General features: G+C 45.6%; 3 protein-coding genes, 5 long non-coding RNA genes, 1 other non-coding gene and 1 pseudogene across 48 annotated transcripts; 4 read left to right on the forward strand and 6 right to left on the reverse strand.

Annotated features, from left to right (window-relative positions):
- The first annotated feature begins 652 nt into the window (after positions 1-652).
- LOC110258638 (uncharacterized) lies at positions 653-4,575 on the forward strand. Its single transcript, XR_002341209.2, has 2 exons — positions 653-776; positions 1,566-4,575. It is a non-coding gene; the product is annotated as an uncharacterized LOC110258638 (long non-coding RNA).
- A 2,589-nt stretch (positions 4,576-7,164) lies between these two features.
- On the forward strand, positions 7,165-57,090 carry LOC110258639 (uncharacterized). Its single transcript, XR_014816694.1, has 4 exons — positions 7,165-7,321; positions 17,192-17,317; positions 51,867-53,545; positions 54,275-57,090. It is a non-coding gene; the product is annotated as an uncharacterized LOC110258639 (long non-coding RNA).
- Positions 42,115-70,415, reverse strand: LOC110255344 (uncharacterized). The gene is made up of 6 exons (XR_014816695.1): positions 70,293-70,415; positions 69,660-69,782; positions 68,707-68,793; positions 68,335-68,622; positions 54,830-54,921; positions 42,115-45,282 (listed from the first exon to the last, which is right to left on the reverse strand). It is a non-coding gene; the product is annotated as an uncharacterized LOC110255344 (long non-coding RNA).
- Positions 70,416-77,139: 6,724 nt separating this feature from the next.
- On the reverse strand, positions 77,140-136,979 carry ZNF143 (zinc finger protein 143). Of its 24 annotated transcripts, none has more exons than XM_021062247.2 (18): positions 132,243-135,066; positions 127,245-127,338; positions 126,278-126,346; positions 121,802-121,920; positions 121,387-121,479; positions 120,217-120,300; positions 119,616-119,696; positions 117,622-117,818; positions 116,757-116,831; positions 108,946-109,065; positions 107,659-107,734; positions 106,756-106,881; positions 105,161-105,340; positions 97,082-97,309; positions 93,565-93,713; positions 88,934-89,095; positions 82,974-83,120; positions 77,140-78,145 (listed from the first exon to the last, which is right to left on the reverse strand). In XM_021062247.2, the coding sequence occupies exons 4-18, from the start codon at positions 121,911-121,913 to the stop codon at positions 78,062-78,064; spliced, it is 1,914 nt and encodes a 637-aa protein (XP_020917906.1). In that variant the 5' UTR covers positions 121,914-121,920; positions 126,278-126,346; positions 127,245-127,338; positions 132,243-135,066; the 3' UTR covers positions 77,140-78,061. The 24 variants fall into 24 exon arrangements, 19 of the variants coding, with proteins under 19 accessions (XP_020917906.1, XP_084830846.1, XP_020917905.1 ...); XM_084974720.1 differs by having other exon boundaries at positions 127,245-127,500; positions 132,239-134,831; XM_021062246.2 differs by having other exon boundaries at positions 119,616-119,699; positions 132,243-134,502.
- Positions 136,980-137,338: 359 nt separating this feature from the next.
- LOC146399635 (uncharacterized) lies at positions 137,339-143,327 on the forward strand. The gene is made up of 2 exons (XR_014814410.1): positions 137,339-140,651; positions 140,944-143,327. It is a non-coding gene; the product is annotated as an uncharacterized LOC146399635 (long non-coding RNA).
- A 572-nt stretch (positions 143,328-143,899) lies between these two features.
- IPO7 (importin 7) lies at positions 143,900-195,298 on the reverse strand. Of its 4 annotated transcripts, XM_084974706.1 has the most exons (26): positions 195,064-195,298; positions 180,135-180,216; positions 176,803-176,956; positions 175,866-176,024; positions 172,004-172,160; positions 169,908-169,997; positions 168,379-168,473; positions 168,187-168,271; positions 167,047-167,181; positions 166,326-166,425; positions 165,544-165,620; positions 164,982-165,098; positions 162,262-162,351; positions 161,693-161,858; positions 161,340-161,500; positions 159,833-159,961; positions 157,886-157,952; positions 157,680-157,805; positions 157,157-157,254; positions 154,902-154,997; positions 153,058-153,278; positions 152,757-152,962; positions 151,787-151,993; positions 148,190-148,306; positions 146,791-146,877; positions 143,900-144,170 (listed from the first exon to the last, which is right to left on the reverse strand). In XM_084974706.1, exons 1-26 carry the CDS (start codon positions 195,145-195,147, stop codon positions 144,127-144,129), a joined length of 3,150 nt encoding a protein of 1,049 aa, XP_084830832.1. In that variant the 5' UTR covers positions 195,148-195,298; the 3' UTR covers positions 143,900-144,126. The 4 variants fall into 4 exon arrangements, with proteins under 4 accessions (XP_084830832.1, XP_084830833.1, XP_013834519.2 ...); XM_084974707.1 differs by lacking the exon at positions 180,135-180,216; XM_013979065.3 differs by lacking the exon at positions 143,900-144,170 and having other exon boundaries at positions 145,743-146,877.
- On the reverse strand, positions 161,938-162,121 carry LOC146399636 (small nucleolar RNA SNORA23). The gene has a single exon (XR_014816955.1). It is a non-coding gene; the product is annotated as a small nucleolar RNA SNORA23 (small nucleolar RNA).
- A 35,269-nt stretch (positions 195,299-230,567) lies between the features above and the next one.
- Positions 230,568-255,974, reverse strand: LOC102164595 (uncharacterized). 4 transcript variants are annotated; one of them, XR_014814420.1, is made up of 5 exons: positions 255,557-255,974; positions 251,148-251,825; positions 237,427-237,509; positions 232,038-232,342; positions 230,568-231,913 (listed from the first exon to the last, which is right to left on the reverse strand). It is a non-coding gene; the product is annotated as an uncharacterized LOC102164595 (long non-coding RNA). The 4 variants fall into 4 exon arrangements; XR_014814421.1 differs by having other exon boundaries at positions 231,551-231,913; positions 232,175-232,342; XR_002335502.2 differs by lacking the exon at positions 237,427-237,509 and having other exon boundaries at positions 232,175-232,342.
- Positions 247,599-248,205, reverse strand: LOC100739518 (large ribosomal subunit protein uL23 pseudogene; annotated as a pseudogene).
- Positions 255,975-256,196: 222 nt separating the features above from the next.
- TMEM41B (transmembrane protein 41B) lies at positions 256,197-282,033 on the forward strand. Of its 11 annotated transcripts, none has more exons than XR_014814413.1 (7): positions 256,197-256,499; positions 266,683-266,800; positions 271,522-271,650; positions 275,137-275,237; positions 276,249-276,353; positions 277,504-277,642; positions 280,218-282,033. XR_014814413.1 is itself a non-coding variant. In XM_003129390.6 (7 exons), exons 1-7 carry the CDS (start codon positions 256,379-256,381, stop codon positions 280,385-280,387), a joined length of 876 nt encoding a protein of 291 aa, XP_003129438.1. In that variant the 5' UTR covers positions 256,197-256,378; the 3' UTR covers positions 280,388-282,033. The 11 variants fall into 11 exon arrangements, 2 of the variants coding, with proteins under 2 accessions (XP_003129438.1, XP_084830850.1); XR_014814411.1 differs by having other exon boundaries at positions 275,144-275,237; positions 277,504-278,374; positions 280,019-282,033; XR_014814417.1 differs by having other exon boundaries at positions 266,683-267,516; positions 269,784-271,650; positions 275,144-275,237; positions 280,218-281,821.
- The last annotated feature ends 6,325 nt before the right edge of the window (positions 282,034-288,358 follow it).

Below are 288,358 nucleotides of genomic sequence, written 5' to 3' on the forward strand. Positions count from 1 at the left end.
GGATTTATTCACCAAGAAATGGACATCCTCCTTCCCACAGGAGGCTGAGCCCCTGTCCAAAGATGAGAGACTCCACGTGGGTGACCTGTGCCTCCCAGGGGAGCAGCCCTAAGCCAGTTTAAACCTGACCAAGTTCTGTGGACACAGTAGATTTAGACCTCTCCGTGTGCTGTCTACACTGAGTGTGTTTAGACCTGACCATGTGCTGTCTACAGTGAGAACACTTAGATTGACAGGTTCTGCCCACGCTAGGATGTGGGGGCCTGGGTGGAGACCCGGCCTCAGTCTTGGAGCTTCAGGGCAATGTGGGGACCTGAGGAAGACCTGGCCTCAGTCCTGGGAAGTTCCACGCCTCTGTCTGAATGTCAGTGCTTAAGTGTTGGGTCTAGAGTTATGCGGGCTTGTCTGTTCGCAGTGTCTGCTCTGAACATGGTGACCTGGCCTCCCAGGGGTAAGTGCCCTGGGAGGGCCCGAGTCCTACCCCTGCAATGGTCACCTTCCCTTGGGGTTGGTGCAGACCCCTCACCTGGGCTACCTCACAATGACTCCCATTCAGCAGCACACACAGGGCGAGGAGGGGGCAGGTTTCCCTGGTGAACTGATTGCTGGGCTCGTGGATCTCCACTTAAGGCCAAAGGGCAGCAGGTGAGGTGGCCTTTAGAGTCTCCTTCCCACTTGGCCGAGCCCAGACCTGCGTCTTCGCTTTCAGCTCTGCTGTCCCACGAGTTTTCTCATCACCTCAGTGAGACGAAAGGGCTGAGCCTGCCAGAGTCAAGGTAATGTGTTCAACTTTATCATGAAAGCTTTAAAAGCAGTGAAGATAACCCAGAATCAAGTGAGAAGAGGAGGGGACTGACTTCTCTGGGACAAGTGTTGGGGGAGGAGATGGACCCCGCATTTCTTTCTACGGTCCTAGCAGCTCCCAGGGACCCAGCTCACAACGGGGGCCCACCCAGCACAGCCCTGGTATCAACCAAGGGGATGTGAGCCGAGGCACAGGGTTTGGGGAGGTGGGGTCACTCAGAGGGTGGATGTGGTACCCAGGTAGGGAGGCTGGGGAGTTGGGGTGGAAGTCTCACTCCCCCCACCCCACCCCACCCCCCACAGTCCTGGCTCTGCGGTCCTTGAGTTGTGGACTCCAGGCCCCCATTTGAGCGGATTCCTGCAGTGTTTGCTGAGGGGTCAGTTTGGAAGAGCTGACCTTCAGTGTGAAGCTCAGCCTGTTTGCATCTCAAGACCCTGCATTTAGGGATGGCATATGAGGGACAGTGTGTTTGGGGCTCAGATGAACCATGACCTGACTGGCCTTGTGGGTCTCTCTGGTCCCATCTCTTGGACTGAGCCTCATCTGCGTCATCGCTGTCCCCTCTGGGGACTCTGGCGTCCCTGTTCCCCTCATCCTGCAGGTTGGGGAGAGGTTGCTTGCTGGGTGGTCTCTGCTCCTGTGGCAGGAAGGACCCTGCAGGGGGGACCACAGAGTGTGGGCTCTGATCCCAAGAGCATGGGGCCCACATAGCACACAGCATCAGGGCTATGACAAGTGTGTGGGCTGTCTCATCACACAGAGTGTTCCCAAGACTCCACGAAGGTGGCGTGATGGGAGGCCTGGGACCCCAGAGGCCATGTTCCTGTCCGGAAGCTCAGGCAGCACATCCACCCTGGACTCCAGATTCACCCCGCGTCTCTGCCATCTCCCTCTGTCATGTCTTGAACCCAGGAAAACAACGTGAACTGATCATTTTCCACAATATAGGCCTGGTCATGTCAGAATCAGGGCCTCTAATTTAGGCGTCCTGGAATAGGAGCTGTTTTGGGGCCTAAAGAGGGAACAGCTAATGAGTTAAAATATTTTCAGGTGAAATTAATATTCAATGATTAGATTACTGGAATAGGAGCTGTTTTTAGGCCTAAAGAGGGAACAGCTAATGACTGCAAAACATTTTCAGGTGAAATTAATATTCAATGATTAGATTACTGGAATAGGAGCTGTTTTAGGCCTAAAGAGGGAACAGCTAATGACTGCAAAACATTTTCAGGTGAAATTAATATTCAATGATTCTATTACTCAGCTGTTGACTTCTATTAGTCATAATTCTCCTGGTTTTAGATCTGCTGTAGAGGTTTAAATCTTCCCCATCTGTGTATTTGTAGCTTCAGGGTCATTGATGACCTGTGGTTTTTAGGGAGGAGTGACTGATTTCATGTATCATGTAGAGGACTGGCAATGCGGATGGGAAGTTAAGATTAGAACAGTGGGAGTTCCCGCTGTGGCGAAACGGGATCAGCAGCGTCTCTGGAGCAATGGGAAGCGGTTTCCATCCCCAGCCCAGCACAGTGGGTTAAGAACCCAGCATTGCCACAGCTGCAGCATAGGCTGCATCTGCAGCTCAGATCTGATCCCTTGCCTGGGAACTCCATGTGCTGCAGTGTGGCCAGAAGAAGAAAAAAAAAAATGGATCCCAGATCATGATGTAGGCCATGGAAGGTGTCATGAATTCCCTCTCGCTGTAACGGGAAGCCATTAAGGCATTTAAGAGCCAGAGTCACATGATTAGATTGACTTGAGGGGCAGACATAGGCACAATCGTGATGTATCTGTGAAATGTAAGAATTCCGCCCTGACCTGAATAGAAGACGGCCACTAGAAAATCAGGAAAAATGGGTCATGGTCGATAATGCCACCCAGAAATGGGTTTAGACTTTACGTAATTTTTTTTAAAAGTTTAGAACAGCAGCTGGTAAATGGTTCAGATTGTCCTACGTATGCATCCAGTGTATGTGTATGAATCAGTTTCGTTGTCAATATTAGTAAAATAATATAAAAGACAAGAGAACTTACCTAACAATGGATATTTGCTGGGGTTTTGACCAAACCCACCAACAACCTACCTCTGAGCCTGGATAGGCAAGCAGCCTTGGAGCTGCACAGGGTCCAGAAGGTACTCTGGTGCCGTCTCGTGGACATCTGCTCTGACAGCAACTCTCAGGATTTCCTCCTCTCTCTGCATTGCCCTTGGGCAATATGACCGTTGGTTTTCCTTCCCCCTCTTTCTTTAAATACCGAGAAGTGCTCCACTAAGTAAGCTGTCTCGCTGAATGTCTTCCAAGACACTGAGGCCAACCTACACCAGAACAATCCATTCACAACCTCAGCTCCAACCCATCATGTCATGACAGCCTTATTCAATTTTTCATGTATTTGTGCACTTATGTTTCTATGAATGTAACTGTGTATGGATGTAATTATTGATTTTCTTGACCTTGGGAACATTATCCATTCATGCCTACCTATCTTTCTTTGTTTCTTCCTTCTTTTCTTTCTCTCTTTCTTTCTTGACCCCAGCTGAAGCATAAGTGTGTTGTCTGCCCATCGACATATTTCAAGGAAGAGAAGTTATCAATCCCACCGCAGGGACAAAGGCAGATCTTTACCCAGGGAGCCAGGAGGGATCTCTGGGAGAGCTTTTCTTTATATCAATCTACCTGCCTTAATTCCCCAGACCTTGCTTTTGATCAGGTCTTCCTACCAGGTGTATAGAGAGAAAAAATGAGGCTCACATGAAAAGAAAGGAACAGAGTTTCAGGAGACCTCTTGAGAGAAAAGGCACAAGATTTAGAGCAGCTGCTCACCAATCCATCCTCCACTCACCTCCCGCAGGCACTTGATCCAGATCACAAACCCCCGCTCAGCCTGGGGTTTCAAAATTGCCAGCTCCGACTTCACAAGCCATGGTATCCTAGTCCAGACTCCTGCCTCTTGAGAAACAACAGGCTGTCTTATCCCATTGAACCTGCCAAGCTTTCTTACCGTTGTGACACCCAGGCAGGCTGCAAATCCACATCCAATGCTGAAAGGGCACCTGTGTCCTCTGCCTGACAGGAGGCATCTTGGCCCAGAGAGTCCCAGGTGCCCTGAAGACAACCCTAAATCTTTTTTTCACTCAAGAGACCTAGTGAAACTTCCCCCTTGCCTTTCCACAGAAGCCTCTGTTTCACTACCACACCAGGCTATGGAGGCCTGACCAAACCCAGGTCTGATGAATTAGGCAAAGTTTATTGATATCCAGAAAGTTCTCATGGAGTTCCCTCATGGCTGCCTGGTTAAGAGCTTGTCTCTGTCACTGCTGGGGCTGTGATAGACTGCTTGCTGGGGCTTCAGCCAAATGCATCATTCACCCCTTCTCTGAGCCTGGAGCCTGCAGCCTTGGAGCTGCCCATGGGTCCAGGAGGTACTCTGGCACCATCTTGTGGACATGGGCCCTAACAGCACCTCTCGGGCCTGCCTTCCACCTGTTGCCTCATCTCTCCTGGGGGCTGCACTGGCCTTGGGCAAGCCTGAGGCTTTGACTTTATATTTCCTTTCCATCTAAGTGCCATGAAGTCCCCTAAGATGTGGGGTATTTCTCTCTCAAAAAAATTCGGAGCACTCAGCCATACTTAACCAAGGCTGTTATGTAAATTCCCTCTGCCGCCCAACCCATTGTGCCATGGGAGCCTTATGTCTTTCTTCAGATATTAATTACCAGTAATAATTATCTCTGGTGTATGAATTCAATGATTTATTGACATCTTTATTTACTTACTTTTTTTTTTGGATCCCCTTGGGGAATGACGACATTGTCTGGCCCAGATTTGAAACCATACCACAGCTGTTACAACTCCAGCCTTGTACTTAAAATCCTCTGCCTCCCCAAGCATAACATCAGGAGAGCCTTTTTTTGTCTTTTTGACATTTCTTGGGCCGCTCCCATGGCATATGGCAATTCCCAGGCTAGGGGTCTAATTGGAACTGTAGCCACTGCTGTGCCACGAGCCACAGCAATGTGGGATCCAAGCCGCCTCTGCAACCTACACCACAGCTCACAATAATGCCAGATCCTTAACCCAGTGAGCGAGGCCAGGGATCAAACCCGCAGCCTCATGGTTCCTAGTCGGATTTGTTAACCACTGAGCCATGATGGGAACTCCCAGGAGAGCCTTTTGTATTGATTTATCTATCAATTCACTTGGCTGCTCTGTAGGATTGTATATATGTAGTTATCGACTTCTTGATCAACTGCTCTCTTTCTTTTGACTTTTTACTTTTATTTATTCATTTATTGAGGTGCCAACTGTGACACTGGGGACTTGTCTGGCCAGGTTGTGATCTCCAAATGCAGCTCTTATCACAGCCCCAGCAGTGACAGAGACAAGCTCATAACCAGGCAGCCATGAGGGAACTCCATGAGAGCTTTCTCGATATCAATAAACTTTGCCTAATTCATCAGACCTGGGTTTGGTCAGGCCTCCATAGCCTGGTGTGGTAGTGAAACAGAGGCTTCTGTGGAAAGGCAAGGGGGAAGTTTCACTAGGTCTCTTGAATGAAAAAAAGCATAAGGATTAGTACAGCCACCAGCCAAAATACCACCGAATTCCACCATCCATTCATCAGCACCAGCCTATATCCTGATACCTAAACCCGCGACAATCGGGGGCTTGACAATTCCCAGCACGTGAATCAAAACAGAGAGTGTGTGGGTCCCAGCTCCTGCCTCTGGAAGAACAGAAGGCAATCTGAAACCCAGTGAAACCCTCAAGCATTCTAAATGCTCTGCCAACTGACCAGGCTGCAAATCCACATCCAGTGCTGAAGAGACACCTGTTTCCTTTGCCTGACATGAGGCATCTTGGAGCAGAGTCACCAGAGCCTGGAAAGCCATGCCAAACCTCTGACTGCTGGCTGGAGGTTCTACCAAAACCACCATCAACCTCACCTCTGAGCCTGCACTCACAGCCTTGAAGCTGCACAGGGGTCCAGAAGGTACTATGGCTCTGTCTTGGGGACATCTGCTCTAACAGCAACTCTCAGGCTTTCCTCCTCTCTGGCTCAGCAGCCCCCGGGGCTGTATTGGCCTTGGGCAATATGCAGGTCAGCTTCCTTCCCCCTCTTTCTTTATTACTGAGAAGCGCCTGCCAATATGGGCTATATCTCTCTCAAAGTCTTTCAGAGCAGTGAGCCCAACTTAACTCCAATCCTAACCCTAACCCTCTAATCCTAACCCCAAACCCTAAGCCTCTAACCCTAACCTCTCACCCCAAGCCAAACCCTAACACCGAACCTGATCCCAAAGCCCAACCAGAACCCAAACCCTGACCCCTAACCCCAACCCTAAACCCTAACCCATCAGGTGCCTATGGTTGTGGGAATGGGCCTTGCTCCTCAGGTTCTGTACAAAGAGCATGTGGAGTCCTGAGGGTCAAGGTAGACGTGGGGCTGCAGCTCTAGCTCATTTTCTAATTTTATCTGGCTCACGAGTGGGAGACTATTTCAAGAAGATTCTCTCCTCATGAGAGAAATCCTGTAAGAAGGGAGAAGAGGGGAGGTGGGTGGAAACAGGGGCCGGGTACCCTGGTGCATTGGAAGCCTCTGGAAGACCCACTGGAGGGAGGCTGCACGGAGAAACGTCCAGGGGCACAGACCTGCCCAGGAGCTGCTGTTAGTTCAGACACTGCTCTAAGGTGCTCAGGGTCCGCTCTAACAAGGGGGGCTGGGGGAGGGGTCTGCAGTGAGGTCTCTGTATGTGGTTCCTGTGTGCTGGTCGCTGTCAGGGTGCCCGCCCAGGTGAGCTCCATAATCTGTGCAAGGCCTGCCCTCGTGAGCCCCAGGGGCTTCTGGGTTATTGCTCAGGTGAGCTCCATATCCTGGGCAAGGCCTGCCCTTGTGAGCCCCAGGGGCTTCTGGGTTATTGCTCAGGTGAGCTCCATATCCTGGGCAAGGCCTGCCCTTGTGAGCCCCAGGGGCTTCTGGGTTATTGCTCAGGTGAGCTCCATATCCTGGGCAAGGCCTGCCCTTGTGAGCCCCAGGGGCTTCTGGGTTATTGCTCAGGTGAGCTCCATATCCTGGGCAAGGCCTGCCCTTTTGAGCCCGGGGTGATGATGGGTTATTGCTCAGGTGAGCTCCATATCCTGGGAGGAGCCTGCCCTCGTGAGCTCCAGGGGCTTCTGGGTTATTGCTCTGGTGAGCTCCATATCCTGGGCAAGGCCTGCCCTTGTGAGCCCCGGGTGATGATGGGTGATTGCCCAGGTGAGCTCCATATCCAAGGCATGACCTGCCCTCGTGAGCCCCAGGGGCTGCTGGGTTATTGCCAAGGTGAGCTGCATAACCCGGGCAGGGCCTGCCCTCGTGAGCCCTGGGAACTGGAAGGGGCTTGTGAACAAGCATCCTTTGCAGTTGGTACAGAGTTGTTTAGTGTGATTCCTGGGGGCATTGCTGGAATGAAATGAGAACCAGAAAGTGCTGCACATCCTTGGACCCCCACCCAGACTCATCCAGAGTGACAAGGTCAGTAGGTGGGTGTTGGCCACTGTGCCACATGAGGGAGGCCCCATCAGTACCTCTTGCTTTTTTCACCTGATGACATGGAGGCTTCCTTAGGACAGAGTGGACAGCCCACCCCAGGCGGGAGCTCCTGGTAACCCTCAGGGGACATGGGAGGGAGAGGCCAGGAGGGAGGGGAGAGGGTGCCCAGGCAGAGCCATGGGCTGGGAGACCAAGGGGGGTCTTTCTGGGTCTGAGCTGGGAGTGGACGAGCAGGTGGTGAGTGCAATCTTCTCACATGAGCCTAAAACCACTTCAGGGGGAAATGCCTGCTGCGTGACCCCAACACAGGATTGTAAGGCAAAGTCCAACAAAGAAAGGATTTGAAGGATGAACCCCACTGAAGGGAAGGCTCACAAAATGAATCCTCCTAAGCGGAGGCCTGTGAGCTGGTCCCCTCAGAGGAGGGCCGTGGAAACTGCCATGGCAGGTAATCCCCCTGAGGGGGCAGCGGGTGCGCTGCTGCTGGTCACTGTGCACAGCACAGGCCTGGCCCTGCGGACATCAGGACCCTGTCATCTAGGTGTCCTCGGGTAGCCTCTGTTTTTAGGCATAAAAGGGGAGCAGCTCAGGAGGGTAAAACATTTTCAGAGGATATATTTGATGACTGCGGTCCTTGGTTGTTGATTTCTTTCAGTCATAATCCTCCTGGTTTTAGATCTGATGTGGGTATCATAGAGGAGTCAAAATTTAAGTTTTCACAATCTGTATTTGTGGCTTCAGTATCATTGATGACAGTGTAATGGCTAGGGAAGAATTATTGATTTATGTGTCATGTAAAGAATGCAATGATGATAGGACAGTTAAGATTATAATGGCGGCTTAGCAAATGGTTCAAGTTGCCCTACCTGTGCATCTAGTGTATGTATTTGGGTCATTTTAGTTGTCAGCAGGATGGATGATCTGGCGGGGACCTGGGATAGTGGAATTGGGCCACTTCTGGTCTGCCCTTGTGGGAGCCTGGGCTGACTTCTGAGTCCTGACCACGGCCAGAGAGATTGGTAATGTTTTTGTTTTGCATGTTGAAATGCTTAATGACAAGCATTTTGTGCACTTCGCTGATGCAGGTGAAATGTGGAGCCTTATGTTGATTTATTCTCCAAGAAACGGACATCCCACTCCCACCAAGGGGCAAATCCCTGTCCAGAGGTGAAAGACCCCACCTGTGTGACATGTGACCCACAGAAGAGCAGCCCCAAACTACTTTAAAACTGAGTTGTCCACATGGTAGATTTAGCCCTCTCCGTGCCCTGTCTACACTGTGCGTTTTTAGACATGACCAAGTTCGGCCCACACTAGGATGTGGGGTCCTGGGTAGAGACCCAGCTTCAGTCCTGAGAGCTTTGAGGGGGACATGGGGTCGTGGGTAGAGACCCAGACTGGCCGCAGTCCTGGGAAGGTCTGTGCCTCTGTCCAAATGTCTGTGCTTAGATGTCAGATCTGGAGCTGAGCTGGACTTGTCACAGCCTCTGCTCTAAGGCTGGTTCTCTACCTTGCCTGGGGGTCATAGCTACAGGGGCAGAGGGAGCCTAGTCCTTACCCCTGCAGGTTCACCTTCCCTGGGGCTGGTGGAGGCGCCTCAGGTGAGCTCCCTCATAATTAAACCAATTCACCAGGGAGCTCCTGCTGTGGCGCAGTGGGTTCATGATCTGACTGCAGGGAGTTCCCATTGTGGCTCAGTGGAAATGAACCTGATTAGTATCCATGAGGATGCAGGTTCAATCCCTGGCCCCACTCAGGGGGTTAAGGATCCAGCACGGGCCTGAGCTGTGGTGTATGTTACTGATGTGGCTTGGATTTGGCATTGCTGCGGCTGTGGCATAGGCTGGCAGCCATAGCACCAATCGATCCCTAGCCTAGGAACTTCCATATGCTGCATGTGTGGCCCTCAAAAAAAAAAGAGTATGCAACAGCTCTGGTCTCTGTGGTGGTGCAGGTTCAATCCCCAGCCTGGCACAGTGGATTAAAGGATCTGGCATTGCTGCAGCTGCAACATAAGCCTAAGCTGCAGCTTGTATTCAATCACTGGCCCGGGAACTTCCATATACTGTGGGTGCAGCCATTAAAAAAAATAAACAGGATTCACAGGGTGAGGAGGGAGGCGGGTTTGCCTGGTGAGTTGATTGCTGGGCACGTGGGTCTGGGTGTAAGGCCAACTAGCAGCAGGGGAAGTTGCCTCTGAGGTCTCCTTCTAGTTGCTTATCCTTGCTCAGCAGCACCCAGTCCTGCACCTCCTGTGTCAGTCTTGCCTTCCAGGGAGTTGTCTCAGCACTTCAGCAAGACAAAGAAATGGCTGAGCCTGCTAGAACCAAGGTATTGTGCTCAACTTTAGCATAAATGGCTAAAAGCAATTAAAATAGCCCAGAACCAAGGGGAAAAGAGGTGGAGACTGACTTCTCTGGGACAAACTGAAAAGAGGGGAGGAGGCAGACCCTACACTCCTTCTGCTGTCCTAGCAGGTCCCAGGACCTGACTCATTCCCATGTTGGGGGCCCACTCAGCACAGCCCTAGCGTCCTGGCCAAGGGGACCTGTGACCCCAGGTGCAGGGTCTGGAGAGGTGAGGTCACCCTGGTGCTGGGTCTGGGGATTGTGTGGGTCTCACCCCATCCGTGTGGGTCAGGCTCTGGTTCAGGGGAGACCCCATGTCTTCCTCCAGTGTTTCTTGTCCTCCCTGAAGTTTCAAATATCTGAATTGAGGGTGTTGCTCTGAGGAACCTGTGGTCCCCTTTGTTCTCTTTCTCTTGCCATATCAAATGAGGACAAGCACCTTGAGTGGTTGTGGCTCAAATTTCGGCTGAGTGACAACCCTTGGTGTTATCCTGCTGATATCGTAGTCTATCACATGTCCAACCCATTCGTGTCACTGCTGCCTGGGTTCCCCGGACGGAGCTCCAGGAGCACGGACTAGCCCCCCTAAGAATGATCCCCATGTGCCACATGAAAGTACCATGAGGGCCTCCTTGGTGGGGGACAGTGCTTGGGCCTCCCATATTTGTGATAAAGAGGATTCAAACTGGAATCTGAGTAAGACATCAGGGGTTTCTTTGTTTTGTTTTAGCTTTTAAGGGCCGCACCTGCAGCATATGGCGGTTCCCAGGCTAGGGGTAGAATCAGAGCTGCCGCAGCCGGCCTACATGACAGCCCCAGCAATGCCTGTTCATGAACCCACTGAGCGAGGCCTGGGATTGAACCTGCACTCTCATGGACACTAGTCACGTTCACAGCCACTGAGCCCTGACAGGAGCTCCCAAGGCATCATTTCTAAATGTAAGTGAACTGTAGCACACGTCACACCCTCATCACCATTTTAAGTTCACGTTTTTAAGGCATCAGGTACACTCACCTTTTTGTGGAGCCCTCACACTATCCATAGAATAGTTCAGCTTTTAGACCCGAGGTTCCACAACCATGAAAGTCTCACTCCCCACCCCCTCTGGCAGCCCCAACACCACGGGCCACTTCTGTCCACGAGTTGTCACCTTCAGGGCTCCCATTAGAACAGAATCCTCTGCTGTTTGCTGACAGGTCAACTGCTTGCCAGGTGGTCTCTGTCCTGAGGCAGGAAGGACCCTGCAGGGGGGACGCGCAGAGGATGGGGTGTGATACCAAGAGCATGGAGTTCACACAGGACACAGTGTCTTGGAGTTCCCGTCGTGGCGCAGTGGTTAACGAATCCGACTAGGAACCATGAGGTTGCGGGTTCGGTCCCTGCCCTTGCTCAGTGGGTTAACGATCCGGCGTTGCCGTGAGCTGTGGTGTAGATCGCAGACGCGGCTCGGTTCCCGTGTTGCTGTGGCTCTGGCGTAGGCCGGTGGCTACAGCTCCGATTCGACCCCTAGCCTGGGAACCTCCATATGCTGCGGGAGCGGCCCAAGAAATAGCAACAACAACAACCAAAAAAAAAAAAAAAAAAAAAAAGGACACAGTGTCAGCGTCATGACACTTTCTCAGGCCACCTTGTCACCCACAGGGAATGTTCCCATTACCCAACTCAGAAGGGCATTGGGGGTGGCCTGGGGCCCCGGAGGCCCCGTTCCTTTCCTGGACTTCAGAAGGCATGTTCCCCATGGGCTCTGGATTCACCCACCTCTCCGCTGTCACCCTCTGTCCCATCTTGAACATGAAAACGACTTCTACTGAGCACTGGCCTGGTTGATATCAGGGTCCTTTAACTTAGGCATCCTGTCATGGCAGCTCTTTTCAGGCCTGAGGAGGGAACAGTTCATGCATGTAAAGCATTTTCAGAGGAAATTAATATTTGATGACTATTTATACTACTCAATTGCTGACTTCTGTTAGTCATAATACTTCTGGTTTTAGATCTGATGTGGGGGTTACAAAGGAGCAAAATTTATATCCTTACAATCTGTGTATTCATAGATTCAGTATCACTGATGACCGTAGTTTTTATGTTTAGGGAAGGATTACTGATTTCATGTATCATGTACAGGACTTACAATGATAATAGGGCAATTAAGAGTAGAATGGTGGGAGTTCCTTCTGTGGGGCAACGGGATTGGTGGCATTTCTGCAGTGCAGGTTAGATCCCCTGCCCAGCATAGTGGTTAAAGGATCTGGTGTTTTCACAGCTGTGATGTAGGTTGCAGTTGTGGCCTACAGATTTGATCCCTGGCCCTGGAACTGCATATGCCGTGGGGAGGCTGAAAAAGAAAAAAATTTGAGGATGTTGGCTGGTAAATGGTTCATATTATCTACTTGTGCATCTAATGTACATGTATGAATCCATTCAGTTGTCAATATTAGTGAAATAATATAGAAAACTAGAGAGGTTACCCAAAAATAATTACTTTTTGGCCCCACCAGTGGCATGTGGAAGTTCCTGGATCAGGGATAGAACCCACAACGCAGAAGCAACCCACGCCACTGCAGCAGCAACGCCAGATCATTAGCCCACTCTGTCACAAGGGAACTCCCCAAAGTGTCTACCAATGTGTGGTCATGAAAAATTTATTCCACATTAGATGATGTTGCCTCTTGAGAGCCTGTGTGGAATGGATATGCAGGATTTTTGCCTATGATTTAGTTTTGACAAAGTTATGCACTTTTTACACGAAATCACACTCGTGGAGAAAGACGCAACAGTCATGGTGTTGGCTGACACCGTTGACAAGGATTCCGTTCCTTCCTTCTTTCCTTTTATTTATTTATTGATTTAGGCCACCCTCACAGCATGTGGAAGTTCCTGGACAGGGTTGAATCTGCACCACAAGCCACAGCAGTGACAATGCCAGATTCTCAACCTCCTGAGCCCCAGGGGAACTCCCTCTTCGCTCCTTATTGTAAATGTTCATAGGTGGGCTCTTCAAACCTCTGACGTGGAGAATGTAACCACTCTAGATTAGCAGTAGGAGTTTCCACTGAAGAAACTTCTCCCTGGGATGCAAATACCTCTCAAAGTATGGAGATAAGTACCCTTACTGCTGTTACTGAGTGAGTGAGCCTAGAGGGGAAGCATTTCATGTTGTGTGTGTGTCAGGGGAGTTGGAGTCATGTCATGACATCCCTGAAAGGCCAAGAAAGTGCTGTGGGAAGAAGGTCCTATTTACTCCTACAAATGACATTGTGAAGTGAAATTCGGCTCATGTTTAGCTAAGCATATATCTGAGAATGGTGAAAATCAGCATATGGAGCCTCCTATAATAGCGAAGATGGCTCCACTGACATTACATAATGGAAGTGTGCTACTACGTCATACGTAGAACAATGGCCCTGAACGCACTGGCTAAGATAATTCCTGTCAAACCACCTGTTATAAAAAGAAAAAGCCTAAAGCTCACAAGGTAGTGGGAGATCATGTTCTACTCCCTCTCTGAAGAGCTACTAATCAGCTGAATATCTTTACTCCTGTAAGAATAGCAATAGTTACGGCAGCTGATGTAAAGTAAGCTCATGGGCTGACATCTCTCCCTATGGCAAATGTATGACGGCCCCACAAGACAGGCCCTAAAAAACCAATGGACATGATTCAAGCCATTCCCATATATCTGAAAGGTTGGTTTTGTCCTAAATAGTATGTAATGATATGTGAGACTATTCCAAACCCTGGTAGGCTATGAATATAGACTTCAGGGTGACCAGAGAATCAAAATACATGTTGGGATAGGATTGGGTCTCCTCCTGCAGGGTCAAAGAAAGTAGTAGTGTTTCTATTTTGATCTACAGTATGGTAATTCTGGCTGCTAGGACTGAAAGTGATAATTATAGTAATATGGCTATAATTGGGGCAGATCAAACAAATAATGGTGTTTGGTATTGGAATAATGGCTGGTGGTTTCATATTAAAGATTGTAGTCATAAAAGTAATAGCATCGAGATTTGAGGAAACATCTGCTAAAAGCGAGGAGAAAATGGTTGGGTCTACAGAGGCTTCTGCATGTCCCATATTTCTGGCTTCAGGTGGATGTATGTTTCAACCAGTACAGAACCAGCTCTACTACTGATGATATGAGTAGGAGTAGGAATGAGGGAGAAGTAGTCAAAAGCTAGTATCATTTATTTGGGGAAATGCTACATCAGACGCCCCAGGTATTTGTGGGAGAAGACAATTTCTAAAACCTCCAATCATAATGGGTAAAACAATAAAGAAAAGCATTAAAAATGCAGGGGCTGCCATGACTACATTATAGATTGAGTCATCTCCAAGTAGGCTCCAGATTAGCTTAGCTGAGCATGGATTAATAGACTTAAGGTGTTGCCTACTGTTCCAGCTCAGGCACCAAACAGTACAATGACAATACACTTGTGATTCGTTGAAAAGAGCAGTTGATGAACACAGGCAAAACGGCTGAGCAAGCATTAGACTAGAAATCAAATGAAAGAGCGTGAGTCCTCTTTTTGCTGAATCTTGTGATGAATCAACAAACTTAACTGCAAATTCAAAGAAGCCTCAATTCTTCAGGTGCTTTTCCAGATTTTTCTTTGTTCTCAAAGGTGAGAGTGTATTTACCTGTTAACTAAAATTTCCTGGGGTGGAAACCCATCTTCAAGTGTTTTGTAATCCTTATTTTCAGGAATTAAGTACATTGTACCTGCTTAGAATTTTGAAAGCTCTTGGTCTAAACCAACCTAAACTCCTAGCCCATTACTGGTAGAATGGGTGTTAAGGCCAGTGATGGTGTGGATATGACAGTCAGTGATGATAGAAAGGTGATTTGCTTTGTGTGAGTGAATTGTTGTTTTAAGTTTACTGATGGGAATATAGTTATTTGGAGAATGATAGACACAAATAGAAATACATGCTGAGTCGTTCTCTGATAGGTAGACTGATGTTATCATTTTTGTTCTCTCTCTTTTTTTTTTTTTTGTCTTTTTGCCTTTTCTAGGGCTGCTCCCATAGCATATGGGGGTTCCCAGGCTAGGGGTCTAATTGGAGCTGTTGCCGCCGGCCTACACCAGAGCCACAGCCACTCGGGATCTGAGCCACATCTGCAACCTACACCACAGCTCACGGCAACGCCAGATCGTTAACCCACTGAGCAAGAGCAGGGACCAAACCCACAACCTCATGGTTCCTAGTCGGATTCGTTAACCACTGAGCCACGACGGGAACTCCTCATTTTTGTTATCTCTCGCGTAAGTATTCACTTGGGTAAAAACCCTCGTGGTGGGAGCCTTCCTGATGATGCTCTAATTACGAAGCTGAGGGTTGTGATGGGAGGTGTGTTGTTACTCGTGTGTGATAATGACGCTGTTGTGGCGCATAATCGGTGCATCATTGGTAAGAAGACTGTTACTATAGAAACCATTGCATTAGGATGGTTATGGTTGGATTATGCATCATAGTATCTGTTACTCATTCTCTATGGGCAGTCGATGAGGAGCCCATGATTCTTGTAGTTGAACTTGCTTGAGTTCCCTGCAGCCTCCAGTTACGATTCATAGTACAGCTGTAACCAACGGTACGATGATGGGTGGTGAGATGTGGATCCAAGTCTGTCGCATTAACAGCATCAGGCCTACTGCTCGTAGACTGCTTTGAGTTATTTCAGGCACTCAGAAATAAAACGAGGAAGATCCTAATTTTAGGACAAAAGCTATTATTTTGATGGTGGGTGCTGTTGGACTAAAGGTTTTTATAATTTATGGTGTTCACTGGCCAGGGTATATTGGATTAGCAGTAACAGCCGTCATAAGCAGTATTGATGTGGATTGTTTCAGAAAATATCTGTTGGATGCTTCTACAGCTTAGGGTTTAATTTTTTATTAGGAGGAGGATAGTGTTGACCAGTATGAGCCTGTTACTACAATTATGCTCCCGAGATGGTGGTCAGTAAAATGATAGCACAACAACGTGGTTTATTAGTGCACGAAGACATAACACAACATGTCTAGAACATCTTGGGTGTCTGGGCCCAATAGCTCACTTAGTGGACCTGCTGTAGCATGTGGTGTAACGTGGTGACAAGGAGCATGTAAAGCTCTTAACAGCAGCTCAATTCCTGCAATTCTAGGAAACGTCTATTATTCACTCTCAACTCTTTTGTCAGACATATGTCTCATGTTTGTGGGGGGATGTCTGATGTGAAGATATGTAGTGAAACTGCTCACATACTTTGGTACACTTCTCATAATGTTAACAGTAAAAAAATTTATAATAGATGTATAAGTCGATCGTATCAATATTATGGGTAGGATGCTCAAATTCATAGAAAGGAGATTGTTAGGAGTGTTTTAATGATGACATTGGCTGTACACAATTCTGGCTTATAGGGTTGTGAAATGCTCCTAAAATAGGATTGTTGTGAAAATGTTGATGAGAATGATACTGACATACTCTCCAGGAAGAACAGCGTGAATGTGCCTGCTGCATTTTCTACATTGAAACTAAATAGAGCTTTTAATTCCACCTCCGTTAAATCAAATGGGGCTCCACCGGATTTCTCCTTTAATAATCAAATTCTGGGCAGGGGTCAGGATGGGAAAATTAGTCATGGGTGTTTTTGTGTAATAATTACTGGCAAACGTGTAAATGGTCCATTTAGCAGCAGGGCTGATAAGAGAACAATAGCTTGTGTTTCTTCATATGAGATTTCTACTGCCCAGAGTTCCAGGTGTGTGTGTGTTCTGAATCTGAAACTCATCCAGCTCAGAGGATTGAATACACTGTGAGGCTTCATACAACTAATATAAACAGTACGCCTAGGTTTATATTAATTAGTGGATAGGGCATGGGAAGAGGAACTCATTATGTGACAGCCAGGGTTAAGGCGAGCACTGGTGCTAAAATATATACCTTGATGATGGTAGGATGGCCATTGTGGTTCTTTAATACATAATTGGACTGCATCAGGAATGTGTTACAATAATCCATAGGAGCTGATGTTGTTTGGCTCTCTCCAGGTTTGTAGATAGCCTAGATTTTTAATTCGGTTACTGTAAGGAATGCTATAGCAAGTAAAACTGGGTAGTGAAAGAATGCCTATTATAAGCATATTCTTAGGATTGTGGTTCTTTAATACATAATTGGGCTGCATCAGGAATGTGTTACAATAATCCATAGGAGCTGATGTTGTTTGGCTCTCTCCAGGTTTGTAGATAGCCTAGATTTTTGACTCAGTTGATGTAAGGAAAGCTATAGCAAGTAAAATTGGGTAATTAGTGAAAGAATGCTAATTATAAGCATATTCTTAGGAAGAGGACTTGAACCACTGTGGATAGAATTTCAAGTTTTATACAGTTGCCGGGCTCTGCAAACCCTTACACACCCTGTTCTGCATTGGCGTATGTATAAATCAATTGAATGTAGATTATATCATCATTTAGTTTGAAGGCATTTTGAAAATTAGGTCTTACATCTCTTGTCCTTTCACAGTGGGAGAAATCTATGATAGATAGAGCGACCAGGACCACTCCAGTCTAACACGTAGGACTCCAGTCATTGAGCAAACAGACCATTATACCCAGTTACGCCACTGGGGTGTCCTGATCCAGCATCAAGGTCGTTACTCTGTCGAATTCTAGAATAAGATTGCACTGTTACCCTAAACGTTATTCTCCAAGGTCACCCCAACCAAAATTGTGAGTCCAGTAAAAACTATGTTATTCTTTAAAGTTCAGTTATTGGAGTTTTTATTGATTAATTAATTAATTAGCCCACTGAGCCACAGCAGGAACTCCTTATTTCCCCTTTTATGTTTGGTACTTGTTAATAGGTTATGAAAACTGTTCTGTATTTGCGGAGGGTGGTGGGCAGTGTGTCTGTGCTTCATGACTTGATTCAACTAAGCACTTTATTCTTAATTTTCTACTAAATCTTCCTTCAGTTGTTTATTTCATAAAAACTTTTGTATAAATTACTTAATGCTTTTGAGGTAGAAAACATACCCCCTTCTTCCCTCCTATAGGTTACACCTTCATCTGAGATTTTTATGTCTGATAATTATGCTCATTGTTTTTTTGGTTGGTTTTTTTTTTTTGTCTTTTTGTCATTTCTTGGGCCGCTTTCATGGCATATGGAGGTTCCCAGGATAGGGGTCGAATCGGAGCTGTAGCCGCCAGCCTACACCAGAGCCACAGCAACACAGGATCTGAGCCACGTCTGCAACCTACACCACAGCTCATGGCAATGCCAGATCCTTAACCTGAGCAAGGCCAGGGATCGAACCCGCAACCTCATGGTTCCTAGTCGGATTTGTTAACCACTGAGCCATGATGGGAACTCCTGCTCTTTGTTCTTTACCAGCATTTTCTGAGGATGTCTAATTTTTTTTTTTTTTGTCTTTTTGCTATTTCTTGGGCTGCTCCCGCAGCATGTGGAGGTTCCCAGGATAGGGGTCTAATCGGAGCTGTAGCCACCGGCCTACACCAGAGCCACAGCAACGCGGGATCCGAGCCGCGTCTGCAACCTACACCACAGCTCACGGCAACGCCAGATCGTTAACCCACTGAGCAAGGGCAGGGACCGAACCCGCAACCTCATGGTTCCTAGTCGGATTCGTTAACCACTGCGCCACGACGGGAACTAATTTTATTAGAAATTAATAGACTGGGACAACACCCATATGTATATGGAGCTAGTAAGTTCATCTAGTCACTTATAGTGCCTCACATTAAATATGAAACTACTTCAACAGGGTGAATAGAACTTTATACATATAAGATTTATGCATTTACGTGACATTAGTATTCAGTGTAGTAGTCTGTTAAAATTGACATTGATATATTTAATATATTTTCTTTTGGAGATTATTAAAATGTACTTTATTTTGTTTGAGGTACATGACAGCTAGGGGGGACATCATTTTGTTTAAGCCTTATATATCTAATTGATTTGTATTATTAGCAGGCTCTGTTGTAGTTATACTAACTTTCTGTCACTGAAGTAGTGGCAATATCTTTGTTAGATTGGTTAGTTGACTCTTATGCAGTCACATGCTTTGCCTTGTTGGGGGGTTTGGCCAGGCAATAATGGCATATGAAGTATGAGATTGAGTGGGAGGTAGGAGGATTTGATTAGGGAAGCTATTTACCTGATAAGCCTGTGAGTGTGTGTAATTACTCTATGTCCTGTGACCATTCACTCAATAACACATTATGGTTTATCATGTTGGTAAATACTATAAAATTTAATCCCAGCTACAAGTTGCTTGACTGTGATAAGGCATCTGATGGCCACAGCTGAGTCACAGCCTCCTCCATAATTAAAAATACCAAATGCATAGAGCCAGTTACATGTGAACACAAGCTGATATGATAGTCCACTGGGATGTCTTACTTAAGGAGAAAAAGTGGGCAGTTAAGGGTAAAAATGGCCCTAAAATAAGTACCAAATGCAAGATATAATTCCTTTGGAGTTTCCTGGTGGCCTAGTGGTTAAGGACTGGTATTGTCACTGCTGTGGCTTGGGGATGACCCCTGGCCCTGGAACTTCAGCATGCCACAGGTATGGACAGATGGATGGATGGATAAATCATTTATAGAAATCCCCATGATTCTTGGGCCCTGAACTAGGAGAGAGGCACATTTGTGGGCAGGTTGATGATTTATCAAGGCTTTCTGACTATGTTCTGGTTGTTGGTTATGATAAGCATGTTGACTGGAAAATGTTTGGATATAATGTGATATGTAGAATTAATAAATATAGTCCTATACACTATCAATCACTTCAGTTACCCCATGAATGTTCTCTAGTGACTGGAATCTAATCAGGATTGAACTGTCTTTTGTTTTGTAGCACCTGCAGCATGTAGAATTTCCCAGGTCTGGGATCAAACCCAAGCCACAGCAGTAACCTGGGCCACAGCAGTCTTAATGCCAAGTTCTTAACCACTAGGCCACGAGGGAATTCCTGGATTGAACTGTTTAATGTGTCCTGTAATAACAGTAGGCTGAAGTACATGCTTATACACATGAGGGAGATAATTGATACATAATTACACGATCATCTATTATATATAATAAAACATAGGTATTGTACTTACATGTGTGGAAGGACATGTGATGCACAATGTAAATAGTAATGTCAGTTTTATGATAAAATTTTTAGTATTTACACAGCACGTAAAGATAGTGTAAATGTCCCATATGCAAATGGTTCAGGGAAGAGTTTAAGTTGAATTCCAAATTCGGGAGCTGAAGGTGGAGCTAGAGCTTCTTCCTTGAATCTTAAGGAGATGTGTTGCTCTACTTTTCTGATTTACAGACAAGGGTAGTAAATATATTTCAAAGTCTTTTTTTAAGGTGGTCATTTTCAATCATACTTGTCATTAGCATAAGGACAAGAATGAAAATAAAGCATAGAATAGGGGAGTTCCCATTGTGGTTCAGTGGTAACAAACCCAAATCATACCCATGAAGAAGCAGGTTTGATCCCTGGCCTTGCCCAGTGGTTCAAGGATCCAGAGTTGCCATGAGCTGTGGTGCAGGTCATGGCTAAGATCCCACATTGCCATGGCTGTGGCGTAGGCCAGGAACTATAACCCCAATTCAATCCCTAGCCTGGGAATTTCCACATGCCTCACCAGTGGCCCTAAAAAAAAAAAAAGGGAAAAAAAGCATAGAATAGATGCTAGTTTGGGTTTTTGTAGCCAAAAAATGAAACCAAAGCTGAGATGGATGCCCAGGTTTTATTCGGTGGGCAAAGAATGGATAAGTAGGACCTTAGTTCATGGCTGAAGTTCCCAGTCAAGTTAGGAGAGGTCTTTGATTTTAAGGAGTAAAGATAAAGGGAGGAGGAGTGAAGCTAATGACAGGGAGGCCAGCCCATTGCTCTTCAGGGAAGGGTCAGGGCTTTCCTGGAAATGGGTGCCACCCCCCTTTTATGATTTTTTTGGTCAGCATCTTCCAGTCACGACCACCAGTAGGTGTGTCATCTAGTAGCTAATGTGGCAAAATCTGTTGAATGAGACTCGGAGTCTGGGGAGGCCAGAGTCGTCATCATCCTGATTCCACCTGGTTCCGTCTGGTTTGTCTCTTCCTATACCTTCCTCCTCTTGTCTCCAGACCTTTCACTTCTCGATACACGATAACTCCAGTTCAAGGAGGGTTTCGCAGGCTTTGGCAAGGATCTGCTGTTGGCTCTGGCAACAACACCCCCTTTCCTCGTCACTACTCCCCATTCTTGAGGGGGAAGGTCTGTCTTCTGGGGCTGCTTCCTGCTGAACATGGGCATAGGTTTCCCCTGGATTGGAGGCGCAGAACTGTCCCTGCCCCGTCTAACATAAGCCCGAGCTTCAGAAGGCTGCAGCCTCAGTTCTTGTACCCTTGTGTTAGTATCATCTGAAGTTTGAGGGATTCAAGCTCTTTGCTAACAGAGTTGACAAGGCGGTTATGGAAGCAAGGCCTGAAGACGAACAGGAGGTTAATGCAGTCAGTGTGCCAAGAAATGGAAGAAACCAGTTTAAACTAGAAAGGCTCTCTTTGACCTTATTCCAGATGGAGCTTGGATTGGGACCTTTGGGAGTATATCTTTGTGCCCTTTGAGTTGCTTATACACCTCTTCTACGGTTACCTCAATCCGACCAGAGTTACTCCCATGCATGTGGTGGGTTTTATTAATAACTATGCAGAATTTCCCTTGCTCAGCCAGGAAGTCGTCAAGGGCTAGCCTATTGTCAAGTACAATATTTTCTACTGAGTCCAGAGAAGTATGGAATAAAGCATCCCTCATGCTTTTAGGCAAGTCCTCAGGGGCTCGTGTAAGGATTTGTGCAGTGATTTCATGGTATGCAGAACTTCCCCAGGGGGCCACCAAATCCCCCTTGTCTAGTCCAAGAGCAATCCCTACTCCTGCTGGAGGGAATCTTTTTGCCCCTTTATCTCAGTGCTGGGTGATGTTATGAATGGTTATACCTAGGTTCCTAGAACTTACCAGCCTAGTGTGCATTGTGCACAAATGGGGCATCATTTAAGCAAGGATCTGGCATTGCTGCAAGATGCAGCATAGGTTGCAGATGCAGCTGGGATCTGGCATTGCTGTGGCTGTGGTATAGGACAACAGCTGCAGCTCCTATTTGACTCCTACCCTGGGGACTTCCATATGCCTCAGATGCAGCCCTAAAAAGAAAAACAAAAAACAAAGAAACTTCTGGACATATATCTGGAGAAAACCATAATTGGAAAAGTTATATGTACCCCAATATTCATTGTGGAACTACTGACACTATCCAAGACATAGAAGCCACTTAAATGTCCTTTGACAGAGGAATGGCTAAAGATGTGGTATATATAATGGAATGTTACTTGGCTGTAAAAAGAATGAAATAATGCCATTTGCAGCAACATGGGTGGACCTAGAGTTTAACATACCAAGTAAATCAGAGAAATAGCTTATGAGATCCCTTCTATGTGGAATCTAGTAAAATTATACAAAACTTCCTTATAAAATGGAAACAAACACAGTTCCTGAAATCAAACTTATGGTTACCCAGGGGGAAACCATGGGGAGGGGGAATAAATTGGGACAATAGTATTAGTATATACACACTACTATGTGCAGAATAGATAACGAGCAAGAATCTGTTGTAGAGCACAGGGAAATAGACTCAATATTCTGTAATAACCTATGTGGAGAAAAAAATGAATACCTCTGTCTCTCTCTCTCTCTCTATATATATATATACACACACACACACACACTCCAGTAAAATTAAATAATAAAGGGAAACATTCCAATTATGTCAAGACACTCATCAACGCTTGATCTCCCTCTTCCCACAGCACTTGTGAGAATGTGAATAGTCCCTAAAGGAAAAATCATGTTGAGTCCATATGAGACCATGTATGGGAGGCACATTCCTGAAGGAACTGGCTCCGAGACCACCCTGGGGGATATGGACCAGTAGAAATACGCCTTTCAGAGAGGGGGAAATAATCACAGCTTTACACCACGCGACGATCCAGAACTACCTTCTCCTTCTGAGCCACAGTGGGAAATCCAGGAGTTCCTTTTGAGGGTTTGATTTGTTCTACTTTCCTGAGGATTGTGGTTTCCAAGTGGAGGGTAAACCCCATGTAATTCCTACAGCTCTAGAGACTCCCTTCGTAATTTGGGAACAAAGGCAGGCCCCTTGTCCCTCTTGATGGACTTAGGGGGCCCAAACGGGGAATTCTTTCCTTGAGAAAGGTCTTAGAAACCTCCAAGGCAGTCTCAGTTCAGGTGGGAAATGACTCCATCCAGTCTGAGAAGGTGTCAGTCAAAACCCACAAACATCTAAAATTCCCTTGTGCCCAGAGCATTACTGTAAAATCAGTTTGCCAGTCTTTTTTTTTTTTTTTTTTTTTTTTTTTTTTTTTTTTTTGTCTTTTGTTGTTGTTGTTATTGTTGTTGTTGTTGTTGTTGCTATTTCTTGGGCCGCTCCCGCGGCATATGGAGGTTCCCAGGCTAGGGGTTGAATCGGAGCTGTAGCCACCGGCCTACACCAGAGCCACAGCAACGCAGGATCCGAGCCGCGTCTGCAACCTACACCACAGCTCACGGCAACGCCGGATCGTTAACCCACTGAGCAAGGGCAGGGACCGAACCCGCAACCCCATGGTTCCTAGTCGGATTCGTTAACTACTGCGCCACGACGGGAACTCCAGTTTGCCAGTCTTGACCTGAATATGTGCTTCGATACCAGATAGGGGTCACTCCAGTGACCTTGGGGAGGGTGAGTTTGGGGCCTGTCCTGGAGGCAGGGCAAGCTTCAACCAGCCTAGTAGTGTTGGACAGGGAGAAAGGACCGTGCTGGGAGATTTTGAGAGAGAGAGCTCGTGGACTCATATGAGGCCTGTGGTGGTTCTTAGAGTGAGAGGAGGAGGGAAATCAGCCCAAGAGGCGTTAGCTTGAATATTGGGCAAGCACTGCTCCAGGATCAGACTTGCACACGGCGCGGGGCCTGGAAAGCTGGACCGGTGGTCATGAATGAAGAGAGGAAAAGCAGAGTTTCCTTGGTGGGCAGGCTGCGACGATCCTACAGACCTGTCTCTCGGTTCTCTGAAAAATTTCTTCTTTTTCTTCCATTCGAGCCTCTCCCTCCTCTGGATCACCCCCGAGGAAAAATATGACTCAAGAAAAGTCACATAAATTAGGAGGGGAGGATGATTAATTTTTAAAAAGTTTACCTGATTCAGAGTGGCCGTGGCTCATTGACTAAGAGAAATGGTGAAGGATTGGGAGGAGTGAGTGCCATAGCTGAATTGGAGGGGGAAAATACTCCCTCTGGACAGATCTTGGTGGTTCTTAGAGGAGGAACTGAATCAGCTACCCCAGGGCAGTCCATGGGTTTGTTCAGGAGGCAGGAGGAGGTGCTCTGAGTTGTCATTGGAGAGAATGGCCGCTGGAGGGCGCTGAAGTGCCATCCAAGCACAGCAGCTGCTTGGTGTTGGCACTGCTGGGCTCAGAGATGGGGTTGCAGATGGGGATGCTGGGTACCCCAGGAGATGTCCCGCCAGGAGGGGTTGCTTACAGGTCGCAACTGACCCTCCAGGACAAATTGACTTACCTGGGGAAAGGAAACTTGTTCCACCTTCACACATCTGGGTCATTTTCAAGCGGCACAGCTAGCCCAAAGCCCACGTTAAAGGACAGCTCTTCAAGGTTCAGACTGCCTTTTGATTCTCCAGAGGTAGAACTCCGAAACACAGGCAGTTGGTTTGAGTATTGGGCATTTGGTTTTCCAGAATCAGGCTTCCATGATGTTTGGCATCTGGAGAGCAGGGCCGATGGTCATCCGTGGAGAGTATAAAACAGGGGTCCTTTGGAGGGCAGGCTATGCCCATCCCAGAAACCTGTCTCTTGAGTGTTCTCTGAACATCCCACATTTTTCTTTGATCTAAGCCTCTCTCTCCTTTCGTGCACCCCTGAGGGGAAATCTTACCTAAAGCCAGGTCACATGAGATAAAGGGTGGCTAAAAGGAGGACAGAGGGGAAATAATTTAAAGCCAGTTATCTGACTCGTAGTGCATTCAGCTGATGGACTTCAAGGGCTGCTGATAGGGAGCAGGGAAGGATATGGGAGACCTTGAGAGAGAAACACCACCTTCTGTAAGGCCCTTGAGTTTTCTGAGAAAGAAAGGAGGACCAGATTAGGCTCGCAGATGGTCACGAGCAGCGCAGACAGAACCATTTGCCATTGGGAGGCAGAGGATGGGATCTGAATTGTCAGCAGAGGTAATGGTCGCTAGAGGACAAGGAGCCCTGACATTGCCCAGCTGCAGCTTGGCACTCCCAGACTTAGAGACAGGGTTGGAAATGGTGCTGGTGGAACCCTGAGGATGTGCCCAGCAAGGAAAGGTGAGTTACAGGTTGCTTCTGACTCTCAGGTCCAAAATTCCTCTCCTGATAGTGGGTACACAGTTCTTCCTTTACAACTAAAGGTCATTTCCGTGCTGCTGGTGGAGCGCTAAGACTAAACGGTTTGGCAGGCTGCCTGGGGTCTCACTGCCTTTGGATTCTCCAGCATCATAACCCAGAATACAAAATATCTGGCTTGATTCCTGAGCATGCAGTTGTCCCAAATCAGCCTTCTGTTACATGCACAGGAAGCCAGTGCTTGAGGATCTGAATGGAGTGTGAAACAGCACCAGTGTTTTGTCTGTCCAGGCTCTGCTCCTCACTGGGATATATCTCACAAACTTCTCCCCCGAGTGCCTTTTCATTTTTCCTCCTGAACCAGTGCCTCCTCTCATTCATCTCCAGGGAAAGGGCACTCTCTAAGAGGCGATCACATGTTTTACGGTGAGCAGATGACTTTCCAGCTGGTGACCTGATGTGAAGTGGGATGGATCAGTTGATGGACGTAGAGCAGTGGTGTTGGGAAAGGAGGAAGCAGTGCCACAGGAGACTTTGAGAGAGAGACAGATTGCCCTCTGTCAGGCGGGATGTGGTTTTCGTTAGAGGGAGAGTAGGTTGGAAATCAGCTGTCAAGTGCACAACCCTAGTGCAGTCCACCCCTGGGTTTGGTCAGGAGGCAGAAGGAAGTCCTCAGAGTGGTTATTAGAGAGAACGGTTGCCAGAGCACCGGCAAAGCCCAGAGGTGCTTGGGATCGGCCTGTGCCAGCACAGAGCCAGAGGTGAAGATGGGGCTGGTGGATCCCCCAGGACATGCCTAGGGAGCAGGGGTAGGTTACAGATCACCACTGACTCCCCAGAATAATTACCTCACCTGTCTGCCTTCCCATCTGTGGGGCGCTCTCAGACAGCTCAGGTGGCCTAAAGTCCAGACACTTGGGCAGGCTGGCAAGAGTGGTGACTGCCTTTGGATTCTGCAGAGGCAGAAAACTGAACACAGATGTAGTTGGCTTGGCTACTGGGCATGCAGTGCTCCAGGATCATGCCTGCACCATGTTTGGCATCTGGAAAGCTGGGTGGGTGGTCATGAATGGAGAATGGAAAAGCAGAGGTTCTTTGGTGGGAAGGTTGCCCATTTCCTGAAAATTGTCTCTGGTCTCTTGAAATTTCTTTCTATTTCTTCCATCTGAGCCTCTCCCCCCTTTCATTCACCCCTAAGGGAAAAAATCTTAGTTCAAGACAGGTCACATAAATTAAGGCGGGAGGCTGATTTAATATAAATCCAGTTACTTGATTTGCAGTGGGTTCAGCTCATAGACTAAGAAGAATGCTAAGGGATAGGGAGGAGTGAGTGCCATGGATGACTGTGAGAGGGAAATACCCCCATCCTGGAAGGCACTTGGTTGTTCCTAGAAGGAAAGGAGGAATTACATCAGCTCTGAGGTACCCAAGCCCAGTGCAGTCCATGGGTTTGTTCAGGAGGCAGGAGTGGGAGGGCTCTGGGTTGTTATTAGAGGAAATGGCCACCAGAGGGCACTAAGGCACTGGGCAAGCCCAGCAACTGCTTGGTGTTGGCACTTCCAGGCTCAGAGATGGGGAGGGGTGGATTCCCTCAGGAGGTGTCTGGTGAGGAGGGGAAGGTTACAGGCCGCCCTTGACTCTCCAATCAAAATTGGCTCACCCGGTAAAAGGGAAATGGTTCCACCTTCAACGCATCTGGGTCACTTGCAGTCAGCTCAGATAGACCAAAGTCCACACCTTTGGACTGGCAATCAGGGGTCTGGCTGACTTTTGGTTTCTCCCGAAGAAGAACCCTAAACCCACAAGCAGCTGGTCAGAATATTTGGCATGCATTTCCCAGAGCCAGGATTGCATGGTGTTTGCCTAGGAGAGCTGAAACCAGTGTTCCTAGAGGGAGAGGATGATTTACATTGGCTCTGAGGTGTACAAGCCCAGGGCAGCCCCATGGATTTGTTTCAGAGGCAGAAGGGCTTTGGGTTGTAATTCAAGAGATTGGCCACCAGAGGGCAACAGAGCCCAGCAGATGCTTGGTATTGGCCTATCCCAGCCCAGAGGTGGAGTTTGACTTGGGGGTGGTGGATCAGCCATGGTCATGCCTTGTGAAGAGGGCCGGGTTACAGGTCTCCTTTGACTCTTGGGTCTAAATTAGCTCACCTGATAGGAAGGACCTTGTCCTGCTCTTCCCAGCTGCGGGTCACTTTCTGACAGCTCAGGTAGCCTGAAGTCCAGATGATTGGACAGTCCGTGAAGCGTTCTGACTGCTTTGGATTCTGCAGAGGCTGCATCTGAGACAAAAGGGTGTGGGCTGGAATACTGGGCTTGCAGCGCTCCCAGAACAGGCTTGTGCAGTGTGTGACCTCTGGGCAGTGGGTGGGTGGCTGTGAATGGAGGGTGCAAAAGCAGCATTTCCCTGGTCAGCAGGTTCATCCATCCCAGAGACTCATCTCTTGAAGGTTTTTTGTAAGTTTCCTTCTTTTCCTACCGTCTGAGCTTCTCCCCTCCTCTCATTCACCCCTGATGGTGAAAATCTCACCTCGACCCAAGTGACAGAAATGAAGATGGGGAGGCTGATTCATTGAAATCTGGTCACGTGATTGGGAGTGGGTTCGGCTCAATGACTCAGAGGAGAGGGGAAGGATTGGGAGGCGTGAGCACTTTTGCTGACTATGAGAGAAAAATGGTTGTTTTAGAATGAGAGGAGGGATTAAATCAACTACCCAGTGCACAAGTCCAGTGCACAAGTCCAGTGCAGTCCATCCAGGGGTCTGTTCAGGAGGCAAGAGGCAGGCCTCTGAGTTGTCATTAGACATAATGGCCGCCAGAGGGCGCCAAAGCGCTGGCCAAGCCTGGTAGCTGCTTGGTACTGGCACATGCAGGCTCAGAGATGGGGTTTGAAATGTGTATGGGTGGATCCTCCAGGAGGGGTCCAGCAAAAATTGGTTACTGAACCACTGCGGCTGACTCATCTGGTATAAATAAATGGAAAGAGTTCTGCCTTCCAGATATCTGGCTCAACTGCAGTCAGCTCAGCTAGCCCAAAGCCCACATTATTGGGCGGGACTTCTGGGCTCAGCTGGCCGTGAGGCTCTCCAGAATTAGAACTCAGAGCACCCAGGAAACTGGCTGGAGTACTGTACATGCAGTTTTCTAGAGTCCATGTGTTTTGCGTCTGGAGAGCTGGGTTGCTGGTCATAAATAGTGAGTGTAAAAGCCGATGTCTTTTAGAGGGCAGGCTGTCTTTATGCCAGAGCCCTCTCTCTTGAGGGTGTTCTGCAAAATTCCATAGTTTTTCCTCCATCTGAGCCTTGCTCTCCTTTTGAGCCCTAGTGAGGGAACATCTTTCCTGAAGCCAGGTGACACAAAATAAGGGCTGGCAATGTGGGGGTGGGGGTGGGAAAGAAATACAAAGCCAGTTTCCTGACTCAAAATGTGCTCCCCTGATGGATTCAAAGGAGTGCTGACAAACAGCGCACAGGGAGGCACATAGGAGACTTAGAGAAATTCCATGCTCCATAAGGCCTTTGATTTTTCTGTAAGAAAGAGACAGGAGGAGGAGGACAAAATTGAGCTCACAGGTTCTCAAGAGCTGTGCCAGTGGGGCCAGGTGAGTCAGGAGGAAGAAATTTGGGATGAGACTGGCTGGGAGTGGAAATGGCCACTGGAGGACGAGGAACCCTGACATACCCAGCTGCTGTTTGGTTTTGGCACTTTCAGGGTCAGAGATGGGGTTGGAGGTGGCACTTGCAGCACCCTGAGGATGTGCCCAGCAAGGAAAGGCAAGTTACAGGTTGCTTCTAACTCTTGGGTCCTAAACAGGTCCTCTGAGAGTGGGTGCACTGTTCTTCTTTCATGACTAGTGGTCACTTGCATAGGGGGTCACAGAGGCCTAAGACCAGATGACTTGGCAGGCTACCTGGGAGGGGGAGAGTCTGAATGCCTTTGGGTTCTCCAGCGGTAGGACCTTGAATCAACAGGTATTTGGTTTGAGCCTTGGGCATGTCCGTTTTCAAGAACTGGGATTTGGTCAGGTGTGGAATCTGCAAGCAGTGCTCGTGAACCTGAATGGAGGGTGTAGAGGTGACGTCTTACACCCTCGGGTGTAACGTAAGACACAGACCTCAGGAAGGAGCACATCCTCGCCAGCGGAAAACATCACTTCTACACACTCCTTTTCTCCTTTTCTTTTACCTGAGTCACTGCATCCTGTCAGATGCCCCCGAGGAATGATCCACAGATAGAACTAGATCGAGGAGATTAAGGCAAGCAGACGAATGTCCAGGTGGTGAGTTGACCTCACATGTGATTGGCCAGGGGGTGCAGGGTAGTGATGTTGGGTAGGGAGGAGGAGGGAATGCCCTGGGAGACTTTGAGAGGGACCTTTGGCCTCTGTAAGGAACCAGTGGTAATTAGAGTGAGAGTAGGAGAATATTCAGCCATCAGGGGAACAAGGGGAGAGCAGTCCATTCATGGCTTTGGTCAGGAGGCAGGAGGAAGGGCTCTGAGCTGTTGTTTGAGAGAATGGCCACCAGAGGGTGACAGAGCACCAACAGAGCCCAGCAGCTGCTTGGCATTGGCAAATCCCAGCCCAGAGGTGAGGTTGGAGTTGGGGACGGTGGATCCCACAGGGATGTACTTGTGAGGAGGGCCAGCTTACAGATGCCCTCTTACTCTCACCTCTGACCTTGTCCTCCCTATCCCATCTGGGTGTCACTTTCAGACAGCTTGGGTAGCTTAAAGTCCTGATGATTTGACATGCTGTCAAGAGTTCTGACTGACTGAGGATTCCACAGAGACAGACATCCAAGCCCAAAGGGCATGGGATTGAACACTTGGCTTGCGGTGTTCCTGGATCAGGCTTGCCTGCTGTTTGGCATCTGGACAACCAGGCAGGTGAATGTGAATGGAGAGGCAAAAGCAGAGGTTCCTTGGTCAGCAGGTTGCAACCATCACAGAGACTCAACTCTTGAGCGTTCTCTGAAAAGTTTCTTCTTTTCCTTCCATCTGAGTCTCTCCCCTCCTCTCACCCACCCCTGAGGGGGAAAATCTGACCTCAATTCAGGTCCCAGAAATGAAGAGAGGGAGGCTGATACATTGAAATCAGTCACTTGATTTGCAGTGGGTTCAGCTCAATGACTTAGAGGAGTGGGAAAGGATTGGTAGGAGTGAGTGCCATGGCTGACGTTGAGAAAAAAATAACCCCATGGAAGGCGCTTGGTTGTTCACAGAGTGAGAGGAGGGATTAAATCAAATATCGGGTGCACAGGCCCACAGCAGTCCATCCAAGGGTTCTGAAGTTCAGGAGGCAGAAGGCAGGGCTCTGAGTTGTCATGAGAGAGAATGACCGCCAGAGGGCACCAAAGAGCATATCAAGCCCAGCATCTGCTTGGCACTGGTTTTCCCAGGCCAGAGATGGAGTTTGATTTTGGGGGGGGGTGGATCCCCCCCACCTCCAGGACATGACTTGCAAAGAGGGCTAAGTTACAGGTCGCCTCTGACTCTCATGTCTAAATTAATTCACCTGATAAGAAGGACCTTGTCCTGCCCTTCCTATCTGGGGTCTCTTTCAGACAGCTGGGTAGCCTAAAGTGACGGTGATTGGACAGGCTGTCTAGAGTTCTGACTGCCTTCAGATTCTGCAGAGGCTGCCTCTGAGACAAAAGGGCATGGGATCGAATCCTGGGCTTGAAGTGTTTTGTTGTGGAACATGCATCCATGTCACTGGGCCTCTGGACAGCTGGGAGGGTGGTTGTGAATGGAGAGTGCAAAAGCAGCTGTCCCTTGGTCTGCAGGTTGCATCCATCCCAGAGGCTCCTCTCTTGAGGGTTCTCTGAAATTTTTCTTCCTTTCCTTTCATCTGAGCCTTTAATGCCCTCTCATTCACCCCTGACAGGGAAAATCTTACCTCAAGCCAACTCCGAGAAGTGAAGAGGGGGAGGCTTATTCATTGAAATCTGCCCCCCAGATTGGAGTGGTTTCCACCCAGTGACTTAGAGACGTAAGGAGGGATTTGGAGGAGTGAGCACCAAGGCTGACTGAGAGAAAAATAAGCCCCCGGAAGGTGCTTGGTGGTTCTTAGTGTGAAAGGAGGGATTACATTGACTATTGGGTGCACAATCCCAGTGCAGTCCAAGCAGGGGCTCTGTTCAGGAGACAGGCTGTGAGTCATCTTTAGAGACATGGCTGCCAGAGGGCTCGGGAATGCCAGCCAAGTCCAGTACCAGCTTGGTAGTGGCACTTCCAGGTTCAGAGATGGGGTTTGAGATGGGAATGGGTGGATCCCGCAGGAGGCGTCTGTTGAAAAGGTGTTACTTACAGGCTGCAGATAACTCCTCAGTCCCAATTGGCTCACCCAGTAAAAGGAAAATCATGCTGCCTTTCAAATAACTGGGTCACCTTTAGTTGGCTCAGCCAAACAAAGCCCGCGTTATTGGATGTGCCTCCAGGGTTCAGGCAGCCCTGGGGTTCTCCAGAAGTAGAACTAGGAGCACTCTGGCAGTTGGCTGGAGAATTGGGCATGCAGTTTTCCAGAGTTCTAGGGTTTGGCCTCAGGAGAGCTGGGCTCCTGCTTGTCAATGAAGAGTGAGTGTAAAAGCCAACGTCTTTTGGAGGGAGGCTGACTTTATGCCAGAGCCCTCTCTCTTGAGGGTGTTCTGCAAAGTTCCTTAGTTTTTCTTCCATCTGAGCCACTCCTTCCTTTTAAGCACCACTGAGGGAACATCTTACCTGAAGCCAGGTGACCCAGAATAAGGGCTGGCAAGGCAGGGTGGGGTGGGTAAGTAATGTAGAGCCAGTTGCCTGACACAAAGTGTGCTCCCCTGATGGACTCAAAGGAATCCTGACAGATAGGGAGCAGGGAGGCATATGGAGGACTTGGAGGGAGAAGTGACAAACTCCATAAGGCCTGTGATTTTTTCTGAGAGAGACCGAGAGAGACAGAGACTGAGGGAGAGACCAAATCAGGCTCCCAGGTGCTCAAGAGCAGTGCCAAGAGAACCAGACGGGGTCAGGAGGCAGACGTTTGGGACGAGACTGGCTGGGGTGGTAATGGCCTCTGGAAGATGAGGAGCTATGACATGCCCAGCTGCTGTTTGGTGTTGGCACTACCAGGCTCAGAAATGGGGTTGCAGATGGCACTGGTGGCAGCCTGAGGATATGCCCAGTGAGGAAATTAGAGTTATGGGTCACTTCTGACCCTGTGACCCCAAACACCTCCCCTGTGAGTGGGTGCGTAGTTCTACCTTCATGACCAGGGGGTTATCTGCACAGGGGTAATGGCGCCCTAAGACCAGATGATTTGACAGACTATCTGGGGTTGGGGATGATCTGAAAGCCTTTGGTTTCTCCAGAGGTACAAGCCTGAATCCACATGTTTCAAGCCTTGGGCATGTCCATTTAAGAGAAGGGGTTTTTGTTGGGGGTGGCATCTGGAAAGCAGTGCCTGTGGACCTGAATTGAGTGTGTAGAAGCAGGATCTTTGGCTGCCCAGGATATGCTGTTCCTGAGAGCTATGTCTCAAATTCCTTCCTGGAATTCCTTTTCTTCCTTATCTACCTGAGCCACCGCTTCCTGTGAGTTACCCAGGAGGAGTGAACCATAGCTAGAACTGCATCGCATGTATTAAGGCAGGCAGATGAATTTTCAGTCGGTGAGCTGACTTGAAGTGGGACAGGCTGGTGGACATAGCACAGTGGTGTTGGACACGGGGGAGGAGGGAGAGTCCTGGGAGACTTTGAGAGACACATCTGGCCTCCTGTTAGGCACAGGGTGGTACTTAGAGTGACAGGAGGAGGGAGCTCCGCCATCAGGTGAACAAGGTGAGTGTGGTGCATCACGGCTTTGGTCCAGAGGCCAGAGGAATGGCTGTGAGTTGTTATTTGAGAGGTTGGCTGGCAGAGGGTGAGAGAAAACAGGCAGAGCCCAGGAGCTGCTTGGCATTGGCATATCCCAGGCAAGAGTTGGCGTTCCAGTTGGGGGTGGTGGGTCCCACAGGACATGCCCTGCATGAGGGTCTACTTTGCAGGTTGACACTACCTCTTGGGTCTAAATTAACTCACTTGATAGGAAGGACCTTGTCCTGCCCTTCCCATCTGAGGATCACTTTCCAACAGCTCAGGTAGACTAGAGTCTCGATGATTGGACAGGCTCTGAAGAGTTCTGACTGCCTTTGGATTCTGCAGGAGCTTACATCTCAGCCCAAAGGCATGGGATTGAATACTGGGCTTGCAGTGATTTTGCAGATCAGACTTGTATGGTGTTCAGCCTCTGGAGAGCTGGGCAGGTGGTGGTGAATGGAGAGTGTAAGTGCAGCGGTTCCTTGGTTGGCAGGTTGAATCCATCCCAGAGACTCATCTCTTGAGGGTTATCTGAAAATTTCTTCTTTTCTTCCATCCTCCCCTCCTCCCATTCCCCCCGAGTGTGAACATCTTACCTCTTGCCAAGTCAAAGAGATGATGAGGGGAGGAGTCTTCACTGAAGTCCTGTCACCTGGTTTGGAGTGGGTTTGGCTCAAGGACTGAGAGGCGTGGGGAGGGTGTGAGTGCCATGGCTGACTGTAAGAGAAAAATAACCCCCCAGCAGGTGCTTGCTTGTTCTTAGAGGGGAATGAGTGATTAAATCCACCAAGGGGTGCAGGAGCCAAGGGCAGTCCATCCAGGGGGGTCCGTTCAGAAGGCAGGAGGCAGGGCTGTGAGTTGTCATTGGAAAGAATGTCTGCCAGAAGCTCCTGTCGTGGTGCAGTGAAGATGAATCCAGCTAGGAACTGTGAGGTTGCAGGTTTGATCCCTGGCCTCACTCAGTGGGTTAAGGATCCAGCGTTGCTGACAGCTGTGGTGTAGGTATTGCTCGGATCTGATGTGGCTGTGGCGTAGGCCAGCAGCTGCAGCTCTAATTGGACCCCTAGCCTGGGAACCTCCATATGTTGCAGGTGCGGCCCTAAAAAGCCAAAAAAAAAAAAAAAAAAAAAAAAAAAAAAAGGCAAGAAAGAATGTCCACCAGAGGGTGCTGAAATGTGGTCCAAGCCCAGAAGCAGCTTGATAGTGGTACCTCCAGGCTTAGAGTTGGGGTTTGAGATGGGGGTGGGTGGATCCCCCAGGAGGTGTCCATTGAAACGGGGTTACTTACAGGCTGCAGCTGACACGCCAGTCTGAATTGGTACACACAGGAAAGGATTCTGCCTTCCAAGTATCAGGGTCACCTTCAGTCGGCTCAGCTAGCCCAAAGCCCACATTGTTAGACGGGTCTGCAGAGTCCAGATGCTGAGAAATAGAACTCTCAGCACGCAGGCAGCTGGCTGGAGTATTGGGCATGCAGTTTTTCAGAGTCGGTGGTTTGGCCTCTGGAGAGCTGGGCTGCTGCTGGTCATCAATGAAGGGTGAGTGTAAAACTGATGTCTTACCTGGCAGGCAGTCTTTATGCCAAGATGTCCCTCTTGAGGGTTTTCTTCAAAGTTCCTCAAATTTTCCTCCATCTGAGCCTCTCCTTCCTTTCAAGAACCACTGAGGGAACATGTTACCTGCAGCCAGGTGACACAGACTAAGGGCTGGTGAAGTGGGGTGGGGAACTAAATAAAAGCCTATTGCCTGACACAGAGTTTGTTCCCCTGATGGACTCAAGGGTTTCTGAGAGATGGGAGCAGGCAAGCCCATGAAAGACTTAGAGGGAGAAATACCACCCTCCACATGCTCTTTTATTTTTCCGAGAGAGAGAAGGACTAGATCTGGCTCACAGGTGCTCAAGAGCATTGCCAGTGGAACAAGGTGGGGTCAGGAGGCAGCAGTTTGGGATGAGACTGGCTGAAGTGGTAATGGCCTCTAGAGGATGAGGAGCTATGACATGCCCAGCTGCTGTTTGGTGCTGGCACTACCAGGCTCAGAGAGGTGGTTATATGTGGTGCTGATGGCAGCCTGAGGATGTGCCCAGTGAGGAAATTCGAGGTATGGGTTCTTTCTGGCTCTCAGCTCCCAAACACATCTCCTGGGAGAGGGTGTGTGTTTCTTCCTTCATGACTAGGGGTCATCTGCACAGGGGTCACCGAGCCCTAAGACCAGATGATTTGACAGGCTATCAGGGCTGGGGCGGGTTTGGGGGGGGTTGTCTGAAAGCCTTTGAGTTCTCCATTGTTATAACCCTGAATCCACAGGTATTTTGTTTGAGCCTTGGGCATGTTCATTTAGGATAGTGGTGCTTTTGTCCTAGGTGACATCCAGAAAGCAGTGCTTGTGGACCTGAGTGGAATGTGTAGAAGCAGCATTTTGGTTGGCCAGTATATGGTACTTCCTGGGATCTAAGTCCCAAATTCCTCCCTAGAGTCCTTTTCTTCTTTCTGTTTTCTTTTTTGTCTTTTTGCCATTTCTTGAGCCACTCCCACAGCTATATGGAGGTTCTCAGGCTTAGGGGTCTAATCGGAACTGTAGCTGCCGGCCTATGCCAGAGCCACAGCAATGCGGGATCTGAGCCGTGTCTGCAACCTACACCACAGCTCACAGCAATGCCGGATCCTTAACCCACTGAGCAAGGTCAGGGATTGAACCCACAACCTAATGGTTCCTAGTCGGATTTGTTAACCACTGAGCCACAACGGGGACTCCCTTTTCTTCTTTTTCTACCTGAGCCATGGCCTCCTGTAAGTGACCCCCAAGGACGATCCATAGAGAGAACTACGTTGTGTGTATCAATGCAGGCGGATGAGCGTCCAGCCTGTGAGCTGACGTGAAATGAGATCCACTGGTGGATGTAGGGTAGTTTTGTGGCATAGAGAAGAGGATGGAGAGTCCTGGGAGGCTTTGAGAAAGGCATCTGGCCTTCCGTAAATCACAGGGTGGTATTTAGAGTGACAGTAGTGGGGACTTCTGCCATCAGGTGAACAAAACAAGCACGGTGCACCTATGGCCCTAGTCCGGAAGCAGGAGTTAAGGGCTCTGAGATGCTATTCAAGAGAATGGCCGCCAGAGGGCGACAGAGCTCGACAGCTGCTTGGTATGGGCGAATCCCAGGCCAGAGGTGGGGTTTGAGTTGGGGATGGTGGATCCCCCAGGGATATGCATGGAGAGGAGGCATGTCCTGCCTATAAATCCTTCACATCTGTGGGTCGCTTTCCAACAGCTCCAGGAGACAAACGTCCAAATGATTGGCAAGGCTGCTAAGTGTTCTGACTGACTTCAGATTCTGCAGAAGTTAACACCTGATCCCAAAATGTGTGGGATTGAATACTGGGCTTGCAGGGCTCCCAGGTCAGGCATGCACGGTGTTTGACCTCTGGACAGCTGGAGGGTGTTCACGAATGGAGCCCTTAAAAGTAATGCTTCTTTGGTTGGCAGGTTGTGTCCCCAGAGACAGGTCTCTTGAGGGTTCTCTGAAATTTTTCTTCTTTTTTGTACATCTGAGCCTCTCCCCTCCTCTCATTCCCCCGTGAGGGGAACATCTTACCTCTGGCCAAGTCCCAGAAATGATGAGTGGGACACAGATTCATTGAAATCTGGTCACCAGGAGTTCCCATCGTGGCGCAGTGGTTAACGAATCCGACTAGGAACCATGAGGTTGCGGGTTTGATCCCTGCCCTTGCTCAGTGGGTTAACGATCCGGCGTTGCCGTGAGCTGTGGTGTAGGTTGCAGACGTGGCTCGGATCCCGAGTTGCTGTAGCTCTGGCATAGGCCGGTGGCTACAGCTCCGACTGGACCCCTAGCCTGGGAACCTCCATATGCCACGGGAGCGGCCCAAAGAAATAGCAAAAAGACAAAACAAAACAAAAGAAATCTGGTCACCAGATTGGATGGGTTCGACTCAAGGATTTAGAGCAGTGGGGAAGGATTGGGAGGAGTGAGTGCCATGGCTCACTTTGAGGGAAAAATCACCCCCTGTATGGTGCTGGCTTGTTCTTCAAGTGAGAAGAGGGAGTAAAAGGACCATCAAATGCACTAGCCCAGGGCAACCCATCCAGGGGGTCTGTTCATGGGGCAGGAGGCAGGGCTGTGTGTTGTCCTTCAGAGAATAGCCACCAAGGAGGCCAAAGCATGGCCCAAGCCTAGGAGCTGCTTGGTAGTGGTGCCTCCAGGCTCAGAGATGGGGTTTGAGATGGGAATGGGTTGATCCCCCAGGAGGGGTCCATCGAAAAGCCTTACTGAAAGGGCCAGAACACTCTCCAGTCCAATTTGGCTCACCTGGTAAAAGGGAATGTGTTCTGCCTTCCAAATATCAGGGTCACCTTCAGTCGACTCAGTTACCCCAAAGCCCACTTTATTGTACACGGCCTCAGGGTTCATACAGCCTCGTGGTTCTCCAGAAGTAGAGCTGTGAACACACAGGCAGCTGGCTGGAGTATTGGGCATGCAGTTTTCCAGAGTCCAGGGTTTTGACCTGTGGTGAGCTGGGCTGCTGGTCATCAATGAAGGATGAGTGTAAAAGCTGACAGCTTGAGGTGGGCAGGCTGTCTTTATGCAGGGACCCTCTCTCTCTTGGGTGTATCTGCAAAATTCCTTAGATCTTCCTCCATCTGAACCTCTCCCTCCTTTCGAGCACCACCAAGGGAACGCATTACCTGAAACCAGGTGACACAAAATATGGGCTGGCCAAGCCTGGTGTAATGGGGAACAATGTAAAACCAGTTGCCTGATTTGAAGTATGTTCTGCTGATGGACTCAAAGAGCTGACAGACAGGGAACATGGTTTCAGGTTAAAGATTTAGAGAGAAAAATACCACCCTCTATCAAGACTTAGATTGTTGGGGGGGGGGCAGGCACCAAATACGGCTCCCAGGTGCTCAAGAGCAGTGCCAACAGAACTGGGTGTGCTCAGGAAGGAGAAGTTTGACATGTGAGTGGATGAGAGTGGTTCTGGCCACTAAAGGACAAGGAGCTATGACATGCCCAGCTTCTGTTCCGTGTTGACAATGGCAGGCTCAGGGATGGGTTTGGAGGTGGCGCTGGTGGCAGACCAAGGATGTGCCCAGCGAGGAAAGTCAAGTTACAGGTTGCTTGTGACCCTCGGGTCCCCAAAACTTCCCCTGTGAGTGGGTGCATACTTCTTCCTACAGGACTACATGGTCTTTTCCTTGGGGATCATGGAGCTCGACCTACAGATGATTTGACAGCCTGTCTGGACCAGGAGGCATCGGTGGTCAGAAAGACTTTGGGTTCTCCAGCAGAATAACCCTGAATCCACAGGCACTTGGTTTGAGCCTTGGGCATGTCCATTTAGGAGAATGGGGCTTTTGTCGGGGTGCATCTGGAAAGCAGTGCTTGGGGACCTGAGTGGAGTGTGTAGAAACAGCATTTCTGGCTGGCCAGGTTGTGCTCCTTCCCAGGTCTAAGTCTCAAACTCCTCCCTAGAGTTCCTTTTTTCCTTTTCCCCCTGAGCCTCAGCATCCTGTAAGTTACCCATGAGGAATGAAACATAATGAGAACTAAGTCGCAGGTATTAAGACAGGAGGATGACTGTAAAGCTGGTGAGCTGACTTGAAGTGGGATTGGCCGGTGGACATAGGGTAGTGGTGTTGGATAGGGAGGAGGAGGGGAGACTTTCAGAGAGACTTCTAGGCATCTGTAAGGCACATGGGGGGGTTTCTTAGAGTGAGAGTAGGAGGGAGTTAGGCCTTAAGGTGAACAAGGTGAGTGCGGTGCATCCATGGTTTGCTCAGAAGGAACAAACTCTGAGTTGTTATTAGAGATATTGGCCGCCAGAGGGCGATGGAGCACAAGCAGAGCCCAGCCGCTATTTGTCATGGGAGAATCTGAACCAGGAGGTTGGGGGTGGTGGATCCTCACGAGACAGGCCTTCTGAGGAGGCCTGGGTTACAGATTGCCTCTGACTCTCGGGTCTAAATTAACTCACCTGAATGAAAGACCTTCCCTTCCCATCTGTGGGTCGCATTCAGACAGCTTGGGCAGCCTAAAGTCCAGATGATTGGACAGGCTGTCTAGAGTTCTGACTGCCTTTGGATTCTACAGAGGATGTATCTGAGACAAAAGGGCATGGAATTGAATACTGGCTTGCAGGTTGCGCTGATGAGGCTTGCACGGTGTTTGTCCACTGGGCAGGTGTATGAATGAAGGGTGCAAAAGCAGCAGTTCCTTGCTTGGGCCCCAGGTTGCATTTGCCCCAGAGACTGGTCTCTTGAGGGTTCTCGGAAAAGATTCTTCCTTTTTTCCGTCTGAGCCTCTCCTATCTTCTCTTTCCCCCTGAGTGGAAAATCTTACATCTGGCCAAGTCCCAGAAAAAAAGATTGTGAAGCTGATTCATTGAAATCTGGTCACATGATTTGAAGGGTGTTTGACTCAAGGAATTTGAGGAGAGGAAAGGATTAAGAGGAGGGAGTGCCATGGCTGATTCTGAGAGAATAATTCTCCCCCCCCCCTCCCCCGGAATGTGTTTGGTTGTTCTAAGAGTTACAGGGGGAATTAAATCTACTATTGGTTGCACAAGCCAAATGCAGTCCAACCAGGGGCTCTGTTCAGAAGGAAGGAAGCAGGGCTGTGAGTTGTCATTACAGAGAAATGCCACCAGAGGGCGCTGAAGGGAGGTCCAAGTCCAAGAGCTGCTTGGTGGTGGCACCTCCAGGTTCAGAGATGGGGTTCAAGATGGGGATGGGTGAATCACGTAGGAGGTGTCCATCAAAAAGTGGCTACGTACAGGCCACAGCTGACTCTCCAGTCTGAATTGGATCACCTAGTAAAAGGGAAAGTGTTATGTCTTAAAAATATCAGGGTACTAAGTTCCCATCATGGCTCAGCAGTTAAAGGATCTGACTAGGAGTTTCCATCGTGGCGCAGTGGTTAACGAATCTGACTAGGAACCATGAGGTTGCGGGTTCGGTCCCTGCCCTTGCTCAGTGGGTTAACGATCCGGCGTTGCCGTGAGCTGTGGTGTAGGTTGCAGACGCGGCTCGGATCCCGCGTTGCTGTGGCTCTGGCGTAGGCCGGTGGCTACAGCTCTGATTGGACCCCTAGCCTGGGAACCTCCATATGCCGCGGGAGCAGCCCAAGAAATAGCAAAAAGACAAAAAAAAACAAATCCCTCTTAAAAAAAAAAAAAAAGAATCTGACTAGCATCCATGAGGATGCAGGTTCAGTCCCTGACCTTGCTCAGTGGGTTAGGGATCTGGTGATGCCATGAGCTGGGGGGGTAGGTCAAATATGTGGTTCAGATCCTGTGTTGCTGTGGATGTGGCATAGGCCAGCAGCTACAGCTCCGATTTCACCCCTAGCCTGGGAACCTCCATATGCCACAGGTGTGGCCATAAAAAGCAAAAAAACAAAAAAACAAAAAAACAAAAACAGGAGTTCCCATCATGGCTCAGTGGTTAACAAATCTGACTAGGAACCATGAGGTTGTGGGTTCAATCCCTGACCTTGCTCAGTGGGTTAAAGATCCGGCATTGCTGCGAGCTGTGGTATAGGTTGCAGACACAGCTTGGATCCCGCATTGCTGTGGCTCTGGCGTAGGCCGGCAGCTACAGTTCCAATTAGACCCCTAGCCTGGGAACCTCCATATGCTGCGAGAGCGGCCCAAGAAAATGGCAAAAAAAAAGACAAAAAATAAAAACAAAAAACAAACAAACAAAACAAAAATGGAGGTAACTTTGTCGACTCAGCTAGCCTAAAGCCCACATTATTGGATGGGCCATCAGGGTTCAGACATGCTTTAGGTTCTCCAAATGTAGAACTCTGATCACGCAGGCAGCTGCTTGGAGTATTGGGCGTGTAGTTTTCCAGAGTCCGGGGGTTGCCCTCTGGAGAGCTGGGCTGCTGATCAGTGAAAAGTGAGTATAAAAGCCCACATCTTTTGGAGGGAGGTGTCTTCATGCAGGATCCCTCTTTCTTGAGGGTGTTCTGCCATGTTCCTTAGTTTTTCCACCATCTGAGCCTCTCCTGCCTTTCGAGCACCACTGAGGGAACGTCTCACCTGAAGCAGGTGACACAGTACAATGACTAGTGAAGCAGATGTTCTGGGAAGTAATGTAAAGCCATTGCCTGACTTGAAATGTGTTCCCCTGATGGGCTCAAGGGAGTGCTGACAGATTGGGAGCAGGGAGGCACAAGGAAGACTTAGTGAAATACCACCCTCCATAAGGCCTTGATGATTCTGAGAGAGTGAAGCAACAGGAGGACCAAGCCAGGCTCCCAGGTGCTCAAGAGCAGTGCCAACAGAACCGGGTCTGGTCAGGAGGCAGAAGTTTGGGATGAGAATAGCTGGGAGTGGGAATAGCCACTAGAGGTCGAGGAGCTCCGACATACCGAGATGCTGCTTAGTGTTGGCATTTCCGGGGTTAGAGGTGGGGTTGGAGGTGGTGCTGGCAGCAACCCGAGGACCTCCCAGTGAAGAAAGTTGAGTCACATCTGCTTCAGACTCTCAGGTCCCAAACACATCCCCTGGGGGTGGCTGCGTAGTTCTTCCATCATGACCAGGTGGTCATTTCTACAGGGGTCACGGAGCCCTAAGTGCTGATGATTTGACCGTCTATCTGGGGAGCAGGTGTGGTTGGACCAATAGCCTTTGGTTTCTCCAACAGTATAACCCTGAATCCACAGGTACTTGGTTTGAGCCTTGGGCATGTCTGATTTGGAGAATGGGGCTTTGGTTGGGGGTGGCACCTGGAAAGCAGTGCTTGAGGACATGAATGGAGAGGTGTAGAAGCGGCATTTTTGGCTGTGCAGGATGTGCTCTTTCCTGGGTCTAAGTCTCAAATTCCTCCATATGGTTCCTGTTTTTTTTCTAACTGAGCCATGGCTTGCTAAAAGTCATCCACGAAAATGAACAATGGCAAGGAATAGGTTGCGTGTATTCAGGCAGCCAGATGTATTTACAGGTGGTGAGCTGAACTGAAGTGGGATCAGCCGGATGACATGGGGTAGTGGTGATGGGCAGGGAGGAGGAGGGAGAGTCACAGGAGAGTCTGAGAGAGACCTCTGGCCCCTGTAAGGCACACGGTTGTACTTAGAAGGAGGGTAGAAGGGAGTTGGGCCTTTAGGTGAACAAGGGTAGTGTGGTGCCAACATGGCTTTGGTCAGGATACAGGATTAAGGGCTCTGAATTTTTATTCAACAATTCATCACCAGAGGGTGAAGAGGCAGTGACAGAGCCCAGCAGCTGCTTGGCATTGGCGAATCCCAGCCCAGAGGTGGGGTTTGAGTTGGAGGAGGTGGATCCCCCTGAGGCACGTATCGCAAGGAGGGCCAGGTTACAGTTTACCGCTGACTCTCAAGTCTAAGTTAACTAACCTGGTTGGAAGGACTTGTCCTGCCCTTTCCACCTGTGGGTGGCTTTCAGACAGCTCTGTAGCCAGATGATCCCCCAGGAAATGTCCATTAAAAAGTGGTCACATACAGGCCACAGCTGACCCTCGAGTCTCAATTAGAACACCTGGTAAAAGGGAAAGTGTTCTGCCTTCCAAATATCAGGGTCACCTTCAGTCAACCCAGCCAGCCCAAAGCCCACATTGTAGGACAGGCCATTGGGGCTCCTATGGCCTTGGGGTTCTCCAGAAGTAGAACTCTGAGCAGGCAGGCATGTGGCTGGATTACTGGACATGCAGATTCCCAGAGTCCAGGGGTCTGGAGAGCTGGGCTGCTGGTCATCACTGAAGAGTGAGTGTACAGCCGATGTCTTGTGGCGGGCAGGCTGTCTTTATGCAGGAGCCCTCTCCCAAGGGTGTTCTGCAATGCGCCTTACTTTTTCTCCATCTTACCCGAAGCCAGGTGACACAAAACAAAGGCTGGAGATGTGGGGTGTTGTGGGGAATAATGCAAAGGCAGTTGCCTGACTCCAAGTGTGTTTCCTTGATGGACTCATAGGTGTGATGACACACAGGGAGCCGGGAAGCATATGGAGGACTCAGAATTACCACCTCCATAAGGCCTTAGATGATTCTGAGAGAGTGAACCAGACAGGAGGACCAACGCTGGCTTATAGGTACACAAAAACTGTGCCAACAGAACCAGGTGTGGTCAGGAGGGAGAGTGTGGGACAAGAATGGTAATGGCCACTAGAGGAAGAGGAGCCCAAACATACTGAGATGCTGTTACGTGTTGGCATCTTGAGCATAGGAAATGTGGTTGGAGTGGGCACTGGTGGCACTGGAGGACATGCCCAGTGAGGTCAGTTGAGTTACATGTTGCTTCTGACTCTCGGGTCCCAAACACATGTCCTGGGAGTGGGCGCGCGTAGTTCCTGCTTCATGACTAGGGATCATTTCCACGGGGATCACGGAGCCCTAAGTACTGATGATTTGACAGGCTATGGGGGGGGGGGCGGGGTCTTACAGCCTCTGGGTTCTGCAGCATTAAAACCCAGAATTCACAGGTACTTGGTTTGAGCCTTGCATATGTCCCTTTACCAAAACGGGGCTTGGTCAGAGGTGGCATCTGGAAAGCAGCGCTTGAGGACCTGAATGGAGTGTGTAGAAGTGGCATCTTGGGCTGGCCGGGATGTGCTCCTTCCTGGGATTTAAGTCTCAAATTATTCCCTAGAGTTTCTTTTTTTTCTTTGTCTACCTGCCCCACTGCTTCCTGCAACTTATTCCTGAGGAACTAACCAGAGTGTGTACTAGGTCACATGTATTAATGCAGGCTTATGGATTTCCAGCTGTTGAGCTGACTTGAAGTGGGATCGGGCAATAATGTAGGGTAGTGGGTTGGATAGGCCGGATGATGGAGAGTCCCAGGAGACTTTGAGAGAGACTTCTGGCCTCTGTAAGGCACAAGGTGGAACTTAGGATGAGAGCAGGAGGGAGTTCAGCCTTCAGCTGAAGGAGGAGGGTGCAGTGCATCCATGGCTTTGGGCAGGACGCAGGAGGAAGGGCTCTGAGTTGTTATTTGAGGGGTTGGCCACCAGAAGGCGACAGAGCACTGACAGGGCCCAGCAGCTGCTTGGCATTGGCAAATCCCAGCCCAGAGGTGAGGCTGGAATTGGGTGAAGTGGATCCCCATGGGACATGCCTTGGCAGAAGGGGTAGGTTACAGGTCTAAATTAACTCACCTGATAGGAAGAAATTGTCCTGCTCTTATCATCTGCAGGTCGCTTTCAGACAGCTGGTGGAGCCTAAATTCCAGATGATTGGACAGGTCATCTAAAGTTCTGATGGCCTTTGGCTTCTGCAGAGGCTGACATCTCAGCAGAAAGGCATGAGACGGAGGACTATGCTTTCAGTGCTCCCAATCAGGCTTCTGCAGGCTTTGTCCTCAGGACAGCTGGGCAGGGGCTCAGGAATTGAATGCACTAAAGCTTCCTTTATCAGCCCACAGGCTGCATTCATCCCAGAGACGGGTCTCTTGAGGATTCTCTGAAAAATTTCTTCTTTTCCTTTGTTCAGAGCCTCTTCCCTCCTCTAATTCCCCCCGGAGGGGAAAATCAAACCTCTGGCCAAAACCCGCAAATGAAGAGTGGGGAACAGGATTCATTGAAATTCTGTCACCAGATTTGGATGGGTTCGACTCAAGGACTTAGACGAGTGGGGAAGGATTAGGAGGAGTGAGTGCCATAGCTGACTTCGACAGAATATTAATGCGCCTAGAATGAGCTTGATTGTTCTTAGAGTGAGAGGAGGGATTAAATCAACTATTTGGAGCATAAGCCAAGGGCATTCTTTCCTGTTCAGGAAGCTGGAGGCAGGGCTGTGAGTTGTCATTAGACAGAATGGCCACCAGAGGGCGCCAAAACACACTTCAAGCCCAGCAGAGGCTTGGTAGTATCACCTCCAGGTTCAAAGATGGGTTTCAAGTTGGGGATGGGTGGATCCCCCAGACGATGTCCTTCGAAAGGAGGTTACGTACAGGTCTCAGGTGACTCTCCAGTCTGAACTGGCACACCCGGTAAAAGGGAACGTGTTCTGCCCTCCAAATGTCATGGTCAGGTTCAGTCGACTCAGCTAACCCAAAGCCCACATCATTGTATGTGCCACTGGGGTCCACAGGGCCTTGGGGTTCTCCAGAAGTAGGAGTGTTAGCACACAGGTGGCTGGCTGGGGTTTGGGGCCTGCAGTTTTCCAGGGTCCAGGGCTTGGCCTCTGGAGAGCTGGGCTGCTGGTCGTCAATGAAGAGTGTGCGTGAAAGCTGACCCTTGTGGCGGGCGGGCTGTCCTTATGCAGGAGCCCTCTCTCTTGGGGTTGCGCTGCATTGTTCCTTAGATCTTCCTCCATCTGTGCCTCTCCTGCCTTTTGAGCACCCCTGAGGGCACATCTTACCTGAAGCAGGTGACACAGAATAAAGGCTGGTGAAGCGGGGCAGGGTGGGTGAATCAGGATGCCTGACTCGAAGTGTGTTCCCCTGATGGATTCAAAGGAGGGCTGACACACAGGGAGCAGGGAGGCATGTGGAGGACTTGGGGAAACACTGTCCTCCGCAGGGCCTCAGAGTCTGAGAGAGACGGGAGGATAGCACCAGGCTCCCAGGTGCTTAAGGGCAGTGCCCGCGGAACCAGGTGGTATCAGGAGACAGAGGTGTGGGACGAGACTGGCCGGGAGTCGTGATGGCCACTAGAGGACGAGGAGCCTGACACACCCAGCGGCTTGGCATTGGCACGTCCCAGTGCAGAGGTGCAGTTCAAGCCGGTGGTTTGGGTCCCTCTGGTGTCTGCCTTGTGAGGGGGGCTAGGTTATAGGTCACCTCTCACTGTCGGGTCTAAATTAATTCACCTGATAGGAAGGACCTTATTTCTGGGTCACTTTCAGACAGCTCAGGGAGCCTGAGGTCCAGATGACTGGACATGCTGTCAAGAATTCTGACTGGGGAGTTCCCGTCGTGGCGCAGTGGTTAACGAATCTGACTAGGAACCATGAGGTTGCAGGTTCGGTCCCTGCCCTGGCTCAGTGGGTTAACGATCCAGCGTTGCCGTGAGCTGTGGTGTAGGTTGCAGACGAGGCTTGGATCCCGCGTTGCTGTGGCTCTGGTGTAGGCCGGTGGCTACAGCTCCGATTCGACCCCTAGCCTGGGAACCTCCATATGCCGCGGGAGCCGCCCAAGAAATAGCAAAAAAAAAAAGAATTCTGACTGGGAGTTCCCATCATGGAGCAGTGGAAATGAATCTGACTAGGAATCATGAGGTTTTGGGTTCAATTCCTGGCCTTGCTCAGTGGGTTAAGGATCCGGCATTGCCTTGAGCTATGGTGTAGGTTGCAGACGCAGCTCAGATCTGGCATTGCTGTGGCTGTGGTGTAGGCCGGCAGCTACAGCTCCAATTTGACCCCTAGCCTGGGAACCGCCATATGCCACAGGTGCAGCCCATAAAAAAAAGGAAAAAAAAAAAACAAAGAATTCTGACTGCCTTCAGGGAGTTCCCATCATGTTCAGCAATTAGTGAACCCAGCTAGCATCCATGAGGACGTGGGTTCAATCCCTGTCCTCCCTCAGTGGTTTAAGGATCCAGCTTTGCCCTGAGATGCAGTGTAGGTTGCAGACATGGTTCAGATCCTGCACTGCTGTTGCTCTGGTGTAGGCCAGTGGCTACAGCTCCAATTGGACCCCTAGCCTGGGAACGTCCATAAAAGAATTCTGATTGCTTTCAGATTCTGCAGAGGCAGACATCGGAGCCCAAAAAGCGTTTGACTGAATACTGGCCCTGCAGGGTTCCCAGATCTGGTTTGCACTGCTTTTGGCATCTGGGCAGCTTGGCAGTCCTCATGAGTGAGGAGAGCAAAGGCAGCGGTTCCTTGGTAGCAGTTTGCATCCATCCCAGTGCCTTGTCTCTTGAAGGCTCTCTGAAAATTTTCTTCTTTTCCTTCCATCTGAGCCTCTCCCCTCCTTTCACCCCTGGTGAAAATTCTTACCTCAAGCCAAGACACAGAAATGAAGAGCGGGGTGCTGTTTCATTTAAGTCTGGTCACCTGTTTGGCTTGGGTTCACCTCTTTTACTGTGTCTGGTGTGGGATATAGGGAGGAGTGTGTGTCATTGTTTTACTTGGAGAGAGAAACACCCACCTCTCAAAGGGCTTTGCTCGTTCACTTCATTGTGTAAGAAGGGGCAGATCCCACCTGCCCCTCCCTGGACACACCTCCAGGCTCTGATACCAGGTTGAAGATGGAACTGCCTGGATCTGCCCAGAGTTGTGAAGTTGTTTAAAGAGACTCTGACTCCCCCCATTCCCCACCAGCTGCCTCGCCTCAGGCACAGGACACACTCTTGCCTTCAAATCTGATGGGCCTTTCTAGTCTCCTTGGGTGGCCCAAGTGTCAGAGGGTTGACTGTTCCCTGGGGTCAGACTGTCCTTTGTTTTTAATGTTGGGCAGGGCTCTGGACCTAGAAACACCTGTCTTGAACCTTGGGCTTGCAGTTTGCTAACCTCTGACTTGTGTGGGTTGTCATTTGGAAAAGGGGTCTGTTGGGAGTTCCCATTGTGGCACAGCAGAAACGAATCCGACTAGTATCCATGAGGATGCAGGTTCCATCCCTGGCCCCACTCAGTGGGTTAAAGGATCCGGCATTGCTCTGAGCCGTGGTGTAGGCCAGCAGCCATTGCTCCATTTTGACCCCTAGCCTGGGAACTTCCATATGACCCTGCAGCTCTAAAAGGGGAAAAAAAGAAAGGAAAAGAAAAGGGGTCTGTTCTTCATGAACGGAGCGTGGAAACCTCCTGATAGATTGGTGGTCGGCTTTGAGCTCCCTGTGGGTTTTTTCTCTCAGGTGTCCTCCCCAAGTGTCCTGCTTCCCTTCCCATCTGAGCCTCTTCCTCCTCTACCGGAACCCTGTTAGTGGGACCCATCTGAAAACCTGTAACATGCGTGGGGGTGGAGGTTTACTGATTTAAGTCTGGCTCAAGGGCCTAAAGGGTGCTGATTGTTTTAAATCCTCCTCACAGGATTGAAAATGCGGGGCCTCTGACAGATGTCAGGTAGTGGGTGGTCTAGGGTGGGGCGTGCTGGGAGACGTCGAGAAAGTCATGACTCCGTCTGTAGGGCATTTCCTTGGGTTGAGAGGGAGATCTGGAACCAAATCCAGCTGGAGGACATCCAAGGCCAGGGCAGCCCCAGAGGGGCTGAGCTTGAAGGGCTGAGAGTTGGTGTTAGAGTAGATGGTCACCAGGTGGCACCAGAGCACAGGCAGAGCCTCCTGCACCTCCCTGGCTGCATCTCCAGGCTCAAAGATGGGGTGAAAGTTGGGTGCCTAGAGTGTGGGGCTAATTTCAGGGCACCTATGATTTTCTGGACCAATTGGTGAAACTCAGGAAGGAAAAATAAGTGTGTCTTCAGCATCAGATTGGCTATTCCAACCTGGTCAGATAGCCCAAGGGCCAGAGAGTTTTCCAAGGCCTCTGGGGTCAGACCAGCCTTTGTTTTTCAAGAGGTAGGACTCCGGACCCACCAATCTCTGTCTTGCATCCTGGAATTATCATTTTCAAGCCACTGGCTTCTGTAAAGTTGTCATGTGGAAAAAGGGGCTGGTAGTCCTGAATGGAGCTTGTAAATGTTGTGATGATTGTAGTAGCTGGCAGTTTGAATCACTGTGCTTTTTCACTCAGGACATTATCCCAAACTTCCTTCTTCTATTTCCCCCTGAGCCTTTTTTTTTTTTTTTTTTTTTTTTTTTTTTCCTGACCTCTAACCTCTGTCAGGGAGCAGATTTTAAGGCAGGTTTCATGAAGGAAAGCTGATTGACTTAAAGAAAGTGCTCAAGACCCAGTGGTCGGGGAGGCAGAGGGTTTTGAGGTATTGCAGTTGGTTCCATTGGGGTGAGCGCTCTAGGAGACTTTGAGAAATACCCCCAGTCTGCAGAGCAAGTCGTGGCACTTAAATGTGAGGAGGAAGACTTCAAGCTGGCAGGTGCCTAAGGCCAGTGCCCTCTTGGGGCTGCTGAGGGAAACAGGAAGCATGAAGAGTTGTCATTAAAGGGGCCTGCCGCCAGATGGCGCTAGAGCACAGGCAGATCCCATCTGCAGCTCCCTGTCCACACCTCTAGGCTCAGAGGTGGGCTTGAATTCGGGTTGGTAAGTACCCCAGGACATGCCCAGAGAGTTGGGGTTAATTCCAAGGTGCCTCTGACACTCTGTCCTAAATTGCTTCACCTCAGGAAGGGGAAATACGTGTCTTGAGAGACAAGGTACCTAGATTGGCACAGGTGCCACAAAAAAATGTGCCCTTTTAACATGCTCCGTTCACAAACATCCACATTTTTTTTCCCTTTTTTTTTAGGGAGGTGCCCAGCGTGTTGGGGTTGGTTACAGGGTGACTCTGACCCTCTGGCCTAAATTGCCTAACCTCAGGGAGGGGACAGGCCTGTGCCTTCAGCATCTGATGAGCATGTCAAGCCCAGTCAGGCAGCCCAATTTGACAAATTCTCTGGGGTCAGATTGGTTTTTCTTTCTCAAAAGGCAGGACTCTGGATTTGACATGTCTGTCTGAATCTTGGGCTTGCAGTTTTCAAGCCTCGAGCCTCCATGATGTTGTTACATTAAAAAAAATTTTTTTTCAGGAGTTACCACCTTGGTGCAGCAGAAACGAATCCAACTAGGAACCATGAGGTTGCTAGTTCTATCCCTGGCCTCGCTCTGTGGGTTAAGGGTCCGGTGTTGCTGTGACCTGTGCTGTAGGTCACAGACACAGCTTGGATCCTGTGTTGCTGTGGCATAGGCAGCAGCTGTAGCTGCAGCTGGATCCCTAGCCTGGGAATCTCCATATGCTGCGGGTGTAGCCCTGAAAAAAGGGGGGGGAAATGTGGATGTTTGTGAACGGAACATGTTAAAAGGGCACATTTTTTGTGGCACCTGTGCCAATCTAGGTACCTTGTCTCTCAAGAGTTCTACCTGCGTTTCTAACTGTGCTTCCATCTGAGCTTTTTTCCCCGTGTCTAAGCGGGTTTCCGGGAGCCGCCCTGAGCGCAGGGGTTGAAATAAACAAGGCTCTCGGGAACCGGGAGGCGGGGAGTCTCACGCTTGGGGCGGAGGCGGCCGAGGTGAGCGCTCTGGGCGCCTGTGAGAAGGGAAGGCCCCGGCTGCTGGGCAGTCCTTGCGCTAAAGGGGAGGAGAAAGGACCTCCAGCTGGCATGGGTCCGAGGCCAGCACGTCCTGCTGAGCCGCCGAGGGAATGAGAGGCGAGGGCTGCGAGCTGTTGTTGGAAGGAAACGCAACCTTTGTTTTCTCAGAGGCAGAACTCTGGACACGCAAATATCTGTCTTGAGTCTCGGACGTACAGGTTCCGAGCCGCCGGCCTCCTGAGGTCCTCCGGTGTGAAAGGGGCGGGTGCTCGGGGCGGCTGGAGGAGCCCTGGGTCTCTTCCTCAAGGCGTCTCCCCAAACCTCACTTTCCATCTGAGCCTTTTTTTTTTTTCTGGCCTCTACCTCTGTATCGCAAGGAGCCGACTTGAAGGCAGGTCTTGCGAATGAAAGCGGATTGATTTAAAGACTCAAGACGCAGTGGGTGGGGAGGCGGAGAGTTTGAATGTCCGGGGATCGGGTAGGCTGCGTGCGGGAGGCTGAGAAGGACCCAGTGTCTGGGGTACTTCACTGTGCTGGGTGGCTGAGGAGCAGTGAAATCAAGCGGCCAGGGCCCAAGGAGAGGGTAGCTGCAGGGGCTGCTGAGGGAACCGGGAGGAAGGGCTGAGGGATGGGGTCAGAGCAGATGGTCACCAGGCCGCACGGAGCCCCAGCGGAGACCCTCTGCCGCTGCCTGGCAGCACATTCGAATAGGCTCAGAGCCCGAGTGGAAGAAGGAATGTGGGAGCACTCAGCACAGGCTCATCGATTTGGGGGTGGTTGGGGTGCCTCCAACACTCTGACCCAAATGGCCTCACCTCAGGGAGGGGACTTAACACCTTCAGCATCTGATGGGCGTTTCCCCCCTGCCTGGGTGGCCCAGCGGCAGGAGAGTTTGACAGGTTCTCTGGGGATGGATTGCTTTCTGTTTCTCAGAGGCAGGACTCTGGACGGGAAATGTCTGTCTTGAATCTTGGCCCCGCCCCCCACCCAGGTCATTGTCCTGCGGCAAAGGGGCTGATGGTCGGGAAGGGAGCGTCTAACAGTGGTGCTGGCTCCTCTGGGCGACTGTGCAATTCGCTAGGCTTTGTGCTTCAAGACCCTCCCCCAAATTCCCTCTCTCTTTCCTTTGGGGCCTCGTTTTCCTGTCCCCAAGCCCTGTTTCAGGGAGCAGACTTAAAGGTCTCGGGAATTAAAGTAGGGTAATTAAAAGGATTTTAATGCATTAAGTTGGGGTGGGGGGGTGCGTGCTGGGAGTCTTTAAGAGAATTGCCCCTCTCTCTGGGCACTTCACTTGGCTTAGAAGGTGAGGAGGAATTCTATCAAGCTGGCAGCTGCCCAAGGCCAGGAGAGCCCTGGGGGGCTGCTGAGGGAAACCGGAGGAAAGGCTGAGAGTCAGTGTTAGAGGAGACGGCCTCCGGAAGGGGCCAGAGCACAGACAAAGCCCATCCGAAGCCCCCTGGGTGCACCTCCAGGCTACGAGGTGGTGCCAAGAGGGGTTAGTGGGAGCCCTAGGATGTGTTAAGATGGCTCGCAGGGCGCTATTGACTCTCTGGCACAAATTGACTCGCATCAGGGAGCAGAAAGATGTTTGCTTTCTGCATCTGATGGGTAGTTCCATCCGGCTCTGGCTGCCCAGGGGCCAGAGAGGTGGACACGTTCTCTGGGGTTGGTTTGCTCTTAGTTTCTCAGGGGGCAGGGACACTGGACCCACAATATCTGCTTGAATCTTGGCCTCGCAATTACCAATCCTGCAGCTTCTGTAAAGTCATCACGTGTCCAACGGGGCTGGTGGTCATGAAGGGAGCTTGTGAAAGTGGTGCTATTTTGAGGGGCAGACAGGAACCCCTGTGCTTTATCTTTCAGGAGTTCTCCCCGGATTCTTTCTTCCCCTTCCATCTGAACCTCTATGTCCTGTCTGCAATCGCTGTTTCAAGGAGCAGAACTAAGGGAAGGGCCTGAGAGGGAAGGCAGCTGGGACTGATTTAAAGAAGGCTCTCGGTACCCAATGGTGGGGATGCAGAGGTTTTTATGTATTGGGGTGGGGTAAGTTGGGGTGAGCACTCGGGGACACTGTGAGAGGGAAATACCTCAGCATCTAGGGCATTCATTCGGCTCAGCAGCTGAGGAGAAATGAAATCGAGCAGCTCAGGCCCAAGGCCCGGGTAGCTTCTAGGGCGGCTGAGAAACAGGAGGAAGGGCTGAGAGACGGTGTTAGATGAAGGTCGCCAGGCTGAACCCCAGCCCAGGCCCAGGCAGAGCCCCTGGCAGACGCCTGGCTGAGACTCCGGGCTCAGAGCTGCAGCTGAGGGAGGACTGTGGGACCCTCAGCACATGCTCATAGGCTTAGGCTGGAAACAGGGAGCCTCTACAGCTCTGGCCAAACGGACTCACCTCAGGGCAGGGACACAGCTGTGCCCTCAGCATCTGGCGGGTATGTCAGCCAGATTGGTGCCCCAGGGCCAGAGTGTGACAGGCTCCCTGGGTCAGCTGGCCCTGTTTCTCCAGAGGCAGACCCTTGGGTCCAGAAACAACAGGGCTAAAGATGGGGCTTTGCCGTTTGAAGCACTGGTCTTGGGCACAGACTGGCGTGAGTGTCCTCTGCTCCTTCCTCTCAGCGAACTGAACACCCAAGAGGAAAGGGCATGATGTCAGCCACTTTCAGAAATGTGAACATTCGAGATTCAAGCCAGGAATTTGCTTGTCCCCTCAGAAAGCCTGTCAAATTTTCTGGTCATTTATCGGAGAAACAGGCTGAATTTGAACCAAAGATGTGAGAGCAGAATTATGCCAGTATCCTGAGGTGAAAGAAATTGGCCAGATGGTAAGAGGCGCCCTGTAACCCCATCTCAGCCCCGAGCACTGCCATGGGGTCTCGTCATACAATCGGCAACCACATATTTCAGCCTGAAGGAGAGGAGGGTCTCCGGGGTTCTCCAGAGCCCTTTGACCAGAATGCGCTGCTCTAACAGCAACTCGGAGACCTGACAGCCTCCAACGGCAGAAGTCCGCTCTGCAGTGCCCGGGGGCACTGCCAGTGTGATTTCCTTCCTCTTCTCCCTTTCAGTGCACAGATGTACACTATGGGCTGGGGTATGACAATCTCAGAGCCGGAACTCACCCCACACCCTGAAATCAACAATCCCACTTTGTAAGTCATGTGAGCAGCCCCTGATCAGTCAGCACCCTTCAAGCCTGGGACCCAGCATGAACCCAAGGACCATGCAGCCTTTGTAAAAGTTACCTGGTTTTAGGACCTCCCTGCAGCAGGTGTCTGGCCGAGGAGGGAGAGGATCAGGTGGGAGGGAAGGAAAAGCTTGAGGAGATCTCCGGAGAGAAAGAGCAAAGTCTGCGCCCAAAACCACTGTGCTGACACGGCGCCTTCACAACCAGAAGGCCACCTTTCTGGAAGTACATTCTACATGGAGCAGCCTGATTCCAGCAAATTGTAGGGCCAAAATCCAAGCCTGGTATTTCTGGGTCCAGGGTTGTGCCTCCAAACCACCAACGGGAATCGGACCAGAGTTAGCCTGTCAAACTCTCTAGCCATTGGGCCACTGGACCAAGACCCATCTCCAATCTTGCCTGGGGGCCTGAGGTTGAAGTCTAGGTGATGCAAGGGGGGCACGCTGGTGCTATGGCGCCATCTGGTGGCCATCTGCTCTAACAATCTCAGGCCTCCCTCTGCCTCCCACAGCAGAAGCCTGGTCTGCACTCCAGGCAGAGGCCTGGGCCCCTTGCCAGCCTGGTTTCCTATGTCCTCTCCCTCACAGCGCACTGAAAGGCATGATGGGGGGGACTATCTCAGAGTCAGCCAGGGCCCTCACCCCAACTGAGACCACCCCACTCCCTGAAATCAGACACCTTGGTAAGTTAGTGGAACCAGGTGGCCCTCCATCAGCACCCCGCAGCCCTGCACCTGGCTTGAGATCCAGGACCCCCCAGGCGTCATTCACACTCCCTGGATTGAGGTAGGTCCCTTGACAGGGTCCCCCACAGAGGAGGAAGCGGCTCAGGTGGAACAGGAGGAAGGAGGAGGTGGAGATCTCTAGAGAGAAAGGCAAGGGAGAAGCTGAGACCTGCCCCCACAGCACCACCACATTAATGCACTGCATTCATGACCAAAAGCCCAGCTTTCCAGAAGCCATATTTCACCGCAGGCTGATTTACAACTCCGCACGCCCAAGATTTAAGGCAGGGGTTTCTGGGTCCAGTGATGTGCTTCAAACTAGCAAAGGGCACTCAGGCCCAAGGCTGCCGGTCAAACTCTCCAGCCATTGGGCCACCTGATCAGGCACAGATTGAACGTGAAATGTGGTGGCAGAACTTTAATCCTCCTCTGAGCTGAGGCACATTGGGTCGCAGCGTAGGAGGTACCAAGTACCCAAATGCAAATGTCTGGGTACCCACTTGGGCCTCCACCAAGCCTTTTGCACCCTGAATCTGAGCCTGGTGATGTGGCCATGGTGGTGAGAGTAGGTGGGGGTCGGGTAAGCTCTGCTGTTCCTCTGGCTCAGGCTGGTGGACAGAGGCCCTCACAGCAAGTCTCAGCCCTTCCTCTGCCTCCCACAGAGGAACCCTGCTCTGCACTGGCCTGGGGCACCTGTCGTGTGATTTTCTTACCCATCTCCCTATCAGCACACTGAAATGCACAATGGGGGGTGAGGGGAGTGACTGACTCAGCCGGCCAGGCCACTCACCCCACCCAACTTTATCCCACTCCCCAAAATCAGCCACCCTCCTTTTAAGTCAGGACAGCAGGCTTTGAATCAGCAGCCTTCCTCCCCGGGACTCTGCTTGGAATCCTAAGCAAATCAGCTGTGATTCACCTTATGTGGCTTTAGACGGCTTCCTTCAAGGGGGTGTCCCGTGGAGGCTCAAGCGGCTCGGGTGCAATGGAAGATGGAGGTTGTGGAGCTCTCTGGAGAGAAAGACCCAGCCATGAGCACAGTCCACCCCCCCCCCCCACCCACCAAGAGACGACAGCACAGGCACACTGCATTCATGACGTGAAGCCCAGCTTTCCGGAAGCCAAACTCCCTGCCAGGCTGATTCTAGAAAACTGCATGTACAACATTCAAGCCAGGTGTTGCTGGGGACTGGAGGTCTGCAAACCAGCAAAGGACACTGACCACAGACAGCCTGTCAATCTCCGTCATTTTGGGGCCACCTGACCAGACAGGAATTGAATTAGACACGTGATGGAAGAATTCTGTCCCCTCACTGAGTTGCGGCAAATTGGGCCGCAGGGTCCAAGGCATTATGAACACAAACCAGGCTCCAGGCACCACCTCGAGGTTCCATGGGTCCATCTCTAATCCACTTGGAAGCCTGGACAGGCAAACAGGGGGCTGCAGGGGCCTCTGCTGTGCGCTGGCGCCCTCTGGCGGACACGTGCTCCAACAGCAACTCGGCCCTGCCTCTGCCTCCCACAGCAGAAGCCTGGTCTGCGCTGGCCTGGGCCACTTGCCAGCCTGATGCCCTTGCTCCTCCTGCTCCCAGGCGCACTGAGATACACTATGGGGGCAGGGGGTATGAAATTCTTACAATCGCCCTGGATACTCTCCCCACACCTCCTGAAATCAGTGACCCCACTTTGTCAGTCCCTTTAGCAGGCTCTGAATCAATCAGCATCCTTCAGCCCTGGGACCCAGATAGAAACCGAGGATCACCCAGGCTTTATTCATGTTACCGAGTTGCAGTAGCTTCCTTCAAACAGGCGTCTGGCAGAGGAGGAAGGGTCTCAGGTGGGAGGGGAAAAAAAGCATGAGGAGATCTCTAGAGAGGAAGAGCCTGGGCCTGAGCACAGCCTGCCCCAAAAAACCACCGGTTGACATAGTACGTTCACAACCAGAATTCTAGATTTCTAGAAGATCAACTCCGTGGACCAACTGATTCCAGCAAACTCTAGGGCTAAAATTCAAGCCAGGTATTTCTGGGTCCAGAGTCATACCTCTAAACAACTCAGACCCCAGACAGCCTGTCAAAATCTCTAGCCATTGGGCCAGTGGACCATGAAGGAATTAAACCTGAGATGAGATGGCAGAACTATGTTCCTCTTCTGAGATGAGGCAAATTGTCCATAGACTTGGAGGTGCCCTGTAGCTAAGCCCCAGCTCTGGGCACCTCTTTTGGCTTCCACCAGCCCATCTCCAACCATATATTTGAGGCTGAAAGTGAAGCCATGGAGCCGCAGAGGGGGTTCTGCTGGTGCTCTGGCACCATCTGACAGACATGGGCACTCACAGCAAGTCTCGGCCCTTCCTCTACACCCCACAGAGGAACCCTGCTCTGCACTCAGGTGGGGCACTTATCAGCGTGACTGTCATAGCACCCTCCCTCTCAGCACACTCCAGTGCACGAGGGTGGTGGCATGAAAGCCTCACAGTCGGCCAGGCCACTCACCCCACCCAACTTTATCCCACTCCCAAAAATCAGCAACCCTCCCCCACCATGAAAACATTTCCCACCTTGTATCTGAGCCTGGTGAGTCAGCCATGGAGTTGCTGTCAGCAGGAGGGGTGTCTTTGGGCAGGAGCTCTGCCCTCACTCCTGAGCCATCTGGCAGACATGGGCCCTAACGGCCAGTCCCAGCCCTTCCTCTGCCTCCTACAGAGGAACCTGCTCTGCACTAGCCTGAGGCTCCATCCTGCGTGATTTTCTTACCCGTCTCCTCTGTGTGTTCAAATGCAGATGGGCGAGGGGTTGACTGACTCACAGTTGGTCAGGCCACTCACCCCGCCTGAATTTACCACATGCCCTGAACTCAGCAACCCTCCTACTTAAGTCAGGACAACAGGCTTTGAATCAGCAGCCTCCATCCCCGGGATTCAATCCAGCCATGATTCACCTTACATGGATTTAGACAGCTTCCTTTGAATGGGTGTCCTGCAGAGGCTGAAGCCCCTCAGGAGCAGAGGACAGACAGATTTTGGAGATCAGTGGAGAGAGAGAGAGCCCAGCCATGATCACAGCCCACCCACCAAATGACCACCACAAAACACACTGCATTCATGACCAGAAGCCCAGCTTTCCAGAAGCCAAACTCCCTGCCAGGCTGATTCTAGAAAACTGCATGTACCACATTCAAGCCAGGTGTTTCTGCATCCTTATTTCCTTATTCTTCTCCTCTCAGCCCACTGACATACCCTACAGGCAGAGGTATCACTATCTCAGAGTCGCCGGGGCACCTACACCCACCCCCGACATAAACCCATCCCTGAAATCAGCCATACCCCTCTCTTTTTAGGTCAAATGAGCAGCCTTTGAATGTCAGCACCCTTCAGCCCTGGAACAGCTTGAAATCAAGGATCACCCAGGCTTTCATCATGTTACCTGGACTGGGGTGGGTTCCTTATCACTGGGGTGGGCAGAGCAGCAACAGAACCAGGCAGGAGGGCAGGGGGAGGTTTTGGAGGATCTCTGGAGAGAAAAGGCAAAGGGATCAGCCCAGCCCATCCCAGAATATCCACCAGGTGGAGTCTCTGGTACCTCACAGCCAGAAGCCCAGCTCTCCAGAAGTCAAGCTGCACTCCAGCCTGATTATAGAAATGGTACACCCAGGACTCCAAGTAGGTATTTCTGGATCCAGAGATCTGCCTACAGTCAAAGGGCAGACCCCCAACAGGCTGTCAAACTCTCCAGCTATTGGGACAACTGACCATGCAGGAATTGAACCAGAGATGTGATGGCAGAAATATTTCCCTCTCTCAGAATAGGCAAATTTGGAAAGAGGCACCACATACCAAAATGGGAGGCTCTGGGCACCTCCTTGGTGTCCCAAGGACCCATCTCCAACCTTGCCTCTGAACCCTGAAGGTGAAGTCTGGGTGATGCAGAGGGGTGGCTCTGCTGGTGCTATGGCGCCATCTAGTGGCCATATTCTCTAACAGCAACTCTGTCTTTCCTCTGCCTCCCTCAGCAGAACCCTGGTCTGCACTGGCCTGGGCCACTTGCCAGCCTGATTTCCTCACTTGTCTCCCTCCCAGTGCACAGAAATGCATGATGGATGGGGTAGGACTATCTCAAAGTCATCCAGGGCACTCATCCCACTCCCTGAATCAGACACCCTGCTTGGTAATCAATGGAGCCTGCTGGCCATCAATCAGCACCCCTCAGCCCCGGCACCCAGCTTGAGATCCGGGACTTCCCAGGCTTTATTCACTTTCCCTGGATTTAGGCAGGTTCCTTGGCACAGCCTCCACCCCAGAGGCGGAAGAGGCTCAGGCAGAGCAGGAAGGAGGAGGTGGAGAGCTCTAGAGAGAAAGGGCAGAGGGAGAAGCTGAGACCCGCCCACCACACCACCACCTCAGATAGCTGCATTCACCACCAAAAGCCCAGTTTTCCAGCAGCCAAATATCACACCAGCCTGATCCTAAAACACCACACACCCAAGATTTAAGCCAGGGGTTTCTGGGTCCGGTGTTGTACATCAAACAAGCGAAGGGCCCTGAGGCCCTAGGGAGCCTGTCAAACTCTCGACCCATTGGGCCACCTGATCATGCAGTGACTGAACCTGAGATGTGACGGCACAATCATAATCCTTCTCTGAGTTGAGGCACATTGGCCCACAGGGTTGGAAGTACCATAGGCAAATATCTGTGAACCTCCTGGGCCTCCACCAATCATTTTCCACCCTGTATCTGAGCCTGTTGATGCAGCCATGGAGCTGCAGAGGGGCGGGGGTTGGGGGAGCAGAACTTCTGCTGTTGCTCTGGCACCATCTGGTGGGCAGGAGCCCTAACAGCACGTCTCAGCCCTTCCTCTTCCTCCCAGAGGGGAACCCTGCTCTGCCCTTGCCTGGAGCACTTGCAAATGAGATTTTCTTACCCGTCTCCCACTCAGCACACTCAAATGCACTGCGGACAGTGCTGCAACTGTCTCACAGATGGCCAGGCCACTCACAACACCTGACTTTATCTACCACCTGAAATCAACAACCCTGCAATTTAAGTCAGGACAGCAGGCTTTGAATCAGCAGCCTTCCTCCCCGGGACTCAGCTTGGAATCCTAAACAACCCAGCCATGATTCACCTTGCATGCATTTAGACAGCTTCCTTCTAATGCCTGTCTTGCAGAGGCCGAAGTGGCTCAGGTGCAGTTGGAAGATGGAGGTTGTGGAAATCTCTGGGGAGAAAGATCCCGTCCATAAGCACAGCCCATTCCCCAAAAGTCTATCTCATGGACACACTACATTCACGAATGAAGCCCAGCTTTCCGGAAGCCAAGCTCCCCTCCAGGCTGATTCTAGAAAACTGCACATCTAACATTCAAGCCAGGTGTTTCTGGGTCCAGAGTTCTGTCTGAAAACAAGCAGAGGACACTCCGACCCCAGGCACCTGTCTGTCTCTCTCTCCTTGTGGCCACCCGACCAGACAGGAATTGAATTAGACACCTGATGGCAAATTGGGTCACAGGGTCGGAGGCACCATGAACACAAACACCAGGCTCCACGCACCATGTCGAAGATCCATGGGTGAAACCCCAATCCCCTTCTGAGCGTGGAGATCCAAACAGGTAGGTACAGGGAGCGCTGCTGTGCGCTGGCGCCCTCTGGCGGACATGGGCTCTAACAGCAGCTCTCAGCTCTTCCTCTGCCTCCCACAGCAGAAGCGTGCACTGGCCTGGGGCACCAGCCAGCCTCAAGTCCTTGCTCCGCTCCCTTTCGGAGCAATGCAATACACTACCAGCCAGGTATGAGTAGCTCACTTTCAAGCAAGACGTTCACCCTGCACGACACCACCACACACCCCGAAATCAATGGGCCCACTTTATAAGTCATGTGAGCAGGCTCTGAATAAGTCAGCACCCTTCAGCCCTGGGAACCAGCATGAAACCAAGGCCTTTTTCACACTACCTGTTTGCAGGTAGCTTCCTTGGAACAAGTGTCTGTCAGAGGAAGAGTCTCGGGCGGGATTGAAGAAAGAGCGTGAGGAGATCTCTAGAGAGAAAGAGCACTGGTACGAGCACAGCCTGTCCCCAGAAACAACTGGGATGACACAGTGCATTCACAACCACAAAGCCAGACTTCTAGAAGCTCAGCTCCACATGGACCAGCCTGATTCTAGCAAACTGTATGGCCAAAATTACAGCCAGGTATTTCTGGGTCCAGAGTTGTGCTTCCCAACAATCAAAAGAGACTCAGACTCAAGACAGCCTGTCAAATTCCCTAGCCATTGGGCCGCTGGACCATGCAGGAATCGAACCTGAGATGCGATGGCAGAATTGTCCTCTTTTCTGAGAGGAGACAAATTGCCCAGCGTCTTGGAGGTGCCCTGTAACCAGAACGAGCTCTGGGCCCCTCTTTTGGCCTCCCCAACCCATCCCCAACTTTGTGTTTGAGTCTGAAGGTGCAGCCAGGGAGGCTGCAGATGGGGCTCTGCCGGTGCCCCAGCACATTCTGTTGAGACTTGGGCTCTAACAGCAGCTCCCAGCCCTTCCTCTGCCTCCCTCAGTGCAGCCCAGCTCTGCTCTGACCTGCTGCCAGTGTAATTTCCTTCTCTCCCTCTCCGCCTCCTGAAATACCCTGTAGGCGGGGTTATGACGATCTCAAAGTCACCAGGGCAATTCCCCCCACACCAACCCAAACCCACTCCCTGAAATCAGACAAAAACAAGCCCCATTTGAGGTCAAATGTGCAGGCTTTGCATCAGGCAGCACCCTTCAGCCCTGGACCCAGCTTGAAATCAAGGCTCACCCAGCATTTCTACACATTACTCGGACTTGGCTGGGTTCTTTGTCCCCGGGCTCGGCAGGGAAGGAAGAGGCTCGAGTGGGAGGGAAGGAGGAGGTTGTGGAGGAGACCTCTGGAGAGAAAAGTCACTGGGAGGAGCACAGACCATCCCAAAGTAGCCACTGGTTGTAAACCCTGGTACCTTTCTCAACCAGTAGCCCAGGGTTCCAGAAGTCAAAGTGCACTCCAGCCCCATTCTGGAAAACAGTCTTAAGCCAGGTATTTCTGGATCCAGAGATCTGCCTCCAGACAGTCAAAGGGCACTCAGACCCCAGACAGGCTGTCACCTCTCTAGCCATGGGGACACCTGACCATGCAGAAACTGAACTTTAGATGTGATGGCAGAATTATTTCTCCTGAGGAGGCAAATTTGGTTAGAGGGTCAGGGGCACCATGTACCAAAATGGAAGGCTCTGGGCACCTCCTTTGGTGCTAAGGACCCATTTCTAGATTTTCTTGGAGCCTGAAGGTGAAGTCAGAGCTAAGGGAGCAGCTCCGCTGGAGCTCTGATGCCCTCTGGTGGCCAGATGCTCTAATGGCAATTCTCAACCCTCCTGCCTCCCACACCAGGACCCTGGTCTGCACTGGCCTGCGCCAGTTGCCAGCCTGATTTCCTAATTCCTCTCCCTCGCAGCGCACTGAAATACATGAAGGGAAGGTAGGGAAGGGAAGGACTATCTCAAATCGGCCAGGGCACTCCCCCGAGACCACCCCACTCCCTGAAATCAAACACCCTGCTTGGTCAGTCAACAAAGCCCACTGGCCATCAATCAGCAGCCCTCAGCCCTGACACCCGGCTTGAGATCCAGGACCTCCCAGTTATTCACTTTCCCTGGATGTAGGTAGGGATCCTACATCCAGAGGAGGAGGTGGCTCAGGTGGAGCGGGAAGAAGGAGGAGGTGGAGATCTCGAGAGAGAAAGGCACAGGAATGGCTGAGACCCGCCCCCACACCACCCCAGTGATGCACCATACTGACCGCTAACAGCCTCACTTTCCAGAAGCCAATGTCACCCCAGGCCGATTCTAAAATACTGCAGGCCCAAGACATAAGCCGGGGATTTCTGGATCCAGTGATATCCTCCAAACAAGCACTCATGCCCTAGGCAGCCTGTCAAACTCTCCATCCTCTGGACCACATGATTGTGCAGAGACGGAGCCTGAGATGGGACGGCAGAACCTTCGTCCTTCTCCGAGTTGAGGCACATTGGGTCACAGTGTTGGAGGCACCGTGTAACCAAAGGCAAATGTCTGGGAACCGACTTGGGCCTCCACCAATCATGTTCCACCCTGTATCTGAGTTTGGTTCTGTGGTCAGGAAGCTGCAGCAGTGGGGGCACTGGTGGGGAGGACTGCTGTCACTCAGGCGCCACCTGTTGGACGTGGCATCTAACTACCAGTCTCAGCCCTTCCTCTGCCTCCCAGAGGAACCCTGGTCTGCCCTTGCCTGGGCCACGTGCCCGTGTGGTTTTCTTACCTGTCTCCCTCACACTCAGATGCACGATGGTGGGGTTGTGACTTATTCACAATCAGCCAGGCCACTCACCACACCCGACTTTATCCACTCCCTGAAATCAGCAACCCTGCTATTTAAGTCAGGACAGAAGACTTTGACTCAGCAGCCTTCCTCCCCAGGACTCTGCTTGGAATCCTAAATAACCCGGCCATGAGTCTCCTTACATGGATTTAGACAGTTTCCTTCAAATGTGTGTCCTGCAGAGGCTGAAGGGGCTCAGGTGCAGGGAGAAGATGAAGGTTGTAGAGATTTCTAGAGAGAAAGAGCCCAACCCTGAGCACAGCCCACCCCCCAAAAGACCACCGCATAGACACACTGCATTCACAACTGAAGCCCAGCTTTCCGGAAGCCAAACTCCCCTCCAGGCTGATTCTAGAAAACTGCATGTACCACACTCAAGCCAGGTGTCTCTGGGTCTAGAGTTCTGCCTGCAAACAAGCAAAGGACACTCAGACCACAGACAGCCTCTCTCTCCCCCTCATCTTGTGACATGTGATGGCAGAACTGTCCCCTCAGTTGAGGCAAATTGGTTCACAGGGTCAGAGGCACCATGAACTCAAACACCGGGCTCCTGCACCTCCTTGAGATTCCATGGGGCCATGTCCAACCCCCTTCTGAGCCTGGAGATGCGACCAGGGAGCTGCAGGGGCCCTGCTGTGCGCTGGCGCCATCTGGCGGACATGTGCTCTAACAGCACCTCTCAGCCCCGCCTCTGCCTCCCACAGCAGAAGCCTGGTCTGCGCTGGCCTGGGCCCCTTGCCAGCCTGATGCCCTTGCTCCTCCCCCTCTGGGGCGCACTGAGATACACTGCGGGGGCGGGGGGGGCATGACTTGCTCACAGTCGGCCAGGACCCTCCCCCACACGACACCTCCCCCTCAAATCAAGGACCCGACTTCATAAGTCACGTGAGCAGGCTCTGACTCAATCAGCATCATTCAGCCGTGGGACCCGGCTTGTAATCAAGGACCACCCAGCCTTTATTCACGTTCCCTGGTTTTAGGAGGCTTCCTTGCAGCAGGTGTCTGACAGCGGAGGAAGAGGCTTGGCTGGGATGGAAGAACAATTGTAGATCTCTGGAGGGGAAAAGCCCAGGGGTCGGCTTAGTCCCCCACCCCCAACACCACTGCATCAACGCACTGCATTCACGGCCATACGCCCTGCTCTCCAGAAGCCAGTATGAGGCCAACCAGATGCTAAAACCACTGCAAGTCCATTAGCGATGGCCTGAGACACGTGATCCTGAGAGCCCAGGTCTCAAGGCGCGTGGACAGAAACGCAAGTTCTCCCAGAAGGATTTGTTCACTCAGGGTCAGAATTCTGTTTTTTGTTTGTTTTGTCTTTTTGCTATTTCTTTGGGCCGCTCCCGCGGCATATGGAGGTTCCTAGGCTAGGGGTCGATCGGAGCTGTAGCCACCGGCCTACACCAGAGCCACAGCAACGCGGGATCCGAGCCGCGTCTGCAACCTACACCACAGCTCACGGCAACCCACTGAGCAAGGGCAGGGACCGAACCCGCAACCTCATGGTTCCATGATTTGTTAACCACTGCGCCACGACAGCAACTCCAGGGTCAGAATTCTGAAAAGATGCTTTATCGAACTCGCTTTTTCTAACTCTATGCCAAGAGAACCAGTTTTGGAATTTTCAAGAGTTTCATCTAGACCAATTTTCTCTGGAATCTAAAGAATATTGCGGCCACACCGTGTTAAAATAAAGTGTCTCTTTGTTAGTCTTAGGCCCATAGCGAAAATCTTCCCAGTCAGACAGAATTCACCCCAGAGGGCACCGCAGTGGAACAGAACCAGAACGTCCCATGTCACAAGGCAGAATGGCTATCACAAGCCACAACATCTCATGCACAAAACGCGGGGTGGGGGGGGAGGCATCCTAGTCAGAGACCCCCGAAATACAAGATTGCCTTGCCGTCTCTGAGAAAACCCTCAGAGACAAGAATGGCAGATCCCAGTACAGTGGCCGAAACTTGGTGTCTGTCCACTGGTGTCGAATAGAAACTTGGAGAGAGTGTTCGGGATGAAGGAGGAAAAAACAGCCTTATTGCTTTGCCAGGCAGAGGAGGCTACAGCCGGCTCATGCCCTAAGGACTGTGCCCGCCTTCGGGAGAGAACAGGAGGTGCTTTTAGAGTTTGGGGAGAGAAAATAGGGGCCAGACAAGGGCGGGGGTGGATGCAAGCTTTCACTCCCCCTCAGAGTCGGTGTTTCGTGGCCCCAGGACTGGTTCCGGGGGTCCTCCACTCTGGTTGTCACGTGTTGGGGGCTTCATTCTGCAGAGGGACTCAGGCTGTTATGCGTGTTCCTTGAAGGGGATCCAGGACTCGGTCCCGGGGCTGCCCTGCTGCCTCTTGACTGGTCTCCTGTCTCTGCCTCCCCTCCCTTCCCTGATGAGCAGCAGTTTGAACCTGCCCTTTGGGAGCTCAGGGGAGGTCACGGAGGCCGAAGCTGGTTCCCTAAAAACCCAAAGCAGGGGACACAGGAAGGCTTGTTCCCAGGACGCCCCAGGGCCTGCTCGGCCTCAGCGCCGACAGTAAATGGAAGTATGCGGAGTCTTCAGAGGTTTCAGCGGGAAAGAGAGTGGCCAGACTGAGAGAAGCGGGGGATGAAGGAGCAGAGCTGGGGCCTGATGTTCGGAATATCAGTCCCGGTGAGGAAGGTGCCTTGGCAGAGTCGCCAGCTGCGGCAGAAGGGGACCCCTCCAGGGCCCAGTGTGGCTCCTGTCTGACACTGGGAAATGAATTGTCTGAGGAGACACACGGCTGGCAGAGGGAGAGGCTTCCTTGGGAAGGACGCCCAGGCGGAGGGCAGCGGGGAGGGAGCCCAGGAGAACGGCTCCGCCATGCAGCTCAAAGCCTCAGGTGTTACGGGACTGGGGGCCTTCCTGGTGTCACACGTGCCTCTCAGCTGAGACGGAGTCTAAGGATCGGGGAGGCTGGTTGTCTGCCCCCCACCCGTGCCCTCCCAACCCTCCCAGTTTGTCTCCAGGGCAGCACCGAGTTTCTCCTCAGGGCCACCTGCTGTGACACAACTCCTGCAAGGGCTGGGGTCCTGCCTGGCCCAGGGGGGTGGTTTCAGCGGTTCAGTCAACGGTGCCCTAACATGAGCACCATGAAAGGCCCTGCAGAGGGGGCCCGGCTTTCTCGGTCCGCCAGGGCCCTCACCCCACCTGACACCACCCCCCAGCCTGCCATCCCTCAGCCGCCCTGCTTTTTAGTTCACAGGAGCGGCCGTTAAATCCATCTGGACCCTTCAGCCCTGGGGCCCAGCTTTAAATCAGTAACCTCACACCCTTCGTTCACGTCACCGGGTTTTAGGTATTTTTCCCTAACAGGAGGTGGGAAGAGGGAAGGGAGAAAGGAAGCTGGGGATCAATTTCAAAACAAAGCTCACAGGGGGGAGCGTAGCCCACCCCCCAACATAGCACCCCTTTGACACCCTCCATTCAGGACCACCAGCCCAAAGCCCTTGCAAGCTGATTCTAGAAAACTGCACATGCAAGATGTGCGCCAGGTATTTCCGGGGCCGGAGCTGTGCCTCCAAACCATCAAAGGGCACGCAGACCACAGCCAGCCTGTCACGCTCTCTAGCCGTTGGGCCACCCCACCAGACAAGAATTGATCACAGATATGAAGGCAGAAGTGTGTCTCCTCTCCGAGATGAGGAAAATGGGGGCAGGTGGTCAGAGGTGTCCTGTACCCAAGCCCCAAGCTCTGGGCACCCCCTTGGGGCCCCACCGACCCATCTCCTCCTACCTCTGAGCGTGGACGTGCGGCCAGGGAGCTGCGGGGGGCGGGGCGCTGCTGGGGCTCTGGCGCCCTCTGGCGGCCATGTGCTCTAACAGCAACTCTCAGTCCCTCTGTCTCTCTCAGCAGCCCTGGGGGCGCTAATCCTGGGCACCTGTCAGCTCGATTTCGGTCCTCCTCTCCCTCTAAGCACAGTGAAGAGCCCTACAGATGGGGTATTTCTCAAAGTCTCCCAGGATATCCACCCCAACCTGCCACATCCCACGACCTTAAAACACTCAGCTGCCCTGCTGCCCCACTGAGTCAGGAGAGCAGCTTTATGTCACACTGCCTTAAGCAATAAGACACGCCTTTAGGTCAGATCCCCATGATGCCAGTCGGGGACAGGAAGAGGCTCAGGTGCAAAGGCAAGGAGTACGTTGGAGAGAAATCTCAAGAGAAAGGGCACAGAGATGAGCACAGCATGCCCACCAAAATACCACTGCACTCCCACCCTTCGTTCATGACCTCAGCCTCCGTGTGTCCCTAACTGGACTTCAGTGTCCCTAACTAAGGCCCTGCGCTGTCCCTACCTAAAGCACTGCAGTGTCCCTAAAGCCCTGAGCTGTTCCTAACAAAGCCTGGGCAAGGTCTCTTACTAAGGCACTGAGCTGTCCCTAACTAAGGCTGGGCAAGGTCCCTTACTCAGGCCCTGTGCTTTGGCCAACTGTGGTGCTGCACTCTCCCAAAGGAGGGCCTGCCCTGTTCCTAACTAAAGCCTTGTGCTGCTCCCAACTACACAAGCCTTAGTAAGGCTCGGCGCTGTCACTAATAAGGCCCAATACTGTCCCTAACTAATGCCCTTAAGTTCTCCCTAAGTAAGGCTTTGAGGGCTCCCTAACTAGACCTAATCTGTCCCTATCCAAGGCCCAGCTCTATCCCTAACAAATGCCCTGAACTATGCCTAACTCAGTCCCTGCCCTCTCCCTAACTAAGGCCCTGCACTGTCCCCAACTAGACCTGGATGAGTGGCCTCCCCCTGGGCTGTCTCACACCCACCCCCACTGCCATGGAACTTGAGGGAAGGGGGGACGAAGCCCAGCCAGGTCCTAAGCAGGATGGTGTGGGCTCAGCTGTTTCCCCACAAAACTCACGTGCTGGCTCCCTAACCCCCAGGAACCCAGGATGTGACTGTCTTTGGAGATGGGGTTTTCAAGAGCCGTCAAGGTAAAACGACGCTATGAGGGTGGATCCTGGTCCATCAGGACTGAGGTCCTACAAGAAGAGACCAGGACACAGGCGCAGGGGCGACCACGTGAGCACATGGGGAGAAGACGGAGGTCCACACGCAGAGAGAAGCCCCGGGAGGAACCAGCCTGCAGACACCTTGATCTCAGACAGCATCCAGGCGAGGAGACAGGTCTGTTGTGTAAGCGCCTGGACTCGGGCATTTGATGTGGCAGCACCGAGCAGACTCGGACGCAGGGCAAATCAGGCCTCAGGCTGGGCACGCTCCATCCCCTGCACGTGAGCTACGGAGCCTCCGCAGCTGAGGAGTGTCCCCGGGGAGGGCGCGTGAGAGGAGAGTTCAAGCAGCCCCGCGCGCCTGATCTACACGCACACGCGTTGGTTTTCTCCCGTACACTTGGCCACACCCATCTGAACCGCAGATCTGGCTTCACCACCACTGGGGACGTGAGCTTCACCTGCTGGGGGACACCTCCTCCATGACTTCCAGAACCACAAGCACCAGAGAGCTCACACCCACGTGCAGTCCCACTTCACAGGACCCAGAGACGTGCGCTAGTGCCCTGGTGACCCTGCTGCAGCAGAGCCGCCCGTCGCCCACCACAGCCCGTGATCCGTTACCCGCTCACGGTGCCCACGTGGGCACCCCACCCCCTCCTGGTTGGAGTCCTCCACCCAGAAGCAGGGAGGAGAAACAAGGGGGACAGAGCCTGGCCCCTGACACCCCCCACCCTGGACCCTCCCATGAAGGGGGAAGAGACATCTTGAGCTTGAGCCCATTTCAGGACACAGCACTTTGTTCCAGTAACAAACATTCGCCCTGAAAGCTGAAGTGCCTGTAAAACCCTCCCCATCAGGAACAGAAAGGAAGGCTTCATCTCGTCACGCTTCCCTCAAACCACAGCCTGTGCCGAGACCACCTCTCAGGTCAGGGTGCTTCAGGGCAGCCCCTTTAAAAGGTGCCTGGAGTCCAACTCCCCAAGGTCTGCCTTCAGCTTAAAGGGGACGTTTCCTTGACCACCAGCCTCACACGCTCCCAAACGCGTCTCCTTCCAACCCCCCATTCTAGTCTTGCTGAGCCTAAAGGGACAGTGCCGTCATCACCTGCCGGAAAGTGATGCCTTGAAGCCCGGAGTCATCCGTCGCCTGATGCCACCGAGGATGGACTCCCAGAGGGGCCGGCTCTGCAAGGTAGCCTCTCCCGGACTCGGCGCTGGGCTCCTCTCCACCGACAGGGTGAAGTGGCGGTTCTCACGGGACGTGGTGGAAGCGCTCAGCTTCCGACGCCGCCAGGCCTTGCTCCTTTCCAGGTGCTTCCAGGGTCCTCATTCTCCCCAGACCCGCACGCCCGTGGCTGCGTCTGTGCCCGTCAACACAGCACCTTGGTCTTCTCTTAAAACGAGGGTTGGTTTATGCACAGAATTGAATGGTGGCCCGAAAAGCTGTGTCCCCCGGAACACATCAACGGGACCATACCTGGGAAAGGGCCTTTGCGGGTGTGGATGAGGATCCTGAGACGAGGTCATTGTGGGCTAGAGTGGCCCTAAACCCAATGTCAGAGTCCTGATAAGAGACAAAAGAGGGGACACAGACACAGAGGAGAAGCCACCCGAGGTAAGGCAGAGATGGAGGGAGGCAGCCACAGCCTGGGGACCCCTGGACACCCCAGGAGCTGGAAAGGGCAGGAAGGACCCTCCCCTGGAGCCTCCGGAGGGACTTCAGCGCTGAGACACTTGACCTCGGGTGTCTGGTCCCCAGGACTGGGGGAGGATGGGTTCCCGTTGCTTTAAACCACCCAGCTCGGGGTCATCTGCAAGAGAAGCCACAGAAGGGCCCCACCGACGCTGCTCTGTAGGATCCTGGAAGTGCAGGTCTCTCCAAAGGCAGATAGAGCCTGGATTAGAGAGACCTCGGAGTCAGCTCTGGGCCCCCAGAAAACCCAAAGCAGAGGCTGGACAGCACAAGGTTGAGGGGTCAAGTCTGAAGGCCGTCCCGAAGGGTGCTGGCTGCACACGGCCCCCGGGTTCCTACACCTGCACACGGGAGGGGGCATTTCAACCCTGACCTAGGGCCTTTCACGCGGCTAATTAAGAACCCGCCAGTTACACAGAGAAAACCCTGTGAGGACACCCACTGCCCCGGGGAACCATCTGAGGCTGGTCAGGGGTGGGGAACGCTCTCCCGCGCAGCAGCGGCCCCCACGGGAGCGCCGTCACCGGAAAGCTGGCAGCCCGTGTCGGGATCTCCGAGCAGATGATGCTCCCGAGCTTTATCCACCCTCCCGGGTGAACCACCTGAGCATGCGCAGACTTTAAAACCTGGAAGAAAGGGCTGGGTACCAGGAGCGCTCGCTTGCCGAGCTGGCGTCTGCAGGCCACGGGGGATGGTCCTGGCCTCGGGGCTTTTCTGGAAGCTTCCCCTTTGCCTACCTGAGTAACTCCTTCTGTCTGAGCCCTCTCTGCCTTTTTTCTTGCTTCCTCACCTCTGCCTGGGGAGGACTTCCCAGGGCAGATTCGGGTGCTCTTCCTTAGCAGGTCGTGGCCTGGCGATTCCTGTGGAAGGGCCAGCAGAGGCCACTCAGGCTGGCCCACCCGCAGGCCATGGCTCCTCACTCCCTCCACACAGCCCCGGCCCACAGCGGCTAACAGGGCAGAAAGTGTGCCCTCGGGTACAGCTGCAGGTACTCTTGCTGCCCGGAGGGGCTATTTAGACAGACCTCAACTCAGCACCTGGGAACAGCTGGGCAGCCAATTCTTGCCCCTCAGGGGCTCATGGTTGCAGGAAATGGGTCTTGCTGCAAATGGGTCAGTACAAGGACCAGGTGTGGGGTCCTGAGGGTCCGGATAGACAAGGGGCTGCAGCTCTAGCTCGTTTTCTAATCATTTTAACTGGCTCATGAGTGGGAGACAATTTCAAGAGACCCTCTTCTCATGAGAGAAATCCTGGAATTAGGAAGAGGAGGGGAGGTGGGTGGAGACAGACCCAGTACTCTGGGTGCATTGGAAGCCTCTGGAAAACCCAGTGGAGGGAGGCTGCACAGAGAGAAGCCCAGGGGCACAGACCTGTCCAGGAGCTGCTGTTTGTTAGTCCAGATCCTGCTCTGAGGTGCTCAGGAACAGCTCTGACCAACACGGGGAGCTCGGGGTGGTCTGCAGTGAGGACCCTGGGCACGGTTCCTGTGTGCTGAGCCTGTCAGGGGGCCTGCCCGGAAGGACGCGGTGCCTGGGAGGGGCCTGCCAACGTGAGCCCCAGGGGCTGCTGGGTGACCACCCAGGTGAGCTGCATGTCCTGGGAAGGGCCTGCCCACGCGAGCCCCGTGCAATGGGAGGGGCGTGTGAACAAGCATCCTTTCTCTGCAGCCAGCACAGGGTTGCTTAGAACAAAGTCTTCATGGGCAGCGATGGGATGAGGTGAGAGCCAGCAGATGTTGCAGGTCCTTGGACCCCCACTGAGGCTCACCCAGAGCGACAAGGTCAGTAGGTGGGTGCTGGCCACTGTGCTGCATGGAGGAGGCCCCACGGGTACCTCTTGCTTCTTCCATCTGACCTGGAGGCTTCCCTAGGACGGAGTGGGCAGTACACCCGGGCTGGTGGGAGCTCCTGGTGACACTTCAGGGGACATGGGAGGGAGGAGCCGGAGTGGGTGCTCAGGTGGAGCCATGGGGTTGGGGTCTTTCTGGGTCTGGGCTGGGAATGGAAGAGCAGGTGGTGAGTGGGACCCAGGGAAGCTGCCTTGGTGACGCAAGTCTGAACTCACCTCACGGGGAAAGGCCTCCTGGGTGACCCCAAAACAGGACTGTAAGAGAAATCCCAGCAAAGGAAGGACTTGTAAAACAAACCCCAGTGAGGGGAAGGATTGCACTGCCCCTAAGAGGAGGTTCTGAGAGCCGGTCCCCTCACGGGGGCGCATGGAACCTGCCGGGAGCAGACCCCACTCCGTGGCCCCACATCTGCGCTTCGGTGGGTTACTTGGCTTCTCCGGGCCTCCGCTTCCCAGGCTGCTCGTGGGGTGACAGAAGCACGGGCTGACTAGTGATTTGCTCCTAATGGGGCGGCGAGGGGTCTTGGGAAATCTCCGGGAACGCCGTCCTGAGGGGACTCGCCGGTCCCGTTCGCGCAGATTTTACTGCAGGGTCAGGAGGGCAAAGCCAGCAGATTCTCAGCAGAGCCCGGGGATGGGCCAGCGTGGGGGGGGGTCCCCCTGTTTCCTTGGAGGGGGAGGCTCCAGCGGGCAGTGCCAGGTTCATCCCACACCTGGAAGCATCCAGACCTCAAGGCCCAGCAGCCCCCATGGGCCCCCAGGAGGGGGCAGGACAGACCCCCCCTTCCTGCCCAAAATACGGGGTCCAGGCTGTCGTCAGGAGAAGCAGGATGAGGGGGCGTCCCGCATGGGAAGAGTTCCCGGGCAGCTCGTGTACGCCGCCGTCCACACTGGGAGTGAGGGGCGGGGTGCCGTGGACGCCGGGAGGGGGCCAGACTGGGGGCCTGAGGACTGGCCAGGGGCCCGTGGAGGGTGGGTCGAGCTTTGCCGGTGCCAGACTCCACCGGCCGGCCGGCCCCTGGTCCCTGGGGAGGAGGAGCTGAGCAGCGTGGCGGGGGTGTGACCGCCCTTGTCCCCGGGCCCTGCTAGCGGCGGCCCCGCAGGCTCTGGGTCAGGGAGCCCGTGGAGGCGGGTCCAGCCGTGCCCACCAGGGAGGCCTGGAGGCGTCGGGCAGGAAGCACGGGTGCGGTCGGCCCCTGGACACACGCTTCCGAGGCAGCGTCCGTGTGCGCCCTTGCCCTGCACATGGGCGTCACGGCCGCAGAGCAGTTCAGCTTCTAGACGCTCAAGGCAAAGCTCTGATACCCGGTGTGTCCACTGCCTGTGAAAAGGCCATTTGATCTGGCGCCAGGGCTGCCTCTGGGCCCCTCCTGACCAGACATCGCAGCCAGTGTCGCATGTCGTGACTGTTGGGTAGTGTGGGGCGTGGAGGGGACGAGATCACACGGTCCAGGCCCACGGGGCTGGTGCTGGGGCTCTGAGTGTCCCCTCTGCTCACCCCAGGGGTAGAGGCCACCACCCCTTACAGACTCTTACTGAATTAAGTCAGGAGGCCCCTGAGGCTCTCTGCCCCGTGGGGAAGGTTCCTTCTCCCATTCTGGGCCCCTGCTCCTGCCATGGACACCCCCGTCCTATTAGCCCCCAGGAGGTCTGCTGGGAGGGGTGAGGACTGGGCGGTGAAGACAGGGCAGCCCTAACTGCAGCAGGTGCAGGCAGGTACTGGGGGTGCTCGAGTATTTGTCCCCTGGAGGCTCAGGATGTGGGGGTCAGGGCCATGAGGGTGCTGACATGAGGGGCCACCTCCTCCTGGGCTCCCCCGGGGGCACTGCAGGGAGAGCGGGTCCTTGGTTACTTTCCAACCCTCCCTACCCTCAGCCCCATCCCAGGTACCTGCTTGCCCTATTAATAGGCTTCAGGTGGTGTTTCTCACCCACAGGCCTGTCCTGGGAGAGGGTTTGAATGTCGTGTGGGAGTCCAGTGACCAGCGCCCCATGTGTCCTGTGTCTTGGGGGGGGGAGGAGCCTGGCTCTCACATTCCTGCCCCAGCACACAGGGCGGCAGGCAGGCAGGTGGCAGCCCCAGGTTTTGTTCTGGCAGAAGCTCCCTTTCTTTTGAACAAGGCCACCCCCTCCCGTTATGCTCCCTGGAGGCTCAGGAGGCCACAGCCTCAGGGCACATGGAGCAGCAGAGTCTGTCCTAGGGAATTTCACACCAAGGCCCTGCTCTGTCTCTAAAAAGCACAGCCCTGTCCATTTCTAGAAGCAAGTTTTCCCAACTATGTCCCTGCTCTGTCTCTAAATGAGTCCCTGAGCTTTGCCTGACTAAGGCTGTGAGCTGTCCCTGACCAGGGCCCTAAGCTGACTCTACCCGAGCCCAGCGCTATCCCTAAATAAGGCCCTGCTCGGTTTCCTGGTAAGTCCCTGCAGTGCTCCTCACTAAGGCCCTCCATTGTCCCTGACCATGGCCCTGCACTCTGCCTAACTTAGGACTGTACTGTCCCAACTGAGGCTCTGCTCTGTTCCTAACTAGACCCAGCTGTCCTAACTAAGGCCTTGCTCTGTCCCTAACTGTGGCTTTTCTCTGTCCCTAGCTAAGGTCCTGAACAGTTCCTACTAAGGCCCTGTAGCATCCATACCTGAGACCTGAGCTGTATCTACTTAAAGTTCTGTGCCGTCCCTTTCTGAGGCCCTGCTCTGACCCTAATTTAGGCTCAGGGCTGTCTGAGCATGAGCTCTCCCTAAGCACTGTCCATAACTGAGGCCGGAGCTGTGTCTATCTAAAGCCCTGTGATGTCACTAATTACAGCTGAATGTCCCTAAGGCCCTGATCTGTTCCCAAGGCCTTGTACTGTCCTCAACTGAGACCTGAGCTGTCCCTAGTTTGACCTAAGTGTCCCTACTATGGCTCTGCTTGGTCCAAACTAAACTGGCAAATCCCTGTGACCCTGTGCTGTTGCTAACTATGGCCCTGCCCTGTCCCTAAGACTGTGTGTCCTTAACTAAGGCCGAGATTTTCTCCACCTAAGGAATTGAGTTGTCACCAACTATGGCTCTGACTCTGTCTCTAAGAAAAGTCCTAACACGCTGTCCCTAACGTAGGCCCTGACAATGTCCCTACCAAAGCCACCTGGCTGTCTGGACCTAAGGCCCTGCATGTCCTTCACTGTGAGCCTGACTCCTCCCCACCTGAGACCCAGGATCTTCCCATAACGAGGACCCTGCGTCTCCCTGCTAAAACCCCGAGCCTTCTCTAACTAAATCCTTGACTCTCCCTGGAACGAAGATGCTGCCAAGTCCCTAAGCAAGGCCCTAGGCTATGGCTTGCAGCACACTCCAAACGTGTTCTCCATGCTGGAAAAGGCTGATTTGGTATGAAAAGGCACTCTCCTCACTGCAGTGGAAATGCAGGGCATAGCCAGCTAGGCTGCTACCTGCATGTCAGCAGTCTTAAAAATGTCACAAACCAGAGGACCCCTGCTTCCTAGTTGCAAATTTTATGCCAGTGACTGAGATCACACCAGGCCAAAGGTGGTTTCCACCGGAAAGCAACCCTTGCCTTTGGCCACCTAGGCCTCTCACATATAAATAGGGTCACTGACCGGCTCAGCTGTCAAATGCTCTGTGTGCACTAGATTCTTGCAGTGGACTCAACTGGTTTGAAACACACTCAAAATGTGTTCTCCATGCTGGAGAAGGCTGATTCGTATGAAAAGGCATTCTCCTCATTACAGTGGAATGGCAGGGCATAGCTAGGATGCTACCTGCCTGTCAGCAAGCTTAGAAATGTCACAAACTAGAGGCTTCTAGGTCCCTATTTGCAAAGTGTATGCCAGTGACCTACAGAACACCAGGCCCAACGGTGGTCTCCACAGGAAAGCAACCCTTACCTTTTTGCCACCCAGGCCATTCACGTATGACTAGGCTTACTGACCAGCTCAGCTGCCAAATGCTCTGTGCGCGCTAGATCCTTGCTTGCTTTTGGACATGGTTGTGATATGAGGCTAAACTCAGAATACTCAGAAAATTTTCTTTACAGAAAGCATATTCAAACTCGTTAATTCTTTTGGGTAAGTGGCAAACTTTATTAGCCAGAGCAAAGCACACTTAGGCAGTTTGTTCTTAAGTGAGGGAAACAGGTTTGAACACGGAAGCCTGAGGTTTGTTGTTTAAGACACATTGTCGTACTGAAGGCAGATGAAAAGTCTAGCCTGCTTAGAATCTGTTTCCCCGTGAGTAAGACAAGGTAAGCTTGCACCCAGAGAACCCTTCTTCTGGAAAATGCTTCCCACCCAAGGTTCCAGTAGGCAGTATTATTACCCAGGTTTTAATTCCTACTGCAGGCATATGCTTGCTGCCTGCTGTCCTCAATACCAATACCTGAACGATACTAAGAACTGTGGGAGTTCCCGCTGTGGCTCAGTGGTTAACGAATCCGACTAGGAACCATGAGGTTTCGGGTTCGATCCCTGGCCTTGCTCAGTGGGTTATGGATGCAGTGTTGCCGTGAGCTGTCGTGTAGTTTGCAGATGTGGCTCGGATCCCGCATTGCTGTGGCCCTGGTGTAGATTGGACCCCTAGCCTGGGAACCTGCATATGCCACAGGAACGGCCCAAGAAATGGCAAAAAGACCAAACCTGTGGACTTTTTCACCCTTATACAACAAGTACTCAGCACGAGATTCCAATAGCCCTGTTGAGCTAGTTCTCAAATGAATTGTGCCTGGGATGGAGTGGGCTGTTTTTCTTGGACTGAAAGGTTTGCCTTGAGCATTGTCTGGATCACATTGCAGTTGGGTTCCAGCCAGCTCCTTCTGCTGAAGTGTACTCATTTCGTCAAGGGTTTGGGAGGACACTTCAGCTTTGGAGGGCTCCTTTCTGAACCCCACTCTGGGAGGGAAGCCCTCACCAGCTTTGCTAGCCACTATCAGGTGGAGTCTTGCCTTGGGGCAATATGCCACCTCTCTAGGCTCCTGAGGTCCCTTCCCAGGAAGGCAGGGAGGGGACAAACCAGTAGCAGCCTCCTGCCCTTCTCTGGTGCCAGGAGGAAGGCATTTCCTTTCGAGCTGAGGGAATGTCAGGCCCACCAGCAGTGTCCAGCTCAGCCCTGCCCAATCCAGTGGCACAAGAGGGAGAAAGACCCTGGAATCTGAACGAAGGCAGAGCATAGGGAGGCTGAACTTCAGCCTCTGTTCTGGGAAGCACAGCTTCCCAGGAGCTCCCTGCCAACAGCCAGACTCAGGGCCCAGGTGGGGGCTGCACCCCCCCGTCCCCCGACGCAGGCCCCTTTCTGAGCCTCAGCTGGGAGTTGTGTGGCCAAAGGTTCCTGTCAGGAATGGAGACTGAGACTGTGGGTGGCAAAGGCCTTTTCTCCCATCAGGTGTCTCTGAAGAGTGTGGAGGGCAAAGCAGCAACACCCCCCGCCCCCCCCCCCCCCCCCCGCCGTCTAGCCTGAAGGGTTTCCCATTTCAAGTGACTGAGTCATGACCCTTCTGAGCAAGGCCTCAAAGAACCTGATCAAAGATAACATATTAAACAAAACAGCACTTTTTTTTTTTTTTTTTTTACTGTAAAGCTTGAAATGAAACACAGCCGCATTTCAGCTCTCTGGCAAACAAAGCATAGTGAAGGACAGCCCGCACATACCCTCCCCAGCTCTTTTTGGACCTTGGTGGACCCTACACTGAATTTCTGACATTAGAGATGGTTTTTCAGGTGCTCAGGTCACTGGGCAACCAGAAATCACCAAGGCTCGAAGTTCCCCTTGTGGCACAGTGGAAACGAATCCGACTAGGAACCATAAGGTTGTGGGTTCAATTCCTGGCCTCGGTCAGTGGGTTAAGGATCTGGCATTGCTGTGAGCTGTGGTGTAGGTTGCAGACACGGCTCGGATCTGGCATTGCTGTGGCTGTGGTGCAGGCCGGCAGCTACAGCTCTGATTAGACCCCTAGCCTGGGAACCTCCACATGCCGCAGGGGCAGCCCTAAAAAGACAAAAGACAAAAAAATGAAAATCACCAAGGCTCATCTTGATAATCTCTGCCACACATTAACCCCTTGAGAAGGCACCTGTGGTGAAAAAAACAGCCTGGATGTTGGGGTCAGAAAGCCTGGGTTCTCAAGGCTCCGTGCTGCCTCCCCACAGACAAAGTCCTGGGTGGACACTTGACCTCTTCATGTACAAACGGGAGGAGGCGATCCCACAGAGCTCACAAAATTGCTATGCGCAGATCCAAACGCAGGGAACGCACTTTGTGCTCGGTACACCCACACTCTCAACCTCTGTGTGTTGCATCACAGTCTACTGCATTGGTCGCATTTTCTGCAACACTTCCCCCAACCCCCCACACCAATTTAATAATACAAATATAAAGGTACCGTTTAAAAAACTGCTGTATTCAAAATGAATAATAAACTTTAGGGCAAATAAGCTTTAAAACAAAAATACATAAGCAAAAATAAATAATTTACACCAACCCACTAACCTAACTTTCAGAGTAAAGCCATTTCCAATTACAGCACTGTCATCCCAGGCTCCAGCCTATGGTCAAACTTTTGATGGTTCATTAAAAAAACAAACAAACAAACAAAAAACAGTAACAAAGAACTGAACACTAAGGAAAATCGTTAAAAAACCAAAGTACTGGATTTAACTTTTTAATTTTAAATAACCAACCTTTGTAATTTTACACATAATCCAATGTCATGCTAATGTAATTAGCACTTCAGCTTGAAGAGCTGGTATTTAACAGAGATGGAAAACTATGGTGAATAGTCTTCAAACCGTGGGATACAAAGAAAAATGGACACCCATACAGCAGAACAGAAACTGCAGACACGCTGCTATAGCTGAGGGAAGTATCTGCAGGCTTCACACCCTTGATTACCCATGACGGCTTCTGGAATTATGACTGTTTTGACTTACAGAACCTTTGCATTTTAGATACAGCCTTTATTTATTTTCACAGGAAGTTAAAAATCCATCGTAAGACTCCATAAGACTCCATTGGTCTTGCATGTGGACTCTCGGAGCTTGCAATCTGGTAAAAGAGTAACATAAAAATTTACTGTATTGCCCTAATTTCATACTTCCTTGTACACAATCAGTTTGGGAAATCTATTCCAAGGGTTATATACACAAAAGTGTCAAGAATAAAACGTTCTTCACTCTTGCATAAAAAAGTGTACAGTGTTTCAGGAATGGAAAACTTCTCATCTTCCTGGGCCCGGGCTTCATGCATCTCTGCTGCCTGGAGATGAAAGGCTCCTCCCCATTTATTGCTCCGTTGTTCTAGGGTTAATCATCCAAACCAGGCGTTTCTCCTTGTTGGATTCTGGATGCTATTCTGATGGCTTCTTCCAGAGATGGCTGTTCTCCAAGCTGAAACGCAACATACAGAAAACCACAGTCAAGATAATGCCAAAGAAACCTAAAATATGCCAGACATAACATTTCTCTCTGCAATTCAGACACCTGGCCTTGTTGAGGTCCTAATGCTGGTCCACAAAACACAAAAACAAATCCTTGCCGGGGAGAAGAACGCAGTTTCTTTATTTAACATTTTGATAAGCCTTTACACATGCAAGGAAAAAAAGATGCTTCTCCTTTCCGACAGAAGTAGAGAGCTTCCTAAGCCTTTCACATCTATTCCCATATATATTTTTTTCCCTTTATTTTTTTTACAATCTTAACCATTTTATATTTTTATTTTTTATTAAAGTATAGGTGATTTACAGGATTGTGTCAATTTCTGCTGTACAGCAAAGTGACCCAGTCATTCATACACACACACACGTTTCTTACATTATCTCCCATCATGTTTTATCCCAACAGACCGGATAAAGTTCCCTGTGCTGTTAAAGTGCCACTTCGTTGCTTATCCATTCTACATGTGATAGTTTGCATCTACCAACTCCAAACTCCCCATCCAGCCCACTCCCTTCTCCTCCCCGCTAGGCGCAACAGTTTGTTCTCTGTGTCTGTAAATCTGTGTCTGTTTTATGGATAAGTTCATTTGGGCCATATTTGAGATTCCACATCCAAGTGATATTGTGTAGTATTTGTCTGCCTCTTTCCGACTTACTTCATTTAGTATGAGACTCTCTAGTTGCATCCATGTTGCTGCAAATGACATTATTCTGTCATTTTTATGGCTGAATAGTATTCCATTGTGTGTCTGCACCACATCTTTTAATCCATTCGTCTGTCAGCAGACGTACAGGCTGTCTCCATGTCCTGGCTACTGTGAATAGTGCTGCTGTGGGCAGAGGAGTGCATGCTTCTTTTGAACTGCAGCTCTGTCTGCATGTGTATATGCCCAGGAGCGGGACTGCTGGATCATATCCTTCAACATTAGGAAGTAACGTGCCTTTAATTTGGACTACGTTTTCGGTAGGTCAAAATATTTCGTATTTTCTATTCTTTTATCTTTGGCCAGGCTCAAACTTTTATCTTGACTATTAGATCCCTGTAGGCATTTGATTTTCTTCAAACACATTGCTTCCTATGATCTCTGAGTATCAGGATCAGCTGCTTTGTATTTCTTCCTCATGGCTGACAGAAGGTGTACACTATTTTGGGTCAAGAGCATTCAAAATTAATCCATGGTTGATATCCCAGTCCCTCACGTAAAGACATGCTTGTTTCTAACTCTAAGAGGGTGACGTTAGCAAAATTAATGGAAAACATTATAGAAGTTACACTTCATTTTAAGATATTTAAATGAACTCACTTGAGAGAATTATTGTCTCATTGATTTTTTTTTTTTTGGAAGAATGCCTGTTCTTTAATTTTTTTTTTTTTTTACAAAATACATATATTTAAACACAATTACATTCACACAGATTATGATATCATGGATCTTAAGCGACTCCCTCTGGAGAAGTGGAATGGAAAATATGCTGAGATAAATAGGAAATTTATTCTATACTTTATCCCATTTTGTATGGCTTTCATTTTTACTATTTAGTATTTTCTATTACATTTCAATTTTTCTTTAAAAATTAGCATTATATTAAAATTGTGTATATTATGCAACTAAAATTTATAAAAAAGAAAGTTTTATATACCATTAAATATTTTACATAGCGTAATAAAAAGAATAACTGATAAGAATAACAAAAATAATACGCCCCCTGAAAATAAGTAAAATATAAAATGCATGAATTGGTTAAAAAACAGAGTAACTATATAAATATGTCCTCACAATTTGTTACATCTTATTGATTCTTCAGTATAGGCATTACACCATTCTAGGTGATGTGATAAACAAGACATTATAGACCTTACATTGTACCATGGAGAGAAATGGTTATGAATAATACAATTGTAGAACTGTATTATTTAATTGTACAGTTATATTATTTAATTATAATTATCATAAATTCTTTGATGGAGAGGAAATCAGAATCAGATCTGAGAAGACTTCAGCCTTCCAAGAACGATGTCAAATGACCCCCTTCATGGTGGATCAGGCACTTATTGACTATGAGATATATTTCTTCTTCAGAGATTCCTTGTTTGTGTATCGACTGTAGATGTTTGGTATGCAGTTATTCTGAAATTTTGATATAAGAGTCTATATGTGTATGAGATTGTTTTAAGTTGTTGTTCTCTTAATTGCAAGTGCATCTCCGGTGTCCTGCATTTGTACCCACCTCTTCTCATGATTTCGGATTTTGGTGGTATAATCGTGCATGGATGATTTCGTATCTTTACTGTATATATACCTTTACTGGTGGGCCTTGTCATTTGTGGAATTTTTGTTTCCTCTTGCTGGCTTTTCTTCTCTGCCTAGAGAAATTCCTTTAGTATTTGTTGTAAGGCTGGTTTAGTGGTGCTGAGTTCTCTCAGCTTTTGCTTATCTGAGAAGGTTTTGATTTCTCCTTCAAATCTGAATGAGAGCCTTGCTGGGTAGAGTCATCTTGGTTGGAGGTTTTATCCTTGCATCACTGTTAAGTATATCATGCCACTCCCTTCTGGCCTGCAGAGTTTCCTGAACAATCTGCCGATAACCTTATCGGGGGTTCCCTTGTGTGTTAATTGTTTCTTTCCCCTAGCTGCTTTCAGGATTTTCTCTGTCTTTAATTTTGGTCAGTTTTATTAATATGTGCCTCGGTGTGTTCCTCCTTGGGTTTATTTTATATGGTACTCGTTGTGCTTCCTGGGTTTGAGTGAGTGGTTCCTTTCCCATGTGAGGGAAGTTTTCGGCTATTATCTCTTGGAATATTTTTTCTGTCCCCTTCTCTCTTCTCCTTCTGGCAGCCCTACAATACGGATGTTGGTGTGTTTCACGTTGTCCCAGAGTTCCCTGAGACTCTCTTCATTTGTTTTCAATCTTTTTTCTCTTTTCTGTTCTGCATCCATAATTTCCACTGATCTGTCCTCCACCTCACTTATTTGCTCTTCTGCCTTCTGTATTCCCCTGTTAGCTGCTTCTAGTGAATTTTTTATTTCCGTTATTGTATTTTGCATCTCTTCTTGTTTAAGTTTTCTATCTTGTATCTCTTTGGTCAGTGTTTCCTGTAGTTATCCATCTTTGCCTCCAGTTTATTTCCAATGTCTTGCATCATCTTCAGCATCGACAGTCTAAAGTCTTTTTCCTGGAGGCTGAGAATCTCCTCATGGCTTAGCTGATTTTCTGGGGTTTTTCCTTTCTCCCTCATCTGAGTTATAGTCTTTCCATTTTTATAGGTTTTTGGTGTGGTGACCTTTTTATAGATAATAGAGTTTTAGCCTCTCTTCTTTCTGCTGTCTGCCCCCCTTGTGGCTGAAGTCAGTGTGGGGGGCTTGCTGTAGGCTCCCTGATGGGAGGGGCTGATGCCTGCCCCCTGGTAGGTGGGGCTGATTCCTATCCCTCTGGTGGGTGGGGCTTAGTCTCTGGATGGGATTAGAGGCAGCTGTGTGCCTGAGGGGTCTTTAGGCAGCCTGTTTGCTGAGGGGCAGGGCTGTGATCCCACCTGGATTGTGTTTGCCCTGGGGCTTCTCAGCACTGATTGATGGGTGGGGCCAGATTTTCCCAAAATGGCCCCCTCCAGAGAAAGGCAGCTGCTGAATATTCCTGAGAGCTTTGCCTTCCATGTCCCTCCCTCACAACAAGCCACATTCACCCCTGTTTTCCCAGGATGTCCTCCAAGAACTGCAGTCAGGTTTGACCTAGGTTCCTATGGAGACCTCGCTCTGCCCTGGGACCCAGTGCACGTGAAAGTCTGTGTGCGCCTTTTAAGAATGGGGTCTCCGTTTCCCCCAGTCCCGTGGAGCTCCCGTGCACAAGCCCCACTGGCCTTCAATGCCAGCTGCTCCAGGGGCTCCTTCTCCCAGGACCAGATCCCCGCATGTGAGGGTTTGATGTGAGGCTTAGAACTCTCACTCCTGTAGGTGAGTCTCTGTGAACCAGTTAGTTTTCAGTCTGTGGAGCTTCCCACCCGGGAGGTATGGGGTTGTTTATATCACGAAATTGCTGCTCCTACCTCTTGATGTGGCCTCCTCTTTTTCTTCTGGAGTAGGGTATCTTTTTTAAGGTTTCTGGTCCATTTGGGTGGGGACTGCTCAGCTTTAGTTGTGAATTTTGTTGTTTTTAGGAGAGAAGTTGAGCTCCAGTCCTTCTATTCCGCCATCTTACTTCTCTTTCTATTCCCATATATTAAGTTAAAACTAATAGCTGGCATTTTCCTGAATATGTTCTAACCCTTTTCCAAATAAGTACATTAAAAACAAAGAACTTCCCAAGGAGAGGTAATTTACACCTAGCATTCTGGGTTCTCTGAGTGCAGTGACCTCCCAGAGAACAGCTGCTTCATCATCTTCTAACGCTCCTACCATTAAATAGGGCTGTGCAGTGATTCTCAGAAGACTAACAGGCCCATGTCCACACGAGGCTCATCTCCATGGAGCGGCTCCTTAAAGGCTTTACAGACTCCTGCCTAATCAGACTTTTATTCTGAGAGTAAAAAGGCCAGGTACGCACAGGGAAATATATCTACCAGGAGCTTTGTTTTTCTGGTTTTAAATTCCCCTAGAATAGGCAAAGATAGTAGAGAACAAAACCTGGGCCTCTCTGAGTCTACTTCAAACACACGACTTCCTTAAAGAGGCTAAATAACAGATTACCCTGGGCCCCCCTCCGTGAAGGGCACGCATAAAGCACAGGGTCCCAGGGTAAGCGCTGGGAGCACTGCTGTCCACTCGGCACAGCTGCCACTGTACCCACCTGAACTGCAATCTGGGTGCCATTGGATGTCGCCACTAAGGTCAGAGGTCTGGTTTCTGTGGTTACCAAGTGATGGCTATGCTGCTGGTGCCCCATTTCTGATGAAGCAGCATGGAATGCTGCCAAATCCTGAGCCACAATTGCAACCTTTAAAAATACAAGAGAAGAATTAAAACTATGATTCAAATAGTTAAAGACCATTTAATGCAAGGGACTGTCTTCAAATTCAAAAGGAAAACCTCCCTTCTGACCACAGACGTGTAGAAGCCTAACACTGGGGAAGACCTTACCTACTGTCTGTTCTGGACTCTGGTTTTTCATTTGAGGAAGTTGAGCTCAGAAAGAAGAGACTCATGCAGGGTTACGAAGTAAGCCAACGGCAAAACGGGGTGGAGACACTGGAGACAGGGACTTGCTAGACAGGCTCTGCTAACCTGTAGAGGTCAGTAGAGACGCGACCGGGCCTGGAATCTATGACCCTACGCAGCTGCCTGGAAGGTGACACAGGTGGACTCACAACTCAAACGCCTATGTATGCCTGAGTTTGGGTCAGTGGTAGATACACTATTTCCTCCTGTTTTATCTGTCCCATTTTAAATTGGATTTCCATTTAACTAGGAAAACAAAGTACCAGTAGCAATACTGACAAAACAGTAACATATCCTGTTATACTCATTTCCTCTTTCAGAGTCCAGGGAATCTTTCCATCTTGGTCCAGAACCATCTAGCTGGAATGTTAAAAGTGCTTTCGTGGCTCTTAAACCACAAGTGTAGTTTTTTCTATGTAGATAACACAGAAAATGGCATCAGCTACACCTGTTATAAGATACTTAAAAACATCCCAAATGTTCATCAAAGAAAGAATACATCGATCAGTTGTGATATACTCCTACTCTGCTCTGCAATAAAAAAGAATGTACTGATGTATAAACAAGAAGATGGATAAATCTCCAGAATGCTATGTTGAATGCAAAAGAGTATATATATACATTTTTTTAGGGCCACATCTGCAGCATATGGAAGTTCCCAGGCTGGGGGTCAAACTGGAGCTACAGCTGCAAGCTTACACCACAGCCACAGCAACACCAGATTTGAGCCGCAGCTCATAACAACACGAGATCCTTAACCCACTGAGAAGGGGCCAGGGATTGAACCTCATAGATACTAGTCAGGTTCGTTTCTGCTGAGCCACAACGGGAACTCCAAAAGAGTTTAAACTCTGTCTCCACTATGCAAAGTTCAAGAACAGACGAAATAACATAATGTGAACAGCTGAGTGGGAACTGGCTGCAAGAGGACCACGGAAACTTCCTGGTGTGACAGAAATGTTCTAGACCTTGTTTGGGACAGGGTGGGTGTATACGTTTAACAACCAAAGGACTGTAAACTTAAGATCTGAGCACTTCATTTTATGTAAATTTTATACCAATGAAGAAAAAACATTGCTGGCTAATATGAAAAACATGCTCAACTTCATCAGTAGACAAATGAAAGGAAAAATATAATTTACCTTTTGCTTATGAATTGTGCAAATATAAAAAAAAATCCTCAGTGCTAGCAAGAGTACAGTAAAACAAGAATACTTTTTGATTCATGGCATAACTGTTAAAGCTTTCTGGGAAATCATAATGGAAAAGAATATGAAAAATTGTGTGCGTGTGTGTGTACACACACACCTGAGTCACTTTGCTGTACAGAAGAAATTAACACAATATTGCAAATCAACTATTCTTCAATAAATTTTTTTTTTCTTTTTAGAGCCCCACTCGCGGCATATGGAAGTTCCCTAGGGGCTAGGGGTCAAATCAGAGCTACAGCTGCTGGCCTACACCACAGCCACAGCAACCGTGGCTTCCAGCCAGATCTGGAACCTACGCCATAGCTCACAGCAATGCCAGATTCTTAACCCACTGAGCAAGGCCAGGGATCAAACCCACATGCTCATGGATACTATTCAGATTCATTACCACTGAGCCACGATGGGAACTCCAATAGCATTTTTTTAAAACAAGAAAAAACTTTCTGGGAAGTAATCTGGCAATATATAGCAAGAAGCCTAAAATAGTTCATGCTATTAATAAAACAATGCCATTTCTAGAATTTGTTTCCTATGAAAATAGTCAGAAGTTTGTACAAAAATTTACGTATTTGGAACGAGTTAATACCTTATGGTATATCCATTTGATGGATTATTTTATAAGTATTACAAATCCTTTCAAAAGAGGATTTCCCCTATTTAACTGACAGGAGAAAAAGCTCAAAATGTAACGTTAGTGGATGACAAGTATACAAAACTGTATTATAACACTAACTTCGTTCACACACATGCACAGAAAAAAAGACAAATAGTCCAAAATGTTGAAATTAGTTATTTTAACATCAAGGGATTATACCTGATTTTCAGTTTCTCTATTTTCGAATTCTATTGGGTATACAGCTTTAAGAGGAATTATTGGATCACATGTACCTGTGCTCAACTTTTTAAGTAACTATCATACTCTTTCACAGCAGCTGCGCCACTTTACATTCCCAGGAGCAACGGACAAGAGTTCCAATTTCTCCTCATCACCCCCAAAACCTGTTACTGTCTGTTGTTTGGGTGATAATCATCCTAATGGGACGGCTCTTCATGTGCTAAGTGGCCGTCTGTAAATCTTCTGGGAGAAATGTCTGTCAGTCCTTGGCTCCCTTTTTCGGCCATGCCCATGGCATGTGGAAGATCCTGGGCCAGGGACTAAACCCAAGCCACAGCGTGACAATGCCAAGTCCTCAACCACTAGGCTACCAGGGAATTCCTCCTCTGTCCATTTTTAAATTAGGTTGCTTGTTTTTTTCCTTGTAGCGTTATAGGGATTTTTTACATAGTCTAGATATTTATTCCTTCGTAATATAATTTTTATTATTTTAAAATATATTCTAGAAGTTCCCATGGTGGCGCAGTGGTAACGAACCCAACTAGTATCCATGAGGATGTGGGTTCGATCCCTGGCCTTGCTCAGTGGATTAAGGATCTGGCATTGCCTTGAGCTGTGGTATAGGGTGCAGATGTGGCTCGGATCTGGGGTTGTTGGCTGTGGTGCAGGCTGGCAGCTATGGCTCCAATCTGACCCCTAGCCTGGGAACTTTCATATGCCATAGGTGTGGCCCTAAAGAAACTATATCTGCAATATACATACATAATCCCTTATCAGATACATGATTTGAACCTCTCATTCTGAAGACTGTCTTTTCACTTCTTGGTAGTGGCTTCTGATGTACAAGCATCTGTGAAGAAGTTCAATTTATTTTTTCTTTTATTGCCTATAATTTTGGTGTCATAAGAAATAATTTCCTAATCCAAGATCATGAAGAATTTCACTTTTGTTTTATTCTAAAAGTTTTATAGGTTTAGTTCTTAAATGTAGGTATTTGATCAATTTTGAGTTAAATTATTTTTTTTGGCTGTGCCTGAGGCATGTGGAATTTCCTGGGCCAGGGATGAAGCCCATGCCACAGCAGGGACCGGGGCTGCTGCAGTGACAATGCCAGATCCTTAACCAGCTGTACCACACGAGAACTCCTGAGCTTATTTTTATACATGGTATTAGGTAAGGGTCCAACTTCATCTTTTGCAGATCATGGATATTGAGGTTTTCCCAGCTCCATGTGTTGAAAAGACAAAAGATCTTTCCCACTGAATGGACAAATTTCAATTGTCAAAATTTAGTTGAATATATTTGTGAGGGTTTCTTTCTAGACTATTTTCTCCCATTGGGGTTATGTATTACTTTTGTAACCTGATTAACTACAAAAAAGAAAAGCACTGCCTCTTCAGTCTATACCTGCTAACCAGGCTTCCAGAGGCATCTGGAAAAATGAGTCTGAGAAACGCAATTACCTTAATTAAAAAAAGAAAGAAAACAAAAACACTTAGGGAAGGACTGATTGTTTTCTTCCCGTGCATGTAAAGAAATGTTATAGCCAATTTAAGTATTACAGATAACTCACAGGTGATGTCTAAACACCTCAGTGGAAAGTCAACATTTGCCCAATGTAGTTCCAGCAGGAGGAGCAGTGATAGCGGCAGGTCCTCAAGTGAAACCCCCTCCCTTGCTGTGACATCCAACTTGTGGAAGCTGCCTGGCTCCACTCTAGCCCTCAAAGCCTGCTCTCCTGGGAGTCTTCCTAGCCCACAGGCTACCAATAAGCTACCTGAAGCAGAATGTCTGCTTTAGGGTTGCTATCTGTCCAGACCTGCAACTGGAAACCGGTACAAGGTCTATTTACCCAAGATGGGCTCTAAGCCCATCCAGGAATGCCAGAGCCAGGGAAATAACTGCACACCGATCAGGTGGGACCATTCCATAAGACAGTCTGAAAGCTGGGGATTGGCTTTTTTGTTACGGCATATACGGTATGATTAGCAAACAATAACGATGCATGGATCTTAGGTGTTCTGTTGAGTTTTGACAGTTAGATACAACTATGAAACGACCACCTAAAACAAGATGCAGAAAAGTTCCCTCATATTCCATTCCTTCAATTCTCCTCCCCAGCCAAGCTGAACTTTCTGATTTCTACCACCACGGATTCGTCTTGTCTGTCCTTGGATTTTGCGTAAGTGGAATCATACAGCATGTGTTCTAGGCGAAGTTGCTAAGTCATAGGGTAGACGTATGTACAACTTTATAAGAAACTACCAAACAGTTCTCCAAAGCGGCGGGATGATTTTGTACTCCCACTAGGGTGCTGAATGTCCCAGTTGCTTCATATCTTTGCCAGCATTTGGTTTTGTTGGTCTTTTTGATTTTAGCCATTTCCCATGTCTGAAATGGTATCCCATTACTGCTTTAATTTTCATTTATTTGATGACTAAAGATGTTGAGCACTTTTTTATCTTACTGACACTCATGTATATTCTTTTGTAAGGTGTCTATTCAAATAACTAATCAAATGATTTGCTAATTTAAAAGTATTTCCTTTTTTGCTCTTTTTTAATGGGTTCATCTTTTTATTGTTGATTTACAGAAGTCTGCTATACATTCTTTTTTTTTTCCTTGTCTTTTTAGGGCCAGACTCACAGCATATGCAAGTTCCCAGGCTAGGGGTCGAAACAGAGCCACAGCTGCCAGCCTACACCACAGCCACAGCAACACTGGATCTGAGCCGCGTCTGCAACCTACACCACAACTCACGGCAACACCAGATCCTTAACCTACTGAGCGAGGCCAGGGATCGAACCTGAAACCTCATGGTTCCTAGTCAGATTCGTTTCCGCTGCGCCACGATGGGAACTCCCTGATATATATTCTTAATACAAGTCCATGGTCAAATATAGTGTGAATATCTTTTTCCCAGTTTGGGATTTATTGCTTTTTTTATTTTCTTTAAGGCGACACCCGTAGCATATGGAGGTTCCCTGGCTAGATGTCAAATCAGAGCCACAGCTGCCTGCCTACACCACAGCCACAGCCATGCCAGATCTGATCCACATCTGCAACCTACACCACAGCTCACGGCAATGTCAGATCCTTAAACCAATGAGCAGGGCCAGGGATTGGACCTGCATTTTCATGGATACTCATCAGGCTTGTTACCACTGAGCTACAAAGGAGGCTCCCTATACTTTTTGATTCTTAAACTATGTAAATATATTACATATTCCAAAAATTAAATTTTGCAAATAAAATTTTTCCCTAACAATCTAATGATGATAATGATGACAGGAAGAGTGACCATTAAGGAATACTTAAAACATACCTGGGTACTTTATATGTATCATCTCAATCTTCTATTAACCTTATGGGTAGATGCAGTAACCATTCCTATGTTACAGATGAGGAAAAAGAGACTCAGAGGGTTACGCAGCTAGGAAGTTCTAACACCGGGATTCAACCTGAGGTTTGTGTGTTGTGCAGGACACCTAGGCGACAGTTCTGACACTGATATGTAGCGACTGGTATAAAAGAAAAAGCAATGACCTGCTGGCCTTCTGTACCCTCCGCAGTCACCATGGCAACAGAGTGTGTTCCTGCTGAGGAGATGACCGCGTCCTGAGCAGGCACCGTGATGGGCGTTCCGTCCTGTGTGACCATCGTGATGGTGTTGCCAATGGCTTGCATGTCAGCCTGAGATATGTTGACCTGCAAAACAACGCACTTCACAGTAAGCCTAAGTTCTTGTTGTTTCTGTTTTGTTTTTTAGCTGCATCTGCGGAAGCACGTGGACGTTCCTGGGCCAGGGATCGAACCTGTGCCGCAGCAGTGATAATGCTGGATCCTCAACCTGATGAGCTACCAGGGAACCCCTGTTTTAAAAAAAGTCATGCCGCTTGTGTTCCTCGGCAGTCTTTGTTAAGGAGTAGGCCCAATCCTTGTCTAAGTCCATGGGAGCAAAGAAGCATTTTACAATGGGATCAACTCATGGAAAGAGGTCATCAAAACCCTCTTTGAGGGATACATTTTAAACGTATCCCTCCTCTCCGTCTCTATTGCCAATTCAGACCCCTGTTTTTTCCATTAAATTTTCTGCAATGATATAACTTCTTTCCAGGCATCTAGTTTAACCTTCCTTAATAATCCTCTCCCTTGTTACCTTCCTAAAAGACAAGTGAATTTCATCCTGCTGCCTGCTCAAATCCCCAGTGACTCCTCATCACTCCTCTTCAGACTTCTTCCATGGCATTCACGACCTTTCATGACCGTAACGGCATCCCCAGACTCTTTCAGGGCCTCCAAGCCAGCACACACATCGGGCACTCCAACCACAAGAAGCCGTTTGCAGTCCCGGGGTGTCGCATTCTGTTACATTGCTGTGGCTCTGCCCTTCCCGTCACTCTCTGCCTGGCTAACTCATGAAAATTCTTCAGGACCCAGCTAAACGGCCATACTCTACAGAGGCCTCCGAGCCTCCTTCAGGAAGAAGCATTAACTCCTTCCTCCAGATTGTCACAACACGTTACATATCTACATTTCTGTTCATTAAAAACCTATCATTATGAGAAATTATTATCCATTTTAGGGATGTGCCTCTCCTTCTAGGTGATGACACCTTCCTTCCTGTACTCCCTGCCCTCAGCTTTCCAAAATGCCTGGCACTGGGTTGATGCTCAACCCAAACATTTGGTGTTTAACTGGCCAAGGAATGGAGCAGTGATCTAAGTCCTAAAGGAAACAGGAAGGTTATGTCTAGAGAACATACGACACTGGGATGGAGAAAACAGCTGTTTCAGGACACATGAAAAAAAAATCACAGCCCCAAAAATTAAATACCTAGGAATAAACCTGGCCAAGGAAATGGATACGGATAAAACATTAATAAAGGAAATTAAAGAAGATTCAAAGAAATGGACAGATATCCCATGTTCCTGGATTAGAATAATTAATATTGCTAAAACGGCCATACTACCCAAAGCAGTCTACAGATTTAATGCAATTCTTATCAAATTACCCATGACATTTTTCACAGAACTAGAAAAAATAATCCAAAAATTTATATGGAACCATAAAACACACAGAATTGCCAAAGTAAACCTGATTGGGGGGGGGGGGCAGGAGGCATAACTCTTCCAACTTTAGACAATATGACAAAGCTACAATAATCCAAACAGTGTGGTATTAGTACAAGCCAGACATACAGATCAATGAAACAGAATATAAAAGCCCAGAAATAAACCTAGACACCTATGGTCAATTAATCTTTGACGAGGTAAGAATATAAAATGTGACAAGGACCGTCTCTTCAGCAAGCAGTTCTGGGAAAACTGGACAGCTGCATGTAAATCAGTGCAACTAGAACAACACCCTCACACCATGCACAAAAATAAACTCAAAATGGCTTAAGGACTTAAACATAAAACCTGACACCATAAAAATCCCTAGAAGAGAACACAGGCAAAACATTCTCAGATGTCAACCATACAAATGTTTCCTTAGGTCAGTCTCCCAAGGCAACAGCAACAAAAACAGAAATACACAAATGAGACCTAATCAAGCTTACAAGGCTTTCCACAGCAAAGAAAACCATAAAAAAAAACCCTGAAAAGACAACCTATGGAATGGGAGAAGATAGTTGCAAACAATGCAACCCAACAAGGGCTGAATCACCAAAATATACAAACAACTCATACAACTCAACAACAAAAAAACTAAACAACCCAATGAAAAAATGAGCAGAAGACCTAAACAGACATTTCTCCAAAGAAGAGATATGGATGGCCAATAGGCACATGAACAAATGCTTGGCATTCCTAATTATTAGAGAATTGCAAATCAAAACTACTATGAGGTACCACCTCACACCAGTCAGAATGGCCATCCATTTAATAGGTCTACAAATAACAAATACTAAAGAGGATGTGGAGAAAAGGCAACCCTCCTACACTGTTGGTGGGAATGTCAACCAGTACAACCATTATGGAAAACAGTATGGAGGTACCTCAGACAACTAAATATAGAACTACCATATGACATAGCAATCCCACTCCTTGGCATATATCTGGACAAAACTACAAAAAGGTTCATGCTGCTCATAGCAGCACTATTTACAATAGCCGAGACATGGAAACAACCTAAATGTCCATTGACAGATGAATGGATTAAGATGTGGTACATATACACAATGGAATACTACTCAGTCATTAAAAAAGGAACAAAATAATGCCATTTGCAGCAATGTGGACACAACTAGAAATTCTCATACTAAGTGAAGTCAGAAAGAGACAAATACCATATCACTTACATGTGGAATATAAAATATGACACAAATGAACCTATCTACAAAACAGAAACAGACTCATGGACATGGAGGACAGACCTCTGGTTGCTGAGGGGGAGGGAGAGGGAGTGGGATAGACTGAGTTTGGGTTAATAGGTGTGAACTACTACATTTAGAATGGAGAGACAGTAAGGTCCTACTGTATAGCACAGGGAACCATATCCAATCTCCTGGGATAGAGTGTGATGGAACATAATACCAAAAAAGAAAAAAAAAAAGAATGCATACACATGTACAACTGAGTCACTATGCTGCACAGCAGAGACTGGCACAATACTGTAAATCAACTACACTTTAATTTAAAAAAAAAAAAGGTTTAAAAACCAAAAAACAAAAAAGCCCCCAAAATGCATACAGAGGGATTGGATTCATTCTATAAGGTCAGAGAAGGGCCACGGGTGGATGACACAGTGGTAGGTTCCAGTCTGATAAACACCTGAATTATCCAACAGTGGAACAGACTGCCTCTGAGGAAAGAAGCTGCCTCATCTATTCTGGGGCTGCTGCAGAGGGAACTTCTCCTGCATAGGGAGGGAAGGAGGTTAGATCAAAGGACCTTCATAGACTCTGTCTGTGATGACCTAATTTTTAAAAAGGCTTAGGGTTGATATTGAACTAGCAGTATTAGCAAAGATGTTTAACTTTACATGCCCATCAGTGTGGCCCAAAGCACCGAGTGGAATTAGTGACGTCAGAGTAAGGGGAGGAGGGGAGTTCCCGCCATGGCTCAGTGGTTAATGGACCTGACTGGTATCCATGAGGACATGGGTTCGATCCCTGGCCTTGCTCGGTGGGTTAAGAATCGGTGTGGCCATGAGCTATGGTGTAGGTCGCAGACATGGTTTGGATCTGGCATGGCTGTGGCTGTGGTGCAGGCTGGTGGCTACAGCTCTCATAGACTCCTAGCCTGGGAACCTCCATAAGCAGCGAGTACAGCCCTAAAAAGCCAAAAAACAAAAAACAAAAAAAACAAAAAAACCCACAAAGTAAGGGGAGGAGGAATGAACGGGATGGTACAAGTGCTTTGTACTTTCCTCTCCTCAACGTGCTCTGCCTTCTAGGCAACATCAGCACAGCAGCAGTTATCAACACCGACGGCAGATTAACCATGGCTGGTAAAGCTCTCAGAGGGACGGGCAGGAAGAGCGCTCTCCCCGGAAGGGGCAGATTTCCACCAGGTACTAAGACAACCTTAGCTAGAGCTTAGATACAAAGTCAAGTCTGAATTATCCTAGGCCAGTGGCATCTAGAAAACAATGACAAGTTTGACTGTTGAACAACAACCAACAACCATTATATTGCTTTTCCTGCAGAAATCAAGATACCTGTTCTATTAATTCTGTGAAGCTAGTTAAGTGAACTCCCATGATTCCAGGTAGGGAGAGAGCCACACTCTGGGAATTTCACAGGTCTGTCCATCACTGACCTCCCAGGATCTTGCAGTGATGTCCTCACTACCTCAGCCAAACCTCTGCTGACTTCTCAATCTTAGCTCCTGGACTGAATCAGCCACCAGATCCTACCCCTCCTGCTTCACAGGGGTGCCTTACTTTTCAAGCCCTTGATTTCGCTGTGGTTCTGAACTTCATCCTCCCCTTTGAACGACACGCATCACATCATCTGAATTCTACCGAGTCACCAATCTTCTCTTTCCTGCCCTCCCCGCAGGTAGTCTCTGGCTATGGGAAAACCTTCAGGAGATCCAGCACTGCCTACAAGCTAAACTCCAAACTTAGTGCCCTATTTCAAGGCTTTCCTCAACCGGGACCCAACCTGCCTTTCAAGCCCAGGCTCAGAAAAATACTATTTAAGTGGCTTGCTTTGGGTGGGTACTTACATGCTGAGTCCCGTCCTGGGATATGAGCGTAACCTGCTGACTCAACCCAGACTGCGTTACCGTGGCCACCTGTGTAGACACAACATCGTCTCCTTCCACACCTGTGACATATGTGATCTGCGACCCTTTGAGAACATCTTCGCTTTGACCTGTTTAAAACAAATGGATTATTTACTCGATCAACCAACCAAGCTGTTATGAAAATAAGGATGTTTTCTAATTTCTTTCAACCTACTGCTACACGGTCAATATTCAATTTACAATATATATTGCTTAGTTTTTTTTTTTTTTTTTTTTTTTTGTCTTTCTGCCTTTTCTAGGCCGCTCCCGTGGCATATGGAGGTACCCAGGCTAGGGGTCTAATCAGAGCTGTAGCTGCCAGTCTACACCACAGCCACAGCAACTTGGGATCCGAGTGGCATCTGTGACCTACACCACAGCTCACGGCAACGCCGGATCCTTAACCCAATGAGCGAGGCCAGGGATCGAACGCGCAACCTCGTGGTTCCCAGTCTGATTCGTTAACCACTGAGCCACGACGGGAACTCCTTGCTTAGATTTTGAGTCTGTGCGAAAGAGCGAGTTCATCTCGGCCTGTCAACTCTCCCAAAATATCAGGCTAGCTCACATTAGTTTAATGAACATTTATGGAGGGACTATTATTTACTCCTCCCTCTGTTAGCTGTCTTTTCTTAAGAGGTCGAAATTTAGAAAGAGAGATGTATATTCAAATGGGCAGTTGCAATAAAGTCTGTCACAGGGTATGTTACAGGCAGACCAATCAGCATGGACAGAAACATCAAGTCATCCGGTGACAGGATTAACGGGGACCACACTCATTCTCGTGGCCTGGGAATTTGCAGCAGGATAACGGCGGACGACGCGGACAAGGAGCAGCTGCGCTCTTTGTGAAGGTCTTGGGCTTTGCCCCGTAAGGAATGAGTATGAGTTAAAAGGCTGACCCGAGTACTACAGACTAAATACTTGTGTCGCCCAGAACTCACACGTTTACTTCTAACATTCTACATGTTGATGGTGGGGTGGGTGGCATTTGGGAGGTGACTGGAGACCTCATGAAAGGGATGAGACATCCCTAATCCCTTCCGCCACCTCAGGATGGAGCAAAAGCACAGTCATCTGCGAACCAGGAGGCAGGGCAGCCAATCTGCCAGTGCCTAAACCTTGGACTTCCTAGCCTCCAAAACTGAAAAGTAAATTTATATTGTTTACAAGCTAAAAAAAAAAGAGAAAACAGGACATTTTCGATATTATGGAGAAACGGACAAAAATTGCAGGGTGTATGTATTAAATTCTAAGTCATGAGAATGGCTTGGGTACTTCCTGCCAATCTCTCTGTCTCCTCTTTTGCAAAGCCAAACCGGACCAGAGCAGTCCCAACCCAGCCTTTCCACATGAACTGCACCTCTTCTAATTTTGAGAGGCCTCTCCTACCCTCTTAGTTGACTGACTAGGTGATACTGTGCACCTGTGTTGGGGCGGGAAGGGGGGACTGGACAGGACGGCTATCTGGCGAATAGCCCTTCCAACATGACGAGGATGCACTAAGGTCTTGCAATCGCTTACGAAGCCGTTAAAAAGAAGACAATCTTCAAAACGTTAACCGCAAAACCAGAAAGGTGTGTAAACACAACACATCAGCACCAAGTGACTTTCTCTTTAACAGAAGTGACTGACTGCCAGTCATCAGCACACAGTGACATCCCCGTATGAAGACAAAGCAATGGCACCTTATCGGGGGTGAGGTGAATGTTTCGTAAGTGACAGAACAGGAACCCACACCTACTTCTTTATTTCACAGAGAGCCGGCAAGTGAACGGCAATTCCTGCCCTCCTTGGCAGGCCGGAAGATCCCCCATCCCTCTCTCCTAGTCCACCTCGAGTGAGGCCAGAAAGGGGGAATATGGGGTTTTCCCTTCAAAGAAGGACATTTTTATATGCTAATTTAGAGGTGCTTATGACAGGCACGGCTGATGCCAGCACTGGACATCCTGGTGTAGTCCCTGTGACACTCATGGCTTCGTTTCTTCTGGTTCTGTTTCATGGCTATTTATTATACTTACGATTATACCATCACGCCAATAGGTTCAAAACCTAGATCATTTGGGAGAAAAAGAACATAAACCCACCCTTATTCTTAGAAAGACAATCTTAGTTTAATTTTTTAAACAAAGGATATATTATAGATTATCTTGTAGAACATGAGAAATTGACAATCTGAAATATTAACATTTAAGGAAGAGACTGAAGAAGCTTAAGAAAGGAACAGGTTTTTTTTTTTTTTTTTTGGTTGCACCTGCAGCACGCAGGAGTTCCCGGGCCAGGGACTGAACCCACACCACAGCAACAACCTGAGCCACAGCAGTGACTCCAGATCCTTAACCACTAGGCCACTAGGCAATTCCCAAGAAAGGAAGAGTCCTGAACCTAGGTGTGACATTATCAAAGCCTGCTTTCTAACTGCAAGGGCTCAGCAGTTACTATAACACCTAGCCATGCACACCTGCAGTGCTTTGGCTGGAAAAGAGTATAGCATTCAAGAGTGAAGGAATTGCTATTTTCTTCCTATCACACGACTGATATCTGAAAGACAAATTAGAACTAAAGGGAATCACTATTGTTTTCCTTGGCTGTGCCTACGACATGCAGGTATTGAGCCCAGGCCCCAGCTGTAACCAGAGCCACGACAGTGACAAGGCTGGAGCCTTAACCCACTGTGCCACAGGAGGAACTCCAGGAAAGATGTTTTAATTTTCAAATTTACTTAATTTAGGAGGTCCTCGTGAAACAGGGAACCTGTTTTGTTTTTGTGTTCTGTTTTAGAGAAATCAACTTCACTTTACCTACTTAACTATGCTGAGTTATTTAACTGAAATCACAGAATCTAATTCTCAAATATTTTTCAAGAGTCTGTCCTTATTAAAATGAATGTTTTGTCTATCACAGCACTCTGAGGAGCACATGAGTCAGCTAAGGCTTATTTGGGAGTGCTCCCCCACTCTTAGGCTGAAGACACCCTAACATCCCCGAAGAGCCCGGCGGCCCCGCCTGGCTGTGCGGCCTCACTCCGTGCCGCCTCCCCAGGCAGAAGTGCCGCGCTGGCCAGGCTCCTTTCAGTCCCTCCAATTTGCTTCACTCTTTCCAGCCTCAGGGCTTTGTGCCAATCCCTCTCTTTGTTCCTAATTTTCCACCGCCGCCCCCACCACCATGTCCCTGCCTCTCCACTGAGTTAACCCCTATTTACCCTGCAGATCTCTCAAAAAATCGCTTCCTCAAGGGAGCCTTCTCTGACTTCCAGACTAAACTAACTTGTCCTCTTATAGAGCCCAGAGCATTAAGTGCCCTTCTTTGACAGCAGTTATCACAGTCGTAAATGATATGCTTATATGACTATTGGAATGAAATGTTATGATTTGAGCACATGCTTTAAATCATAAATTATGTTCATAACTGTTGATTTTCAAACAGACACAGATATACTGTAAAAAAAAAGCCTTACCTGGGGGAGGCTCAAAGAAGGCTTCCTGCTCCTCCTCGATGGGCTCGGTGTCATTGTGGGCTGTCCGTTTGTGCATGGCCAGTGTTGAGATCTGCTTGTATGTCTTCCCACAGTGGTTACAGTTGTACGGCTTAGAGTGAGTGTGAACAACATGATGTTTGTACAAACTGGAATATTCTGTAAACCTTTTGTCACATCCAGGGACTGTACAAACATATGGCTTTTCCCCTAAGTAAAGAACACACCAAAAAAAAAAAAAAAAAAAAAAAATCAACTTTTACATATGAAGGCATACTCATTCCATATCCTCTGGGGGTGAGCGGGGGTGCACAGAGAGGGGGAGCCTCTAATGGCAAAAATAAATAGTTGTCAAACCCTTTTCTCTTTTTTTTTTTTTTTTTTTTTTTTTGTCTTTTTGTTGTTGTTGCTATTTCTTGGGCCGCTCCCGCGGCATATGGAGGTTCGCAGGCTAGGGGTCGAATCGGAGCTGTAGCCACCGGCCTACGCCAGAAGCCACAGCAACGCGGGATCCAAGCCGCGTCTGCAACCTACACCACAGCTCACGGCAACGCCGGATCGTAAACCCACTGAGCAAGGGCAGGGACTGAACCCGCAACCTCATGGTTCCTAGTCGGATTCGTTAACCACTGCGCCACGACGGGAACTCCTGTCAAACCCTTTTCTATCCTGCTATGAGGCAGTACACAAGAAAAGATGCCCTAACTCTGGCTTCAATTGGGCTCAAAGGGGGATGTGCACCTGAGTCTTTTTTTTTTTTTTGTCTTTTTGCCATTTCTTGGGCCGCTCTCGCGGCATATGGAGGTTCCCAGGCTAGGGGTCTAATCGGAGCTGTAGCCACCGGCCTACGCCAGAGCCACAGCAACGCGGGATCCGAGCCGTGTCTGCGACCTACACCACAGCTCACGGCAACGCCGGATCTTTAACCCGCTGAGCAAGGGCAGGGATCGAACCCGCAACCTCATGGTTCCTAGTCGGATTCGTTAACCACTGCGCCACCACGGGAGCTCCTGCACCTGAGTCTTATCCCACATGTGTGGGTGCCACTCTCCCCTTAACTGCAAGAGGGGTGAAACATCAGGATGGAGACGTTTCCTGTCCAGTTGACTCTAAGCTTTGCTGAAAGTGTTCTTGTTGCCCATACCTAGATAATCTAGATATCAGTGATCCTACACTGATGATGGCAACAATAAATGCAGCTATTACTGTAATCAAAGCAGCTAACCCTAAGGGTTTTATAAGGATAATGAACAGATTTCCTAAAAAGTCTCTTAGACACAGTTTGAACACATCAGTACATCTAAAATGATACACACGTCCTATTAACTTCACTTGACTTCCTGCATCCAATCAAAAGCTATTGAATATTTACTAAAAGCAACTCAATACAAAGAAATTCTTCCATGAAAACAGTTTGAGAATAATATAGGCAGTACATTTTTTTTAGAATTTTTATTACAGAAAATTTCTCTATACGCAGAAGTATAGAGACACGGTGCAATAACCCTAGGTACCAACCATCTAGCTTCAGCTATGAATTTACAGCCAACAGAGTTTCACTGATTGAGCACTCATTCCAGCCCCCTCATCCCACCCTGCAGTCTTCTGAAACAGCTCCAAAAGCATTCCATCTCATCTATAAATATTTCAGATTGTATAAAAGGTGGACTCTTTTTTTGAAATAAGAACGCTAACAATAATTATTTAATGTCATAAAATACTTAGACACTGTTAACATGCAGTGGTGGGAATCTAACACTGAAAGCCAACTGGAACAAATTAACCTAACCATAATATAAATGAAGAAGGGGTATAGGGGCCAGGACAGGGGTGCAGGGGAGGGAATAAACTAATAAAGTAACTCATACACTCAGTACTTGACGGATATTCTCAGTCTTGGACTAGGCCAGGGTAGGGAAAACAGCAAACAAACAAATCCTCAGCTCTTCTTGGTAAGCTTGTTTATTACGGTGCTAGGGACAAAACGACTCAGCCTAGTTTAGATGTAATAGAAGACTGAGCGAGAGCAAACGTGTCAGTGCTCTTGGAAGCCAGAGCTCTCACCAGGGAAGGAGGGACGTGTGAACATGCGACGGGGGAAGAAAGGAAAGAGCCCTGCAGGATGAGTTTGAACTGGAAGCTTTGGTGTGAGCTCGGATAATCTCTAAAATATGCACATGCGTATCTTCCACTTGGTTCTCATTTGCACCTCTCTTGGGGAACTGCATCTTTTCCATGGTTCTAAGCACAGTAAAACCACTCGCCAACAGTAAAAGGGCACACTAATGTACCCTGTAATACATGTCTTAGACATGCAGTAACCGAGATGCTTTCTATCGTCTCTCCAGGCCACATTCTCAAAGCAGAGCAGGTTCAAGTTCTAATCCTGGAAAATGGTGGCTGGGGAGACGTGACAGGCAAGGCCAGGCAGGAAATGCCAAGGATTCCAAAGCCAAGCGCCCGTCCTATTAGTAATTAGGCTGCAGAGCAAATTGCCACTAGGTGGCACCAAACCAAAGTCATGATATAAATGAACTGGGTTTGGGGGTGGGGGTTGGCCTTGCCTGAGGCACGGGGAAACTCCTGGACCAGGGGTCTAACTCAAGCCACAGCAACGACAACATGGAATCCTCAACTGCTAGGCCACCAGGAAACTCCTATGAATTTGTTTTTTGAGGGGGTTGTTTTTGTTTTTGTTCTGAAATTGCACTTTTTTTTTTTTTTGGTCTTTTTAGGGCCAAACCTGCAGCATATGGAAGTTTCCAGGCCAGGGGTCAAATCGGAGCTGCAGCTGCCAGCCTATGCCATAGTCACAGCAACGTGGATCCAAGCCAGGTCTGTGACCTACACCACAATGCACGGCAATGCCAGATCCTTAATCCACTGGGCAAGGCCAGGGATCAAACTCTCATCCTCATGGATACCAGTCGGGTTCATTACTGCTAAACCACAACGGGAACTCCCAAAATTGTACTTTTTTCATTGGGTATGATTGACTTAAAGTATTCTATGAGGTTCAGGTATATAACCTAGTGATTTGCTGTTTTTACACATTATAAAATGATCACCTCAGTAAATCTAGTTACCATCTGCCAACATAACCAAGTTATTACAGTATTACTGACTGTATCCCCTATGCTACACATTTCATGACGTACTTACTCTATAACCGCACGTCTGTACCTCTTAATCTTCCTCACCTGCTGTCACTCATCCCCAAGCCCTGCCCCCAGCAACCATCAGTTTTTCTCTTCCAGTCTGCTTTTGTTTTGTGACGTTTGTTCATTTGTTCTGTTCTAAGCTTCCACATATAAGTGAAATGTTATGGTATCTGTCTTTCTCTGTCTGACTTACTTCACTTAGCTTAATACTCTCTAGGTCCATCCATGTTGTCAGAAATGGCAAGACTTCATTCTTTTATGGCTGATATTTTACTGTGTGTGTGGATCACATCTTCTTCATCCATTCATCTGCCAATGGACGCTTAGGTTGCTTCTACATCTTGGGTATTGTAAAGTATTGTAAATAATGCTGCAATGAATACAGGGGTATGTATCTTTTTGAATTAGTGTTTTTGTTTTTGTTATTATAATATCCAGAAATGGAACTGCTGGGTCATATGGTGGTTTTATTTATTTTTTCCTTTTCTTTTTGGCTGCAACTATGGCATGCAGAAGTTCCTAGGCCAGGGATCAAACCCGAGCCACAGCAGTGATGCAAACTGCTGCAGTGATAACACCAGATCCCTAACCCATTGAGCCACAAGAGAACTCCAGTAGCTCTGTTTTCAATTTTTGAGGAATCGCCACACTGTTTCCACAGTGGGCTGTACCGATTTATATTCCCACCAACAATACAAAAGGGTTCCCTTTCTTCCACATTCTCACCAACATCTGTCTTGTTGACAGGTGGGAGGTGATATCCCACCGTGGCTTTGATTTGCATTTCCCTGATACTTAGTGATGCCGAGCATCTTCTCGTGAAGACATAAACAGACCTGAATTGTACTTTTGAGCTCCCTAATGACTAGCCACCCGATCTCAACTGGGTCATCTGACCATCCTTGCAAGAATGGACTGTTCACACAGCTGAATCTTTACATTCCACTCAGAGCATAATTTGAGCTTTTACTGGGTTATCTACTTGATGATCATTAGCCAATCTTTTCTTCGAGTCCAGACCTACCTCATGAGTCAGACCGACATTTATAACTACGTACTGGATATCTCTGCTTCAATGATTCCTAAACATGTATGCACATAAAAGACCTGGAGAGGTTTTTTGTTTGTTAGTTTGTTTTCAGGGCTGCACCTGTGGCATATGAAGTTTCCAGGCTAGGGGTCGAATTGGAGCTGCAGCTGCCGGCCTACACCACAGACACAGCAGCACCAGTTCTGAACAGTGTCTGCAACCTACACCACAGCTCATGGCACTGCTGGATCCTTAACACGCTGAGCAAGGCCAGGGATTGAACCTGCATCCTCATGGATACTAGTCAGGTTCATTACCACTGAGCCACCATGGGAACTCCCAGAAGAGATTTTTGTATGTTTGTTTTTCTTTTCTTTCTATGGCCACAGCTGTGCCATATCGAAGTTCCTGGGCTAGGGGTCGAACGGGAGCTGCAGCTGAACCTACAACACTGGATTTGAGCTACATCTGTGACCTACACCATAGCTTGTGGCAATGCTGGATCCTTAACCCACTGAACAACACCAGGGATCAAACCCACATCCTCACACACACCATGTTGGGTTCTTAACCCACTGGGCCACAATGGGAACTCCTGGAGAGTTTTTTATAAATACTGATGCCTGGGCCTCACCTCAATAAAATTATGCCAGAATCTTTGCAGATAAGAGCTGGGGAGTCAGTCTATTTTTAAAAGGTGAACCCAGTGAACTTCCACATTTGAAAACACTGCTCTACCTGCATGTCCCAAAAATCACTATGGCCAAATTTAATACAGCATCTCTCTTACTGGAATTTAATGTGCCCATAAAACATGTTGAATGGCTAACTTTCAAATGAGTCTGTATTCCATCACTTTAAGTGGGAAAAATGTCTTTCCCAACCCATCTAGCCAATTTCCCCAAATATCACCAAAAGGTTCTTAAGCATCTCTGTTATAACCCACCAAGAATTTCTGTATAATATGAAGCACTTAAAATACTAATTATCTAATTATTTAATACTCAATAAACTCAGTAGCAAGTTTATGTTTGTGTGTAATACACTATGACAGAGCAGTATCAAATAGCTTTGTTTTTTTCCTACAACCACAAACATGTACTAAAATTTTACAATAAAATATCCTAATGGAAAAGGAATGCAAATTATATTAGCAAAACAATTTTTCTTCTAATCTGTGGCCTTTCTTTCCAGGCCTCTTAGGTTTTCACAGCCTTTTCTACTTTCTTAAGAAAGCTACAAATAATGTAGAGAAGATGACAGCATAATGTGTAACACACAATGGAAGCATAATACACGACTGTGTCAGAAATTTGACTTCAGTGCATTCTATGTTCTCTCACTTCGACACGCATGCAACTTAAGATTTTTTCCTTTTATAGAAAAATGCACACAGAAGTAGATTCAGGAGTTCCCATCGTGGCACAGTGGAAATGAATCCAACTAGGAACCATGAGGTTGCAGGTTCGATTCCCAGCCTCGCTCAGTGGGTTAAGGATCCAGCGTTGCTGTGAGCTGTTGGTGTAGGTTGGCAACTGAAGCTCTTGATTTGACCCCAGCCTGGGAATTTTCATATGCCATGGGTATGGCCCTAAAAAGCAAAAAAAAAAAAAAAAAAACCTTGTTAATGTACCACTTTCAAAGGAAAGGAACTGCTGTAGATCCCTGGAAATATTTCCAGAGATACCCAGGGGTCTAAAGTTCCATTCTATAAAAATATCTTTTAATTTTGAATTACCACAAGCTTACTTTTTTTCCTATTTTCTTTTTTTGGCCACCCCACAGCATATGGAATTTCTGGGCCAGGGATCAGATCTGAGCCACAGTCGTGACCTACACTGCAGCTGTGGCAATGCCAGATCCTTTAACCAGGGATCTAACCTGCATCCTGGTGCTGCAGAGATGCTGCCGATCCCACTGTACCATAGCGGGAACTCCACAGGTTTATTTTTACTACCAGTAATAAAAACAATATATTCAAAAAGAATTTCTTATAAAAACTAATGCACCCTCTCATTTGCCTTTCCATGCCCATAAAAAATACAACCACCCCAAATCAATACAATATTGTAAATCAACTCTACTTCCATTAAAAAAAAAAATCACAAAGTGAAGCATCAAAATTAAAAAGTTTTGTGCTGCAAACAGCATCATCGAGAAAGGGAACAGGAGGAGTTCCCGTTGTGGTGCAGTGGAAACGAATCTGACTGGGATCCATGAGGACGCAGGTTTGACTCCCGCGAGTCAAACAGTGGGTTGAGGATCTGGCGTTGCTGTGAGCTGTGGTGTAGATCGCAGACATGGCTCAGATCTGGCGTTGCTGTGGCTGTGGCATTGGCCAGCAGCTGCAGCTCCGATTTGACCCCTAGCCTGGGAACCTCCATATACCACGGGTGCTGCCCTAGAAGGAAAAAAAAAAAAAGGGAACAGGAGAAAATATCTGTAAATCACATACCTAATAAAGGACTTATATCCGGGATATAATAAAGAATTCTTATAACACACACAAAAAAGACAACCCAATTTAAAAAGTGGGCAAAGGTACTGCAAAGACATTTCCTGAAAAGACACACACACACACACACACAAACGGCCACTAAGCCCACGAAAATATGATCCCCGTCATTAGCACGTCAGGAAAACGCAAATCAAAACCATGACGAGAGAGGAACCACTTTTCATCCACTAGGGTGGCTGTGATCACAGATAACCCCACTGTGCCTGGAATGTGCAGAAACGCGAACCGTAAACATGGCCGATGAGATTGTAAGACGTTGCAGCCGATTTGGAAAACAATCTGGCAGCTCTTCAAAACGTTAAACACAGTTATCATGTGACCCAACAATTCCATTCCTAGGTGTACACTCAGGAGGAAGGAAAACACAGCCACACAAAAACTTGCACATCAGTACAGCAGCATTATTTACAATAGCCGAAAAGTAAAATAACTGGTAAATGGCTAAAATGTGGTAAATTCATATAATAGAACGCTAGTCAGTAATTAAAAAGGGAAGAACTACCAATATAACATGGCTGAACCTCAAAAGTATTATGCTAAGGGAAAAAAGCCAGACAATGAACATCACAAACCGTGTGATTCCATCAATATGAAATATTCAGAACAGGAAAATCCACAGGGATGGAAGGTAGAATTTTAATTCTTATGGTGTGGGGGGGGACTGCTAACAAGTATAGAGTTTCTTTCAGGTGAGATGAAAATGTTCTAAATTTGGGTTTGGGTAAGTATATTAAAAAACACCAGAGTTCCTGTTGTGGCGCAGTGGTTAACAAATCCAACTAGGAACCATGACGTTGCGGGTTCGATCCCTGGCCTCACTCAGTGGGTTAAGGATCCCAAGTTGCTGCAGCTGTGGCATAGGCCAGTGCCTAAAGCTCTGATTAGACCCCTAGCCTGGGAACCTCCATATGCTGAGGGTGCGGCTCTAGAAAAGACAAAAAGACAAAAATAAATAAAAAATAAAAACAAAAATAAAAAACCAATGAATCATATACCTTAAATGGATGACTTGTACAGTGATTTATGTATCAATAAAGCTGTTAAAAATATATATATATATATCCATAGATACTCTACAGCAATTGTATGTCTACTATCCTCGCCCAATCGACTGTCCTGGACAGTTCTTGTCTCTCTCTGCATCTGTGATGGCTGGCAGGGAACACACAGCAGATGCTCAATAACCACTGAATAAAGAAATGTATAAATGCTAGGGTGACTCTTTTTCAAGTGGCATAATCCCTCTCTACCATGCTAAGTGGCAGGAAGGAGGAAAGAGATTACCTGTAAATGGTTTATGGCAGTTAGACTGAGCCTTGAAAGTTTGAAGACCAAGAAACAGAGGCTGTTACCTGTGTGTATCCTCACGTGGTTTTTATAATTGGTTGCACTGGCAAACGCCCTCCCACATCCTGGCTCTGTGCAGTAATACGGTCTTTCTCCTGTATGCGTCCTAATGTGCACTTTTCTGATATTTGATGTTGTAAAAGACCGCCCACAGCCTTCAAAATGACATTTAAAGGGCCTTTCTCCTAAAAACACAAAAGGAAATAAATGATGCAAAACCACAGAAAATTGAAATATCTTATCCTTCAATTCTGCCTAGGCTCATCCATGCTCAAAGCTCTAGGCTTTTTGTATTGAAGCTCCTGTGGTTTTCTTTCTTCCAGAAACAGCATCATATACTCCAAACTTAAATTTACACAGGAAAACCTGAGTAGTATTCAAAACTCATCACTGATTACATGACTTCCCAGATGGAATCATCCAGAAGGGCATCGTAAAAAACGAGCTGAGAAAAGCAGAGAAAGAAATACATATCATAGAGAAATACGAAAGAAAAAGAGAGTCAAGAAAAAGGATTAACTTAGAACAACCCTAGGATCCCCTAAAATCTTATCTCCTACTTTATTTATTCTATAATTCTTGAAGAAAAAGAATTCTTGGTCTTTTTAAAATCTAGTGTCTCATACATAATATGCACTGCACCAAAAATACCTACTGAAGATATTACTACTCTAAGGAGCTTGGAAACACTTGCCTCTGATATAAAAGATTAAGAATAAGAGCATAAATAGAATACAACCTACAGCTTTATGTTTTTCCTAAACATTATAAAGCCAAGTCAATTTGGGATCATATTTGAACTAAAAAGTTAAACTTTAATGACTGGAAGAATCCTCCATAGAAATCTGCTAAGCTATCTCAGAATACTTAGAAGTATTCGGGGATGAAGTTATCACACTCTAGTTAAAACATCTGCAGTAAAAATATCAAACTAAAACTTATGCTCTATTACTTAGTCAACAGCTTATAACAGCACCTCTTATCAACAGTTTCTGAAATTCTTCCAGCTCTGACCCAAAGCAAACAATTACCGTTATGATACCAATCTTCAAACAATCAAGTACAAGGAAGGGAGAGGAGCAGAGGGAAGACAAAGCACTCTTTCGGAGAAGGAGAGAGGAAAATTTAAAGGGTAGGAAGAACAAGCCTTTCTTCCTGTGGGGCTGTTAGAGTCCAGACTCCTTTTTAGAAGCAGCTTGATGCAGGAGAAGCGATACTAAGCGGAGACAGGATGGGGCGCCTCAGGGTCTGGTCTCGGTTGGGCTACTAAACAGATGTACAATCCTAGGTAGATAAGCCTGTTTCTCAGACAATTCCTGAAAGCTGAGAGGGTTGGTGATCCAGGGCCACTGTTAATCTCTTTTGGAACATGGACCCCTCTAAGGTTATGCTACGCGCCTAATGGCATAATCTAACGGGTTCTGCACCCTCGTTCCGGAAAGAAGCAAACACGCACAGATGGCAAACTGCATGGAGTTTCAGGAGGGTAAGAGAAGCCTTTGATGCTGACCCCCAAAAGCTTCCACAAACTACTTCCCGGAGTCCCTCCCTGCCAGTTAAGCACTCCTGGCCTAGATATGACAATTCTTCATATCAGTACCTGTATGCGTTCTGATATGTTTTTGTAGATCTCCTGAAGTTTTGAAAGATTTAGTACAATTATCTTCTGAACACCGATATGGCTTTTCTCCTGTATGGGTTCTGACATGACTTTTTAGTCCGTAACCTTCAGGAAAAATTTATGAGAAATTTAATTACATAAGCATGCCCACTGAGATGAAGCTACTGAAAAACACAGTAAACACCAAGAATAGAATCTTAGGCAAACACAACAAAACAACCATTAACAAGGTACAAGAGTATGACAGCTCAGGACTCTCCTGCTGGAAATTCAATGGTTTCATCTCTGTCTGGAAGGGACTGTGTGTTTCTTTCTTTAAAGTGCCCCAATCTTATGAGAAAAATAATGTGTATATATTATTTCTACACAGCAGAAATTGAGAGACCACTATAAATCAACTGTAATAAAAAGAATTTTTTAAGTGCCCCCATCTTATTAGATGTTCACAACTTATGCCCCCAAATCCTGAATTAGAACGGAGACATGGATGAGGAACAGGATGGAAGTCAGGAGGCCTGGCCCTGCTCCCTGGACAGGACGGTCCCACTGCCGCGCTCCAGTTCCCCACAGCTCCCCCCAAGGTCTGTCCTACTGTTACACCCTGCGTCAGCTTAAGGCTTGGCTTTTGTTTTTCCTGCTTAAAGAAAGCAGAATGTGGAGTGAAATCCAAACACAGAGGGCAGAAACAGGTCTGAGGAGAAAAATGACAACCCCGAGAGAGAGAACAGAGCAGCAGCACAAAGGCAGGAGGCGAGAGACTGGAAGACTGGTCACTGTGCACCTGCTACTTCAGACCAAGGCAAGGGGGCAGTTCCTGCCTCTCAGCTCTTTCTGCTTGACCCCTAGGGGGAACCAAGAAACAAAGAAAATTCATGTTTTTACCTGTTGCAAATGCCTTCCCGCAGCCTGCATGCTCACACTGATACGGCCGGTCCCCTGTGTGTGACCGCTCATGGACCTGTCATTAAAACACAGGCGTGAGTCCACTTCCCAGAGGCCACTCTTTAGACCGACAGTCTCCACATTAAACGTTCTTTTTCAGAAACCAGGGCCCAACAATTCTCAACATGGACCAAATGTTCTATGTTCAGAAGCACTCATTTTAAAGAAGGAACAGCAGTACTGGAGGTCCGAGTTTTCCGAGTGCTCAGAGGGGTCTGCATGGAACACACACGCTGAGGGCCAGGCTGAGGACAGGGACAGGCAGAGGCCAAGGGCGTGGAGCTGCTGCCAGAGGGGCCTCGAGCTGAGGCACGGCTTCAGCTCTGGCGGGTGGTGTGGCCGTGGCACTTGCCTTCTCTCAGCCTCAAAGGCTTCTCAGTAAAGAGGGGACATAACAGTACCTGCCCAAGAGCTGCCGTGACACACGAATGCGCACGACTACGGCCAGCACCTCCTGAACCTTTACTGTACATGTACAGAATTCACCTACTTAATTCTCGCAAACACTTGCTGAAGGAGGTAACTTGTCTTTGCCACACTTGTGGCATATGGAAGTTGCTAGGACAGGGATGGAAGCCAGGCCGCATTGCAACCTGCACCACAGCTCCAGCAATGCCAGATCCTTAACCCTCTGCACTACCCGGGAACTTCCGAGGGAGGTACTTTTATCATCCGATGTTACAGACAAGGAAAATGAGGTACTAAGAGTAACATGTCGAGGCTACACACCAATAAATGATGGAGGGGCTACTCCAAATATGCTAAATGCACACCTCCTGACACACTCGAAGCTATTCAGTACGCGGTAGCTGTTACTTTTGAGTCATGGCGTATGGTTTTCAGCTGCAGTCCAAACATTTGGCCTATGTGTCAGACACCTCTGTATCTGTACAGCACAAGTTAACACCGCCTTTTGCCAGACTTCAGCAAAGCACTGTTAACAGAGTTGATTATACACACATTTCTCATTTAATTACATAAATTTCACATTTCACAAAAATGTATTCTGCACACGAGGGAGACAGAAGTGAAGAAAGCATAGTCCAAGCCCCCCAAGAGCGGAGGTTCTAAAGTCTGCACAGGCCTTTGTGTGTGTGTGTGAGTGGGTGTTTCCATCGCAGCAGGTGGAGGAGAACTACGGTGTGCGAAAATGCTGCGAGTACATCATGCTGGCGTTTGGTGTCCTGGGGATTCTCATGCTAGACACAGGCTTTCCTTCATATGTACCTTAAGATGATGGCCTGTTGTATATAACTTTCCACATCCATCATATCCACATCGAAAGGCCTTCTCTCCACTCTGCTGAGATTTAGCAGTTACTCTTGTTGCATGTCCTTGCAAGACAATCTAGATGAAATAAAAAGTACAATTTAAATTATTTATACAGAAATAATAAAGTAGGTGACGTTACAATTTTCAGAATAAAAAAGATAAAACTGTAATGTGGGTTTCCAGACTCAGGTCATCATTCTATGAAAATCCTATCATGCTGAGCCAGTTCTGTTCCACGGCTAAAGTCAGCTCTGGAAGAAGTCAGGAGATCCAAAAGGGGACACAGCCAGCATTCATAGGTTTTTTGTTGTTGTTGTTGTTGTTTGTCTTTCTGCCTTTTCTAGGGCTGCTTCCCTTGGCATATGGAGGTGCCCAGGCTAGGAGTCTAATTGGAGCCGTAGCCACCGGCCCATGCCACAGCCACAGCCACGCCAGATCCTTAACCCACTGAGCAAGGCTAGGGATTGAACCTGAAACCCCATGGTTCCTATTCAGATTCGTTAACCACTGCGCCAGGACGGGAACTCCAGCAGTATTCATAGATTGATTCCCATTCTAGAAAAATCAAGCCAGGCAGCATCTATTCATCCACTGTATGCAGGTGTTGCTTGACATATTCCAGGGAGACACACACACACACAAGTTCTATAAACAATGTAAAAAATCATTTTCAGTTTCAAAAGCAATGATAAAGAAGGGTTAGGTCACTGGACTCACCCGCGGGAGACACTACAATCCACACGATCCTAGTCTACTTATATGTTAAGCAGACCACTTCTCTGGAACTTCACAACGCCAGACTTTAAATAACTGCAGCAACGTCAAGCCACGGGACACACAAAAGTCAAAAACTACTCTGGCTTTTATCTCCACATACAGAATGCTTTTGTTTTTCTTTTTCAGCTGCACCCATGGCATACATAAGTTCCTGGGCCAGGGAGTGAATTCAAGCAGCAATGTTGGATCCTTAACCCACTGTGCTGGGCCAGGACTGAACTGGCACCTCCACCAAGACAAGCCAGATCATTAACCCACTGGGCCACAGTGGGAACTCCTAGAATGTTTGAGTGGAATGGATTCTTTTTATCGGAAATGTTTCCTTGTAGAGCCCTTTATCTCTCAATCCCAACTGATATTTATCTTCTCAATTCTCAAACTGTTTTATTCTACTTGGCACCTGCTCTGGGTCTACCACCTTCCTCGTATCTTACTTCCATACCAGCTTCCACCGACCCCATCTGCACCACGGCAGACATTCTAAAAATCACAAACGGCTGACAAATGACTGGCTAAGCACCTACCTCATACAATGGTAAATTAGTCCCTGCCTTAGCAGGGCTCTCATTCTAGCTAGTGAAACTGTCCTATAAATGAAGGATTATAATGGAATATAGTAACGCTATCACGGCAGTCCAAAACATAGCAAAGTTCTAAGGGGACAAAATTCAAAGGTAGGGAGAGCTATAGGATAGGGCAAGCTGTCTAGAGGTAAAATCTGGAGAATGAAAGAATGTGTGTGTGTGAGAGACCAGGTCACTTTTCTGTATAGCAGAAATTGACAGAACATTGTAAATGAACTATAATAGAAAAAAAATCTTTAAAAAGTTAAAAATAAAATTCAAAAGATTTAAAAAAAAGAAAAAGAGAGCTGGAAGAGCAGTCCAGGCAGGAGTAGTATAACCAAGAGTATGGGAGTGTGTCTGGAAGAAACGGAAACTTAATATGAAAGCATTACGTTTGCAGAGGAGAATAAATACTCTAAAAAAGAAAGGGAAGTTTAGGAGCACATCGGGGAAAGTTTCAGGTGCCACTCTGGTGTGCAGGCCGAGATAATGAAAGCAGAAGGGCAGCACTGGAGTGTTTCAGTAAGGGACTGACCAGGATCCGTTCCGCATGTCAGAACGAAAACTGGCAACGGTGCGGGACACAGTGAAAGACAAAAGAGGCAAGGAGACTCCAAGCAGGTGGTACAATCATAAATGTGGAGGGAAGAGCAATGAAAACCAGCCCAGGACGATGACTCATGGAATGAATGCAACAGATGATTCTGTAGATATTTTAAGGGAGAAAATGGACAGAATCCAAAATTCAAAAGCTAAATTAATAAGCTAAAGCTGTAACAGTCATTTAAGTCTGGGGTATATGTAATCCTTGTCAAAAGAAAAACCACCTGATGTATCATCACAAGGGAAATGTCTCAAGGGCCATTAGAAGCTATTATCAGTGAAACACTAATTAGCTTCTAAAACCACTTACAGAAAATGACTTCACTACTATTTATACTTAATGTGTGTTCTGAGATTTAAGAGACAACCTTAGCTCTGCCACAAATTCACTATGTGACCTTGTGCACGTCATGGAAAGCCCATTTGCCTGTCTATATAAAGAACATATTTTGTGAAACCAGTGGTATTTTTTCCTTATTAAACCTTTTTTTAAGGAGTCAAACTCCTTTGTCAGATGAAATCTTACACAGCATTCTACTACATAAAATAGATAAGGGGGAGAGTTCCCTGGTGGCTTAGGGGGTTAAGGATCCAGTGTTGTCACTGATGTGGCTCTGATTACAGCCTTGGCACAGGTTTGGTCCCTACCTGGGAACTTCTGCATGCCCCAGATACAGCCAACCCCCCTCCCCCCCAAAAAAAAACCAACAAAAAAAACCAGATAAGGCAGTCTTGCTGCTGCTAGCCCAGGCAGGTGTGGGTGGCTCAGCCTTGCTAGTCCCTGAGGGACCTCAAAGAAACCCTATGACGCCCCCACCCAAATCAGACTTTAAAAACCACTGTGGCTCAGTGGGTTAAGAATCTGACTGCAGGAGTTCCCGTCATGGCTCAGTGGTGAATGAACCCAACTAGTATCCATGAGGACTCGGGTTTGATCCCTGGCCTTGCTCAGTGAGTTAAGGATCTGGCATTGCCATGAGCTGTGGTGTAGGTTGCAGACGTGGCTCGGGTCTCCCTGGTGCTGTGGCTGTGGCACAGGCTGGCAGCTACAGCTCCAATTCGACTCTTAGCCTGGGAACCTCCATATGCCACGGATATGGCCCTAAAAAGACAAAAAAAAAAAAAAAAAAAAAAAGAATCAGAATCTGTCTGCAGTGGCTCAGGTTGCTGTGGAGGTGAGGGTTCAGTCCCCGGCCCCGAGCAATGGGTTAAAGGATCCTGTGTAACTGCAACTGTGTTGTAGGTAGCAACTGAATATGCCACTGGTGCAGCCGAAAAAGGGGAAAAAAAAAAAAAAAGAGTATGTTTTCTTTCAAGAAAGGAATCAGGGAAGTGTGGCAACAGAGGGGACTTTAGAGAACCAGGGGACATGTCAGCACTGCCAGGAAGATTTAAAAAACAAAAACAAGATTTCTCACAGTGATTGTTGCTGGATAGTGGTCCTTCACCTTTTATTTTTACCCTTCTCACCATTTGGCTTTTCTAAATATAAACATGATTACTTTTTTTCAAGTATACTATAGTTATCTGTACAGTAAGATATGGTAAGATAATTGGTCATTTGGGGTTTTTTCTTTGTACTTCTCTGAACTTAAAAAAAAAAAAAAAAATCACTAAAAATATTATTTTAAAAAATCCTGGGTTCCATCCCAGACCTATTGACTGAAAGTCTGGAAGTTGGTCTTGGTCCTGAATTATTTTTCAAAAGTTCACAGCTCAACGGCATGTTGGCCTTAGATTAAGAATCACTGATCCAACACCTTTATTTTAGGGATGAAAAAAAGAGCCTTAGGGAGTTCCTGTTGTGGCACAGCAGGAACGAATCCAACTAGGAACCATGAGGTTGCAGGTTCAATCCCTGGCCTCACTCAGAGAGTTAAGGATCCGGCATCGCCGTGAGCTGTGGTGTAGGTCACAGATGTGGCTCAGATCCTGTGTTGCTGTGGCTGTGGTATAGGCCTGCATCTGTAGCTCCAATCTGACCCCTAGCCTGGGAACCTCCATATGCCAGCCCTAATAAAAAAGCAAAAAAAAAAAAAAAAAGAGCCTTAGAAGAGCAAGGTTCACTTGCTCAAGATCACACAGCTAGACAAGTACTGAAAATACATATGAACTATGATCCACATTCAAACTGTGTAGGCGAGGAGTTCCCATTGTGGCTCAGTGGTAATGAATCCGACTACAATCCATGAGGACTTGGGTTTGATCTTTGGCCTTGCTCAGTGTGTTAAGGATCCGGCACTGCCTCAAGCTGCAGTGTGCTGCGACGTAGGTCGCAGACAGGGCTCCGATTTGGCGTGGCTCTGATGTAGGCCTGCAGATGTGGCCCCGACTTGACCCCTAGCCTGTGAATATCCACATGCCTCGGGTTCGGCCCTAAAAAGGAAAAAAAAGTAAATAAATAAGACAAACTGTCCATGCTGAACAAGTTTTGGAGTAATTAACCAATCCATGTTCTGAATGAATCTGCCACCCAGCCATATGTTATATGAAATTTGTGTGTGTGTATACATATATACCTATAAACATATACATACATATACATATATATATATATATATATATCATTCTAGGGCCAGGCTTAAAAAGTCAGGCTGACTTCACAAATTCTCCCCTGGAATTTGACCTAAGAAGTCAAGGGAAATCCTGAGTTGCTCGTGGGTGGTAAACCTGAGAAAGCAGGACTGCGGTGGACCAAATGCAGACTCAGTGAGGATGCAGAGGAGGCCCGTCTGCAGAGATGCTATGGCAGACGGCGGAAGGAAGACCAAGATCAGCCTCCAGCCTTGACTCCGCTGCAATTCTGGCTCCTGTGAAGCCCAGCTGTTCAGCAGTTCCTGCCCTTAGTTTCTTGTAAGCTCTGCTGTATCCTTATAACATATCTTTTTTCTTGAACTAGCTTGATTGGCTTTCTTTGTTGTGCAACTATTAGAGCTCGGATTGAAACACTCACGCCAAAGGACTTTGATCTCCAGTGTAAATAAAATTAGTTTTTAATGAGGTCAAAACTAATGGAAACCATGAAAAAGGACCTGAGATTCTAACAGAACATGTAAAGCATCAACATTTGCTGTATTAATGCTTACATATTTACTCTCTCATGTATTACCTAAAATATTAATCAAGTGAAATGTTCACTTGGTTTTCACAGCCTCTCGAGATGGGTAAAGGCAAAGGTTATTATCATTTATCTGATAAGAAATTTTAGATCCACAGAAGTTAGATACTTTGCTCACAGTCACACAGCTACTATGTAGCAAAATGGAAACTCAACTCAGATTTTGTTTTGTTTTGTCTTTTTAGGATATTTTGACCTTTTAATACTACATACTGGGCCCTCAATCAACCTCAATTATAGGGCTCAACTATTTTAGAGGATGGAAGATTTAGGAATTTCTGATCCAGCACTTAATGAAGCAAAATATGAGTCAAAATGCAAGCCACAGATATAATTTAAAATGTTCTAGTAACTATATTTAAAAATTAAAAATGAAAAAGAAAAAGAAACAGGTGAAATTAATTTTAGTAATTATTTTATTTTACCCAATATTATCCTCTAAACATGTCATCAGTAGGAGACATTATTATGATATATTTTACATTCTTTTTGGCATTATAAGTCTTCAAAATCCAGTATGTATTTTACGCTCACACCACAGGTCAATTCTGACTAGCCACATTTCAAGGACTCAGTAGCTATAAGTGGCTACATTTTAGACAGCACAGTCTTAGTCTGCAAGGGAGAGGTAAAAAGGCAAAGGAGAAAAAGCTACGGTCAAAACAAAAATCCGGGGTTCCCGCTGTGGCGCAGCAGAAACGAATCCGATTAGGAACCGTGAGTTTGCGGGTCTGATCCCTGGCCTCGCTCAGTGGGTTAAGGATCCGGCGTTGCGGTAGCTGTGGTGTAGGTCACAGGCATGGCTCAGATCTTGCGTTGCTGTGGCTGTGGGGTAGGCCAACGGCTGCAGCTCCGATTGGACCCCTAGCCTGGGAACCTCCATATGCCTCAGGTTCGGCCTTAAAAAGCAAAAAAAACCAAAAAACAAAAACACAAAAATCCTATTCAACTTTCTTATATTTCTTTGTCTACTGGCACCAACACCAAATGGTTATATGTCTGGAGATAAAGAGTAATGGGGCTTTTTACAACATTTTGTTTCGGCAGTACTGAATTCCTAGCATGTTTCTGGTTTCAGAAAGTAATTGCGGACTATAACGAAACTTTATAATAAAAGTATATTATATTGTTATATGGCCCAATGGTAAATTCACTCATTTTTTGTTGACTTATTTTATATTAGTTTATTATAAGTGTAGTTACAACTGTCTTTAAAAATCGGTTATTTAAAAACTTTCCAGTATTTAAAAAACTGTTAGTTGCTGATAAGAGAGAGACCCACTGGGCCACTGCCAGGCACCGACCTACATGTCCTACGCGTATCTACACTGCGTCTGCATTTTAGCAGAGTTTGACTAGATGGATCTGACACACTGCAGGATAAAAACAGGAAAGTCTCATTTTATGAATTCAAAGACTTGAACATTTTGCCAAGAAACACACATTTTCAAAGCGGATGGTCTCAGTGAATTGCAACAAGTATTTCTACGACTGCCGCTTCATGACATCACTTCAGCTGGCAAGGAGAAATACTGGCTATTTTAGCAGCATTTAAAAGCATCAGCGTTTTGCCAGTGACTTCAGTGGCTCCTGCTGTTTCACCATTCACTATTATGGCTCACGTAAAATCTTCCTGATCACCCCCACTCAGCGGCATTACGCGGTGAGGCCAACGCTCAAGTTAAAAGGGTGGCCCTGGGGTTCTGTGGTGGTGCAGAGGGTTAAGGATTCGGTATTGTCCCTGCTGGGGCACAGGTTTGATCCCTGGCTCAGGGACTTTCATATGCTGCACGAGAGCCCCCACCGTCCAAAAACAGTGTGGCCCTAAAGCAGTAGCTTTTAGAATTGGAGTTCAATACGATACAACTCTCGGAAGAATGCAAAAACTGCTATGAGGGATCAATCAGCAAAATACTAGAGATAACTGCTGAGAAAAAAAAAGAGCAGCATTAAAGTAAGAACACACTACAATGATTATATAAGCTCCAAGAACAGCCACCCACACACCTACCCTCACACAAACATAAAACACGGAATTCCGTACATCTCCCAGAATGCACCTGTGACTATTCCGTACTTAACTGCAAAGCCTGAACAGGCACTGCTGCTCTAGACTGTTATTTAAGTAAAGGACAGCCAGTGACAGGACGCAGGGTGGGCATGTGAATCAAGGGCAGCCAACCTGTGGCATCTACAGCCCAGGAAGTAGCCTGGGAGAAAAAAAGCAGAAACAGCCTAGCCCAGTAGGAACAATGCTAGCTAGTTCGGGGACCTTTGCTCAAGAATCTGAAAAGGAAAGTACGGAGGGAAACAGCTGTAGACGGAAGAGACAAAAAGATATGCAAAGCAAAGCAGAGAGGTCAGGTAGCTACAGTAAGGGCAAAAGCCAGAGACAGGATCCGCCAACAGCCCTGGGTGTGGCAGCAGCAGATCAGCTGGTCTCCACAACCGCCCTGGATCCCAGGGCACGAGCTTTAGCGGGACCTCTGTGTGATTTCCGTCTCTTTACTGCCACTTTCATCCAAACAACGAATTCTAAGACCTGAGGAAGTTTGAGAATGTTACTGCCTAACGCGTACACTGTTTTTCTGAATTGGCAAGACTTTTCTAGAGAGGTAGTGAATTCCAAATTCTTGTTTTCATCCATAGAAGGGCCTAGAAATGCTAAGAGAAAGAGATTCTATATAAACAGCCTTACATACCTGCATTTTTTTCTCTTGCTCATTTTCTCCAATCATTCCAGAACCTGTTACACTTTCACTCCCATCAATGGACACCTACAGGAATAAAACAAAGCTTAAAAGAGTTTTACATGTTGATAATTGTTTAGGCTGGGAGCTAAGTCCATGGGATTCATTACCATTTGTTTTCGTGTATGTGTGGACATTTCCATGATAAAAAGTGGGGGGGGGTCTTTTTAAATTACGTAAGTGATATAACTTCAATGCAGGGAAAAAACACTGCCCTTTTGATTTAAAACTTAAGTGACACTCTCCTTCATCTTTCCAATTTCTAATTTCTAGTTCTTAATTCATAAACATTTCTGTCTATGCTGCCTCATTTCTTTCATGGCACTCATCACTGAACATATCTTTTGGCGAGTTACCTGCCACTCATTTCTCTTCTTTAAGCTCTTACTCTATTCCTTTAATTTTCTTCAAATATTTCTTTCTGCCCTTCACTTCTTTTTTTTTAGTCTTTTTGTCTTTTCTGGGGCCATACCCACGGCATATGGAGGATCCTCGGTTAGGGGTCTAAACGGAGCCGTAGCCGCTGGCCTACGCCAGAGCCACGGCAACGCCAGATCTGAGCCATGTCTGCGACCTACACCACAGCTCACGGCAATGCCAGATCCTTAACCCACTGAGCGAGGCCAGGGATCAAACCTGCAACCTCATGGTTCCTGGTTGGATTCGTTAACCACTGAGCCATGATAGGAACTCCTGCATTGATGCTCTCTGGTTTTGACTCTGAATTTCTAGTTTCTTATTTTTTTGTTTTCTTTTCTTTTAATGAAAGATAAAGAAGCTATATCTGGGATGTTCTTCACATTATAAGATGCGGTACCTTTGCTGCGTACTGTTCCAAAGCACTGATGGTGTCGGGGTCAATGGTGGCGTCCCCAGTGTGCAGACCTGCCACTGTCCCATCAGCCTGAATTGCCAGGATGGTGTCGGACTGTGGGACCTGCACGGCATGGTGGATGTACGCTGTGGTGCCGTCTTCCAGCTGAACTGCCTGTAACGCACTCTGGTCATAACTGTCTGAGGGAGCGGAAGAGAATGGCATTAAATTAAAGGCGGTAGGACAAATTGCTACACGTTTAAAGGAGGAAGGGAGAGGACCTCTGCGGCGCTGCTGTGAGCAGGGCCCACGCGCTTTACGCGTGTTATTCTATGCTCTCAGCAATCCTGTGAAGGGAGTGCTTACCACCCCTGCCGTACAGTCGGGAAACTGAGGCTTAGGGAGGTACAGTCGCTTCCCTTAGGACCCAGAAATAATAATAACAATAAAAACACTAACAATTAACAGTCAAAATCAGAATTCAGAGAAACCAGGATCTGAACTCAAGTTAGTGTGACTCCATGTTTTCCCGCTAAATAACCAAATACACACAGCACTGTGAAATAATAAATCCAGCCAGCTACAATGAACCTGTGATCAACTCCCACTGCTAAAGAAAAGATCCAGAGTTTACTTTCAACTTGAAATAAATTTACTTATAAATTAAAACATTCTAAATTTTAAAACATTTCCTCCTTTGGTTTCACAACTAAACAGTCTTTTAAAACATGTCACCATCATTCTACACTAAAATATTTTATCAAGTAGTAACAATAGTTAATATTTATTGAGCATTTATTATGTGACAAATATTGTTTCAGATGCTTCACATTTTATTCTCCAACCACCCTATGATATGGGTATTTATTACAATTCTCATTTTACGGCTGATGAAACTGATGTACAGGGAGGCTGAATAATCTTCAGCTAAAAGACAGCAGACCCAGACGGTCTGGCTGCAGAACTATGCTCCCCACTCCTCTGCATTCCGCCTCAAACCCTGGTCCTCCCTACACAATCTTAAGAAACATGAACATTTGGGAGTTCCCGTCGTGGCGCAGTGGTTAACGAATCCGACTAGGAACCATGAGGTTGTGGGTTCGGTCCCTGCCCTTGCTCAGTGGGTTAACGATCCAGCGTTGCCGTGAGCTGTGGTGTAGGTTGCAGACGCGGCTCGGATCCCGCGTTGCTGTGGCTCTGGCGTAGGCCGCTGGCTACAGCTCCGATTCAACCCCTAGCCTGGGAACCTCCATATGCCGCAGGAGCGGCCGAAGAAATAGCAACAACAACAACAACAACAACAACAACAACAACAACAAAAAAGAAACATGAACATCTTACCATATTTGTTTCAGATAATTTTAATATTTTTATTTAAAGACCAACACAAGGAGCAAAGGACCTTGCTAAAAACATTATACTTAAAAGGAAGAAAAAAATTTAAGAATTTAACTTTTAAGTGTTTAATTTCATATTTTAAAAACAGCCTCAGAGGTCCCTTCATCAGTGGTTAACGAACCCAACTAGGATCCATGAGGATGTGGGTTCAATCCCTGACCTCGCTCAGTGGGTTAAGGACCTGGTGTTGCCATGAGCTGTGGTGTAGGTTGAAGACATGGCTCAGACCCTGCATTGCTGTGGCTGTGGTGTAGGCCAGCAGCTGTAGTTCCAATTCCACCCCTAGCCTGGGAACTTCCATGTGCTGTGGGTGCAGCCCTAAAAAAGCAAAAATCAAATAAATAAATAAAAATTTTAAATAAAAAAATAAAAGCCACTGTTTGAAGCCCTCCAGGGACCAGGGCTTTGCTATTCCAACCTGTCATCAGACAACTGAAATAATTAAAGTTATTCCTTAGACTGTGTCCAAATTTGCCATCTTATGTTTTAGGTAAGCACAATTCTTTTACATTACAGCACTTCAGCAACTAAAATCAGGTCTTATTTGTTCCACTCCCCACCTCTCCTTTATTTAATTCAACTGTTCAAAGCGAATTTACCTTTGGAGGTATGATGAATAAATGCTGTAGTGCCATCTTCTAGCTGGACTGCTTGACCATCCTCTAAACGCAAACTGTCCCCTGCTCAAGAACAATGCTTACATTTAGATCTCACGTTTTCCAAGCACGTTCTGATGACTGAGCCATTAAACATACCATGAACCAAAACCCATTCTTGCTTTATGGGTTTTTGAACATGTAATAATTTCAGCAAAGCTGCTCTGAATAGGTGTTTAAAGTTAAAAAGTTTAGAATGTCTGCTTTAGCAACATATACCAGGGGATGAGGAGAGTTGAAAGAAGGGGGTGGGGGGAGAAGAAAATGAGAAGACATGCAGGCTTTAGCTCATGTAACAGAATGATTCACTTAGAACTGGTGGCCATTTATTGCCAGAGTGTAGCCCAGCAACTGCTCGTCCATTACCTTCCAGAGAGTGTCTTGACTACGTCAGAATGGTCTTTAGATCCTCCCTCTGACCTCTGCCCATCTCCCCTTTCAGAAGGAGGACGAGAGATCAGGACCAAGTTTAAGCAGAAACAGGCAGATGGAGGCAGCAAATACTGAAGTATGAGAATCAGAAGGGTACGCATCAAATACTTACTGCTTTTAGGGATGGGTACATGCTGGACATAGGCAGCAGAACCATCCTCCAGCTGAATGACCTGACCGTCTATGAGTTTTCCATCTGGAACAAAGGAGTGAAGCCAAAAAATCAGCACAAGCAAAAATTTTACACTTTATACAATTTCAAAGTAATGTAAAAACATACACTACTCAAGATCATGTTCATCCTGATTCTTCCCTCAATGTTCTGAGGCAATTCAATAACACATCCAGTGATCCTACAGGAAGCAGAAAGTCCCCCTCAGCCATCCTTCCTCCCTCCGATTTTCAGTGGGGTAAGTTCAAGAGGAAGAGCGGCTCAGCGCGGCCAGCTATGGGAGCTGGGCCTCTACGCACCCTCAGAGCCATTTAGGGATAGTGACCCCGGCCACAGGGTAGCTGAAGCTGGGAAGACAGACAGACAATCAGTGCATATGATGTCACCTGTCCTTCTCCCCCGGGACTCCAAGTCCCTGGACTATGTACACATATGCTCAGTAGGTTTCCATAAAACAAGGAATTGGGGAAGGAGGCTGTTTCTTGGAGCGAAGTAAACACTGACTTAGAGACAATGTCACATGAGCAAAACCAAATGTCCACTTTCATGCATATTGTGTAAAAACATTAAATAATAATTTGCGAAGAATAAGTGAAGAAGTGAGAAAGGTCTTAACTAAAAATAGGTTGGGGATGCTACCCCCTCCCTCTCACTAATTCTGATATCCCAGAGTGCCTTTCAAGTATCTCAAAAAGTGTCCCCAAATTATCAAAAAAATTTTAAGTTAGGAGTTCCCATCCTGGCTCAGCGGTTAACAAACACGACTAGTATCCTTGAGGATGCAGGTTCAATCCCTGGCCTTGCTCTGTTGAGTCAATAAGGATCCAGTGTTGCCGTGAGCTGTTGTGTAGGTCGCAGGTGCGGCTTGGATCTGGCGTTGCTGTGGCTTTGGCGTAGGCCAGCGGCTACAGCTCCATTTCCACCCCTAGCCTGGGAACCTCCATATGCTGTGGGTGCCGGCCTAAAAAGACAAAAAAAAATTTAAGTCAAAGTGAAACTGTTAAAAACACCATATGCAAGACAGTGTCTTTAAGAGGGATTGGGACGTGTTCCAACTCTGAGCTAATGAACTGCTGCAAACAACCACTGGGCCGTGCGGGAGGTACGTACCTTTAGAGCTGTGCTGTATGTAAGCAGTAGAGCCATCTGCAAGCGTGACTGCTTGCAAGCTTACACCTTCCATGTTCTCTAGATTGTCACCATCTATTACAAGAAACATTTTCTTCAGATAACTATCACATGTACGTATGGTTTAAGTTAATGAGGTTAAAATAAAAATTAGTCAAAGGCAGACAGCTTAACTTTACTCAAGTGGGATTTCTTCAGCCTTTACAAAAAATATTTCCCTGCCCTACCGTACCCGGCATCCACACCAAGATAAAAACACTCGTAAAAAGGCTTAGCTTTGTGCTGCTTTTTTAGCCAAAGGAAAAGAAGCGAAGAAAACACAGTGGTGTGCGTTTTCATTTTACCTTAAAATAAGTATTTCCAAACCCACGTGATCCCTTCAAACACGAGTGCTCACCTGCCACAGTTACTGCCTCTGTCAGGCACAAGGTAACATGCTGAGTCTCCATTCCTCCTCCAGGAAACTCCGTCATTCCCTGAGAGTCTCGATTTATTTGGGCTAACAACATTTTCTACCTTGAAGGAAAATACAGGCATTGAGAACAAAGAACAAAGCATATGAAATAAAATCTACCAAGAACACTTGTGAACCACGAAAAACTGCTAAGGAAGTAAACAGTGTTTGGAAAGAGCTGAAGCGTCATTGAACATGCAGGGTAAGGGTGTGAACCCAAAGTCCAGGACGTGCCTTTAATAATTCATCAGGAAACTGCTGGACACACGGACCAGGCTTGCCCATCAGTTCTGCATCATACCTAAAATGCCGTAAGTGGTGTTTTTTGCGTTTAACATGGTTGAAAATTCCCAGTTACAATCCATCAGCAATCCTGTTGACTCAGTCTTCGAAAACCTACCCTGAATCTGGCCGCTTTTCACAAGCCTCACCTTGACCTCCGGGACCCAAGCCACTACCACCTCTTCCCCGCCGAGATGTTACAGCACTGGCATTCTACCTGGCCTCCCTCCTGCACAGTCTCCTCTCAACACAGCAGTGAGCAGAGTTCCTTTTTTTGGCCACACCCGCAGCATGTGGAAGTTCCTGGGCCAGGGATGGAAACTGTGCTGCAGGAGCAGCCTGCACCAGAGCTGCGGCAACACTAGATCCTTAACCCACTGCGTCACGAGGGCACGTCCTCAGAGGGCCCTTTTGAAGGGAAAAGTTAGATCACGTCTCCTGCTCAAACTCCCGGATGACTTCTCATTAGAGGAAAGCTAAAAGGCCTTACACTAGCCTACGAGGCCAACAATCTCAGCCCTCATTTTTTACAACTCTCTGACTCATGTTCATTCCCTTTCAGCCACATTTTGCTTTTCCTCAAACACAGTGGGTGTTCTAATGCTCCAGGACCTTTGCCTCTGATGCTCTTTTTGCCTGAACATTTTCCCTGCAATCACGATGATTCCTTCACATTCTTCAAGCCTGTGTTCAGTGTCCCCTCAGTGAGAGCTTCCTTGCTCACTTCATTTCACACTGTACGTCCAAGTCCGCCGAGGATGACCCACCCTGCACCCCCTCCCTCCTGTATATTCCTACATGGTACTTATTATCCGACATATTACAAGCATTTGCTGACTTTGTTTCTTATGTATTTCCCCCTCAACTAGAATGGACAGGGATTTTTACTGCTTGCTCACAGCTGACCCAAGTGCTTAAAGAGTCCTGGCACACAGCAAACACACAACAGGTGCTGAGTAAGTGGATGAACAAAAGCCTCCTTTAAAAAAAATTTTTTTTTGGCCATACTGAGCGCATGTGGAAGTTCCCGAGCCAGGGATCAACCTGTGCCACAGGAGCAGCCCAAACAGCTACAAGGACAACACCAGATCCTCAATCCTCTGCACCACAGGAGAACAGCTGAATGGCTCTTTCACAGCCATCACCACAACCCCTTCCTCCCTTTTCCCACCTGAAGGTCCCATTACCTCTGTGGGCCTTGAGTTGTAAACAGAAGTTGGAATAATTTAGCTGCCTTGAGCCAGGGAGTAGGATCAGAGGGTCTCTTGAGAACCTTTCCAGGTCTAAAGATCTGATTTCAGTGTCAATATTTAAAAGAAAAATATGTAGATAGTAGTAATAATATTTGACCTCTATGTTTACGACTCCTTGAAGATTTTTGTTTTATAAACACTAAACTGCACCCTCTTTGGATTAAAGCCAGGGACTATAGCTTAGAGTCACAGAAAGCTATCAGTGCTGTGATAAAAGTCAATCAAGGGCTGACTTCTCAGGGATTTCTGAAAGGTTTACAATCTCTAACCTCCATAAAGCAGACTAAAACTTCAATACTTCCTTGCTACTTCTAAGGGCTAACAAAGGAGCAACAAACTAACTGTAGTATTCTGCTGTTAAACTCCCTGATGAGTATAGGATTGGGACAGGCTAATTTTCAGAACAAATACTGTCACTATACAACAGAAATAAGACAAGGAAATGGAAGAGCAATCACCTATATAAATGTAGTAAACTGTATGATTTTTACACTATTCATTTAGGAGATACATTTTGAAAATGGCAGATTACAAGGTAATTTGGGTCATGATATTAAGAAATGTCTAAGGTTTGACCATAACTCAAGCATTTTGTCCTTCTCATTCAACTACTTATAAATCTACAAATTACTACATCAACAGGTAACTGACGTATCTGCAGTAAATCAAAGTTCTCTGAAAGCTGGTCAACTGTTAAATTTTAGGAAGGCTTCAGCAATTGTACAGTTTCTGTCCTAATGGGAAAAAATCTACACTCACCAAAAGATGAAGAGACAGCTGATTCGTGGACACAAGTTGCTGGGAAACACATGGGTGGTGAAGATTGGGCACTATAATTCCTAGAGAGAAGGAGCAAGTGCAGGGACAGAGCCCATCTTATTCTCAAAAAAACTCTATGATACAATTAATGCCCTTTGTTAGAAAATGAGCAAATGGGGAAATATCATAGTGAATAAATGAAATAAATAAGCTAGAGATCAAACACGCTACAGTGGCTAATACATCCACCATCATGACTTTTAGGGCCCCATCCATGGCATACGGAAGTTCCCAGACTAGGGGTCAAGTCAGAGCTGCAGCTGCCAGTCTACATCATAGCCACAGCAACTCCAGATCCCAGCTTCGTGTCTGCGACCTACACCACAGCTTACGGGCAACACTGGATCCTTAACCCACTGAGCGAGGCCAGGGATCAAACCCGCATCCTCATGGATATCAGTCGGATTCATTTCCACTGCACCAAACAGGAACTCTCCCACTGCCATGTCTTGATCATTTCTGGCACCAACATTTTCAGGTTGTATGGAAATAGCGTATAAGAGACACATAACATCTTTAGAAAGGGCTACTTTAATAATGAATTATGGCCAGCTATAACGGAAAAAATAAAAATCATTTAAAAAATAGTGATAATGAATTATGGGCCACAATTGGACACAGATGAGGCTGTCATGGGGCACAACAGGAATCTCAAATGAAGACATACTTGTGTAACAAATTAAGTTCCCACCTTTCTGGAAGATAGCATAAGAAAAGAAAAAAAAACACACTAATGAAACATAGTAAATGTTATATCCAGAATATACAAAGAACTTTCTAAACTAAACAACAAAAAAACAATAATCCAATTAAAAATTGGACAAAGGGACAAAAAAAAAACCAAAAAACAAAAAACGGAGTTCCCGTTGTGGCGCAGGAGTTAACAAATCTGACTAGGAACCATGAGGTTGAGGGTTCAATCCATGGCCTTGCTCAGTGGGTTAAGGATCTGGCGTTGCTGTGAGCTGTGGTGTAGGTCGTAGACAGGTCTCGGATCCTGCGTTGCTGTGGCTCTGGTGTAGGCCGGCAGCTACAGTTCCTATTCAACCCCTAGCCTGGGAAGCTCCAAATGCCGCGGGAGCAAAGCGGCCTAAGAAATGGCAAAAAAAAAGGGACAAAAATAAATAAATAAATAAATATATAAAAATAAAAAGGACAAAGGACTTGAATAGAAATTTCTCCAAAGATACACAAATGGCCAACAAGCATGTGAAAATATGCTCAATATCACTGTAAAGGAAACGCAAATCAAAACCATGAGATAGCCCCTGACACCTGTGAGAATGTTCACTATCAGGAGCTCGATTGCGGTGCAGTGTCGGACTGGTGTCCATGAGGACACAGGTTCAATCCCTGGCCTCGCTCAGTGGGTTAAGGATCTGGCCTTGCCATGAGCTGTGGTGTAGGCAGAAGATGTGGCTCGGATTCTGTGTTGCTGTGGTATAGGCTGGCAGCTACAGCTCTGATTCGACCCCTAGCCTGGGAACTTCCATATGCTGCAGGTGCAGCCCTTAAAAGTGGAAAAAAAAAGAATGCCCACTATCAAAAAAAAAAAAGAAAAGAAAAAGAAAAAAGAAAAATAACAAGCATTGGCAACAACACGAAGAAATTAGAGCCCTTCTGCTCTGTTGGTGGGGATGGAGAATGGTGCAATTATTACTAAAAACAGAACAGCAATCCCTCAAAAAATCCCAGAGAGAATTACCATACAACCCAGCAACCCCACTTCTGGGTACATATCTACAGGAATTAAAAACGGATCTTAGAGACACACTGGCACACCTCTTCACTGCAGAATCATTCACAAAAGGCAAGAGGTGGAAGCAACCTAAATGTCCATCAAAGGATGAATGGACACATAAAACACACAACAAAATAGTATTCAGCCTTAAAAGAGAAGGAAATACTGTCATATGTTAGAACACGGATGAACCCTGAGGACATTTTTCTAAGTGAAATAAGTGTTTGTCGCAAAAAGACGAATACTGCAGGACCGGACTTTTACAGGGTATCTAAAGCAGTCGACTTCTTAGAACTAGGACGCAGGAAGGTAAATGCCAAGTACCAGGGTGCGAAGGGTGTTGTTCGATGGGTGCAGAATTTCCGTTTTGCAAGATGAAGAAGCTCCAGAGACCTGTCGTACGACAGTGTGCACACAGTTAGTACGTCTACACTTAAAAACAGCAACGATGGTAAATGTTATGTTGTGGTTTTTTTACCATAGTGAGAAAAAGGTCTGAAACACATGACAAAATGTTAGGATCTGTTAAAAACCGAGTGGGTACATAAGCATTTATGCAATTACTTATACAGGTACTCTTCCTTATGTTTGATAGATTTCATAATTTTAAAAGTGAAAAATACCCCAAATTACTGGCAAGAAGAAAATGAGTGTCTGAAAACTGATCGTTAAATTAGTAACTAAATAGTAGCTGACTTTATCCCTTAAAAAAAAAACAATTGGTGTTTTCCCCATGGTTTTTGAATCTACACCAGACCAATATTTTAAAATGTGAAGCCCTTGGATATTTCAAGTTTGGCTTAATTTGTTAGAGACAATTATTAGCACAAATCATTACAAAAGCAGAAATCTAATGGTCCAGGTACAAAAGCAAGCATCAACTGCAAGTAATCTTTATTGTGATAAGAAATGATTCAAAAAGAAATTTAGATCAACAAATCTAAGATGTCTTTTTGCACGAAGCCACACAAACCAGGCCTTCATAAATTGTCAAGCTCAGATTCTAACGACAGGCTGTTTAACAAAGAGGCTAGGCCTTTCAATTACCCGATCTCAATTCCAAATTTTCCTTAGAAACTTACATCTACACAAAGTACTTCCCCACTTAAGCTTAGTCACTTGTGCTACATTTCATGACATCTCCCAACTTGGAATGAGGAAGTTCCTTAGAACAGCAACACAAAAATAGTGGGCTAGCTGGTACCTTTGCAGTTCGCAGACCTATTTACACTGCTTTGATTAATGTCTGTGGAAAACTGCCTTTAATCTTTTTAGTTGTATTTAAACATACCCAGGGAGTAAGCAGTTCCATTGGTAAAATGCAATTCCATTAAGTACAAAGTAGTTAGAAGATGCTGGTGATTGAGGTAGAGATTTCAGAGGCTCTACAAGACAAAGGGTAAAATGAAGGCATCCAGTTCGCATCACCAATTTTAAAGAAGTAGACTATTCTACTGGATGGGTGAAATGTTGGAACTTGAAGGATTTGCCAAGTTCCAAGACCGTGCAGAAATGGAATAACGTAGTTGAGATAAGGCCTCGGAGACCTAAAATTAAAAATACTTGTGAGAAAAAGAGCTAAGAACAGAGACAAGAATTTAGACATAGACACCTAGGTCTAGTTATTAGGAACATTAGTTTTGGTGATGATTTGATCTTAACTGAACCATTTAAATGAAAAAGAACCTTAAAAAATATACCTCAATCCTCAACAAAGTAGCACTAACAACCTGGCCTGATAAGGGCACATCTGAGTAGTTCAGTTCGCTAAGCATGCCCTGGCTTGCTCTCACTGAGACTAGGGAGTTTGAGGACCAGAAGCAGCAGGAGAAAAAGAGAGATTCTAATATATTCAAATTCTACCTCTGACAAAAAAAAAAATCAGGAGTTCCCATCGTGGCACAGTGGTTAATGAATCCGACTAGGAACCATGACGTTGAGGGTTCCATCCCTGGCCTTGCTCAGTGGGTTAAGGATCTGGCGTTGCCGTGAGCTGTGGTGTAGGTTTCAGGCCTGGCTCAGATCCTGAGTTGCTGTGGCTGTAGTATAGGCCGGTGGCTACGGCTCCGATTCAACCCCTAGCCTGGGAACCTCCATATGCCGTGGGAGCAGCTCAAGAAAAGGCAAAAAAAAAAAAAAAAAAAAGTCTCATTAAAAAAAAAAAAGGAGTTCCCGTCGTGGCGCAGTGGTTAACGAATCCGACTAGGAACCATGAGGTTGCGGGTTCGGTCCCTGCCCTTGCTCAGTGGGTTAACGATCCGGCGTTGCCCTGAGCTGTGGTGTAGGTTGCAGACGCGGCTCGGATCCCGAGTTGCTGTGGCTCTGGCGTAGGCCGGTGGCTACAGCTCCGATTCAACCCCTAGCCTGGGAACCTCCATATGCCGCGGGAGCGGCCCAAGAAATAGCAACAACAACAACAACAACAATAACAACAACAACAACAACAACAACAAAAAAGACAAAAAAAAAAAAAAAAAAAAGAGGAGTTCCCGTCGTGGCGCAGTGGTTAGCGAATCCGACTAGGAACCATGAGGTTGCGGGTTCGGTCCCTGCCCTTGCTCAGTGGGTTAATGATCTGGCGTTGCCGTGAGCTGTGGTGTAGGTTGCAGACGCGGCTCAGATCCCGCGTTGCTGTGGCTCTGGCGTAGGCCGGTGGCTACAGCTCCGATTCAACCCCTAGCCTGGGAACCTCCATATGCCTCGGGAGCGGCCCAGGAAATAGCAACAACAACAACAACAACAGCAAAAGACAAAAGACAAAAGACAAAAAAAAAAAAAAAATCAAATAAACAAAATCTTGCCTGTCTCAGATAGTAAACTCTTTTTTTTTTTTTAACAGCCGAACCTGCAGCCAAGGGTCCAGTTGGAGCTGAGCTGAGGCCTACACCACAGCCACAGCAACACCAGACCTGAGCCACATCTGCAACCTATGCCACAGCCTTTGGCAAAGTGGGATCCTTAACCCACTGAGCAAGGCCAAGGATCAAACCCACATCCTCAAGGAGACAAATAGTGTGTCCATTATTAATCCACTGAGCCACAACAGGAATTCCTCTTTCCTTCTTATCACAGCTAGACTTCCTTAACAGCTGTTAACAAGACTACTTCCTGATTTCTCACTGCCATCCATCTGGTTTCTATCCCTAAGCACTGAACTTGTCAGGCTAGTCAACACTTTCCACTTTAACATGGAGTTCAACGGCCATTCCCAAGAATATTCCTAGGTACATTTACCCAAGAGAAATTAAAATGTTCGTCCACAAAAAGGTGCCTACAATAGTGTCCACAGTTTTATTCATAATAGTTCCAAAGTGGAATGAACTCAAAAGCCCATCAATAAAAGAATGGTTAAGTGTTCATCGTGGCTCAGTGGTAATGAACCCAACTAGTACCCATAAGGAAGTGAGTTCAACCCCTGGCCCCGCTCAGTGGGTTAAGGATCTGGTGCTGCCATAAGCTATGGTGTAGGTCACAGACCCAGCAAGGATCCGGCGTTGCTGTGGCTGTGGTGTAGGCCAGCAGCTGTAGCTCTGATTCGACCCCTAGCCTGGGAACATCCATATGCTGTGGATGTGGCCCTAAAAAAACAAAAGAATAAAAGAGTGGATAAAGAAGCTATGATAAATTCATACAACAGATTATTACCTAGTAATAAAGAGAAACAAACTACATATATACACATACGATACCACTAATGAATCTCAAAATTATTATGCTGAGGGAAATAAGATGGACACAAAATAACATACATTGTATTATCCCATTAATATAACTTCCAAGAACAGACAAAATGAATCTATAATGGTAGAAATCAGAATGTAGTTGCGAGGCTGGGAGAGTACCGGGAAAGGGGGACAGGGCATCTTCTGTGGTGATGAAAACGTTCTGTATCTTCTTTTTTTTTTTTTTTTTGTCTTTTTGCCTTTTCTAGGGCCGCCCCGAGGCACATGGAGGTTCCCAGGCTAGGAGTCTAATCGGAGCTGTAGCCACCGGCCTACGCCACAGCCACAGCAACTCGGGATCTGAGCCACCCCTGCAACCTACACCACAGCTCACGGCAACGCCGGATCGTTAACCCACTGAGCAAGGCCAGGGATGGAACCCGCAACGTCATGGTTCCCAGTCGGATTCGTTAACCACTGCGCCACGATGGGAACTTCTGGATCTTCTTTTGAGTGATGATCACCTGGGTGTGTACAGCTGCCAAAAGTCATCAAATTGAACACAGATGATTCTATCTCAGGCTTTCAAAAAGTTCAGAAAACAACCAGATCTTACAATGGCTAAACATTAAAGGAGTTCCCATTGTGGCTCAGCGGTAACAAACCCGACTCGTATCCATGAGGATGTGGGTTTGATCCCTGGCCTCGCTCAGTGGATTAAGGATCCAGCATTGCTGGTGAGCTGTGGTATAGGTCTCACACGTGGCTCGAATCTGGCATTGCTGTGGCTGTGGCGTAGGCTGTCAGCTGTAGCTACAATTCGACCCCTAGCCTGGGAACTTCCATATGCCACGGGAGCGGCTCTAAAAAGACAAAAGACAAAACAAAACAAAAAAATCTACCTAGTCCTCTCTCTCTCTCTCTCTTTTTTTTTTGTTTTGTTTTGTTTTGTTTTGTTTTGTTTTTTGTTTTTTAGGACCTACACCAGAGCCATAGCAACACAGGATCCAAGCCACGTCTGCAACCTACACCACAGCTCACAGCAACGCCAGATCCTTAACCCACTGAGCAAGGCCAGGGATTGAACCTGCAACCTTATGGTTCCTTGTCAGATTTGCTTCCGCTGCACCATGACAGGAACTCTTCCAGTCCTTCTCTTAAGGGCTCCTGATCTATACGTCTAGCTGCCTACTGGCTTTGACGATCTTCCTGGTCCACAGAAATCTCCATCTCAAAACAGTTTCCCACAAAATTTTCCTTCTGTATTTCCTACCCCAATGACAAATGCAATCACCACTCCAGTGGTTCAAATATCTCTTATTCTGCAGGTGATCACTAGGGGTAGAATCGGAGTTGTAGCTGCCAGCCTACGCCACAGCCATAGCAACGCCAAGTCCGAGGTGTATCTGTGACCTACACCACAGCTCACGACAACACTGGATTCTTAACCCACTGAGCAAGGCTAGGGATCAAACCTGCATCCTCATGGCCTCATGGATCCTAGTCAGGTTCATTTCTGCTGAGCCACAATGGTAACTCCCTCATTCTCTCTCTTTTTTTTTTTTTTTTTTCCTTTTTTGATTTTTAGGGCTGCACCTGCAACATACAAAAGTTCCCAGACTAGGGGTCCAATAGGAACTGCAGCTGCCAGCCTACATCACAGCCACAGGAATGCAGGATCCAAGTCGCCTTTTCAGCCCACACCAGCACTCATGGCAACACTGGATCCTTAACCCACTGAGCAAGGCCAGGAATCAAACCTGCATCCTCATGGATACCAGGAGGGTTCATAACCAGCTGAGCTACAAGAGGAACTTCCCTAAACCCTCATTCTTAAATTCACAACTAGGCAACTGCCAACTCCATGGTTTTTATCCTGTAAAAATGTTCTTTTCCAACTCCTCATGCATCAACCACTGCAAGAACCTCTTGACTGCTTTCTTTGCTCCAGTCTCTCATCCCTCCAGTCCAATGATACTGCCAAATAACGTATTTTGTCTTTTACACCATAAAAAGTTTCACTGCATATAATAATGTAATACAAATTTAAGAAGAGTAATTTCCAATGGATTAACAAATCTTTCCATTTCCTGGTATTCTTCTCTAACTCTTGCTATCCATACACATACATAATTTTTATAGCACTGTGGGAGTTCCTGTCGTGGCACAGCGGAAATGAATCCAACTAGGAACCATGAGTTCGTGGGTTCGATCCCTGGCCTCACTCAGTAGGTTAAGGATCTGGTGTTGCCGTGAACTGTGGTATAGGTCACAGATGTGGCTTGGATCCAGAATTGCTGTAGCTGTGGTATAGGCCGGCAGCTGTAGCTCTGATTTGACCCCTAGCCTGGGAACTTCCATATGCCGCTGGTGCAGCCCTAAAAAGCAAAATAAATAAATAAATATTACAGAAGGGACGCATAAAAATGGCATATACCTTAACTATTTTAATTGAAATACAGAAACGTATATTCATCCATTAATTTTTGATAGAAGGCCAAGGCCTCTTCTCTGAGAATTAGTCTGCAGCTCTGTTCAGCACTGCCTTTTTGCAAAAACCTATGCCATGATACATTCCAGTTTGGGTTACTTTATTTATTTATTTATTTATTTATTTACTTACTTACTTATTTTTGTCTCTGCCATTTCTTGGGCCGCTCCCACGGCATATGGAGGTTCCCAGGCTAGGGATTAAATTGGAGCTGTCGTCGCCGGCCTACTTCAGGGCCACAGCAACGTGGGATCCGAGCCAAGTCTGCAACCTACACCACAGCTCATGGCAATGCCGGATCCTTAACCCACTGAGCAAGGCCAGGGATCGAACCCGAAACCTCATGGTTCCTAGTCGGATTCGTTAACCACTGCACCACGACGGGAACTCCAGTTTGGGTTACTTTAAAGAAGAGCAAGAACTTAAGGTCCTTGCCAAAAAAAAAGTTACTATAAACAGAAGCATTAATAAAGTGAGGAGGACCTCACTTTGCCTCAAGTATGCACAGGTGATTACATGTGAACGTGGGCACAAGAAGATAAGTGAACATTTCACAAGGGGAGGAAAAGTAGAAAAGGCAGTCCAGATACTGGGGACGGCCTTTATTGTCACTGGCTCTTCCCTGTGCCTCCCTCACTACCCAGACCTCTCAGTCCATTCTCATCTGAATCCTACAGTTATGTACAGACATTTGGTTTGCAGCCCAGATCATTTTGAATTACCAACTACGTTTTAATTATTAGATTTCACCTGTATGTAGCTTTATAATTTGCTGGCCTGCTATGCATTTGAATCCTGCTCTCAGTTACTGGGCAATTAAATTAATGCTAAGCTTCCCTTTCCTCTTTCGACAAAATGGGAGAACACCCACCTGATAGGGTTGTTGTAAAAAAAATTAAGTGAACAAATGTACAGCAAAGCCCTTAGCACTCAAGATACACTCACACTATGCCAGCTTTCTTTCGACAGGTGAGGAAAGTGAGGGTTAGAGAAACTTGTTTGGGGCTGAAAGCCTTCTGATTCCTGATAACCTAACACTCCTCTCTCCTCTTACCAGTCCTTTTATTCCTACATCTACTAGTCCCAATTAGATGGTAAGCCTTCTGAGCTAGGTGCTATATGCTATGAGTCACTGAAATTTGGACACCTAAGATCACAAGTTCAATGAACATCTGGTGAGTTGAAAATACCTCATGCTGGAGAGTGTTTTACAACTGTCCTCCCTTGTATATACATTCAGTCACACTGACCCTCTGGTTCCTAGAACACACCTAATTCTCCCCGCTTCTGCACGTGCTGCCTAAGACATCCGTTCTAGCACCACCCTCCTATTCTCCGTCACAGAGCTCCATCTTCTTCACAGCACCCGCCAGAATTTCTAAGCAAACTCTAAGTTCCACGACAGCAGGGCCCATCGGTCCTGTTCACCCCTGAATTTCCAGCGCCTAAAAGAATGCCTGGCACATGGTACATACTTCCTAAATATTTGTTGAACAAATGAATACGACTTGTATGAGGTCACGGCTAGCTAATCGCCTACAACAGGATTAAAGATTAGGTTCCTTTACAACAATGCTCTTTTCATTGTGCCTCACTTTGAAAAATATGTCACTGTATTTTATGCAAATAGCATCATAAACTGCCATTACTTCTTTTTCAGAGTGACAAATTTCTGAACTTTGTGCCCAGAGCATCTTTTTCCTTTTTTATTAGAGTTGATTTACAATGCTGTACCAACTGCAGCAAAGTGACCCAGTCATACATATACAATTCCTTTTCTTTTGATCATAATGTTTTTTAATTAATGTATAGTTGATTTACAGTGTTGCATCAATTTCTGCTGAACAGCAAAGTGACCCAGTCATACATATACACATTCCTTTTCTTACATTATCTCCCATCGTGGTCCATCCCAAGAGACTGGACATGGTTCCTGTGCTATACAGTAGGACCTCATTGTCCACCCGTTCTAAACGTAATGGTTTTCATCCACTAACCCCAAACTCCCAGTCCATCTCACTGCAACCCCAGGTCTGTTCCCTATGTCTGTGAGTCTAATAAACTGCCTTTAATTTAAATGACTCCAACTTCTTGTGACCATTACATCCATACTATACAAATCTCTCTATTTCCAAAACAAGGCCAAATGCATTCATCATTATTAACTTCAAGAGGTACATAAACAGCAGGACAACATCCATGGCCTGCCATATTATGTACAAACCAAACTAGATTAAAAACTTCAAAATGAATAATAAGAACATCAGGATTCAGAAAGTTCTCCTCACACGATTACAAACTGTACACACATTATAAATATTCAATAACAGCTAAAGTAATAGTAGAGGCATAATTCACCAATCCAGCTAGGTCATCTTTCCATGAAGAATATGATGAATCCTTACTTCACAGAAATATCCCAACTCCAGCAAAGGGCAACGAATATTTTGCAAATCATATATCTGATAAGGGCCCTTTATGTAAGAAACTCTTACAATTCAATAATAAATAAACAATCCAGTTTACTTATTTATTTATGTCTTTTTTTTTAGAGCCGCACCCGAGGCATATGGAGGTTCCCAGGCTAGGGGTCTAATCGGAGCTGTAGCCGCCAGCCTACACCACAGCTACAGCAATGTGGATCTGAGCTGCGTCTTCAACCTACACCCCAGCTCACAGCAATGCCAGATCCCCAACACACTGAGCAAGGCCAGGGATCAAACCCGCAGCCTCATGGTTCCTAGTCGGATTCATTTCCGCTGTGCCGCAACAGAAACTCCCTAAACAAACCAATTTAAAAATAGGGAAAAGACCCAGACATTTCTCCAAAGAAAATATGCAAATGTCCAAAAAGCACATGAAAAAATGCTCAATGCCATTAGCACCTAGGAAATGCAAATCAAAATCACAAGAGATATCACTGCATACTCTCTAGGATGACGACCATCAAAAAGAAAGATAACGACAAGTGTTGGCAAGGATATGGAGAAACGTGAGCTCTCATACACTGCTGGCAGCAATGCAAAATGGTGCAAGCACTTTGGAAAACAGTTTGACGGTTCCTCAAAAGGGTGAATACAGAGTTACCATATGACCAACCAACCAACGAATTCTATTCCTAGGTGTGTGTGGACATACACACAAATACACACACAGAAATGAAAACAAATTTCCACACAGAAACTTCATGGTAGCATCATGCATAACAGACAAAAGGTGAAAGCAACCTAAATGTACATCAGTAGATTAATGGATAAATAAAAGGTGTTATGTCCATACAACAAAATATCTGGCAATGAAAAGAAATCAAGTACTGATACATGTTATAACATGAATGAATCTTGCAAACATGTTAAATCAAAGAAGCAAGTCACAGAAGTACACATACTGTATGATTCCATTTATATGAAATGTTCATAATCTATAAATCTGTAGATTAGTGGTCGGGGAAGGGGAAGTTTTAAGTGAAATGGGGAGTAACTTAGTGGGTAGGGTTTTTGGAAGAGGGATGATGAACATGGTTTAAAATTGTGGTGGTGGCTGCACAACTGTGAGTACATTAAACCTACCTAATATATACTTTAAAGGAGTGAATTGTAAAGGTATGTAAATTCTATCAATAAAGCAGGGCAATGGAAAAAAAATAGGCCCTCAAGTATTACTACACTGCTAAATAATTTCCAAAGTAATGAAAATACACCTGGATAAAATTAGCTCCCTAACTTACCAGAGCATTTGGATGGTCTCATTACCTATTCTCTTACTAAACACTTAACAAGGAACTGAAACTAAGCACTGAGCAAAGAAAAAATACTAAATATTCCACAGATTTTTGTCAACTACAACACAAACATCCTCTAGTAAGACTCAGGACAATTTCAAACACAACGCCAAACGTACAATTTTTCACCACATCCCCACCAAATTATATTAGCTGACTGGACACTTCCGAAGCCAAGGCTTAAGTTGATTTTAAACAAATAATCGGTTTAGCAATTGTATTCTTATCTACTTTTTGCTTAACTTTGTTAATGTGTAAACTTAATGGTAAAATAAGCAAAAGGGAAGAGAATAAAAATTGGTGATTGGTCCCACAAGAAAATGTTACAAAGCAACGAAGAGATTCATTCACTCTTTAGCCAACACCGAGAAAAGAGTGGAACGATAAAATGGACAATTTCTAATATTCGATGTTAGACCCAAAAATTATTTTTTTAAAAAAGTGAGAAAAACAAGAAATCTGTGCACGATCTGAGTAGAAGGAAATTCTGGGTGCGATCTGCAGACGGGATCCCGACCGGGCCCCCGGCCAGTTGCGCCGGCGGCGCCCCAGCTGCGGCCCCGTGAGGACCGGGCCCGGCGTCCCGGCCGGAGGAGCTTCGCCCCGGCGGCGCCTGGGGACCCGCTCCGCGCGGAGGTCAAGCGGGGAAGCGCCGCCAGGCTCCCGAGGGCTCCTCCCTCCCCTCCTTCCCTCCCTCCCTCCCCTCGGCTGTCCCCTGAGGGGAACAGGCGGGGCGCAGTGCGCAGACGAGGTGGGGGGGGGCGTCCTCAGTGAGAAAAGCTCCGCCGCCCCAGAGTGGCGGCCGCGGGTTATTAATAAACTCCGCTTCTGCCCAGGCGCGGCTACCGCGGCCGGCCGTAGGATCGGCTGGGCCTGCGGTGGAGGCTGAGCAGCCGGAGCCAGAGCCCCGGCCCGAGCGGGCCCGCGCCGCCGCGCTGAGGGCGGCGGCCGGGCGGAGAATAATGCACACTGGGTAAAAACACATTTATATACGAACCTCCGAGAAAATTTTCCAACAATTCCTTCGTCCGACCACCATGCACCAGGACAGGAAACAGCCGCCCGGCCCCCAGGCCCCGCAACCCGCATAGTGGGTCTGAGGCCCGCCCCCGGCCTCCATTGGGCCGTCACTACGTCAGTCATTCGATACTTCCTGCTTTCCATTGGCTCAAATTTAGGCGACGCCAAAGGAGACCGCCTTGTCCACGCCCCTTTTCCTGACGTCAGCATCGCCAGGCCTTACAGCTAGCGCCTGAGTGGCTTGAGCAAAGTGCGGAACCAAAGTTACTCGGTCTGACTGGTTGGCAGAGGCGCGCATCCCAGCTCGACACCGCCTCGCTGACAAGTGAATTATGCCGATTCTAGGGCCCCAGCGGGAGGCGCCATTTTGTGGCGAGGGACGGAGGCTGGTCCTTGTGACTAGCCGGGAGGGAGAAGCGGTGACAGGCGCCATTTTCCCCACAGGGGCTAGGAGACGGTCTCGGCGCTCCCCGCGGGCTAGCTAGAGCGCGTTCTGGCGACCGATCGGGCTTTGCCTAGCGACTGCCGAGTGTCGAGCGGGAAGTAGCAGGCTGGGGTAGGCCAGGGCGGGACGCCTGGCCGCTCCCGGGGGGCTCCGGTGCCAGCTGAGGCCTTTGGTCTTGGGCGAGGGCTCTGCTTTCCCGAGAGCGGCTGTTGGCCGGTCACCGGCTGCCGAGTCTGCCTTTGCTCCTCCGGTCGCCGGGGCGTCGCCACGGGCCGCAGCGCGGGCCTCCTGCCTCAGCCGGAGCCCCGGCCGCGCTCGACCATGGGCGGTGGTCTCGGACGCTGCTGGAGGACACTGCGGATGCTCTTGCGCTTTCTTGTCGTTTAGGCTCAGATCTCGAAGTCGTCTGTAGTGGTGTCGCTAACTTTTTTTTCTTTCCCTTTAGTGTCTGTTACGAATTAAAGGGTGGGGAAAGCACTGGCTTGGCCTGCTCGAACCTATAGGTACAAATTAGTTGTGAAGTTTGGGTAATACTTGCTGTAACTCTCCACCCAAACTTTCTCTAAACCATTGGAAATCCTAATCTTTTGAAGTATTCAGTAAGTATCCATGTGCTTTGGCAGCGAGGCTGAACAGAGGTGAGATTAAAGTGTGCAGACTCAATATTTGTTGAATTGGGCATCGCAGGTGTAGATTTGAGTTGCTGAGAATGCGGCGCTGGCCCCGCCGTAGCTGAGATTTGCGTCCTACTTATGAAAACGGGAGAGAGCTGAATGGTGATGGATTTAGTGTCTTTGGGCTAAATTGATTATGGAATGGCTCTATAGGTGAGGATAATTAATGTTTTGATCTGCACTTGAATCTGGTTTGAGATTTTACCAGTACCTTCTTTTTGGTGGGAAGTGAGGGGCAGGCTGACCCTAACCAAGGTATAGCTCATAATTGTTACCCAAATGCCATTCGAAGGAAAACAGGACTTTGAGTTTTGTTTGACTACATTAAGGTAGTCATTATTTTATGTCCTTTTAAGAATGAAAAATGCGACATAAAATTGGATTAGGTTACTTGAAACTGGAAGAATTGGCTCACTCAACAGTCTTGTGCCCAAAGAATAGATTCAGATGATGTGTTTTACTTTATACTTTCTGTACCTTCCAGTTGTTGTATCTGTATTTATAATCAGAATCAGAATACCTTATGCCATTTAATCATGTATTACTAAGAACCAAATCTTCAGTCATTTGTTAAAACACTGTAATACCAAATCTCAAAAGAAGGTTAAAAAGCCACCCTGTAATTGTAGATTGCAGTTACAGGACATCTTTGTATCCCCTGAACCTACTAATTGTAAACATCGGTGGTGGCAGGCAGGATGCTATAGTTCTAATCTTATTCAGGGAGAAACCTTAATAATGTTTTTGTCAGAAGAAATGGAACTCTTGTTTTTACCATTGACAATAGATCAGGGTTCAAATGTACATAGTATTCAGGATCATCCATAATCTTCAGACTTTCCCTAAATCACCTCCTATGCCTTTTAATTTATTGCATCTTATCAAATTAGTGACTTGAAAACATTTCACCACCAGTCGGTGGTAGTCCAGGCTCTTATACAATGCTGGACCTTTTCCCCAAATTTCTAATAGGCTAACTTATTTCTAGCCCCCTTCAAAAATTGTTACCATCATGTTTTTAAAAACATTTCTTTCATTAACTCAAAATTTCTGGAGAATTGGTTGATTTTGGCTTATTTGTATAATGACTTAACCATTATCATATGTATAGAAAAAAGACACCAAGAAATGATACATTCAACTTTTTAAAATAATTACATCTAGGAAAGGGTGGTTTTGATTTATCAAATTTTTCTGTGATAAATTTAAAATAAATTTTATCATGAATTTATAGATTTTTAAACACATGAATTTTTCTTGTGTAAAAATTATTTTTTCTCTTTTGTTTTTACTTTTTTTCTTTTCTCAAAACACTGAAGACTTTAAAATCAAACCAGTACTTTGCTCTCCATTGGAAGTTGTGGCAGATAGATGTGTGTCACTTGTCTCAGAAACTGTTGCCTCATTTGTAAAGTAAAAACACTTATTTCACAGGGTGATTGGACGGATATATGAGAGTGTAGATAAATGTAGCACAGTGCTTATCGGAGCTGCTTTTCAAGTGCTTAATAAATGTGAGCCCGTCTCTCCAATTCTCACCTTTATGGTCACTAACAGTTTTTTTTTGTTTTTTTTTTTTTGTCTTTTGTCTTTTTTGTTGTTGTTGCTATTTCTTGGGCCGCTCCCGCGGCATATGGAGGTTCCCAGGCTAGGGGTTGATTCGGAGCTGTAGCCACTGGCCTACGCCAGAGCCACAGCAACGCGGGATCCGAGCCGCATCTGCAACCTACACCGCAGCTCACGGCAACGCCGGATCGTTAACCCACTGAGCAAGGGCAGGGACCGAACCCGCAACCTCATGGTTCCTAGTTGGATTCGTTAACCACTGCGCCACGACGGGAACTCCAGTCACTAGCAGTTTTTAAGGACTTTGACAACTCCTTTGAGATTCAGAAGAAAGCTATATAAAATATACTGAAGACTGTAGTTTCATAGGGCTCATGGACCCAGAATTAAAGAGTCCTTGGTCTAAAGAATAAACTCATTGAGTTAATCATATTTAGCTTTTACACTGAAAAGTATTAATCAGAGTTTAATTAGAACATACTTTTGGAAGTGTTGTATGATGAGGTTACTTAAACTGTTCCTTTCCAATCTCAAGTAAGTAGTTCCCAGTAAATATGCTGACATAGCACAGGTATAATACAACTGGTAACATTTTGCTGTTAGTGGCTAAATTGCATGACTTCCCCCATTTCAAGGTATCTGTGGTAACTTCAGTAGGTGCTATTTTTCCATTTTACCAACTCTACCCTGTGCCCCTTGTTAACCCCATTCATTCGTTACATCTTTGAAAATATCCAGTAAGTGAGCTCTAAGATTACCACTTGTGGTTAATGTTAGGTTTATTTTAGAGGCAAACTCAATTTACAAAATATTATAAAGCCTCTGAAGACTCCAGGTGGCCCTTTGAAACTGGCTATCTCCACAAGATTCTAGTTATTTTCACTTCTAATTACATTTGCTTAAATCAAAAGTATAGGATTCCCAACAGGAGGATAACCAAATCTCATTAATATACATAGAAAGTCAGCAGTGTTTCAGCAGTAAAGGAGTAATGCAGGAATGGAACCACTGCATTTATTTAGTCTTTTTTTTGGGGGGGGGCACCCGCAGCATATGGAGGTCTTGGGGTTGAATCAGAGCTGCAGTAACTGGCCTACACCAGGGCCACCACATTGCTGATCCGAGCCACATCTGCGACCCACACCACAGCTTAGGTACATAAGGCAACACTGGATCCTTAACCCACTGAGTGAGGCCAGGGATTGAACTTGCATCTTGATGGATACTAGTCAGATTTGTTTCCATCGAGCCACGGCAGGAATGCCAAACCGTTGCATTTAAAATTATTTTTTTCTGGGAAAACATTCTTTTCTTTTTTCCTTTTCTGGGGCCACTCCCGCGGCATATGGAGGTTCCCAAGCTAGGGGTCTAATCAGAGCCACAGCAACTCAGGATCCAAGCCGCGTCTGCGACTTACACCACAGCTCACAGCAATGCTGGGTCCTTAGCCCACTGAGCAAGGCCAGGGTTTGAACCTGCAACCTCATGGTTCCTAGTCGGATTCATTAACCACTGAGCCAGGACGGGAACTCCAGGAAAACATATTCTTGAGTCAAAGTGAGAACATTTGTAAGGTGAAGCTCATGTCTCCAAAAAGCAATAAAATTGATACAATTTTAGAGAAAACTACTTAAGTGCTATAATGGGGGGGGGGGAGATGGTTTGGTCCTAACACTATTACACTGAAATATGTAACAGATGCGGCATTTATGGGAAAAAAAGAATGTTAAGGAGTCTTCCTCCTGCTACCCACTCCACCAAAATCTGGCGCCAGCTAGAGCTGTTTGATAAGGGTGATGGGATTTAAAAGACAAATGAACCAGTAGCAAAACAAAATAATTGGATTGGGGGAATACTATCTCTAAGGCTGTTTTCCCCTTAATATGGGGACTGCTGCATAAAGATGATTAAAACTGATTTTAATTTGTATTAAATGAGTAAACATACCATATTGTTTTTGAGAATTGTGAGCAAATTTGAGACCTTTAAGTGAATTTCAGTAGTTTTTAGTATACTCACGAGGCTGTTCAACCATCACCACTGTCTAATCACACGCACTTTCATCACCCCCAACAGAAACCCTTTAGCGCTGCCCATTTCCTCCTCCTCCTCCCCCTGCCCCAGCTACCACTAGTCAGTTACCTAATTCTAGATGTTTGTAAATGGAATCCTGTGTCTGACTTCTTCCACTTTGTTTCCAAGGTTCATCTACATCAGCTCGTAACGGCACTTGATTCCTTTTCATTGCTGAGTATCTGACTGAAAGGATATACCACGTTTTGTTTATCCTTTCACCAACTGATTAATGGCTATTTGGGTCATTTCCTCTCCGGGGCTATAGTAATGCTTCTTTGAACAACCGTGAGCAAGTTCTTGCATGGACATATTTCACTTCTCTTGGATGTTGGTTGGGAGTGGAATTGCTAAGTGACTATTTTCAACCTTTTACGGAACTGCCAAACTTTTACATAACAGATAAATGTTTTACAATGTGTGGTTTCAATTTTCTCTATTTCCTCACAAATAATAACTGTGCACTTGTAGGAAGTGTATCATGAATTCTTATTTGCATTCCCCTGATGACTAGTGGTGTCGAGCATTTTTTCTTTTGGTAAGGCCATTTATTTATTTGGAGAAATGTCTACCTGAATTCTTTCCCATTTTTCTTCCTTTTTAGGGCTGTGCTCATGGCATATTGAGGTACCTGGGCCAGAGGTCTAATGAAAGCTGCAGCTGCTGGCCACAGCCACAGCAGTGCAGGATCCAAACTGCATCTGCGACTTATACTGCAGCTCACGGCAGTGCCGAATCCTAACCCACTGGGCAAGGCCAGGGGATCCAACCCACATCCTCAAGGATATTAGTCGGATTCTTAACCCGCTGAGCCTTAACCCACTGAGTGGGGGCCAGGGATCAAACCTGTGTCCTCATGGATAAGAGTCTGACCCAGGACGGGAACTCTACCCTTTCCTTTTTAAATTGGGGTTTTTGAGTTCTAAGAGTCCTCTATATACTCAAGATTAGTTTCCTCCCATTCTCTGGGTTGTCTTTCCACTTTCTGGAAAGTATTCTTTGAAGTTTTGATGAGACCCAAGTCACCTATTCTTTTTGTCACTTGTCCTTTGGTGTCATATCCAAGAAACTTGCCTAATTCAGTCACAGTGTTTTACAGTTTGCCCAAGTTTGAGCTTACATTTCGATCTTTAAACCACTTTGAATTACTTTTTGTATGAAGTATTAAGGGTCGAACTTCATGTTTTGTAGACACCCAGCTGTATGAGATGTGTTGAAAGATTTTTCTTGGCACTCTTGTTTAAAGTCAATTGATCATAAATTTAAGGGTTTATTTCCAGACTTCAATTTTATTCCATTGGTCAGTGTAAGGCATCTATCCTTATCATACTCTTGTCATAATTACATCGTGTTTGCTTTCAAGACTGTTTTGACAGGGTCCCTTGCACTTCCATACAAATTTTAGGATCACTTTGTTAGTTCTTGCAAAAAGGCACAGGGACTACACCGAATCTGTCGGTCCACCTGACGAGTACTGCCCTCTCCACAAGTGTGTCTTGCACCTCATGCAGATGGGCTGTCTCTAGGTTATTTTTAAGTTTTCAGAGTTAAGTTAGAGGATCTGGTATGGCTTGGATTCAATCCCTGGCCTGGGAACTTCCATATGCCACAGGTGCAGCCATAAAAAACAAAACAAAACAAACAAACAAAAAAAACAGAAAACACCAACAACTGATTTTTGTATTATGATCTTATTGTGTCTTGCAACCTCAAAGTCAATAGCTTTTAGACAAGTTTTTTGTCTTTCATTGTTTTAAGTTCATTAGCTTCAGGGTTTTGGTAGATGCCTTTTTTCTGGATGAGTAAATTTGTGTTTCTAGTTTGAGTTTACTAAACGGATGTTAAAAGAAACTTTAAAAGCCTCTGATAGGAAGTACTTAAATATAGGATCCAAATATCAAGCGAACTGACATTTCAATATATAAAGGAAAGAAGATTCTATAAATACATAAAGGAATTATCACTTGTGCTTTAAAAAACCTACAGGGGGAATTACCTCTCAAAAAAAGCTACTTAAACTTATCCCACCCATAGCAATAAAATTCTGGATTTCTGGCTGGATACCCAATTTCCCTCGGTAAGACCCACACACACCAAAGTGTGTACTACTGCAAGGGTGGCCAACCTCATCAAGGATAAAACCCAGAATTCAGGAAGGATTCTGACAGCCACATATAATCTTCAACAAAATTTAAAATTATATAGAACAGAACTGATATTTTCTAACCAGTATGTTTAAAGTAAACTGTAATTTTCTTTTAATGTAATTTTAGGTAATTCATTTTACAAACACTTAGGGAATGCCTACTGTGTTCAAGTCATTATGCCAGGTCTCCCTTTTTTCTTCACGCTTGCTTCAGCGACTACATCTGGAACCTAAGAGCAACACGTAGCCATAAGGCTGTGGTCTGGCCACCCCTGCTCTCTACAGCCTGGTCAGTTCCAGACGTAAACACAACAGTCACGCTCTTGATAAGGTGTGTAGATTAGTAATCATTCTGTTACCTGCAGAGAAACAGATTAACTTCCTTTATTTAATACTGATAAATATTTTATAAAAACAGATGGCTTAAGTTTACAAAAAGTAAAGATTTTATGTTAATGTCAGCCATTAAAAAAGACAAATACTGAAACCCAAACAAAATCAGAATTTTAAATAAGTTATAGGTTAGTGAAACTGTGGGAAAGGCTGTATGTTAAATAAATAAAATCTACATGCAACTAATTACAAGTTTATAAATACTACTCTTGAAAAGTTACCCCAAAATCCTATAACCTTACTTAGAAACATCGACACATATCAAGATCCATATCTATAAGAAACTCTAATTTGATGTAATACTTAAGGAAATACTGAAAATAATCGAGGTATATATTCAATACATTAGAAACTACCATTTAAACAATATTTAATATTAAATATAATTTAATTAATTTTAAGGTCTTTAATTTCAGTCAAAATCCATAAATGGAGATTAGTTTGAGTTGTATGACAGAGGAGACAATATAACTTGTTCTCAAAGACATGCCAATACATTCTCTTGTAACAAAACTTCAGCAAACGAAATTTTCATACTGTGCGTGGGAATAACTAAAACCTTTATTAGATATGGTTTTCCAATAACAATGTGAAAATTGGAATTATCAATTCAAAGAGCAGTGAAGTCTGAAATTTTAAAAAGTAGACTGGATATTAAGAAGGGGATCAAAGGTAAAGGAAGACGAAAATGCTTAATACTATTCAGTATCTCCCCTCTGTACACAATGTTGCATATATACAACTACTCCATTTTAACTTTATTGATTTTACATAATAATGAAATCCCCTGAAGCAACCTAGGGTACACAGATGGTGTCCAACTTGGGGGGAAAAAAGTAGAAACACACTTGATTAACAGTTTTCACCCACACATTTTAGACTTTTTTTTCTTTTTTTTGCCAAGATTTTCATAGTAAATTCATAAATATAGGAAATACTCTCACTCCTTCAGTGTTAAAATAGAAACCAAACAGAGCCAAGAGCAGCGGCTTAATTACTGGCATACAAGAAAACACAACACCAATGGGTTTTAATTACGCAAATTTTAAATAATATGTGCATTTGCTTCATTTTTACAGTTATAAATTTTCTAGTCCATTATAGACAACAGCACTTAACAGTTCTGAATCCATTGGGATGTTGCTTTCAATTTGGAATATTGTGTGTGTACATGTATATAAAAAAATAACCCAATGTAAGACTCATCTGATAGATGTTTACGATTAATAAAGGCTTATTTTTGAACATGCAGTTGGGAGAGAGGGGAGCGAGCCAACCTCTCGACGTTGTCTGGTTGCTGGCTTGCTTTTGCAGTGGTATCAATAGTGGTTTGGGGGGGAAACTTGAACCTCGAGCCTATCCATTTAGGACCAGATAATACCACAAGAGGGGTAGAGAAGATGGGGAAAGGGAGGCAGGCAGGTGTTAAATGTCAATTTTTTTTAAGTGTCCATTTTGCACTTTGTAGATATAGCATAAAAACAGATCAATGAGAAAAAAATATATAATTAGGAAAAAACTGCAATCAAATCAAGACATAATAGCCGAATTAAGTTCTTTTAATAGATTGCATATATAGATGTTTAGCCATACTCTTTGATCAACTCTTTAAGAGTAGAACTTTATATCCAATTTACATGCTTCAAACATCACCTTTCCTATTTGTTACAGCAAGGTCTTGTATCCAAATAGTCACTTGTACACTGAGAGCTTTAAGAAAAAAAGGACACAGAGGGAATTGCCATTTTTTAGCAGCAATGAATTATCACTAACCCCTTTTAACACACCAAATTCAAGTCACTATCAGAGGTGAGTGCACCACAAAGTCACCAGGTACAAAATTGCTAGTTCATTTTTAAATTAATAACTTGAAATTACCCCTGCCCCCCTATTACACCCCATCTTTTTATAAAGAGCAAACATTTTGCTATTTTATACATAGGCTAGCAGGCTTGTTTCAATATGAAAGTGCTAATTCATTTACAGATTTGTTTCTTAAATCAGTCATGTAGTGCTACAATAAATGTCCAATGACCTACATAGGAACAATCTTTGATGAGTGAAAATGATGACGTTTGAATAAGGCTATTGATTACCTTATCTTATTTACATATAAAGAATAGATATCCAATGGAGAGGAACAGACAGAAACTGGACAAATACTCATAGGTGTAAAAATTACATCTACCTTGAGCTTATACTGTAAATGAGACATTTTAAATAGTCCTGTAGCCCATGCCTATTTTTTCCTCAGAAAAAGAAAAGCTGCCTTCATGACAACCCCTCGTTGCAGATTTCCACAGTGTCACTTGAACTTTCAGTCAGAATCTTACTTTCTTCAAAAAATAAAGAAAATACCCACCCGCCCCCCACCAAGTTACCTCCCTCTCCCACCAAAATCCCTCTAGTTTCATCTTCAGTGCCAAGTTGCATGATCAGGTCCCACCTCCTGGGGTTTTTTGTCCATCTAATGATCAGTTAGTTTAGAGGAGATAAAATGAACCAGTTCTAGAACAGCTACTAGAGGAACACAAGCTGTTCACTACAATCACACTGCAGGAAAGAAAGCAGAAACTCAATTCATGCCTGGTGCCGGGCCTCCGAAATTGAAAGAACTTGGCACAACTGGAGCACTGAATTTGTATCCTCCATGCTTCTCAATCATTTTGGATTCTAGAAAACAAGTAAGTGCAAGTTCAATACAATATGTGATCATCTTACTACTGTGGAGAACAGAAGAATTTACGATGAACAACAGCGTAGCCACCAGCATTAGCGAGGAGTTTCAATCTCTGTCCTCTTTCTCCATCGAAATGTACAAAGGAGGGAGTTCCCAACGTGGCTCTGCAGAAATGAATCTGACTAGCATCCGTGACGACGCAGGTTCGATCCCTGGCCTAGCTCCATGGGTTAAGGATTTGGCATTTGCCGTGAGCTGTGGTGTAGGTCGCAGATGAGGCTCAGATCTGGCGTTGCTGCACCTGTGGTGTAGGCTGGTGGCTAAAGCCCCGATTGGACCCCTAGCCTGGGGACCTCCATATGCCATGGGTACAGCCCTAAAAAGACAAAAAAAAAAAAAAAAAAAAAAAAAGTACAGAGAGGATGGGAGTATATGAAGTAGAGAAGATGAATTCTCTTGTATGCTGGAGACTTCTAAACCAACTTTCACTTCCCAGTGTCTACAAAGAAAAACTTTAAAATACCCTATTTTAAGTTAAATACTGAATCAGTAGGATCCAGCCTCCAAAGGTAATAATGGCTACTCAATGTGATACAGGCAATTCCAAATATAAGTACCTTAAAAAGTTGTGCTTTATTTTTAAGGAGGACCCCCTTTGAATATAAAACTAGTTTGACTCAATAAATAGTATTAAGACCTACAGAAAACTGTTAGCCTGGATAGTATCCAAAATGTCCTACACTGAAATGTTTAACAATGAAAAAGAAATGACGTGTCTTCAACATACTTCTAAGAAATCAGTTTTCATAACTTTAGTAAATTTTAATAGAATTTTCTATCAAACCAGCACCCCAAGTTTTAGCGGCTTTATTAAAGCAATGCACACTGAAAGCAGTCTTCAACTACCCTTAAAATCAGTAAATTGTGGCCAAAACCAAAATTCAGTTCATTTCTGCAAGATTAGAGTGAATAGCTCATCTCCCACAACTATAGCTTTTATGTAATTTTAAATCATTTAATTTAAAATTTAATGCTGGGGAGTTCCCATTGTAGCTCAGCCGTAACAAACCGAACTAGTATCTGTAAGGATGCAGATTCGATCCCTGGCTTCTCTCAGTGGGTTAAGGATCCAGCGTTGTTGTGAGTGGTGGTGTGGGCCATCAGCTTTAACTCTGATTCGAGCCCTAGCCTGGAAACTTCCATATGTCACAAGTGCAGCCCTGAAAAGCAAAAATAAATACATGAGACTTACAGCGGTATCAAGTCATTAATTGCATTAAAGAGGGCTGGGGTCAAGTAACATACCATGGGCTGCTCTTCTTTGATCGGCTAGAGTTGCTATGTCCTGTAACTGTTTTCTTTGTTCTTCATTAAGACCATGAGTCAGAGCCTGATACCACACAGGGTTACGGTTCTGTATAGCTATCAAAAAGAAAGCAGGAGAGACTTGGTCGTTCCTTTCTATTCTGTTTCCTCCACTCACCCCGGCACTGGAATTCTGATCTAGTTTACATTCTCCCAATAATAGGTTAAAGTATTTTACTTATGAAACAAAAGATACAGGCACTTCCCTGTGGTGTAGAGGGTAAGGCTGCTGGCGCTGTCACTGCAGTGGCTCAGTGGCTGCTGCGGTGTGGGGTCGATCCCTGGGCAACTTCCGAACACTGTGGGTGCAGCCGAAAAAAAAAAAAGATACAGGAGTTCCTGTCATGGCTCAGCAGAAATGAATTTGACTAGAAACCATGAGGTTGTGGGTTCGATCCCTGGCCTCGCTCAGTGGGTTAAGGATCTGGTGTTGCCATGAGCTGTGGTGTAGTTTGCAGACGTGGCTCAGATCCTGCATTGCTGTGGCTGTGGGGTAGGCCGGCAGCTCCAGTTCCAATTTGACCCCTAGCTTGGGAACCTCCATGTCACAGGTGCGGCCCTAAAAAGCGAAAGAAAAAATAAAGATACAGGGGGAGGAAATCCTGGTTTAGCATTATGCTTTAAAAATCTAATTATTCTTAAAATTCTCACCTCTAAATAAGGATTTAGAGCCGAAACCAATTCTTTTTTTTTTTTTTTTTTGCCTTTTCTAGGGCTGATCCCTTGGCATATGCAGGTTCCCAGGCTAGGGGTCGAATCAGAGCTGTAGCCCCCGGCCTACGCCAGAGCCACAGCAACTCGGGATCCCAGCCGTGTCTGCGACCTACACCACAGCTCACGGCAACGCTGGATCCTTAACGCACTGAGCGAGGCCAGGGATCGAACCCACAACCTCATGGTTCCTAGTCAGATTTGTTAGCCACTTCTCGCCACAACAGGAACTCCACCAATTCTTTTAAGTAACAATCTAATGCAACCAGAAATAAAGTTAACCCACACCCCTTAAAAAGATTCTGAATTCTGGAGTTCGCGTCGTGGCGCAGTGGTTAACGAAGCCGACTAGGAACCATGAGGTTTCGGGTTCGATCCCTGCCCTTGCTCAGTGGGTCAAGGTTCCGGCGTTGCCGTGAGCTGTGGTGTAGGTCGCAGACGCGGCTCGGATCCCGCGTTGCTGTGGCTCTGGCGTAGGCTGGTGTCAACAGCTCCGATTAGACCCCTAGCCTGGGAACCTCCATATGCCGCAGGAGCGGCCCAACAAATGGCAAAAGACCAAAAAAAAAAAAGATTCTGAATTCTGCAGTTCCCATTGAGATGCAAAAGGATCGAGAGTGTCTCTGCAGTGGCAGGGACACAGGTTTGATCCTTGGCCTGGCACAGTGGGTTCAGGATCCAGCATTGCTGCAGTTACGGCATAGGTCGCAACTCCAACTCGGATTTGATGCCCGGCCTGGGAATTCCACATGCCATGGGGCAGCGAAAAAAGAAAAAGATTCTGAGTTAAAGCAATTTGAAAATGAACAAAGCTGCTCTGGGTGGAATTCTCAAATCCCTGAATTAAAAAACAAAAATCAAAAGCATCAAGTAAGAAAGGAGTGAATGATTCAAAATAAATGCCTTAATTTTTTCTTCATTGCCTACTCAAAATCTTTCTTAATTTCTATACTGTCTTTCCTAATTTTCTGTCGGTCTGTGGTACTTAAAATGCTCACATATTTTTATATTATAGTCTAAATAACAGTCAAACTCAGTCTGTAACAAAGGAATAACAAAAATTTCCCAACATGCCCAAAAATCAGTTGTTAAATCTCACAATGTTTCACAAAAACATGCACTAGATAAGTTGGTATTAATGGTAGCAAGTCTGACTTCCTCAATTTCAATTAGCTACATAAGGGGCAGGGGAGAAAGTGAAAGAGAAAAGGTTCTCTGTAAAGCCTTTTCACAAAATAGAATTTTTTACAGAGTCATCCCAAGAAAGAAAACTGCTTTCATCATGATTTCCTATTTCTACTTTATTGCATTTACTGTGCATGAGCCCTCTCTCTATTATAAGCCATGATATTAACACGTGTTTAAGTCTACAAAATACAAAGTCGTGAACAAAAGACAGACAGTAGTTTTTGACACTTCAGTCAATTCTTATGGCCTGCCACGTAGCTCAGAAAAAAATCTTTGTGCTTCTACAAGCTTGCATCAAAGTTGCTTTGTCAATAAGCAATGAGATCCTGCAGTACAGCACAGGGAACTGTATCCAGTCATGTGCGATAGAACATGATGGAAGGTAGTGTGAGAAAAAGAGTATGTGTGTGTATTACTTAGTTACTTTGCTGTACAACAGAAACTGAAAGAACACTATAAATCAACTGTAAGGGAAAAATAAAAATCATTACAAAACAAGAGAAAACTGCTTTGTTACAGGCCTGGAAGATCTATGCTTTGGTTATCAGAGAATTTATTCTACATCAAAATTCATAATGTACAGAAAAGATAAATAGCATATTAATTCACTCTGGAGGGAAAAGACGTTCAAATATAGTGCCAATTTTAATTTCTTTAGCTGGGTGAAATAACACAGATGTTGCATTTTGTTGAAATCCAAATAAATGATGGTTTAAAAAAAAAAACTGAACTGGAATTCCCTGGTGGCACAGTGGGTTAAGGATCTGGCACTGCCAATGCAGCAGCTCAGGTCACTGCTGTAGTGTGGGTTTAACCTCTGGCCTGGGAATTTCCACATGCCCCAGGACAGCCAAAAAACAAACAAACCCAACCCGGCACCTAGTATTCTGTAGCCACACACTGATGCAGGAAAAACGGAGAGAGATTCTAAGACCATTAATGTTATAAACGGACAAATTCTGAGATAGTTAAGTGTGGGGTTTAGCCAAAGGCGGGGTAGGGGAGGTACACAAATATAAGAACACAAGAAACAGACATGAGAACGGATAGTTCTGGGGGAAGGGGACGCCAGAAATCAGGAGAACAGAAACTCTCACTGGATAAAAGTTCTGAACTACACAATTTTCCTATAATATGCCTATTTCAAAGTTATAATCTAAACAGAAGTAAAATAATCGGAGTTCCCTTGTGGCTCAAGCATTAATGAACCTGACTCGCACCCACGAGGGTGCAGGATCAATCCCTGGCCTCGCTCAGCAGGTTAAGGATATGGTATTGTCGTGAGCTGTGGTGTAGGTCACAGACACGGCTAGGATCCCACTTGGCTGTAGCTGTGGTGTAGGCCAGCAGCCATAGTTCTGATCCAACCCCTAGGCTGGGAACTTCCATATGCCAAGGGTGTGGCCCTAAAAAGACAGGAAAAAAAAAGAAAGAAAATAATAGGTTGAGGAAAATACTCTGAATGTCTAAGGCACTAGTAGAAACAACGTTGGCTTTGCCTAACAATCCTAAATCATATTCTAGTTTGGGTGTGTTATACCCCAAATCCCTTATTTAAGGGCACACATAAATAGCAACAGACTGGCTCAGGAAAGTGGGTCATATACAATCTTGAGGACATGTACCGAGTTAACTTACTTTGAAATATAGCTTTAAATATCTGATACTCATCAACAGGGTTATCCTCATCATCGATGATGGTGGAATAGCCTTCCAGGGCCGTTTCTTCAGCATCGTCTTCCTCCCAGTCTTCGTCATCTCCATCTTCACCCGCCTGCTTAGCCAGAATCTCCAAATACTCCTGCCCATCTTCATCAATGTCGTCTTCATCACTCCCTAGTTCCTCTGCCAAGCCATAAAAAGGTGCTCTTGTTAACACTGAAACAATCTGTTAATCAGTAAATTGCCAGTGATCACATTTGGTAAATTACACATCACAACTGAGTCAACTTAAGGAAGGGTTCAGGAATTGGTGTTTAAATACATATTCAGCAATAAATAGAAAAAAATCATAGAAACCCTAGAAAACTACTCACAATTCTTAATGCTAGAAGCTTGAAAAGGGACTGCATAATATGAGGATCAGCACTTGGTGTGCTCTGAGCCTTATGGTATGTACCAAACCGAATACCAGTAATAACTACAGTTTATGGTATATCCACAGAACACCTTTTATGAGGTTTTGTTTTGTTTTGAAAAGGCTAACACAGTAAGTGAAAAAAGACAAAAATGGCAACTATCTTATTTGCAGTAATCTCTCTCACATAATAGCCTATCAATTTTTACTCTTGCAGTCTAGTCTATAGTGTCTTAAAGGTGAAATGTACTACAACATCTAATTAATTTTATAATGTAGGTACACCTATATTTCAGTACTAATAAGTGATAGACATATGCCAACACTAAAACCCGTGGTGGAGATACACCTGAAAGTTCCTGCCTTCATGGACTTTCTGCTCTAGTGGGAAGATAGTTTTTCGATGACTGAATGAACATGAAAACATTTAGCTATGATATGATTTCTTGAGGAGAGGGGAAAAATTAGGTCCAGTAATATTTCTAGCTAAGCAATAAAGAAGACTGGCTTCCTCCACTGCAAATCCCTTACCCGTTTCATCGTCATCTTCGGCTTCATCATCGTCCTCACTGTCATTCTCATGTTCTGCATGACAGGCATATGCTCTTTTTAATCCATTAAATAAAAGAATAAAAGCTGGCAAAATCTGTCCAGAAACCTGATTTAAAACTTGTGGTATTTGTTCCATATCAATAAGAGCACACAGGCCCAGAACACACATCTTTCTGTCGTGAAGCCTAAAAAAGGAAAATAAAGACGTTCTTTTCCTTTGAAAAAAAAAAAAAGCAAGAGTTCCTCACAAATAAACAGAGATCTAATATATGCCACTTACCCCAAGAAACAATCAACATCATTAAGCCACTGTGTAATAAAATGATTTGTAACTGGTTCAACATTATTAGGGAAGCGAAGATTTTCTAAGGTGTTGAGAAGCAGGTGTGGATTATAATACAAAGCTGCAATGGCAACCTGCAGGCACATTGTTCGAAGCTCACTTGTCTTCACCTCTCTTGTCAGTCTTTCCAAAGCAGCTTCCACAAATAAGGGAATGCACTAAAGAGAAAAAAAGCAAAACATTCCAAAACTGTCTAACTATCCTACCCATATTAACTGACCCCCTCAACTGACCCCCTATCCATTAAAGGATCTGATATATAAATATATATATATATATATACACACACATATACACTTTTTTGTCTTTTCATCTTTTCTAGGGCCGCACCCGCGGCATATGGAGGTTCCCAGGCTAGGGTCTAACCCAAACTGTAGCCGCCGGCCTAAGCCAGAGCCACAGCAACACCGCGGGATCCAAGCTGTGTCCGCGACCTACACCACAGGTCACGGCAATGCCAGATCCTTAACCCACTGAGCAAGGCCAGGGATCGAACCCGCAACCCCATGGTTCCTAGTTGAATTCGTTAACCACTGAGCCACGACGGGAACTCCACGATTTGATAATTTTTATAGTTAAATTATTTCAGTGAAAAACCTAATTTTAGAGAAAAAACTAGTCTTCACTCAGGTATTATACAGCCTCATCACAACAGCAATCATGGCTTCAAAATATTCCCACTGTGGTGCAACAGGATCAGCAGTGTCTTGGGAGCCACTGGGATGCAGGTTCTATCCCCAGGCTGACACAGTGGGTTAGGGATCCAGCGTTGCCACAGTTGCCACAGCTGAGGTTTAGGTCGAGACTGTGGCTCCCACTCCTACCCTGGAAGCTCTCTGTGCCACGGGGCTGCCAAAAATGACCGAAAAACCCCCCAAAAGCTACTGACTAACCTTATTGTGGTAATCTCTTTGTAACATAAAACATGTATCAACTTATCACATTGCATACCTTAAACTCGCATAAGGTTGTATTTTATTATGTCTCAATAAAGTTGGATTAAAAAATTCCCACTGGAGTTCCCATCGTGGTACAGTGGAAACAAACCCAACCGGTATTGGTGAGGATGCATGCTCGATCCCTAGCCTCACTCGGGGTGGGGGGGGGTGGTGTCAAGGAACTGGCATTGCTGTGAGCTGTGGTGTAGATCTCAGATGCAGCTCTGAGGCCATGTTGCTGTGCTGTGGCTGGCAGCTATAGCTCTGTATTGACCCCTAGCCTGGGAACTTCCATACACCGTGGGTCTGGCCCTTTTTAAAAAGCAAAGTAAATAAATAAAAAGTTTCCATTAAAAAAAAATTGCCATTGAAAGAGACCATGGAAATTTAATGACTAGATTTCCCTACTGCAAAGTGATAATGGGGCAAACAATACTCTCACAACATACTATAAAAAAACCTTAAGTCAAATCAAATTACCCTGCATTTGTTAACAAGTAGCCATAAAACCTGCCAGTCATATTTCCATAATATTAAAAACATGATCATTATATTGGTTAAATTTTACTTTATTTATTTTTTGGCCATGACCAAAAGTTCCCAGGCCAGGAATCAAACCCACAACATAACAGCGACCCAAGCTGCAGCAGTGACAATGCCAGATCCTTAACCCGCTGAGCCACACAGGAACTCCAAATAGCAATAACATTAACGTATTATCTGGGCATCATGATAAACAACATACAAAATGTATGTAACAAGTACCCAAAAGAAAAAGCGGAGGAAAACACTCCCCCTCTGAATCCTCAAACACGAAGCATTAGCAGTCGGAGTCTCACTCACCTGGTCAATGCCACGCCCCTTGCACTGCAGAATGATGACCTCTAACAACTTTGCTGCATGACATTCTGCATCTTCTCCCGCAACTCCTGTAAGAACCTGATCAACACAAACATAAACTGCAAGGACGCATCAGTTACTCAAGTTTTTGAGATATTCTAATTAACATGAACGACTGCAATGTTCATCCTACAGACTGCAGTCCAAGTCCAAGGACTTGGAAATGTTCGTCCAGCACAACGGTCCCCATAATGAAAACAGCTCCCCCGCTCCACCACTCTGAACTACAGCAAACTGACAACTACTAGGTCTAAAAAATACTGACAATGGAGTGCGAGATGCAGAGGAAGAAGTGGCAGTCTGTTGTCATCAAAGGTTGTCCCCAGACAAGAAATAAGAGACTTGACATGTCGTTAGCACTGGCGAAATGTGGGTGTTAAGGATAAGTGTTCTGGGTATCTCTGTTTCCAGACTATTAACATAAACAATATTACTGGCAATAAATAGCAAAATAGCTAGATGATTATTTTGTGACTAAGATTTCAGAAAGGAAAAGTCAATGAGGACAAATATCTGAAAACTCCATGGAGAAAAATCATTTTTTAAATGCCTGGTATTAAACAGCCTGATATCTCTCAACAAATATTCCAAATGTTAGGAATTCAAATGCTACCAATTATACTGACTTTGATATTGAAGAACCCCATTTCAACTATTTTGCCCGCTACCTCTTGTGTAAGAAAAGCCATAAAAAAAAGCAAAGAAGCAATCACTACACACACACACCCACACACACAAATGCTACAGTACTCTTGCCTTTTTAAAAAAAGAACCCTGGGGGAGTTCCCACTGTGGCACAGCAGAAACAAATCTAGTATCCATGAGGATGCAGGCTCCATCCCTGGCCTCGCTCAGTGGGTTAAGGATCTGGTGTTGCCATGAGCTGTGGTGTAGGTTACAGACATGGCTCAGATCTGGCATTGCTGTGGCTGTAGTGTAGGCTGGCAGCTGCAGCTCCAATTGGACCCCTAGCCTGGAAACATGCTGCAGGTGGGCCCTAAAAAGCAAAAAAAAAAAAAAAAAAAGAAAAAAGGGAACCCTGGGATTTTACTATCTTTCTTCTACTAAAGTAATAAATACTGTATAAACTGCCACAAACTCACAGCCTCCAAGGATATTCTTTCTTTTTTTGCCATATAGTTGATTTACTGTAATGTTAGGTTCTGATACACAGCAAAGTGACTCAGTTATACATAACACATACGTATCAACTTTTTCCTATTCTTTTGCATCACAGTTTATTACAGGATGTGAATACAGTTCCCTGTGCTATACGGTAAGACCTTATTATTTACTTATTTTATACATAGTAGTTTGTACCTGCTAATCCCAAACTCTTAATTGATTTCTCCCTCAGCCCTTTTGCCCTTTGGTATCCAAAAGTTTGTTTCCTATGTGTGAAGAGTCCAAGGATTTGGTGGGGTTTTTTAGGCCACGCCTGAGGTATATGGAAGTTCCCAAGCCAGGGATCAAACCCACACCACAGCAGTGACCGGTACCACAACAGTGATAATGCTGGATCCTTAACCCACTAGGCCACCGGGAACTCCAACGATTGTTTTTATGAAAACGTCTCTAACCATTCCTGATCCTTTCAAAAATTTTTCAATTAAGTTCTTAATTCTTTCCTTCTTCTGATTTAAAGCCCAGCAAAGAAACAGGCTAAAAGAAGCTCAAGGAACTCTAAAATCAAAGACATTTATAACTCCAATTAAATGTCAGAGGGCATACATAAAACAAATACTTGTCAAAGTCATTACTGTGGGATCTAGGAATCAAAAGCCATTTTCAGTAAATCATCTATAATTTTAATTTTGTTTTTTTTTCTTTTTATGGTCCCACTCACAGCATATGGAAGTATCCAGGCTAGGGGTCAAATCAGAGCTACCAGTCTACACCACAGCCACAGCAACGCAGGATCCAAGCCGCATCTGTGACCTATATATATACCACAGCTCACGGCAATGTCGGATCCTTAACGCACTGAGCGAGGCCAGGGATCAAACCCGCAACCTCATGGTTCCTAATCAGATTCGTTTCCACTGTGCCAGGAGGAGAACTCTAGTTTATAACCTTTAAAGCTCTTGTTCTGTCAGACCCATAAACTGTGTTCACCATAACGTGGAACCACGCCCCTCAATTTCATACCTCTTACACCTCCAGCCTGCCTCACATGTTCTTAACGAAAAATGACCTACCTTTTTGCACATACTGTATATCATTTCAAGGTACTTGGTATCAGACAGAAGTGTGTCTGTATCAACTGTTACATAATTATGGAGCAGAGGCATCATATCTGTATTAATAAAACACATCAATTAAATAGCTTTACTACCACAAATGCTGTGTTTCTGAAAAATCTCAGAAAAAGAAAGCAAGTCTGAATGTTTTGTCCCAAATGTTCACTTTAATCATTCATTTATAATTAAATGTAAAAACAAGCCTATTATTTAAATACACTTCTTTAATACAAAGATTATACAGAGAAGACCGACGGGGCAGGTAAGTAGAACATGTGCCAAAGGAAAAAAAAAAAAATCTCAAGAGTTAATTAAATCAATACTATGGGTAGTCTTTGAGCGTTTATTACTACTGATAACTTATCCAACCAACACAAACAACGAAGTACTTAGACTATTCAAAAATCTGTGTTCAAGTGATACACTACAACTTGACACAAATGGGGGGAATCCTCAGTATTTGCAGGATGATTTGACTTACCTGTAAAGTAATCAAAGCCATCTTGCTGAAAAACTTCAAATACTAGAGGTAGTAGTTGCCACATCTGTGGAGACACTTGTTGACAGGTCAAACTATGTGCCAAAGAGAAGATTTCTTCATAGAATTCTAAAAGAGAATACTGAATCATTAGGACCATGCTTGCTGATATGAAATAATAATTTCTTAGCACAATCAGCGTTACATACCTAAGACATGCTGTTGTAAAACCGTCCCAATGACCTGTAAGCAGATTCCCTCTAGCTGCTGGGTTATCTAAAAGAGAAAAAAAAATCATATGGAACTGCAGCACACTGAATAAATTATTAACTATTCTAATATTCAATGCATTTAAATGTAAAGTCAAGACTGTTAACAAATCATTTAAAGCCTCTGTTTTGAAATGACTCATATGAACCTGTGACTCAATCTGGGAATGAAATTTAGTAAAATACCATTGCAATGAGACAAACCCAAGAAACAGCATGCAGTTTCTCAAAAAATTAAGAAAAAAATAGTTTCCTGTAAAACTGCTATAAATAATTATGTAAATAAATGAGCTACATCATTCTGTAGACACTAAAATCTGTGTATATGGATAATTTGGCCCTGATATAACTGAGTGTAACAGATGCAAATCAGTACCTTACTGAAAAATTATTTAGACTAAGACATTATTCCGACCACTTGCAATAATTTTTGTCACCTCCATTTATATACAGTGAACCAGACGGCCAAGTCATACAAGAGAGACAGAAAATACACATTCCCCTTTAATTGTCAGTATGATCCTCAACTGGATCCCCAAACAGGGCAGGGGGAATAAGATCAAATTTACTAATCAGACAGGTGGACATCCATTTCAAATACATATACTCAACACATTGTCTTTTTAGGGCCACACCTGCGGCACATGGACGTTCCCAGGCTAGGGGTCGAACTGGAGCTACAGCCACTGGCCTACACCACAGCCACAGCAACACTGGATCCTCGACCCACTGAGTGAGGCCAGGGATCAAACCTGCATCCTCATGGATCCTAGTCGGGTTCATTAGCTGCTGAGCCATGAAGGGAACTCCCTCAAAACATTTTCAATTCCTCGAAAACAGTAAACAATGATTTGTTAACCATACGGTAGCTATAAATTCTTCATCACTACTAGTTGTCTCCAATTACATCCAGAATAAAAACAGTCTACTGAGAACTTCATGTTGCAAGAGGCAATTTGTACATTATCTGAAAACATGATTTATGAATTTAAATATCTGCACTATAATTATAAACACTAAATTTAGGACAATGATTACTTCTAAGGGAAGGAAGCAGGGAAATGAGATTTAGAAGTAGTGCCCTAAAAAAAAAATAAATAAAAAAAAAAAGCAACACGCAAAAGAAAAACACTGCCCTGAGAATTTCATCTACCTGCAACTGTTTTTCTCACCAGAGATCTATGGATGTACTGTAAAACGTTAAATCTGATCAAGTGTTGGGTAAGTGGTATTTATTAGATTTATTAAAATCTAATCAAGTGTTGGGTAAGTAAGTGGTATTTGGTTATATTTGTTTTCTATGCGCATTACTCTTTTCTGTTTTCAAAAACTCCAATCTTAAAATTCATGATTACAATTTTCTTACCTTTCTAAAAGACAGTAAAAAAAAACAAAACAAAACAAAACAAAAAAACCTAGAAGATGGGCAGTAAGGGTTTGCACAACATGAACGTATTTAATACTATTAACTAACTATACACCTAAAAATGGCTAAGGTGGGATATGTTATATGTATTGTACCTTGACTAAAGAAGCTATTTTTTATTAAAAAAAAAAAAAAGGAAAACTAAGAAGAGTAGGTTTTTCTAGAATCACCATACTTTTGGATCTGAGAAAGGTAACCTTGAGAGGAAGTCAAAATCCCGCGCCTTGAAGTAAGGCTAGAACAAAACAGACATCTGCCCTTCCTAGTCCTTCGAATTCTAAGGAAGTATTTATGAGGTACCAATCTTATCCTTACAAGAGGATAGTAATTAAAAGACGGCAAAAGCAAGGTATATGAGATGACCCGAACATTCTGTCAGAGCCCTCCAAAAAGCATGAAACAGATGATGAAGAATGGCGTGGAACTCCTAAACCCTATGCAACACTGAATCGCTGTCTTACTTCTTTATGGTCTTCAACTACACTGAGAAGCGTGTCGATGGTGTTCAGGATTCCCATGGCGGTAACTGCTTTGTCATCACTTCCTTCTTCATCTGGCCCAGTCTGGATTACTTGATTAAATGTCATTGCCTGCAATCAAGAGAATATAATTAAGTGAGTTCCCTGGTGGCTCAGTGGGTTAAGGATCTGGTGCTGTCGCTGCAGTAGTGAGGTGCTGCTGTGGCATGGGTTTGATCTCTAGGCCGGGAACTTCCATACGCTGTGGGTGTGGTCAAAAAGGGAAAAAGAAAAAAAGGATACAATTAAGTTGCCATTAAAGCAGTGCTTTTTGCCTAAAACTATCAATTTTTAAAATGTCTGACACAGCACAGCCAATCAACATCTCCAGATCAATTTGAACTGTTTAACAGGCTGGGCTCTATAATCAGTGGGACTGCTCTGCCATGTACCAGGGGACCTTGAACAGATCACCTGATCTTTTTCCTGACAGCTCCACAGAGGCACAGTGCGGATTAAATGACGCAAGGCATACAAAGGGCCCACCACTCTGAACGTCTTTATTTTACTACGGGTTACATCTGACAAGGCACAAGTACACTCGTCATCAAGGTTTTTGTTGCGGAGAACCATTTTGAAAAATTCTGAACAGGTACTAGTTACGAAAAGTCCTAACTAGTAATCAGCTTACTATACACGCAGTACACTCACTTAACGAAAAGTACTATACCTATGTGTCTGTTGTTTTGGCCATACCCTTGACATGCAGAAGTTCCTGGGCCAGGGATCAAACCCAAACCACAGCAGTGACCCAAGCTACTACAGTGACAACGGTGGGCATCTCACCTGCGGAGCCGCACAGGGTCCCCATGAACACTACTCTATTTATTCCAATGTCCTAACCCATTTCAAAATCAGCTGTTAAGAATATCCACAGCAATATCAAGCATCTTGAAGCCTCACATTTACCAAGACTACGAACTGCATTAAATAAGTCATTATCTGGGGATATGCATGGATAATTGTTGGGCACGTGTCTATATTTTCTATTATCTTTAAATGATTTACATTGTTAATTCTCAGAATTGCAGGGCTATGTACAATAAACAAAGGCCAGCTATAAAATAACCACACAAATTTCACTTAAGAAAAATCAATTTATAATTATTATCTCTATTTCATCTTTAAGTTGGTTGAAACCATTCAAGGAAATGACACAACCAAGGTATCATGATGCACCCTGAGCACAAGTTAACAACTGTGCCCTGGAGAGGTACACAGCTCAAGTGTGAATCCCAGCCTCATCCCTTCTAATTCAGGCAGGTTACCTAGCTTCTTCATACCTCCTTTTCTCTCAGCACAGGAATATTCCTCACACAGGACTGTGTGGGAAGGAAGTGAGCTAAAATATTTACCAAGGGCTCTGACTAGTGCCTGACATACCGTCAGCACTGTGAAAATGCTTCCTATAAGCTAAGTGATGCATAAACATCTGATTCAAATAACATACCAGATGCTGCGTCATTTCTACCGCAATAGGAGTAACTTCCTCACTATACTCGCAGATCATTTTCTGAATGACATTGGTAAGATCATCGTTTTCTGTTTCTCTTATTATGTGAAGAAGAGCCTGCATGACAGGTCTGATGAACGGTGTGATGTATTCTTTAGCTGTAAGAAAAAGAAAAGAACTTTTGGCCCAAACAGCTAAAACTCCTTTAAACCTAATACAACATACACCAAAAGAGCAAACAAGAAATAGTTTCCAATTACGAGGAAGACAATGTGTCAACGTCCTAGGATTATGCCTCATACGATCATGTGTGAGAACACGGGTCTGTTTTTGAGATACAAATCCTTTACCTTTCTCTTGATTGCTGATCAGCACTTGAAGGGCGATGGCAGCTTCCACTTTAACAGGCATTTCCCTGTCGTCAATCAGACACCTGCGTGTCAGCTCGAGGGCGGTTTGCAGGTTCTGGTCACTTTTGAACTTTACTTCACAAAAATAGTGAAGGACCCAGCAAGCCTTTTTTAAAAAACGCAGTGAGTTACTACAGACATCCTGCATCAACTTCCACCACGCAGCAGCATCTCTACTGTCAAAGTTCTGTGTGGGAATTTGGAGGCTGGCCAGTGGAAGATACGTCCGAAGACGCAGCACGAGACCAGTACTATGATCCCAGCTTACTCTCTGGCTGCATGATGCCCGTGTGGACAGCAAGATCTGAATGCAAAACACAGACAGACCCTGCTACCAGACACAGATGAAAACCATGCACACATCACGAGCAGCCATTTAAAGACGTACACGTAGTCTGGAATGAAACAGGCTTTAAAGGGAACATTTAGAAGTTTCCTTATCAAGTCCAAATGAGCAGTCATTCATCACAAGACATAAATGCATAAGTCAACACAGCTTTGAAACATACCCTCGCTCTCATGTAGCCTAGTTCACTGCTGAAGAGAGGGAATACATGATTCTGCAACATGTACTCCATCTGATCTTTGTAGATCTTTTTCTGTAAAAATAAACAACGTTCCAAATATAGATCATCTCAGAGACACAAGCTTTACAAATGATTAATGATGTCAAAACATATTCCTTCTGGTATTATGATCCCCGAGACCATATCCAATTTTCTTATTCTCGAACTTTATCCAAAAACGGCTCAATACATTTTTTAAAAACTTTTTACATCACTTGTTTAGAAAGCAATTATGCCAAATCTTTATTTATTTATTTTTTGTCCTTTAGGGCTGCACCCGGGGCACACGGAGGTTCCCAGGCTAGGGGCTGAATTGGAGCTGTAGCACCAGCCTATGCCACAGCCACAGCAACACCAGATCCAAACTGCATTTGCAACCTACACCACAGCTCACGGCAACGCCGGATCCTTAACCCACTGACCAAGGCCAGGGATCGAATCTGCGTCCTCATGGATACTACTACTAAGATTTGTTTCCGCTGAGCCACAACAGGAATTCCTATGCCAAATCATAACACCACTGTTGTTTAAGTAATGAAAGAATAGTTAATTTTATTCCTTACCTCGTAAAACTTTTCTTCATATAAAACTATTACAATGAAAGAACCTCTCGGAGTTCCCATTGTGGCTCAGTGGTAACGAACTTGACCAGTATCCGTGAGGATGCAGGCTCAATCCCTGGCCCCGATCAGCGGGTTAAGGATCTGGCATGGCTGTGGCTGTGGTATAGGCTGGCAGCTGCAGCTCCAATTCCAATTTAACCCCTAGCCTGGGAACATCCATGTGCCATGAGGGCATTACTAAAAAGCAAAAGAAAAAAAGAGCCTCTCTAAAAAGGTTCTAAATGAACAACACGACAAAGACTGAGAAATACCTTATTCTCAAGGTAATAATCTGGATATATAAAGACACTCTTGTGGATCTTAAATGTTAACAAGCTTTTAAGAAGAGTTCCTTAAACTGCACATTAAATTAATATTAAAAACTGACAAATACTGGAGTTCCTATTGCGGCTCAGAGGTTAACAAATCTGACCAGCATCCTTGAGGCCACAGGTTCCACCCCCATCCTTGCTCAGTGATTAAGGATCTGGCGTTGCAGACGTGGCTCAGATCCTGCGTTGCCATGACTTTGGCATACGCCAGCAGCTACAGCAGATTCCCCTCCTAGCCTGGGAACCTCCATATGCCGTGGGTGCAGCCCTAAAAAGCAAATAAGTTAAAAAAAAAAAAAAAAAAAGAACCCAACAGTCTCTGTGAGGATTAAGGTTTGATCCCTGGCCTTGCTCAGTAGGTTAAGATACCAGGGTTGCCATGGCTGTGGTATAGGCCAGCAGCTGCTACTGTGAAACAACCTTAGCCTGGTTAACTTCCATATGCCACATGTGTGGCTTTGAGAACAAAAAACAAACAAAAAACCCTGACAGGGAGTTCCTGTTGTGGCACAGCAGAAACAATTCAGACTAGTATCTATGTGGATGCAGGTTTAATCGCTGGGCTCGCTCAGTGGGTCAGGGATGTGGCATTGCCACGAGCTATGGTATAGGTCACAGACGAGGCTCGGATCTGGCATTGCTGTGGCTGTGGTATAGGCTGGTGGATACAGCTCTAATTCAAACCCTAGCCTAGGAACCTCCATATGCCACGGGAGTGGCTCTAGAAAAGACAAAAAGACAAAAAAAGACAAAAAAAAAAAAAAAAAAAGTCAACATTGTTTTACAATCATATTAAAATATGAACTTCAAAAGACACACCATCGGAGTTCCTGTCGTGGCGCAGTGGTTCACGAATCCGATGAGGAACCATGAGGTTGCAGGTTCAATCCCTGCCCTTGCTCAGAGGGTTAAGGATCCGGTGTTGCCGTGAGCTGTGGTGTAGGCTGCAGACGCAGCTCGATCCCGTGCTGCTGTGGCTCTGGTGTAGGCCGGCGGCTACAGCTCCGTTTAGACCCCTAGCCTGGGAACCTCCATATGCTGCGGGAGCGGCTCTAGAAAAGGCAAAAAGACAAAAAGTACTGACATGCCCCACACATGGATGAACTTTGAAAATATTATGCTAAGTCAAAGAAGCCACTCATGGAGTTCCCATCGTAGCTCAGTGGAAACAAATCTGACTAGCATCCATGAGGACACAGGTTTGATCCCTGGCCTGGCTCAGTGGGTTAAGGATCCGGCGTTGGCATGAGCTGTGGTGTAGGTCGCAGATTCGGCTCGGATCCCATGTTGCTGTGGCTGTGGCTGTGGCGTAGGCCAGGTGCTATAGCTCTGACTGGACCCCTAGCCTGGGAATCTTTCATGTGCTGTGGGTGCAGCCCTAAAAAGACAAAAAAAAAAAAGGGAGCCACTCATAAAGGACTACATGTTTTATCATTACATTTATATGAAACGTTCAGAAGAGGCAAATCCGCAGAGGAGACAGAAAGTAGGTTAGAACTAGGGCTGGGAGATTCGGGGGAGAAAGGGGAGTCACTGCTAAAAGGATTTTTTTTTTTTTTGAGATAATGAAAATGCTTTGGAATTAAAGGTAATGGCTACACACCTCTGTAAATATAAGGAAAACCACTTAATTTTATACTTTAAATGTGCAAACCACACTGTATGTGAATCCTATTTCAATTGCTCTTATTCAAATAAATTGCACACACCCATGCAGGAGAAGAATTACCTTTAGAAGTATTTCAGCTAAAGAGCCAATCATATGCAGGGCTCCATCTTTCTTTCGAGGATCAGCATTTGGTTCTGTAAGAATCTGGTAGCAAAATCCCATAGTCTTTTGCAGAACCTAGATTCAAAGAGAAAAGTCATGCTATAGGAGCTTCTACTGCGACTAAGCAGATTAAGAACCCGAAGTAGTCTCCCTAAGAATGAGGGTTAAATCCCTGGCTTCGCTCAGTGGGTTAAGGATCCAGCGTTGCCACAAAGTGCAGTGTAAGTCACAGATTTGGCCTGAATCTGATGCTGCCGGGGCTGTGGCATTAAGTCCAGCTGTGGCTCCAATTAGACCCCTGGCTCATGCACTTCCATATCCCATGGGTGTAGTCATAAAAAGAAGAAAAGAAGGAGAAAAAAAAAAAAAAAAAAGCTTTATTAGATGTCCCAACAATCCCTCAAAAACACTGACAACAAAATAACCTACGTGGCTATCATTAAAAACAAGTGTATATCTGAACAAATTTAAAATATTAAATACATCAAATATCAAAACAAATATTAAATTTTAAACTTACCTCTTTCCTCTTACTACAGGCTGTAAACAAAAGTGTCTGGGCAGCAGTGGTAGGAGAGATGAAATCCTCAAACACATCTAGAAAATTAATTTTAAATTTTAATTTTTTCAACAAACACTTTCACATAATTTACAAATAATGCTCTGTAACCAACAAAAAAGGACCTTAAATTTTTGCTAAATCTTCACAAGTACGAAAACAAACCCAGGTTCCCATATAATTTTGCAAAACCCTAATTTAAATCTTAATCTATCACTTTCTCCCAATGATTATTTTCTTTCATACAAAACCCACTACTGTAAGAATTTTCACAAGAGTCACAAAAGTACTGAAGGTACCTAAGATTTTGGTAGGAAGAACTACTCAACATTAGCCAAATGACAATTCTTTAGTTTCAAGCAGAGACTCCATGTGAGTCCAACGTGCAGAATGCATCTTCTCAATTTCTACTCTCATCACGACCGACATGGGGTTCAAAAGTATAGATTAGACACTTAGTGTTAAGGTGTAACCTTAGGAATTTCACTTTTCACCAGAGGCACACCCCAAAATCCCAACTCAATAACACCATCGCATGTCTGTCTGCTAAAAATGAAGATTTTCATCACCAAATGCCCAAACTAATGAATAGCTTCCCAAAAGTCTAAACAATGCACAAATTACACTAAAACAACAAAAGATCTTTCAGTAACAAAGGTAAGACCTGACAGTCCAAGTTTCCTCTGCACAAGGTCTCCTACAGACGACCACATTTTGCTTCTGAAGAGGTGAAGACTCCTTACCGAACTTCATCCGTATGTATTCATAAGGATCTTCCTGCCAGAGCTCCTCGTCGGCGTCTGTATAGCACATCAACGGGAAAATAACGTCCTGGATGATGCCCTGTAATTTAAAAGTTCGGAAAGCAACCTTAAGGTGGTCTTCAAATTTCAACCTGCAGACTTCTGTTAAGCGCTAAAACAAACGTAACCACAGTATGCGCTGTAACGCTTAACATCAAACTTCAGCAAGGCATTTAATGCATATTCTGAGATCAGCTCTCAATGCACATGTATATCCCTAGTTCTGTGAACAAGTAATTATACATACACAGCAACTAATTAGTCTCAGAAAATACAACATAAAATTTTAGTTCATCAATCCTGTGGTCCTAAATAAAGCAAATAAAGTACCACAGAAACAGTCCCTAAGCCAAGTAGCCTCAGAACTGATCTGGTGAAACAGTCCTTTGCTTACTCCAAATTACATGACTAAAACATTAACCAACCATGATCCAACAGTAAGAACTTAAAGGCAAGTTTTAAGATAACAGAGTCATATTATTTGCAAATAAAAATCTGCTAAGTTGCTATATTATTTTTCTATTATACTCCTAAACAATTACCAGAATTAGCTGAAGTAACACAATTCAACAACAAAAAAATGCATTTTTCAACCTTTTTGGTGATTAATGTCATTCCCATTTTGTTTTCTAGATAAACAGTTCAGAAAGAAAATTATTACTTGTATATGAGGCTTCAGATTCTTCCAGGTGAGCGCGTGAGAAACACCTTGATTAATATAATTTAATGTCTGTTGTAAAACTCGAGGAGCCATATATTGCTTCTCCTTGTACTGATATAACACCTTCAATAAAACCTTTGAAAAAAAATTTTTTGGATCAAAAACCAAAGTTTAAATAGAAAGTTAACAACTTACAAGCTAGCACCTGACACTTATCACCCACATCATCATCATAAATTAACACCCATCTTCTTTTAAAAATAAAGTTATTTCTAAAATTTTGGAAGTTCCCGTCGTGGCTCAGTGGTAACGAACCAGACTAGTTTCCACGAGGATTCAAGTTCCATCCCTGGCCTCGCTCAGTGGGTTAAGGATCCAGCAATGCCATGAGCTGTTGTCTAGGTTGCAGATGCAGCTCAGATCCCACGTTGCTGTGGCTGTGGCACAGGCCAGCAGCTGCAGCTCTGATCTGACCACTAGCCTGGGAACTAGTACATGCTGTGGGTGCAGCCCTAAAAAAAAAAGAAAGAAAAAAAAGGGAAAAAAATATATACATATACATATAAAAAATAATGCCACTTCCTCCTAAAAATTTTTCATTTGGGAAAATAGTTATCTTTAATAAAAAACATATTCCACTACTATGTAATAGGCTTGTTATTATTTTTAAATGCTGTTAAATTTTGTTTCAATTTTTTTTCTTTTTCTTCTTAGGGCCATACCAGAGGCACATGGAGGCTCCCAGGCTAGAGGTCTAATCAGAGTTACAGCTGCTGGCCTATACCACAGTCATAGCAACTCGGGATCCTTAGCCCACTGAGTAAGGCCAGGGATCAAACCCACAACCTCATGGTTCCTAGTCAGGTTCGTTTCCGCTGCACCACAAAGGGAACTCCTGTTTCAATTTTTAATGTAGTAAATATTACCAGGTAGAACCCACAGAAACGGAAGCTAAAAGAGTTCTCGGTAACGTAAGAGCATAAGGAGGTCCAAAGACCAGAAACATTTGAAAAGCACTACATGGTTCAAAATGTTCAAGATTGTTATAAAACCTCTGAATGCCAAAGAAACTGGAAATAAGCACAACAAATTAACCTAACAACACCAGGTTTCTGCTTAGAAAAATTATCTTAGACTTACTTGTTGGACACCAACTGCAAACGCCTTTAGAAATACTTCAGCAAATTCATTATACTCCTTGGAAACATTGCCAGGGCTTCCATATCTAAAAAAAATGCCATTACTTCTTTAAAATGCTTTATAGCATCACTTATAAAATCGAATTCTTAAAACAATAAACCTGAATCATCATATACTGAGAAATGTGTTTACCTTTCAAAAAGCCTTGCTAAGATATGTAAAGCCCACTTCTTACATTTCCACCATGGTAACTCAGGTCTATCGTCTTCTTCAACTTGAAGTGTTTCCTTTAAAGAGACATTTATTTAATGACAGTAAGAAATACACTATCAAAGGAACAGCATGAGCTGAGAACAGATTCACAAAAACATAAATGCTCCTCTAATACCAACCTTTCACATTAAAAGGCTGGATTTGGAAAAATGCTACCCCTTTTTTAAATACAAGAGGCGCTTTCACTGCTTCACTACCTAGTTACAAAAGGATAAGCTTTTTCAAAGTTTATAAAAGTTTGTTTTTGTCTTTTTAGAGCAGCACTCTCGGAATGTGGAGGTTCCCAGGCTAGGAGGCCAATCGGGGCTATAGCTGCCGGCCTACACCACAGCCACACCCATGCCAGACCGGAGCCATATCTGAGACCTACACCACAGCTCACAACAACGCCGGATCTTTAATCCACTGAGCAAAGCGAGGGATCGAACCTGTGTCCTCATGGACACTAGTCAGATTCATTTCCACTGAGCCACAATGGTAACTTCTTAAAAACAATTCAAACTCAAACAGTCAGGATCCAGATAATACGAAATCGAGATCACGGCAAAGTTCCTTTGTGGCTCAGCAGGTTAAGGATCAAACGTCACTACTGTGGCTCTGGTTATAGCTATGGCACAGGTTCATCCCGACCTGGGGAACTTCAGCATGCCACGGGATCCAATCAAAAAAAGGGGGTGAAGAGTTCCCGTCATGGCGCATCGGAAACGAACCCGATAGGAACCATGAGCTTTCAGGTTCGATCCCTGGCCTCACTCAGTGGGTTAAGGATCCGGCATTGTGAGCTGTGCTGTAGGCCGGCAGCTGCAGCTCTGATTCAACCCCTAGCCTGGGAACCTCCAAATGCCACAGGAGCGGTCCTAGAAAAAGGCAAAAAAAGACAAAAAAAACCCCAATACTATATTATTTATCTGAAGGTTGCTAAGAGAGTAGATCTTAAGTTCTCACCCCAAGAAAAAAAAATTCTGTCAGGTGACATATGTTATGAGCTCAAAAACTGAAGAAAGAGAGTTCTTATTGTGGCTCAGAGTTAAGAGCCCAACACTGTCTCTGTGAGGATGCAGGCTCAATCCCTGGCCTTGATTAGTGGTTTAGAATCTGGTGTTGCCGCAAACTGTGGCACAGGTCACAGATGTGGCTCAGATCTAGTGTTGCCGGCGTGGGCCACAGCTGCAGGTCTGATTCAGCCCAGGGCCTGGAAACTTCCACATGCCACAGGTGCGGCCATAAAAAGGAAAACAAACAAAAAACTAAAGAAAAACAGAGAATTCGAATGTAAACAAAGACACATACAAGCATTTACATAATACATGTAATAATCCTCCATATGTTAACAAATGAAAGACATCTCTCTAAACACATCTGTATCACAAATTATGTAAATTCATACGGAATGAGGATTTCACGAAACGCTCAGAAAGGTGATTAAACGTGAGAACACAGAGACTTACATTAGGCACATCCCTGTTCACAACCGTCTTTAAGATTTCTATCCACTCTGCCAGGTTCTGCTGGTTTATCAGCTCCAGTGGTAGTGTGTACTAAATTAAAATTAAGAATCGGTATTTTAAAATCCTTACAAAAGAAAATCCAGTTTCTTCACACTCTTCACAAAACCTACGAAGTACTTCATTCACTCCACATGTCCTCTTTTCAGTGTACAGGCAAACTCCTCATCTGGATGATATGGTTCGCTATCTTCACTCAACTCTGGCAACGACAGTGGGCATCCTTATCTTATTTCCAAATCACTGGGAACACACCTTCTCTTCACCGTAAGGCGGGTATTTATTGTGATTTTTAGTGAACACCACTGAACAAATTATGGAAATTTCTATTCTAGGAGTCTCAGAGTTTTCCATTTTTTATTTTTCTTATTTATTTGTTTATTTTGCTTCTTAGAGCTACACGTGTGGCATATGGAAGTTCCCAGGCCAGGGGTTGAACTGGAGCTCCAACTGCCAGCCTACATCACAGCCACAGCAACTCAGGATCCGAGCCGAGTCCGCCACATACACTGCAACTCACGGCAACACCAGATCCTTAATCCACCAAGCAAGGCCAGGGATCGAACCCGCATCCTCACGGATACCAGTCGGGTTCACAGCCCCGAGCCACAAACTCCTCCGAGTTGTTTTTTTGTTTGTTTTTAAGCAGAATGGTTGTTAAATTTTATCAAATATTTTATCTGGCATCCTTAAAAGATTGTCTATAGGTTTCTCCTTCCATGTAATATAAAATTTAATCACAAAAACTGGTTTCTCATTCTTGATCCATTCCTGTCCCTGGAACAAATCACATCATTTAATAAGGTCATAAAATCAATAGCCTATTTAGGATTTTAGGACCTCTATTTTTACAAATGAGATAAGGAATGATTTCAGGATATGCCAGTCTCAAAATATTAGTTGGGGCCTAGGTCCTAGAACAATTTATAAAAAGAACTTATTTTTATAATCTAAAAGTTGTGACCCTACAGTTGGGGGAAAAAAATAAACAGTATAGATACTATATAAATCACTTTTTTAAAAATTAGAGAAATAGTAAATTACCTTTAAAGATCTAGCAAGGATATGAAAAATCCAAACAAACAATGGAGTCAGTTATAATAATCTTAGTGGAACTACAGTCACAGGTCTATTTAAAATGAGATTTACAAATATAAGTAATGACATGAACTGAACCAAAGGTCCTAGAAGATGAGATGAATCTTTCTATGGGTATGTGGCACAAAAAGAACCAAAATTTTAATCCTAATCAAAAACTCTGTTTCATAAGTAATTACAGTCCACTGAGAATATACACACATTTCCTTAGTGGGATCTTTTATCCCAGGAAAACTCAGAATATAGAAAGATAAGGCCCATTATTGTGTCAAACCTACAGCATTAATATTTTTGTATCAAAGTCAAGAAGAGGTTTCGTAATTAGTGGGACAATCTATGTGTATTTGGCACATCAGAGCATGTGTTAGACGTAAACTCTAATCCAGTAACTGATTTTCAGACGTGAGAATTCTTACAAGGTGAAAGGTAGAAGAAAACTTCACTAAGAGAACTTAAGACGGACCATTTATAATTCAAGGTTTATCTAGAGTTGTTTGTGTGTTTGGAAAAGTGTGCTTGGTTAGACCTTTTTTTTTTTAAGGCCGTACCTGTGGCATACGGCGGTTCCCAGGCTAGGGGTCTAATCGGAGCTGTTGCTGCCGGCCTACACCAGAGCCACAGCAATGCCAGATCCAAGCCGCGTCTGCAACCTACACCACAGCTCACGGCAACGCTGGATCCTTAACCCACTGACCGAGGCCAGGGATCGAACCCACAACCTCATGGTTACTAGTCGGGTTCATTAACCACTGAGCCACGAGGGGAACTCCTGGTTAGACCTTCAATGCACTTAAAATTTTGGCAATTTATAATTTCACTAGCAATTCATCCATTTAATCTAGATTTTCAAAAGAAACTGTTATTCAGATGCTGAAATTATCATTGTTTAAGGTATAAATGATAGACTGACTTCATATGTACAAAGTGCTTTAGAAAATTACCTGAACAAGAGCATAGAAGATCTTGAAAATCTGTTTCTGGATGAGGACAGACTGATCAGACTGATCAGAAAGAAGCTGGATAAATCGGTCCTTTAGAACAGGCAGGAAATGCTGCATTGCTGCTACCAACGGACTCCGTTCTTCTGGTTTCTTATACCTTTGGGTAGGAATACAAACTAATTCTGTAAGAATTTATTCACAATTTTATTTATATATGTATATACGACAGGTAAATTTAAACTACTTGTCTGTTCATACAAATATAAGCAAATACTTCCTAAACAACTTTATAGTCCTAGAAAGAAAAAGAAAATCCTATTACAGAATCAAACCACAAGTAAAAGCAACTTGAGAAAAACCTCAAATACTAATAGAATATCATCAAACTTACTGAGCATTTATTGTGAGGTAAATAATCCTCAAGACTCAATCAGTGGCCTCACTTCTATAGGTGAGGAAACTGCGGCACAGGAAAGTTAAGTATCTTCCCCAGAATACACACCTATGTATGAACCTCAGCCAATTTAGAATCTGCCCTTTAACCACTTCACTCTGCCATCTCTGAATACTGATACAACTGAGGAATACAATGATTCGGCTTTTAAACATCAGCAGCTGATCGATATAATTACGTATTATCACCCCTAACAAATTTACATACCAAGAGCATTACGGCAAAAGTGACACCTATAAAGCAGAAAATATTCTATTTCTAAATGCACCATAAACCACAAGTTCTTTGGTAACCTTTCTGGCAACAAAACATGACTCATTTGGAGTGAATATTCCCATATGTGTTTGATCCCTGGGTATTGTTAGGAGTGTTACTTAACATGTATTATGTGAACCCTGTTACCTTTCTAAAATATGAAAACCCCTGGATTCTGAATCACATCTTGCTCCAAGGATGTGGGTAAAAAAACTGCTGACTAAACTGAGACATTTCCCCAGACAGATTACTTAGCATTTTAACAGTATTGTTAAAGGCCTATTGATTTATTTCAATAAAAAAAAAATTTAATAATTGCTTTTCCCTTCCAGACTGCAGTTTTATCTTCTGAGCACATTTTAAAAGGTAAAGGTAAACACTCTTAAAAGGCTGGATTCTTTTTTCCTACTGGGTGAAATGAGAACCATGATAAATTGCCAAGCAAGAATAAAAAAACATCAAGAGAAATGCTCACACTAATAATGACTGAGGTAATTAAACAATTAAGTGACAGATTGTTTTAAATATTTTTAATGTGCTGAGAAATTATACCTAGCATACATTTTTGCTATCTGGGAGTTCCTGCTGTGGCAAAGTGGTTTAAGAACCCAACTGCAGCAGCTCAGGTTCAATCCCTGGCCTGGTGCAGGAGATTAAAGGTTGCCACCACTGCACCTCAGATTCAATCCCTGGCCAGGGAACTTGCATATGCTGCAGGTGTGGCCACAAAAAAACAACCAAAAAGGTTATCTGTACATTTCTTTGAGTCAATAAAACAACAATTTACAAAAGGAAGCCATTTGCACTCTCCAATCTGACTAGACAAATTTTACTAATTACTAACAATATTATCATTCAACAATAAAGGTGACGAGTTCCCGTTGTGGCTCAGTGGTTAACGAATCCAACTAGGAACCATGAGATTGCGGGTTCCATCCCTGGTCTTGCTCAGTGGGTTAAGGATCCGGCGTTGCTGAGGCTGTGGCGTAGGCCAGCGGCTGCAGCTCCAATTCAACCCCTAGCCTGGGACTCTCCACATGCCGTGGGAGCGGCTCAAAAAATGGCAAAAAGACCAAAAAAATAAAAAATAAAGGTGAGAACTATATTACATTACGCACCCTCTCCATTATCCAACCCAGGTGATCACCCCCATTAAGAGGGTCTGAATATCCACTCCAGGTTAGACATTATTCTTTCCTACCTCCCCCTCTTCACCGAGGAGTAGACTGGAAGTTGGGTGGTGCTAGCTGCTAATCCAAACCACTGAGTGTGAAAGTAATTTACGAAAGGAAACAAATACCACTCCCTAAGCTTGAAAATTCCTGAAATGTGAATATGTGACACTATTAGAACCCCTACCACAAGGCTACAGGGTGTCAATCTGGTGAACCATGCTCACAGAAAACCCTCAAACAAAACAGTTAATGGTTAATGATCTAAAAGATCACATGCAAATTTCCCATAATGGCATCAAAACCCTCTTTTACCATGGTCCCAATTAACCTAGTCAAGATGACCCCAACCTCTCAGTAACAGTTATCCATATCATTTAGTGGTCCCCTCACTACCAACTACAGACAGTGTCTCATGTCCACCTCTGTACTTTTCTTTGCTCCTACTGATCCATGCAGTGTGACATGCCTTCCTCTTCAAATGTTCCTTCTATGCGCCTTCAACTGACAAGCATTTCCTGAGATCTATGCTCCTGAAGGCCACCACAACTTCCAATTCTCCACGAAAATGTTCTTAGACCTGCTTCAGTCCACACAGATCCCTTGTGAACACCTTGTGCTCCACCAAGAGAACACTGGCTGAAAATGAACTGGAATTTCAATATTGTAGCAGCCTCCTATGTCTCCCATTTAAAAAAATCCCTGTCATCCTCTCTCCTGCTAAGAGTGTAAGATAGGAGAGACTTGGATCTCCTTAATGACAAAGATGGCTTATTACCATTATTCTCTCTCATTTTAGTCACTCACTTACCAGAACTACAACAACTGGCACTCTGACAGAAGTTGGAGCAACAGCTGGACCATTCCTTAGCAGGAAGATGGGTAGCTGGTGGGAACACAAGAAAACACCAGTACCAGTGCTGTAAATGGTAATGTTTCTCTCCTGCTCAGAACATAAGCAGTAGTTCATCAGCTACTTGAGTTGGGACCCAAAAAGAACATCGGAGGCTAACTACAGGCCCCAGAATTAGAGGGCTCACAATGGCATCTGTGTAGCTGCTAGGACTGGAAATAGAGCCACCATCATGGTATGAGTGTTCCTTCCTTGTAATTTTCTAACATCAAAACTTTCACATGCCTGACAATGTCATGACTTTTACCACAGTTAGAAAACCCCCACGCCATCTGGCTTACTACTACTCTCAGTGCTGTACGTCACCTTCCAAGGTTGGAGTTTTTGTTCTGATCCCTAAACCCAGGTCTAAAATGACCCATCAGTCTTTCTTACTGACACTAATTGCTTACTATATGAACTATAATTTCCTCAAATATGCAAACACTGAAGCAGGTAACTATGAATCCTTCAAACACAATGATTAAAAATGATCACATGGGCGTTCCCTGGTGGCCTAGCAGTTAAAGATATGCTGTTGTCATTGGTGTGGCTCAGGTTCGATCCCCAAGCCTGGGAAGTTCCAGTTGCCACAGGCACAGCCAAAAAAAAATCCATACGAAATTCCAACATATTCTTTTTAAAGAATTAGAGAAACTTACCAAGAACTCAAATTAAGATTAAAATTCACAGAAAGCCAAAATAAAGCACTTAATGATCAATGTACTCTCATCCTCTTCATATCTTTAAAAAGCTTAAGTTTTTTATCAGAACAAATTGAGGACACTATATTGAGGAGTTAAAAATAACCTGGGTTTTGAATAGAGGCAAACAGATAATAACTAAAAAAAAAAGGCACAAGGAGATTCATAGATCAATCAACAAGAGACTGCAGACTTAAAACAAGAACGCTATTTCAAAAAGAAAACACAATTAAAATCAACGTATAATTCACTAACTTTAGTATATATACCAAATATAATTTTAAGATGTTCACACCGCTTATCTTAAATTTCCCAGGCTTTTTCTACTGCTTAAAACTCAACAGGAATTGAGAAAGATACTTTATAGGAATTGAGAGATACTTACTCATAATTTTTCACAAGCTGATAGAGGCAAAGGAGAATTCCTAGCCAACATGCACTGTTATCAGACTGAAGATAAAAGCCAATTTTGTCCACAATGGCAGTCCAGCGACTTGGGTAATCATGTTTGATGATATGATGAATGCAGGTAGTAAGCTGTACCCTGGAAGTCAAAAATAAATAATGAGGAAGAAATGCTAACTGATACGAAGAAAAAGTCTGTTTGGACAAAAATAAGTCACTGAGCAAAAACTGTTACTACTGATTTAAAGAAACCCAAAAAATGTTGCAGATGCAGGTGGTTTTATTTTTATTTTTCATCCCCATTATCAACTGACAAGTTTCATTTAGAGTATCAACTACCCTCATTGAAAACAAACAAACAAACTAGGAATTCCCACTATGGCACAGCAAGTTAAGGATCCAGCTTATCTCTGCAGTGGCTTGGATTGCTGCTTAGGCACAGGTTCAATCCCCAGCCCCAGAGTGGGTTAAGACTCTGGCACTGCTAAAGCTATAGTGTAGGCTGCAGCTGTGGCTGGTTTCCATCCCTGGCCCAGGAACTTCCATATGCTGTGGTATGGCAAAAAAAAAAAAAGAAGAAAAAAAAAAAAAACACCTACAAAACCATTTTAAAAAAGCTTTCAAATATCAAAAGACTAGACAATATAATGCACATAACAGCACTCTATAACTTTATATACCCCCTTTCATCTGATCATAGTATGTTTTACAAGTTTTTCATGAAGTTTTAGGTTTTATAAATGTAAAATGAAATTGCAGTAAGAAAATAAAAGAGAATTCTCCTGAAACAGCATTTGCTAAGTTTTCCACTACAAGAATGACAAGTTTCTACGTTCTGAAAAGACCCCTTCTTCAGCTCCCCTCAACCCCACAAATTATATCCCTGTAACAACGGTGAAGTTCAAATAGATACATACCTGATGAGCTCAGGAGAGTGGATAATGGCTTCTACAATATTTTCTCGAATACAATGTCGATCTTCCTCTGGAATAGTATAAGGGGATATATCTCCTGGTGCTGCTTCCCGATCAGGCCAATACTGTGTTATCATATTTTTCAAATAGATAACACCTAAAATATAGATCAATTTGACAAGAGTATTTACTGTGAAAGTACTGTAAATATCCCTGGGTCCACACCTCTATTTTTTTCAGACCAACTACTGCTAGTAAAGCTATCCTTTTAAAATCAAAACGCTGCATTTTACTAGCTGATAAAAACACAAATGTAATGCTCAGCTACAGTAAATACCCACAATGTTAGCATTAGACACACAGCCTGAGAACTGCACACTACAGTCAGTATTACTTTTACACGACGTTTACAGACACTCTTCAGCCCTGTGTTCTATAGGAACGCTATTTTACCAATCCTGTTTTCTAAATGAAGGCTCTAAAACAAAACTGCATACGTATACCAATGAAGTTTCTATAATGAAGAGCCCTGTTATACAGACTGAATGTTTGTGGCTGCCAAAATTCATATAGAAACCCTAACCCCAAATGTGACGAGAGGACAAGGCCTTTGGTAGGTGATCAGATAATAAGGACTCTGCCCTAATGAATGTGATTAATGCCCTTATGAGAAAGACCCTAGAGAACTTCCTCCCCTTCTACCCAGTGAGGTTCTGTGAACCGAAAGTGGGGTCTCAACGACCAAATCTGCTGGCACCTTAATCTTGGACTTCTCGGCCTTCAGAACTATGAGAAATACATTTCTGCTGTGGATAAGCCATCCAGTCTGTGATGTTCTGTTCCAGCAGCAAAAGCGACCAAGACACACAAAGGTTGTTATTTCTATCACAGAGAAATCATAGTATATAAAGATTCTTAGTCTATAAATCTAAGCACTTCAATCACACACCACAATCATGCCACTTCAAATTCATGCTATTTTATGAGAGAATTTGCTGTGTTCAAAAATTACAGATTACTGCTTTCTGTCAGTAATCATATTGCTGTCTTGCACACTGCTAGTTAAATCTAACTGAACTAGCGTGCTAACAATGCTTTTTACCCAGCCCTCTCCATCCGAATGAGAGAAGAAAGAATCGTCAATCACCAATGTACAGAATATATATAGGAAAGGGATATTATTCAAAATTAATTCCTAAATTTTGCAAAACACTCTTCTGAGATTTGTAATTAACTGTTTCTGGTGTTCTTTACCTATTTCAAATAAGGATAGCTGATACAACTATGATTTTTATATGCTATTTTGCTTTATTTTAGAAATTAAAATAATATCCCATCTTACAGCATTTCAAAAAAGATTACAATTACACATTAAAATATCCTTCAACAGAAGTTTTAAGATAAACTGCATCTAGTCAAGAACACTATGTGGGACTGACATATTTCAGATTAATATTATTTTATTCTTTAGCTCCAGAACAAAGATTAAAAAATAAAAGACTTGAGTTCATACTGTGGCATACTGGGTTAAAGACTCTGCATTACCACAGATGGGGCATAGGTCACAGCTGCACTCAGATTCAGTCCCTGGCCTGGGAACTTCCACATGCTACCATATGCTACACATTATTCAATTTACTACAAGGATGTAATTTTTTAAGTAACGGTTATATTTTAAAAATTAAGACCAATTCCATAGTTTGGTTGCATCTGGTTTAGCATATACTAATAAAATCTTTCTAGCAGAATTTAATTTTGATTAGAGACATAATCAAGCCTCTAATGTGTTTAGGTCCATTCTAAATGCCACACACTTTCAACATCTAAATAAAAATTTGAGATTTAAAGGCAAAGATTTTTATCAAAAAAAAAAAAAACACAAAAAACTGGAGTTCCCATCATGGCGCAGTGGAAACGAATCCAACTAGGAACGATGAGGTTGTCGGTTCGCTTCCTGTCCTCACTCAGTGGGTTGAGGATCCAGCGTTGCCATAAGCTGTGGTGTAAGTCAGACTCGGCTGGGATCCTTCGTTGCTGTGGCTGTGGCGCAGGCTGGGGGCTGTAAGCTCCGATTGGACCCCTAGCCTGGAAACCTCCATATGCCGCAGAGGCGGCCCTAAAACGCAAAAAACAAACAAACAAAAAAAAAAAAGTGGGAAAATGTCAACTTCATTAGTAAAAGAGAAATGACAGTTAAAATAATCAAAGTGACCTTTTCCTATTTAACTAGAAAAATTTTTTAAATCTTTTATTTATGTTTTTGGCTGCACTCACAGCATAAGGAAGTTCCTGGGCCGGAGATCAAACCTTCGCCACAGCAGTGACAATTTCATATCTTTAACCCACTAAGCCACCCGGGAATTCTGTTAACTAGAAAAATTTTTAAATGTTTACTGCTGACCAGAGTCCAGGGTAGTTACTGTAGTCTACAGGCACAAAAAAGTCCTGTTTTTGTGCCATTTATGTACCAATTAAACAAAATCATAAACGACTGAGATTCACTCAATCACTTAATGAGGACCATCAGGGTCAGGCAATACCTTAGGCAATGGAAATATGATTGGTAATCAAACAGACCTGGGATTAAATCCCAACAACTGAGAAATGTTTCACTGCACATGGTACATTACGGTAAATTATTTAGCCATTAACATATAACTCTTAAGAGTAACACTATGTAAAGAAAAGGGAAATGCTTCCTATACCTTAAATAAAGTAAGCAAAAAACTTTTGTATAAACAAAATTGGTTCAGGGAAAAAGAACAGCAAGAAATAACCCCAGAGTATAATTGGTTTTTCTAGAATAATAAAGTTACTGTCACTTTACATTTCCTACAAAAAATACATCTGCAAATAAATTAACAAAACATCACAGATGTGAATTTGATTATTTTGCAAACTAACACATATCACAACTAGTATCCACATTTTCAGACTTATCAAAGGAATAACTCAATTACCTTGTTGAAACTGAAACTAAGAAATAATACCTTTTAAATGGTTAAAAATAAAACAAGTAAATGAAAATATCTATAAGGAACAATTGCATAAACAAAGATGTGTGTATCTGAAAATCATCCAACATGGTAGGAAACAGGGAATATAGGGAATCTTAATAAATTCCATCAATTTCTCCTGCCAGCTTCATTTTTAATTCATCAAAACTGACACCAGATATCAAGGCCCTTACAGCAGCTTATGGGTAAACACACGAGGGCAAACCAGTTTTCAGGGACGAAAATCACTGAAGGGCCTTCCCAAATACTTTTGCTATTCAACTATGAACTTTTCAACAATATTTACATACATCCAAGAAAATAATTCAGGAAACTTGCCTGCCTGTCTCACAGGTAAATCCAGTTGTTCCGACATAGTAATCTGAAGCAGTGTTGAAACAAAATTCAGGGACTTGTGTGCCTACAAACAAACAAACAAAAAATTTCAAATTTCTGCAAATAAATATCCTCAGTACCCTATTTCACTGCTAGGCTGGCACAAAAGGCTCTTCTCCACAAGTTGGCTCCAGCCTTATTTCCTTTCACTCAAGTACAAGGAACTAAAAAAATTCAGTAAACTAACGCCTAAAACTTTTGGATGTTTGCATTTGGCCGCATAATGTTGCACTTCGCATTTATTCCAACCTGCATTCTTAACCTATGCTGGTGGTAGCAGCTCAAAAACAGTGTCTTCTGTGATACTTATTTCCCAAATTCAGAAAGAATTTCTCCATAGAGACATTCTAGATAAAAACTAAATCAGTAAAAGTAATAGCTTGAGGAGTGGTTCCCCAGGTGCTAATAATGGTTTATTTCTTGATATGACTGTTTTATAAATGTGTCTAGTTTGTGAAAATTAATCAACTCTACCTTCAAAATCATCTTTCTGTATGCATGTCATATTTCAATAGAAAATTTAAAATAGTCTTGAACATACAATAAAAGTAGGATACAAACTATATAATTTAGTAAACATGTTACATGAATATGCAATGCAACATACACAGAAAAGAATGAAATATAGCAAGAATGCTAATAAGTTATATTTGGGGTGGTGGGATTATAGAGGAGCTATTCTATACATATTTTCTATCTTCAAAATTTTATGCTATGATCCTGGGTTACTTTTTTTTTCTTTTTTCTTTGCCTTTTAGGGCCGCACTTGCAGTATATGGAGGTTCCCAGGGGAGGGGGTCCAATCAGAGCTGTAGCTGCTGGCCTATGCCACAGCCACAGCCACACAGGATCTGAGCTGCATCTGTGACCTACACCACAGCTCATGGCAATGCCGGATCCTTAAACCCACTAAGCCAAGCCAGGGATCAAACCCACATCCTCAGGAATACTAGTTGGATTTGTTTCTACTGAGCCACAACAGGAACTCCCTGGGTTACTTTAACAGTACAAAAAAGTTACTTAATAATTCTTAAATGTCATATTTGCTTTTATTAAAAGAAATGAAATCTCTTCTTATATGTTTTCTTAGTTTCACTCCCTCTCCCCCAGTATAACCACCTCCTATAATGTCATCTCCTCCTAGCCCAAGTTTTAGTATTTTTCTGCACATGTTCACAATGGACAACAGTGATTTTTATTTTAGTTTCCTCTTCGCAGAGTTTTTCACACATTCTACAAACACATCCTTAGAAAGAGAAAAACTTCCCTCTGGATATAAAAAATGTCTTCCATATTAGACCCAGAGTGATACTTTATTCATTAGGTCACTCCAAAAATTATTCAGGTGTTCTCTCTCCTTTTTTTTTTTTTTTTGCCTTTCAGGGCCATACCCACGGCATATGGAGGTTCCCAGGCTAGGGGTCAAATGAGAGCTGCAGCTGCTGGCCTACGTCACAGCCACAGCAACCCAGGATCCTATCGACATCTGTGACCTGTACCACAGCTCATGGCAACACAGGATCCCTAACCCACTGAGTGAGGCCAGAGATCGAACCACAACCTTACAGTTACTAGGCAGATTCGTTTCTGCTGCACCACAATGGGAACTCCTTATCCGGGTGTTCTTAGTGCAAAACACTTACATCAGGAGCTAAAAATACAGGGTTGAACAAGACAGTAAGGCCCCATGACCTCATAGAAACTTAGGTGAAGGAAAACAACTAACCAGGTAATGCAATAAAGTATAATGGAAGAACTAGAAGACTATGGAAGACTCGAAAGTTGAATCTCCTCACCCAGAAGGAATGCTTAAATTTAAGGAGTGGTTAGGTCGAGGAAGGGGAGGAATTTACCCTTTCCAGGACTCTAAACAGATCTGAACAGTTAATCACTATAGCCTCTTTCTTTTCTTTTTTTAAATGGTGGTACCTGCAGCATATGGAATTCCCCAGGCTACGGGTCAAACGGGAGCTGCAGCCACCAGCCTATGCCACAATCACAGCAACGCCAGATCCAAGCCACATCTGCGACCTATGTGGCAGCTCATGGCAATGCCAAATCCTTTATAACCCACTGAGGCCAGGAATTGAATCCAGATCCTCACAGATACCAGTCGAGTTCTTAACCCACTGAGCCACAATGGGAATTCCTTTTTCTTTCATTCTTTTTTTTTCACTATCATTTCTTGAAACACTCTTCTGCCTATATAACCCCTACACCAATTATCCTGCCACCTTTTCAGGCTCCTTTGCTTGTTTCTCATTTTATCTACAAATGCTAGAGCCTGGTGCCAGAACTCAGTCTCAAGCCACCTTTTCTATTCCCCAGCTGACCTCGTCTATTCTGTCTTTAAATACTAGCTGTAAGTCAAACACATCATTTCCAGTCCAGGACACTCCAACCAACCTACTCAACATCGCTGCCTTCATTACCTCACAGGCCTCTCACACTGTCTTTTTCCCTACAAGCAGGGACCCTACTTCCTTGTACCAGCTCTCCCAACCCTTGTCATCACTACCCTCGGTTACTCCTGCCTGAAAACAGAATGTCGTCTTTAGTACCGCCCTCCTCCACCTCAATTCAAGACCAGACCTTGTCAATTCTATCTCCAAAATGCTGATAAAGTTAACACATCTGCTTTCTCCGTTCCCAGGAACACCAACCTAGTCTATTTCCCTTCATGCAACCATGTGCCACCCCCACCATTCTCCATTTAGCAGCCCATGATCTTTAAAACTGCAAACGAATCCCCTTTAAGCAAACCTTTTAACAAGTTTCTGCTCTATTTTCCAACAGCTAAAAGACCCTGTATGATCTTGCCCCTGCCTATTTCTTCAGCTTCAGTTAAAGAAACCTCTCATCCCCTCCACTGCCCCACCTCAGCCGTCTTTTTTAGGTTCTTTCTACAATAAACATGTTACCAATTTCAGTGTTCATACACGCTGTGCCTTTCTACCTGCAACACTCTTCTCTCCAATGCTCCACCAGAGCAACCACTGGTCCACAGGTTCACAGTGTTTAAGTCTCAGCTTAAACATTTCCTTAGAGAAGCATTTCCTCACCAATCACACTAGCTAAGTATTACTATTACTCTCATAAGCTCCAAGGTTTCTTTCCTTCATAACATTTATCGCACACTGGTAATTATCGTATTTGTAGACTGGCTTTATGTCTGCCTCTCCTGTTACTCAAGTTCCACTGAGAGTAGGGACTTCACTGTTTGTATACCCAGTTTGTATACCCAGATATGTCTCGTATTTAAAATACTCAACAGGGAGTTCCCGTCGTGGCTCAGTAGTTAACGAATCCGACTAGGAACCATGAGATTACGGGTTAGATTCCTGGCCTTGCTTAGTGAGTTAAGGATCCGGCATTGCCGTGAGCTGTGGTGTAGGTCACAGACTCGGCTTGGATCCCTCGTTGCTGTGGCTCTGGTGTCCGCCGGTGGCTACAGCTCCGATTAGACCGCTAGTCTGGGAGCCTCCATATGCCGCGGGAGCGGCCATCAAAAGGCAAAAAGACAAAAAATATTCATCAAATTTATTAAAAGAATAACTTAATGAATCAACAACAACAAAAAAGATGCCTTGGAAGTAGCTGTGATCACCTAGGGGCAGTGAGAGCAAAAAAAGCATATTTATATTTTTAGCCCACAAAGGCCAGTATATGGTACTTTTTTAGGCCATAAATATTACAGCGTATACATGTTATCTCTGACATCAAATTGTGAACTCCTGGAATGAACTGCTAGAATCTGACAGTACTAGTTATAAACAAAAGTGATTCTCTTCCGGAGTTCCCATCAGGGCGCAGCACAAACGGACCTGACCAGGAAGCATGAGGTTTCAGGTTCGATCCCTAATCCTGCTCAGCGGGTTAAGGATCCAGCATTGCTGGAAGCTGTGGTGTAGGTTGCAGCTGTGGCTCAGATCTGGCATTGCCGTGGCTGTGGTGTAGGCCAGCAACTGCAGCTCCAATTGGACCCCTAGCCTGGGAATCTCCATATGCCGAGGGGGTGGCCCCAAAGGAGCAAAAAAAAAAAAAAAGTGATCCACCTCCTACATTTTTTACTCTTGAGCAAGTTGATTCAGCAAATCTAACTCTCTCTCTCCTTTTTTTTTCAGGGCTTCACCTGCAGCATATGGAGTTTCCCAGGCTAGGGGTCAAATTGGAGCTATAGCTGCTAGTCTACACCACAGCTACAGCAATGCAGGGTGCGAGCCGAATCTTTGACCTACACCACAGCTCACAGCACAGCAACACCAGATCCTTAACCCCTAAGCCAGGCCAGGGATCGAACCTGAATCCTCATGGATACTAGTTGGGTTCATAACCTACTGAGCCACAACATAACTCCAGCAAATCTAACTCTTAATTACAAAGTTAGTATACCAAAATCTACTTTTCAGTATAGCTCTAAGGAATAAATATGGAAAATATTTTATATATTTTCCAAAGACATAACAAATGTTGTTATATATCCACACACATAGAAAGTATGGATGTACTTTCTCAGAAAGCATGTGATCAAGAGAGCACAAACAGATTTTGCCAAATTACTCTTTACTTCCTTAAATCACTTATAAAATATAGCCTGTGGTTACACACACACACACACACACACAAAGCTCCCTTGAGGTCCCATTTCTGCAGTTTTCCCTTCTGAGTTGAAAAAGACCACTTGCTAGGATTGGAACCCCAAATGAAGTTGTTGATTTATGTTTAGGAGTCACTTTAAGACAAAAAAATTAGGAGTTCCCATTGTGGCTCAGCAAAATGAATCTGACTAGTATTTATGAGGATGCAGGTTCAATCCCTGGCCTCACTCAGTGGGTTAAGGACCAGAATGGCAGTGAACTGTGGTGTAGGTCACAGACGTGGCTTGGATCTGGCATTGCTGTGGCTATGGCATAGGCCAGCAGCTGTAGCTCCTATCAGACCCCTAGCCTGGGAACAGCTATATGCTGTGGGTGTGGCCCTAAAAAGACAAAAACAAATGAACACACTGAAAACAAGCACTTAATGGAGTTCCCGTTGTGGTGTAGCACAATAGGATCAGCAGCATCCCTGCAACACCAAGACACAGGTTCAATCCCCACCCCAGCACAGTGGGTTAAAGGATGCCATGTATCCACAGTAGGCTGAAGCTGTAGCTCAGATCTGATCTCTCACCTGGGAACCCCATATGCTGCAGAGCAGCCAAAAAAGAAGTTAAAAAAAAAAGAAAGAAAAAGATAATAACCACTTATCATTTTATTACCCTATTATTTTAAGGCCCTTTTAATGCCTTCAAAAACACCAGCATAAATCCAAAAGTGCAACTCACAAAAAAAAAAAAAAAAAAGGTATTACTTTGAGATAACTGGACTATCTTAGGATAAGAAAGAAAAGATATTTCATTTCTGTCAGCACACACAGCACAATCAATCTCAACCTGGGACGTGTATCTACCAGCCCTCCCAGCTGAAATCTCTCCTGCAGGAAGTCTTGCATTCTCCCAAAAAAGGTAACAGATGGCCTTAAATGAGTACTAAATATCAGACATCAGGTTCTGAAGAAAAGGGAGAGAGAAAGTAGGTTTGTAATCACTTGGGGCTGGGATGGGGATTAACTCTAAGCTGGAAAGAGGCATCTTTTTTTTTTTTTTGTCTTTTGTCTTTTTTTGTTGTTGTTGCTATTTCTTGGGCCACTCCCTCGGCATATGGAGGCTCCCAGGCCAGGGGTCGAATCGGAGCTGTAGCCACCGGCCTACACCAGAGCCACAGCAACGTGGGATGCGAGCCGCGTCTGCAACCTACACCACAGCTCACAGCAACGCCGGATCGTTAACCCACTGAGCAAGGGCAGGGACCGAACCCGCAACCTCATGGTTCCTAGTCAGATTCGTTAACCACTGCGCCACGACGGGAACTCCTGAGGCATCTTATTGAGAGGAAAAAAACACAGATCAAATAAAGATAGACAGTAACTGTACAAGTTAGGAAAAAACACTTCTGAACACTGGGTGATCTGTAACAACTTCCTGGCATTCTTGGTTATAGTAAACTATCACATATTTAGAAGAATTTCTATAACATGTTAACACTTTTATTATCATTTACATTTTATAATACAAAAAGTAAAGTAAATTTAAATTTAAGTAAAAATACCACCATCAATCTTCACTACAAAGACCCTTTAAAATTTTGAATAATTATGGTATTATTCTTAACAGTTTTGCAAACAATGATTAGGCTTCAGAAGGGTCTAAAATAATCCTTTTATATGAGTCAAAGTATAAATGTAACTTTCGGATGCTGACACTAATTATAGACCCCTCTTCAATTTCCTGGCTTCCACCAGTCGGAGAACTAGGAAAGAAGCAACACTTCAGCTAACTCTACAGCTAAAACTGTTACTACTTAGGTTTAAAAAGCTGCTCACCACAGCATAAAACTCTTTCCAGCCGTCTTACCTTCTCACCATTTGCCATCAACCCAGATAATTCAACATTTATCCTTAGCCCACCTCATCAAAATTCTTCAACAGCTCCAACTCTACCTCCTTTAACTCTATTCCGCTTACTAGTACTTACAACATGCAAGATTGTTGCAGGATACTACAGAGATAAAAGATCACCACTATAAAGTAGGTAGGGAGATTCATTCCAATTACACTGACGGATAAGTTTTTCAGTTAGATCCTAAAGGATTTAAACCCACAGAGATGGGGAGGAACGATTTTTAAAAGTTAAAGTATGGGAATTCCCTGGTGGCTCAGAGGGTTAAGGATCTGGCATGTAATTGATTTGATCCCTGTCCCTGGGAACTTCCACATGCCACAGGTATGGCAAAACAAAAGGGGGGTGGGGTATGAATTATGTTAAAGAGATTACTGGTGGGGGGGGAAGCAATTACTAGAAGAAAGAGAAGAGTGAAAGACAAAAATGTATAGGTAAATTGTGACCAACATCAAGACTATTAAGTATGCACTTTTTTGGAAAGTTTTTACGTGGTCAGATCTATGCTGTAAGAAGACAAGGTCTTAAAGCAGTATGAAGGATGTAATTCTAAGATAGAGGACTATAAAACATTTCAGGGAGCAAGAAAAAGCTCCAAAAAAACAGCTAACTGATCTGGAGATTATCAGCCTCCAAAAAAGACTTTTAGACTGATGATGCTGAAGATGATGCAAGACACTGGAAATAAACTGGAGGCAAAGATTGGATAATTTACAGCAAACAGTGAGCAAAGAAATACAAGATTTAAAACATAAGCAAGCAGAGATGCAAAATACAACTAACTGAAATAATAAATTCATTAGAAGCAACTAACAGCAGAATACAGGAGCCAGAAGAACAAATAAGTGAGGCGGTGGACAGACTAGTGGAAATCACTGATGCAGATCGGGAAAGAGAAAAAAGATTGAAAAGAAATGAAGACAGTCTCAGATGACTCTGGGACAATGGTAGACACACCAATATCCATATCATAGGGGTGCCAGAAGAGAGAAAGGGACAGAAAAAATATTCCAAGAGGTAATAGCTGAAAACTTCCTTCACATGGGAAAGGAACCACTCACTCAAATCCAGGAAGCACAAGGAGTAGCATATAAAATAAACCCAAGGAGGAACACTGTGAGACACATATTAATCAAACTGACCAAAATTAAAGACAAAGAGAAAATACTGAAAGCAGCTAGAGAAAGAAACAAATAAGATACCAGGGAACCCTGATAGGGTTATCAGCAGATTTTTCAGCAGAAACTGCAGGCCAGAAAAAACCTCCAACCAAGATTACTTTACCCAGCAAGGCTCTCATTCAGATTTGAAGGAGAAACCAAAAGCTTTACAGATAAGCAAAAGAGAATTCAGTAACACTAAACCAGCTTTACAACAAATACTAAAGGAATTTCTCTAGGCAGAAAAGAAAAGGCCACAACTAGAAATAAAAATACCACAAATGACAAGGCTCACCAGTAAAAGCATATATACAGTAAAAATATGAAATTATTAATGCACAAATATGCCACCAAAGCCAGAAATCATGAGGAGGGTACAAATGAAGGACATTGGGGATGCACTTGCAATTAAGAGACCAACAATTTAAAATAATCTCGTGTATGTGTATATATAGACTCCAATTCTCGGTGATTTGGTTTTTGGAATAATTGAATAGGATCTGAATCAGTTCAGAGAAGGAGTGTAAGAACCAGTGAAGACAAGAATATCTATAAAAGTAAGACTCATTCATTGAAGAGTACATAGAATGTATTCAGGAACACACAAGACAACAGAGATTACTTATAATTATTATAACCACCTATAATAATGTATTACTGTTAACTTATTGGTATATTTCTTCTCAAAAATAAATAAATAAAAACATCTTGGGTAGAAAACTATTATTACAACAGGTAACACCGGCCTGAAAAACTTCAACTCCAGAGGCAGCTTTCTCCTACTCCCCCAAATAAGTATAACTACAAAGGGATAAAATAATTGAAAGACATGTTTCACCCAAGCAAATTTCCACTGACCCAACTATCCTTTAACCTGCAACCTACTCCTATCCCCTTGGGAATATTTCACCCACTAATCCTGTAATCAGAAATTTTCTCCAAGGTTATCAACATTTTAAAAGCTTCCCCCACCACAAAGTCTTCATTTTGCTTTAACCCCTCTCATTTAAAAATGTCAATAATCCTTTCTTCTTCTAATAGTTTTTTACTTATTACAAAAGGAATTCATGTTCCCTGGTAGAAAATTTATGAAACTTATTTAAGGAAAAAAGGAAACTAAATTACCTACAACCAACCTTCTTACTTGAAATCCTTCTCTTGACTTCCTCCTATTTTTCTATGCAATTCTCCAGTCTCCTTTTCCCTTTGTTTAGCAAAGTCCAAAAAATGGGCATGGCCCAAAGAGCAGCCCTCCAGTCCACCCCACAGCTCTGGGTCACACTCCCTTCCTCTCAATTCACCTGCAGAAGAAAAAAAATCACTTTTCCATTGCTTTCTCTCCTAAACTTCACTTCCACATTCCCAATCTCCTGCTAAATGTTTTTGCCTTGGTGTTTACACCTGCTCAGACCAGACTTAAAACTTAAGTTATGCTTTCTCCAATCTCAGTTTCCCTTCGAGACCCATGTTCTCCAATGTAATCACCTAATAATCTATCTTTCAAAGCATACTCTCTAAGAGGTAACTTTTATTATTATTTCTTGCCAATGGAATGTAACCAAATAGACCTAGTTACTGCACTTTACATCATTCTTAAGAGAGGAGCTGAATGGCACATGGCATCAGTTTACATAAAATGAATACAGCCAGATAATTTCAAGAGCCAAAGGATTTTTACATTTTGTTTTAGTAAAGAAGTTGACAAAGCAAATACTATACCTCCTTCACCTGTATGAAATAGGAGGCATAGCAAGGGTAAGTCATCGCAGTGGCAGCATCAGGACCAGGCTGAGGCTCCTCACTGTGTCCTCCTGTCTTTCATTAAATAGTGGTAATACTGAAGTGCTTTTCAATTAAAGGATTTTTAAAAACGTCTTAATTATAAATTACTCAGGGACCGAAAGAACTCAATTTAAAAAAAATCTTTATTACTCAATGAATTTATTATGTTTATAGTTGTACAATGATCATCACAATCCAATTTTATAGGATTTCCATCCCACAACCCCAGCGCATTCCCCCATCCCCCTGAACTGTCTCCTTTGGAAACTGTAAGTTTTTCAAAGTCTGTGAGTCAGTATCTACGAAAGAACTCATTTTAAATCAAACTTGTTAATGTGCCACTGACAGAAACAATAAGTAAAATAATACATGCATCTACTATTTCTGAGAAAGAAAACTGTTTTCTTACCAATATTACTATGATGTTATCTTTCTTTCATATTTTTAACATTCTGTGTTACTGAATAACTTCCTAACAGTCCAAGAATCCAGGAACGCTCCCTCTTCCAAATTCACAACCACTTATAATAAAGCATTACTGTGGTAATACATTACAACATGAATATATGAATAATGTATTCATGATACTCCTAATTAAGGAATGTTACCCGCTCACACTACAAACTATCCTATCTTCCAAAATTATATACCATATTCTCATAAATATTTGCTGAATTTCTAGATATGCCAAACTGTCCCACATGTCATCATTTTGCACTTTTCCAGGTCTAAGACTTTAATAATATAAATCAAATTGAGAGTTCCCTGGTGGCCCAGCAGTGAAGGATCCAGTATTGTCACTGCTGTGGTGTGGGTTTGATCCCTGGCCCAGCAACTTCCACATGCCATGGCCTAACAACAAATAAATAAAAGTTAAATTAACCATTTATATGGGAGTTCCTGTTGTGGCTCATCAGTAACAAACACAACTAGTATCCATGAGGATGCAGGCTCGATCCCTAGCCTTGCTTAGTGCGTTAAGGATCCAGTGATACCATGAGCTATGGTCTAGGTCGCAGATGAAGCTCGGATCCAGCATTGCTGTGGCTGTGGTGTAAGCCAGCAGCTGCAGCTCCGATTCTACCCCTAGCCTGGGAACTTCCATATGCCGCATGTACGGCCCTAAAAAGAAAAAATTAATTAACCATTTATAAAGAAATATAATCATAACAGTAAGATACCAGACATGACTTTGATAGTTCATGAATTTTAAAGATAAACAGAAAATACCGAGAAACTTATCAAAGCTAAGTCCTCTTTTTTTTCAGTTAAAGCATGTAAAAAAAGCAGCATTTCTGACTATATAACCCATTATAGCACATTAAGCTTAGGAACGGAGGATTTTTTTTTTTTTTTGGATCTTTAGGGCCCAACCTGTAGCATATGGAAGTTCCCAGGCTAAGGGTAGAATCAGAGCTGCAGCTGCTGGCCTACGCCACAGCCACAGCAATGTGGGATCCAAGCTGCGTCTGTGACCTATACCATAGGACACCACACGCTGGATCCTTACCCACTGAGAAAGGCCAGGGCTCAAACCCATGTCCTCATGGATACTACTCAGGTTCGTTACTGCTGCACCACCAGGGGGAAACTCCAGGAACTGAGGATTTAAAAGAGTTTTAAATGAGATTTATGGTTAGGAAAAAAATTTTTTTTTCTTTTTAAGGCCGCATCCACCGCATATGGAAGTTCCCAGGCTAGGGGTCTGGAGCTGGAGCTACAGCTGCTTGGTCTATGCCGCAGCCATAGCCAGGCCAGATCCGAGCTGCCTCTGGGACGTACACTGCAGGTGAGGGAAACACCAGATCCTTAACCCATTGAACAGGGCCAGGGATCAAACCTGCATCTTCATGGATACTAGAACTCCCCAGTTAGGAAAAATTTTAGTTTTAGGTGACAAGAGATTAACAGAAGAGGTAAGACTGCGTAAGCAGAAGTTTGCATGTGAAAAGGTTTCCACTGAAGAACACTGGCAGATGGAGAAGGAAGAAGAAAGTAGAGTTATTGTTGTCTGTTATAATAATAATCTGCCAAAACCCTTCAGAGCTATTTCCTTTTTCTTACACATGAAGAAACAAGCATTTCTGAGTGTGTGTTTGTTTATACGTGTGATACGTGTGTGTACCGGTAGGAAAGGACAGGCTTTGTATCTAAGTGCAAATAGTCTCTGGAACATAAGAAACAATGTTGAATGAACACCAAATGTGTATGTTTTAGACTAACTAAACAAAATTTAAAAATTATACTTCTAGGAGTTCCCATTGTGGCACAGTGGAAATGAATCTGACTAGGAACCATTAAGGTTCAATCCCTGGCCCTGCTCAGTGGGTTAAGGATCTGGCATTGCCGTGAGCTGTGGTGTAGGTCACAGACTCGGCTCGGATCTGGTGTTGCTGTGGCTGTGGTGTAGGCCGGCAGCTACAGCCCCAATTCGACCCCTAGCCTGGGAACCTTCACATGCCGTAGGTTTGGCCCTAGAAAACACACACACACATGAAATCTACAGCCTATAGTGTTATCGTAACAAAAAGTCAATAAAGCCTACCACTGACAACCAAAGAACTACAGTAAGGAAAGACAAAAATCCCTTATCTCATGAAACTCAAAAAATATACTGAGGAAAACAATAAGTAAAATACATATGCTAAATCAGTGATAAAGAGAAAAATAAGTAAAGTGAGACACAGCGTGGGGTGGTCAGGCGACACAGCTGAGCAGTGATAGAGGAGGGAGGAGAGAGAACAAGTCTGAGAAGTAACTGGGTAAAAAGGGTTTCGAAGCAGATAGAACAGTTAAATGCAACTGTTCTGAGACAGGGGCACTCTGGGTTTTGTTTTTAAACTATCTCACTCCAATACTTTGATAACATTTACAATCTTTATAGTTAGCGATTACTTCGCTTAACTGAAGAAACCCATTCAAATGCCAATGATGTTTTTCTTTTAACTAAATGAACCTAAGTGTAGCTTCAGTTGAATAAGACATCACGGAATGACTGGTTCACCTGATCTTATCCAAAGAGGAGCTAGCCAGAAATAAAATGCTACTTCCTCATTCTTACGACAGTCGAACTTCTTCAAGATTCATCTGGGATTTATTTCCTAAATCAAGGTTCTGCCACAAGAAAGTCAAAGCAAAAAGTTTCCAAATGGGAGTTCTCGTAGTGGCGCAGCGGAAACGAATCCAACTGGGAACCATGAAATTGCAGGTTCGATCCCTGGCCTCACTCAGTGGGCTGAGGATCCAGCGTTGCCGTGAGCTGTGGTGTAGCTCACAGACACAGCTCGGATCTGGCGTTGCTGTGGCTCTGGTGTAGGCCGGCACCAACAGCTCAGATTAGACATGTAGCCTGGGAACCTTCATATGCCACAGGTGCGGCACTAAAAACACACACAAAAAAAAAAAAAAAAAAAAAAGGAAGCACTTCATTAAAACGAAATCAGTGTAAATCAACTGTAATGTTTAAGAAAAAATTAGTGCCAAAAAAATTACTAAAAAGTCTACGTGTAACAACTGAAAGAAATTTGCAAAATGTAAATATCTAACAATCGCAGATATACATACCAGATATCAAATTCTGACAGAAAAATAAGCAGTGTTCACTACGAGTATTTCAAAACCCTAACAGCAATTTAACAGTCAAATAAAAAATGCTTTCGATACTATTTTGATTATTTTTTTACCTTCCAAAAACTTGTGAAATACCCCAGGTCTCCATTACAACATGTCAGTACACACAAATGGACATTCAATACCTTCTTGAGGAATAAATGGATTTCAAATTTGCAGGAAGTATTACCTATCTAATTCTTCTACAAGGGAACCAATTCTTTCAAATAATAATTTTTAAAATTAATAACTAGATGCAAGTATGTTTAGTTAAAATAATGTGCTTTAGGGCAAAGTCATAGTCTAAGTCACTATGACTAGACTTTTACTGTGTCTTGCCTTATAGTACATCATAAACAATACCATGTTTATGTTCATCTTAACCTGTGTCCATCATAAGTCAAAATAAAAAGCAATCCATAACTCCTTCCATAGTTTAGTTCAAAGTGGGAACTTCTTTCAAGTCACTATTTTATATCCAAAAGAAATCTGAAGTCTTCCCAAGCTGCCCTGAATTTGAGCATCACTCATGGCAAGATCTACCGGTGGTCCTATTTACATATGAAATAGATTTAACTTTTTATTTTAAAATAATTTTACACTTAGTCTGTCTAAATTCTATGGGTGGTCTTCTTAAAATACAAGTTCCTTGAGGCCAGGGATCTCTAAAACAGCACTGTACTTTGAAGACGTTCAATTACAAATACTCCTGGAAGTCAATTTAATATTTTTAAATTACTTACCTACCAGCTAAGACGAGCATAAAATAGCTGAACTTGCCCTATTTTAATGAGGGACTTCTCTTTAGGTTTAAAAAAAAAGTACACTAAAAGTCACTACAGCTGGGCAAATTCATAGGAGTGACAGCGATCCTTTTAAGAAGCCTTCAAAATACCCACTAAAATATAAGTTGAAAAAATCTAGAAACAGAGACTAAAACTGAAGAGAGTACAATAAAATACCCACATAAGAAGGCTATCTTCCAAAGGGTAGTCTCCCCAGAAAACGTGGGGAAAAAAGAAACCAACCCTCAGTGTACGGAGCTTGCACACGCTGCGAGGAACCGACTCTTACGCGGTCTCGCTGGACCGTCACAGCAACTCTGTGGACTAACCGTATGAATGGGAGAAACTCCGCTCGAAAAGCCTAGGCGACTCGCCCAAGGTCAGTCAAGAAATCAGCGGTGCAGCTCCACCTGGAAGGGTGCACCTCACCAGACACCCACCGCCTCGCCGCCGGGGCCCTGCTGGAGCAGGAGGGCGAGGAGCCGAGACTCCCGCGCGTGTCCCCCCTGCCCAGAGGTGGGCGCCGGCCGCGGCACGAGGAGAAAGTTGTGCGGGTCACGCACCAGCCCAGGGAGGCGACACGCTGACAGGCGCAGCCCCCGGCGGACCAGCCCCGCATCCCCAGGAGCCCCTCCAAACGCGGCGCCAGCGACACCGCTCCCGGAAACGTCTCAAAAACCTCCCGGGGACTTTCGCCCCCTTCTGGGCGCGACGAACGAGCTGGGAATGAGCCCGAGGGCGGCCGGCCACCCGAGCCGGCCATGTGTCCGGCCCGTGACGCCCGCCGCGCCCCAGCCGGCTGCTCATGCTCGACCGTAGCCACAGGCCCAGCTCGGGATCCGACGCGAAGGCTGCCTCGGCCGCCGCCGCCGTCGCCGCAGCAGCCCGAGGGCCCGGCGCGGCGCTCGCCGTCAGGTCCCCGCCCCACCCCTCCAGCTGGGCCCCTCGCGCCGCCGTCCGCGCCGCTGGCCAGGCCCGGAGGGCTCGGCCTGCCACAGTCCGCCCGCCGCCACCGCCCGCCCGCCCGGCGTCCTTACTTCATTGAGCTGGCGCTCCGCGGCCTCGCGCAGGGCTGGGTCCATGGTGCCCCGCAGGGCCTCGATAATGGTATTGGGGTCCATCGCAGCGCGGACGCGGTCACGCCCGGGGCTCGTGTGCTACTGGGCCAGGAATAGCGGCGTTCACTGCGCACATGGACCTGCCGCGCTCCGCAGCGGCAACCGGCGCGAAAGGAAAGAGAAGCGCCAAGGCCCCGGATAGAACCTCGTCTCCTCGGCGTGGAGGCGGGAGATGCTCCGGCCACTTCCTGTCGGCGCGCCCGCGGAGCACCTTGGGAAATGTAGTCGGCTTGTGCCGTCCGCAGACCACGTGGCCCTGAGCTGTCGCTCTTGGTGACCATACTTGACATAACGAAAGAAAAAATGTTCAAACTTCACAGGAAGAAAATTAAAGCAATAGGTTGCAAATATTTCACATAGAAAAGTGTCTGTGGTGACCATAAGGTAATGCTGATGCAATGCGTGAGGCTGGAAGACTTTTGAAAAGCGACGTGAAATGTTTCTAAATGCCTGTAAAAATGTGTATAATCTTTGACCCAAGTAATCCCATTTATGAGACTTTATTCTGAGGAAATGACACAAACGTTTAAATGAGCTTTATGTGTGACAGGTTTCATCACTTTTTTTTTTTTGCTTTTTAGGGCCGCATATGGAGGTTCCCAGGCTAGGGTCTAATCAGAGCTGTAGCCGCCAGCCTACACCCAGCCACAGCAACGCCAGATCCAAGCCTACTCTGCGACCTACACCACAGCTCACGGCAACACCGAATCCTTAACCCACTGAGTGAGGCCAGGGATAGAACCTGCGTCCTCAGGGACGCTAGTCAGATTCATTTCCGCTGTGCCACAGAGGGAACTTCTTATCATGTATTTATAATCAAATTTACATAGACAGTAAAGGGCCAAAGTAGGTGATTTCATAGCTAATCCCACTAGAGGACTATAAGCAGAAAAAAAGTATGGGAGACCTCTGTAAATTAATGATCACTCAAGAAAGCAGACTTGCTCAACAACAAAACTGAGCAGGCTTGCTTAGCAACAAAACCCTGCAACAAAGCATGAGACATGCCCCAAGATAATAAAACAATGGTGGAACGAGACTCACATCCTGTCCAGTGAAGTTAGTAAGTTAATGATTCCTAGGACATGCTTCTCTGCACACACTAAAGACAAAAACATAGGGAAAAGTGACATTATGCTGAAACTTGAGATGATTTACCGTATTTTAGTATATTAACCACCTTTTTGCTCATTTCCATTGTGCTATGACATTCCTAATTTAACCATATGGAAGACTAGAAAACTCCCCTGCCTGACACGGAGGAGAAGCTGATGATGGAAGTTTGAAGTCTACTCCAGAACGAGGAAGGAGTTCCCACTGTGGCTCGGCAGTAACCAACCTGACTATGATCCACGAGGAAGGATGCGGGTTCGATCCCTGATCTCGCTCACTGGGTTAATGATCTGGCGTTGCCGTGAGCTGTGGTGTAGGTTGCAGATGAGGCTCAGATTCGGTGTAGCTGTGGTTGTGGTGTAGACTGGCAGCAGCTGCAGCTCCAATTCATTCCCTGGCCTGGGAACTTCCATATGCCGTGGGTGTGGCCCTAAAGAGATAGATAGATAGAAAGAAAGAAAGAAAGAAAGAAAGAGAAAGAAAGAAGGTGGTCCCCCCGCCCCAGTTTCCCTTTGATTGTTTTGTTTTGTTTTGTGGCCATGTCCATGGCATGTGGAAGTTCCTGGCACAGTGGGTTAAGAATCCAGCATTGTCACTGGTTCGCCTAGTATTTCAAACCCAGGATGTTTCTTTTCTGTTGTCAAAGTTTTCATTCTCTCTACTGAATCACTCTGCCTCTCAAAGAAAATGTAGAACAATACAGAATGATTAGGCAAACCTCAGGAATCCAGTCAAATACATTTTTCACAGCCGCCAAAAATTACAACTACTGTATACCTTGTAACGACATTAAAATATTTATATATGGATACAGGTTTGTAACATAGACAAAAACTGGGAATAAGGCTGGCAAATGAAAGTAATTGATTTTCTAGGATGGTGAGATTTTGAGTAATTTCCTTTCATACCGATTATTGTAAAGAAGTTATGTAAATATATTTACTTTGAATTTAAGCCTTCAAATACAATTTGTTACAAGATCACTTACAGTTTTTAATTTACCAAAAGGACAAAAGGAGGCAGAAAAAGATTTTCTTTGGAATAGTAAGCTTTGTAATATTAATTTCTTATGTGCCAGCCACTGTGCCTGGAAATGAGGTATAATTATACTTAATTTACAAATGAAGACTCCTGGGCTCAGAGAGGCTACTTAAATTGTGAAAGGTCATAAGGTTTTCATGACAAAACCTGTAGATGAATCTATCGTCGTACTAACACAGTGTGTTAGGGATTCTGTCTCCCTATTCCGTCTCTCAAGGTAATGGCCTTGAAGATAAGGATTATGTTTTATTCACTTTTTGTGTGTACCTTTTTAGGGATGCTCCCACGGCATATGGAAGTTCCCAGCCTAGGGGTCGAATCAGAACTGTAGCTGCCAGCCTATGCCACAGCCACAGCCACACCAGATCCAAGCTGCATCTGCAACCTACACTACAGCTCATGGCAACGCCAGATCCTTAACCCACTGATCAAGGTCAGGGATCCAACCTGCATCTTCATGGATACTAGTCAGATTCATTTCCGCTGAGCCACAGCAGAAACTCCTGTTTTATTCACTTTTGGATCCTTACCTCCTCTCACAGAGTTTGACTGTCTACTAAGGCATTCAATAAATATTTTGGAGAATAAATGAAGTAAGGACTTGTTGGTGACTGAGCCACAACTGAAACCTCGACCTTCTTGATTCCAACGCCGGTTCTCTCTGCACACTGCATAGCTATTTGAGATTCCAAAATTGGCTTGTACATCATGGAACTGTGACAGTTACAGCACATAGCACATTGTATGTAAAAGCACTAGAGACATAGAAGGTGCTCCAAAAACATTCATCTCCTCTCCCTGAAACTGAAAGGAGAAAGAGGGCTGGGGGAACATGGATTTAAAGCTATAGTGTTGGGAACTGGAGTCAGCAAGCTGTGCAGACCGACGGCTGGATGGGGGCCTGCGTCTCATGCTTCAAAGAAACGAGAGCTCCCAGGGTACGAGACGCTGTGTAGGGGGCCAGAGTTCCTTTCTCCACACAAAGAGCTTGGCTCCAGGATCCTTTAGGAGTTTAGCTGGCACCATGGTGAACACACTCGACTTATTTGAAGGTTTATTTTTAAGCTAGTAACACAGAGAATGTGACATATTTTTTAAATTTTATTTTATTTTTAGCTTTTCTTTTGATGCCACACCTGTGGTATATGGAAGTTCCTGGGCTAGGGGTCAAATCAGAGCTGCAACTGCACACCTATGCCCCAGCCACAGCTCCAAGCCACATCTTTTGGCAACGCCAGATCCTTAACCCACTGAGCAAGGCCACAACCTCATGTCAGGTTCTTAACCTGCTGAGCCACAATGGGAACTCCCAAGAATGTGACTTACATCACTGGAAACTTAGACGTGGCGCTCCTCCAGGGCGGGCGCATGTCTCTACGCCACAGACACAGAGCAGTGTGTGCTCAGCGAATGTGTGTGCGAACATGAAAAGAAAAAGCACCATGGAGTTCCCATTGTGGCTCAACAGGAACGAATCTGACTAGCATCCATGAGGACACAGGTTTGATCCCTGGCCTCTCTCAGTGGGTGAAGGATCCCGCGTTGCTGTGGCTGTGGTGTGGCCAGTGGCTACAGCTGTGGTTTGACCCCTCTGGGAACCTCCACATGCCATGGGTGCGGCCCTAAAAAGACAAAGAAAGAAAGGAAGGAAGGAAGGAAGAAAGATAGGAGTTCCCATTGTGTCGCAGAGGAAACGAATCCAACTAGGAACCATGAGATTGTAGGTTCGACCCCTGGCCTCTCTCAGTGGGTGAAGGATCCGATGTTGCCATGAGCTGTGGTGTAGGTCGCAGACATGGCTCAGAAACCTGCGTTGCTGTGGCTGTGGTGGCAGCGGTAGCTACAATTAGACCCCTAGCCTGGGAACCTCCATATGCCTCGGGTGCGGCCCTAAAAGGACAAAAGACAAAAAAATAAATAAATAAAGTGGCTCATAATATTCACATACTACTCTTTTTATTGCAGTATCTATAGGGCTATCCTTTCTCTCATCCATGATATTAGGAATTTGTGTCACGTTTTGCTTCTTCTCCCCAGGTCTGATAATTTTTTTTTATTGGATGCTGGATACCGGAAATTTTATGTTGTGGACTGAGTTTTCTTGTCTTTGTTTAATGAATGTTGGGCTTTGTCTTGGTAGGCAATAAGTTATTTGGGATTCGGCTTGACACTTTCAAGCTTTGTTTATAAGGTTTCTAAGGGTAAGTGTAAGTTAGGATCTTTACAGGGTCATTTTACATTTTGGGGTTCGATGGGTGTCCCAAGGGATCGACAAAGTCTCTGCTGTCTGGCTGGTGGGAACTCTAGGAACTGTTCAGCTCACAGCTTCCTGGTAACTATTTGCCCGGTTTTTGAAGTTTCACCCTATGTATAAACACACTAATACTTAGCAAAGCCTCAGGGGGACTCCGTGAAGCATTTTGGGGCTCTTTTTCTGTGCAGTCTCCTCCCTTCAGAAACCCCTCCTTGCTATCTCCGTCCACCTTGGCCTCCGTGAACTTCAGATTCTGTCTCCATGACTCAGTAAGACCGCAGTATCCTTGTGGTCAGCCCCTTGCTGCATTCTGGTACAGATGGTGGCTTCAGACAGAATGCTAAGGAAAGTAGAGGGCCTACACCATTTGTTTTCTTTCTTTTAAGGATCGCGATCCTAATTGCAAAGTCTGAAAACAGGCGTTTCGTGTATTTTGTCCAGCTTCTAGCTGTTTTCAACAGGAGGTGTCCACGGCTACCACACCATCTCTGGAAACAGCGGACTCCCTGGGTAATTTTTAGCTGCTAGGGACCGATGGACACTCTCTTGTCGCCTAAAGCATTCGGCATAACCATGAAGATAAAGGAGAAATCACATACCGCGATGATTCTTTTAACTCACAACAGAAAAGTTTCCTCTTACCCGCCCACTCCTGATGTGGGAAAGACACACTCCTTGCTTTGCACAGTCCTTTTCTGTGCAGATGCAGCACGACGAGCAGATTGACAGATGGGGAGTCAGAGTATATGTGAGGCGCCTTTGGCCCCAGTATCCAGAAGCCTCTGACCTGAGCTGGTTGCCCCTTTCCCCAGGAAGGAGGGCTACAACTGCTCATTTGGGAGACTTCATTTTCTAGGAACGCAATCTGATCGAGAGCTGACCCAGAAACACTTAGCTTTTAGCTGGCAAGAATTACTCTAGTCAGCTGTAGAGCTTCAGTATCATCTGGTTCAGTAGGAGCATGACCCTCACAGACAGACAGACATGGGTTGAATCTTGACTCTACAACTTTCCAGTTTTGACATAACCGAGGGCCTCAATTTTCCCTTCCGTAAAATAGGAAAGCAGCAATTCCATCATTAGACTGTCCTAAGATCATATATTTCAGACAGCACCAGCTTTGCATGCAGGGTACCCAGAGCACAGGTAACTCAACCTGTCTGGTAATTTGAACAGACGCCTCACCAAAGACAGTCCGCAGATGGCAGATAGGTAGATGAAAAGATGCCCCACCTGATACGTCATTAGGGAACTGCAAATTAAAACAACAGTGAGATACCACTGCACAATTACTGCATGTGGCTAAAATCCAAAACACTAACACCACCAAATGCTGACAAGAATGCGGAGTGACAGGAAATCTCATTCACTGAGTGGAAATGCAGAATGGTAGAGCACTTTGAAAGACACTTTGGCAGCTTCGTATAAAACTAAACATACTCTTTCCATATGATCCAGCAGTCACACTCTTTGGTATTTACCCAAATGAGTTGAAAACTTACATACAAACAAAAATCTGTATATGAATGTTTATCATACTTTTATTCATAATTGCCAAATCTTCAAAGCAACCAAGATGTTTTTCAGTAGGTGAATGGAAAAACAAACTACAGTAAATTCATAGAATGGAATAGCGCTCAGCAATAGAAAGAAATGAGCTAGAGTTCCTGCTGTGGCGCAGTGGGTTAAGCATCTGACAGCAGCAGGTGGAGTCGCTACAGAGGCATGGCTTGGCTCCTCAAGCCAGCACTGTGGGTTAAAGGATCTGGCTTTGCTGCAGCTGCATCACAGGTTGCAACTCAGATTCAGTCCCTGGCCCAGGAACTTCCATATGCTACAGGACGGCCATGAAAAATAAAGAGAGAGAGAAAGAAATGAGCTATCAAACCACAAAAAGACATAGAGGAAGCTTAAATGTATATCGTTAAATGAATGAAGCCAACATGAAAAGACTATATTCTATACGATTTTAACGACATGACATTCTAGAAAAGTCAAAACTATTTAAAAAAGTGAAAAGGTTAGTGGTTGCCAGAGGCTCAGGGGAAGGAGAAAGGGATGAATAGGTGCAGCCCAGGGGATTTTAGGCAGTGAAACTCTTCTATGTGACACCGTAAGGGTGGATGTGTGTCATTATACATTCGTCAAGGCCCACAGAATGTGCAGCACAGAGTGAACCCTAGTGTAAACTATGGCTGTCAGTTCCTAATATGTCAGTGTCAGCTCATCACTTAAAACAAAGGTACCGCACTGACGCAAGACCTTAGGAATGGGGGAAACGGAGGGGAGGGGGGTGAAGGGACATAGTGGAACTCTGCAGTCGCTGCTCGCTTTTTCTGTTATTCTAAAACTGCTCTAAAAACTCAAGTCAATTCAAAAATCAGTAATGGCCACATGATAATGTATAACTGGAGAACAAGCGAATGGTCAGCAAGGGCAAGAGACGGGCGGTGGTGGACAAGGGCAGAAGCGCTGTGACTGTAAAGGGACACAGAAACAGGGAGAGGTGCTTGTCCAACAGCCCGTATCTTTTTCCTTCTCCTGCCACTGCCCTCAGCATACGGAAGTGCCCCACCTATGCCACAGCTGCACCAGCGCTGGATCCATAAGCACCACTGCCTAACCCACTGCACTGGGCTAGGGATTGAGCGGGCGCAGCCACAGAGACGAGCCGGATCACGAACCCACGGCACCACAGCAGGAACCCCTAGCTCTGTATCTTGATTGCAGCGATGACCCACATGAAGCGACGCTTTTGAGAATGTGACATACAAACATAGCCCGCACTGTACCAATGTCAGTTCCTGGTGTGACTACTGCGCTAAGACGCGGCGAGGAAACTGGCGAAGGACACCCAGGACTTCCCTGCACCCTTGGCAACTTCCTGTGATTCTACAATTGCATAATCACACAAGGTGTTTAAAAATAAATATCTGAACCAAGAGGAATCTAAGTAGATGTGAATGGTAAATGCCACGTAGCATCCTAGATGGGATCCTGGAAGAGAAAAAGGACGTTAGGAGTTCCCGTCACGGCACAGTGGAAACGAATCCGACTAGGAACCATGAGGTTGCGGGTTCGATCCCTGGCCTTGCTCAGCGGTTGAAGATCGGGCGTTGCCTTGAGTTGTGGTGCAGGTGGCAGGCGCGGGTTGAATCTGCCATCGCTGTGGCCCTGGTGTAGGCCGAGGGCTACAGCTCCGATTCAACCCCTACCCTGGGAACCTCCATATGCTGCAAGTGCGGCCCTAAAAGGACAAAAGACCAAAAAGCAAACAAACAAACAAACAAAACAGGACATGTGAATAAAGCACAGAGTTTAGTGAAAAGTAATGTATCTGTAGTGGCACATTAATTTTGACAAATGCACCATAGTAAGATAAGATGTTAATACTAGGGGAAACTAGGAGTTCCAGCTGTGGCGAAACGGGATTGGCGGCGCCTCTGCAGCAGCAGGACGAAGGTGCGACCCCACCCCCCACAGTGGAGTTATGGGAATTCCAGGTGCCCCTGGACAGCCAAAAAGAAAAAAAGAAAAAAATACATAAAGTCATCAAGCCACACTTAAATTAAGAAATAATAATAATAATAGGGGAAACTAGATGTAGAATATAGGGGAACTCTCTGTTCTACCCTTGCAATAATTCTGCAAATCTAAAGCTATTCTAAAATACAAAGTTTACTTAAAAATAATAAATAAATGGTGACAAGCTAATAAGATACATAGTCCAAGTACATAAGAACTTATATCCAGAATATATAAAGAATTCCTACAAACAGTTTAAAAAGAAACAACAGCCAACTCAATTTAGGAATCTACAAAAGACTTAAATAGACATCTCACCAAAGAGAAAAAGAGAAAAACAAAATGGACAATAAACATATGAAAAGGTGTTCAACATCAGTAAGTCATCAAAGAACTGCAAATTAGAACCGCTGTAAGGTAGAATCATCCATCGAAGGAATGGCTAAAATTTAAGCAACTGACAACACACAGTGTCGGTTAAGACGTGGAACGACTAGAATTCTCAGGCATTGCGTGTGGAGTGCAAACTGGATCCATCACTTGGGCAAATCTTTGGCAGCGCCAACTAAAACTAAGCATTCATATGACACTACATACACTCTAAAGAAATTAGCGTTTGTGTCTATATCAGAAGGCTCTCACAAGAATGTCTGAAGCAGTGATCTTTGTAATTGCTCAAAACTGGAAATGATCCAAAAATCTTTTAACAGAATGGATAAATAAATTCATACAATGGAATACTACACTGAAATCGAAAAGGACAAACTTTTTTTTTTTGGTCTTTTTGCCATTTCTAGGGCCGCTCCTGTGGCATACGGAGGTTCCCAGGCTAGGGGTCGAATCGGAGCTGTAGCCACCGGCCTACACCACAGCAACACGGGATCTGAGCCATGTCTGCAACCTACACCACAGCTCAAGCAACGCCCGATCCTTAACCGAACCCTCAACCTCATGGTTCCTAATCGGATTCGTTAACCACTGAGCTACGGCGGGAACTCCAAAAAAGGACAAACTATTTTTATACACACGATACGGATGAATCTCCCTGACAATGTTGAATGAAAGAAGTCACACACAGATACAATATATATTGTGACCCCACTTATACTCAAAAGTAGGAGTTCCTGGAAACGAATCTGACTAGGAACCATGAGGTTGTGGGTTCGATCCCCGGCCTTCCTCAGTGGGTTAAGGATCCAGCTTTGCCTTGAGCTGTGGTGTAGGTTGTAGACGTGGCTCGGATCCTGCGTTGCTGTGGCTCTGGTATAGGCCGGCAGCTATAGCTCCGATTAGATCCCTAGCCTGGGAACCTCCATATGCCATGGGAATGGCTCAAGAAAAGGCAAAAAAAACACTAAATAAACAAATAAAGAAGTGGGAATTTCGCATATGACATAGGTAACACCTTAAAGTAACTGGAAAAGTACAAGTGGCTTAGTGGACAGTTTTAGAAAAAACCTTTTTTTTTTTTTTTTGGTCTTTTTAGGGCCACACCTATGGCATATGGAAGTTCCCAGACAGGAAGCTGAATTGGAGCTGCAGCTCCTGGCCTACACCGCAGCCACAGCAATGCAGGATCTGCACCTTGTATGCGACCTACACCACAGCTCACCACAACACTGGATCTTTAACCCACTGAGCAAGGCCAGGGATCGAACCTGCATCCTCGTGGATACTAGTCGGGTTTGTAACCTGCTGAGCCACAATGGGAACTCCAAAACTGACTCTTTATAAGAACAAAAATAAAACTGGGTCCTTAACTCACACTACATACATAAGTAGATCCCAGAGAGATTACAGACATAATTTTGAAAATCACAACTAAAAAGCCATAGAAAATGTGTAAGAAAACTTTATCTTCTTTTTGGCCACGCCTGCAGCATGTGGAAGTTCCCTGGCCAGGAAATGAACCCACCCCGCAGCAGTGACCCAAGCCACAGCAGTGACAACACCAGATCGTTAACCTGTTGTGCCACCAGGTAGCTCTGAGAATTTTTTTTTCTTACTTAGAGAAAGGAAAAGGCTTTTGAAACTCAAAACCAAAAAATGCGTCTACATGCAAATAAAGATTTCTGTCCAATACAAGTTACAATAGACAAAGTTAATAGATTGCAAACACTATAAAGATATTTACCACATCTAAAACCCATAGAGGATTATTATCCAGTATATATGCTGATTTCCTGCAAATTGGTACAATTAAGACCCCCAAAGAAAAGTGGAAATATATTATTAAGAAGCAATTCATAGAAGGGGAAACTTGAATTGCTAAATGGGACATAAAGAAGAAACACTAGGGAGTTCCTGTTGTGGCTCAGTGGCAAGGAACCCGACTAGGAACCATGAGGATGTGGGTTTGATCCCTGGCCCTGCTCAGTGGGTTAAGGATCCTACACCTTGAGCTGTGGTGTAGGTCGCAGATGCGGCTCAGATCCCGTGTTGCTGTGGCTGTGGCTGTGGCCGGCAGCTGTAGCTCCGATTCAAACCGTAGCCTGGGAACTTCCATATGCTGCAGGTGCAGCCACAAAAATCAAAAAAGAAAAAGAAAGAAAGAAAGAAAGAAAAAGAAAACTCAAAGATACCGTTGTATAGCACCCAGTATTTGCAAGTGTATGAGAAGACCGACCCTCTTGTGCACTGCTCATGAAATATAAGCTGACCCAACCACTCTGGAAAATAATCTGCTAGTATTTAGCAAAATCAAATAATGCCTACACACTATAAGGCAGTGCTCCCAGCCCTAGGTCTACATTTCAGAGCATGTTTTTCATGGCTTTTTTGTTTCGGGGAAAAGTGGGAGGGAATCCAGATATCCGTCTTTAGGACAGTGGAAAAGACAACGGTAGTAAACCCACCCTGGACGCTGCGCCGCAGTTAAAAGCAATGGTCTCAGTGCACCCACAGCAACACGAGCGGGTCTTGGAAGGACAGCGCTGTGTGGAAACAGGAAGCAAATGAATAAAATGCATAGCATAATGACACTGATATAAATTACAAACCCTTACACATGCCACTTCTGACCGTAACAGAGTACGTATGGGAATAGCCATCTCACTAAAAACAAGCATAAAACTGGACAGAATATAGGAGGTCTAGTTCCAGACAGAAGAAAAAAGACAGTGTGAGACTGTGATTGCTGAGAGAAAGGAAACTTCCTACGGGAGCCCTGTGATGGTCCCTCCATCTGAGGATAATTCTTAACCACAACTTAAAAAAGGGGTTTGGGCAGAGATCAGAGCTCAGAACAGAAGAAATTGCTGGAATATTTGGGATAAGATTTCCAAGAGGGAGTTCCCATTGTGGCTCTTGACTAATATCCATGGGGATGCAGGTTTGATCCCTGGCATCGATCAATGGGTTAAGGATCTGGTGTTGCCATGAGCTGTGGTGTAGGTTATAGATGCAGCTCGGATCCCGGGTTGCTGTGGCGTAGGTATAGGCATAGGCGGCAGACGCAGCTGTGTTTCGACCCCTAGCCTGGGAAGGTGTGGCTCTAAAAAGACAAGAAAAAAAAAAAAAAAAAAAGGAAGAAATATATGCAGAGAAAATGATAAAGGAAATGCAACAAAATGTTAACATTTGAAAAGGCAGGGTAAAGAGTATGTGGGAATTTTTGTACTCTTGCAAACTCTGAAAATAGAAATAAAAAATAATAATTGAGGAGTTCCCGTCGTGGCGCAGTGGTTAACGAATCCGACTAGGAACCATGAGGTTGCAGGTTCGGTCCCTGCCCTGGCTCAGTGGGTTAACGATCCGGTGTTGCCGTGAGCTGTGGTGTGGGTTGCAGACGCGGCTTGGATCCCGCGTTGCTGTGACTCTGGCATAGGCCGGTGGCTACAGCTCCGATTCGACCCCTGGCCTGGGAACCTCCATATGCCGAGGGAGCGGCCCAAGAAATAGCAACAACAACAACAACAACAAAAGACAAAAGACAAAAATAATAATAATAATAATAATAATTGATAAAATTGATAAATAAAAAAATGTAGGAGCTCCTGCTGTGGCACAGTGGGTTAAAGATCAGGTGTTCCTGGGCTAGGGGTCAAATCAGAGCTGCAGCTGCAGCTGCAGGCCTCTGCCACATCCATGGCAACACTGAATCTCAGCCACATCTGCAATCTACTGCAGCTTGCAGCAATGCCAGATCCTTAACCCACTGAGCGAGGCCAGGGATGGAACCTGTATCCTCCCAGAGACACCCCTGGGTCCTTAACCTGCTGAGCCACAACAGGAACTCCCAAGCGTGGTTTTGGTCCTGGCCTGGGACAGTGAGTCAAGGATCCAGCGTAGCTGCAGCTGTGGCACAGGTTGCAGTGCAACTGGGATTTGATCCCTGGCCTGGCAACTTCCATACGCTGCAGGTACAACCAAAAAAGGAAAAAAAACCTTAAAATTAAAATTACAAATACAAAAGTAAAAAGTTAAAAATTAAAATAACTTAAAAATAGCCCACATTGTCACATTTTTTCCCTCATAAACAACAGAAATTTACTTTCTCACAGTTCTGGAGGCTAAAAGTACAAGAAGAAGGTGTCTGCAAGGCTGGCTCCTCCTGGGCGTCTCTCCCTGGCTTAGAGGTGGTCGCCTCCTCACTGGGTCCTCCCACAGTGCTTCCTCCGCAGACACTGTGTTCCTGGGTGTCTCTTTTCGTGTGTCCTGATCTCCCCTTATAAGGACACCGGTCAAGGGGGATTAGGCCCTACCCTAACAGCTTCATTTAATTCTCCTCTCTTAAGGCCTTATTTCCAAACAGAGTCACATTCTGACAGTTCAAGCTTTGACCTATGCATTTGGGGGAAGGGGAACTATTCAGCCTGTAACACCTTCAGTCCTTTTTCTTTCCTAACTTCTCTTTGTCTCTTCAAATATTTTAAAAAATAAAAGTCACCTGTGATGATAGCTTTCTCAGTTTATTCTTATAATTCTATCAGTCACTTTACTTATATTTTGGGGGCTATGTTACTTCCTGGGGAATGGAAACTGCTATCATCATGAAATGATTCTTTTAACTCAGCGATTCTTTTCATTAAAATCTATTTTATCTGACATTTAAAAATGCCTACTCACACAAAATTATATTTTCTGTTTTACAAGGATAATGATTATTTAAGGATACAGATCAAATATATCAAACAGTTGCCGTGGAAGCAAGAGTCACAGACGATGGACATGCGGCCCCTGATGATAACACGTTATGAACTGAGATTATAATTAACTTTTTTTGTGGCCGCACTCACAGCATGCCCAAGGTCCTGGGCCAGGGTTCCAGCCCTCACCCCAGCAGGGACAGCACTGGATCCTCAACCTGCTGTGCAACCAGGGAACTCCCTAACTCCACTCTTTACACCAGAGATCCAACAAGTAGGAAGGAAAGAAGGGAAAAAGTAAGGCTGGAAAGATGGAAGGAAGGCCCATACAGCTCAAAATTATTTATTTTCAAGGAGTCCAGGAGGACTTTTCAGATCCTTACATAGTACACTTCCTGAACTTAGAGGATGACAGAGAGATAGTGCCCTGAGTGGAGTCAGAATGAAGAACATTCCAGGAAGACGGCATGACGGTATAGGGACATAGGAGCATTTCAGGGTGGAAAGGGGAGGACGATAATGAGAGAGAAATTCAGAAAGGTCAGCCAGTACCACAATGTAAAAGTGTATGTTAGACTTTGGGCTACAGGTAAAAATACTTTTAAAAATTTCTTTTGGGAGTTCCCATTGCAGCACAGCGGAAACAAATCCAACTAGGAACCATCAGGTTGCAGGTTCAATCCCTGGCTTTGCTCAGTGGGTTAAGGATCCGGCCTTGCCGTGAGCTGTGGTGCAGTTTGCAGACACGGCTCAGGTCTGGCATTGCTGTGGCTCTGGCGTAGCCTGGCGGCTACAGCTCCAATTGGACCCCTAGCCTCCATATGCCGAGAGTGTGACCCTCAAAAAGACAGAAATACCAAAGAAAATTTTTCTTTCTTTCTTTCTTTTTTTTTTTTTTTTTTTTTTTTTTTGCTTTTTAGGGCTGTACCCTCAGCATGTGGAAGTTCCCAGGCTAGGGGTCCAATCGGAGCTACAGCTGCTGGCCTACACCACAGCCACAGCAACACCAGCCAGATCCTTAACCCACTGAGCGAGGTCAAGGATCAAACCTGCATCCTCACGGTTCCTAGTTAGGTTTCTTAGCCACTAAGCCATGAAGGAAAGTCCTAAAAATTTCTTTTCAATTAAAATATAGTTGATTTACAATGTTCTGTCAATTTCAGCTGTACAGCAAAGAGGTCCAATCCTACATACATACATTTTTTTTCTCATATTATCTTCCATCATGTTTTATCACAAGTGATTGGGTATAGTTCCCTTGTTGCTTATCCATTTAAAAATACTTTTTAAGGAGTTCCCATCATGGCTCAGTCGTTAACGAATCCGACTAGGAAACATGAGGTTGTGGGTTTGATCCCTGGCCTTGCTCAGTGGGTTAAGGACTGGCGTTGCTGTGAGCTGTGGTGTAGGTCACAGATGTTGCTCAGACCCTGCGTTGCTGTGGCTGTGGTGGAGGCCAGCAGCTATAGCTCCAATTAGACCCCTAGCCTGGGAACCTCCATATGCTGCAGGAGCGGCCCAAGATATGGCAAAAAGACAAAAACAAAAAACAAAAAAACAAAAAACAAACTTTTTAAAAGACCATAGTGTAGAATGGTTAAAAAGCTCAGATTTTGGAGTTCCTGTTGTGGCTCAGCAGGTTACAAACCCAACTAGTAGCTATTAGGATTCGGGTTTGATCCCTGACCTTGGTCAGTGGTTAAGGATCCAGTGTTGCCATGAGCTGTGGTGTAGGTTGCAGACGAGGCTCAGATCCAGCGTTGCTGTTGCTGTGGTTGCTGTGGAGTAGGCCAGCAGCTGCAGCTCCAGTTCGACCCCCAGCCTAGGAACTTCCATATGCCTCAAGAGTGCCCATTAAAAAAAAAAAAAATTGAATTAAACATTTTTTTAAAAGCTCAGATTCGAATTAAAAAAAAAATCCTTGGACTTGAGTCTAAACTATACCAAGTGACAGGTGTATGACTTTGGGCAAGTTTTTAATCTCAATGAGATTCAACTTCTCATTATGAAAATTTAAGTAATAATGATATTTATCTCAGCAAGTTTGTGAGGCATGAGAAAATGGACATAAAAGTTCTAAACACAGTACCTGGCATACAGTCAACATCCAGGACGTGACTTTTATTCTTACTGTTGTTGTTACTTCGTGATCATCACCATGATTTATTATTTGAACCAGAGACTTACTGCATTTTAGAAAGATCATTCTGGCAACAACATACAAGGTGACTTGGGAGGCGTGAGAAAAGGAGCAGATAAATGAGACAGAAGCGAGTTGCCGTGGGCGAGGCAAGAGGTGAGTAGGACCTAAGTGCCGCTCGAGAAAGAATACTCACTTCACTTGTCAGGAAGTAAAGTCCACGGGTCTTTCCTAACCCTCCCAGGTGCCGCTCCAGACCCTCTTGGCTGCAGGTGTCGTGACCAATTCTGTGTGGTTTTCAACCACTTTCCTCCAGGTGCCATCTGACAGCGTCTCCTTTCAGGCCTCGGCTTCCCTCTCACTTCCTGACCTGGCACTTCTCTGACTACGGTCTCGGATCCAGTGGGAACCTGCTGGGTGTTTGCACGTCGTAACCCAGACGGGCCCAGAGAGGTTTAAGTCTTGTGGGGAGACCTTTAACCAATGAGGGCAGGAACGGACAAACAAATTCTCCCCTTAGGTGGAGAGTCCTGAGTTGCATTTCAAAGAGCTCCTCAGACGGTCCTCACAGGATCTAGGCCCCAGGTGTCCAGAACCGCATAGCCCCCCTTCATGCTGGCTTCTTCCTCTTACTTGTTTTAACTCGGGTTGTCCCTTACTTTGCCCTCTAGGATCATGTAAGCAGTCACGATTTCTCTGAAATAATCACATAAGCCTTTGTCTCCGGCTCTGCTCTCAGGGTGACCCAGGCTAAGAACTGCGGGTTGTGGAAACTGGTCTTAGAGAGCAGCAGCTAAGGCCGGTACTGCACCACCTGCGAGGGCTTCGCTGCTGTCGATGACCGGCTGAGTGACCCCCCCCCCCCCCCGGCATCGCTACGCTTGACGGGGATGCGGTGCAGGTGAGAGAGCGGTGCTGGCTGTGTGCACAGTGGCCATGGTCCTTGAGGGGTATGGGGCAATGGTCCCTGTGAAGGGCGTGAAGGGGGTTCACTTTCTATTAACCTTGAAAGACTTGAAGAAAACAGGAGAAATGGAGTTCCTGCTGTGGCTCAGCAGGTTAAGAACCTGACACAGTGTCCGTGCGGACTCAGGTTCAATCCCTGGCCTCCCTCAGTGGGTTAAGGATACTGGTTGCCACAAGCTGCAGTATAGGTCACAGATGAGGCTTGGATCCGGCACTGCTGTGGCTGTGGTGTAGGCCAGCAGCTGCAGCTCTGATTCAACCCTAGCCCGGGAACTTCCATAAGCTGCACGTGCAGCCCTGAAAAGCAAAAACAAACAAACAAACAAACACTTGAATGGATCAGCATGAGAATTTTGAACCCATGGATTCTCTCAAGCCCTAGCAGAAGCAATTCCTGCCCCTAACTGAGGAGGGAAATCTCCCCTCACTTGAGGACGCTCTAAAGGTTTGACCTAAGGCAGAAGCCCCAGAAGATGATCCTTGTCCTAAAAACCTGTCCCTGTCACCCTCATTGCTCCAGGCTCATAACACTGACACGCTACCTCGGGATAGCCTGGGGGGGGGTATCCTTCCTGCTCCAAGAGAAAACAAATGATACACCAAGAGAATCATAGGACTTGGCTAATCCCCCCAACGAAACCAAAGGGCTGTATCTTGAGAATGTTAGAGCAAGCGCGTGGACTATTAGACTAAATAGCTGAGAATTTATTGACACGGAGGCACTTGCCCAAGACTCAGATTCCGCTTTCTGCCAAGAACACGCTTGGAGCTGGTCCTAATATCCTGCTGGGATGGCTCTTTTGAAGCCGGAATACAAGGAGCGGTCAACACATCAACACGACTTCTAGCAATTAGTAAGCGGCTCTGACTCTGCAGAAAGTGAGGACCGAGACCGTTTTGCTTTAGTGGAAAAGACATTCCTACCCACTTCCTCTCCTGCCCGAGGCTGTTTTATTTAACGCTCCTGCTCTGTCACGATATGATCTGCAGTGACCTTGATCTCTTAACACTCCGCAGAGTATCACAGTGGTCCAATATATTAAAAACATCGTCGGAGTTCCCGTCGTGGCGCAGTGGTTAACGAATCCGACTAGGAACCATGAGGTTGCGGGTTCGGTCCCTGCCCTTGCTCAGTGGGTTAACGATCCGGTGTTGCCGTGAGCTGTAGTGTAGGTCACAGACGTGGCTCGGATCCCGCGTTGCTGTGGCTCTGGCATAGGCCGGTGGCTACAGCTCCTATTTGACCCCTAGCCTGGGAACCTCCATATGCCTCGGGAGAAGCCCAAGAAATGGCAAAAAGACAATAAATAAATAAATAAATAAATAAATAAAAACATCATACTAATTGGAACTGGTGAGCAGGGCTGATAAATACTCCCAGAAGCCCTAGGGATACATATGTAGACTCTGTAAACTCACGAAAATGTATGAGATGAACACACGGGTGAAGTGTTTCTGGATCCAATGGTTTGTGGCATCTCTTTTGTGTTCCTTTGTTTGTTTCAGCTGCACCTGCGGCCTGCAGAAGTTTCCAGGCCAGGGACTGAACTGAAAACAGCAAGGGCAATGCCATAGCTAGGCCACCAGGGAACTCCGTGGCATCTCCTAAAGACTAATGGAGAAGTTGCTTCACCTTGCACTAAGAAGAGCAAAAGAAACTGTGCTTGGTAGGCTTCTTTCAATTATGAGAGCAGCATATTCCACTTGGGAACACTGCGTTAGGATCTTCCAATCAGCATATATTGCAATTCTGCTCTATGCGCAAACCAGATCCGGTTCAATGCCATGTTCAAAGACAACTGACACCATGAAAGAATGAAAACTGAGAAATGCATAGAAGACAGGCGACACATCAGTAGAGGAGAAGTAATTAAGCACCCGTTCTATGCTTGGCTTTATGTTTGGCTCTGCTATGAAGGTAACAGAGAAGAAAAATCATTGCATTTACTTCAAGGTACTCGTAATGTAATAGAAGTGATGTTTTCCTATACCACAGAGTTGGGAGTGAGAACTATTCTTAAAAGAAGTAGAAATGGGAGTTCCCTGGTGGCCTAGCAATTAAGGACTTGGCATTGTCACTGCTGTGGCTCAGGTTTGCTCCCTGGCCTGAGACTTCTGCATGCCGCAAGAAATGGACAAAAAAATAAAAAATAAAATAAAATAAAAAGAAGTAGAAATGGGAGCTCCCAGGAGAGATGAAGCTATTCCTTGCAGCTAAGATATCAGGATGGAGGAGGTGGTGCCTGAGCTGGACTCTGGATACATAACACTGAATCGTGCAATGCCGAGGGCAGAACAGTGCAAGCAGAGGAGACGGCAGAGGTACAGAAGTGGGAGAGCATGATTTGGAGAAGATGTAGTTAGGATTTTTGGTTGCAAAGATCGCATTCCCTTAAGGGATAAAGATTTCCTCCAAGGCTATGTGGGGAACTAAAGAAGACAGGGCTCTTAATCATGCAGGACTGAGGCCTCGTGGGGGATGAAATTCTGTCTGGGAACTGGAAGGTTATACCGATCCAAAGCAGCTCGAACAATCAGGCATTTTGTCAGGAGCCCTGTCCTGGTCTGCCGCTGAGTAGGGATGCTCTCTCTGCGTCGGCTGCTCTTGCTACCATCATGGACCCTCTCGATTTGCTTCTGCGTACTCAGACTTCCGCCTACTCTCAGCTTCCTCTGTGCTATAACTCATAGCCTTTTCTCTGTGTGCTTTCAGCTTCTTACCCTGCCATTAGCTACTTGACTGTCTCGGTCTCACATTCAATCTTTGCAAGAAAAAAATTTGATCGAACTGGTTAATTATTATCATTCCTATTGAACATCTCTTGGGCACCTGACAGACTGTGAATAGACTCGTCAATAAGATGATTCAAAACTGACGGAGCCCAGTGGCACAGAACAAGGTGACCTCAGAGTTATGGGAGTGGGAGGCACTGCTCCAAAACCAGGAATATCAAGTGAAGACACTTGGCCTGATCCTAAGTAAAGTGAAGAGAAATAAACCTGAGACAAGACGATCGAGGCCGTAAGTGCCAGGATGGGGCATTTAGAGGTATTTGTCTAGGCTGAGTTCTTCTCCGCCTTATCAGACCTCTTTTGTGATGTCCCACAGTCTACTCTTAAGTGAGGTCTAGAGTCTAAACACGCATTTTTAAAGAATCAATATGGTGCTTTAACTAGAATACAAGGAATAAAAGGAAAGTGATTTATAATAAAGTAATGTGTATTTCAACGTGCAGTCACTCACGGATGGCTACCCTAGAAGTCATAAAGCAGTCGTCAGATGCTTATAACAACACAAAACAAAATTGTAGATGTTCCAGCTACAATTCAGAGCGATGTGTGTGTCAGTGACTCAGATGCCAGCAACAACATTAACGCCAGTAATGTAATTTTGTGAGACGGTACCATCAACTCCTAGCATAGTGTGCAGCACTCAGTTAAATTTAGTGTTTTTTGAGATGAAAATTTTCTTTTTCGTCTTTTTAGGGCCTCACCGGCGGCCTACGGAGGTTCCCAGGCTAGGGGTCTAATCAGAGCTGTAGCCGCCGGCCTACACCACAGCCATAGAAATTCCAGATCCGAGCTGCGTCTGCAACCTACACCACAGTTCACAGGAACACTGGATCCTTAACCCACTGAGCGAGGCCAGGGATCAAACCTGCGCCCTCATGGATGTTGTCTGATTCTTTTCTGCTGAGCCATGACATGAATTCGGAGAGGAAACATTTTTTGAAAGCAAGAGAGACACATTCAAGAGCTTTAAAGAGGAACTACCTGGATCAGAACAATCTTGAAGAAGATTTAAGGTCTTAAAAGATAATGAGCTTCATGGCCTGGGTTGTTTTCACATTTGGCTCATCTCCCTTTGCAGCTCCAGGGCTTCTAAGCAGCAGGCACTCAATACCTGATTTATAATTGCACTAAGGTGAACCTAAGAATTTCTCCAGCAAAGTGCCCCTGGGGCCGTTTGGTATAAACTTATCTTCAGGCAGCTCCAGAAGAGCAGTGTTGGTGGAAGGGGTCTCCTCACCACAGGGCCCAGAGTCAGGCCTATCTCTCCTTCATACGGGCAGGACTCTGGAGTCTGACTAGAATGCTCTAGGTCCAGCTCTGCTGCCCAAAAAGCAGCATTCTGTCACATCATCTCAAGACTCACCAGCAGTAAGTACAAGGAGCAACAATCCCAGACGTCTTTAACAAAAAATCCATTCTATGTAGTGCGCTTACGATGTGTTTCGAATCTTGGTTTTGCCTGTTTGGAGAATGTCTCATTACCAAATACAGTGCCCGACACGTAATAACCTCACAAACGTGTGTCGAATGGATGAATGAATAGCAGCAGCTGAAAACAGTGCCTAAGACAGAAAAATGAAAAAGCACCAGAACCACATCTGGGACTCAGATTAGTTTTCAGTTTGAAGAACCCTTAAAGGGACTGATTCAAAAACAAGCATTCAGGCCAAACATCCAAAACAGCAAGGACAAAGTAATTTATGTTCATGGTTACAAACTGGTGCAGAGCAGCTTTAGATAAAATGTAACAGCTTTTTGTCCTTCTTTTTATGGCCCTACCTGTGGCCTATGGAAGTTCCCAGGCTGGGGTCAAATCAGAGCTGCTGCTGCCGGCCTACACCACAGCCACAACCAATGCCACAGCTCGGGGCAGTGCTGGATCCTCCACCCCTGAGCAAGGCTAGGGATTCAACACGCATCCTCCCAAACACTATGTCTCATTTTTGACCCACTGAGCCACAACGGGAACTCCAAAAGTAACAGCTTCTTGGATTTCCTTCTCTCTGCACCTTCAGTCCCACTGCCCTCTCAGGTCCAAGTTTCTATATGGAAAACTTCATTCAAAAGATCTTATGACAGGAGTTCCCGTCGTGGCTCCGTGGTTAACAAATCCGACCAGGGACCATGAGGTCTCCGTTCGATCCCTGGCCCTGCTCAGTGGGTTAAGGGTCCGGCGTTGCCATGAGCTGTGTTGTAGGTCACAGACGCAGCTCGGATCCCACTTTACTGTGGCTGTGGTGTAGGCTGGTGGCTACAGCTCCAATTGGACCCCTAGCCCAGGAACCTCCATATGCCTCAGTTGCGGCCCTAGAATAAGGCAAAAAAAAAAAGATCTTATGACAATATAGACCTATTTCAGCTTTATTCGTTTTCTCTAAGAAATTGCTGATCTGCTTAAGAAGACTTACACATGGTGTTGACTTTCAAACAGGGGGGAAAGTTTGCAAGGAAACACATCTACTGTCTCAGCTTCGGTGGCCATGGTAGGTGTTTCCTATCATTAACGAGTCAGAGCCACTGTTCTCTAATAGCAAAAAGACAGTAAGATTTACTTACAATTAAACATTTATTTTATTTTTTATTTTTTTTTTTAGGGCCACACTGGTGGCATATGGAAGTTCCCAGACTAGTGGTCAAATCAGAGCTGCGGCTACCAGCCTACACCACAGCCACAGCAACACAGGATCCAAGCCACATCTGTGACCTACACACAGCTCATGGCAATGCCAGACCCTTAACCCACTGAGCGAGGCCAGGGATTGAACCCACATCCTCAATGGATACTAGTTGGGTTTGTAACCCGCTGAGCCACAATGGGAACTCCCATAAGAAAATGTTTATTGAGCACTCTGTGTAGGCAGGGTCCTAAACACTCACTTTAGAAATACGTCATTTCAGGAGTTCCCATTGTGACGCAGCGTAAACAAATCTGACTACGAACCATGAGGTTGGCCTTGCTCAGTGGGTTAAGGATCCGGCATTGCCGTGAACTGTGGTGTAGGCTGCAGATGAGGCTCAGATCCTGTGTGGCTGTGAGTGTGGTGTAGGCTGGCAGCTGTAGCTCCGATTAGACCCTTAGCCTAGGAACCTCCATATGCTGCAGGTTCGGTCCTAAAAAGAAAAAAAGCAAAAACAAAAAAACCAAACATCTCATTTCATTCGCACAGCAATTTATTAAGTATGTGCTGTTAATACTCCCATTTTTCAGATGAGAAAACTTAAGACTGAGGCAGTCGTACAGACGACAGTAAACAGTGGCACTTGAAACTGATTGATGAAAATCTGAAAATGTCTTACAACACAACCCTGAATCCCACATCTGTCAAACTCCTGGAAGGGTCTGGTCTTCTTCTTTTTTTCTTTTTCTTTTTGCTTTTTTAAGGCTGCACCCAAGGCATATAGAGGCTAGGGGTTAAATCAGAGCTGTGTCTGAGACCTACACCACAGCTCATGGCAACACCGGATCGCCAACCCACTGAGCAAGGCCAAGGATCAAACCCTCGTCCTCATGGGTACGGATTCGTTTCCACTGCATCACAACAGGAACCCCTGGTCTATCAAAATGTATACCTTACAGCATTAAAGAAAGGCTGTGATTATCCAGGTGGGATAAAATATCAAAATACCATTTGGGGAAATGATGCCAACTCTTAAAATCAGCCTTCCTGTCCTGCAGTGGTTGGCAGTCATGCTCCCTCGTTTTGCCCAGTGAGAATGTTTCCCTGCGGAGGACCGGGAACAACCGAGGCACAATAGGCAACCTGCCGCCCAGAGAGCGTATGAATTACAGCAGTTAGAGGTGTGAAGCACATCATTCCTGCAAAGGGTTCCTGCTAGCTGCTCTATCAGACATCCGTGTCTCTTAGAGAATTAAAATATCAATTCAAGGGATTGGCTATTTAATCCAGATAATAATAAGACAATCGAGGCATAATAACCCTAAAGTTAACGGTGAGAACAACAACAACCTACAGTCAATAAATAACCTACAAGCACACCAACAACAATTCAGTAGTTTAAATAAATAATGCAGTTTTTAAAATAATGATCCTGAAGATCTGTAGGATATGGACCGATGTCACAGAACACAACCTGAAAACAGGAAATGGAAAATGACAGCTCTGTCGCAGCTATGTAAAAATCTCTTTTCGTGAACATTAACTTAAAGAAAGAAGCAAAAGTAACTGTGGTTTTTGGTGGAGGGACTGTAATTCCACCGTCCCCCAGCAATTTCTATAGTATCGGTTTTTGACTAAAAAAGAAACTTCAACAAAAACAATAAAGCATTATTATGTAAAAATGCGTGCTGGCCCCAGCAGGGCAGAAGAGGGAACCAACTGGAGAAACGCCTTCGGATCTTATTCGCCTGGGATCTCCGGAAAGCTCCCTCTGCTGTGCTCCCGTCCTGCTGCAACTTTATCTCGGAAACCAAGCTTTATTTTCTCTTGGAATTTGGACGTTTTGCTCTTGCATTACAAAAAGACGTCGAGTGTTTTGTTTTCGCTGTTATTTACTAAATTTGGGAAGCGAGTCCAGCGAATCAGTTCTGGTCCTGGGCAAGTCCCTTTGAGTTCGAAACCCACCCAGTCTTTGAGACGCGCTCGTCTCCGTTCACACGGCCGGGAGCTGGCCCTGGGCGCTGCTTCAAGAAGTCAAGTTTCGGTCGCGGAGTCCAAGCCCCGGCAGCACCGCCCAGGAGCTGCGCCCGACCTCGGCCGGGTGGCGGCGCGGGGGTGGCCCGGGACCCGCGGGTGGGGCCTGGGCACCGGCGGCTCGGGCCGCCCGCAGCCGGCGCGGACTCAGCCCTTCCGGTCAGGGCGGCTTCCCGACGGACCTGCAGGGGCGGCCGGCCGGCGTCAGCCCCTCTGCGCAGACTGCGTCCCGGCCCCGCGGTGACTCAGCCGCTTCCGCCCCGGGGCCCGCCTGCCGCCGCCACGCGCCTTCTTCCGCCCGGAGGTGCCGGGCTCGAAGGTCCCGACCCGGACGGGCAGCTTGACGAAGCGCCACTGGACGCGGGCGCCCGGCCCCGCGAGGCTCTCCTCGCTCAGTCGAGGAGCTGAGGCCTCGGCTCAGGAGTCGTCACCCCGCAGCGCGGACAGCGGTGCCCCGGATGGGGCAGCTGAGGTCTTTCGGGCCCCACGCCCTACACTGGAAGCTCCGCAACGCCACTCGCCGTGACCCCCGAGAGTCGCTCAGTCCGGCCACATCTTACTTGCACGTGGGCGAGATGGGGGCGAGTCCATTACCACCTTGCTGGCCCAGCCCAGCAAAGCGCAGGAACTCAGCGAATCTCACTTGTTATTTCTCTTGAAATACCTTTTGCATGTGCTGCCTCGTCTCCACGTCACTGCATCCACCGTGCACTTAACATCTCAGCGCAGGGTCACTGCAGGTGCCTTCCTAACTGGTTTTGCCACATTCCCTTCCGACTCTCACACGACGACCTGGCTCGTTTTTAAGGCACACTACCCTGCTCCAAGAAAATATCACACTTCCCTGTGGTCTTTTGGTTTGAGTAGAAAGTCCCTTTCCTGGGATTTAAGCACCACGGTGCAGCCTGACTCAGCGGAACCCTCCTTCCTCCTGCGAATATTTCAGCTGCCCTCTCAGGGCTGGGAGGAGATGAGCGCAGAACACTTAGTCAAAAGTGCTCCGATCTAAGTGTGAACAAGAGGCAGGAAGGGAGAACAAGGCGGGGGAAGGGAGAGGTTTCACAGAGGAAGTGGCGGGGGGGAGGGGGGCAGTGGCTTGAGGGCGGTCACCAGTGCTCCCTTGGCGGTGCTGCGGGGGGTGTGGTAGCCAGAAGTCAAGGTGGGCTCGGCACTGTTGTTACAGAATGTGCCTTGAAACACCTGGCCTCTCGCCTTGATTTTCTTGGGTCCAGAAGTACTGTGGAAAATAAAATTTGGGTTTAAAAATGCACATTGCCTGATGAAACACAGGTTGCGGAAGGAATAAAGGATCCCTTGAGGCAAGAGTGCCCTATTGGGGCAGGAGTTCCCATAGAGGGTAGAATCAGCCACAGGGCCTGAATGCTAGGGAGGGGGTTTGTGAGGGTTTTAAAGAGCCGTACTTGATCCTGGCCCACTCAGTCCTAGCAAGGAGAAGGCTGTGTACTAAGGGAAACACCTGACTCACCTGGAGCCCAGGTACTCTTCTGGGTGGCTTTGCTGAGAGAGCTGAACTGATAGGAACGCAGCACACGCTGCCGTGGGATACTCACGAAAAAGAGCTTTGTATGAGAAAGGGACCTCTGCCTACACAGAGAGACACGGCAGCAGAGGTCTGCAAGCTGGCAGAGACAGACTGGAGATGGCAGCAGCAGGGAGAATGGATGCTCCAAGCCACCCCAGGGGTCAAGGGCAGCTCAGCCACACTGTGCAGATAGCCAGGCAGCGCTGATTGGGTCCTTGGAGAGAAGACAAGGGATCAGAGGGATGGCGAGGGCAGCGGTTTATACAGGGGCTACGACTGCAGTGATTTCCAGTTCTTTCTTGTGATGTTTCTGAATTAAAATTTCCAACGTGAACGTGTTTTACTTTTAAAATCAGAAAAGGAAACATTTTTAAGAGTCATTACATTGGTACAGATGAAGTCCAATGGGCTCATCCCATTTACAAGAAAGGCGTCAGAGTGTATGTTTTGACTCTGTGAAAATTACACATATTGATCATTATATAAACATTGATTAAGCCAAAGCTATGATTTAACAACTTTGGGAAGATGGGGAAGCGAAGTGGAGTGGGTTTGTGGTGGATTTGTGAGATCGAGGTATCCTCGTCGGCTCCAACAGGAAGGCAATAGAGCGGGTGGAACAGAGACGCATCAGGAAGTAAGCAAAGTAACAGCAGGAGCTCTTTTTGAACACCTAAAGCAACAGGGAAAAGAGGAGCGTGGTAGCCTATGAAGAGGAGTGAGGCAGAAGACTCCAGTGTTTCTCTATACATTGGTTTTGTTGCTGTTGTTAGTTTTTCTGTCTTTTTAGGGTGCACTTGGGCAGCATGTGGAGGTTCCCAGGCTAGGGGTCAAATTGGAGCTGTAGCCGCTGGCCTACACCACAGCCACAGCAATGCCAGATCCTGAACCCCCTGAGCGAGGCCAGGGATGGAACCTGTCTCTTCATGGATACTGGTCAGATTGGTTTCTGCTGAGCCACGATGGGAGCTCCTAAAATGCTACTTTTTAAATGAGCGAAAATAAAATGCAAAAGTACATACATTCACATAAACTGACTAGAAGGAAGTACTTCAAAGTATACATAGTGTTTACCTCAGGAAATCAGTATGTATATATAGTGTTTATCTCAGAGATCAGTATATACACAGCACTTAGCTCAGAGATCAGTATATATATATATATATATATAGTGTTTAGCTCAGAGATCAGTATTACAGGGTTAAGAATGTGCTTTTTGGGTTCTCTAGGGAGCAAATGCTGAGCTGAAGTTAGCAGTGAAAAAAGGCTGGGAACCTAACCCATGAAAAGAAAGGGAGGAAGCAGAATGGGGTCGATGGAGGGCTAGATGTGATACAGAACACTGCCAGCCCCACGGGGAGCTTTGGAGCAGGGGCTGCCTTATGGGAGGTGTCCTGTGATGGGTGGGTCCGCCAGGCCTGGGTACCACCACCTTCCACAGTTATGGTCGGAGCCACTCTGAAAGATAAGCACGACAGGGAGGTTCACAGCTGAAGGGTATGCAACTGAGCAGCCTGTCCTTTGTTTGTTCGTTTGTTTCATTTTGTTTTGTTTTTCTGCCGCACCCATGGCATATGGAAGTTCCTGGGCCATGGGCTGAATATGAGCTGGAGCTGCGACACTGGATCCTTAACCCACGGTGCCAGGTCGGGGATGGAACCAGCACTTCCACAGAGACAAGCCAGATCACTAACCACAGCGGAACTCCAGTAAGTCCTTTCTTAAGGGTGAATCTGACTAGTGCATCTCTCTATCTGCAACAAAGGGCGGTTTATCAAAATACTATACAAATAATATAAATTTTTTAATGCTTGTTGGTAATCTCCTAATTTTGGCACCAAATATGCCATGTTTTATAATGCATTTAAAATCAGTAAGTAGACGCCAAGTAAACAAGTTTAGATGGGAATCTCCTAAAGTACATATGCTTTATTTATTGATTTATTGATTTATTTTTGCCATTTCTTGGGCCGCTCCCGAGGCATATGGAGGTTCCCAGGCTAGGGGTTGAATCGGAGCTGTAGCCACCGGCCTACACCACAGCCACAGCAACGCATGATCCAAGCCGAGTCTTCGACCTACACCACAACTCACAGCAACGCTGGATCCTTAACCCATTGAGCAAGGCCAGGGACCGAACCCACAACCTCATGGTTCCTAGTCGGATTCGTTAACCACTGCGCCACGACGGGAACTCCCTAAAGTACATATGCTTTAAAACATTGATTTTTTTTTTCTTTTTTTTTGGTCAGCTGTTTTTTCTCTTCAGAGATCACGGCTGTCCCCTTTTGGCTCATAGGCTGTGTTCCAAATAGGTGAGGATACCAGAACTGAGTTCCAGCACCTCATCTGTGTAATGAGGAAATTTTTTCTCACTATAATTGTGAAAAGTATATTTTCCCCTGGATTGATTGGTTCTCATTCACTCAACAAATATTTGTCATGTGTCTACATGTTAAACTATTGTAGTAGGCACTTTACTGGATGTAGAGATTAAAAAAAATTTTATTATAGTTAATTAACATAGGTTTTGTGGGGGTTTTTTGTTTGTTTGTTTGGGTTTTTTTTTTTTTCCTTTTTTTTCTTTTTTTGCTTTTTAGGGCCACACTGGCAGCATATGGAAGTTCTAAGGCCAGGGGTCAAATTGGAGCTACAGCTGCCAGCCTATGTCACAGCAACCCGGAATCCGAGCCGTGTCTGTGATCTATACCACAGCTCTTGGCAACGCCAGATCCCTGACCCCTGAACAAGGCCAGGGATTGAGCCTGCATCCTCAGAGATACTAATCATCGGATTTGTTTCCCATGGGCCATGATGGGAGCTCCAGAAATATTTTTGGGGGGTCTTTTTTTTTTTTTTTTTTTTAGGGCCAAACCCTTGGCACATGGAAGTTCCCAGGCTAGGGGTCAAATCAGAGCCATAGCCACCTGCCTATGCCACAGCCACAGCAATGCCAGATCTCAGCTGCATCCATGACCTACACTACAGCTTTCAGCCATGCTGGATCCTTAACCTACTGAGTGAGACCAGGGATTGAACCTACATCTTCATGGATTCTCAACCTGCTGAGCCACAACAGGAATTCCTGGATGTAGAAATTAATAAGTTGCTGATCACACACTTATAAAGTTCACAATTTAGTAGACGAAATAAGTCATGCACTCAATAATATGTTAAAAATGTACATATCTGGAGTCCTTTGTGGTGCAGTGCGTTAAGAAGCTGGTCTTGTCCTTGCAGCAGCTCGGGTCGCTGCTGTGAGGCAGGTTTGATCCCTGGCTCAGGAACTTAGACAGGCCTGCAGGTGCAGCCCCCCCCCACCAAAAAGGTGTACATAGCCTTTGAGTTTCAGTTTTGCAAGAGAAAAAGGGCTCTGGAGATTGGTTGCACAATATGAATGCGCATAACACAACTGACCTGTAACTTCAAAATGGTTTAGATGGTAAATTTTACGTTAGGTGTATTTAGCCACAATTAAACATTTTAAAAAATGTATATGCCCTATGACTTGGCGATTACACTTCTGGATATGCATCCCAAAGAAACACCCTCTGTGTGCACAAAGAAACAAGTGTGAGGGTGTCCTCTGCAACAGCGTTTATAACAGCAAAAAGGTGGAGGCAACCTAAATTTTTACCAAAGAAAAATGGATAAATAAAATGTATATTCCATATATCCAGAATTGGTCTCAAAAACAAATCTGGGCCATAAAAGAGAGACACAAAATGATACCTACCACATCACTGATATACGTTTAAGAACATACACAACATTGCCATCCACTGGTGATGGTGCCCATGCAGATGCGTGTGCAGGAGGAGAGTGAAATGGAAGGGGACGCACCAGGCTCATGGGGGCAGTAACCACTGCACAGCAAGAGCAGGAGTGGGGTGGAGTGGGAGAGTGTGGTTAAAGGAGACTTAATTTATCTGCAATGTTTCACTTCTTTTAAGAATATGAATATTAAAAAAAAAGAATATGAATGCAAATACGAAGTTTAAAAATTGGTGTTCCTGGGTGGTGGGAATATGTGTGAGTTTTATTTATTATGCTGTTTGTATTTATTTATTATTATTATTTTTTTTTGTCTCTTTAAAGCCTCATCTGCAGCACATGGAAGTTCCTAGGCTAGGGGTTGAATCAAAGCTGTAGCTGCAGCCTATGCCACAGCCACAGCAACACAGGGTCCAAGCCTCGTCTGTGACCTACACCACAGGTCACAGCAATTCCGGATCCTTAACCCTGAGTGAGGTCAGGGATCAAACCTGCGTCCTCATGGTTACAAGTCAGATTTGTTTCTGCTGAGCCACAACAGGAACTCCTGTATTTAAATTTTTGATTTAAAAAAATAAACAATTGCAGGGTCTTTTTTTAAAAAAAGAAATTATGCACATGAATAAAGAGAGACACAGACAAAATTCAGTGGGAATTCAGAATGGAGAGACACCAGCAAAGGCAGGTGGGAGAGCAGGAGGCCCCAGAAAGGCGTGTGAAGGAAGCTTCGAGGATGGAGAAGACGGAGATAAACAGGAAGGGGAATGTGGAGCCGTACTCCAGGCAGAACGAGTAGCATGAAAGACACAGAGAGACAGGAAAGCAAGGAACCCTTGAGAAGTTGCTTAGCGGGACCGGAAGATACCTGATGACCAACAGCGGGAAGCAAGTTGTAAAATACAGCTGCAGCCTCATTCCAAAGAAGCCGTCTATGGGAAAGCAAAGAATTTCAGTCTGTTCTGCAGATAGGGGCTTGTCATTAAGGATTTTGGGGTTGGAATGACAGGATCAGGACAGGAAGATTCATCTGGTTATGAAACAGAAAATAGTTTGAAATGAAGAAGGACCAGAGGCCGAGAAAGAGCTGGGAGGGAATGACGGCAGGACCCCACTGGAGGGATGACACAGGTCCTTCCCCACTCCCCCACCCCCCGTCCCCCGCCCCCCGCCACCTTTTCAACAGCTTTACTGATCCCGTGTCCTCTGGCCACACAGCATCTCCCTCCGGAATGATGTTTCCCAACCACTGTTCATGTTCCGACACGGGTAACGCGCTCTGCGGAAGCGGTTCGCTGCGGCGGGTCCCGGGCAGCTGGCTGACCCGTGCCGTCTGAGGGCGAATCCAGGTGACTGCTCGTCATGCACAAGGTTCATCTTTACAAACACCATCGTGAGGCCTACAAGGTTCCCGCTGCCTGGATCTAGGCAAAGGTTCTATTTCCTGAGAATACAACAGAAGCACAGGCCTCAGCACACCCTGCTCTAACTTCTGCAGCTTCAGCCCCTCTCCTGCATGGATTCTAACTCCAGCCCTGTTGATATGCGCTGTAATTCCATAAACCATGCCTTTTTTCCCTACAAGTATAAGCATTTATTCATCTTATAACTGGACGTTTGTGCCCCGTGACCAATGGTCAGATGGTTTTCTGAAGTGAATGCCCGGAAGGCACACCTGGGACGCTCTCATCATTCCTGGTCAGCAAAACGGGTGCAGGAACACGTCCCCTAGTTTTCTCAGCATCAAGGCCATAGCTGTCAGTCTGAAGTTTGCCTAGAATTTAACCCACCGCCTGTCAAGGGGTTCGTTCTCCTGAATGAGAGGCACCAGAGTGTTAGTTACTAACAGGACTGAGATTCGGCGGCCGGTGTGCATGTACCTGGGTAACATCTGGCGGTTATCACACACGTGTGTGTGCCGGGCACGGAACTGAAACACTTACACCACTTCTTGATGAATTTTCACTAGCCCATGAGGCAGACAGGGCAGGTGGCACAACTGCTGCTGCTTCCCAGCTGACAAGGAGATGGACAGTGACAAGGAGATGACAAGGGGTGCAGAGAGATGCAGTGATACCTAAGGTTCCACGATGGGGGGCAGCTGGGTCTGATGGTGCCACCTCCCTCCCAAGCCTGTGTGCTTCCCATCACCTGAACTGTTCAGCACAAGGGTGGACAATCTTTAGCCAGGGGGTCAATTAAGGGAGCAATGTTTGGGGGCTTTTTCTTTCTTTTTTTTTTTTTTTGCTTTTTAGGGCCACACCCAGGGCACATGGAATTTTCCAGGCTAGGGGTCAAACCAGAGCTGTACCCGCCAGCCTACACCACAGCCACAGCCACAGCCATGCTGGATCCCAGCCACACCTGCAACTCACACCACAGCTGGTCATACCGTTTTTTTTTTCTTTTTTCTTTTTTTTTTTTTTTTTAGGTCCACACCTTCAACATATGGAGGTTCCCAGGCTAGGGGTCCAATCAGAGCTGTAGCCACCAGCCTACACCACAGCTACAGCAATGCTAGATCCGAGCTGCGTCTGCGACCTACACCACAGCTCACAGCAATGCTGGATCCTTAACCCACTGAGTGAGGCCGGGGATTGAACCTGTGTCCTCATGGATGCTAGTCAGATTTGTTTCCAATGAGCCATGAGGGGAACTCCGCCTTTTTTTCTTCTTTTGTCTTTTTAGGGCCACACCTACTGCATGTGGAAGTTCCCAGGCTAGGGGTCGAGTCTGCCAGCCTTTGGGACAGCCACAGCAACGCCAGTTCTGAGCCATGTCTGCAAACTACACCAGGAGCCAACTGAGTAAGGCCAGGGAGGGAACCCGCGTCCTCATGAATACTAGTCGGGTTCATTACCACTGAGCAACAGTGGGAACTCCCACCATGCATTTCCTCACTCCCCAAACTCTGTTTTTCAGGGATGCTCTTCCTCCCAATCTTTGCTTGTCAAAACTTGTGTTCATTCTGGGCCCAGACTCCACCTCCTTCCACAAGGCCTTCTGAGTTTGCCCCAGAGGAAACTGTCTCCCTCTCTCTGTCATCAAGATTTCTGCCGATCACACACCAGCTCACTCTCTGTCTCACTCTTCCCACCTCTTTCTCTCTAACAATGTCTCTTCCCTACTTAGATTTTGAGTCTCTGGAGGTAATGACCACGTTTTTTCAATTTTTTTTTTTTCCCCGCCTGTGTCCATGGCATATAGAAATTCCCAGGATAGGGATCAAAGCCTCGCCACAGCAGTGACTCAAGCCACAGCAGTAACAACACTGGATCCTTAACTCCTAGGCCACAGGGAACTCCTTTTTTTTGTCTGTTAAATCCCTCTAAAATACACTAGCTCAAGGTTCTTTGCATGTCAAAGTGTTTGATAATTAAAATAACTACCAAGTTTCGAAAGCTTTTTAGTGCCAGGCACCATATACATTGTATCTATTCCTCAAAATAACTCTAGGACCAAGGATAATTTTATTCCCATTTCATAGAAGAAGAAACAGAGGCTCAGAGATATTAATTAACATGCCCAGTATATAGATGAGGGAGATTAAGAGATACAAACTTGTAGTTGCAAAATAAATGACTCACAGGTGTGGTCTGCACGGTGTAGGGAACAGAGTCAATAACTCTGTGCGTGGTGACAGGTTGTAACCGAACTTATCCTGGTGATCATTCAAAAATGTATAAAGATACCGAATCGATATGCTGTGTAACAGGAATTAGCATAGTGTTATAACTCAATTATACTTCAAAACCAAATAAACAAACTCATAGGAAAAAAGATCAGATTTGTGCTTACCAGGGGGAGGTTGGAGGAGGAACTGAATGAAGGCAGTCAAAAAGGTACAAACTAAAAAAAAAAAAAAAAAAAAAAAAAAAAAAATATATATATATATATATATATATATATATATATATATATATATATATATATAAAGGAGTTCCCGTCGTGGCTCAGTGGTTAACCAATCCGACTAGGAACCATGAGGTTGTGGGTTCGATCCCTGGCCGTGCTCAGTGGGTTCAGGATCCGGCGTTGCCGTGAGCTGTGGTGTAGGTCACAGACGCAGCTTGGATCTGGTGTTTCTGTGGCTGTGGCTGGCGTAGGCCGGCGGCTACAGCTCTGTTCTACCCCTAGCCTGGGAACCTCCATATGCCACAGCAGCGGCCCAAGAAATGGCAAAAAGACAAAAAAAAAAAAAATATATATATATATATATATTTCTGGGAGTTCCCTGGTGGCATAGTGGTTAAGGACCCAGTGTTTTCACTACTGGCTTGGGTCGTCCCTGCGGCATGGGTTTAATTTCTGGCCCAGGAAGTTCTACATGCCGCGGGCATGTCCCCCAAAAGGTACAGACTTCTAGCTATAAGGTAAATGAGTAGGAGAGATGTAATGTACAACATGATAATACAGTTAACACTGCTGTGTGTTATATACGGAATCACTGAGTAAATTCTGAGTTCTCATCACAGCAAAAAGACTTTTCCTTTCTTTTCCATTTTTCAAAATGTCATGAGGTAGAGTTGATTTGCAATGTTGTATTAATTTCCGCTGTACAGCAGTGACTCAGGTTTACATACACTCTTTTTCATGTACTTTTCCATTATGGTTTCTACGAGAACACTGGATAGAGTTCCCTGTGCTGCGTATATAGTAGGACCTTGTTGTTTCTCCATCCCATATATAACAGTTTGTCTCTGCTAACCCCAAACTCCCGCTCCTTCCCGCTTCCACCCCACCCACCCTTGGCAACTGCGAGTCTGTTCTCTGTGAGTCTGATTTTGTTTCATAGGTATGTTGACTTGTGTCCTAGATTCCACACAAAAGTGATATCATGTGTTTTTTGTCTTTCTCTTTCTGACTTACTTCACTTAGTATGATAATCTCTAGGTTCATCTGTGTTACTACAAATGGCATTATTTCATTCTTTTTAAATGCCTGAGTAATATTCCATTACATGAATATATGCACATATATTCACACACACACACACACACACACACATATGGGATGGATAAACAGTAAGATCCTACTACGTGTGTGTGTGTGTAGCACATATATGGGCGTGTGTATATATATATGTACACACCACATCCTCTTTATCCATTCATATCTGTCGATGGACATTTAGGTTGTTTCCATGCCTTGGCTGTTGTTAATAGTGCTGCTATGAACAACATAGGGGTGCCTGTATCTTTCTGAATTATAATTTTGTCTGGGCATATGTTTAGGAGTGGGACTGCTGGAGCATATGGAAATTCTATTTTTAGTGTTTGGAGGAATCCGTACCATTTTCCACAGTGGCCGCATCAATTTGCATTCCCACCAACAGAGTAAGAGAGTACTCTTTTGTCCATAACCTCTGAAGCTTCTATTATGGAAGTTTCTGGTCCAGGGATTGAAGCTGAGCTGCAGCTGTGACCTGCACCGCAGCTGCGGCAACACCAGATTCTTTGACCCACTGCACCCGCTGCCAGCCTACACAGTAATGACACATCTGAGCTGCATCTGCGACCTGCAGCAGAGCACATCATATCCTTTAACCCACTGAGCAAGACCAGGGATCGAACCCATGTCCTCATGGATACTAGTCCGGTTACCACTGAGCTACGACGGGAACTCCCCTGCAGACTTTTTAATGATGGCCATCTGACCAGTGTGAGGTTATACTTCATTGTAGTTTGGATTTGCATTTCTCTAATAATCAGCAATGATGAGCATCTTTTCATGTACCTGCTGGCCATCTGTATGTCTTCTTTGGAGAAATGTCTATTTAGGTCTTTTGCCCATTTTTTGATTGTGTTGTTTGTGTCTTTGTTACTAAATTGAATGAGCTATTTGTATAATTTTGGAAATTGTCGGTCACATCATTTGCAAATATTTTCTCCCAGTCTGTCATAGGTTGTCTTTTTGTTCTGTTTATGGTTTACTTTATTGTGCAAAAACTTGTAAGTCTAATTGGGGTTCCTTTGTTTATTTTTGCTTTTCTTTCTATTGCTTTGGGAGACTGACCTTAGAAGACACTGGTATGATTTATGTCAGATAACATTTTGCCTGTGTTCTCTTCCAGGAGTTTTATGGTGTCTTGTCTTATATTTAAGTCTTTAATCCATTTTGAGTTTATTTTTATACACGGCATGATGGTGTGTTCTAATTTCATTGATTCACATGCTGCTCTCCAACTTTCTCTACATCACTTGCTGAAGAGACTGTCTCTTCCCCGTTGTATATTCTTGCTTCCTCTGCCAGATTAACTGTCCATGGTTTTGTGGGTTTATTTCTGAGCTCTCTATTCTGTTCCATTGATCCATATGTCTGTTTTATGCCAATACCATGTTGTTTTGATTGCTGTAGCTTTGTAGTATTGTCTGAAGTATCAGAGGGTTATGCCTCTTGCTTTGTTTTTTCAGGATTGCTAATCTTTTTCAAACTCTTCCAAAAGCCTGAAGAGGAAAGAATACTCAAAAGAGCATTCTATGAAGCTACCATCACCCCGACACCAAAACCAGACAAAGACAATACCAAAAACAGTAAATTACAGGCCAATAACTTTGATGAATATTCTTCAACAAAACATTGGCAAACAGAATCCAACCCACATTAAAAAAGATCATACACCACGACAAAGTGGGGTTCATCTCAGGGTCACAAGGATGGTTCAACATACTCAAGCCAATCAATGCGATTCGCCACATCACAAAAGAAAAGGCAAAACCCACATGATTATCTCAATAGGTGCAGAAAAAGCATCTGATAAAACTCAACATCCATTCGTGATAAAAACCATTACGCAAGTGGGTAGAGAGGCAACATATCTCAACATCATAGAAGCTATTCATGACACACCCACAGCCAATATAATACTCAGTGGTGAAAACAGAAAGCCTTCCCGTGAAAGTCTGGAGTAAGACAAGGATGCCCGTTGTCACTACCTCTCTTCGACCTAGTATTGGAAGTCCCAGCCACAGCAATCAGACAAGAGAAAGAAATAAAACATATTCACATTGGTAGGAGGAGGTAAAATGATCATTACATGCAAATGTTATGACACTACATATAGAAAGCCTGAAAGACTCCACACAAAAACTGCTAGAATTGATAAACAAATTCAGCAAAGCAGCAGAATACAAGATTAACATACAGAAATTGGTTGTGTTTCTTTCTTACTTTTTTTTTTTCCTTTTTAGGGCCACACCCGAGTCATATGGAAGATCCCAGGATAGGGGTCTAATCGGAGCTACAGCTGTCAGCCTACACCACAGCCACAGCACCGACAGGATTCAAGCCAAGTCTGCAACCTACACAATAGCTCATGGCAACGCCGCATCAAACGTCCCTGGATACTAGTCGAGTTTGTTACCACTGAGCCACAGTGGGAACTCCTCAACTTGCTTTTCTTTGGTGTATTTCCTCCCTGGAGGTTTAGCCAGCTGGTAAAGCAGAAGGAAATACCAGTCAGGCTTTCTTACCAGCTGTATAAGTTTCAAGCAACAGAAAACCAACTCATACCAACTTATACAATAAAAGAAATGTTGGTTTATAAACCAAGGAATCCACTGGTATATTGCTGGCTTTAGGACTGGATCAAAGTTGTAACAAGTCGGACTTTCTCTGTGAACTTTGCTTTCCTCCAAGCTGACTTTGTTACTGGGCAGTCTCTCCCTAGGTGGTGTCAACGACGGTCCCCAGTAGCTCCCAGCTACATTCTAGGAATTCTGTAACTCCATCAGAAAGCACCTCTTCTCTGATGTAGCTCCAGTAACATTCCAGGTAAGACGGCTGGTGGCCCAACAGGTTGTGTGCATATCCCTGAAGCCATCTCTGTGTCTGAGGAGTGCTGCGTTGTTCTGATTGGTCAGAGGTTGGGTCGACCCTACAGAACTATATGGGAAAGGAAAAATTATGGTACCCGACCAGAAAGGATGCTGGGTGGGCAAATCAAATATCCATTATACACACATTCACTAAACCAGGACTAAGAGTCTCTGATCCAAGTTGACTGTACCTGTGTAGAGACTGTGGGTGACCTCACGACGTGTCCTCAAAGGGCTCACTACGAAAGGCCAGTCTGGTGCCAAGGGTTGCACGGTTCTTCAGAGTAGTTATATAATAAAACATTCTCTCACAGGAAATGGCTCATACCTGGCTTGAGTCCTGTGATGGCTTAGGGCCAACTGAGAGGAGGAGGCTGGGATCCAACACCACCAGAGGACACAGTGTCAACTGCCAGTGTGGTTGGACAGGCCAGATCTGCCATTGAGAGGGCACAGGAACAAATGGCACGCAGCAGCACGGGCAAGCGGATCGTTCCTGGGGACAGACACAACATGACAGGTCTTAATGGGAGTCAGACAATTCCAAGATAGGATTCCAGACAAAGACATGAGTCTGGTGAGCAGGTAGCAGGAGCCCAGCCGCCAGCCAAAGTTCAGGGACAATCCAGCCTCAAGGAAAGGGGCAGGCATGTGCCAGTTGCAGGGGCATCAGGACACTGGGCAGGGATCAGGACTGGGGTCTAAGGCGCTAGGCTGAAGTCCATGGTGTGCGTCTGGAGTCCACAGCAGGGCCGAGTCTCAAGAATAAGACCGAAGGTCAGTTATCTGATGGGACCGGGACATGGGTTCAGACTAGCAGCAGGCCTGATAGGAAACCACCCAGTGACAGACTGCAGTGTCTTAAATTCCTCTTGCCTCTGCACATGATTCTGTCCAGTGACTACATCAAGACTGATCCTGCAGGTGCCAATGGACAGCCTCAGCTGAGGGCAAGGAGGAAGACAGAAGCTGGTCCCATAACAGAGTCTCATTGACAAAAAAATGTAAGAAACGTGCTCTCTCATTGGAACACATAACCTAATAAAAAATCAAATTGAGGAGTTCCCGTTGTGGCTCAGCAGTTAACAAACCCAACTAGCATCCATGAGGATGCGGGTTCCATCCCTGGCCTCACTCAGTGGGTTAAGGATCCAGTGTGGCCATGAACTGTGGAGTAGGTCGCAGACGTGGATCAGATCTGGCGTTGCTGTGGCTGTGGTGCAGGCCGGCAGCTGCAGCTCCGATTGGACCCCTAGCCTGGGAACCTCCATATGCTGTGGGTGTGGCCCTAAAAAAACAAAAAACAAAAAAAACAAAATGAAATTAAAAAAAAATTCAGCTGGAAGGTATTAAGAAAGATGTTAAATGACATTTCCCTCATTTCTTCTTTTCAGAGCTTAGAATAATAGGTGGCAAGTACCCTCATATCACAGGGACTCTGTCAGATCATTTATGCGTGACTTGCTCAAGGGGTGGCCTCCAAATTAGTTCCACTTTTTTTGGTCACGCCCATAGCATGTGTAAGTTCCTGGGTCAGGGATTGAACCCATGCCACAGCAACAACAATGCTGGATCCTTAACCCACTGAGCCACCAGGGAACTCTCCAAATTGGTTCTGAAATCTGCAGCCGGTTACTCCCACTTTCGGCCTGAGGAAAAAAGATCAGGAGAAGAGGCTTAAAAGTCAGGATTGCTTTGAAGAGAACTAACAGAGCTCTGTGGTTCCAGGGGAAAGTAAAGAAGAGGAACCCGTCAAGACAGGAGACTGACACCCCAGATGGACGCGTGCTGAACAGAAGACACGTGCTGAGGCCCCCGGGACCTGTCCAGAGAGCTCTTGGGACAATCCGACCAGAGCTCCGTGAGTTGGGAACTGATGTCTTTTCTTACCCGAGAGCTAGGTGACAGGCTGGCTGGAGGACCAAGGATGGTGGGTTAAGGTTTGGGAAGGGAGAGTTGGCAGAATGACTTTGAAAGGCAGTAGTAAGAGAGGATATGATTATTCCTTCCACGGGCTAAAAGGTAAGAAGCCTGAATTTGCCTTTCAGTTCTATCATACATTCGCTGTGCTAATGTAGAAAACTGATTTCTCGGCATCTCACTTCTGTCTTCTATAAAAGGCAAAATTGGAAGAGACTGCCTTTAAGTGGGACCTTCATGACTTTCCAACTCCGTAGTGTGTCTGGCTGAGCGCTACGGCGGCTCGTGGCCGGGAACGGGTTACATGCCTTCCCGCTACACCATGTCCTAGAAATTCAGGTCTCAAGCGTGCAGCACCCTCTTCTTCTACTCCCTCTTAACAAGTATTTAAAAGATCCATTATTTGAACAATTTTAAAAGAAAAAGGCACCCATCCACTAACCTGACACATTACTAATTCTATTTTGGCTAATTCCTTTCCAGATCTTGACACCGATTCACATATTTGGCCCAGCTGCAATCACTAGCACACACTTTTTGTGTTTTTACAGAGTTCCAGTTCAATACACTATGCATGACCAAGGGGAGTGAGTCTGGGGTGCTTCCAATTATTGCAGAACAGGAGCCAGCAAGGAACAAGCTGGCTTTTGATGAAACAGCCTTTTGGGGCCCAGAACTACTTTTGGGGCCCAGAACTACCTCTCTTCTTCCTTAAGCCCCCTGCCCTCTCCCCAGCAATGACAGGAACTCAAGGGGCACAGTAGAGCTAGGCTGCTGCAGCCTCTGATCTACACAACAGTCATTTTGACATTGCTTCTGGGCTAGAAATACAGGTGATCCATTTAGCAGACATCACAACAGCCACCAGAGAGTTATGCCAAGCCACTAAAATTACAGAGAAAACTGTATCAGGAGATACAGACGTGCACTGGTGATCCTGCGGTCGTCAAGACAGAAGCAAGGAACAGACCGTCTTTAGAAAGTCACAGACCATCAGCAAAGGTGGCGCTCCCCCCACCTTTCCCTAAGCCGCAGCCAGAGCAACGCCAGATCCAAGCCTCATCTGCAACCTACGCAGCAGCTCGCGGCAACGCCGGATCCTTTACCCACTGAGTGAGGTCAGGGATCAAACCAGGTCCTCACAGGCACTAGGTGGGTTCCTAACACACTGAGCCACAACGGGAAAGCTCCCCCCCTCCTTTTTTGTCTTTCTGCCTTTTCTAGGGCCGCACCCGAGGCACATGGAGATTCCCAGGCTAGGGGTCCAATTGGTGCTGTAGCCACCGGCCTACACCACAGCCACAGCAACACCAGATCCGAGCCGCGTCTGCGACCTACACCACAGCTCATGGCAAAGCCAGATCCTTAACCCATTGAATGAGGCCAGGGATGGAACCCGCAACCTCATGGTTCCTAGTCGGATTTTTTAACCACTGAGCCATGACAGGAACTTCCTTTTTTTTTTTTTGTCTTTTCCCCCTTTTTAAAATTGTAGTTGATTTACAATATTTTATTAGTTTCAGGTATACAGCATAGCGATTCAATATTTTTATAATATATTCCATTTAAAATTATTACAAAATAGGATTTCCTGTCATGGCGCAGGGGAAACAAATTCGACTAGGAAACATGAGGTCATGGGTTCGATCCCTGGCCTCACGCAGTGGGTTAAGGATCCGGCGTTGCTGTAGCTGCGGTGTAGGCCGGTGGCTACAGCTCCGATTGGACCCCTAGCCTAGGAACCTCCATATGCCACCCGTGCGGCCCTAGAAAAGACAGACTAAAAAAAAGCAGTAGTGAGGGGGGGAGATTTCCCATTGTGACTCAGTGGGTTAGGAACCCTACATAGTGCCTGTGAGGGCCTGGTTTGATCCCTGACCTTGCTCAGTGGGTTAAGGATCTGGTGTTGCCATGAGCTGCTCCCCTAGCCTGGGAACCTCCATATGCCACGTGTGTGGCCCTAGAAAAAGACAAAAGATACAAAATAAATAAATAAAATTATTACAAAATCATGGCCACATTTCCCTGAACTGTGCGGTATATCCCTGAAGTCTGTCTCTTTAATACACTGCAGTCTGTAACCCTTAACCCCCAGCCCTAGCTTGCCCCTCCCCTCCCCCCCAACTGGGACCCACCAGTTTGTTCCCTATGTCTGCGAGTCTGTTTCTGTTTTGTTACAAAAATTCATTTCTGTTATTTTTAAGATTCCACCTATGAGCGTCTTTCTCTGCCTGACCTCTTTCATTAAGCACGATGCTCCCATGTCTGCCCACGTTGTTGCAAGATGCTCCACCCACTGCAGTGCCAGCTCCTGTGTCTCCGTCTCTAGGGCCTCAGTGCTACTGACGGGAGCACTCCTGAGCCCAGGCCCAGCAAAGCCAAACCTTTTGAGAGGTCTTTACACATCCTCATCTAGGCAGAGGCAGAGATGGTCCAGACTGAGCGCTGTCCCTTGGTCTGGTTGGTACCATAGAAGCTTAAAGAGCAGAGTGATAGGGAGTTCCCTCTTTCTCTCACTCTCTCTCTCTCTTCTTCTTTTTTGGCCAATCTGTGGCATATGGAAGTTCCTGAGCCAGGGATCAAATCCAAGCCAGAGCTGTGACCTACACCACAGCTGCAGCAATGCTGCCAGATCTTTAATCCACTGTGCCAGGCTGGGAATCCAACCTGCTCCTCCACAAAGACAAACTGGATCATTAACCTGTTGCGCCACAGCGGGAACTGACAGGGAGCTCTCTTGTGGTGCAGTGGGTAAAGGATCCTGCATTGTCACTACAGCAGCTTGGGTCACTGCTGTGGCTTGGATTCTACCCTGGGCCTGGGAATTTCAACCATGGGCATACCCCCCCACCCCCAAAAAAAGAGAGCGAGAGAGAGCAAAGTGATAGGTACAGGGCAAGGGGACTAGAGAAGCAGGTAGGTAGGGATTGGTTGATGGCGTCCCTGGAGCCTGCAGGGGAGGAAGAGCCTCAGATAATTTGTAGCAGGGATGTAACGTGCTCAGATCTGTTTCAGAAAGATCCCTCCAGCAACAGTGATTTGAAAAGGGCAAGACTGGGGGCAGAGACCTGAGGTTATTATAATTCAATTAAGACATTACAATTTCTAGAAAAGCATAGGATTTAATCATTAGAAGATAAAAAGGACAAGATGCATTAGGTGACAGAGAAATACTACCCTTGGAGAGCTCCACAGGTAAAATATCTTTCTTTTTTGTGGAGTTGCCTTTTTTTTGGCATTGAACATTTTAAAGAAATATGTGTTTATATTTTTTTCTAATTACAAAAGCAACCCGTGAACATTGAAAAATTTTGAACCTTTCAGAAATATTTAATTTAAGGGAGTTGCCATTGCTGCACAGTGGAAATGAATCCGACTTGTATCCATGAAGATGCAGGTTCAATCCCTGGCCTCGCTCAGTGGGTCAGGGATCCGGCGTTGCCATGAGCTGTGGTGTAGGTCGCATTCACAGCTTAGAGCCCACATTTCTGTGGCTGTGGTGTAGGCCAGAGCTACAGCTCTGATTCCACCCCTAGCCTGGGAACTTCCATATGCTGTGGGTGCCGTCCTAAAAAAAAGAAAAAATTAATTTAGAAAGTAAAAGTTTTGCCTAATCCCACCCCTCAGAGAAAAGAGGTAACAGTATTACCAGCAAAGTACCTTTCTCACAGGTGGAGATCTTGATCTACCAAAGGACTTGAAATGCCTCACGACCAGACCTCAAAATGCAATGCTCAGCTTCCCTGAAGCACAAATGATAAAAGACTAGTCAGAGCAGGAAAGGTGTGTAGAAATAACTGGCTGAGGAGTTTCCACTGTGGCACCACGGGTTAAGGGTCCAGCTACTCTCCGTGGCATTGCCGGTTGCATCCTGAGCCTGGTACAGTGGGTTAAGAGTCCTGCATTGTTGCAGCAGTGGTGTAGGTCATGGACGCAGCTTGGATTTGATCCCTGGCCTGGGAACTCCCATATACTGTGGGTGCGGCTGAGGGGGAAAGAAAGGAAGGAAGGAAGGAAGGAAGGAAGGAAGGAAGGAAGGAAGGAAGGAATAACTGGATGACAAAGGCTAAATGCTAACGGAGCTCTAACTAATTCCCAGTTACATTCTGTGCTGGGTGCATTTGCCTGAAACAACCCAGGGCGCTTGGCTATGAGGTGGCTGGTGTTCACTTCGTGGACTAAACAGGCTCTAGAAGTGAAGCTTCCTTCTTGGTCAAGTGTTCGTATTTTGTAGTTTGCTTTTCAAAGGAGTTGTCCTGAGACCTCTAGACATAGTGGATAACAGAAAATACCTGGGCATTTTTGTGCCCATTCGTACCTGTCTGATTGGGGAGTATCTGTCTGCCTTGGGAGTTCCCTGGTGGTCTAGTGGTTAGGGCTCGACACTTTCACCACTGCAGCCTGAGTTCAACTCCTGGTCTGGGAACTGAGACCCTACATCAAGCCATTATACACCGTGGCCAAAAAAATTTGAAAAATAGCCCAAAACATTAAAAAAAATTCTGAAAAATGGCAAAAAGACCAAAAAAAAAAAAATTTCTGTCTGCCTCCCCAGAAATCTTCATGTCCTTTTGCCCAACAGTCTCAATTCTTGGAAACTCTCATAAGAAATTACACCTAGGTGTTCTTGTTGTGGCTCAGCGGGTTAAGAATCCAGCTAGTATCCAAAAGAATGTAGGTTCAATCCCTGGCCTCACTCAGTGGGTTAAGGATCTGGTGTTGCCACAAGTGGCAGCATAGGTTGCAGATGCAGCTCGGATTTGGCATTGCTGTGGCTGCGATGTAGGCCAGCAGATGCAGCTCCGATTCGACCCCTTGCCTGGGAACTTCCACATGCTGCAGATGCAGCCCTAAAAAGAAGAAGAAAAAAAGAGTTCCCATCATGGCTCAGTGGTTAATGAATCTGCCTAGGAACCATGAGGTTGCGGGTTCGATCCCTGGCCTTGCTCAGTGGGTTAAGGATCCAGCGTTGCTGTGAGCTGTTGCATAGGTTGCAGATGCGGCTCGGATCCTGCCGGTGGCTACAGCTCCACTTTGACCCGTAGCCTGGGAACCTCCATATGCCACGGGAAGCAGCCCTAGAAATGGCAAAAAGACAAAAAACAAAACAAAACAAAAAAACCCTAAAAGAAGAAAAAAAGAAATTACACCTAGATGCACAAGCTTGTGGCACAAATATATTCCACAGTTACTTATCCAAAAAAAAGAAAATGAACCAAATCTATTGCTGAACATCTAAGGAGACAGTCAAATGAACCAAAAACACTTGTTTTTTACAGTGTTCTAAGAAATTGGGGAGATGTCCTTCTGTCTCATTTCTGTCTTATCTGGACCTTTGCTATAAATGTCTGGCAACAGAGGCCCTTGGTCAGTGAATCATGGCACCGCAGTATGAAAAAAAAGTGACTCAAATGCTAATTATTCCATGAAGCCACCCCGACAGGTCCTGTCAGAACCAACCATTCATTTCTTCCAGCTACCACAGAAGCACTGAACAAGCGCTACAATCTGATTTTTTTCTTGTTACATATTTTCCTTTCTCTCTGGTAGAGGGTGAATAAAAACACTTTTTTTTTTTTTGGCCTCATCCATGGCATGCAGAAGTTCCTGAGCCAGGAATTGAGCCCGTGCTGCAGTAGTGACCTGAGCCACAGCAGTGACAATACCAGACTGTTAACCGCTAAGCCACCAGGGACCTCCTGAGGGTGATTTTTCTTTAGGGAAGTGCCTTTCTTAACCATGCACTGCGCCGTTTTGGTGCTCAGTAATAACTGCCAAATTGAGTCACCAAGGGAACTAACGTGAAAAACCGCATAGATCTTTGAGAAGAGGCAGCGCTGCTTAAGAAAAACATTAATGCTCGGAGACTGATGTCCCATACAGATTCCTTGCTGTTAAAAAATGGAGCTGGAGATCCCTGGTGGCCTGGGGGTTAAGGATTTGGCTTTGTCATTATTGTGGCTTGGGTTGGATCCCTGGCCTGGGAACTACTGCTTACCATGGGTGTGACTAAAAGAAAAAAAAAAATAGATGAGGAGATGGGGCAAAAGGAAGCAGAGCAGGTGCCCACCTAACTCTTCTTGGTGCGCCACGGAGTTTGGCCATTAGCCCACAAGCTGAGTGGGCCTTGTTCTTAAAATGTCTACTTGGAATAGCTAAGATCTCTTGAAATTTGTATCCTACGAGATTTTGTTCTTTAAACAAGCAAAAGCGATAACTCTGAACTGACACACTGTATGGTCTTGGGATGTGACAGGGTCCACATAAATGAGCTACTGGCTCAAGAAGAAGCCTCAGCCTATGAGGCATAAGAAGCAGGAGAGCACATTGGTCGGGAGCTTGGCTCTGGGGCAGGCCTGCTGGGGTCAGCTAGGCAAACTGATTTCTCTGAGCCTCAGTCCCCTCCTGTGTCCAGGGGAGGCTGGGGATGGACCTATGTCACGAGGCGATTATGAGGATTAGACAGGTTAATGTGTGGAGAGTTCTTTTTTTTTTTTTTTTTTTTTTTTTGTCTTTTTGCCATTTCTTGGGCCGCTCCCACGGCATATGGAGGTTCCCAGGCTAGGGGTCGAATCGGAGCTGGAGCCACCGGCCTACGCCAGAGCCACAGCAACGCGGGATCCGAGCCGCGTCTGCAACCTACACCACAGCTCACGGCAACGCCGGATCGTTAACCCACTGAGCAAGGGCAGGGACCGAGCCCGCAACCTCATGGTTCCTTGTCAGATTCATTAACCACTGCGCCACGACGGGAACTCCTGGAAAGTTCTTAACAGACGAAGCACAGAGTAAGCCCTCTGTAATTATTAGGCGTTATTATTATTACCATTAATTTCTGTTTTGGCTGTCTCGCAGCCTACAGAGTTCCTGGGCCAGGGATCAGATCTGAACTGCAGTTGCAACCTAACCACAGCTGCAGTCATGCCGGATCCTTAAGGCACTGTGCCGGGCCAGGGATCGAACCTGCGTCCCAGCACTCTCAAAACGCTGCAGATCCCGGCGCGCCGTGGCGGGAACTCCCAGGCGTTACCGTTTTTATTATCGATTTCAAGTTTGATGTGAAAAACTCCCCTGGCCTGTACCTTAATGACATTCCAGGCAGACCCTATGAACTGACTACTAAAATTCCATTCAGCGTGGTTTAAAATGTCAGTCTCTTGATTGGGCCAAAGCCCTCCCCTCGAACAAGCCAGACTCACAGCAGAGCCCACCCGGGGGCTTTTCCAGTCCTCCTCCTGCTCTCCTGCCCTGGAGGGCAGGTGGAGGCTGGGCCTCGCCTGGGACACCTCGTCCCCTACCCTGTTCTCAGGAAGCGGCCAGGGAGAGGGACACGCCGTCAGAACTCTTCTCGTGGAGCGGAGGGCCTTGTGCTGCGGAGGCTTCCCCGCAATCTAGACTCTGGCTCAGGTTTGTCCTGCTGCTGCTGTGGCCTCTGCAGACGCGGGAGCCGCCACCTGGAGGGGTGCGCGGTCTCGTGACACACGCGCTCTGTCTCCCGGCAGAGCCGCCTCCGGAGGGTGAGACTCACCGGGGCGCAGCGGAGGCCGGAGAGGAGTCTGGAAACGATGCCTGGTCCTTCCCGCCTGTCCTGACCGGCAGGGAGAGCTGACACGCCCGGTGCCCACAGCGCCTGCGCACTAACCTCCCAGGGAGGGTGTGCACCCGCCCTCGGAGTGGCTGACGCAGGTCAGGGACCAGAAGGCCAGATGCTGCTCGAAGGGCTTGTGGAGGTCAAGTCCTTGAAAGAGGGCGAACAGCGCCCAGCGGTGCTCACTGCGTGTCTGCTAGAGCTGGGCCCTTAGCACACGCTATCCGTTCTATGAGTTAAGGGTTATTCGCTCCATTTCACAGACGGCACTGTGAGGGTAAGAGGAATTCCATCAATTCACATTATGTCCAAGGGCCCTATTTCTTTCCTTTCTTTTTTCTTTTGCTCTTTTTTTAGGGCCGAACCCTCCGCATTTGGAGGTTCCCAGGCTACAGGTCAAATCGAAGCTGCAGCTGCCGGCCTACACCACAGCCACAGCAACACCAGATCCAAGCCGCGTCTTCCAGCCTACACCACAGCTCATGGCAACCACGGATTGAACCCACATCCTCATGGATGTTAGTCGGGTTCGTTACCACTGAGCTATGATGGGAACTCTGAGGGCCACTATTTCTTACTAATTTCTATGACCAAAAAAAACAAACAAACAAACAAAAAAAAAAACCCCACAGAAAACAAAAAACCATAGTTAAATTCCAGAGAGGCAATGTTAACAAAGTCATATTTTGGATATTTAAGATGTAGTTCTGATTGCTAATGTTAATTTTTTTCTGAAGCAAATATATGCCTTTACTTTCAATCAATTCACAAGAATCAAAAAATGTCAAATTTTGCCATCCTTACAGTTTTTTCGCCACAGAGAACTAAGAAAAGGATGATCTGATTGTTGCTAAGTTCAATGGGCACTGTTTCTACCCTTTTAAAATGTTTCTTCTCTACATGCATGCATCTCTTCCCTTTGACTAAATTAACTTTTTCATTACTAATTTGGATATTCCATTGAATCACATGTTTTAAGGTGACTTTCCCAAGAGCTACTGAGGAAAACATGTGTTACGGTTACTCGGTGATTTGCTGATGTCTCTTGACTTCCACTGATGTCGCATCTGAGCGGTGACGCTGGCGTGGTCGAGAGATACACTCACACCAGCTCAGAAACGGGCGCCAAGGGCACAGTTAGAAGGCGACATGATAATCCTATTCATTTTTCCTTGTCTTTTCAGCAAGTTGACAACTGACTAGAAATTTAAAACTCTCTTTTTAAATCCTTAAACAAATCACTCGTCTGAAGCTTTTACTGGAAATCACTACCACCTATTCAGTTATAAATAAGGATGTACAAAAGGCCTACTGTGGAGTTCCCATTGTGGCACAGGGTAAATGAATCCAACTAGTATCCATGAGGATGCGGGTTCGACCCCTGGCCTCGCTCAGTAGGTTAAGGATCCAGCGTTGCCATGAGCTTTGATGTAGGTTGGAGACACAGCTCGGATCCTGTGTTGCTGTGGCTGTGGTGTAGGCTGGTGGCCACAGCTCTGATTAAAGCCCTAACCTGGGAACTTCCATATGCTGCAGGTGAGGCCCTAAAAAGAAAAAAAATAAAATAAAGACAGACAAAAAAAGGGAAAAAAAGCCTACTGTGTATCAGACACCAATCAAGGTGCTGGAGTCCCATGGTAACAAGCAGACAAGGTCTTTGCTTTCGTGGTGCTTAGGCCTTACCTAGGGAGATACTCAATGAATAAATATAATTCCATATGCTGTAGTGTGAAGAAAATAAGACTGTCATGGGCCAGAGTCACGGAAGGAGGGTGACACTAAATCGGAGAGTAGGGTGAGGAGGCAGCCACGCAAAGATGTGGAAAAGAGCCTCTCCAACCAAGGAACGGGCGGATGCAGGGGCTTGAGGAAACACGTGGCAAGTTTTAACGGTTGGATCCTGAGTTGCAGGCTGTCTTTCCGTCCATGCCCCACACTGCGGAGGACCCGGCAGTGGGCCCACGTAAGGCTGGCATGTTTTACTGTAACGTCTGGAAGCTGACAGGTCAGGTATGGAATAAACAGAGGTCAGGAATAAATGAAGGTCAGTTGAAGCTAAAAGTGTGCCAGGCCTACCAAGAAAATTTCCTTTCGTTTCCTTAGGAAATTTGATTGAAGCTTTTGCTTCTGGTTTTGTTGTTTGGCCACGCCCACAGCATGTGGACGTTCCCAAGCCAGGGACGGAACCCGAACCCCAGCAGCGACCCAAGCCCCTGCAGTGACACCACTAGATGCGCCACAGGGGACTCTGAGGTTTGCTGAATCAATGAAGTTACTGACGAGCAAGCAGGCGCTCCGCTGTGCTCAGTGCCTCCATGACCACAGGTTCCCGAAGTACAGCCGAAAACAACCACTTTGCGCTATTTGTGCTTCTCAACAGGGACCCCAGTGTCGATTTTCTTACATGGGTGGGTAGCGGCTTTTAACCGTGCATCAAGGCAATAGAAACAGTTTTCACGTGATTCTGTCTTTGGAAGTTTGGCACGAAATGTCATTTGACTCATTTGACGTAGAACGCGGTGCGACAGCTGCAAAGCCCCACATTCCAGCTCAATGCTTCAGTGTGGCATTTTCAGTGTCACTGAGTCCCTGGCCTTTTCTGGCTTTGACTGCCTTTTCCATAGAGAAGCTGGCACTCAGACAAATGCCCTAGACACCCTGACAAAGAGATGCTGACAGATGTCTGTCTCTCAGAGGTTCCAACTGGGCAACATTCCACACAGACAAGCTGGCCAGGAGGGCTGGTGTCTGTGTCTGCTGGGCTGTGGAAGGGTCCTCTGGTTCTGTCTCGCCAGCAGCCAAAAGGTGTGGAGAGGCCCCTAGGTTGGGAGTTCTGCCCCGGACTCAGCATGCTCAGGTGGAGAAGTGCTGAGCCAGAAGTTCCCATCATGGTGCAGCAGAAACGAATGTAACTGGTAGCCATGAAGGTGCAGGTTCGATCCCTGGCCTTGCTCAGTGGGTTAAGGACCCGGCGTTGCCACGAGCTACGGTGTAGGTCACAAACGAGGCTCAGATCTGACATTGCTGCGGCTGTGAGGTAGGCCAGCAGATGTGTAGCTCCGATTCAGCCCTAGCCTGGGAACCTCCACATGCTGCACACAAGGCCCTAAAAAGCAAAGCAAAACAAAACAGAACAAAAAACCCCAAAAAGCAAGGCATTGAGCCAGATTAACAGGGCAAGGCATCTCATTCAAGGAAGCCAGAAGTAGTGCAGCAGGCTGGAGAATCAGACCATTCTCCTCATTATTTGGCTGAGTCATGGAGCAAGTGCTTAATAAATAATTGGTCCTGCTCAGGCTCTCCTTGATACGTGTGATGTATAGATGGATGCTTAACTCAAGGAACGCACCCTAACTTGTTTGGGGAAATAGCCCACAGCTGCCAACCCTCTTCTTAGCCACTCCACCCCCACTCCAAGACTGCTTACAACTCAATCAATGAATTTTCTTTTTTCTTTTTTGTCTTTTTTTTGTTGTTGTTGTTGTTGTTGCTATTTCTTGGGCCGCTCCTGCGGCATATGGAGGTTCCCAGGCGAGGGGTCGAATCGGAGCTGGAGCCGCCGGCCTACGCCAGAGCCACAGCAACGCAGGATCCGAGCCGCGTCTGCAACCTACACCACAGCTCACGGCAACGCCGGATCGTTAACCCACTGAGCAAGGGCAGGGATCGAACCCGCAACCTCATGGTTCCTAGTCGGATTCGTTAACCACTGCGCCACGACGGGAACTCCAATCAATGAATTTTCAACTGGTTTCATCAAGTACTTCTTCTATGCCAAGCACTGTGGTCTGCTTAAGACACACGGAAATTGGAGTTCGCACTGTGGCACAGTGGGTTAAGAATCTGACTACAGGAGTTCCCATCGTAGCTCAGTGGTTAACAAATCCGACTAGGAACCATGAGGTTGCGGGTTCGGTCCCTGGCCTTGCTCAGTGGGTTAAGGATCTGGCGTTGCCGTGAGCTGTGGTGTAGGTTGCAGACGCGGCTTGGATCCAGCGTTGCTGTGGCTCTGGCGTAGGCTGGTGGCTCCAGCTCCGATTCGACCCCTAGCCTGGGAACCTCCATATGCCTCGGGAGCGGCCCAAGAAATGGCAAAAAGACCCCCCCCCCCCAAAAAAAAGAATCTGACTACAGAGGCTTGGCTTGCTGTGGAAGCGTGGGTTTGATCCCTGGGCAGTGGGTTAAAGGATCTGGCATTGCCGCAACTGTGCAGCTACAGCTGATTCAATCCCCGGTCAAGTAACTTCCATATGCCAAGGTTGTGGCCATTGAAATATAGATATATATACAGAAATAAAAAGACAGATTGTTTAGGATGTTATAATGGTTATCTTGGGGAATTAGAATTAGGTGGAGATATGGATAAAAAGACATTTTTTGGCCATGCCCAAGGTGTATAGAAATTCCCGGGCCAAGGAAATTCCCAGGCATATGGAAAATCCAAGCTGCAGGTGCAACGGCTCCTTAACCCACTGTGCCACCAGGGGAACTCCCAATTTTTACTTTTTGATCTTCACTATTTGAATTTTTTGTAACCATTTTTTGGCAGTGATGTTTTTTTGTAATTTAATGAAAATCTGCGCAAGTGTCTGTACCAGGCACTCTTGTGAGCTTTGGGAAGACAGCAGTGAATGAAGCAGAAAACATCCCATCTCCTTGGGGAATTTACATTCCAACTGGGGAGGCAACACAAAACAAAAAATCTATACAAATGCACTATATAATATAATGATGATTAATGACATGTCCTATGGAAAAATTAATTTTATTGTTTCCAACATGTTAATTTTTAAAAATAAAAGTGTTCATTTAAAAAAGTTATTCTGTTTTCATTTGTTCAGATAATCCTGACTCTTTAGAGACCAGGATTCTTTTCATTTTTTTGTCTTTTTTAGGGCCGCACCTGCAGCACATGGAGGTTTCCAGGCTAGAGGGTGAATCAGAACTGTAGCCATCAGCCTCCACCATAGCCACAGCAACCCCAGATTCGAGCCACGTGTGCGACCTTATACCACAGCGCACAGCAACACTGGGTCCTTTAACCCACTGAGCGAGGCCAGGGATCAAACTTGCATCCTCATGGATACTAGTCAGATTTGTTTCCACTGAACCATGACAGGAACTCTGAGACCAGGATTTTTCCTGGCCTGGGCAAATAGCAGCACTGAGAAAAACAGGCCAGAGGGCCGAGCCTCAAAGCCTGGACTGTGGCCAACACTCTCCGCCCCACACAAATGCAAAGGCGGTCTGAGCTGCCTGTGTTCTTTTGGCACAAGAGGGATGTAAATCCAGAGTGTGACCTGGCTGACCGCTCTTGACCGGAGCCCAGGCCTGTCCCCACCCAGTGTGGGGACAGGACTCGCTGCTGTGCCACTCTTTGGAGGTGCCAACTCTGCCTCCCCCACATTTGTAGCCTGCTTCTTCTGCCCAGCTTCACCAGCCGGTTTCCAGGGACATGATCCCACTGGCTCTGCGCCTGCCTCGTCTGACAGCTGCCTGAAGGCTGGGCTTAAAATTCACCCCAAATGCTTTCATCCAGCCGCCACATTCCAGCCTATTTTAGGACATCCCCTCCGGCTCCCTGAAAAAAGCGCTCTTCTTTTTCTGCTTCTAGACTGTTTCCATTCCCGGCTCAGCCTGAGGTCTCCTTACCTGGGAATGCAAAGCCTAGGGTTCCGGTTCCTGCTCAGAGCCAAGGAGAAGATGTTTTCATTCAGTTCTAGCCAAAGACGACGTCGGGCTCGATGTAATGTGAAAGAAGCCCAACAAAAACTGCATGCACACGAACACGCCAATCCTTCACAAATCTTTTTTTTATTCCAATCATGAAGATCATACAAGCCTTTCACAAAAACTTTGGAAAATACAGTACACATCGTTTCAATTTTAATAAATTCTTTTCTTTTTCTTTTTTTTGGCCACGCCTGTGGGATGGGGAAGTTCCTGGGCCAGGAACCGAACCTGAGCCACAGCAGTAACTGGAGCCACAGCAGGGACAATGCTGAGTCCCCAGCTGCTAGGCCACCACGGATTCCTCCCTTCAACGTGTGCCTGGGCTCACGTGTTTGTCAGTTATTGGTTAAACACACTATTCGTGCACACAGGACGAAATTCAAAATGTAAAATGTCACTGTTCCCCTGCTGCCCGGTCCCTCCTCCGGGTCCTCAGAGTGAATTGTTCATAGTATCCCTTTTTTTCCTCCATGAGAAATTTTATATTTAGAATTAGCCAGCTGGACTCAGTTTAGATGATTCCAACTTTGTTGGCAACATCCAAAGCTTCATAGTTGGGAACCAGTCAAACATGTGCCTCTTCTCCCCCTTAGGCCTGAGCAAGGCGTCGACTTTAGCCAGGCAATGTCATGGGGCTTCTTCACAGCCTCTTCTGCCTGGTGCTTGTTGGCCTTGACCTCCACAATGCATACAGGCACGTTGTTGACTTCCGTCTTCTTCGAGGCTGACTTGGTGGTGAGGGAAATTGATAATGGCAGAGTGGTCAAGACTGCTTCTCCCAGGGGCTCTCTTCCAAGGATATTTGGGCTGCCTTCTGAGTTGCAGTGTTCTGGGACTTGGGAAGGTGGGTGACAACCAAACGTTTTTTGTGTGGCTGTGGATTGTTCAGCACTGCTTTCTTGGCCTTGGCTTTGGCTTCAGCTTTGGAAGGGGCAGGGGCTTCCTTCTTTGCTTTCAATGCCATCTTTGTGAAAAACATAGCATCCTCTTATAATCCTTTTTATTTATGTAAAATCTGTAGAAATGTCCTGTTTTCTTTTCTGCCTCTGTGTGTGTGTGTGTGTGTGTGTGTGTGTGTGTGTGTGTGTGTGTCTTTTTGTCTTTTTAGGGCCACACCTGCAGCAATATGGAGGTTCCCAGGCTAGGGGTCCAACTGGAGCTGTAGCCGCCAGCCCACGCCACAGCCACAGCAACTGGGGATCTGAGCCGCGTCTTCAACCTACACCACAGCTCACGGCAACGCCAGATCCCCCACCACGGAGTGAGGCCAGGGGTGGAACCCGCAACCTCATGGTTCTCCGCTGCGCCACGACAGGAACTCCCAGTTCAATTAGTTTTTTGCAGTACTGTTGTATGAACTTCAGCAAATATGCAGAGTCACATAACCAACATCACAGTGAGAATAGAGAACAATTATCTGTTCAGTCAATCACTGAGAGGTAAGTCGTGAACTCTCCAATTGTAATTATGACTCAGGTATTTCTTTCTCTCAGAATTGTTGCCAGCGGTACAAAGAATCTTTTTCCAGAATTGTTTGAGTGGAGTTATTGACATGATGTATCAAGTTACTCTTTTTTCTTTTGTAATTAATCAATATTTTTATGATAAATATTTTGAAACTATAAATATTCTATTTTCATCAAACTTTAAATTTATTCATTGCTTTTAAAAATCAATATACATTAATGATGTCATATTTTATTCAATGGATTATAGCGTGTTAATATCATTATTTATTTTGCAGCTCCGATTTGGCTACTGGAGCCTCTTTAAGCTGGCTCTTGCCCTTTGACATGTGACTGCTGTTTTCTGAGCACTTCCCTGTTTCTGGCACAAGTTCCAGACTCATCATGTATTCTTCCAGGCCCCAAGCCTGTAATCAGCCATTTCTCCAAGAAGTGGAGAGTATTATTTAGAAGCAAGATCTCGAGACTAAGTATGTTTATCCTTGAAGTGTCACTGTCCTGGCCCCCACCCCCGGTTTTTTCCTTTCCTTTTTTGGCCACCCCGCAGCATATGGAGTTCCTGGGCCAGGGGTCAGATGCGAGTGATCCAAACCAAAGTTGCGGCAAAGCCAGATCCTTAACCACTGTGCCCAGTCAGGGATTGAACCTGTGTCCCAGGGCTCTCAAGAAGCCACTCAGCCCGTTATGTCACAGCGGGAACTCCTCCCAGGCCCTTTTTGAGGATATACTTCATTTGCATTTACATTCATTCCTAATTCTACCTACCTACCTACCTGCCTATACTTAACCATCTATCAACCTATTTGCATCTATCTATTGAAAACCATAAAAAAAAAAGAAGAGTTCCCATCGTGGCTCAGTGGTTAACGAATCCAACTAGGAAGCATGAGGTTGCAGGTTCGATCTCTGGCCTTGCTCAGGGGGTTAAGGATCTGGCATTGCCGTGAGCTGTGGTGTAGGTAGCAGATGCGGCTCGGATCTGGCGTTGCTGCGGCTGTGGTGTAGCCTGCGCAGAAGCCTCCCTACCCACGTGAACTCCAACATTTCTGCACCAGGTTGCCCTAGTGCACTTTTCACCCAGTTTGGACTGACTCCTGGTAGCAGGCTAGTGCCACCACTGCCCCCTGTGTGGACACTCTCCTTATCCTCCTGTGGATTTGAAAATCTGCTTTGGTCGCCCTTCCTCAGGGACACCCTTACCCCGACGTGTGAAAGTGAGCTCATACCGTGGCCTGAGTCTGCCGTCCCTAGAAGGACTTGTATGCTGCTCGGGCCCTTGGCTGACCCCCGGTACCCTGGGTTTCAGAAGGGTTCCTACCACTTCTACACTGATAAGAGTGGCTCACCGTGCCCCAACTGTTTGGATAAAAATGTGGTTTAATTTCATTAAAAAAATTTTTTTGGCCAAAATCATGGCATGTAGAAGTTCCCAAGCCAGGGGTCGAACCTGAACCATGGCGGTGATAACACTGGATCCTTCATTACCAGGCCACCAAGGAACTCCTCAGTAATGCGGTTTATGCTGAACAACGGCTTTCCTTATGGGATTCCAGAATTTTGGTACATTCTAGGCATGGAGTAGAGCTGAGACCAACTTTCAATGAAAACCTTGGGTTCTGGATCTTTTTTCCTTCTCTCATTAGGGCCACACCCGCGGCATATGGAGGTTCCCAGGCTAAGGGTCGAATTGGAGCTGCAGCTGCTGGCCTACACCACAGCCACAGCAAGACCAGATTCTTAACCCACTGAGCAAGGCCAGGGATCGAACTTACATCCTCACCGATACTCGTTGGATTCTTAACCTGCTGAGCCACACAGGACCTCTGTGTGCCAGATCCCTTCATGAGCTGCTAGACAGACACGATTTCACATATGCTGTCGGTCTCTTTCTGGATGAACTAAGCATGTTCCCTTGTGATCCTACTGAGAGCTCTTGGAAGCTTGTGCCTGGTTCCCTTTGGACTTTGCCCCACATGCCTTTGCCTTTGCTGATTTGGGTTTGCAGCGTCGGGCTGTAGAAATCACAGCTGGCAGAACGGCCGTGTGCCAAGTCCTGCCACTTCCTCACTGAACGTGGGCGTGGTCTGGGGGACCTGTGACACCTGGCTGGGGCTTCTCCCCACTGGGTGCTTCTAAGGACACGCTTCTCCATTGCGCTTGGGTTTTTTTTTTTTTTTTTTTTTTTTTTTTTGAGTTATACTTGATTTATTTATTTATTTATTTATTTATTTATTTTTGCGCTTGGGTTTTAAACTCCTATGGTGAATAGGTCTCGTCATTCTGCTGGGCTCTGACACCTACGTCGGGCTGCCCCACCTCAGGGACACTGTTCTCACACCGCCCGTGTCCAGTCTTTAGCTACTGTGACTAAAGCTGTGTGAATACTTGTGTATGAGCCTTTTTGTGGACATGTATTTTAAGCTATGCTTAACAGCGGCACTGCTGGTCATAGAGTAGGAGTTTGTTTAGTTGTATAAGAAACTGCCAGAACTTTTCCAAAGTGATGGTACTATCGAATGCTCCCTCCAGTGAGGTGTGATGACCAATGACTCTGTAACAACTGTATAAGAAAGAAAAAAGTCTTTTATAGTTACCTGTCCATGTTTGGCAGTCTTCATTCCTCCGTAGGTCTGTATTTTCTGCAATACCATCCTTTTCCTCCCACGGCATTCAGAAGTTCCCAGGCCAGGGATTGAACCAGCACCACAGCAGTCACAATACTGGATCCTTAACCCACTGAGCGAGGCCAGGGATCGAACCCGTGTGCTCATGGATCCTAGTCAGATTCGTTTCCACTGAGCCATGATGGGAACTCCTGCATTCGTTCCTCTTGTTGTTCACCCGAATGAAATGTGTCTTTTTCTCCAACCTCCTCTGGCTGTTCCAAAGATTCTTCAGTTCATCTTCGGCTGTCAGTATCATTATGATATACCCAAGTTGGTTGTTTATGTTTATCCTGCCTGGGTTTTTTTTTTTTTTTTTTTTTTTGGGGGCTATTTCTTGGGCCGCTCCTGCGGCATATGGAGGTTCCCAGGCTAGGGGTTGAATCGGAGTCATAGCCACCAGCCTATGCCAGAGCCACAGCAACGCGGGATCCAAGCAGCATCTGCAACCTACACCACAGCTCACGGCAACGCCGGATCGTTAACCCACTGAGCAAGGGCAGGGACCGAACCCGCAACCTCATGGTTCCTAAACTGTGCCATGACGGGAACTCCCTGCCTGGGGTTTGATGAACTTTTTGATCTTTGGACTTGCTGCTTTCAACAAATCTGTAAAAAAAAAAAAAAAAAAAAAAAAAAAAAAAAAAAAAAAAAAGAGTCATTATTTTATTTAATTTTTTTTTCATTTTTGGCCACCACATAGCAAATAGAATTCCCAGGCCAAGGATCAGATCTGAGCCGCAGTCGCAACCTAAGCCACTGTTGTGACCTAGGCTGAAGCTGCAGCAACTCCAGATCCTTAAAACACTGTGCCAGGCCAGGGATCAAGCCTGCATCCCAGCGCTCCCAAGATGCTGCTGATCTCCTTTCACCACAGCAGGAACTCCAATTAGTCATTATTTTTAAAATTACTTCAAACATTCTCATTTTTCTCTTCTTTCTAAAATTCTAATTAGACATATGTTGGACTTAGCCTTTTTCTCTCTGAGCTACAATTTGAAGAAATTTTTTCCACTGTCTTTAACTTCACTCTCCTTTTCTTTTGCAGTGTCTAACTTGATGATAAACCCATCTAGTTAATTTTTCACTCCAGGTATTGTATTTTTTAGTTCCAGAATTTGTTTTCTTCTCTTTTATGGGTTATATTTCTTTATTTGTATTTCTCATTTGTTCCCTTATTATGTTTATGGTTTCCTTTAAATCCTTGAACATATTCACAACAGCTTTTTAAAAAAGTCATTTCTGAGTCTCTCTTTTTTTTTTTTTTTTCTTTTTTTTTGTCTTTTTGCCTTTTCTTGAGCCGCTCCAGCGGCATATGGAGGTTCCCAGGCTAGGGGTGGAATCGGAGCTGCAGCCATTGGCCTACACCACAGCCACAGCGACGCGGGATCCGAGCCCCGTCTGTGATCTACACCACAGCTCACGGCAACGCCAGATCGTTAACCCACTGAGCAAGGCCAGGGACCAAACCTGCAACCTCAGGGTTCCCAGTCAGATTCGTTAACCACTGCGCCACGATGGGAACTCCTCTGGGTCTCTATTGAAGTTCCCAGGCTAGGGTTGAATGGGAGCTGCAGCTGAGACCTATGCCACAGCCACAGCAACACTGGATCTGAGCTGCATCTACAACCTACACCATAGCTTGCTGCAACAACTGTGGCTGTGGCACAGGCCAACGGCTACAGCTCCAATTCGACCCCTAGCCAGGGAACTTCCATATGCCACAGGTACGGCCCTAAAAAGACAAAAAAAAAAAAAAGAAAAAAAAGACAAGAAATAATAAATGCTAGAGAAGATGCGGAGAAAAGGGAACCTTGTGCACTGCTGGCATGGATGTAAATTTGTGCAGCCTGGCATTCCTGTTGCGGCGCAGCGGAAACGAACCTGACCAGTGTCCATGAGGAGGCAGGTTCCATCCCTGGCCTTGCTCAGTGGGTTAAGGACCCAGTGTTGCCATGAGACGCAGTTTGGACCTGGCATTGCTGTGGCTGTGGTGTAGGCCATCGGCTACAGCTCTGATTCAACCCCTAGCCTAGGAGCTTCCATATACCACAGGTGTGGCCCTAAAAAGCAATAAATAAATAAATAAATTGGTGCAGCCACTATGGAAAACAGGATGGAGATTCCTCAAAAAATTAAAAATAGAACTGACATGTGATCTAGCTGTTCTACCTCTGAGTATTTATTCAAAAAATACAAAAACTAGATGGTAACTAGTGGTGACCACTTTGTAGTGTATACAACTATGATTTTTTTTTTTTTTTTTTTTGTCTTTTTAGGATTGCACCTGTGGCATGTGGATCCCAGGCTAGGGGTCAAATCAGAGCTGTAGCCGCCGGCCTACACCACAGCCACAGCAACACCAGATCCGAGCCACGTCTGTGGCCACAGCTCACAGCAATGCAGGATCCTTAACACAACTGAACCAGGGGCCAGGGATCAAACCTGCATCCTCATGGATACCAGTCAGATTCGTTTCTGCTGAGCCATGACAGGAACTCCCAAGTATGGATTTGTAATGTACAACTGAAATTTATATAATGTTATATACTAATATTACTTCGATTAAAAAAAATTTGAGTTTTGCTCCATAGGCAGTTAATTTACCAGTGCATCAAAGAAATACTTTGAATCTTTTATTTTCTGCACCTGCAGCATGCAGAAGTTCCTGAGCCAGGGATCAAACCTGCACCACAGCAGTGACCCAAGCCACTACAGTGGTAATGCTGGACCCTTAACCCACTGAGCCACGAGGGAACTCCTTTTTAAAATTAAAAATTTTTCTTTGAGTCTGATTTTTAATTTATATTAGTGTGTATCTAAATAGCCTTTTCTTTAGGTTTAGACTAGACCTGATATTAAGCCTTAGCCTCTCTGGGGTCTTTTTTTTTTTTTTTTTTTTTTTTTTTTTTTGGTCTTTTTGCCTTTTCTAGGGCTGCTCCCACGGCATATGGAGGTTCCCAGGCCAGGGATTAAACTGGCACCTCCACAGAGACAAGCTGGATCATTAACCCACTGCACCAAGCAGGAACTCCTGTTTTTAGGTTTTAGAGTTTGTTTTTTGGTGTAAAATTTTTTTTAGTAAAATATATCAAGTGTTTAAAAGTGATTTTGCAGGAGTTCCCTTGTGGCTTAAGCAGATTAAGGATCCAGTGTTGTCACTGCTGCGGTGTGGGTTGGATCCCTGGCCCAGGAACTTCCATATGCTACAGGTGCAGCCAAAAAAAAAAAAAAGGTTGGCTTGTTTAAGAAGACCTCTATACAGGAGTTCCCGTCGTGGCGCAGTGGTTAACGAATCCGACTAGGAACCATAAGGTTGCGGGTTCGGTCCCTGCCCTTGCTCAGTGGGTTGACGATCCGGCGTTGCCGTGAGCTGTGGTGTAGGTTGCAGACGCGGCTCGGATCCCGCGTTGCTGTGGCTCTGGCGTAGGCCGGTGGCTACAGCTCCGATTCAACCCCTAGCCTGGGAACCTCCATATGCCGCGGGAGCGGCCCAAGAAATAGCAACAACAACAACAACAACAAAAAAAAGACAAAAAAAAAACCAAAAAAAAAACCAAAAAAAAGAAGACCTCTATACAAAAGACAGTGACTTTCTTATGTATTTTTCTATATATTTTCTTTGGGGGGTGGGGGTAGCCTTGGCTGTGGCATGCAGAAATTCCCTGGCCAGGAATCAAACCTGCCCCATAGCAATGACCCAAGACATAGCAGTGACAACTCCAGATCCTTAACCTGCTGAGCCACCAGAGAATTCCTGTTTTGTTTTTTATAATTATCTCTTGGAATTTGTTTTTGAATAAGCATTGTCCACGTTATTAGTCTCTCCATAATTATCTATGGTTCAAAAGCTATTTAACAAATTTACTGAATGTCCACTTAGGTGTTGGCCCTATCAGCTGCTCGGGGATACAATGGTGAACAAAAGGACAAGGCCCTTTACCTTAACAGAGCTACCACTCCAGAGACGGAGGCAGACGATAAACAGGTAAACAAATAATCCAAGTAATTACTGCTTTTAAGGACGACCATGGAGGAATTAAGTGGGAAGCTACGTCTTAAGAGTGGTCACTGAATGTCTTAATATAAGTAGGCCAAGGATGTGTACATAAAACAATTCCATTGAATGGACATTATTTACTTAACCATTCTTTAGTGTCGAGTTTTTAGACTGCTTCCACATTTACCATCACACTAATAGGTAATCCTGCTACGAATAGTTCTCTCTGTATGTTTACGCCCACGGAGTAGTCTTCCAGAAATGTAATTCCCGGATAGGAACACAGTATTTTTACTGACATTGCCAAGCCGCTTTCCAGGGGGAATTCCGACACACTCACCAGCGAGGAAGCGGAATACCGCTCCGAGAGGCGAGGTGGCGAAGTAACCGTCAGAAAAGGTACGTCTGGGCTCAGCAAAAGGAAAAGATAAACGAGCTGACCTGGATTTACAAGTGAGGGGTGGCAGGTGATGACATGGCAAAGCGTTTGCTTGGGAACAAGAAAGCCGGATTCTAAAGCCATCGCGGCCACCCTGTGACCTCCCCAGGTTACAGTCCTCGAGCTCCAGGTTGCTGAAACTCGGGGTTCGGCTCAGGCTCTACGTTTTTCAACATCTTCAGACCAAGCACCATCTAGCCCCTCCAACGTCTAGGCAGCTTGTGGGACTGGCGGACAAGCGCGCGGGCTAATCGGCGTCCGCCGCGAAACGCCAACTAATCACACCGCGCCCTTCCGGCCGCGGGGACAAAGGGATTGCAGCGCGTGCGGCCGCACTTCCGGACACTTAAAGCGAAGCAGCAGCCGCCGGCTTCCCGGACTCGCGCCGGCGGGCCCTAGTGCGCTGAGTGCGCATGCTCCGCGCAGTCCCGGGGCGGGGCGGGCGGCCACGGGGCGGGCGGGGAAGCGGCCTCGTCTCGCGGTCACTGGGCCGGCGCGAGCGCGCGAGGCTCGGGGGCGGGGCGGGGCGGGGCTAGTGCGAGTGGGCGCTGCGGCTCTCGGCGCCGCGTCACTGTGCTCGCCGGGCCGAGGTCGTCTCAGGTGAGGTGGTCGCCCCGGAAGCGGCTGCGCCTGTGCCCCTGGCTGTTGGAAGGCGCCCTCGGCGGAGTGCGGTTGTTAAGGGCGCGGCGTCTGCCCGCTGCCTCCCCCTTCCCCGCCGCAGCCATGACGAAAGGCGGAGTCGTCGAAAGATCGCAAACGGGGGCACTCCACGCGACCCCCGCGGGGGACAAGGCGGCAGGGACGCGGGGCCCCTCGGCCCCGGGCGGCGGAGACCGCCTAAAGGGTGAGTAGACCTGGACGCGAGAGCTGGGGCTGGCCCGGGGGCAGTGAGCGGAGGGCTTCGGAGGAGGAGGGACCACAGCCGGTCCCAGGCATTCGCGGACGCAGAGGCGGCCTGGTGGTACCCAGGCGCCGGGGCAGAGGGCGTGGGGGACCTGGGCTGCGGCCCTTCGCACCACGAGGCCGTCCTAGCAGCTTCGTAAGTCCTTTTTCAGTTGAATTCATGCCTTCTACAGGCATGACACCGGCTTGTTGACGCTCAGGGAGATTGTAAGGTGGATGATATTGAAGCGAGGCAGTGCGGGCAGGAACGTCGGCCTTCGTTGCTTTACTTTTGCAGATGAGGAAACTGAGGCCCAGCGTGGATATATGACTTGCAAGAGGGCACCAAGCCAGACTGGTTAAGTAGTGGCTAAAAGCAAGTGTGTAATGACGTCCAGGTGCCACTTCCAGGTGGCAGGAATACTTGGGTTTGAGTCCCTGCGCTACCACTTTTATGACTTTGTGCTTGTTATCCTTCAAAAGCTCAAAAGGTCAGTGTCCGAACTGTGCAGCGGGGATGATGATAGTATCTACTTAAGAGTGGTGCATGAATTAAACAAAATAATTCATGTAAAAGGTTTAGTGTAATGTTTGGCTTATGCGAAGTGAAGGCTAAATAAATGTTAGTAATTACTTTTTAAGCTAAGATCTCTTGTTCTCGAGGTTTGTTTTTGTGTGTGTGTGTGTCCCCCCACTGCCATCCTGGCATTTCTCAGGGCTTTAAATATTATTTTAAGCAGAATGTGTACCTTGAATGTGTTAATTCCATCTAGGCATAGAAGTTTCCTGCTTTTCAGCAGTTGAAGTGATTAAGCTCTTTAAATGCTTTCAAAGGCCATAAGCTTGGGGAGATCCTAACAAATGGCCATTAAGTTGTCCGCAGTTTGCTCACAGTGATGTGTTCTTCCACTAGTGATGGGTAGAGGAAGGGTCTTTTAAGAGTGTCTAGCAATATTGTGTCAACCATAAAGTATTGTCCTCTTTAAAGATATATTTATACGTGGTGTGGAGATAATGTTTACCATTCAGCTGAAGTTTCTTGAATCAAATGTAAAATGCATGAAACATTTAAGTGGTGTCGTGCAGGAAATGATATTTTATCTTCAGATAATTTAAAATGTCCCCAGTTTGATTTGGGTCTTTCAGCTTTATATATTTGGATGCTTTTCAGCCTTATAGACAGTAGAGCCAGATAACTTCAAAACCCAGAAATGAATTGTCAAAGTATAAATCCACTCTAAATGACAAGAGCCTTGAAGATGCAGCAACTGAGAGTGACAGTAATCCAAGGGTTTCCTGAAAAAGTATTTTCCAGATAGGACATCCTTAAAGATTATCATTTGGATTGGGATAGCAGTAACTTGTTGTATTACTTTTTTTTTTTTTTTTTAATCCTAAACCTTGAAGAGTTATGCTGTGGCACAGTGGGTTGAGGATCCAGCTGCAGCGGCTCAGGTCACTGCGGAGATGCAGGTTGGATCCTGAGCCCAGCGAAGTGGGTTGCACATCCCCTGTTGCACAGCTTCGGTTCCTGTTCAATCTCTGCCGGCCCAGGAACTTTCATATGGTGTGGGTTCAGCCAAAAAAAGAAAAGACCCTGAAATCCCCAAAATGCCTTTACACTGTTGCATCTTATTTTATCATTAGAACAACACATTAGACACCATTATTTTTATGATGCTGTCAGGTGGCGTCTGTGGACTGTAGACCTGTAGGAAGACAGGGAAGAGACGTGAAGGCAGGCCTTCCCAGAGAAGTAGGGTTTAAATGAGTAGAGAGAACAGGAAGGGATACTGGGTGGGGAAACATGAGGCCTGAAGATTAGTGTTAACCTTTTGTGTGTGTCTATGAAGAGATAAACTTGGGAGTTCCTTTGTGTCTGCAGTGAATTAAGGATATTAAGGATCTGGCAATGTCACTGCACCTGCTCGAGCATTGCTGCTGTGATGAGGGTTTGATCCCTGGCCCGGGGACTTCCACGTGCTATGGGTGCAGCCAAAAAAGAGAGAGAGGCATAAACTTGTCAGGAGTGGAGGATTTCCAGTGAGTGGTAGAAGGAGGTAACTTTGGCCTTAGTTAAAATGGTGTCAGTATAAAGGGCTTTAAGTCTATAGGCAAAGGAATTTTTTTAATCCATCTTCTTTATTAATGATTTTTGGTTTTTTCTTTTTCTTTTCCTTTGTCTTTCTCTATTCTGTCTCTTTTTTTACTTAGTGTTAGAAATTCTCTTCTTGGGCAATAGACTTTGTGGCGCCCTTGCATGGCAGGGTTTACATTACCTGGCTGGTGATGTGATAGCATCAGTAATCACTTAGCAGCCAATTTTCCAAGGTATGAAGAACAGTTTTTGTTAATTGTAGGTGGTAACTTGGCAGTCAAAAAAGGATAGGTTTTGGAGTTCCTGTCATGGCTCAGTGGTCAACGAATCCAACTAGGAACCTTGAGGTTGCGGATTCGATCCCTGGCCTTGCTCAGTGGGTTAAGGATCCAGTGTTGCTGTGAGCTGGGGTGTAAGTTGCAGATGCGGCTCGGATCCCACGTTGCTGTGGCTCTGGCATAGGCCGGCAGCTACAGCTCCAATTAGACCCTTTTAGCCTGGGAACCTCCATATGCTGCAAGTGCGGCCCTAAAAAGACAAAAAGACAAAAAAAAAAAAAAAAAAAGGTTTTGGAGAAAAAAAATTGAGTAACTTTTGAGAAGTACACAGTGATAGAATGTTTCTATAAATTCCATAACACTTTAAATTTGTGTTTTTATTAACTGATAAATCTGTGTAACTTTGACAGGTAGTTATTGCATGTACCTTTGAAATGTCCTATACCTTACGTGCAGTTTGGTACACTTAGTGGGTTCCTTGCCTTGACTCTAGTCTGACATCTGAGGCCCACCCTGGGGACCACTGATGACTTGAGCAAGGCAGTAACACTGAAAGTGATTCTTGCATGATGAGAATGGGTGGGTAAACTTGAGAGGTGCTTGACCCAATCTGTGTGCCAAGGTGCCCGGACCAAGTGTTTTATGTTTTTTTGTGTTCTTTGCCCTGCTCATCTTTTACTACCATTTGATTTACGAGGACTCCTAGGGCCACATTTTAAAATACGTAGGTCACTCCCTTGTGAGCCGAGTGAAATGAATTTGATGGTTAATCATGAGCCATTTTAAAAAGTGGAAGAGAAAATAGCATTCTTAGCATGTAGTAGGGGGTGAGTATTCCTTGAATTGTATTTTTCAGTTGTATGTATTTTGTGTGTATCATCAGATCATGATATAAAATACATTGTTTATTGTGGAATGCATCCAAAGATATTTGAGAAATACTGTTTGAAGTTGGTTTCACTGCTCTTAGAAGATAGTATTGGTTGAACTTGGTAATAAATTCCTCTCAGATTGGTTTTTCAGGATAGATATGTGTGCGGGAAAGTGCTTGTTAGTGGGAAGAATGGAAGAGATTAGGTGAATGGAGAAGAGGTTATTCTGAGGGCAAGGTATGGAAGAAAGTGTGTTGGCATTTCATAGAGAGAGAAGGGGAAAGGGCAGGAGGAGGTATTTTCCTGAACAGACCTTGAGGTTGAGATTGGGAAGCTCACTAAAGTGTGGAGGCAGCCTCACTGGTTGAGAGTAGTGGGAAGTAGAATTAAGGGCTCAAGAGACTTGAAATAGCCCTTATGGAGAGTACTGTGAAAGGATTATTGTTATAACCTTAATTGATAGTAAGTGATAACCGTAACTGAAATAGAAAACCAGTGAACTTGTTTAGGCCAAGGGAGTGGGTGATTGACTTTGTCTAGCGGAACCTTTGGCCTGGAGGGAGGTTGGAAAGCAGATAATGGCCTAATTGAGCATGGGGATTAGCATGATGGAAGGGTTAGAGGTGAGCAAGTGCAAAGCACTGTCGGTGGGCAGATCTGCATGCTGAATAGCATGTGTATAATGCAGTTGGAAGGACGCTTGGTGTGATAGGTATGCTTCGTGTCTAGGTGTTGAAGCATCATTAAAACAAGGTTTTTAATTTTTATCTCTGTTCACAACTCTAAGTGAATTATGTGCTAGCCTTTGGATTTACTTGAATTATACCTGAGAAGAATTCTTGAATCATAATAAGCAGCCCTCCGTATTTCCGGGTTTATGTGAAAGAATGGAGAACTTTAGAACTGACTATCGTTTAGTTTTATTGCATTATCATCTGTTTTCGTTTGTTTACACTGTGTTGAGTACAATGCTTACAAAAGTTTTCCTTCTAGGGAGTGAAAAAACAGGTACCGTTAAAGCTGGAGGTAAATTTTGTTCACCAGATGTCTATGTATTTCATCATCCAGCTGTAAGATAAATAGCAAGTCAGAAAGATGTTACGCAGAGAAGACTCAGAGTGGTGTTCTCTGGTCCAGTTAAATGTCTGACACCTTTCTCCCCTCAGACCTCTTACTTAGGACTGGTGAAATAATAATGGGAAGAAAAATATTAGTTAAATTTTAGCGCTAACCTGATAAATGTCTTATTTAATTTTTAATTTGAGGACTTTCACCTGTTGAAATCTTTAAGCTTATGTTTAGCTATGCTACAGGTTAGAAGACTGTAAACTCATCTTTTAGTCTTTATTAAATTTCTACCTGCTCTATGAATCTTGCTGTCCTCCAGTGCAGTAATCTCATTTTCCTATGAACTCAAACCCCCTTTTTGCCATTGCTTGGGAGTCTGGCTGATGATGGTATCAGCTTCTTAGGAGCAGATTGAGCAAAATGTTTCGTACATAATGAATGCTCAGCAGATAGTCCTACCCAGCTTTACATTTGAGTGCATTCCTTGCATAGTCAAAGTCCTAAAGAGATGTTCTAAGGAAGGAGAGGAGGAGCTCCCTTCATGGCTCAGCAGGTTAAGAACCCGACTAGTATCCATGAGGATGTGGGTTCAATCCCTGGCCTTGCTCAGTGGGTTAAGGATCCAGGGATCCAGCATGGCTGCAGGCTGCGGTGTAGGTTGCAGATGGCAGGGATCCCATGTCACCATGGCTGTGGTGTAGGCCGGCAACTGCAGCTCCAATTCGACCCCTAGCCTGGGAACTTCCATATACTGCAGGTGTGGCCCTAAAAAGGGGGGGGGGGGGATCATCCATTCATTCTGTTCACATATATCTACTATCTACACGATGAAAAAAACCTCAAAACTAATGGTTTCAAAGAGTTTTTTATTTATTTCTTTTCTTTTTAGGGCTGCATCTGCGGCATATGGAAGTTCCCGGGCTAGGGGTGGAATTGGAGCTGCAGTGGCTGGCCTTCGCCACAGCCACAGCAGCGTGGGATCCAAGCTGCATCTGCAACCTACACTGCAGCTTGCAGCAGTGCTGGATCCTTAACCCATTGAGCAAGGCCAGGTATTAAACCCACTTCCTCATCATGGATACTAGTTGGGTTCTCAACCTGCTGAGCCACAGCGGGAACTCCTTGAAGAGTTTAAAAGATGCCAAAATATTAAATTATTTGTATCAGTCTTTGTACTCTGAGCCTGATTCTAGCAGAAAAGTAAGTGAAAAGTGAGGGCTGGGCAAGTTAATTCCAGATCGACTTAGAAGCAGTCTATCTTTCAGAAGTAATAGGACTCTGGGAGTTCCCACTGTGGTGCAGCAGGTTAAGGATCCGGCGTTGTCTCTGCAGCAGCTCTGGTCGCTGCTAAGGCACAGGTTTGATTCCTGGCCCCAGAACTTCCATATGCCATGGATGTGGCCAAAAAAAATTTTTTTAACTTCATGGTTCACATACTAGAACTCAATAAACACTGTCTTTTAAAAAGCATGCTTTCATAAACAAGTATAATTTATATTTAGTATATTAAAGGATTAATCTAAGCAGTTGTTTTGTAGAAATTATGAGTTGATTGTTAATGGTTATTAAAGTGCTTTGGAGATATACTTCACACTATTTTGTTGCTTAAGACTTTTTTAAAAATTGATAGCACAATCTCCTTGGGCCTCTATTACTTAACCAAAAAATAGGTAGCGTAGGCCAGATTGCTGCTTCTTTAATATGCCGTCCCCTGAGTCGTTTATTAAGATGCAAATTCTAATCTAGTGGGTCTGGGATGTTGGCCTGAGGAATCCCTATTTCTGACATGCTCCTAGGCGAAGCCTATTCATGTAGTTCACAGACTCTAACTTCAGCATCAAATTTAGTAAAATTCAACTAATTCAGATGTAACATACATAAAACTGCCGTGGAGAGATAAGGCATAAAATGAGGTTTTACTTAGTTAAAACTTTTTTGGTTGAAAGGAACACAAGTCACTTTAAATGAGTACAAATAAAAAGGGAGGTCGTTTTAAGAATATGAGACAATCTCACTGGTATCCAGGAGCAAGAAATGAATTCTAGCCGGGCTTCAAGGGAAGTGGAAAATTCGAAATCAACAAGCAGTTTAACAGTATCTTCCATTTCTGTTCTCTGGGTTTCTGTTCCAGCCTCTCCTCTTAAGAGTTCCCCTGTGGCTCAGCAGATTAAGGATCTGCTGTCACCACTACAGTGCCTGATGTGGTGAGGGTTCAGTCCCTGGTCCGGGAACTTCCACATGCCACAGGCACAGCCAAAGGGGAAAAAAAGCATCTAACCTCTCCTCTCACATTTTTCTAGTACATGTCTTTGCCTTGCTATGTCCTTTGACTCTGGCCTTTGCTGTTTGATCTTTTGGCTTCAATCAGGATCCACCACTGCTTTGATAAGAGTGTCTCTTTTTCTGGGTATGAATTCTTAAGAGAAAATTTGGACAAAGCCCAGATCCCCAGGGTCTTGCAGGGAGGGAATTTAGGCATTATTTTTATTGTATTGTGAAGCCTTTGGGAGGTTCTAAGCAGGGAAGGTGCCACGATCCAATTTTCTTTCTTTTTTTTTTTTTGCTTTTTAGGCCATATGCCACACCCATGGCATATGGAGGTTCCCAGGCCAGGGGTTGAATGGAAGTTGCAGCTTCCAGCCTACAGCATAGGCACAGCAATGCGAGATCCAAGCTGTGTCTTCCACCTACACCACAGCTCATGGCAACACTGGATCCTTAACCCACTGAGGAAGGCCAGGGATCGAACCTGCGTCCTCATGGATGCTAGTCAGAATTGTTTCTTTTGTTGTTGTTGTTGTTGTTGTTGTTGCTATTTCTTGGGCCGCTCCCGCGGCATATGGAGGTTCCCAGGCTAGGGGTTGAATCGGAGCTGGAGCCACCGGCCTACGCCAGAGCCACAGCAACGCGGGATCCGAGCCGCGTCTGCAACCTACACCACAGCTCACGACAACGCCGGATCGTTAACCCACTGAGCAAGGGCAGGGACCGAACCCGCAACCTCATGGTTCCTAGTCGGATTCGTTAACCACTGCGCCACGACGGGAACTCCCAGAATTGTTTCTGCTGAGCCACGACAGGAACTCCTTCTTCTTCTTTTTTTTTAAATTGAGGTAAAATTCATACTACAGAAAATTAACCATTTTAAAGTGTGTAAGGGAGTTCCTTGTGGCACAGTGGGTTAGAGATCCAGCATTGTCAGTGCTGTGGCTCCTCTCACTGCTGTGGTGCAGGTTCATTCCCTGGCCTCGAACTTGTGCATGCTGCAGGTGGGGCCAGAAATACATAAATTAAGTGAACAATTCAGTGGCAAAAAAAAAAAAAAAAAAGAATTTGATCAGCCAATAATGAATTGTTTCTTCGAGGGTCATCCTTAGGCCAGTTAGCCTTTGGGGTTCTGGAGGGTAGCGTATTGGAATCACACAGTGAGAATAGGGCCCATGAGGTTAGCGTCTTTGAGGGATGGGGGAGACAGGGAGGGTGACAGGACCATAGAAAAGGAACATTCGGAGAGCAAACAGAAACACCTAATACGCTTTACAAATGTTCCTGAAGAACGATTCCCTAAATTAATGGAGTCCAGGCAGTCCTATGATTTCATTTAGGATGTTTCGTAAAGGCGTATATGAAAGCTACATAGGCATTAAGTTAGGAGAGGGAGGGGCATGGAACTGAAAATAGGAAGTCGTAATTATAGGAGTTTCTGTCATGGCTCAGTGGTTAACAAACCCGACTAGCATCCATGAGGACTCGGGTTCGATCCCTGGCCCTGCTCAGTGGGTTAAGGATCCCGGCGTTGGAGTTCCCGTCGTGGCGCAGTGCTTAACAAATCCGACTAGGAACCATGAGGTTGCGGGTTCGGTCCCTGCCCTTGCTCAGTGGGTTAACGATCCGGCGTTGTCGTGAGCTGTGGTGTAGGTTGCAGACGCGGCTCGGATCCCGTGTTGCTGTGGCTCTGGCGTAGGCCAGTGGCTACAGCTCCGATTAGACCCCTAGCCTGGGAACCTCCATATGCCGCGGGAGCGGCCCAAAGAAATAACAAAAAGACAAAAAAAAAAAAAAAGGATCCCGGTGTTGCTGTGAGCTTTGGTGTAGGTCACAGATGTGACTCAGATCCTGTGTTGCTGTGGCTGTGGGGTAGGCCAGCAGCTGCAGCTCTGATTGGACCCCTGGCCTGGGAACCTCCATATTCCTCGGGTGCAGCCCTAAAAAGCAAAAAAAAAAAAAAAAAAAGAATAAGTCCTAATGATAGTATAGGTATCTATATGTTAACCCCTCAGTGCTGTCAGTATGGACAGGGGATGATGGTAAGTGGAGATGGCGCAAATGGAACAGCCACTCCTGCCTCTTCCCCAGCGAGACTACGGAAGTGTCTCAGCCTCCTCACTGTTGACTTCTTCCAGTAAAAACAGCCCTGCTCACTCCACTGCTTGTGGTGTCCTGGATCTCATTTTATGCTTTCATCTTGCATGTAATTTTTTTGGCTGCATTTACAGCCTGCAAAAGTTCCCAGGTTGGAGATCGAATCCACACCACAGCAGCAACCCAGGCTACAGCAGTGACAGCATCAAGTCCTTGAAACACTGCACCACGGGAGAACTCCTTGCATAATTTTTTTTTAAGATTTGTTTTTTAATTTTAATTTTTTAATTGAGGTATAGTTGATTTACAATGTTGTGTTAGTTTTGGGTATACAGGAAAGTGATTCAATTATAGACATACATACAGCCTTTTTCGGGTTCTTTTCCCATATAGTTATTACAGAATAATGACCAGAGTTCCCTGTGCTATATGCATATAATTTTTTGTGTGTTCTTTTTAGGGCTGCATCCTCAGCCTATGGAGGTTCCCAGGCTAGGGGTCGAATCGGAGCTGTATCTGCCGGCCTACACCACAGCCACAGCAACGCTGGGTCCAAGCTGAATCTGCGACCTAACACCAGAGCTCACGACCAGGGATGGAACCTGAGACCTCAAGGATACTAGGTGGGTTCATTACCGCTGAGCCACGGCAGGAACTCCTATGCACATAATTTTTAAAATAACATTAAGATTATCTTATTGGAGAACACAAACATATTGTCCCATTCTTGGAGTCACAGCCACCCAAACTTGGGGTTAACTATTCTGAAGCCCATGTTGCAAAGAGAAAGTATAACATTGACAGAAGCATTAGCAAATCTCAGGAGTCTTAGGACAGTTGGAGCAGTCGCCAAAGTACCTCATTTTTCCTGAGAGACCATTCTGCCTGTGCTGTCAGTTCCCACTGTAGAATAAAATGGAAAGCCGGTGATAGCATTTGGCGGAATACCCTCTTTTCCCCTTTGGCTTATCAACAAATCAATGCTACAAATTTTTTTTTCCCCAGTGCTTGTAAAATGGGTATCTCCCGGAAAAGAACCATTCCCAGTTAATAAACATTAAATACAGTAGTACTTTGGGGTTCCTGTTGTGGTTCAGCAGGTTAAAGACCCACCTGTTGTCTCTGTGAGGATGCGGGTTGGATCCTCTGCCTTGCTAGTGGGTTAAGGATCTGCGTTGCCTCAAGCTGTGGCACAGATCCCAGATGTGGCCTTGATCCGGTGTCGCTGTGACTGTGGGGAAAGGCTCAGCTGCAGCTCCGATTCAACCCTCGGCCTGGGGACTTCCCTGTGTGGCTGTGAAAAGAAGAAAAAAATAAATAGGGAAGTACTTAAAATTTAATGTTACAAGTATTTTGGCCAAAAAATGTGAACAGTTTCTTGGGAGCAAAACCTCTGAAGGAACTGGTTTGTTGGCTTGGAATTCTGTCTTCCTGTGTCTTAATTATCACTTCTTTTTTTCCTTTCAGAGAGAGCCTGTGCAGAAGCTGGGTCAGCAAGAATGTCTCTTCTTATACTGGTGTCCATTTTCTTATCTTCAGCTTTTGTTATGTTTTTGGTATATAAAAATTTTCCTCAGCTTAGTGAGTAAGTATCCTAAAAGAAAGGGGAAATGTCTAGCATTTATAGAGATGAAAGTGGATTAAAAGTTAAAATAATTTTAAGCACCAGAACTGTCATAGTGGCGGTACATCAACTCTCATGGCTTGTAGCAAGTTCTTACTGACAGTTATTTAAATCCCTCCTTCCAGACCTGTCTCCTGATTTTCTGTGCAAAGTTTTCCTAGCTCTGCTTCTCTAATTAAGGCATCTTTCTAATAGCTTTCAAACAGTTTTTAAAATCATAACTACTTTTCATTAATAAATAACATTTGTAAATAAATCACATTAATAAACGTATTGCATTGTATTTTTTAGTGCTAGTAGTGACCAAGTAAATTTATCTCACAGTTTGTAATAGATATTGACTTAGAGTTTGGAAAATACTGACATTCGTTTTCTTTGCTTTCTCTTCTTTTTTTCCATCCCTGTATTTCCCCTTCCTCCTTTTCCTTGTAATCAATTTTTGTCTTCTTCTGTTCATCCATTTCCTTCCTCATCACATCTCTTTTAATTCTTTTTCTCTTCCCTGTTTTATAGAAATGATATGGTTTGAATAGGTACCTTTCACCTTGTAAAAAGACTTGTCTGTCCAGTATACAACCACAATTTCTTAGCCAGAACCTTGGAGGTGAATGTGTTTCAGAATTTAAAACTTTTCTATTTTGGGAAGGTAACATGGCATAGATACTGTGTATTGTGTAGTACCTCCATTGGCATCCAGGGCAGCATCCCGTAATCTAATACATTAATATTTTTGCAGAGAAACCTGTATCATAAAAGCCTAAAAATAATTCAATATAGATAGGGTCAATTTTTACTGAAAAATTACAAAGAACTTTTGGGTTGTAGAACTTTCTGAATTTTTTTTTCTCTTTTTTGGCTCCTCTACTGCATGTGGAGTTCCCAGGCCAGGTATCAGATCTGAGCCACAATTGTGACCTGCGCTGCAGCTGCAACTGCAGCAATGCCAGATCCTTAATGCAGTGTGCCAGGCCGGGAATCGAACCTGTGTCCCAGGGCTCCCAAGACACCACCAGTCCCACCGCACCACAGTAGGAACTCCAGAACATTTTGAAATTTTTTTTTTTTTGTGAATAAGTTCTTTTGCATCATTTTTGGAAGCATTTGTTATAAGATTCCACATATTCGTGATCTCATGTGATATTTGTCTTTCTCTGCCTGACTTAATCGTGCCAGCTAACTTTTTTTTTTTTTTTTTTTTTGTCTTTTTGCTATTTCTTGGGCTGCTCCCGCGGCGTATGGAGGTTCCCAGGCTAGGGGTCGAATCGGAGCTGTAGTCTCCGGCCTACGCCAGAGCCACAGCAACACGGGATCCGAGCCGCGTCTGCAACCTACACCACAGCTCACGGCAACGCCAGATCGTTAACCCACTGAGCAAGGCCAGGGACCGAACCCGCAACCTCATGGTTCCTAGTCGGATTCGTTAACCACTGTGCCATGACGGGAACTCCAGAACTTTTTGAATTTTTAGGGAGGATATTATGGACCTGAAACTTACCTTATGAGGACAAATTATCTCAGGGTTATTTAACCACAGTAATAACACCCTTGGTTAATCATAGGTTACATCAGAGACTACTAAAATGTGGATAGACTCTCCACCAGGACAGTGTAGTTTCAGCATATCAGGAAATTCCTATTGCCTCTGAATTTCTTTCATTAAAAAAATAAAATCTTACTCAAACACGGAAATAAATAAGTAAGAAAATTTTTTCATTAACTCTTCCTTATGCTTGAAGTTTTATAGTTAAACTTCTTTTTAATGAGAACATTTAATTTCTACTCTCTTAGAAAATTTAAATTATGGAATTACTGTTTTCGTTTCGTTCATGGTTTTCTGGTTGCTTTGACGGTCCTGCGTTGCTGTCTTACTCTCTTTCCTTTGGGATTTGATGATTTCCTGTGTTGCGGTGCTTTGATGCCTTTCCTCTCTCTTTTAGGCGTCGACTGTAGTTTTCTCCTTTGTTTATACCATGAAGCATCTGATACTCATAACAGGTTAATTTAATCTAATGACAGCTTTACTTCAAGCACAACAAAAACTACATTTTACATGGCTCTCCTACATTTGATATTTTTATGACATAATTGACATCTTTTTACATTGTGTATCTATTAACAAATTACTGTACTTCTAGTAATTTTAATACTTTTATCTTTTTTTTTGTCTTTTTTAGGGCCAAACCCACAGCATATGGAGGTTCCCAGGCTTGAGGTCAAATCGGAGCTGGAGCTGTGGCCTACGCCATAGGCACAGCAACACCAGATCCAGGCCACGTCTGCAACCTACACCACAGCTCATGGCAACAGGGGATCCTTAACCCCCTGAGTTAGGCCAGGGATCGATCCCGCATCCTCACGGATGCTAATCAGATCTCGTTTCTTCTGAGCCATGACAGGAACTCCATACTTTTATCTTTTAATACTTTAAATTATGAGTGACTTACCAACAATCGTTGTAAGATTATTCTAAATTTAACTATTTCCCTTTACCAGTTAGTTTTACATTTTCATCTGTTTTTCTGTTACTAATTAGCACATTTTTTTTTTTTTAGCTTGAAGAATTTCCTTTACTATTTATTTTAAGTCCAGGCTAGTGGTAATCAACTCCCTTAGTTTTTGTCTGAAAATCCTTTATGCTTGTTTTGCCGAAGGCCTTACTTTGGTCTCAAGGTTTGTAGGATTTGCTGGCAAAATAACCACTCTGCACTTAGTTAAGCAAAAATTAGAGAGTTTTTTGAATTAACAAAAGACCACAGGAGTTCGCTTCGTGGTTAACGAATCCGACCAGGAACCAAGAGGTTGTGGGTTCGATCCCTGGCCTGCTCAGTGGGTTAAGGATCCGGTGTTGATGTGAGCTATGGTGTGGGTCGCAGACTCGGCTTGGATCCCGCGTTGCTGTGGCTCTGGTGTAGACTGGTGGCTGCAGGTCCAATTCGACGCCTAGCCTGGGAACCTCCATATGCCGCAGGAGCGGCCCAAGAAAATGGCAAAAAAAAAAAAAAAAGTCTACAGCTTACTAATTAAGAAAGAATGGTAAAAGATAGAGGTTGATACATAACCAAATTGGGGAAACAACTCCATCCAGATGCAGGCAGCGCTGGGACGTCTTTGAACAGCAGTCTGGAGTCCCGGGGGGGAGGGGCCTGGGCGTGCATCCACTCTGTGGCTGGACTTCAGTTTGCCCTTCAAAGGAGTCCAGCTTTTAGCACCAGGGCTTTCATTTTTACTGTAATACTTTCCTATACCTTGTAAATGCCTTGGGAGGAGCGTGTCATATTGTCATGTTAATTTTAGTATGATTTCATTTTATTTATTTATTTATTTTTGTCTTTCTGTCTTTTCTGGGGCCGCTCCCGCGGCATATGGAAGTTTCCCAGGCTAGGGGTCTAATTGGAGCTGTAGCCGCCGGCCTATGCCAGAGCCACAGCAATGCCAGATCCGAGCCACATCTGTGACCTACACCACAGCTCATGGCAACGGCGGATCCTTAACCCACTGAGCAAGGCCAGGGATTGAACCCAAAACCTCATGGTTCCTAGTCGGATTCATTAACCACTGAGCCACAATGGGAACTCCCCTGATTTCATTTTAGATCCTTTCTCATTTTGATGAGTAGGAAACAGAGGGCTGACTGAAGAGTTTCTGCTGTGGCACAGTGGGTTAATGGTCTAGCTTGTTTCTCTGCAGCCACTGATTCAGTCCCTGGCCCAGTGCAGTGGGTTAAGGATCCCGCATTGCCACAGCTGTGGCTCGGATTCTATCCCAGGCCCAGGAACTTGCATAAGCCTGACCCCGGAACTCTCATGTGCCTTGAGGGCGGCTGAAAAAGAAAAAATAAGAGCTGGCTGAAAGAGGGAAAGAAGATGGAGTGTAGATTAAGGTTGTTTTGCTCCCAGTCTGCTCTAAGAATTGAAACACCTTTATGCAGTAGGTGCCATTAGGAATCTTACATTTTGCTTCTTTCTCTCTGTGTATGAGATGCATGCACACCCCTATAAAGAGCTTTTTTAGTTTTAAAATTTATAAATGAGAAAACCCATTTTAAGTTACTTGCCATTTTTTGGGGACTTAAACAGCATTCTATCATTGTTCAGCAAAGTTAAATTTTATCATGTAAACAAATGGGTGTAATACATGTTAAACACAGGGTGATTATTTGAGGCTTTTATAAACAGAACGTTCAGTTCCGAACAAGGCACCAAATATAAAGTAAAATTAATAGAAGGTGGAAAGTGTTTTTATCTGAACTTTGAGTTGGGGTAAGATGTAAACTGTAAATTCATTAAAATTTTCGCTTAGGGTCAGTTGTAATTCATTGACGTCAGCTTATCATGAGGATCTCCCAAAATGGTGTTCGCTGTTGTAAATATGCTGACATCAGTGGTTCATTTCCTAATTCAAAATTTACTCCAGTGTTGGAGCAAATGCTTTTTAACCTTTAATTTGGGTCACCCTGAATTTTCATATGGATGACACATCTCATGCAATTATATTAAAGCATCAAAAAACAAATAATTTAGAGACCTTTGAACTTAAATGTTGTGAATTTATGTTCAACATATTACAGATCAAGGCGTCAAATCATTTTGGATAAAACTTCATGTTTTGAACTTGTCTTTGATATGAATTATCTTGGCAAATTTCTACTTAAAACTTTTTTCTCTTTAATTTTATTTCTTCAGAGAAGAAAGAGTGAATATGAAGGTTCCCAGAGATATGGATGATGCCAAGGCTCTAGGAAAAGTTTTATCCAAATACAAGGACACCTTTTATGTACAAGTACTTGTAGCATATTTCGCTACATATATTTTGTATCCTTTTAACTGAAGAATGTTTTCTAGTTTAAGAAAAATGCTTTAAGAGATCTGCTGCTCAGTTGTGCATAACTATTTTTCCTTTTAAAAATTAATACAGTATATGATTAAATAAAATGTTAAAAAATGAAAATGAAAATTTTTCACTTTCATCCTCTCTCCAACTCTTTTATTATTTCTGAATATTTATTACCAGTTCTTCTGTTTTCTGCTTATTTCACTTATAAACATTTTCCTTTCCTTTGTATTATTCAAGATAATAATTTTATTTAGGATTATTTTATTAGTTAATTGTTTTTTAAGAAAGTGTTTGTGGTGTATAGTGGACTTACAGCGTCCTATTAGTTTGAGTTGTACAGCACAATGAATCAGCTTCTATGTGTCTCCATGCTTTTCTCCCATAGAGGTTATTACAAACTAGTGAATAGAGGTTAGGTTATTACAAACTAGTGAATAGATCCCCTGAGCTGTACAGTGGATTCTCGTTAATCATCTCTTTTATGCAGTAGTGTATGTATGTTTTTCCCAACCTCCCAGTTCCTCCCTTCCCGCAGTGGTCTCCCCTAGGGGAACAGTAAGATTGGTTTCTAAATCTGTGAATTTATTTGTTTTATAAATAAGTTCTCTTGTATCCTTTTTTTTTTTTTTGTCACTTTGTCTTTCTAGGGCCACACCTGCAGTATATGGAGGTTCCCAGGCTAGGGGTCAAATCAGAGCTGTAGCCACCGGCCTACACCACAGCCACAGCAACTCGGGATCCAAGCCATGTCTGCGACCTACACCACAGCTCACGGCAGTGCTGAATCCTTAACCACTGAGGCCAGGGATTGAACCCACAACCTCATGGTTCCTAATCGGATTTGTTAACCACTGAGCCACAACGGGAACTCCGTCTTGTATCATTTTTTATTAGATTCCACATCTAAGTGGTATCATGATATTTGTCTTTCTCTGTCTGACTCACTTGACCCAGTGTGATAATGTCTAATGTTCGCTCTCTTGTGGCACAGCAGGTGAAGTGTCCAGCATTGTCACTGCTGTGCCTTAGGTCCAGACTGAAAGTAGAAAGAGGGTGGTTTTCAGGGACTTGGCGGGAAGGGACTAGGGAATGTTATTTCATGGGAATAGGGTTTCAGTTTTGCAAGATGAAAAGAGTTCTGGAGGTTGCTGGCACAGCAGTGTAATAGTACTTTATGCTACTAAACCATGGTCCTAAAAATGGTTAAGGTGGTAAATTTTCTGTATCTTTCAACAGAATTTTATTTTTGGGCTGCACCTGCAGCATGCCAGGGATGAAACCTACACCACAGCAGTGACAATGCCAGATCGTTAAGCCACTAGGTCACCAGGGAACTCCTAGCAGAATTTTTAAAAATTAAAGAATCTTAAGCAAAATGAAGCAAATGTAACAGTATATTAAGTTTGTGGGGATTTGACTATCTAAAGGAATTATTTCACATTGTTTCCTTGAAAACAGTAATTTGACTGTGTGCACCTTTGGGATAAATCTTTTTTTTGTCTTTTTGCCATTTCTTGGGCCACTCCCATGGCATATGGAGGTTCCCAGGCTAGGGGTTGAATCGGAGCTGTAGCCACCGGCCTACGCCAGAGCCACAGCAATGCGGGATCCAAGCCGTGTCTGCAACCTACACCACAGCTCACGGCAACGCCAGATCCTTAACCCACTGAGCAAGGCCAGGGATCGAACCCTCAACCTCACGGTTCCTAGTCGGATTCATTAACCACTGTGCCACGACGGGAACTCCATGGGATAAATCTTAAGGACAAAAAAGATTTGAAAGAAATCTTAAACTGTTTTCAGTTGTTACATTGTTCTGGAAAAAAAATTTTCTTTTGGCCATGCCTATGGCATGTTGAAGTTCCTGGGCCAGGAGTTGCACCCATGTGACAGCAGCAACTTGAGCCACTTCAGAGACAACACCAGATTCTTAACCTGAGGTGCCACAGTGGGAACTTCTGGAATTTTTAAATATGTAAAAAAAAAAAAATTTTCAGAATAATACCAATATTTTTTTATATATATTTAATAGTATGTAAAGCAAATAGCTAATTATGCCTATGACATTAAGAACCAGGATTTTCAGGGAATTGCTTGGTGGCTCAGCAGGTTAAAGATCAGGTGTTGTCAGTGCAGCGGGCTTGGGTTGCTTAGTAGTTGGCATGGGTTCAGTACCTGGCAAGGAACTTCCATATGCCACAGTCAGAGCAAAAAAAGAAGAAAAAAGAAAAGAAAAGGAAATAGAGAATTCAGAGTTATCGGTATATATGGCCATATACTTGAAGCTGTATGTATTTCCACATACATGGAAGTGGCTGAATTCATCAAAGAAAAATGAGGCGAGAGTGGGTAGCAGAAGGTTAGAAATCCCAGGCTTGAGCGTGGGAGGAGAGCTTCAGGTTCTTAAGCTACTGAGCCACAACGGGAACTCCTTATCTTTTTTTTTTTTTTTTTTTTTTTAGGGCCACACCCACGGCATGGGATCCAGTTGGAGCTATAGCTGCCAGCCACAGCCACACCAACGCCATGTCCAGGTCACGTCTGCGGCCTACCCCGCAGCTCATGGCAATGCCAGATCCTTAACCCACTTAGCAGGGCTAGGGATCAAACCTGCATCCTCATGAATACTAGTCAGGTTCTTTACTGCTGAGCCACAATGGGAATTCCTTTTTTTTAATGAGTAGTAAGTTCAGGTAAATGTCTAAAAGTTAGGGAGTTCCCTGGTGGTCTAGTGGTTAGGATTTGCTGCTTTCACTGCCGCAGCCCCAGTTCAGTCCTTGGTCTGGGAACTGAGATTTCTCATCAAGTCCCTGCATGCTGCAAGCCAAAAAAAAAGGTTATGTTGGAAACAGTAACTTTTTTTTTTTTTTTTTTTGCTTTTTTTTTTTAGGGTCGCACTTGCAGCATATGGAGGTTCCCAGGCTAGGGGTCAAATGAGAGCTACAGCTGCCAGCCTACACCACAGCCACAGCAACGCCAGATCCAAGCCATGTCTGCAGCCTACATCACAGCTCATGACAATGCTGGATCCTTATATGTACATGTACCTGTATTTCCACACAAATATTGTTTCCTAAAAGCATTAGAGAAGCATATTATTTAAAAGATTGAAGACGTTTTTGTTCTCTTTTTTCATTTTTTCTCCCTTCTTCTCCCCACAGAGTACCCAGTTCCTCTCTGTCTGGTACATGTTGGGTATCTGTCTTGGTTTTTCTCTTAGTAACACACTCTAATCAGCATTGATTTATGATAATGTTGGTAAAAGTTAAGCTTAAAGCTGTCTATTAACAACTGAGGAGTCATGTATTTTTAAACTTTGGATGTAATTTTACTTAATTTTTTAATACTGAAATATGGATATAATCTTATTAACGTGACAACTTCTATATTTGATTCTTTTTCTGGATTGTTGGATTTGTCATTTAAAAATTAATTTAATTATGTTTTAATCCTTAACTTAGAAGTTAACAGCTTGCAAACATTTGCTATTCCGGGCTCTATATTCCTCAGCATACTCTCAGGGTTTCTTTATCCCTTCCCACTGGCCTTATTTCTTGTTTGTTTGGTAAGTATATAAAATGAAACTGGGAGGCTGGGGGAAAAAATACCTTCAAATAGAATGATGGGAACGATGAGGCATCCTAGTCCCAAGAGTCTCTGGAAGCCTCCAGTTACTCGTTTTAAGGGGCCTTTAGCGTTAAAGTAATGTCTGTTAAGATATTACTTTAGGAGATTTATAGTTTGTTTTTTTCTTGAACATGGGTATGACACACTGAATTGCATGTATAGGTTATGTTTTAGCCTTTGCTGCCTGTAGTGTTTTGTAACTTCAATAGTCCAAGAATGTCGGTGGGCACAGTGAGTGAGATCCCAGGCTGAGGGTGGTATTTTCAAGTGTAGCAATTGAAAAAATACTAGCTCTTGAGGTTTTATTCATAAGCTCAAGGCTAACATTAACTATTTGGATATCATCACTAAGTTTAATCACAAGTGCAGGTTTGTTGTAGCTGGCCTCATTTTAGTTATAATTTGGTTAAAGAGGCTGGTGCCATCTTGAGCTCAGCCGGTGCCCCTCTGATAACTTAACGAGTCTCTCTTGCTTTAAAAGTAATAATAATAGGAGTTCCCGTCATGGCGCAGTGGTTAATGAATCCAACTAGGAACCATGAGGTTGTGGGTTCAGTCCCTGACCTTGCTCAGTAGGTTAAGGATCCAGTGTTGCCGTGAGCTGTGGTGTAGGTCACAGACGCGGCTCGGATCCCATGTTGCTGTGGCCCTGGTGCAGGCCAGCGGCTACAGCTCTAATTCGACCTCTAGCCTGGCAACCTCCATATGCCTCGGGAGCGGCCCTAGAAAAGGCAGAAAGACCAAACAAACGAAAAAAAGTAATAATAATAATAATTTGGTGAGAGGAAGGCCTGGGTGGATTCTTGTTCTCTGCACAGGAGATGTCATCGTGCAGAGTCTCCTCCCCATACACCCACAGAAGGGGCTAGTTGAGCTTTGCTGTAGGCGATTACGTCCGTATGAGTACGATGGACAAGGACAATGCTCATGACTTCTTGTTGTTTTCTAGTGTTCTGGACTCGGTGCCTCCTTCTGCTATATGCTCTCCTATTTAGTTGGGAGGCCAGTGGTGTACAAATACCTAACAGAGAAAGCAGTGAAATGGTCACAGCAGGTAAACATGTGCTTTTAAATTATCTCGGAACACTTTGGCTGCTTAAGAAGTCAGTTTGTATAATCCCTGTGTACATTAACTCAGACTCGGGGCTTTAATAAAAATGATCTTTTGAGCAAAATAAAATCAAGTGGTAGGCAAATAATGAATGTTAATACTTTGAGATAGGAAGGTTTTGTATGTAGAAGAGTAACTGGTAATGCTTCATTCCTGGTAAGTTCAGTAGAGCAGAGACGTCAGAGGGCCGACGTAAAGACACCCCCGTGCTTAGACACCTCAGCTGGTTTATGTTGATACACCGCGCGGTCAGTGGTCTCCGAAAAACCTGCACCAGCCAACTTTTTAATGCGTTTCATCAGCGGGCAGAAATCTTCCGTCAGGACCTCCACAAAGACGTTAGCTCTACTAGCATAGTGTTGCTAAGAAAAATCTGTTTTTATGAAGAATCAGAAGAATTTTAGAAATCATCCTACCTTACCTCTTTTTTTAAACGGATTAGGAAACTCACAGAAATCAAGCATCCTGCTTAAAATGATAATGACTATCTGTAAAAGAAGATCCAGAGAGTTCGCTGCAGATGGCGCTCTTCTTTAATGGGCCGGATGTTTCTGTGGGCTTGTTTAATCTCGTTTATCAGTGATGAATGAACTCACTCACGTAAAGTTCATTATAATCACAAAAACGGTTTTTTGCTTTTGTCTTTTTAGGTCCCCCTGTGCCATATGGAAGTTCCTAGGCTAGGGCTCAAATCAGGGCTGTAGCCACCAGCCTACACCACAGCCATAGTAACTCGGGATCTGAGCCATGGCTGTGACCTACACCACAGCTCACGGCAACACTGGATTCTTTAACCCAAGTGAGGCCAGGGATTGAACCCACCTCCTCATGGATACTAGTCCGGGTTCATTACCTCTGAGCCACAACAGGAACTCTTGGAGGCAAGGTCTCTTACTGTGCTATACTAGCCCTTTACATATAGGAAGTTAAAAGCATTAAAAAGTCGGTCATTTGCTATGTATCTTACATATAGTTATACATTTAATTTTGCCTTTTTAGGTTTATAAGGATTTGAAGTAAGGTGTTCTATGTTAAGCAGTTTGTTTTCAGGACGGACCTTATCTTGATCCTCATTTGTTTTTTCTTGTGACAGGTTGAACGTCATAGAGAGCATCTCATTAACTACATCATATTTTTGAGAATAACACCGTTTCTGCCTAATTGGTTTATTAATATTACGTCTCCTGTGATAAATGTGCCGCTGAAAGTTTTTTTTATTGGCACTTTTCTAGGTAAGGCCTCTAGTTCTCAGGCTGTTAGAACGCGTTTGATGGAGACGGCTAGGCCAGGTTTTTGTGCTCTTTACCGACATGCCAGCACTGTGTGTAAAGGGTGGCCACAGAGCCTGGCCTATGTAAATAGTTGCTCAGAGATGTTTGTTGGTTGTGTTGATTTAAATATTTTTTGTTACTTTTTAAAAGTAAGAGCACTGGATGTTTTTTATTTTGTATTTATTTATTTTTTGTCTTTTGAGGACCGCACCCGCAGCATATGGAGGTTCCCAGGCTAGGGGTCTAATTGGAGCTGTAGCCCCTGGTCTACACCAGAGTCACAGCAACGCCAGATCCGAGCTGCATCTGCGACCTACACCGCAGCTCAGGGCAATGCCAGATCCTTAACCCGCAGAGCAAGGCCAGGGATGGAACGTGCGTCCTCATGGTTTCTAGTCAGATGTGTTAACCACTGAGCCACGCGGGAACTCTGAGCAGTGAATGTTTTTCAATCATGCAGAATTGAGCAGCTCTCTCAGCAGAGATAAAGAGACAAAGATGCCTTTGAATAACTTCTCTTTTGTCTTGTAATCAAGTACTGAAATATTGAACTTCAATTTTCAGTAGAAAATCGATCCTATTTTTCTTTTTATTGACATAGTATTATGGGCATTACCAAAAGTACGGGGGAAGGAAGGCTCAGCAAACGGTTCTTATTTTCAAGGAGCCTGCACTTAATTTGGAAATTAATCAGTGGACATAAAGATTCTTTCACACACACACACATTTTGCTTTTTGGGGCCACACCCATGGCATATGAAAGTTCCCAGGCTAGGGGTCAAATTGGAGCGAAAACCAGCAGCCTACATCACAGCTGCAGCAATGTCAGCTCCAAGCCGTGTCTGTGACCTACACCACAGCTCACAGCAACGCCACATCTTCAACCCACTGAGCGAGGTCAGGGATTGAACCTGTGTCCTCATGGATCCTAGTCAGATTTGTTTCTGCTGCACCACAGCGGGAACTCCCACTTATGTATTTTATAAATTCTGATAGTTGTTTAGTAAGAATATTCTACTTGCAAATTTAATTTGAATTGTTTAGACAGCAGCAAAATGCGCAGATTCCTCAGGTATTGCGTGTCTGTTAAATTCAAGCTTTGAGTTAATAGTTTTTATTACTACCTATAGAAAGATTCATAGACAAACTTAAAAATCTTAGCTAATTCTCAGTAAAACTGGGGAAAAAAATTTAGCAGGATTAATTTTGGATTTTGTAAAAGCATGTTAAATTTATAGAATCAGAAGAGAGAATTTTATACCTGTCTATTTTACAGATGAAATACCTAGAGCTAAAGTTAACTTCAGACTTGGCTAAAGTACTTTTTTCAGTTTATTCTGGTTTTTAATAAAATGTGGTTGTTCCACCATGTTGTATGAACTGCTCTTTTTACCCATGTATTTTTGAGTATCTTTCCATCCCCCCCCCTTTTTCTTTTTACAGCTGAACCAAGTTCCAGGTCCAGGGGTTGAATCAAAGCTGCAGGTGCAGCCTGTGCCACAGCCGCAGCAATACTGGGTCTGAGCCGCATATACCCCAGCTTACACCAGATCCTTAACCCACTGAGCCAGGCCAGGGATCAAACCCACATCCTCACAGAGACCACGTCAAGTCCTTCACCCGCTTAGCTACAACAGGAACTGCTATCATTCCATTTCTGAATATCTCCTGCCACTCGTTTTTATCCAGGGTGAATGAGCATTTACTCTGACTTATTTTCAAAGACTTAGAGTATTTCCAGGTTTTTATTATTATAATGCTTTGATGAACAACCTTGAGACGTGGTCTTTGCTCATGGTACATTAATATTTCTTAAAGTTGAAATTGGTGGGTCATAGCACATTATTTTTTTAAGGCTGTTGATAAATTTTATAAAATTATTTTCTGGGAACTTCCCTTGGACTTTTAAATTCATTATCTTTGTTTTTGTTTTGTCTTGTTTTTTGCCGAACTTGTGGCATATGGAAGTTCCTGGGCCAAGGATCGAATCCAAGCTGCAGCTATAGGCTGTGCCACAGCTGCAGCAGCACCAGATCCTTAACCCACTCCACTGGGCTGGGGATTGAACTTGTGTCTCAGAACAACTGACTGGAGCTGCTGCAGAGACAACCCTGGATCCTTAACCTGCTGTGCCACAAAAGAACTCTGAAAGATTGAATTTTTTATATGGAAATAAATCTGAGGAGCTTTAAATAAAATTAAGAATTTCCAAAATGTGACTGACTGTATTCTTAGAAGAAATTTTATACTCATAGAGGAGTTCCCATTGCGGCTCAACAGGTTGAGACCCTAACGTAGTATCCATGAGGATGCAGGTTCATCCCTGGCCTCGCTCAGTGGGTTAAGGGTCCTGCCTTGCTGCAAGCTGTGGTGTACGCTCGACTCCTGCATTGCTGTGGCTGTGACCCCTGGCCTGGGAACTTCCATGTGCCACAGGTGTGGCCCTAAAAAGAAAAGGGACAAAAAAGAAATTTTTTACACACAGAATTTTAATTTTAAAAAATAATTGTTTTTTTGCCATGTTTTTATTTTTTAGGAGTTGCACCTCCCTCCTTTGTTGCGATTAAGGCGGGAACAACACTGTACCAGCTCACAACTGCGGGGGAGGCGGTTTCCTGGAACTCGGTGTTTGTTCTCATGGTCTTGGCTCTGCTTTCTATTCTGCCAGCCATCTTCCAAAAAAAGCTGAAGCAGAAATTTGAGTGAATAATCATCTGGTTTTTAGTTTTCCTGTCGTCGTCGTTGTCCTCATCTCAGAATTGGCAGGTTTCTGTGTTAAAATCACTTCTCTAGTCATTGAAACAAGGAGTTTGTAAAGTAAAATTTCTTATCAGATGGTTAACATGATGCATTTAAGTGGCAAAGGAGAGAAGAAAGTAAAGGTGGAGTTGGCATACCCTGCAGAGAGCCGTCAGTAGTCACGGCCATCTCCTGAGTTCCTTTGCCAGGGGCGGCTGTAGAGGAGAAGCGTAGCGGCCTGGCAGGAAGTTCTTGGCCCGACTGATTAACTCAACTTAAAATGTTCTGTGGACTGGCCGTACGTGCTTACCCTTGACCTGATCATTTAATATGTTTCTATTCTGTACTAATAGCTAAAGTAGGAAACGCAAATAGAAAAGCGAAGACACCGTGTTACTGTTCTGTCGTCAGGCGACTTTGAGAGCGTGAGCTGAAGAGCCAAAGCTCAAGAGCTGCACCTTTCTTCCTCTCTTTACCTTTGAGGTGATGGGTTTGTTTGGCAGCTGCATCTTAGTGGACTGCTGAATTTGGAAAAGTGTCGAGTTATATCTGTTGAGTGAATTTTTATCTTCTGTTCTGGATTATCATGGATTAGTCTGAAATTTAAAATTCTGACCAGTCTATTTTCATCTTTTTTTCTAACTTTCACAGTGTTCCCACTGTGCACATACAAAGTGGTAATTACATGGTGATTGTATCGTGTTGGTGTTGGTCGTTTATATTCAGATGGTACTTTGTTAGGCAGCCCCTCTGTGATCTCAAAGGGGATCCAAAGAGCAAACCTTTGAGAGTTCACAGTTTGTAGGGTTACATGAATTATATTACTTTACATTTCGAAACAAGCAGTGGCAGTACAGCACTTAAGAGGTTGAATATAGTTTATTTGTTCCAATGACTGTAAAATTTACCTCATTTATTTATTAGGCTGTTGTTAAAATATGTATTATGTAATTATCCTTTTTATGCATGATACATAAGAATGCCTTGTTTTATTTCTGTTAATGGCTTTTTTGTTTGGGGCTGCTTTTGATGACTGCAGTTTCCCAATTTAGTGTTTTTACTTTTTATATCTCAAAAAAAATTCTCATATGGTAACTAGCATATTTAAACAGTCCTGGAAAAACTGAACAGCTGTTTGCTGCTTGCTGAATGGTACCCTCAATTCCTGGGTTCTAGGACGAAAAGTACTCTGTCCCTTTAACTCTCACCCAGGACTGTCATGTGGAAAAGTGCTTTAGCTGCGGGAGAAATCCTTGTGTGTTTTTACTGTGGGAGCTATGCTCATCTGCAAAGCCTGTTTCTACTGCATAATGTGGACTGATTATTTTTTCTATCACAGTATTAACAAATGGATTTATTGTAAATACAAAGAAAATATATTAATATACTATTCTTATGTCACCTGGCCTTTTGTGTGAAATTATTTATTGTTATTTCTAGCAAGGTTTTCTTCCTTTCTTACTGACCAGAGACTGAGGGATAAAGCTTTTGTTATTTTTACAAAGAGACTTAAAACATAACCTTTTTGGGACAAAGCTCACTAATTATTACTGTATGAAATGTAATTGAGTACATTTTTATCAAGTTTTAAAAATAAAAGCGTTTGGACTCAGGAGCAGCTTCACTGTCGACTCCATCCCGTGTGTCCTGGACTTACTCTGGTCTCAGAGTACTTTCCCTGCCCTGATCAGTGATCTTTTCCCTTTGCTGAGTGTCGCTGCTGTTAGAAAACCGTAGCCGCCCCTCAAGGCGGGTATATTTTCTTCTCCCAAGACGATAGCCGGCCTGTTGTTGGCTAAGAAAGCACCTCCATCCCTTGCACCCTAGTTGCAGGTAGTGGCCTGTCTCCAGGGTTACACGCTTGGCCTGATGCCAGCTGTAGATGGCGCTTCGGCCGCATCTCGAAGACAGTCACTCGGTAATAACCGCAGAAGCAAGTGCGTGCAGTGGGGGAGCCGGCAGGCCAAGCAGTCGACTCACCAGGTGAGCTTGTTCCCCTCTGAGTTATTGGCCCCTCTCTGGAGCTCTGTTGCTTTGAGTGTGATATATTTCTAAGACACTTAATAAATGTAAGAATAAATTGTACTGAAAAAACTTAAATGTAGTACTTGGGATTTATTTCATGCAAGTATTTGTATTTAAAAAACTTGCATTGAAGGCATTCCCGTTGTGGCTCAGTGGTTAGCAAACCCCATGAGTATCCATGAGGATGCAGGTTCCGTCCCTGGCCTCGCTCAGCGGGCTAAGGACCTGGCGTTGCCGTGAGCTGTGGTGCAGGTCGCAGATGAGGCTCGGATCTGGCGAGGCTGCTGCTGTGGCTGTGCCGTGGGCCAGCAGCTTCAGCTCCCTCCCATTCAACCCCTAGGTTCCTAGTCAGGGAACATCTTCCTGCTTATAAAGACAAAATTTTTTTTCAGTTGTAGAGGTAAGCACAGGTAAGACATTTACTTAGCGATTTAGTGTAGATTGTGATTTCTCTGTCGAGGATCCTTTTAAAATTCTCAGTGGCCTGTTGGTGGTTGGGGCACATGGAAGTTGCCTGACCAGGGGTGGAACTGGAGCCACGGCTGCAGCCTTCGCCACAGCTGTGACAACCCTGGATCCTTTAACCCACTGCATCAAACCCATACCTCCACAGCCACCGAGCCACTGCAGCTGGCTTCTGGTGACTAGATCAGCACTTTGGGTGGGGCTTGCTCAAAGGTGAAAGGTAGGTATGGCCTTAAGTCAGCACACTCCAGTCTCCCTGGGGCCTTGTTAGTTTTCCAGGAAAGAGGTCCTTTTCTGAAGGAAGTGTCAGATGATGCTAGGCAAAAGGCCACCTTCCAGTCTGATTCCATGATGAAGATTCGGAAAGACAATGCTAGTTATCCGTCTAAAATATACAAACTTGGAGTTCCCTGATGGCCTGGTGGTTAGGGAGCCGGTGTTACTGCTGTGCCTGGAGTCACCGTTGTGGCATGAGTTCAGTCCCTGGTCCAGGAACTTGCATATGCTGTGGGCGGGACAAAGCAAAACAAAACAGGAGTTCCCATTGTGGCTCACTGGTAAGGAACCTGACTAGTATCCATGAGGATGTGGGTTTGATCCCTGGCCTTGCTCAGTGGGTTAAGGATCTGGTGTTACTGTGAGCTGTGGTGTAGGTCACAGACTCGGCTCGGATCCCAAGTTGCTCTGGCTGTGGTGTAGGCCGGCAGCTGCAGCTCTGAGTTGACCCCTAGCCTGGGAGCTTGCTGCTGAACTTCCGTATGCCTTGGGTACGGCCCTGCCCTGAAAAGACAATCTGTAATCAATCAATCAGTATCAAAACCAAAACAAAGTACAGTCCTTACTAACTTGAAGTGGTCATCAGACTTGATATTATGGGTTTTGGGTTTTGTTTGGGGGGATTTTTTTTTTTTTTTTTTTTTGTCTTTTTAGGGCCGAACCCGCAGCATGTGAAGGTTCCCAGGCTAGGGGTCTAATCAGAGCATCAGCCGCCATCCTATGCAGGAGTCAGCCACACCAGATCCGAGCCACGTCTGTGATCTACGGCACAACTCACGGCAACGCAGGATCCTTAACCCACTGAGCAAGGCCAGGGATTGAACCTACAACCTCATGGTTCCTAGTCGGATTCATTTCCCCTGCACCACGATGGGGACTCCTGGGTTCTAGTTTTTGTACCAGGTATTTCTAAGATGAAAGGACTCTTCAGAAGAGTCCTTTTAGGCCCATATCCAAAAAAAAAAAAAAAGATACATGTGGCCTCAAAGGTGCAAATGCCTGTGTCACTGTGTGGTCTGTGTACCTCTTTATGTAAGGTACTTGGTAATGTGGGTAATTGTCAGAATTTATACTTTACGGCTACACAAAAAATAGGAAAGGGTGTTCCCTGGTGGCTCAGCGGGCTGAGGGTCCAGTGTTGTCACCACAGCAGCTCCAGTCGCTGCTGCCGCTCCAGTTGGGTCCCTGGCCTGGGAACCTCCACATGGCGTGGACGTGCACTGCCTGCCCCCCAACAAACGTATGTAATAGGTGGGAGGTTTTGCATCGTGTCATGCGTGAAGGGTGCTAACTGATACATCATGGAACATCAGGCCTGGCTGTAGCCAGAACATTACAGGAGTGATTTTAAGTGACGTTTGAGTGTAGAAACTAAGATTCTATCTAAGACCCGAGAGACACTTGAATCATCTTTCTCACATCTCAGGTTTGGGTGGAGAAGCAGCATGACAGACTGGTGATCTTTAGATAGAAGTTCCAGCCAGGCTTGTTGGGAAGGGAGGCGTCGGTTCAGACTGGAGGAGCGGGACTAGAGGGACTAGATCTCAAAGCGCAGTGAGTAAAGGTCTGGGAGATGGAAATAAACACTCCTTAGCAGCTGTCAAAATGCTGCCTGGAGCAAGCCCTACACGTGGATTTGCTTTGCAAAGCGGAAGCCTGGCAGGTTTTAGAGCCTTTGGGGAAAGTTCTGAGAAAACAAAGGGCTGCTTGCCTGGGGTGGGGGCGGGGGTGGGGAGGAAGGGGGTGGGGCAGAAACACCCATCTGTGGTGGGTGTGGACTCGGGGCATTTGGGGTGGGCTGCCCTCGTGTCCTGGCGCTCTGTAAAGTGCATTATTAGTCAGGCTTCGTCGATGGCAAGCAACAAAGCCAACTCCAGCTTGAGCAAAAGGGTATTCATGGGTACCTCTGGGTACTGGGACCCAAAAATACTGAAATGGCCTCGTGACAGGATCGCGGTCAGGCCTCTGCCTGTGGGCTGAGTAGGTGCAGCTTCGCGGCTCGTGAGCAGTTAGGCGTTCAGCATTCACATTCCAGGGGTCACCACTCAGCCGGAGGAGAGCAGGGCATCTCATGACAGTCCCACCAGACTAAAAGAACTTGGACTACTGGTAGGAAGGGGAGATGAATTTTTTTTTCTTCTTTTCATGGCTGCACCAGCGGCACATGGATGTTCTCAGACAAGGGGTCAAACTGGAGCTGCAGCTGCCGGCCTACACCACAGCCACAGCAATACAGGATCAGAGCCACCTCTGTGACCTACACTGCAGCTTGTGGCCACACCAGATCCTTAACCCAATGAGTGAGACCAGGGACTAAACCCACATCCCCACGGAGATTACGTTGGGTTCTTAACCCGCTGAGCCACGGTGGGGACTCCAGCAGGGGAGATGAGTTTACTTGGCTAAGAAGCACATGGAAAGCTGGAAATGCCAGGAGCTGGAGTGACTGATCCCTGGGAGCAGAAAGCTCGGAGCTCACACACACCGTGTCCTCTCCCTTAACTGTCGCAGACTCCCTGATAGGAAGCGGGCGGGAGTCCACCTCCTGGCCTGCCTCTCGGCGCGGGACACAGAACGAGACCTGATTCTGAGGGTGGGTGGGGAGGGCGGCAGAAGACCCCTTGTGGGAACTGGCCCAATTTGGGATTTCTGTTTTACCCAATAAGAATGAGCTGAATGTCTAAAATCGAGAGCCCCCAATTTTGCTCTTCTGCGGTCTTCCTCTAAAAATGGCCCCCCTCCAATTGTGCTCTAGGCCGGCAGCTGCAGCTCCAATTCAGCCCCTAGCCCGGGGACTTCCATATGCCACAGCTGTAGCCCCAAAACGCAAAAAAAGGAGGGGGAGGGCTCCATTCATACGTCGAGATTTTAGTAGCCATTCGTTATCCCGTGATGCTTTTCTTGGCCCTGAATTCAACTCATCAACACAGCTTATTAATTGTGACTCCAGAACCCTTGAACCAACCATTTTCTTTTTTTTCTTCTTTCTTTTTTTTTTAGGGCTGCATCTGAGGCATATGGAAGTTCTCAGGCCAGGGGTCAAATCAGAGCTGCATCTTCAACTTACACCACAGCTCGCGGCAACGCCAGACCCTTCACCCACTGAGCGAGGCCAGGGATGGGTACAAGTCCATTTCTTAACCCGCTGACCCACAGCAGGAACTCCTTGAATCCAACTACTTCTTTCATCTCTACCGCTAGCACTGTCGTTAGTCGGAGCTCATCGTCCCTCTGACCAGGAGTGGCTCACTGATTCCCGATTTGTCTGCCTTGGCCAGGCTTGTGTCTCTGAGCTCCATTTTCTACACAGCAGCCAGCGTGATCCCTTAAAAACTTCAGTTGTCTGTCAAGATTGTGAACTGGCACAGCCTGCTGGCTTCCTATCCAAAAGCAGCCCTGGCAGAAAGAGCACAAGCATCCTGAGAAACCCCTGGGGAGAATGAAAGCCTTAATAACGCTGTGTGTGTGTGCATGTGCTATTACTACGAGCTAGAGCCATGCAAGAGGCCGGAGAGCAATGAGACGGTGGGCTGAAAGTTCCGAAGTTCCATCTCCCCTCTTTCCGCCTTAAGGAAGGGCCCAGACTCCCTGCGGCCCCCGGAAACCACAGGCTCAAGCGAAAGTGCTGTGCGCGCGACGGATTGATGGATACGGGCGAGCAGGCCTGCAGTGGACGTCTCTCCACCCCCAAGTCCATCCAGAACTGAGGAATCAAACTAAGGAGACTACCTCCTACTTTGGGGTTTCTTTCAAAGAGTTTTTGGGTCAATTCCTGACCTGAAGAGTGGCCTAAGAAAGCGGCAGCCAAAGGAACGTGGTATCTGAGGCGTTCTACCCTGGACTGTATTCCACCCTGTCTCTTGAATCCATTGGACGAGACCTTGAGCCTGGGCCCTCAGCCTCTGCTGGATACATATGAACAGAAGAGGGAACGAATGCCGGAGAGCAGGGGATTATGAACCAAGATAACCAGACACCTGAGAGAAACAGTCACCCCATCACTGTGGAAGAAAGACACGTTGAACAACGTTTAATCCTCAAAGCAGACTAATTGGATCAGGCAGATTTTTAAATAAACAGTACATTCAAGATGATAAAGATGGCACACCCCTTGCGGATCATTGCGTTAAGAATCCGACATGGTGTCACCGAGGATGTGGGTTAAGGATTCGGTGTTGCTGCAGTCTGTGGCGTAGGGCACAGAGGTGGCTCAGATCTGGCTTGGCTGTGGCTGTGGCCTTGGCCGGCAGCTGCAGCTCCAGTTCAACCTGATTGGCCTGGGAACCTCCGCATGCCACAGGGGCCGTCCTTAAAAAGAAACAAGCAAAAAAAGAGTTAAAATCATCACAGTTAAATGGATGTAGAGGGAAGTTTGCCGAATTCCTTTCAGCAGCGTCCTGCTCCCAAACGTAATTAGATAAACTGTGGGCAGAATTTACACTGAAGTCCCACCCAGCTATGGGTCTGCACTCAAGACACCAGGTCCAGCTCACGTGCCATTAGGCAGGACAGAAGTCGCCTACAACGTGTGCTGAGGTGCGGTGCTGTCACTGAGGGTAGCGGGTGCGGGGTTTATTTTCTTCCTTGTGCTCTAGTGCGTGGATTACCTGTATAATTTAAAAAATGGTATTTTAGAACAAACAAAATGAAAACAAACTCAGCGATATGCTGGAGGGGCAAAACAGGTGAAGGGGATTAAGAGGTACGGACCCCCCAGTATAAAGTAAATAAGCATAAGGAATATGGCCACTGATCCGGCAGTGACTTTGTATGAGACAGATGGTGACTAGACTTGTCTGGTGATTCTTTCATACCGTATTTGCAAATGTCAGATTGCCACGCGGTGCGTCTGGAACTCACGTAAGACCAGACCTCAACCAAAGGGGAAAAGCAGGAAAAGGTAGTGCCGGGAAAAGTACTGACATGTGAAAGCTTTCCTTCCTTCTAGGGTTTCCTTCTCGACTTGTCGTGGTGTTTCGTTTTCTAGTCAATGTTGGTCTAAGCAGAGAAAAATTAGAATTGTAAATTATTAGCTTGAATTTTATCTTTATATTGTGCAGTGGCCGCTTTAAATGCAGATAGAAGTGTTTACTTGCTTGTGTAATCATCAAAATTATGCCTCGAAGCTCGGATGTGCACACCCATTTCACTCTCACATGAATAGTGGAAATG

Source organism: Sus scrofa, chromosome 9 (assembly GCF_054392235.1).
Source record: "Sus scrofa isolate SSC_HxYL_T2T_F1_AM1 chromosome 9, Sscrofa_HxYL_maternal_Yorkshire_Landrace_v2.0, whole genome shotgun sequence".
NCBI lineage: Eukaryota > Metazoa > Chordata > Mammalia > Artiodactyla > Suidae > Sus > Sus scrofa.

Coding starts and splice junctions, on each gene's coding strand:
- ZNF143 (XM_084974711.1), bottom strand. CDS start 136,976: ATGCGGGTTGCGGGGCCTGGGGGCCGGGCGGCTGTTTCCTGTCCTGGT. Junction 105,341..106,755: donor ACATATCAGAACGCATACAG/GTACTGATATGA, acceptor TTGTGTTTTTAG/GAGAAAGGCCCTTTAAATGT. Junction 93,714..97,081: donor CTTCTTTGAGCCTCCCCCAG/GTAAGGCTTTTT, acceptor TGTTTTAAACAG/GTCAAAGCGAAGATGTTCTC.
- IPO7 (XM_084974706.1), bottom strand. CDS start 195,147: ATGGACCCCAATACCATTATCGAGGCCCTGCGGGGCACCATGGACCCA. Junction 168,474..169,907: donor TGAACAGGGATGTGCCTAAT/GTAAGTCTCTGT, acceptor GTCTCTTTAAAG/GAAACACTTCAAGTTGAAGA. Junction 162,352..164,981: donor TAGCTGAAATACTTCTAAAG/GTAATTCTTCTC, acceptor TTATTTTTACAG/AAAAAGATCTACAAAGATCA.
- TMEM41B (XM_003129390.6), top strand. CDS start 256,379: ATGACGAAAGGCGGAGTCGTCGAAAGATCGCAAACGGGGGCACTCCAC. Junction 275,238..276,248: donor CCTTATTTCTTGTTTGTTTG/GTAAGTATATAA, acceptor GTTGTTTTCTAG/TGTTCTGGACTCGGTGCCTC. Junction 277,643..280,217: donor TTTTATTGGCACTTTTCTAG/GTAAGGCCTCTA, acceptor TTTATTTTTTAG/GAGTTGCACCTCCCTCCTTT.